We start from the raw sequence: 280975 nt of genomic DNA, 5'->3' as shown, positions 1-280975 counted from the left end.
TCCCCTCATCTCTCTCCTTACCCTACTCTCGTCTCCTGTCAGAAATACTCACGTCCTTCCACAAAACATGTTGACAAAATGGGAAAATAATAGGTTTGAAGTTTTCACCCTTCTTTAGTTCTGTAATTTTTTTTTTTTTTCATTTCTATTATACCTTCATTATACCTTGTTTCAGTGGCAAATGAGGAACAAAATGAGAAAAAAAGAAAGTGAACGGAATGTGGAAAAAGGAAAATTGAGTAATAGGGCGAGGGTGAGGATTTTTACCAAAAGGGAAGCAAAATATATTTCTGCTTATTCTAAGCAGATCTAATATTCCCCATCAGCCCAGACTAGGCTTTCGATAAACGAGGAAGATATATTTGGTTTGACTCAACCACTTCGATTTGCACGCTGCCAAGGGAAGTGGTGGATTCTGCATTTCTTAGTGCCCCCAAGTCAGGACAGGACAAGCTGATGGGCTCAGTATGGGGAAAATAAAGAGAAATGGGAGATTCCCTGATACATGAGGTTTCAAACTGAGTCATCTCATAGTACTCTCCTGCCTTGAACCAAAGCACAAGGCTGCATGTGTTACTTGCCAATTTGGAATAAATAATTCCGCTGCTGTAAGGACATGCATTAGGGCTGGTGAAGGCAGAGGAACACCCGACTAACACAAACACCCGGCGCCAGACCTCTGTTTATCTCCAAGAGCAAAACTTCCCCAGCCACCACTCAGGACAGTTTTCATGTGTGTCTGGACCCCACCGAGAGCAATGGCTTTCCGAGGCATGAACGAGATAAAAAAAATGGATTAAACCATAGCACAAGCTGACTTCCATAAAAGACAGTCTCAGAGCTAAGTCCTGCTGATGGGAGCTCAAAGGCAACAGCATTTCTGGGAACCGTACCCACTACCCATCCCCCCAGCAATGCCGACAGATCCTGCCTGACCTCCAAACGTTGGTGCTTGGTGGGAACCACAGAGACCAGTTCTTACCCATCAGGGACACCCAGATGGACAGAGCTGTTCCATAGATGCTGAAGTACTCCAGGATATCGTAGCGCATGAAGCACAGCACTGATAAACCAGGGCCATCACATGCATGGTAAATCTATTTATAAAAAAAAAAAAAAAAAGAAAAAAAGCATTAGAAAACTAGTTCCTTACCCACAGATCAGTAAGGTAAAGGCTCTTATCAACTGGTTGGAAACAGTTTTTGCGTGGCTGTTGAAAGGATGGCCAGCCAGGAACAGAACAGTGTCAAATACACCAGGGTCACTGATACGCAGTAATGAATATATTTGAGATATAATGTCACCGTTCCCAACTGCAAATTGCCTGAGAATCAGCATTCTTCTCTCTTAGTACAAATTATTTGTGCATGAGCTTTAGTTTGCCTCTTGGTCTGTGCCAGAATTTGCAATCTGATGACCAAGCTGCTTCGAGCCGAGCCGCAGGCGGTGCGGGGACGTCCTCTCCAGCAGAAGGAGGACTCTGGGCTTATGGTTCTAATTGCGAAAGACTCTTGTAAAACAATTCAAAATGAGCGTCCTGATGAAATGTGTATAGATGCCAGGTCACTGTCCAGGCTAAATAGGGTTTATATGGCCAGAGTCTGAATACTGGGGAATTCACTCATTAGTGCATTCTCTTAAAAGCCGCTGGTTCCTGCCCATTAGCTCATTGATTAGGTTATTTGCAAAAAAACCCCATTGTCATGCAACATAAATGCAAACCAAGCCAAGAGAAAATTTCCAGTGCAATCAGAGGAATGCTCCCAGTGTTTGCCTGGCGCTCGCCTTTTCCTCTGAGCGCTCAGCCCTGCGAGTTTTCTAGTGGTAGCACCAGCGTGCTTCACTCTTGCTGAAGAAGTCCCTTCACCGCTTGGCAGGACGCCCTTGGAACAATCCTCGCTGTCATGGCCCAGCAGGGATGCTGATATTATTTATAATGGGAATTGCTGCAAGTCCTTTGGCTCGCTGCAGTTTCTAGAAAAGATTGCACCACGGGCCGTAATTCTTTTCTCTGTTTGAGGTTGGGTTTGGGGAGTCCGGAGACGGAGGGAAGAAAGGGTGGAAGATGAAGAGCGTGTTTCTGGCCAGCGTCGCAGCACTTGTCTGCGATGGACATATGCTTTCACTGCTCTGATGAGGTCTCCTGGGGGAGGAGGAGTGGGATGCTACACGAAAGGCAACGGCAGCAGCTGCTGCCCTTCCTACACCCCCGACCATGCTGGCAGCTGCCTTCCCTTCCCCACGCACAGACATTTTGCCTCTTCAATCTCTTCAGCGAGGACCTGTTCCACCTCCCGTCGAAACACGTGCCAATTTTCCTATTGACTTCTTGGGGAGGTGGAACAGACACAAAACCAGTGCAAAATGAAATCGTAGCTGTCTGGCTTCCCCGGGGAGCTGGGGGGGCTCGGTTGGGACTTTTTTATTAATGAGTACTGTAGTTTATATGGAACTGGCAGACTTTCTCCCCCTGCATTGTGCTTTAATTGGAGGCTTAAACGGTGGATCCTTAGGAATGAGAGACCGGCCTGGTCCAGAGCCCTGCTGCTGTGGAAGAGCTTTTCACACCAGGAGGGTCCTTTATCTACTCCCTGCCTCAGTTTCTCTGTCTCTGTGCAAGGGATGTGACAGCCTTCATGAGACGCCTTGAGATGGGTGGGGAGAAGAAGTAAATGCAACCTCGGTCGGGTTGATGGGCTGTTGCCTTCATATTCTTTAGAAGAGCATTGCCATGGGGTTAAAATGAGACTTTTTCCAGTGGGAATGCTGCTTTAGGTGCTCAACCCGTGTGTGTGTGGAGGCACTTAGCAGTGATACAAAGCACAGGGCAGCCGACTGCCGGGAGCAGGAATATGAATTATTTTGTGTGTGTACAGACAACTGACTTTCTCCACTCATTATTCCCACACAAGGCAAGGCAGGGTGATTCTGAGTCTGGTGAAACACACGTTTTCAAACTGCTTTGCCAGGGTGGAGGGTTAATAATTATTTTTCTCAATAGCTCAGCAGCATGTTTTAGTCTTTCCTTTCCCAGTGCAGAACCCCCCTGACTCCAGCATTGCTCCCATCACCAGTTAGCAATTGCAAAATCAATAATTCGACTACGTGCTTTTGGCTAAAACGACAGAAGCATAGCGAGAGACTCTGGATACAATTTAAACCCCAAATTCAGCATGGCCACTTACCAGCTGTAAAACAAAGAGAAAAACCAGCTCCAAAACACTGCGAATCTATCAATTTGCTTTGCACCCAGACCCTCTCCCTCACCTCACAACCATAAAACACCATTAAATCTATGTCAGGCCACCCCTCAGGACATCATAAACTGAAGACTCAGCTGCTCAGCGCCGCACACGGTGGGAAATAACTGAAAATGGATATTCTGGGGGTCACGCTTGCTGCTGTTGGGTGGGCTCCAGCCACCCTGCCCAGCGGGGACCTGATGCAGGGGGCGTTCGGCGGGGGGGGGTGGAACATGCAGGGGAGGGTAGGGGGGCATCTTACCGCCACGAAGAACATGGTGAAGAAGTAGACCATGGCTTCCATGTGGAAGCGCCGCTTGGCTGCGATGCTGATGGTGGGGAGGAAGACCAAGGTGCTGATGGTGGGCAGAAGGAGCTTGGCCACCAGCGAACCCATGGGTGCCTCGTGGGCTGGCAGCTCCCGGGGACGGGGTCTCTGCAAGCTGGACTGGGATAGAGGACAAAACAGCCGTGGCAAGCGTGCTTTAAAATTTAAATGCCCTGCGTGGCCGGGAGGGCTGCGGGCAGGGAACAGCTGCCGCTGCTGCAGCCGCCCCCTTCGCTCCTGACTCTCCCCAACAGCGAAATTGTTGACACAGCCGGCGGCTCCTGGAGGCAGATGCTCTGTGCCCCCGACATCGCCCCGGGTGTCTCTATAGGAGTGAAGGGCAATGTCGTCCTCGCACACCGTGTGCTGGGTGTCGGACCTGGGTGTGCGGAGGGTGAGGACTGCAGGTTTGCTTGCTCCCCATGGGGACAGCCCACCTCCGCGTCCTGCCCCTGCACCCAGCCTGTGCCGGTGCTGCTGGAGCAGCCGAGCAGGGAAAAACCATCCGCTGCGCTGCACTGGCACAAAGTGGGGAAGAACTGGTGTGTAGCAGGTAACGGGGTTTTAAAACAGCAGGATGTATTCTGCTACCTTTGCCGTACCTGAGAAATACATGTCAAGCTCCAAATCTGCCTTTTATTTCTGCATGAGGGCAGATCTGGAGCGAGTGGCCCTGCTTTAGCAGAGCAGGGGCTTTGGGGAGCTCGGGTGATGCAGGTGTAGTGCCTGCTACGCGTGCCTACGTGCCCTCCCGTGCGCGCGGATGGAGTTACGTGCAGTTAAGTTTCTCAGCCATGCCCTCAGGCTTTGAAGCGTGGGCACCTCCAGAAGATCTGTCTGAAATTCAGGAGCTGAGCGTCTCTGGGGTGGAGGAATTCGAGCAGATGACCGTGCGGCGCAGAAAAGCTGGAGGAAAGGAGACCAAAAGCCAAGCAGCGTTTGGGCTGCTAATCCACTCAGTGGCTTCTCTCATTATGACTTTTTATTATATCGCTGCTGCTCCCCTCCTGGGTTAATATCTTTTCCTTGGAGCCTCGCAGGGATTCTCGGCATCTTTTCGGTACAGCTGTTCCCGGGACGCAGGGAGCAGGAATGCTACACTTGAGCAACCGCCTTTGTGGCTGCGGGTTTGGGGAGGAGGCTGCGAGCTGCGATACGAGCCACCGTCTGTTTCTGAGGCCGATGGGATGGGCTCGCCTGTCCCCAGGGAGTGAGTCCGATGGAAAGGCAGGCATGCGCTGAGAAAAAAATGCTTTTTAAACCACTCCAGCCAAGTTGGGAAGGGGTCCGGGAGGGGGAGCGCAGGGGTGTTGTGTGTGCGGTGAGAATGGCACGACAGCATTAAGGCACTGACCCGAGAGGGCTGTGCTGAGAGCCGTCCTCGGGCACAGCTGAGATGAGCTGCGCAGGGCTCCCGTTTTTAGCTGATATTGCAGGAACCATCCGCGTTCCCTGGCCGGCTGCAGGCAGCGTCCCTCCGCAGAGCACAGGGGCTCCGCGCTGCCCACGTCTCCAGCCACCCTCCTGCCTGGACAAGCCATAAGCTTACCACAACCCCCTGCAAAACTGAATCTCTACCAATAAATAGTGAAAAACTCTGGTGTCCCTATTTACTGTGAAAATTAATCCCTCCAAGCCAGCACATAAATACCCTGCTTCTCCCCAGGCGTCCAGCCCTGAGCGGGAAGCAGAGCCGGGAGCCAGCACGCCCCGAAGTACCCTGTTCCTTTTCTGTGCCATATCCTCAGACGTATCCGTTATTCTGTGTTATTCTTGCATGAGCTGCTTGGACCGAGGAAGGTGCTCGGGGCCGCTGCGTGCTGCACGGCAGGGCTTGTCTCCAGGAGAGTTTTGAGTGGGGTTGGGGTTAGTTGGTTACACAAACGGCTCTGGAGTCCTGGCTAAGAAAACCGCGTCTGCCCTGCTTTTGTGGCCGTGAGGTTGGTGTCAGAGAGGTGAAAACACAGCTCAAAACCTGTTGGTGAGGACAAGCTTCCACGCCTGGGTGCACAGCAGCCCCCCTCGCCCTCGTGTGACAATTTGCAAGGACGTGGCAGGCGTGCGACAAGCCACCATTTGCAAGGACGTGCGAGGGTGGTGGCTGTGCAACAAACCAAATGGCATCACTTGAAAAATATGATCAAGCAGTTGTTAAATGCATCCCCTTTGCCCCCATCCTTTGCCCAAAATCTAGCTGGAGCCCACTGGAAAGGAAACCCCGTTGGCTGCTGGATGCAGCAAGTGCCAGCCATGGCAAGCTCTCCCCCAAGCTGGGAAGTGTTGGAGCTCTCAGGAGCAAGAAAACATTCCACAGGTTGTTGGGTTTTTTTGTTGTTTTTTTTTTTTTTCTCTTCCAGCTGCACAGCCTGGGCTGGCGTTTGGTTTGCAGCCAGCGCTGTAGGCATAGAGGAAAAAAAATCACACCGGTTTGCACACATGTTCCAGCTATTATTGAAAAAGAGACCCCAAAGAAACTGCAAGGCAAGGGGCAGGCAGGTGGCGAGCTCCTGTCGGGAGCTGCTGCTTAAAAGGTCTTTGTTCAGGCTGCAAACAAACCGCAGCGCTAGACGTGGGCTTTGCAAACCTTCCCGGGAAGGAACCCAAATAACAAAGGGCCAGGACTTTGTTCCTTCTCTCCTAAACAGGTAGGAAATGTAGAAAGAGCAAATTTTAGCTCCTGCATATAAGTACTTCTGGAAAGCAAATTTTAAATCCACATTCCGCAGGGCTAATTTTGTGTGCACCAGAGTGCACGCAGGAACGGTGATACATATGGCTGAAAACTGGTTCCCAGATGCCAAAACCAGGTTCTGGTATGCCGTCCTGGATCCTTCCAGGGTAACGCTAACCATGACTTTCTGTAAGCACTTCTACTCTTTCGACTCAGACACTGCAGTGAAGGAGAGCGACATAGATAGTTTGGGTTTATTTTTAATACGAGGGTGATAGTTTGAAAGTAGTATATATTGGAACAGAGGATGAGGGATCTGTGCCAACTGAGAGCAGTGAGAGTATATTCCTTGGGAGAAGTATAGGATGATCTTTCATCTGGGGGGGGGGTAGACTGTATCGGAATTGAAACCTGCCCCATTGCGTGTCCCCAGTTACTGCCAGGTTTGAAATAATGGTGATAATGACGCTAACATGGAGAGTCAAGGTTGCTGCTTGCAATTTGCAACGCTGCAATACGCGTGCCGGCATGAGCAGGTACGCACGGACGGCCGTGCCAATTCAGTGCTTGCTGCAACGTGTTGGTTACCGCTGCCGTTACGGCGGAGTCTAATTGTTCACCTCCACAACACTTTGACTTGTGCACTCTGGACTTAGGGGTAACGGTGAAAAGCTGGACATTGCCTGGTTTCAGCAGGACAATGTGCAAGAGCCGCGGCTCTGGAGCAGCACAGTCAGCCCCAAGGAGCCCTCAGCGATTCGGTGTGCACGACAGCATCCATCTTGAAAAGATTTCTGGTCTCCTTGCTGCTCCGCCTCGGGACGTTGATCGTGAAACCTCCTGGCACGAAAGGGCCTGGCGCAAGCGTGGAGCAGCCCACGGGCAGGAGCCCTTCCCTGCCCGGCCGGAGAAGGGACGGCTGCAGCATCTGGGTAAAATACCTCTCATCACCTACCGCAGCCCGTGATCGGACACCGGTGCAGGTAGTGCTTTCTGGAGAGCTGAAATCCGTACGTGGGCCCTGGCGGGAGGGAACAGAAGCCCAATAAACGCGGGGCCACCAGCTGTGCCTGAGCCCCTCGCGCGGCCGGTGCTGCAGACCCGGCGCTGATCAACTCCAGCTCTCGCCCGCTCCCGTCCGCAGCCCTGCCAAAGCACCTGCATCCTTCTTTTTTTTATTAGTGGAATAAATTGCCACTTAAAAATATCCATTCTCCATAAGGCCTGGCCCCATTTTAGGCAGCTTTAGCTGAACACTTGCCCTTAAAAAAATTCCCCCTTCCCATCTCCCTGTTGAATAAACCTGCTACGCATATTCCTCGCAGGTATCCCTGCTTCTTTTTTCCTTAGGGGTTTTTTCACTCTTCCCTTCTCCTCCACCCTGTCGTGGCCCGTTACAACCGTGTCACCGTTAATGGTGAGGACGTCTCTTTTCTTGTCACCAGGTTTCCATTGCTCGTACCCTTCGGGGTGTCCTGGGGTGGCCGTCCTGCTGCCAAATTCAGGGGGGCAATGCAGGGGTTTATTGCTCGTTTCGTGGTGTTTAATGTTGGTTTTTTCACAGCCACGACTCCTGGAGCCCAGTGGCGATGCGAGGGTCTCAGCTCTCGGCCCGTTGGTCAAAAATGTCATTTTTTGAAGAGAAAAGCTTGAAGCTGTGGTGCTTCAAGGCTCAAAATCCAGAAGGGAATGAAACCAGTCTTAGGGGTTTGGGGAGTCTGACTCATGATTTCTGAATGCCTGTGGTTGGCAATGCTGCATAGCTGATGTCCCTCCGTGCAATACTGCACAACTTCCATGCGAGACTCATTCCATTAAAAGAAAAGGCTTTGTGCTTTTTTAATCTTTGCATAGCTAAAATTTTGAACCAAGCGTGACTCGTCTGGAAGCTCCTCCAGGTTCTTGCAGGGATGTATGCTCTTTGGGGACAGGTAAAATTAAAGTCTGCACAGAAATAAGAGGCTTTTAAAGCCACTGAAATTCTACGGCCATGACCATACCTGGGGTCACTGTGGTCGCTTGTGGCTTTCAAACCACCCAGAGATATTTTTTAATAGGAATCTGATGGTGGGAGCAGCTCGGTGGCTTTGGCTTGTTCAGTTTGACTCAACATTTTGCAAATCTCCATGGATGAAACCCTCACACTAACATGACATAAATCATTGCTATCCACATTGCGTGGAGGCACGCAGAAATGAAGTGCCTTGCCCAACACTGCGCCGTAGGTCACTCTGCAAGGGACTGGGACTGTCTCTAAAGGACACTTTTTTTGGTCTCCCCTTGCTTGTTTTAGTTACCCAGTGGTAGGCCATAGCCACAGCTCTTGAGAAGAAGGTAGGGCTGTCTGCCAGGGCCTTTTTTTGGGGGCTTCACCATATTTTGATCCCCCTGGCAATGTCCCCACCATGCAGGGACCACACCCGCTCTGCGGATGGCTTAGATCTGCCCACACCACTCCAGGCTTGCCTGGAAATAATGTGTGTAACTGTGCAGAAGTGTTGAACAAATGGGTCACTTCTGTAGACAGTCTTAAAAAAGAAGAAAACCAGTTAGTTGTCTCGCCCCCAAGCAAAGACGAAGCTGCTGGGGGGTCCTGGGCCAACAGACTCCAGACCACACTCCTGCTCGTCCTCCAGCCTGGCTCTCCTGGACCTGAGCAGGCATTTCAGCGAGGCTGGCTATGACAAAGCCATCCCGTCTGCCGCGCTGGCACGAGGGCTGTGCAGGAAAAGGGCTAATTTTGCTGGGAAAGCAGTGCTGGAACACCACAGCCCATGGCTGGGCCATGGCTCTGGTTCACCAAGAGCAGGTCCTGTGGTACATTGCTTATGGATGTCCTGCTCTAGGAACGTGTTTGGGGCTCCCTGGTGCTGGGCATCACCTCCGGTGGGTCCGAGGGCTGGTGCTTGGGTCCGGATGGGAAGGTGTCCCACGATGGGGAGCACAGCAAGATGGTCAACGTCTTGTGCCTGGATCGGAGCTTACCATCGCTCTCTGCTCCAGGGCAAGGAGGGAGGTCCCTCCGCCACAGCAAAGGCTGCCCCGGCAAAGGGATCGCCCCTCCCTAGGTGAGAGACGGCCTGATCCTGCAAAGCGCAGAGTGCCTCCGCGCAGCAGAGCAGCCCCATCTCCCGCTGAGCGGCGACAGTGCCCAGGCCAGCACTTTGTTGAACTCATTTCAGCCAAGGAAACTCCTTTCCTCTGCAGGCACTTCTCCTGCCAAACCAGCAGCCAGTCGCCGGCGACTCTCTCCCGGCTGGAGGAGGTTATTTTGGAGTGTCTCTCGCTCCTTGCTTTGCACTCTGAATTATGCACGGCACCGGTTTGGGATGGAAAGCCTGGCAGCTGCCTGCCGGACGGCTGCCGCGATCCCCTTGGGGCGGCTGTCGGGGTGAGAGCCCACCTTGCGTGGTGCCGGGAGGTGAATGCGCAGCGCTGGGACCGCAGGCTGCCTTGCCAAAGTGCGGGATGCAGGGAGCAGGGCTGGCTCAGGGACCCTCGCCCAAATCCTAAATTTCCCTGGGAAAGTCCAATATGAGCCCTCAGTGACCGTCCCTGGGTGGGAAAGGCTCTCACTGTCCATGCAGGTGCATCTTGTCTCAATTTACTCCAAGCCCAAAAGCAGTAAATAACATCTGCAAATAATTTCTAACGCTTATGCCAAAAACTGGGAGATAAAAACCGCTGTTGTCTGAGCCTGGCCGTCTGTGATTAATGCTGTACCTGCCGGCAGCCGCGGCAGCAGCACCCGCAGCCCCGGGGTTATGGGGCGTCACTGGCCCCGGGAATTTTGGGGTGGTGGGAGCAGGGGCCAGTCCAGCCCCGCATCGGAGCCGTGGGGTCTGGCCGATGTGAAGCGGGACAGAGGCTCGTGTTTTGGATCGGCTCTCCGGTGTGTTTTGTTTTCAGGCCTGGTTTTGCTCCCACCGAGGCGATGGCATCGCTCCTGCTGATTTCACGAGGACGGGCCGGGGCTGCGTAAGCCGCGCTGCTGCGGCCAGGGATAACACTGCGTGATTTATGGGAGCAATCAGTTGCCACTAGAAGCTGGTTAGGAATTTTCCAATGAAACGGGGATTGCGTCAGAAACTGCTGAGTCATCTCAACTGTTTCATAAAAAATAAAAAAAAAATCCAAAAAAATCCTTTGGCTTTGATGAACTTTTGGTGAAGCACAGAGACTGAATGCATCTCGCCTGCTGCCGGCTCCACCGGCTCTTGCCTTGGGGACAGCCTTCCCCCCCTCCCCGTTTTTCTTCCCCCCCCCCGCCCCGGTGCTCCCCAGCCCCGGGGCATCCCTGCGGCAGGACAGGATGCGGGGTCACCCAGGGATGGGGTCCCCTGGGTTGCAACCTCCTGCCAAACCCCAGGGCTGGCAGGAGTGCTCGGGGGACGCAGGGGCTCGCATGGACCCAGGCTGCTCTGGCGTTTTCAATGTGAAATATTTTGATGCTTTTAAAACCTCTCGTGTTCAGACTTTTCCCTCCCGGTTGTTCCAAAACGGAAAGGGTTTTCTCCTGCGTGTCTCGGGCTGGGATATTTTGAAATGCAGAAGTTGGGTGAACTCAAGTGCTAAATTTTCCCAGTGTCCTGGTCACAGCCAACCAATGGAAAATTGAAAGTTGAAAATCAACCTAGCTGGGTAAATTAAAACAGGCTGGCAGACGTTTAGCCAAACAGAAAAGGAGACTTCATTTCCCATGTAAATTTTTTGGGACAGATTCTCTGCTCAGCCTCACAGAGCCATCCCTGGGAGGACTGGGTCCAAATTAACACCACCATGGACCCGCAGCGATTCCCGCAGGGTGCTGGGTGCTGTGCAGGGATCCGTGCCCCGCGGCAGGGTCACAGCACACACCGAGGCCCTGCAGACGGGAGGGAGCTCCTGGCCCGTGGCAAATGGTGACGGGGCTGAACGTCGCCACCAAGGACCAGGAGCAGCCGATGGCGATAACCACAATAAACTGCAGTGATCGCCTTGGGTGCAGAGCCAGTGCCGGGGTGCGGTGCCCCACTGGGAGCACTGGTTTTGCCCCGTGCAGGGCAGATCTAGAGGGGAAGGAGCAAAGGCTTGAGCTGAAGCATCTCCCGTGCGACGAAAGAAATCGTTCAGGTGGGCTGCTCAAAGCTGCTGGGATGCGACCACGGTGTGCGCAGGGGGGATGTGCTGAGGAATGCACCGAATGTGTGTCACCACGTAGGTGAGGTGTCTCATCCACCACGTTTTACACGTAAAGCCTGCAGAGGACTGACCACATATATTGTATATAGGTTACACGCCCTGTGTAACTGCGTCCTTCGTTACGCTGACACACGCACAGAGGTCAGACACAGAACCTGCAGGACTGTCACTGAGCCGGGGGGACTGTTCTCATCCAAAATGGCTCTTCACGTGCACCAAGCCCATCTTCTGACCACCACCGTTCTCCCGCGGGGTAGAAAATCGTTTCAAGCAGCACGACTGACACCGCGCCTTACCAAATGACCCCCAAAGCACGGCGTCACGGGGGTTTGGTTTATTTTTCAGCAGCGAGTGCAATTAAAAACTCGGCAGACCGTGTCCCGCCAGCCCTGCCGGCACTTCCAGAGGCAGGACGCGGCCGCACGGTGCCTGCGGAGGTACCACGAGTGTTTTGGCCACCTCGCTCCGTGCCGGCGATGCGGGGGGTGGGTGGGAGGGCTGGGGGCAGCAGGTACCGTGTCCCCCCTCCCAGTCCGGGCGGGGCAGCGCAGCATCTCTCCGGGGGGTGCCCGGGGGGCTGAGGGGGGGGGGGGGGGGGAGCCCGGCGCTGCGTGTGCCGGGCGGGCGGCGGCGGGGACGCATGCGTGCGGGCTCCCCCCGCCTGTGCCCCCCCGGCCTCGCCGCAGGAAACCGCCTGGCGGCCGCGGGCCGGCGCCGGGGGAGGCGAGGGGTTAACCGGGGTGGGGGCATCCCGGGCCGAGAGGTGTGAATTCCGCCCGCTCCCCCCCCCCCCCCCCCCCCCCCCCCCCCCCGCCGCTATAAGAGCGGCCGGCGCGGGCTGGGGGGAGCCACTGCGGCGGCTCCTCCTCGCTGGAAGCCCCGGCGCTTTTGGCTGCCCTTTGAAGTCGGAGAGGGAGAAGGAGGGAGGGAGCGTCTGGGGCCGCCGCCGCTGACTGCTGCTCCGCGCCGCCGCCGCCGCTACCGCCCGGCCCCGGAGCATCGCCCCGCCCGGCCCCGCCGCATCCAGGTACGGCCCGGGCCGGCCCCGCGGGGGTCGCGCCCCGCAGGACCCTTCCCCGCTCCCCGCTCCGCTGGGGGCCGAGCCCCGGCAGCGCTGCCCGGCGCGGATCTCCCGCCCGCCGCGGCTCCGGCATCGCCCTCCCGCCGCTGGCAGGGCTGCGGGCTGCGGCGGGGCTGCCTCCGGTACCGGCTCCGCGATGCTTGTCCGCGACATCCCTCCCCCCTCCTTTAATTTTTCCTTCTATTTAAACATGCAGCTCGGACCGACTCTAGGATAAACTCTGAGCGAGCTCTGTTATTGGCTTTGAGTCAGAAGTGTCTGGAAGCCTTAATGAAAACCAAGTGTAAGGCAAGTCTCAGCCACCTGTCCCTGGGATCCCCAGCCAAGCGCTCTGGGCTTCCATTAATCAATGGATCTGCCTCTTGGAAAGTGTCTTTTGCATGCTGGACCTCTACCCTGGGGCGATCGCAAAGCGGAGTTGGGGACCTGGAAGCCCTCTGGTAATTTCTCTAAGCCAGATAGCAAAGCCATGCTGGCATTGCCGGCAATTCTGCGTTTCCAAAACTGTTACAAAATCCCTTGTGAGAAGAAAAAGGGGTAGGAGAGAAGCTCTTTATGTTGCAGGTCTGCGGTCCTGCCCCCTCTCCCCAGGAGCAGCACCTCTCCCACCTCCCTACTTCCCAAAGATACTGTCTAGTTACTTTTCAAGGGAAATTAGCTTAGGGGAGAATATTTTTTTTTCTTTTTCTTACAGACATGAGCTGCTTTGATTGCCTGGAAGCATGATTTCCTGAAACCTGCTCCTTTCTGGCTCTTGCAGTGAGGTTCACAATAAAATGTATTGTGGTTTTGAGCTGGGTTTTATTTAAGAAAATGCCATTCTGGGTTATTCTCTTTCATGAGGCAGATGGAGAAGGAGATGAAAGGCTGACACTTGGGATACTTCATTTCTGCTCTATAATTGTGGATGGTTTCTTTTCTATAAGAACAGGCTTCTTCCCTAGGAATCGGTGGGAAATAGAGTGGAACAAATGGAAAAAAGGAAAAATAATGGCTGTTAATTGCATTTATTTTTTTTCTGTGAAGCCTTTCATCTCATTCTTCTAGGAGCATTTCTATAAATGGGGATATTAAATGCACTGCTTTTGTAGATCCAGGGACACTTCTTGTTACTCGCTGCCTCTTGTGCAACGCTTGCTTCGGTGTAAGCCACGCTCTCTTCCACAGGCTTGGAGCCTCAGCTTGCACTGGTGGTATCGAGTGCAGCCACTGGGAACCAGTACAGAGTTGTGGTTTGGAAGATAGCAGCTGAGATGGGATGTGAACGTGTCCCGTGTTAATGCTTCCACTAATTAAATATAACTTCAGGATCAAGCCCTTGCAGTGGCTGGTGGTTGGTGTCACTTAGCTGACCGGGAATGCTGAAGAAGACGTGTGCTGTGTAACCCAGGCTGCAAAGCAGCCCCCGCTCTCGACGGGCGGTGGGGCTGGATGGGAGTTTTGCTTAGCACGGTGTGTGGTTGCTTTCTAGGATGAAGATATCTAAGTGGAGGTGGAGCAGCATCTCCATCAGTGCGCGATCCCAGCTGAGAGGCACCCTGGCCCTTCTTCTTGTGGGCAACGTTGCCTTTGTGATAGCTCAGGTAAGTGCGTCACCTCGCTAGGGGTTCTCTGGGCTTTAAAATGGTGCGGTGTCTGGGATGGGTAACCCCTGGGAATTGCAGGACTGGTCTGTGCATGCATCAGGTCTCCAGCGCGCGTGAGGATGTATGACTTGGCTTAGCCCTTTAGTTTGGGCTTAACCTAAGTTGTACCTTCCATGGCCAAGAGTGTGCACAGATCACTTCTAGGGTTCCAAAAGGCCATACCCTGCTCTTGGGCGAGCACCGCTTTCTTGGTCCCTGCAGTGGTTGCAGCTTTCATTTACTTTGCATGGAATATTTTTATCCCTTTCCCAGTAAACACGATTAATAGAACTCCCCTAACCAGCAGGTGATTTGGGATGGAAAAATACAATGAGCAATAGCTGGGACCCCCCAGGATGCTCTGTGCCCCTTGTGAAGGGATGCGCATGCCTCACCGAGTGCAGGCCTGTGGTGGTGATGCTGGTGGAGCAGCTCTTTTGCCCTCTGCGTGGTCACACCACTGCCTGCAGGGGCCGAGGGGTGGGCGGTGGGGATGTCAAGGACCATCCTGAAGTGACAAACCTGGTGGCTCTTGCAAAGAGAGCACGTGGGCTCCTCCAGCCTGCTAGCATCCACTGGCATGCTCTCCTGCTGCAGAGTGGTTTTGCAAGGGTTTGCTTAAGCTTTCAGTGAAGCTTTTGGCCGCAACCAGCTCTTCAGCTCCCTGAATTCACTGTGTAGCAAGAGTCAGAGAGCACCAAAAGACTTGGAGAGTTTAGGGTTGTTTGGGAGCTCGGTTTTGCCAGCTGAGTGAAACAATGAACACTTCCTTTCCCGAGGAATCCCAAATATTGCCATTTCGTTCCAATTTGTAATGAAAGCACAATCGGAAGAACGCAGGGTTTCTGGCAAGATGGAAGTCTCAGACTTGACCTCAGATGGAGAAGGAAATGCCCCGTTTGCTCAGGGCAGGCTGGGCGAAGGATGCCTTCTGCCCAGCCGTGCGGGCTCTGCGGTGTGGATGCTGACCACCGCTTCTCTCCCCACCTGCTCGATGCTTCAAGCAGGACCTGGCGCAGACCTCCAACAGCCTGGAGGAGGGGGCAGACGTCACCGCGTACTGGTGGGGCGAGTGGACCAAGTGGACAGCGTGCACCAGGACCTGCGGAGGAGGCGTCAAGTCCCAGGAGAGGCACTGCCTGCGGCAGAGGTATGGCGCCTGCCTGCCAGGGTGTGGGGAACTCCAGCTTGCTGGAGGAAGTCCTGATCCAGAAGGTCATTGCTTGGTAGATAAGCACTGGTGAAAAGGTGTTGTCTGGCAAGCCCTGCTTGTGCAGAAGGTAAGTATGTCCTTGAGCAGGCTGCCATGAGGATGCTGTGCCCTGGGCATCCCTGCCAGGAGGACCAGCCAAGCTACTCCTGTGCTGGCCCTGAGGTTTCTCCTGTGGACATTAGTGCAGATGGGCAGCAGACATAGTGTAAGCCCATTCTCAAGGCTTCTGGGCACAGCAGCGAGGACACTGTGGTGCAGGGTTGGTTGGGGACCCGCTGATACTGGCTGCTCCGTGCATGGCCCTGCCCTTGCTGGGCTGTGTGGTTGCCAGATGGCACCTTGCAAACCTTGTCCCCAGGCTCTTGTCCCCATCGTACCTCCTAGGATGCTGTAATAAGAATAGCTGATGCTGCAGGTAACAAAGCCAGAGAGACCTTTGCTGTAAACTCCGGTGGGACCGTGATAGATCTCTCTGTGGCTCTGCTATGTGGAGACCAATCTTACAGAAGCAGGGGACAAATATATTTTAAAAAAGGGAAAAGAAGGATTTCTGACCCCTGACTAACCATCGTTTCTTTATTCAGAAGAAAGTCAGTGAGTGGGCTGGCTAATAAAACTTGCACTGGAACATCCAAAAGATACCAGCTCTGCAAAGTACAAGTAAGGATATCCTTTTTCTCATCAGGAACACTCGATACAAAGCGTGGGAAGTCATGCTTGCTTAGTGCAACGGCATTTCTGTGCCCCTCAGAGGGGACACTGTTTGTCCTGTAGCAGACACCCTGTTGCCCCTCCAAGCAACTGGAGTTGCCTTCTTTGGTGCCCATCACCGTTGTGTCGGGGCTTTGGGCCTTTTGCCTTTGGGGGCCGTAAAACTCAGTGGTGGTTCTTGCACCATCTCCTGGGGGGGTTTCCCCTGGCTGTCCCTGCAGTGGGAGGAGGAGAAGGATGGGGCAGGCAATGGAAACACTCCTTGCAGCCGGTCGAGGTGTGCCAGAAACCTTTCCCGCATTTTGTTTTCATCAGGATATTAATGTATCCCATTCTAGGAGTGCCCTGCGAACGGAAGGAGCTTTCGAGAGGAGCAGTGTTCATCATTTAACTCCCATGTGTATAATGGCAGAACGTATCAATGGAAACCTTTATATCCTGGTAACAAGACATTCTTTGTGTGTTTCATAATGCTTAGCCAAAATATTTTGATAGTTATGATGCTATAGCCTGCAGGAAGGCTCCTCCTCTGCTGTTTTAAAGCGATTTTTCAGAGACACAATCAGCTGTCTCCCAAGTTCAAAGGAGTGTTTTGCAGCTGCAGGGTAGCTTAGAAATAAAATAACATGAATTCATGGCTGTAGCCTGTGTTGGTCACAGCTCCCGAGGACCAGAGAGCTGAAAAGCTGGAGGAGGGTACAAGAGCATGGGGTGATGGACTACACTGGTAGGGAGGGTCCAGCTCACCCGAACAAGTGTCCTTTGAGCTGGGGCCGCTACTGGCCGCGTTGCGTTTCGGTGACATTTGCTCACTCCCACACCCTTCGTGTGCTCTGTCAGACGTCACCGAGATGCGGTCAGTCAGTTTGGTCATCTGGGGTGAGCGACACAGAACTGCAGAAATAACTTGGAAGTCAGAGACTGAGATTTTATTTAATTTTTAGGCACCTAACTCCCATCAAAATCAAGCATTAAACAAAAATCATGGTGAATTTATAGACCTATTGGTCTCCCGAGGAGGGGACTCCTGAGGGGACTCCTGAGTGCTGGTTCTTCAGATTCACAGTGCCCTTTGGGTGTCTAAAAATAGAGATGGGATCTAATGCAACTCTCTTATTTTAGGGGTCTCTGTACATACCTAAGAACAAGTTTGCGTCATGGAATGACTCGTTGCCTCCTTTGTATGTGAAACAGGCCCGTGTCTCACCAGCCTTCTTGGCAGGGTCAGCGTGGTAGAACCTGACCCGTGGCAGGCTGGTTAGCTATAGCTGCTTGGCTGCTCTTGTCCCTTTCCTATGGCAAGGTGACAGTTTCTTTAAACATGTTTGCTCTTCATGATGATTCACCAGAATAGTTACAGTGAATTGTTTTGTTTTTTAGCAGGCGTTCGCGTGGCTCCTGGGGAAATTGCAGAATAATGTTTTGACATTGATGCTGTCTTGCTTGGGCACGCAGGCCAGTGGGTATATGACCGCTCGCTAGTTGGTAGAGTTCAACACTGGGCATTGGGTTTCTGATGCAAATACGGATTTGTCATTTGCTTCCTGTGGTTATTGCAAAATGTGGGACTGCTGTGCCAGTGGATGCAGCCAGCCAGTTGCCTGCAGAAAGCAAAGGGCGAATTAAGTCCAACTTGGGTGAATGTTTATGGAAAAGTTCTTATGTTTTAAGCTGCTGTGGTTTTGAATATAGTCTTACTTGTATATTGCATATAGTCTTACATGTATGTGTATTTATAACAATATATCTGTGTTAATTTAACTCGTGTATTACATCTTGATATGCGAACACACACATGTTTTTGTGTAATGTGTATGTAATCGCTACTGCAAGTCCTTGCACGGAACAGTGGCCGTGACTGCTTCTCCTGGGCCGATGCTGGTGATCCCGCTAGCATCGCGAGGTGCATCTGTTCCTGGCAGCAGAGAGGACTGCCGGGCTGTGCAAAGGTTTGCAGCAGTGAGCTGTCCTGCTCTCAGAAGTGCAATCTCCTGGCCAGCCTGAAATGCAGGAGATGGTAGCTTCCGAACTGCTGGCTGCTGTGCAATTGTGCTGTTGCTGCTGTTTAGCTTGGCAGAGATTCTTTGACATTGGTAGGATGAAAGTTATTGTGTTTCTGCTGTTTTGAATATATCTTTATATCCTTTCCCCTTAGATGACTATGTTCACATTTCTAGCAAGCCCTGTGACCTCCATTGCACCACTGTGGATGGTCAGAGACAGTTAATGGTTCAGGCTCGGGATGGAACATCCTGCAAATACACTGATTTCCGAGGGGTTTGCGTGTCTGGAAAATGTGAGGTTGTTAAACATTATAGCAAAAATATTGTTAGTAGTATTCAGAAAATTACAATGGGTGCGACATTTGCCTGACCCTCAATGCTCTATTTGTGCATTTTTTAGCCGATTGGATGCGATGGCATTCTCTTTTCCACCCACACCTTGGATAAATGCGGAGTTTGCCAAGGAGATGGGAGCAGCTGCACTCATGTGACCGGCAGTTACCGGAAAGGAAATTCTCATCTTGGTAAGGCTTTTTTGGGGACCTTTTGCTTTATTTGTATCAGAGGACTATTTTTTTTAAATGCACTTATTTTTTGGTAAATTGCTTCTAGCTCTTACCAACTGCCCTGCTTCAGCAGTTCTGACGTGTTCTATGTGTGTCAATGTCACTTGTAAATTGTCGCTTGTAAATTTGGTTTTCTTTAAAGAAAACCAGTAACTTTGCGTGGTGCTTGTCAGAAGCCTGAGGTCTCTGATGCTGGATGGTGCAAAAGGGTTACGCAAGTCTGGCATCTATTTTAGTCTTATTTCTCATGACCCAGACTAGAAATAAATGATTTGTAATAACAGGAAGCTACGATATTTTGAAAGACCAGGATTTCCAAAATTAGTGTGATGTAAAGCAACAGGAACCCACTTGTCCTAAGTATAGTAATCTAACTCGGGCATAGTGATTAATGCTTTCTGATGATCAGTTTAAGATGGAGCAAGCTGCAGGAACTTCAGTGGCCTTAGGAGGACTTGTCCCATCACTTACCTAGTGCTAAGCAAAGGGGAGTCGGAGGAGAAACAAATTGTAACGGCTTGCTGGGATTTTGGAAGGCTGGCTAGCACAGGGTTCAATACTGAACCACAGGACAGGTTCTCTAGCTAGCAAAGCAGTCTTCAGATATTTTTTCTTACACCAATTTTGATAAACGTGATATTTGTGCGGGTAAGGATTGCATCCTTTCTCCCCTTGGCTGTGCCGTTCCACCATAACCAGGATGCAGAGTTCACACGTTTTTCTAGTATTGATAAAGTCCTGTTTGCAGCCTAACACTCATCAACGTTAGTTTTGTTCAATCCATAACTCCCTGAAAAGTTTTGGATCAAGGCCAGTTTGCTTGCTATGTTGCAGTACTGATTACCGAGTGTTTGGTTCAGATGATTTGGTACAAAGTTCCTCTCATTAATCTGTAGTTTCCCATAGGCTATTCTCTGGTAACGCACATTCCTGCTGGAGCAAGGGATATCCAGATAGTAGAACGGAAAAAATCTGCAGATGTTCTGGGTGTGTATAACCTCTTGGTACTTCCCTACAATGCATGCCTATACTAGCTAATGCTTTTCCCGATGTGAATATGAATGTAGTTTTATTGCAGACATGAGCTAAACCCACAGTCAATGTAAATCACAACCGTGTCGTCTCAGCCAGTGCATTTCTCCTTGTTGCGGTCTGAGCACCTGGGCTGTATATATCAACGTTTTGATTGATTTAATGCAGAAACCGTTGCTCAATACTATTGCTACTTCAGTGTTGTATGACAAATGCACTGGTGCCAGATCACAGATAGCCCAGTGACTTCACCTCTCTTGTGATTTCCCCTTGACGTTCCCCTCCTTCTTGGGGAATGCGCAATGGCCACGTGACAGCAGCACCGAGGGGATGTGCCCTACACGTTGCCTTGCTGAAGTGTTGGTGACCACACCGTCCATCTCACAATGGAGATGGCAGAGATGCTCAGGAGGAGTGTGGAAAAATCTGGACTTGCCCAAGAGAACCACAGTTGCTACCCTCAAGCTGTGCTGCCTCGGAGGCTCGTGGCCATGTGCAGGAAGGCTTGAATGAAAAAGGCTTGATTTGGTACAGTTCCTGGGCTAGCTCTGGATGAGCTGTCTTGGGCCACTGCTGGGTCAAGTGGCATCAGCTCCTGTTGTTGGCCATCTGACAGCCTGCTCGTGGTCTGCAGAGCTGTGACTACTGAATGTTCGTGCTGCGCTAGTGCCGAAAGGGTGAGAGGAGCCACGGGCTAGTGTAAGCCACATACCCAGGAGTTTGCAATGTAGAGGGACACATGGCCCAGAACTCTGGGCACGTATCTTGCGTGATACGTGTTGGAAATAGGTGAGACGTGTTGCAGCGTAGGACAAACACTTGTTTCGTTACTGTGACACTCATAACTTTATCCCCTGAATGAACAAGTGGCAATACTGCATACCTCTGCTCTTACATGTGATGGCACTGATTTTTTTTCTCTCTTGTTTGAAGCTGTGGCTGATGAAGCTGGGTACTATTTCTTCAATGGGAACTACAAAGTTGACAGTCCGAAGAACTTCAACATTGCAGGCACGGTGTTCAAGTACCGCAGGCCCATGGATGTTTATGAGACCGGCATAGAGTATATTGTTGCGCAAGGACCGACAAATCAAGGGTTGAATATAATGGTGCGCTCTGACTTTTCAAGTTTGCAAGGCCAAGGGTGATGGGGAAGGGAAAATCTCTGTTGGACTGAGGAAGGGGTGGGTGTGGGAGCAAAGTCCTGCCGTGGTTTCCCAGCTTTCCTGGGCAGCTTGAGGAGGAGAGTGGGAGCAGTGACTGTGCCCGGTTGCTTGCACGAATCTATTCTATTTGCGTCAGTGCTCTCAGATGCAGGCAGGACTGAGAATAATGAACGTGGGCTTGGTAACCCCTCTCTCTGCAGGGAGAAGATGCCTCAGGCACTGCGGGGGCATTTCTCTTCTACCTCTTGGCATTTTTATCCAAGTTACCTGGCAGGAAAAGTAAAAATAAAAGAATTGGGCCAGATTGCTTTCAAGAAAGATTTGGGGTTTAAGTTTTGTGCACTTCTCTAAGCTAACTATTTAAAACCAGGCATATGAAGAAAAGTCATTTAATTTTTCATCTGGGCAGCCAGCCAGGGCCCAACGCCTGCCATCTTCCACGTAGCCACAGGCTTCTCTGGAAGGGGAAGAGATGGCTCCTTGGGTGCTTAGAAAGCACTGGACCAGTGAAAGGTGTTGTAGTGATCAGCTGTGAGTCCCCATCCCCAGTGGGGAGGTAGTAGGTGAAGGGGTGTGTGTGGATGCTCCTTATTTGCCATAAAGCCACAAAAAATGGGTTTGCAAGTGATGGGAGAGCCACTTCAGAAGTTCCTGACCAAGCGTCTGGTTGCTCAGCAGCAGAGGAGGGAGTGTGACCTGCTGCTCCCAGTCCCTGCGCTGGGGCCGATCCCCAGGGCAGCGCTGCCAAATAACCCTTGGAAAATTGTGCTGGGCTCCAGTTGTAAGAAGTTGGCGATACAATGGAAAGCAGATTGGAAATAGCAAAGTAGATGCTCACCAGCTGTCAAGTCCCAGGTGAATCACAAGCTTTGCGTGCCATATACTCACTGCATCCGCTAATAGTTTAATTTGTTTGCTAGGTCTGGAATCAAAATGGCAAGAGTCCGTCCATCACATTTGAATACACCCTCCTGAGGAAGCCACACTCAAAAAACCTGCAGCCCATCTACTACACCTTCTCTGAGTCAGATAGCGAAGAAAGCAGAGAGTTTGATGGAGACGTGCCATTGGGTTTTATCCAGCACAATGCAACCTATTTTGGGAAAATCTCCAGGGAAAGGATAGACTTGGAGAACCAGGTGTTTGGAAGGCAGGACACGGAGGAAGATTTAAACTTGAGCAAAGGTCAGGAAACCAATGAGGTCTATGAAAGAGCAGAAACAATTGACTGTGAGCCAAAACTGAAGGGCAAACAACCCCAAGGTAAGGAGGAGACTTGGGCCTCACTGTTCTGCTTCTCAGAGCTCTTGTTGAGAAACGCTCTGTTTCTACCTCTGGTGATTCTGCTGGTTTGTTTTTTGGAAACCTTGGAAAGTTCTTTAAAACATCTCTGCTCACAAATCCTCTTTGCCCTTCAGGTTCTGGTTTCTGGTGGGTGGGGTGGCTGTGGGTAAGGTCTCACTGCTGATGCCCTGCCATGCTTTGCCTCATGCCAAGGACAGGAGGGAGCCCTGGGTGCACAGAGATCCCTGTCACAACATCCTCCATCACCTCCCACCTCTGCCCACTCCCAGCAACCTCCTTGCCACTCCAGTCCCTTGGGCATCCCACCACCAAACTGCCTTGAATGCTTTCCCAGCATGGCTGCATGGGCTCTGGGGCCAGGAGGGCATCTTCCTTTCTGACCTCTGCTATTGCTTGGGCAGTGCTGGCAGGTGCTGAGCTCTCCTCTGGCCATGCGATAGCAGGGTGAGACCCACAGAGCTGCACACACTTCCCAAAGGAGTACAACCCCATGAGATTCCCCCTTCCCAAGACCCCCAACTCCTGCCTTGAACCTCCCGTGGCTGCTCAGGCTCTGGCGTGCCCCCGCTGCTCTGGGCTGCTTTCGCCTCCCCGCCTGAATGCATTTTGTGGTTGTCACTGTTGTTTCCCCCTGTTGGCTCCAATCTAGATTCAAACGTAACCAGGTCTACTTACCAGACAGACCATGACGACAGAGACTTCAACCCCAGGTTCACCTCCAGGGAATTCCTTTCGGAGAACGCCATCACGGACAAGCTGCTGGACAAGACCTCGGACTCCAAGGAGCTGGTGCTCAACATGACCATGAACAGCATCTTTGCCCAGGGAGACCAAATCAACTCTGTGGGGTCACACATTGACAGCCTCTATGTTGACTACGAGGACAGCGATGGCGTTGTGACCTACACCATTAATAGCACCTACATGGAGCTGAGCAACGGCAAAGCCATCAACACGTCTGCAGAGACGCCGTTTTCAAATGCCACTGTCACCATAACCAGCCCTCAAGGGAACAGAACCCACAAAGCAAGGTAGGAGACATGTCTTTAACCATAGTCAATCCTATTTGTTGCTATTCTTGACTCATAATAGCCCCGTGCTCCATGCAGACCCCATTGCATGGTTTCTATCTGCTTTGGAAGTCAGCAGGTAAGTGGGGGTAGGGTGATGTACGTGAAAGCTTTCTGTCGGGGCTTAATTTGGAAGGAAGGGCCAGAGGTTTGGGAGCAGAAAGTCAAGAGAGTATTTAAGCAACAGGAAAACTCAGTGCCCTCCTGTGGGGGGGTGTTGGCAAGTCTGTGCTGATGGCTGCTCTCTGCCTGTCATAGCTCATTATCAGAGCCATGACCACAAAGAAGCCTCTTCTCTTGATGCCCTGCTCTGATTCCCCAGGCCCCTTTCTCTGAGTTCTGATGCAGCAGAAGTTGGTCCTGGATCCTTTTTACCCACCCTGTTGACTGCCACCCACGATCCTCCCCATTTGTGTTGGCAGGAACGTGCTTCCAGCAGCTCCCAGGCATGGCCCTGGCTGCTTAACTACTGCTGGAGAGGCAGAGCAGGACAACGGGAGCTCTTCTGTAGGGCCTGCAGAAATAGCCAGGGTTTGCTACCTTGAGGGATGCAGAAGCAGTGCAATTAGTCTCTACCTTGACAAGAATTTCAAAAGCTCTCCAGTGGCAGCTCATTGATTGATATTAGGGCTGTCACTTCAGGATTCCTTGAATGGCTGGTTTCTAAAATGTAGTGGGAAGGTAAAAAAAAAAGCTGAATCTATCTTTAGCAGCAGAATTCATCCAGGCAAGGGTGGGCTGGCTGAAAGGGCGTCTCAGGATAGTACTTGTCCACAACAGTCTGTCTCTAGGGTCTGTTGGGGTGCGCTGGGGCTCTCTGGGGAGCAGCCACAAGTTCAAGCAATCTGTGGATAGCTGGGGCTGAAATCAGGGTCTTGGGAGTCATCCAGGTCCCAGACCCGTAGCTGTGGACTTGGGTCCTGCCCTGCACCCCCACGGCTTGTTCGGGGCCCACAGCACCCAAGCCTCCCCTGTGGGTCTCCTCCTGGCTCTGCTGCTCTGACTTTTCTGTCTCCCAGTCTTCCCACCAGTAAAACATGGGCTATGATGCTGAGCTTCAGAAGATGTAAAGCACTGAGCAGATGCTCTCTAGTTGTAGTTACTGTATTTACCCAGAACTTATACTACCTTCTGCTAAAGCAACTTATGCTAAAGAAAATGTCTATGCAGCCAAATGTATCAACAAACTTCTTAATGATAAGAGCATTAAAACATTGCCAAGGGCTCGAGTCTATCATCTCTTCTCGTGGCTTGGCTTGGAAACTCTGCCTTCAGCTGCCAAAGCCGGCATTTCACTAGCGCTCGGAGGCGAGGGCAGTGCCATCGGCTCCCCTGCCTTGCTGTGCCGTGAGGGGGGGCTGCCCGGTCCCCACCACGCTCCCCGGGTAGCCTTGCCTGGCACCCTGTACCCACACCTCTCTCCCAGTAGCTGTTCAAGGGGTCTAATGCTTTCCGACCTCCTGGGAATAACGGGGACCTTCACGTGCTTCAGACTTCAGAGCAGCTTGGCTATACAGGATCATCACAAAGGACTGTCGGTGGCTCCAGGGCAGCTTCTTGTGGTACTCAAAAGCAATTTGCACTGTCCCTGCCTGCCCCCAAAGACACGGGGCAGGGGTTTAAACCCCTTCAGGCACCATACCCAGCACTGCCGCTTTGTTCCCCTTTCTTCTCTTGGTTGTTCTACACTGTTCCCTCTTATTCCCCCAGCTCTAGAATAAACTACGAACTCTTCAGATAGAAACAGAAATATCAAAAAGAGGTGTTTAGTTCAAGTTCTGCACTAGCCAAAAGGCCGCATCCAGCTGGGGCTGTAGTCTGGGCTGGGAGATGCTCAGCTCCTCCCTGGCTGTAGCAGGCTGGGCTCAAGGGGCTGCGGAGGGTGGCCGAAAGGCCAGTGGAGGCAGACGTGGGGCAGCTGGGGTGCAGGAACATGCTGCTTGGAGACGTGTCATTTTATTAAAAAATAGTGTGTGTGGGGGGAGGCAACAAAGCAACCTGCAGCTCATCTCAAGAGGCCTCACCCACCGTAGGGAGGCATTGCTCTCCCCCTGGCAGTTCAGAAAGTCCCATAACGTCATCAACAACTGGAGCATCTGGGTGCGTAGGCACTTGTGGAGGAGGGACAGACGGGCACGTTCGCAGGCTCGGGGTCCGGCTGTTGTGCCACCACTGCAGGGATGGGCAATCCTCACTTCCCGGGACCGTGGCAGAAGGGGCTGTATTGGGACAGCCTGCTTGTGCCCAGGCCTTTATCCCTTCCCCCAACTTTTTATTTATTCCTTCAAGCCCAGTTGCAATCGCAGTGCTAGCCACTAACCTGTATCTCCTGCGTGGGCATGCTGGACGAGGAGCCCCAGCTCTGCGCAGAGCCCAGGGTTAAAGCTCCCGCTGGCACCCAGCGCAGCAGGATAAAGCCCATCTGGACACCGGGATGTGCTTTTGGGTTTGGCATGTCAAGGGTGGGGTGCTGGAGCGTGAGCCGTGGGGAGAGCTCTGGGGACTGGACTTCTTCCTCCAGGAGGAAGGGCAGGGGAGGGGACAGCCGGGAGCTCCGCTGATGGAAATGGCGATGGGGCAGAAGGGGAAACCCCCTGCCCTGGGCGTGGGGCAGGGTGGGGGATCCCCATCCCTGGAGGTGGGCGAAACTGGACTGTGCAAGGCCCCGTGGGACCCAGTTTCTTATCTGGGTCAGCCCAGTTCTGGGCAGGAGCTTGGCCCTCAGCCCTCCCATATCCTTCCTGGGCTCACTTTGGGACGGAAGGCGGCTTTTTGCTCACTTTATTCCCTGCCAATGAACCAGCAAGGGAGGGTCATCTCTCTGCAGCCTGTGACCAGCTAGTCTGTATGTGCAGGATAGTGTTGGTTGGAGGTAGGGTGTCTTATTTCTTTCCAAACCGTTGTAGTTCGTAGTGTGGATGGAGCTCTCCAGTTACAGGAGCACCTCGCACCAGCCTGGCGTGTTATTTTTCCTCGCTGGGAACAAGCCCCACTGGCACGGGAATGTGCCGTGGTAGGGATGCAGTGCTGCTTTTCCTCTCCTGGAGCACTTCAAGTCTTTCTGCAGCATGCCAGGGCAGATCCAGGGACCCTCGGTCCTTCATCCTGCGCCCATGCTGCGGTGCACAGCCAGGGCCGATCCTGCAACAGGAGCCATCGGTTTCCCCCTTTGCTTAAAAACAAAAACTGAAATAAAACACAGAAATGTGAGCCCAGGGCCTCCAGACGTTGATCTGTGGAGTTTGTGTGCGCTTGTTAGGATTATCCTCCTGCTACGGGGCTGTTCGGGGAAGACGGGCAGCCCCGACCTCGGCTGCGGGTGAGGGGCTGGTGCTGATTTTTGGTGCAGTTGCTTGAAGAGCAGAAGCAAAGTGCAGGCAGAGAAGAAAATACTTGACTTTTATAATAAAGCTCCTAATAAAGAGAGGAAAAGAAAAGAGGAAAAACCCACCAGCTTTCTAGGACAATGTGCTGCTGTTTGCATTTAGAGGAGAACAAAATGACAGTTTTGTCCTTGCTTGAAATGGTAAGAGCGCTGAACGCTGCCCTATGGCCAAATTTCTGATTTATCTGGAAAGAACTTGTCCCTGCGACCTTGTTACACATAGAAGAAGCTCTATTTAGGATCACATACATTAAAGGGACACTGTTGAAAAATTTTCTGTCCTCAGTTGTAGTATAAATCTTATTTTGAAGCTTATTTTCTCCTTTCAAGGGAGAAAAGTCCTGGTCACAGGATAACTTGGTGGGTTTTTGGTTTGGTGGTTGTTTTTTTTTTTTGGTGCCTCTAAGAGCAAGGTATAGACCGGAGGATCTAGGCAGTACCCTGTTTTCCAGGCAAATTAAAGTACAAAACCCGGATTTTGACTATGGTTTAATGGATCTTGCTGAAAACTGTCATCTTGTGAGCCCTCTCCTGGCTGGGTGACAGCGGGCAGCACACCAACGGCAGCCGGGATCAGGGGCTGATGCGGGTCCCCAGGCAGAGCTATTTGGGCAAGATAAAGCACTATTTATAGGGAGCAGAGATTGTTATTTTCCTGCAAAAAATAGTCGCATTCATTTCGGTTCCATTTCAAACGCAGGAAGCGACCATTTGCCAAACTGACAGAGCAAAATCAACAGGGAAAATGGGATTGTTGTTGTTTTTAATCCTTCTGGAGGCTCAGTGCTGGCGGTGGAAGGAGGGTGGGTCTGAAAGGAAACGGCTGGATTCTCAACAGTGTCCTTTTAAAGGTTGATTTGGTAGACTGGACCTCAACTTTTTCTTACGAACAACTAAATAAGGCAATTTCAGAGCTTCTGCTGCCTAGAAATCATACAAGCTGCATATCTCGCCAGGCCAGAGACAACTGGATGTCAGGATACAACCTTGTACGCTATTTCAGTGTAGCCGTTTCAAGGGTTTGAACAACGGTGTGAGAACAGAATTGAAGCCTTTTGTTGTAAAGGTGCAGTATCCCTGATGTGTTACGACCTTACAGCACGTAGGATGCACTGAACTGGGAGAAGCTGTTATTCTTGCTTTGACAAATGCTTTTTCGTGCACCAGGCTGACTCCGTTACTCCTTTACCGATGGCATTATATGTTTGAGCACAGCGTGGATATGAGAGATGCAAATTACCTATCTAAAATAAACCAAAGTAAACCAAACCGAACCCAGAGTGGCAAAAGCAGCGGGTAGGCGAATGGCATGCCTTGGTGTTTAGAAGCAAAGCGTGCTCTGAGAAGCAAGCTTATGAACTCCTGTGCCACGTGTAGGCTCTCGGAAGGAGTGAGCTGCTGAGATTTGAGCAGCCGAAAGCTCTGCTGCGTTGAGCAGCACGAGTCGGCGTGCCCGGCCCTGGAGACGCAGGGGAGGAGATACTGCACCTTTAGTCGCTGTATGCCGAGGGCCAGGTGTATTTGAGCAGAAAATGCAAACTTTGTTAAATTCTGAACTGTTTCTACTTGTGGGTATTTTTATCCCATTCTCTCTATTTCTAGACAGTGGAAGCTCTGCCTCTAACCGGGCTGGGGATTCTACTTGGGGCTCAGGACAGGTATGTTGTGAAACAAACCAAACCGATTCAAACAAACAAACAAACCCCAAAAAATCAGAAAAACCAAACCCAACCGCCAAACAAAGCAAATCCCCTCCCAAACCCGAACCCAACCGAACGGCAGCCTGCTGGCAGATGTGTGTGTCTGACGTGGCCTATCACCGCTCGCCTTGTAAATGCCTTTTTTTGTTTTGTTTTGTTTTTTGTTTTTTTGTTTTGTTTGCTTATCGCTAGAAACAGATTGAAGTTGTTAAGAAAGGGCCAAGGTGTGAGTGCTGCTGACATGTACAGGTGGAAGCTTTCCTCCCATGAACCCTGCAGCTCTACATGTACCACAGGTAGTTATAAGAAGCAGCCAAATTCTGCACAACCGCTGAAATCACCTGGTGTGTGAGTCACTTTTATGTCTGTTAGGGATGGGAAGGACCTGGTGATGTGTAAGGGAGCTCGTGATCTCTGGAGCTGGTTTAGCACAACCCCAAATCCGCTCCACCGGGTGCAAACACGGGGAGAGGAGCTGGGGTGCGAGGCGTGCAAAGCCCTCCAGCCTTGCGGGTGCGTCAGGGGCTGGGTGTTGGTGCCCAGCATGTCCGTCATCCTGCAAAACATCCTCTCTTCGGGGAGCTCTGAAGGTCGCCTTCGCTTCCCAGCCCAGCGGGGACACGCTGGAGCTCGGCGGGATCCCCAAACCTGTGCTGAGTCTCAGCATATTGTCTCCTTTTTTTTTTTCTTTTTTTTTTTTTTTCCACTCCTTCCTTCCCTTTTTGACTGTTCAGAGGGGTTTGAAAAGCTCAGCTGCTTCCCCACAGAGTGAAATTTTGAAGATTGTTCAGCTCTGGCATGAAACAAAATAGCATTTGGCATTTTGATTTTGTTTTGTTTCTCCCACTCCTTCTACCCTGGAGCCTGATCTTGGCTGTGAGGGTGTAAATCTGGAACAGAGATGTAGATGCCAGGGATATCAAAAACGAGCCTGTATTCTTTTTTCCCCCCCAAAAAAGCTTCAAGCCACCTGATCTCTCTCCTCGGTTAGGGGTCCGGGCCCCTGGGAGCCCATCGCTGTGGTGAAGCATGCATGCGGGTCCTGTGCTCGCCTGCACCGCTTCCCAGCGGCCCGAAATAATCCAGATCCTGCAGTGCTTCTGCAGTTAGAAGGAAAAAAGGGGGAGAGAGGAGATTGTAATCTAAGGGACATCTCTTAAAAGAGCAAATGCAAGGATTTTTATTTTTTAAGCATTTGTTGTTGTCCAGCAGACACGTGCCCACAGCGTGCCGGCAGCAGGAGCTTCACGAGCCATCCCTTTCCCCGGGCTCTTGTCGGCCACGTGTTCTGGGACATTTTTGACTTCTTTGATCCCCTCTGAACAGATTTCCCCCTTGGCGGGGCCAGGTTGCTCTGCCCCAGTTTGCAGCTAGCAGGGAGAGGTTTTACTTAACTTTCTCCTTTCTTATTGCCTTTTCTTCATGACGTATCGCAGAGAAGCAATACCATGTCAAGAGCTGTAGATCTTTTTTTTTTTTTTTTTTTTTTTAAAAAGTTTCATGTAAACCATATGTTCCCGAGAGCTGCAACTCTTGTTACCTGTAGCCAGAGCAGCCTCCTGGTCCCCAGCCAGGTCCCAGAAAGGGCTCCACAACATTTACTCTGGCACCGCAGGCTGCGGGGGAAGAGGTCTCGCTCTGACGCCACTGGCTGCCTGCGCTGTCGGTGGGGAGCAGGAGGGGCAGGTGCCTCCTTGCAAAGCCCCCGGGAGCCCTTCCTTGGCCCGGAGTGCTGGGGGCACCTGGGGGGCACCTGGGCACAACCGGGGTGTAATGCATATAGAGAGTGGGTGGATGGCGTGGGTTGGGGACAGTTTTCTGTCACCTCCACCCACCGACCTGGCAGGGTGGGAGCTGATGGCTGCGAGGCGGAGGGAGCTGCTGAGCAGACTCCGTGCCCTGAGCGTTTGCTATAAAAACGTGTTAGTCATATATTGATCTTGGTGGTGAGCCCTGGCAGGGGTGGCTGTGCCTGCCTTTGGAGCTGGCCAAGCTCAACCGCGCTGCCCATGTTGGCTGGGTGGCCGCCACGGTCCTCCCCTCCCGGCAGCATCCACCCTGTGGGCCAGAAAGTCCGGCTTGCTGCTTCCCACCGGGAGGAAGTTGTGGAAAATGCAGCTCAAAAAAAAAAAAAAAAAAAAAGAGTTTGGATGTCAAAATCACCAAGCGTCCTCTGTTGTGTGTATGTATTCTCTTTGAAACTAGGAGTGATGTCCACATATGCTATGTGTGTTCGCTATGATGGGATCGAAGTGGATGATACGTACTGTGATGCCATGACCCGTCCCGAGCCCGTCCATGAGTTCTGTGCTGGGAGAGAGTGCCAGCCAAGGTACCGCCTCGACAGGGCGCTCCTGGGGGGCTCCGCGCTTTCTCTGCCGTGGATGTGTTTGGGGGAGGGGGTCGGCGTGGATTTGGTGGGGGGGAGCAGCAGGAATGGCCCGTAGCAGCCCCATCCCTCCTCCCCCAGTGACGTCTGCCCGGGCTGCACGGGCACTCGGCAAGACGTTCCTCCCGAGTGCTTTAGCTCAAGCTGCCAGGTTGAAACTTCCATAAATCCTGGCAGAGTTTGCATCCGCAGCTCCCATCAAGCCCAGCTTCTAACACCACAGGCAGTGTCCTGCCCTGGCCAGCGCGTGGAGGAACGTGTGTGAATTGGGTGGAGGGGCTGGGCTTGCAAACTGTGTCATGGATCCGTCCCTCCGGTCCCTTCAGCATCCTAACCGTCGCTGAGGTTTGCTTGTGTCAGGGCAAGAGCTGGTGCAGAGGGGAACCTGTGCTGGCCGTCCTTCAGATTTCCCTTCCCATGCAGCTCTTTATCCCAAAAGCGTGACTGCAGTCCCGAGCCAGGCTGTACGGCTCGGGGCACCTCCGCTGCTGGTTTGTGACACGGGCCGTGCTTGGTGGAAGTTTGCAAGTAGCAGCAGTTACGGGCAGGACAGACCGGCGTCTGTCAAAGGGAGGAGGACTGTGATGGTGTCAGACTACGGACAGGGCAAAGGGAGATGTAAAGCTGTCTGGTGCGTGCCCTGGAACGGTGTCACTTGTGAACAGTGTGAAGCAAGGCTCGAGTGGTGCCAGGGACCACGTATGGCACCTGGTCCTTGGAGAGTGCTTGCTTTCATCTCGGGCAGTTGTGGAGGAGGATGGGGGAGGAAAGCACGTGCCCTTTGCAACGTAAGATCTCATTTAATCTTTCATGTTAAGGTTGAAAGCCAGGGCAGGCTGCAATTGAGGCAAGAAAAGCGTGGGGAGGTGGATGGTGCTACTGCTGGGAACATACCTGCCCTGTAGACACCATGGGGACTTTAATATCTATTTGCATTAACTTTGTAATTTTTTAGCGCAGGCACTAGGGCTCTTTTCGTGCTTAGATTATCCCACTGGTCTTTTATAAACCCGCCCCTCCTTGTAGTTGTGCTGTTCCAGCTCCACGGGCTTGCACTGCAAGAGAGGAGAGCTGCTCTGTGATTTACCAGTGATTGCAGACTGGCCGTGGGTAACCCAAGGAGCTGCCGGGAGCTCAGACGGGGCAGCCGGGCGCGTGCGCTAGCACTCAGGCAGATGGGATGCTGCTTGGGCTGGCAACGCTTTTCCAACAGAAAGCGCCAAGAGAATTTTGCCTGATCTGGACGGGAAAGACCTTGGTTTCGTCTTCCTTCTGAATTTGGGTGACGCCTCTAAATGTGTGACATCTCTCTACGGCTGGTTGTTGTGCCTGGAGCCCCGTGCGGGGGACGTGGCTCTCCTGCTCAGAGCGCGGCAGCAGCGGGTGGTCCCGGGGGATGCACGGGGCAGCCCTGTGTGCAGAGGAGCTGTGAATTCTGATCCATTTAGATTTTTACATTTTTTTAGATATTCTTTAATTCAGAATTGCTGTAACGTTACTGTATTGTAAAAGTCTTGACTCTTTATGTCTTTTCCCTTGGCTTGCAAGCTGCTCCCCTCTTGTAACGTCAGGACAGTAGTGACAGGGGACAGTAAGGGGCAGGCAGCGTCTCGGAGCAGACCCCAGCTCTTCCAGCCCATCTCGTGAGGTTAGCATAGACTGCCAGAGGTACGTGAACGTCCGTCCCACCAGAGCGCAGACAGCTTTGTGTGACATTGTTGCTGGGATTTGCAGGGTGATGGATGGTTGTGTCCTCTTCATCCTTTAGCTGGATGGGTGAAAAAGAGGGGGCAAATGTGGGCACTGCACGTGACAACCCGCTCGGCAGCGAGCGCACCGGTCCGTGCTGGCACCTCCTTCCTCTTGGCAATCTGTTTTTAGCATCTGCCGCTGCTCAGGTGTGCTGGGTGAAACCACCGTACGTTAATCCCATCCCATGGCAAAACCTCTCGCACGCTGGCAGCTGGACTGCAGCTCATTCCTAGTGCAGCCATCTCCCTCCATCCAAGAGAAGACAGGGTTTTCCCATGGGATGCTCTGGCCCCGGTCCAGCCGTGCCTGGCACGACGGCCTCTCTTGCCTCCACAGGTGGGAGACGAGCAGCTGGAGCGAGTGCTCCCGCACTTGTGGGGAGGGCTACCAGTTCCGCATCGTCCGCTGCTGGAAGATGATCTCTCCGGGATTCGACAGCTCCGTCTACAGTGACCTCTGCGAGTCCGCTGACATCACCCGGCCGGACGAGCGCAAGGTCTGCAAGAACCCAGCCTGCGGGCCCCAGTGGGAGATGTCGGAGTGGTCTGAGGTGAGTCCCCGGGGGCCGCTGGCCTGGCAGCGCTGAGGGCGAGCACAAGTGCCTGCGCTTCCCTGTTCCGACCGAAACGCATTCCTGCCCATCAGGGACTCTGCCTTTTTGGATGCTGGCTGCAGTCGTTGCACGTGGACCAACGTGCACTAGTAATTATTTTTTCCCCTAAAATGAAGCCTCGGGTCCCCTCCAGGATGGGGAGGCTACGGCCATCGGTCACTCATGGGCTCTTTGAGCACACGCAAGGTGCTGGCATTGCCCACTGAGATGGGGCAGGAGCCTGCGGCTCAGATCCTCCCACCGCTATTTGCTCGGCAGCCTCTTTGCCCCACGGTACACGGCGGCAGGGAGGAGATGCCGCCTCACACGTGAATTACGTTCCCATAGGCTTCCCTTCCTCACCTCCAGTTTCACCGCACCACTTGTAGAATTAAACCTTTTCCTAGCTGTGCCTTAAGCAGATCCCTGAAGCGGCTGGAAGGTGGGTTGGGGCGGTGCAGCGCTGCTCTTGCTTTAGCGCATCGGTTTGCTCGGGAAAGCCCGTGAAAGGATTTACGCCCTTGAATTAATTTCCAGGCACGGCCAGCACTCAGCGTGTCACTTGCAAACATAAACCCCGGGAAATGACCGAATCAGCGCCGCTCCCGCGAGGAGCCAGGGCCGGTCCCCAAGCTCGGGCGGCTTTGGGAGCCAGTCCCTTGGCTGCCACGGGTCTTGCGCTCTGTTGACACGCGTGGTGCGGGGAGGGGGACCCAGCACGGCTCGCAGCGAACGTGTACAGCGCGCGGAGGGGTGCGAGTATTCCGCCGTGCATTGCTAGGAAACAGCCCTGCCTCTTCAATGTCTTCTGGAAGCGGGCGTGCATGAGGAGAGCGAGATTTTGGGTCTGTGTCTGTCTCCGAGCTCGCCCAGGGTGCCACCGCCAGCCCCCCGCGATGGTGACGGCTGCGTGCAGAGCGTGGCGTTTGTGCCCTGGAGCCCGCACGCTCGGTGACCATCTGCAAAGGAGCAAATGTTGTTCCTGCTCCCAAATCAACCCAACGCCTCTTCTAGGCCTCTTCTGAGCCGAGCTGTCCCTGGGTGTGAACCTGCACCACGGTTTACATCATGAGGGATCAGACTCCTCATCCTGGGAGGCTCCCAGAATGCTTCTTGGTCATAATTTAAATGTCTCTTTTCCTCTTCAAGCTGGGGTGAGTCGTTTCCCTCGAGCCTGTGGAGGAGCTGGTGTGTTCCCCGGTGCTGTAGGATGTTTTGACTTTCCCAGCCGGGTGGAGAGGAGCTCCCAGCGCACGTGCTGGCGCATTATTTTGACTGGCGTAGCAAACCAGAGTGGCTTATTTTACAGAAATCTGTATTCTCCTCCAGCATGTGGCAGGGACAGATTGCCTGAGACAGTCCTGGGGTAGTTTGTTCTTAGCCAGCAGCAAAGCTAATCTCATTTGGATCCCAGCTGAAGCAGGGTGCCAAGTTGGCTGGGGAAATAGGCATTAAAAAAAAGCACATTTCAGGGATCTGAGGATTAGCATATCAGCGCGGTGCGTCTGAGCGCTGTGCTGTTGATGCTTTTCCCTGCTTTACGTTATGCATGGAGCAAATGTGTGTATGTGAGACTGTAGTAACTCAAATCCAGTTCTAAATAATGTCACGGGGCTGCACGGTGCCAAATTTATCCGCAGCATAAAATCTCAGTTGTGCGGTTTGGGGAAAACCTTCTCCACAGAGGTGGAGAGGAGCTGGCTGTTCCTGGGAAGGAGGCGAGGGAGATCTCACCCTGTCTCTAAGTGACAGCTAGAACTTTTCCGCTCTGATCAGGCAGTTTTGGTGCCTTGGGTTTTCACCCTCTGGCATCACCCGGCAGAGAGTTTGCACAGCACGCGGGCAGGATACAGCCCTCCTGCACCTTAACCTGCCTGCTGAAGCTGTTGAGGGGTTTTGGGGAAGAGGGGCAGCTTTGCTACAGATTATTTTACAGTCACCTATGCATTGTCAGTGTGTGTTCAGACTTTCATGTTAAAAATTTAAAAAAAACCCCAAAACCAGAAAGCAGCTCCCAGTTCCATCACGGTGGGAGCCCCTGCTGACGCTGTCCCCCTCGTCCCCCCCGCCAGTGCTCAGCCCGCTGCGGAGAGCGGAGTGTGGTGACACGGGACATCCGCTGCTCGGAGGACGAGAAGCTGTGCGACGCCAGCGCCCGGCCCCTGGCCGAGAAGAACTGCACGGGGCCGCCCTGTGACCGGCAGTGGACCGTCTCCGACTGGGGACCGGTGAGACCCCGGGGTGGCCAGCCGAGTGGTCGTCACGACCCCTTGCAGCTGGCCCTGCTTGCAGGGTTGCTTGTGGCTCCGGCGCTGGGAGTTTTGGGATGGGATTCATCCTCCCCGGCAGCTCCCAGCTCCGACAGACCTGCAGGCAACCCGCACGCAGAGCCGGCCTCCAAACGATTACCGAATCGCTTTGGCTCTCCTAGTCCCCGTGTCACCTCGCATCTCTGTCCCGTCACCGGGACTTGCCACCACCCTGGGCCACCCTGACCCAGCACCCCGGCTCTGTGCCCCTGGCAGCGCTGGGGTGTGATGGTGTTTGGGAGCACTGAGCCCCCCTCTCCACAAAGCTCCTCCTTGTGCGGGGCAGGGATGAGCTGCCAGATGGGCTCCAGCACTGGGGATGATCCAGCATCCCGGGGGTCCCACGGCAGATCCTCCCCTGCGGGGGATGGGGTGTGGGGAGGGGTTAAACCCTGAGAGATCTGGCTCAGGGCCTTGGTGGGTGTTAAAATCCCCTTTTCTGTCTGCTGCACAGCATACCTTGCGAATGCTGATGCTCCATGCCCAGAAAATGAACCTTTTCCTTTTTTCCCCCCACATTTTCTTCCCTTTTCTCCCCCCGCTTTTCCCTTCCTGCACAATTCTGCTACAGAGACCCCCTCCATCCCAAGCTATTTATACTCAGGTTTTGATACACTAGCATCAGCTAAAAATAAGTCGTTTCCATGGCAGCAGCGGCGCTGCGAAACACCGTTCGAGCGGCCGCAAAAGAGCCGGGGAGCGCTGGCTGCCTCCGCCGGCGCTGGGGGCACTGCCTGCCCGGCCCTTGGCAGCCAGAGGGGGAATATTTGCAGCCACTTGCTTGGTCCCCTTTGCCTTGACTTCTTCGAGAGCCACCCCAGGGTTCCCTGCTTGTGGCGCTTCCCCTCCTGCCTGGCCCGAGGAGATGCTGAGTTTTGCTCAGCACCAGCAGGATGGGGCTGTGGAGTGGGTTGGCTGTGGCAGGGCTGCCCAGGGGAGGATTCGCTGAGCTTCCCTGCGGCTGTTTTAAGCTGAGCCTGAATGATCCCTCCACGACTTAGGGGAGGTGGGGCTGGGGAGGCAGCTGAGCCTCACGAAGGCATCTCGGTCCCCATCACGAGGATGGGGGTGGGGATGGAGCCACGTTGCCTTCCCCGCCGCTGACCGCCCGCCATGCCCGGTGCGGTTTCAGTGCAGCGGCGGCTGCGGACAGGGCAGGATGATCCGGCACGTGTACTGCAAAACCAGCGACGGGCGGGTGGTGCCGGAGTCGCAGTGCAACCTGGAGACGAAGCCGCTGGCCATCCATCCCTGCGGGGACAAGAACTGCCCCTCGCACTGGCTGGCACAGGACTGGGAGCGGGTAAGTGCAGCCCCCCCCCGGGCTGGGGGAGGCTTGGAGCGAGAGCTTGGTTTTGGGGTGCGATGGGGGAGGGATGCCCTGCAGTGGGGCTGGACCAGGGTGCGCGGGTCTCAGCCGGCCCCGCGTTTGCCCCCGCAGTGCAATACCACGTGCGGCCGGGGCGTGAAGAAGAGGATCGTGCTCTGCCTCGAGATCGTCAACGGCAAGATCAAGACCCGCAACCCCGCCGACTGCGACGTCGCCAAGAAGCCCGTGGAGGAGACGACGTGCTTCGAGCGGCCGTGCTTCAAGTGGTACACGACCCCCTGGTCGGAGGTGAGCGGGGAGGGAGCTGAGGGCAGCTTGGGGGGATCTGGGGGAGGGAGACGAGGAGGAAAATACCCTTCCTGCAACGTCGCTTGCCTTGAGCACGTGGTACCCCGTCCCCTCGTACCAAGGGCCACACCGCCTGCAAAATAACCCAAGGAGATGGGTGAAGCTCTGCAGGGTGCAGCCCCCGACGGGGGGCCCTTTCGCTGCACTGCCAGCTCGGGGCAGAGACCCTGCCCTGCCACGGTGCACTGGGGACTGACTGACTGCTCAGGGAGAAGGGCATGAGGGGAGGTGCTTGGGGTCAGCTTTGGCTTTTCTTCTTTTTTTTTTTTTTTTTGCTTTCTTCACCCCTTACCCTGCAGATGCGGGGGGGGGGTGAGCATGGAGCCCTCGGGACACAGGGGTTGGGGATGCAGTTTGCCCCAGCACCCTGCACGGCCCGCAAAAGCAGCCAGGGTTCGGCGGCCGTGGGGATGAGCCCCGCGAGCGTGGGCGAGGAGCTGCGAAGGGCTGCGACCGGCTCCCTGCGAGCCCTCCCTGACACAGCCCTCCTCGTCCTTGCTCCAGGCGCCTCGTCTTGTTTAGTCGTGCAAACCGTCGCTGCAGCCTGTAATTAGCCAAAGCAGCAGTCCCAGCCTGACGAGGCGTCCAAAGGGCAGCGGGCAGCGAGTCGGGCCCAGGAGCGGCTCTGCAAACGCACGCTGCGATGCTCAGAGACACCGTCTCCACAGCCCCACACCCGGGGTGCTGGCGGGGGGTCCTATGGCCTCACGGGGAGGGTGCGCCCACCGTGGTGCCGCCGAGCAGCAGATGGGCCGGGCCAGCTCGACCGCGGCCCTGCGCGAAGGGCAGCAGGAGGAGGGGGCATGGCAGCGCGTCCGCGTATTCCTGGGCAGAACCTGCTGCAGGCTGATGGTGCTGGCAGGAAAGATGGAGCAAGAGGCCGGTGGTGCGGGGCTGAGGCGCGATTTTCAGCCAGGGGAAGGGAGAGTTCACCCCCTGCCCTGACATCTCCAGCGAGCACAGTGTTTGTAGCAGGTCCCGGCTTAGCACAGACCCCCGTGATGGCGGGGTCTCACCTCACCCCCTCTCTCTCTCTGTTCCCCAGTGCACAAAAACCTGCGGCATCGGTGTGAGGATGCGGGACGTGAAGTGCTACCAAGGGAAGGACATCGTCCGGGGCTGCGACCCGCTGGTGAAGCCGGTGGGCAAACAGACCTGCGACCTGCAGCCCTGCCCCACGGAGCCCCCAGGTGAGCCCCGCTGCTGGCAGCACTCCCCAGCCTTTATTTTCCACCGAGCCCCCCCAACAGCATTGCCCAGCATCTTAGCTTCCACCAACCCCAATTTGATAGCCATCCCAGGGAGGATGAAGAGGGCACAGCTCTCCCTTTGTGGCCAAGCAAGGGGGCACCGTGCGCTGGCTGTTTCTGGAGGTGACCCCATTAAATTAAGGGGAGAGTTCAAAAGAAGCATGCTCTGACCTCACGATAAAAGGGAGATTTGGAGAGCTGATGCGGTTGCTGCTTCTGTGTGATTCCAGCTAATGTCTAGGAAGTTTCGTCTGTGCCATTATTTTAATGATTTTTGGTCTCCAAATGTCCTGCGGGATTTGTAACTATCTCGTTATCTGACTCGTCTGCTGGCTCAAAGGCCCTGTGATCTTTAGTGAACACGCGGTTCTAATTCTTTAATAGGATTTGGGAATAAGGACAGTGTGGGAGAAAAGCATGAAAATGGGAGACAGTTTTGGGGCTGGCTCCTGGCTCGGCCCCAGCCCCGCTGGGTGCTGTTGGGTGGGTGCTGTTGGGTGGGTGCTGTTGGGTGGGTGCTGTGGGTGGGTGCTGTTGGGTGGCCACTCCTGTGGGCTCCGGGATGTGGCCCCGCGCTTGCCAGGTGCCTCGTGGCCCCCTCGCAGCACGCTGCCTGCCCTCGGAGCAGCCTGCTTTCATGCATCCTATGGATTTTAGTGAAATATATATATATAAAACTGTAAATCCTATGGGTCTGAAGCAAAATACTGCTCTGAAGGGAGCTGTGAGAGGGTTGAAGCGGTCTCTGGCCTCCTCCCTGTCTCCACCAGCTGACTTGCCCCGCACTCCTGCTGTACCACTGCTGGGTTCCCGTTCCCTTTCTCACCCAGCCTCTTTGGGCAGGAATTGTGAGGGAGTTGGGGTCACCCTGGGGGCCACCCGGTGCCAGGCTCCCTTGGTGGCTCCAGCAACCCCCGGGCAGCTCCGTCTCACAGGGAGGAGCTTGAGCTTCAAGGGCTGGGACCAAACGAGAGTCCCCGAGCCAGGCCAGGTGCGACGGAGCGGGTCAGCCTTCTCGTGCCTTTGCCTAGCGTGACGATGGCATTTATGGAGAAGCTCCACGGTGATTTCCAGGGGATGCTCTGCCGGGTATCAGGGAGGTGGCAGACGTAGCCGGGGTGATTTGTTGCACAACCCGTGGTGTTTAGGGCAGGCTGTGCGTGGCGGGGGGGGGAAACGTGCTCCTGAACTTGCAATGATTTATTTTTCTTTTCTGTATCGGTGCCTTTTGCCTTCTTTCCCGCAGACGACAGCTGCCAGGACCAGGCAGGAACCAACTGCGCTTTGGCCATCAAAGTCAACCTGTGCAGCCACTGGTACTACAGCAAAGCCTGCTGCCGCTCCTGCCGCGCACCCCACTCCTAGTGCCCGGCAGCACCCAGCACCCAGCGCACGCAGCGGCCCAGCACCCCTGGGCTGCACCTCCCTTAGCAAGGGCTCCATATGCCATTTAGTAAGTGCTACACATCCCACAGGCTGGTGTTAAGGATGCTTTTGGGTTTTTTTTTTTTTTGTTTGTTTCCCACCGATGCAGAACTACTACCCTTGTCCCTCTGCCTTGTAGAGGAACGGTGCCGGCACGGCTCGGTTGCAAAGCCGTTAGCGCTGTACATTGGTAGCCCCCGTTATCAGAGCTGTACATAAAGTCGTGTATATTTGATTCCCCCGAACTGCAGACTCGTGCACGTGTTTCACAAGGTCTTGTTCTTTGGTTTCTTTCCTCTGTGCAAGTTTGGGGTTGACGATGGGAAGGTGTGAACTCTGTGAAGCGCAAGTTTCCCTTCGCAAAGGGGGTTAGTGCCTCTCGCCTAAATTATCCCCGAGACCTGCGCACTCTCGTTAGCTGCATTTAACATGGTGGGAAGCTGGTTTTTGTTTGCTAAATGAACTCAAGCCCAAGCCCCTTTTTTGTAATATGTAGGTGTATACTTTTTCAGAGAATTTTATCTTATAATCAAATGTTAGTTCCATAGTCCTTACAACCCCCCCGTAATGCTGACATATTGTATATAATATGGAAACATAACTGCACTTTATATCACAAAAAAGACGTGCTCTTTTTTAATATATTTGTTTACAGACAGTGAACTTTATCCATATAATCATTAATTTGTACTCATATGTATATTTTAATAAAGTTGTCATATTTATGGTGGTATCTTGTTTTATTCTCCAGTTTGTCGTGGGTGTTTGCCCCGTGTGCTGGGAACACCGGAGTTCACCCATGAGCTGGTGCCTGGGGGGGAGCAGAGCAGCTCCGAGTCGGGGAGTCGTGGCCGCTCGGGCAGTGATGCAAGGAAAATTCCCAGCAGCGGGGGCGGTGGGGATTTTGGGATGTTGCTGTGGGTTAGGAGCCCCTTGGGGCTTTGTGTGTGGCTTGAGGAACTGCAACCCTGAAGCTTCTTAGGAACTTGCAAGCAAAGAGACTTGATACGGTGCCAGCAATAAAGGGCCTTTCTGTGCTCCCAGGGGGGGTTATTGCTCCGTGTTTCTGCGGGCATGACTCGCCGAGGCCGGGCCAAGGGCTCTTTAGCATCCCCTGTACTAGTGTGCGCACCCCGGTTACCGCTGCATTGCGTCCCTCAGCAGCAGGGAAACTCCTGCACCAAGGGGAAAGCTTTGCAAGCAACGCCCCGTGTTTGAAGATGCAGGGACAAAAAGCTCAGCCTCAAAACCCATGTCAAAGTAGTTTATTATTTCCTTTTTATTTTATTATTTTTTCCCTCCCCTGTGATTCCCAAAGTCCTGTACAACAGATCACCAGGCGAAGGTCAGTGAAAGCCAACCGTTTGCTTAGTTTCTAAGCTACATGGGAAGGAAAAAAAGGGAAAGAACAAAAGGAAGAAGGGAAGGCTGGCGAGAGAAGTACGGTCACGAGAGATGCAGAGAAGAGGAGGGCTCAAGGCGTGGAAACAGACCCCGGTGAGAACTGTACACAGGAGCGTGGCCCAAGCGGCTGCCGTCCCCCTGGGGCAGAGGCATCGTGCTCCCGGGACACGGTGCCACAGGGACCAAGCCCAGAATATTAAACATGTACGAAACCAAACCCACCCCCCCACCCCAAACAGAACCCCCCGAGAAAGTCAAAGATACTCATTTGCAAAGACTGACTTGTACTTCAAAAGATTTCCTGCGGAATTAAAAGCCCTGGTGGTTAAAAGCAAAATACCCATCCGGGCTGCATGTAGTGTTTGTGAGCCGATGGGGCTGAAGCCGCAGCTTTTTCTTCCCATCGCATCTTTAAAAAGGAAAGCTGACCCAGAGCACGGCGCTGAGGCCATGAGAGTCTCTTCGCAGCCAGTCCATCCTCCGCCAGCTGTCCCCAAGTCCAGCGCGATGCTTTTAACCTGAATAATGCACAATCCAGGAGAAAGAGGGTGTTCTGTCAAACTGTGAGCGTTGCAAGGCTGGAGGGGAGGAATCGAGACAGCCAGGAGAAACCAGAGCGTGAGAGTCCCCGCACAGGCACCGCTGCAATGAGCGATTCCTCCTCCCGAAGCGCTGAATTAACCAAACGGCTCCTTTGCGGCATGTTTAGCACAGAGGGACGTGCTCGGCGGCCAGCTCCGTGCCTGCTGCTCTGCCAACGCAGCCCTGGCCGGATCCAGCGTGGCCGGCGGAGCTGGGGCAGAGCCGCGGCCAGGCTGCCCGGCCGTGGGAAACGGTACGACGAAAAACACAAAAGAGGTGGCTTTGCCTAAATCTAAAGTGTTTTGACGCATTCCTGGATGGGGAGAAAGTGGCATGGCTTTTTCTTTAAAAAAAAACCCAAACCAACAAACAAATGCATGTAAAAATGCGCATGCAGCGGGGTGGGCACATCCAGGGTCACGCTCTCGCTCGCCCAGCCCTCAATCAGAAGTCACGTATGGCATTATTGGGAGTGGGGATGCTGATTATTTGGAGGGGGTGGCTACAGGTGTGTTCCTCCATCCCACATTGCACTGCGTGTTATTTCCACGGCCAGGTAATGCAATGAGGTTGCAACCCCCCCCAGCCCAGCTCCACTGGGGGGGCCGTGGGGCGGCTCCGGGGACAGGGACAGGCTGTGCACGCACCGGCCATCCCAACCCTGAGGGGATCGCGCCTGTCGCTCGGGAATAAATGACCAACTTGAGGAGTGAGATGGGCTGGGAACAGGGCAGGGCTGTGCACACACACGCACTCACACACGCACGGGTGCAGTGTGGTGCAGAGCAGGACGGGGCAGCAGAAGGGCGGGCACTCTCAGTCCTGCTTTGCTACGGGACTGCGTGGTATGTGTATGTTTGTGTGAGTGTGTGTACGTGAGCGTGCGTGTGCATGCACACTAGGGCCAGGAGCAGTCGGCTGCAGCGTGGCCCCACGACACAGCAGCAGATGCCCGCTGACTTGCAGCACGAGCCATTTTGCAGCCAACCACGCGCCCCAGTACTTGCTTGTCACCACTCGGCGATCCAGCCAAATGTCGAGGAGCGGCGTTTACTCTGTATAAAAGGATGCGCAATATCAAAATCCTCTTTATAAAAGAAAAAAAAATGCAACGCAGCGCTAGAAAACCTTGCATCCCAGCTGCAACCGTCCTCCCCCGTGCTCCCCTTTTGGTTTTGTGGGGGTTTGGGTTTTTTTTACTATCCTTTTATATTGCCATTTAGCATGTCTCTGCCTATGGAACATAGAAATATATTCATTTATTTTTCTTCTTTTTCTTTTTCAAAACTCTTCCATGCATTTCAAAAAGTTCTCCCTGCTGTTAAAAGCCCTGGCATCAGTGACGAGGTGCGATGTGATGCTCCGGGCTGGGCGGGCAGCCAGCGCCTCACACATCGGTGCTTATACTGCGGCTGCGGGAGAAGGCTTCCCGCATGGCCGAGAGCCGGTTGGGGTTGAGTGCCTGCAGGTTGGCCACGTTCACCGGCAGATCGAGATCTTCTTGGCTCACCGTCTTGTAGCTCACCCGATCGCCCCCGTTGTGCAGCTCCTCGGGGGGCTCCTGCAGGAAGAAGGTGGGGGGCTCGTACGGCGCGCAGCTGGGGCAGCCAGGCCGGCTCGGTGCCGGCTTTTTGCCGAAGGGCGACGAGGCGTAGAGGGACGGGCCGTTGGTCAGCACTACGTTGCGGTTGCAGTGAAGCGGCGGGATGTGGGAGTGCACAGCGAAGTCGGGCTCCTCCTCGTCCTCCTCGGACTCATCCTTCTTGCAGCAGTAGTACTGAAACGGGACAGTCCCACGGGGCTGGGGCTCGGCTGGCATCCCAAAGCGCCCGCCCTGCCACCGAGGGGCTGCTCCGTGCATGCCAGCCCTGGGAACTGGCAGGCCGGGGGGGCTGCGCTACCTGCGGGTCCCCTCCCCATCACAGCACCCTTTGGGGCTGCATCCCCCAGCCTTACCTGGAGCCTACAGTAGCAGAGGACGGCGATGATACAGAGTAAAATGACAGTCGCTAATATTCCACCTGTGATGACCACGGTCCCGGCTGTCATCCGCCCTCTTCTCCATTAACAGCCTGCAAAAGCGAGCGCACGGGGGGGTGACAGGGTGCGGTGGGGGCCGGGGGGAGGCTGGCGCTGAGCGACGCACCAGGTCCCCAAACCCTCAGCTCACCCCTGTTTGTAGGGGGCTGGAAACCAGGAGGGGTCCGTGGGAGGTGATGGGCAGGATCACACCAGATCCTGGCACTGGGCGCCTGTGAAAGCCATCGGGGAGTCCCCATCCCCCCCTAAATGCCACTTTGCAGGTGCAGGGGGATAAAAAAAGGCTTCATGCAGTGGGTGAGAGGTTTAGTGAGCAGCAGCTCTGGGGTCACATCGGGCTCTTCTGCACGCAGGACGGGTGACCCGAGGGAAATAAAACCTTCTGCCCAGTGCCCATGGCACCCAGGGCACCCTCCCGGCTCCTGCCTGGTGGCAGAGAGCTTCAGTGATGGGAGAAGGAGCTTTGCAGTAAGGATTTCTGAGCCGTACACATTTTTCTCTGAGCCTATAATCCATTTTCCCCATGAAAACGATGTGATATTTTAATTTGGAATAACTGGAGCTGCTAAGTGAGCCTTTAATGACTGCAGGGACAGGCACTGTCCCCTGCCTGAGCAGCGAGCTGAGCTATGGGATGTGTCTGCCTGCTGCGGGACACACCAAGCTCCTCGCCTTCACCATGGCCAAGCCACAGAGCTGGGGGGGGCTGCGGGGGCACCCCAGAATGATGCGTCTGACAGCCTCGGGCAAGCAGTTCATTCCCACCACAGGAAATGCTGCGGCTGGGACACAGTGCGCTGGACATCACAGAGACGCTGTGGCTCAGCTTGGCCCCACGCTTGAGTTTTGGGGTGCCACCAGCACCCTCCTCTCCCTGGAGCGCCCCTCTGAGCGATCTAGGTGCTGACACAGAACTGGTAGCGGTGGCAGGTCCCTGCTTCTGGCACCGCTGGGCTCACCCAGAAGGCAGATGCCGTGCATCACGCGCAGCACACGAGTCCCGCAACACCAGCACGGGTCTTGCTCTGAGCATCCCTGCCCCGAGAGCTCGCGGGAGGGCTCGAATTCCCCTCCATGCCACGCAGGGTAAGGCCAAGCTCTTTGCCACGGGAAGGATGCTGGGGAGACGCGTACCTGCCTGCGCACACCTGCCGGCAGCTACGCAGGCAGCAGCACTCACGCCAGCATCGCCCCACAGCTAAGCTCCAGCAGCCCTTTAGTGCCGCAAGCGTCGGGCTGGGAACAGGCGAAGCGACGTAAATTAAGAGAGAAGTCGTACCCTGACCACCTACTCTACAAGCGCTTTAACAAAGCTGGCCTCCAGCTCACGCTATCAGGTTAAAACAAAAAACCCCAGCCACCCCAGCCCCAAATTACTTCAGCACCTGAGGAAAAGCAACCGTATCTGTCAGGGATTTAACCCGCTTCCAAAGAAAATAAATCTGTGGCATATTTTCAGGCGCTTAATGTCCTGCTAAAGTTGGGTAAGTGCTGAATGGATAAAGCAGTATCACATTTTATGTTGCTGCTGAGCAGCACTGTAGGAGGGAAGGTAATTTATAACAACGTCTGAATGCCTTCTAGCACCACGCGGCCACGGGGCAAGCGCCAGGCCAAATCCTGCCCTCATTCCTTGGGAAAAATGCTCTGAGGAGGCTCAAGAGGGAGGAACGCAATCAGGGGAAAGGTTTACAAAAAAATGCATTAGTGATTTAGAAACTTTGATTCCTGTTTAAAGAGAGATGGAGGCACTCGGCTGCAGACCTCGGGCTGCACAAGGTGCCAGGAGCACGCGCACCGGCCCGGCAGAGCCGGCTCGAAATGCCCATCCACGGGTGCTTTGCTGCTCCTGTTTGCAGTCGCCGTGCTGCCACGGAGCCCCGCGCAGGGCGGGCGCAGGACCTGGCTCTGGGGTGGCCGGGCTCAGCCCTGCAGCCTCTCGGGGACGGGCGCTGCACTCATCCGAGAGCATCAGCATCTCAGCAAGCTCCTTGCCAGCCCCAGATGAAAGGTGGCAGGCAGGGCTCCGGCAAGGAGGGCTCCTCGGTTTCCTCGCTGGTTAATTAAACGGCTGCCTACCCCGGGGGGACAAGCCAGGGTCTCACAGAGCCAGTTTTCACGGTTCCTGTCCAGCCGTGGTCAGCCAGACGTGGCATCGCAGCCACCGCTCCATCCAGAGCAAGACCATTTGCATTTCAGTCTTTTTTTCTCCCGTAACATACTTGTCTGATTAAAGCTGCGTACCTGGAAGCATTAAACTTTCCAGCGCGCAAAGGGGGAGAAAAGCAGAGCATGTGGAGGCCCATAAGCAGAACAATTCCTGTCTAGACCTCCTTTATACATTTGTTCCTAATTTCATGCTCCACAGGCTCCCAGATTCATATATTTAGTAATAAATATCCTGGTAAAAGGAAGTGCTTTGCAGCTCCGCTGTGGTCTTGGAGAAAGTATGCAGGAGCCTTGGTATTAGGAACGCAGGCACCAAGAGACTCGGTCCCAGCAGACGGTTGCTTGGCTCCTTCCTCGCCCCTCAGTAACGTTAGGAGCCCTCGAGGTACTGAGGATGCCTGAACCCCCCCAGCCCCTCTGCCCCATCCAAACCCAGCCCCCAGCACATCCTCCATGGCTGCCAGACAGCAGGGAAGGGGCTGCGGGGGGACCTTAACTCTGCACAAGGTTTTTGCCCCCCGCCCAGGAACCTTTTGGTGTAGGAAAGCAGTCCCCAGCGCCACGGGGGTGACACGGGGGATGGTGCCTCTCAAGGTTACTGTCGGCAGACAGGAGCTGGGGTGCAATGCTCCCCGCTTCCCCGACACCCTGCTTTACTTTCCCAGCGCGCAAAGGACGGGTCACGCTGCAACAAACCGAAGGCATGGCACTGCAAGTTGCTACAGGCTGCTCCTGGATAAGGTGTTTGGTTTTAGACTCAATCCTGTGCCGCTTGCCTGCTTTTGCCAGGACATCTATTGCTGCAGCGACAGTGACACCAGCCCTGCAGCGGCTGGGAAGTCCCAGGGTGGGAGAAAATGGTGCAAATGGCCTTTTCTGTTCCTTGCAGCCTGGAGAAAACATAAGCAGAGCTCCCATCGGCTCCAGCCCTGCAGCAGTGGCTCCTTTTCTCGCTGACACTCCTTGCACGTCCCTGCCGTGGCTGAGGACGTGGGCTTGGAGGTCGCGTTGCTCTCTAGGAGCCAGGTCTGCGTCAGCCTCTGCTCCCCACTTCGCCTGGGCACTGCCAGGAGGGGCTGACGGACCTTCCCCACGTGCTGCAGCCCAACCCGGGGGGCTGGAAGGGGCTCAGGGGAAGCTTCCCACGAGCAACAGAGAACGGGACAGCGCAGAATTGCACTTGACAATGCAGAAAGGAGAAGGAGGAGATGAGAAATCATCCCAAGTCACCCCCCCCCACCAGCATCTTGAACGCAGCCCCTGGACCGCTGAGGGTGCCCGGTGCAGGGAGAGGCTGCTCACAGCTGCGCCTTGCTCCTGGGCCGGCTCTGCAGAGACGGGGCAGTCCGGCTGCGCAGCCGGCGCCTCTCGGGAGCCTGTGTGGGAGGAAGGCTTCAGAGCCCGTCCAAGGGCTCCAGCTAACACCCGGCTGACCACGGCTCCGAAAAGCTGAGCTCCAGGTGCTGGAGCACTCCAGCCATGGCCAGCTTCTGTGGACTGGCCTGACCCTGCCTGCCGAACCTGTGGGAGAAGGAGACCTGGGAACTGCTAAGGAGACCGCTCCAAGGTTTCTTTAAGAGACCCTCAAGTGCCCAGGTAAGCCAGCTCCTAGGATTTGCAGGCGTTAAGAACAATCTTCAGGCCAGACCTTTAAATGAATGGGCCTCCTGCCCATCCCATCCCCATCCTATCCCATCCCCAGGACAACGCAGTCACCCCAAAGCCACCTTCTGCACTAGCTGGAAGTGGCATCACAGCAAGCACCAAAGACAGGGAGTCCTGGTCCCACTGAAACCCCCTGCACAAGGAGACCATGCCTTACTTGCAAAGGGCTGCAGCCCACGGTTTGTCCTACGGTAGCACTGCCTGCACCCCCTGCAGCCCTGGGACCTGCTTCCTCTGCAGCACAGCCCTCTGTTTAACAAGGAAATTGGGAATTGCCCTTATTCACCTGACTCCAGAGGCTGGAGATTTAAACAAAGCAGCCAAATGAGGTCCGAAAGAACAACAATAGATGTGAGTGCTCACAGGATTGCTCATGCCTGGTACTCCAGCACCGGAGCAGGCGGGAGCTTGGACCCCCGCTATAATAAGCACACAGGAATAAACACGCAGCCAGAAACACCCCACACCCAAGGGACACTGCATGAGACCTCTGGCCCTCGTCCCAGCCGTTCTGCTGAACCCACCGGTGGTCTCATGTGCGGAGGGGAGCGGGGATCAGCTCTGCCCCGCGCTTCCAAATGGCCAAGATGGAAAAAGGAGAGAAAAAAGGGAAAAAAAACCCCTCCCCACCCTTCCCGGGAGCGGAGGAGGCCAGCACCGTGTCCTGAAGTAACACCATCCTTCTTGTCTTGGCTCTGCTCTGCGCTAGCACATCCCTGGCCGTGCTGTGTGCTTGGCCGAGTCGTTCCTGCGCCGAGCCCTGCTGCCGTGCGTGGGTGTCCTCCCGCACCCGGGAAGGGCCTCCGAGGGGGGAGCGACCCTGCGTGCCAGCACAGCCCCCCAGGTAGGGTCTCCGTGCTGCTGGCACTGACCCTCCTCCGAGCATCACGAGAGACGGCTGCTGGTGGGTCAGCTTGTTTGGGTCGCTCTGGGGAGAACACCCAAGGGAGGCACCTCAGTGGGGAGGATGTTCAGGTTGGGAAGATTAAAAGTCCTACGTGGAAACTGGGGGTTAAGCAGCTGTGTATGGGGGGAGCACGAGTCTGACCCTCCGTGGTGGAAGGTCATGAGGTCTGTGGGTCTTGTCCTGGGTGGGCAATTTGGCCATTTCCCAGCTCTTCCCAGCAGAACAAACCCTGATGCTGATGCTTCTGATCAAGCTACAGTTCAGAGAAAAGGGAAAAGAGCTCAGCAAGAGGATGGGGAAATGGGAGAGCACGTGAGCGATGCCGGCTCTCCGAGATGCCGCTTCCCCAAGCCGCTGCCGCTGCTGCTTTCTGCCCTGGAGCTGGGTGCAGGCAGCATTCGGGACCCGGGACCTCGGCCCAGCGGAACAAGAAATCACACTATAATCCGGACACTATAGTCCGGTCAGAGGAGACTGGATCTGAGCCCTTGATGCTGCAAAGTTTTGGGGTAAGCCTGGCTTACGCTCCCCTGCTGCCCGCCCGGTGCCACGTGCGTGCCACGGCTCTGCCCCAGGGTAAATGCCGGAGAGCATCCGCGTGAAGGAAAGCCATCGCACGGCCAGCAGCCACCAGCCTGGGAGGTGGGAAAGCAGCAAATAAGTTAGAAGCCAAAAACAGTTTGGTGGCAAATACAGCCTCATTTCTGCATTTCCCCCAGTTCCTGTAATCCTACCCAGTCAATGAATAAGAGCCGGGCTGCTAGGAACAGCCGGGCAGGGTGCCAGCAGAAGACTTTGCATTTATGGAGCCAGCGGACAGGGTAGCTGCCAGAAACACAGGCGGAGAACGTGGCTTTCCATATGAAAAACACTTTAAGCAGAAGGCCTGCATCACTTTTGTTTGCTTTCTCTCTCTTCCTCCCGACGGCAGCACTCCTGGCCTGGGGGCTGATGCTCTGCGTAAACAGCAGGGATTTAAACAGCCAGGGTTGACCGTGGGTGGGCTGGGGAAGGGGCGTGTGGGGGCTCGGTGCCTGCGGACCCATCCGAGCGCTCCTCAACACAAGGACAAGACGAGCCACGTCTCATCAATCAATGCTTCCCCATGTCAGCACCAGTGCTTCCCGTGTGGGACCCCCCATATCTCCAGGCACCACACACTCCAAGTTTCTTTCGAGCATTTTATGAGCAGAGGGCACTTAACTCCCTGCTGTTTGGAGAACGCTACTCACAATTTCCCAGGCTGATCATAGCAGATGGGTCCTCCTGGGTGCTGGGGACGGCTCAGAGATCCTGGCAGCCCCGTTCTCCCATCCGCACCCGCTAGGACCGCGGTCGCCCCCATCACTGCTCGGACGCTGGCCCTTTGCAGAGCGGCTCCTGTGCTCAGGAGCAGTGCAGAGGTCAGCTGCTTTCCCTACCCTAAAAATGGGGGTTTGCACCACTATTGAGTATCCCTGGAATAAGAAGGATTTTTGGAAGTGAGTGAGCTGGAGATGCAGCCAGGTCTGTAATGCTGCCGGGGGCTTTTAAATGACAAAGCAGAACAGGGAGTGAAACATTTCACACCCACCTGAAACTGCGTGGCCCCTTCTGGTGGCCTTGGAGCCGTTACCTGGTTTGAAGCCGATCACAGCCGTAACTCACAGCCAACTGTTCAGCCAAGCCTGCGGTGACCCCCGCGGCTCCCCCCCCGACTAACGCACCCCCAGCCCTCCTGCCTGCTGGGACACACCCCAATACTTCAGCTCCCACTGATGTCCCGATCAGGAGCAACACATTTCAAAGGCAATCTATACACGGTGCCTGATAAATTATTCAGCAGATGGGACATTGCTGGAATAGCGCTGAGCTCTGCAGAACAGGATCTCGGCCACCTCCAGGCTCCTGCGCTGAACGGGGCGGCTTGGGCAGGGCTGGGCTGGCAGCTCGGGGCAGGCTGTGCTGGGGACCAGGGCTCACGGGGCACCTGGGAACGGCCGAGGGCGGGAGGACAACACCATGGCCATGGCAAGGTGACGGGAGCTGGGGTGCAGGAGAGCCCTCTCCACCCGCAGGCACCGGCTCGGTGCTCTCCCGTGCTGGTTTTAGTGCCGGGGCAGTGAGAGTTAAGCCTGGAGGTACATCAGGCTAATGCAAGATGAGCATCGGGACGATACGGGGATGTATCCCCTGTATTTGCATCAATCATAACCCACGATAAACTCCTCCAGGGGGCTGGAGGGGCTGGGGACCGTTCCTCTCCTCTCTGCTCACTCTCAGCTCAGCCCTTCACAGCCAGAAAAGCTCCTCCAGTGCTCCCCGAGCAGCGCCGATGGTCAGGCAGAGATGGGGAACGGGGACAGTCAAATGTCACAGTGACCTGCTCCTTCTGTCTAGTCTTATTATCATCCAATATAATGATGTATAATAATGATATATCATTAAAACCTGTAATTTTATAATCCAAAGTGTTTTGTTAAATATTGCACGGCAGCCCAAAAACTCCTAGAAAAGCCACTGCTTTTCCCATAAGTTGTGTAAGTTTGTTCCGTACGCTGAAGGCACGCTGTATCTGTACCCCTGCGGGTGTCCCTGCTGCACTGCATGAGAGCAGCTCATCAGCTCTGAAACCCAGCAAAGGGGGCCCAGGCTATTCGGGGGACACATACAGCAACAGCCACTCCAAATTTTGGGTTTTCCTGAAGCTTAAAAAAGGCAGAACTTCATGGGACTATTAGGGATCCCCTTCCAGCAATTACCACTATTAGTTTTTTAAAACAGAGATTGGCGCTTAGTGAGCGGTCTGAATTTTCATCACGCTTACGCAGGCTGCCTTCAAAGCGCATCGATCTAGGGGACGCCTGCCCCAGCAGCGCGCGAGAGGGAATATGTGCTCTGCAATAATGAGGCAATAATGTCATTTAATACAACCAAATCACGCCTAATGAAAAATAATATTTGCACAGCTCATCAAAGCGGCATTGAGGCTTACTAAGCACAACTCCAAGCATGAATTTAAATGACTGCAAACGCTAAATGGAGTGCAGCAGTGCCGTCGGGAAAGGACGGGGAAAAACGCTGGATATATATTCACCCTGCTCTGCCCTGCTGACCCTCTGTAAAACTGTACAGCCACATGCTAAAAAGCATCGATAGGGATGCTGGCGACATCGATAGGGATGCTAACAGCCTCGATGGGGGTGCTATCCGTCTCAACAGGGATGCTAGGGACTCGGTGCTGCCCAGCAGTGCGTGCCTGCACACCAGCCCTACGCCAGCATCGTCCAGGAGAGGGAAACCCAAAATCCAGGCCCAAGGAAGGGACTAGTACAGATGCGATGGACTCGCCTGCAGGTCTGATCCCGCGCACGGTGAGCTGCCGCAGCAGGGGCTCGTGGCCAGCCGGTCTCTGTCAGGATTTGAGAGCTGCTGTCAAACCACACCAGAGGGTTTTACCCTCCCCAATCCCACCTTTCACTGCCCAAACAATCACACTCTGCTTAAGTACCGGGAATTATTTCCATACATCAGCTGGAGAGCAGGCCGTAATCCCAAACACACATAAGCAGCCTAAACTCCTTTAAAAAAAAAAAAAAAAAGTAAAAAAGAAAGAAAGACAGGCTGTCTTTCCACCCTGCATCATTTAATCGCCTCTTGAATTATAGTTTAGTGAGCCTGAGATATTAGCATCAGAGAGCAGGTTTTGGTATTAGCAGCTTGAGATAAGCTACCACAATCACTGCTGAGTGGGAAATAGTGGGAAATAAGTCAGAGGGCAGGGAGCACCCACCCACCCAGAGACTTCTCCTAGCAGGGCAGTTTTGCAGGCTGGAAATGTCCCCTGGCCAACCTGAAAAGCTTGGGTTAGCTTACCGAGAGCTAACCATAAACCTTACTCCTGATGAGTACTTTTTCCTGCAATTCAGCGAGCCGGCATTGCTCCCTCTCCATCACCATCTGGGGGGAGAGCGCACCGCAGCCCCCCGGCAAGGCGCGGTCTGCTGGAACGCCAACGGAAGGATCAAAAAGCCTTAATTGTCAGAAAACGCTGCTGAAATGATGCACCAAAGGTGGAAAAAAGGGAATTTGTCCTTCTGAAAGAGCAAGTCTGTCCAGAATTGCTCCATTCACCTGGGTTTTGAAAGCTTTTCAGGCTGAAAACCAGCCGCTGCTGCCCTGCGAGTCCGACGCAGCCAGGGGAGCCCCGGGGAACCCGGTGCCTTACACCAACAGCTCACACCAGCTTTCCCGCTGTCACATCTCCCGGCAAACGCCTCGAGAGCAGGGTTTCATTGCTCAGACAGGACCGCTGGGCCACGCGGATGGGAAGAGTCTCCAGCTGAGCTCTCGGCAGATTACAGCCCCGGCTGGGAGCTGGAGCTGCCTCCTGGCCCCGGGGGCACTGACGCTGCAGCCGGGATGGATCCAGCGCTCCCATCCACAACGGTCCTGGGGACAAGGCTCTTATGGGCCAGGGGCACTGCGCAGAGGGAGAGCAAGGTCTTGGTAGCCTCTGATGGCCACGCAAAGCAAGAGAAGCAGCAGCTCTCCCGGTGGCCCTCCCAGCAGTGGCTGCTTTAGCTCCGGGGGTTCGTTGGCTCTGGCTGTGCAGTGGCGTCTGCATGGAGCCTCATTCTTCTGGGCAGATACTGCAGCAACTGGCCCAGGGGACGTGGACCGAGTCAGCCCTGCTATTAGAAACACTACGTACTTGAAAGCTTGTGTTTGCACCCTTTAGCTTTTGCCTCAGGCAGCCACAAAGTCACCCAGACCCCGGCGCGGCACCGAGAAGAGCGGTGGCCGATGCAGCCAGCAGCCAGCCCCAGCTGGGCAACATCTGCGCTAAAGCCCTGGTTCAGCCCAGGGCCTCTGGCCCCGGCTCCTCTCTGGCTCTGGCAAGTGAAGCAGTACTGTGCCTGAGAGGGAAAGCATTGCTCTGCCAATACCCATTTTACAGACAGGGAAACTGAGCCCTGGGCTGGTTAAGGCTCTGCTTTTGAAGCTAGATTGCTTAAAATCTATCAAATATCAGCCCATTTCCAGACTAAAAGGTGGCTTCCTCCAGGCCAGGCACTGGGTAAGCAGCGAGCTGGGATCAGCTCCACTCTCCTTCCACCCCCTACACCGGTGGCTGGGAAGGATGAGTGCCCACACCTGAGCCAGTGGCCGCTGCAGAGTCCCGAGGCACCGGTGAGCCAGCGATCCCGAGACGCAGGCGAGGCAGCGATCAGGGGCTGAGGAGGGAAGGGCACGTTCAGTGTACATTGCCAGTAAGCAGTAAATCCCACAGCTTTGCATTTCCAAGGGGTATGAACACAGCTCCATGGGACGGGAAGATCCTCGGCAGATTGACGTCTGTGAGCTGCACGACTCGCTCCCATTTGCTCAGGATTCACGGACCCAGACAGGCTGGGGTGGAGGCAGCAGGGAGAACCATTTCCTTGGTGCTCATTAAACGCAGCAACCCGAGAGCTCCAGGGACCATCCTGCTGCAGTAACGGGCAGGAGGGGGACCAGCACCCCTCTGTCCTTGCCCCCCCCGCAGTGGGTGGGTGGCTGCTGGCCGGTGACAGCTCTGGCAGCCCCATGCTGTCCCCCCAGCGCCCCGCTGTCACACGCTGTTACCTGAGCTGCCCTGGGCTCTGGCTCTCCGTGCAACCTGTTTATTCCTCACCAGTCCTGGCTCCTCTGCCCTGGTGACACAAACTCCCCGCAGTGTGACCCGGCTCTGCATGACACAGGGTGACTCCCCGGGTGCTGGCTGCAACCACCCAGCATCTCCCAAAACGAGCCCTCAGGGCTGCCTGAACTACCGCTCAGGCACCAGCAGCCCCACCTGGGATCTCCAAAGAGATATACGTTCTTGCCTTAAAAAAAAAAAAAAGTCATAAAAAAGGGTAGGGAGTTTCCATAGCTACAGCTTTACATTGCTCTCACAAAGGCTCAGGTTCAGCCCGTGTAACGAGAAGCAAGCAGAGTGTTTTTCCCACTCCAACCCAGCAAGGTAGCATGGTGCATGAATAAAGAAGCGGAGGAGAGAGAGCGAGCTCAGTGATTTTGGAAACAACACATAAATGTTAAGGACTGGCGTGTAAGGCTGCTGCCAGCACCGCGCTCCCTGCCCTGCCAGACCCATCGCTTGTACGGGGCACGAGTTGCATTTGCACGTGGGGAGGAAAGGAGCCCTCACAGCCCGCCTCTCGCTAGCGCAGCGAGCACGACGCGCGCCTTCCTGCCGCTTGACGTGGTCAGAGGCCACAAACTGCTTCATTTAAATTACTGTCTGCGTGGTGCTCCCAGGGCTGGACTTCCAGAGAGACGGGGAGCCGGCGCAAGCGGTGAATCTGCAGAGATTTAGTGCTGCTGCCGATGCAGAGTCACTGTCCGCAGGACCTGGGGACGTGGGGCTTGCCTTGCTTCCTACCTGTGCCTTGTACGACGTAACGTCACGCACTTCGGGCTGGTGTCAGCTCATGGGGAAGGACAAGCACATTTGCCAAACCGCTCTGGTCCTGAGCAAGAGGGTGATGGGCTTCCTCATTGCTTGTGACCAGGAGTTTTCCTACAGGCAGTAAAATCTTCTTATGTTATCCTTTTTAATCAGGATTTATCATTGCTGCATCAGGGGAATTAATACACACCGTCTGAGAGGGTAATTTTCAGATTCTTGGCAACTTACACTGAACCGGTTCCAGTAAATTTTCCTTTTTTCCTCACCTTAATTCTGTTACAGCTTTTCCTGAGAGATGAGAGAGGGAAAGATTTAACTCAGAGGAAAAAAACAACCCCTCAAAACCAAAATCATAAGCAAAAAAGCGGAAAAGATAAAGTAACTCATATGGCTCAGCTGAAAACCACCATTAGGCGAATAAAGAAAGAGAAAAACCTTCACACAAATTGCTCTACTCAAAACCATGTGGGCTTAACAGAGCTGCTGGGATCAAATGTTTGAAATATCGACTGTTCCCAGGGACAGCATCTTTCAGAAATCAGAACACACGCGATGGATCTTTTTGCCTAGCGTCAGCATTAAGACGACGCAACCCCTGTCTTTGAAATGACTCCTTGGTGCAAGAGAGGCCCTTGAGAGCAACGCGGTGGTTCGTGCTCCCCGCACACACGCTCTCCCATCTTCTTGCCGTCCCCAGGAGCCAAAGCAAGGCTACCGCCGGCACCGGACAGCGCGGGAAACTGAGGCAGGCGGGGCAGGGCACTGCCGCCGCTTCTGATGGTGCTGATGCCCGCGCACGTCGGGCTCCGCGCTCCCCAGCTCCTCCTGTTCGCAGCAGATCGGTGCCGGCATCTTCCCGAGAGGGCTGCAGTTCCTGCCTGCCTCGCTCAAATGGTGCCTGACTTGCAGCTCCTCCAGGGCCTAGAAAACACCGAGTATCTTCTCTTTGAAAGCCAAACCTTAGACCAGCGCTCTGAATCACCCCCGAGCCCTTCCTTGGCCTTGCTGAAGGGCGGACGGGCCAGGGTACCGACAGCAGCTGTGCTGGCTGTGGGCTGGCTGTGCCCCCCGCAGCCCTGGGGGGGTCAGATCACCTAACCCCCCCGGCCGTGCATGCAGGAACGGCTCCATCCACCCCCGAAAGCAGGAGGAGACTCACGCCAGCGCTGCCCCGCTCCACCCTCCAAACCCCAGAGGAGTTTCACCTTTCCTCGCTTGCACGGCGAGCTCACTTGAACACGTTTGCTTGAACTCGTTGGGAAGTCGGTACGTTATACTGTTCAATAACACATTCCGCTCCAGAGCTAACCTTGCAGTTCTGATGAACCGGGGACCCATCACCAAAGTGGCAAAACCTTTCGCTGAACCTACGCTGATTTCCTGAGCTCTCTAGGCATCACCCTGGCCACGCTGATGCTGTAGGACCACAACGAGCACTTCGTTACCAGCCCGCCTCACTGGTTAACCATACAGCAACCTGCTTAACAGATAACCTTAAGTCCTACAAAACCCAGACCCGCAAATCTGAGCATCTCCACCACCCTGTGCCTGGTTATCAGACCACAGCTCATCGAGACGCAGGCACCCGACTCGCGACGGAGCTCTGCCTGCAGGAGATGCCCCTGGCAAGGTTAAACAGACCACGGGTCTTCCCTGGGAATCGGGAATACCTTCACCGCTGCCTGTTTAATAAAACACCCTGCGACCCGGCTGCCGCTGCTCCTGGGCTTGACAGCAGAGAGAGCCGGCAGCGTGTGGGAGCCCAGGAATTTCTGCTGTGATCACAGGATGCTTCAGTTCTGCTTCTGGCTGGTTTAATTAGGGTATAACGACATTGCACAAGATTGTGATATTCGGGTACATGGCAATGTTAGCATTTGTATCAAACAAAGCACTTTTTTTCTTTTCAGGTTCCTGCAAATGTTCTCATTTGTATTAATTTTTTTTTTCTAAATCTTCTCTTTTCGAGCAAAACCCAAGCACTGGCTACAGCAACACCGTGCCAGTGTTACGCATTTCTGAGGCTGAGCAACCCTAATCCTCTGCAGTCAATAGCACTGCCGTAGCCCAGCAATATTCATGCTTTATATTTACTACCAATCAAGTCAGACAATATTTTAAAGACCTACCCTTTGTCTGCCAGTCCTAACATTCAACAATATAACATAATATTTACAAAGGTATCCAGAAAGCAAGTAACATCAGTGCTTGTTTTCTCAGCAACAGCTATCACAGTCTTGTGTTTTCTATAACCTATGTTGTTTTATTTAAAAATACAACAAAAACAAAGATGTGATGCCAGAAACACAAGAGAAAATATGTGCAACCAAGAAAACCCCACTTTCTGTGGGCTGAATCTGCTCCCACGAGCTACCGTGAGAATCAGGAATAACTCTTGAGAAGTCAGTAATGCTAAATTCTTGCAAATCAGAAAAAGCAAACTGGAACTGTCTAATATTAATTGCATAAATATTATGCCTGTCTTTATCTCAGGGGGATATGCCTGCCCACGGGATGTCACACCCGGCGCTGGCCAGAGGGGATACCGGCAGGCCTCCCCTGCAAAGAGCAACCGGGATCACCCCATCCCGCACACGAACCCGGGCTGAAGCAGCCGTGAAGATGTGGCAGCCCCGGGGCGAAATCCCGGCTGCAGCTCAGCCTGTCCCTCTGCTCCGCGATGCCCCGCACAGCGGGCACCTCCGGCACTTCTCACAGCCCAGAATGATGTACAGGGGTTTTACGTCCCCGAGGTGCAGAATGTCCTCAGAGCTTCTGCCTGAGCTGGAGCGAGCTCGGCAGTGCCAGGACCCGGCAGTGCCAGCACCCAGCAGTGCCAGGACCCAGCGGTGCCAGGACCCAGCAGTGCCAGGACCCGGCAGTGCCAGGACCCAGCAGTGCCAGCACCCAGCAGTGCCAGGACCCAGCGGTGCCAGGACCCAGCAGTGCCAGCACCCAGCGGTGCCAGGACCCAGCGGTGCCAGGACCCAGCAGTGCCAGCACCCAGCGGTGCCAGGACCCAGCGGTGCCAGGACCCAGCAGTGCCAGCACCCAGCGGTGCCAGGACCCGGCAGTGCCAGGACCCGGCAGTGCCAGCACCCAGCAGTGCCAGGACCCGGCAGTGCCAGGACCCAGCGGTGCCAGGACCCAGCAGTGCCAGCACCCAGCAGTGCCAGGACCCAGCGGTGCCAGGACCCAGCAGTGCCAGCACCCAGCAGTGCCAGCACCCAGCGGTGCCAGGACCCAGCAGTGCCAGGACCCGGCAGTGCCAGCACCCAGCAGTGCCAGGACCCAGCAGTGCCAGGACCCAGCAGTGCCAGGACCCAGCGGTGCCAGGACCCAGCAGTGCCAGGACCCAGCGGTGCCAGCACCCAGCGGTGCCAGGACCCGGCAGTGCCAGCACCCAGCAGTGCCAGCACCCAGCGGTGCCAGCACCCAGCAGTGCCAGCACCCAGCGCTGCAGACCAGAGCTGCCCTCCTCCAGGGACATCTTCGGCTCCTGCACAGTTGGTGAGGAAACGGCTTTGGGGACAGCTGGATGGCAGAGGTCACCTGGAGGGGTCTGAGGAACACCCCTCAAGAGCTTTAATGCATTTGGGTGGGGAAGGGGGAGCCGGCCCCGCTCTCTGCCAGGGGCACGCTCAGGCAGCAGCCGAACCACACAACTTCTTGCCTGTCTCTGTTTGCACAGGGAAAGGAGTCAGAAAAGAAACCCACGGGACAGGCGTAAGTTTGAATTATTCCCCCAGCCCCTCCTTTGTGTAATATAACAATAAACCCACAAAATTTGCCTAACAACAAACCCAAATCAACTCTTATTATCCATCCCCTCCCAGCTCCACTCCCACTCTCGCAGCACGGCTATTTTTCCCCAGATCCCACCACTGATCTTTCCAGGGCTTAGCTACCCAGCAGGCAACACCAATCAAACCAAGACACCTCCTTTTCCTTCCACATGAGTGCCTTACAGATTGCATCCCTGTAAATCCCTGCTCGCACTGGCTTGCAGAGGCAGACAGGGAGAAATCCCCAGCAGTGAGGCCGTGCATTTCCTAGGCCACCCCCCCCGCAGCCCGGGCACCGCAGCACTTGCTCAAAACTGAGCCTCCGGCAGCCTCAATACTGTATTTTCTCCCCGGGGGGGCATTTAGCTTGGATTGCCACAAAAGGCATCCTGTCTTGCTGTGTAACTCACGTATATCGTGTTAACTAGAGTGACAACGTGCACGCTGTTGTTCTGCAGATGCAAGGGTGGGAAACCAGGAGGAAGACGGAGCACCACTGCTCGCAGGGGCGATGCAGGCAGACATCAGTTAGGGACAGCATCCCTGCACCACCCAAGTTCTCATCTTGAAGGCAGGCAACAAAAAGAAGAGAGTTAATGGTTTGCCAAAGTTCAGGCAGGAAGACCCAGGGCAGGTCTTAAAACAAATCCACACTGAGAGCAAAGGGAATCCAGATGTAAACGGCGTGGCAGAGCCCAAGCAACGCCCCGTGCTTAAATGGGGAAGCAAACGTAGGCTTCAGAACAGGAGCTCTGTGCAGGGATTGCACTGTCCCTGCTGGTCACCTCCGAAAATACTGTATTATTTCCCAGGGGAAAAAACCCAACCAACCCACAAACAAAACCAAACAACCCAGAGGAGCGAAGGTGGAATATTGGGAATAAACATGAGCAAAGCTATTTGCAGGTAAGTTATTTTTCTCACAGGAAGCAGTGCCTGTAAGTGGATGCTTTAGCAGAGCTGCGATTTGCACGCTGTAACGCAGCCGCTCTGGGGACTCGTCTGGCACTTGCCTGTGAACTCCCTCTGTCTCCAGACACGCTCCCGCACCATCACAGCAAACACCCGCTTCGATGGAGCCCGGCTATCGTCTTTTACAACAAAGCCCAAGACATCTCTCTGCTGTGATCAGTGCCGGTTTACGAGTCTTTGCATCTTGAGACATTTTGATCTGCTTCAGTTGAAGTGACCCGAGCTGGGGAGGGGTCAGGGGAGACGACGACTTCTGAATCCGTCACAAGGCTGCGGCGGTCCCCAGAGGGTTTCAAAGCAGCCGCATCACCCAGCAATCCGGGTATTTATCTTCCCCCAGGCAGCCAGCTTCCTTTCATTAATGCTGATGTGTTTTCCCCTTTAACATCAAACAGTTTGAAACTCTCGGTGAGTAAAGAGACAACCTGGCTCTGACTGATGCCAGCTCTGCAGGGCCGAGCGGAACAGGCAGTGCTGCAAGAGGCCACTTCTGCCCATTACGGTCCAGCCTAGATTTTCAGGCAGCTGAGGAACAAGGGACTGCTCTGCACAAGAAAAAATGAAACCACAAAGGACTTCTCCTCCCAGTTTGCTAGGAGTCCCCTCCAGCAGAAAGGAAGGAAATCCCAGCCATGTGGCGTGCCCACCGCCTGCAGTTCCCCCAATATAACGAGCTTATGAGCTTCTGCAGCTCAGACCCTTTGATGAAGTTGTACCTAGAGAAAAGCCACAGCATGGCCTCAAAGCCATCCCTAAAGCTGGCAGTGAAGAGGGCTTCGTCTCTCGCCTGGCGAGAAGATCATCATCTCCTTTATCCCCTGCCCAAGAGACGCCAACTGCTGCAGCCTTGGAAGAGCCTAACCTGGAGTAGCAATTCAAAGAAAAAAAAAAAAACCTACAAGTTTTTTCACCAAAGCCTGTTTTTTGGGCTGGCAGCTTCCGATGGTTATCTCACCACCGAAGTTTTCTGTAATTGGTATCTGGGAAAGGAAGGAAGAGGAGGGCAGGGCTGCGGAGCAGGAGCAGTGACTGACCCGCAGGAGGGCAGGGCTGGAGCACCAGCGGATGAACAGAAGGGAGAAGGCAGAGAGGGAGCGGTGGGCTGGGGTGCGTGGGCTCCGAACGGCTCCGAACGGCTCCGAACGGCTCTGCACAGCTCTGCACAGCTCTCTGCCGGCACCCGCTGCCAGGCCCCCCTGCAGCCCTGCCACAGCCTCACGGCAGTACCAGCTGGGGCAGAGGAGGGCTGGAGCCAGCGCCCAGGACAGGATGATCCCGCTGCGGGCAGAGCCCTCCGGTTGACTCCAGGACTCCACGGGCATCCCCTGGTCTCGCTCTCCCCCCACCTCCCTCTCAGAGAAAATCAATGGCAAAACAGAAAGAAAGGTGTGGGAGATCACGACGTGATTTCCTCCCCAGCACGGGTCTCCGAGGGGCATGAAATCACCGGTGAGAACTAATTCTGTTTGCCCTGGGGCCGAGGTAAGGAGCCCGGAGTGATTTCTGCCAGGAGCGCCTGCAGACGTAAGGCTGGTGCGAGCGACAGCAAAGCCACGTCCCTTCCCTTCCGCCACGAGTGAGCAGCATCCTCCTCACCTGGGAGAGGGAAGGGGACGATGGCTGGCACTTGGCTCCTGCCAAAAATCCACCCGCCCTTCTTTTTTTTTAGAAGGAGGCTATTAACTGAACGGGGACATGACAGGTAAAGCCGTGGGCTGCAGTGGCTCCTGCAGTGGCCTTGCTGAGCCCCCCAGCGCTGGCAGACCTCGCCAGCCCCCCTCTCCCTGCAGAGCCTCCCGCCCTCGTCTCAGGTGCTCAGAGGCGGTTGCTTTACTGGCTGCTAATGACATTTATTTTCTTTTCAGAGCCTCGGGGAGGGGTCTTTCTCTCTCCCTCCCTGCTGATGTGAATCCTGCTGCCCTCTTATGCTGATCTGAGACTTTTTTTACTGTTGAACTGCTGGCAATCTCCCCTACATCCCCCGCCCGTGCCCCCCAGCCTGCTCTTCCCACAGCCAGACGCACGCTTCCCGGATTTGATCCAACCAGCATTGAAGTAAAGAGAAAAACTCTCACGTTTTCCAGGTCGGGTCAGGTCCCTGGCCTGGCGAGGACAGGCTGAGACTTGCTTTTGAGTTTCTGGTAACTCGCCTCTAAAATGTCCTTCAGAAAAAGGCAATTATCACAGTGCCGTTAAGGCTTTCCCCATTGCACAGCCAGATAACTCGCTAGGAGTCTTTTGAAATAACCTTTAAACAATAGATCCTGCCTTGTTTACTGAATGTTTCTGAACTCAACAGTAATGCATCCAGATGTCACCCGTGTCTACTGTAGGCCTAACTATTTCTGGAAACACACCAAGGGCAAATTGCTTGGATAATGTCAGATATTGTTGCAGAGAGAATGTGACAAGTTTCCATCTCTTTGATAAAAGCTGCGGAGCAGAGAGATGTTTCCCAGGGCGGCAGAGCTGCGTGCACCTTCAACTCAGCCCCGCGCGGGAGCCGCATCCCTCCCTGTAGCTCATGGGCAGGTACAAGCGGCACACGCGTTCCAGCGGGGGAGAAAATTAGCGTTGCTGTCAGGCAAAGCTCGGCAAGCTCACAACCTGCCGTGCTGGGTGGTGTGTCACTGCGGGTGGCTTTTGTCCTGGAGGTAAGAGATGGGGAGAGAAGCATTGGAGACAGCGAGAGGGGCTGAGCTGCCCTCGTGGCCAGGCAAACTTGGGGAAGATGTCTCAGCCCGTCTTGTGCCATTATTCTGAAGCCGAACACCAGCTCTGACCCATCGCAGGTGCTTGTTTCAACAAGCAAGATAAAACGCTGTCTGCAGTGAGAGGGTAACCAAAACTCCCCCAGCCCCTGACTCATCTCTTGTCCCCACTCCGTGGCCTGCCAAGAGGAGCACCAGCGCACGCTGAAGGAGATGCCAGCATCTCCCAACAGTGTCCCCGGCTGCAGCATACACTGCTGCCCGACTCCAGTGAGAAATCTGTACTCCGGGACATGTAGGATGGGGCAAAATCATCAGTGGTTACAGTCCTGTCTGCTCTCCGCACTGCCTCTGGCACAGGCACTTTGAGAACCGCACAGTCCATGGGAGCCAGGTCCTCCCTCTGCTGCCCTGAACTCCTATGAATGGGTCATGGCACTTATTAAGCTTTCCAGCGAGAAATGGGTCCAAGGATGTTTCAAAATGTTATTATGACTTTTAATTTTGTTCCTCAACCTTTCCAGCTGACCTCTGCCCAGGGCTCACAGGTTCCTGAGGTCCCAGCCTTGTCCGGCTTGGCCTCAGCTGTGATCTGAGTGCGGCTGGAAGGTCTGAAGAGGATCAGAGTTTATCACCCAACATATTTGTCATCCCTCTGCCAATCTGCAGTGCTTTTTTCTCAGGCAAAGGGTGAACCAATCCTGCCTACTGTAATAAATTAGATCGTGAGGAGAGAAGGAGATAACAGACAGTGACACTGGAAGAAGTGTAAATTAGAAAGGGAATGAGTTGCAAGTTCAACCCCAACACCTGCCAGCTCTCCTCCATCCCTTCCATGCTCTTCTTCAATGTTATAAGTTGCATCACAAGCCGCGGCTGTGGGAGCCCTGCCAGCAACAAGCACCTCTTCACCGGCCATGTCCTTGTCCATATCCATGACAACACGACAGCCAGGTACCAGAACACGATGAGTGAGAAGGTAACGAGTTACCCCAGTTCTCACACTAGCACGAAGACAGCTGGGCACTGCACAGCCAAATGAAAAGCCCCGAGATACGTAAATACGCTACAGCTTGGCCAGCTGCAAAACCCCTCAGTGACCCACGTGCTGGGCACCAAGGACATATCCTGAGGTGCCCAAAGGTCAGGGGCACAGACTTCTCCAGCCTGCGAGGATGCGGTTAAGCTCTCTGCGATGCACGTAAATGCCCGAGGGCGTTAAGCACCTTTACCTCTTTGTATCTGGCCACCAGCAAAACTTTTAAAGGATCCTAAGGGGAGTGCTTAGATGTGGTTACAGGGTCAGCAGGCGTTCTTCAGCTTCGGACATGGGAATATCTTTAGAAAGATTTGGGTCAATATGGCACCGACAGCGAGGGGGGTCCTCTGTCACTTAGCCACTTCTGAACATGTTCTCCTTAGATTGCAAAGCCCGTGAGACCAAACCTTCAGGCTTGACTCTCATGTCACCTACGTAAGAATTTGGGGAGTGCTGCAGTTGTAACGGAAAAGGATCAGGAGGAGATGCGACAGCTAGACCAATCTACCAGGCTTTGCTGGAAAGCAAAGAGAAACACGGCGGAGATACAGCCAGTAACCACAGCGCTGGCAACGCTCTGCAACTCTTTTGTGTGCAGGTAGGCACGGGTATTTAAGAACTGGCTGTATTTGTAATCTGTGTTCACTGACAAGAAAGCAGAACGGAACAAATGCTGTTTCCTTCGTCTCCCCTCACATCCCCACATCTTTCATAAGTGAGAACCAACGTACTGAGGGGTGATAAATCAACATCAGTCACTTTGCGGGGGATTTTGTTGAAGTTCTTTATATCTACTGAGCACCAGCACCGTTCCCTAAGAGGTCCTGTCATCATTCTGCACAGAAATCCTGACACGCAGAGGAAGGAGGTTACACTTCTAATTACAGCTGCACAGTCTTTAAGGTGTTTGAAATCTCTTTTTACCAACCGACAGCCGTAATGCATCTTTCTGCTCATTTCAGACCAGATGAAAACCAACCATAAGAGGTTGCAAACAACATTCCAATATTAACACGCCATCGCAACGGGGCAAGTGCCTAAATACAGGTGTGCTGATAGTTTAGGTGCTTAGTTAATGCGCAATTTATGTAAAATATTTTCCTTTAACAGCATTATAATTTAGAGGCTTACTCAGTGAAGATGAGATACAATTATTAAAAAAACTGCATCGTTCTGGGTACTTTTGCTCAAGCGGGGTCACTCAGGAGCACTGTCTGCACTCTAAACACTGGGATATCCGCCAGGTTGCCTAAAATGACAGGCATCCATCATGAAAGACTGAAGCGCATGATTTTACCATCTAGGTTTTATGCTGATTTCACTGCTCATTTTAGGCTAGAAGACAATCTGTTGAACCTCAAAGTGCAGTCTTCTCTTACCTTTAATTTATTCCGTCAGAAAACTGTCTACCTTAATGAGTATGAGCACACCCCCACTACCTTCCAAGTTGGGTGATCTGTTATGTCAAATATAAATAATCCTGTCTGAAACCAGTCGATATGGGGAAATGAAAAGCCATCTTCCCTTGGGGGATTTCTCTTTCCCTCCCACAGCCCCCTCGAGCCTGCAGACTACCTTTAATGTACTGAAAAACATCCATGGGCTTCCGAGAGCGCAGACCGAGACGGCTACTGTATTAACCAAACAGTGACAAAAGAGCCCCACAGATAATTGTGCTATCACCTTCCTTGCACTCAACCCTGGATTCCTCTCCATCACTATTGCTTCGCTGCACGTGAGCTAGCGGGCTGGTTTGCTGCCTAACCTGGGGCTGGCGTGGTCTCTGCAAACTCAGCTGGATGGAGTGGGGGGTTCCTACATCCTTTGGGGTCAGGACACACGATAAGAACAAACCTTTGTCCTAGACGCACGGCTCCAGGTGAGATGCCCAGACAGGCTATGGAGAGAGGCCAGTTTCAGCCCCACGCTGAGTGTGCAAAGGAGGACGAGCTGTCCCCGGGACAGAGAAGGACACGACCCGCACACCCAGGCAAGGCACAGGATGGGGATAGTTTTCCCACCCCATCCCTGAGAGACGCTTTCATGATGTCCTTCACAGGCATGGCTTTGCAACTAAAGATGCTGTAGGACCTGGGAAAACCAAGCCTGGAGCACCTCGGTATTTTTCATCCTGGTGGAAGGCGGTGGGACTTGACCAGTCCCTCTGAGACAGGCTGCTGGGGAGCAGATGCTGTGCCGTTCTCCATGTCCCTGTTCGCTCTGCCTCCCCCCTCCAAATCCCTTCCCAGCCCCAACTCTGGCAGCCGGGGCTGGTCCTCTGCCTGCTCTGCTCCTTGCAGGCATCCCCCCGGGAGGCGGGGGTTAGCTGCCGGTTCCCCCGGAGCAGCGATCCCTCCGCGGCTGAAAAGCAGTTTCGGATGCACCGGGAGGAGGGCGGGGGGGCGAGGATGGAGAGAAGTAAACAGGGGGAAAGCACCGCAAAAGACCCCCACGTTGCGAAGGACGGGGAGAAGGAGCCCAGGCAAAGCCGGGGAGGTCCCTCTGCCAGCGGCGGAGCATCCGCGCCGGTGCCCTCTCGCCGCTCCGCCGCCCTGCCCGCCCCGCTTACCTTCAAACGGGGGAATTGTGCTGGATCTCTCAGGTGAGGACCGCGTCTCCCGAAGTCTCCAGCTCGGAGAGCATCAATGCAAAAAAAAAAAAAAAAAAAAAAAACCCAACCAAAAAAACCCCAATTAAAAATAATAATTTTAAAGAAATAATAATTAAAAAAGAAGAACAAAAAGACGGACGCCAGCTCACGGTGCCGAGCAGACGAGCCGGCAGCAGCCACCCTCTGGGCACATGGCCGGGCCCGGCAGCAGCGGCTCTGCGGGGGAGCGCTCCCTCCCCGCCCCGCGCCCCAGCGCCGCCGGTGCCGCCAATGACGGCGGAGCGGAGCGGAGCGGCGCCCCCCCGAGCCCCGCACCGGGGCCGCACGGGCAGTGGCGCGTGCCGCCGGCCCCCGCCCGCACCCCCCCTCCCCCCCCCCCCCCCCCCAGCCCCGGGAGGCGGCCGCAGGGTCACCCCACCCCCCCCCCCCACTCCCGGATGCGGGTCTGTCCCGGCGGGCCGGGCCGGGCCTCGGTGCCCCCCGCCGCGGGGAGAGTGGGGCCGGCCCCCTGGAGCCGGGTCACCCCCCACGGAGCCGGGGGACACCGCGGTTTGGCCCGGGGAGCCTTCATCCCCTGGGAAAGCGTCCCACCCTCCGCAGGGGTTGCGAGGAGGCCTGGGGGGTGGAAACCAAGGCAAACCCCGCAGCGTCCCCCGTTCCACCCCACGAGGGTCATTTTACACGTGACGTGACTTCGTCCCGTGCACCCTTTACCAGGAGGTGCGCAGAGGGTTTTGCTGTCTGGTTTCGGTGACAGCCACCCCGGGGGAGGTGAGCGTGTCTCCTCTTCCCAAATCCGTGCCCGTGCCAGCACAACCTCAGCTACTTTACAAGTCCCCGTCCACAGCTTCCTCTGAAGACGCCGACGCTGTGCAGGGCACGTTCGGCATTAGCAGTGGCGGTTCACGAGACTTCGTTAGTGTCAGGGTGGTTATCGTGTCCCAGAGCTGAAAGAAAAGAGCAGTGTTTGGTAATAGCAGAACTTGGGACAAAACCTGGCGATTTGAGTCGTCGTTACCCCTCTAGCAGGTGGGCAGCCTGCAGAGGCACCGGCACGGAAAGGACCGTCACAACCGTGCATGGAGGTTGTCCCCCCTCCCCAAGCTGGTGTGACAGGGAAGCAAAACCTGCCCCAGCCGTCCTGCTGCATCCCGGGCGCTCGGCAGCCGCTCGTCCCCAGGCTCCCTGCAGAGCAGCGCGGTGCCTTCGCTCCCCCGGGGAACGGAGGATGCTCGGCGTGTGTCCGGAGGCCCTGCCAGCCCTGCCTAATTGCACCTCCCGCCATCAGCCTCGGCTGCTGTCCCCCACGCTGTCTGCGAGCTGTCAAAATCCTCGGGTAGCAGGGACCCTTCTGCAGACCACTGCCTCTTCCAGCCTCCCGGCGATGACGAGCGGTTTAGCCTGGAGTGCCTCTGTCTGCAGGGACGCGTGACTTTTGTCCCGCAGCGTTCATTTCCGTGGCCTGACTTGCATTTGCAGTCCCAAAGTTATTCCTAAGTGCTAACTTAATTTTTCTCTTCGGACGTTTTAGCCCATCGATACTTGTTCTGTCCTTGTTGACTGATGAGAATAATTAGTCCCTGGTCCTTTTATAGCACATCTGCTCTTTTTAAGATGGTATCGCTTATAGCACTCTTTTAATCTATAGAGAGGGAAACAGTTGCATTTAATTAATTGCTCCCTAAATAAACTAATTACTGCCAGTAATTTCAGCACGCTTTGCACGCAGTTCAAACGCCTGTGCGGAGATCTGAAAGGCAAGCTACCCAGTCTAATTACAAGAAATGAAAGCAAGGAGACAAAATATAGTTGATGTTTAGAGACTCTACTTAAGACTATTATTGTTTAATTATTATAGACCATATCAGTTAGTACTGAACTATGTCATGGCTCCTGTTCAGTTTTGCTTCAAGGTTGCTTGGACTATGTGCAAAACATAGCGAAACGCTGTGCCAGGAAAAAAACCCCAACAATTTTAGCTTTTTATTACTTTTATGGGTCAAACGTCATTGCCTAGCAATTTATCATTGTATCTTTGTTCAGAAATATGACTGATGGAGGTTCTTTGCTTCAGCCTTTCATTTCGGTTTCTATACCTGGACTCCTGTACTGCAATAAACAGCCTCCTTGCTTCGCAGTGAATTGTCAGGGCAATTCAACACTAATCTAAGCCCAGGATGCAAGCAAGGAAAAACAATGTTATAACAAGGACTTAGCAAATAACTTGGGCTGCATTCTGCAAGTATAGAGTTTGTTTTTCTGGACTCTAACATTACTCTAAGGGCAATTATGTGAAAATCAGTTACCTATGAAGCAGACAAAGTTTTTTATAATTTATTTCTATATCGCAGCGGTGTGCAAGACCTCCGTTGTGAGCATGGTCTTGTCGTGCTAGGGGCTGTACAAACACAGAGCACAAAGAGCTGTGATCCCCTAGACTTTGCAACATAAATTTTTACAGAAGGAAAGTGCTAATTAGTACCGGCAGTTTGGAAGCCAGTCCATAGCCTGGAGAACTGGCAGCAGCCCAGCCGCAACTTTTATCAACCCCTCTTCCCATTTGGGAAGTGTCCTGTGCCTGCCAAGTCTGCGGGATAAACAGACCAGCAGCAGCCAGGAGCCAAATCATTCGTAGGTTTGAAGTACAGTGTTGAGGTTATAATCACCTGCTTTCCTCCACCACCACCAATATGTTATTCTCAGTGTAAATCCTTCAGCGAGTTTGTGCATTCACACTCCTGCACCCAAAAATTCTTAGTTTCCTCACACTTGACTCAGGACTTGGGATCAAACTGCCCAGGAATATTGTATGATCTTCCCTTCGCTCAGCATCTAAGGCTTTTCTTCCCACCTCCAGCTTTGCTCGCTCAAGGGAACAACTCGGAATGTGCTGCCATCGGGGAAGGGCAGGTTCACATCTGGTTGACACGACCCTGGAGACACCTTCCCTCAGAGACTCCCCTTCACCCAGGGGCTACGTGACCACGAACCACAACCAAACCTGGGTATTGCTGGGCGCAATGGGCTACTGAAACACTGCCCAGCTTCCTGTACATATTCCCAGTGCTCCACCAGCCTGGGGGACAGTGGTGCCATCTCTAGATTGAAGCTTTGGTGGACACAACACACGCCAAGTGCACGGCATCTCAGGGATGGGACAGAACAGGCGCACATCTGAAATAGGGCGATTTGTAGCAGGGGGCACTTAATATCGCTGAGGGATCACGCTGCTTCTGCCAGTGCCTTGCTCCAGCAGGGAAACGCGGCGTTAGGGCTCTAATAAACCACCCCGGCTGTTTCGCAGGCACACGCCACACGCCTGTCGCAGACCCTGGGAGAGGGTTTAGATGCAGCGGCCAGGTACAGCGACAACACGACCTTGTCATCACCCACCAAATACTGTCTTTTGTCCGTTCTTACGGGCAGGGCCTTTGCCTTTGCTGCTCGCTGGCATTTGTTTTTGCCTTAAGCTCCCCAGCAGGACGCCGTGTGTGCGGCTTTGCAGGAGGAGGCTTACCTCCTCGTAGTGACAGCTGCTGCCTGGCCCGGATGGAAGCGCCCGGCCCTTCGCTCTGCCTCTTCCTCGCGGTTATGGAGGTGCCTTCTCTCAGACAGTCTCCAAGCTGATCCCAAATATCCACAACGGCAGCCTCAGAGGTCTCCACTGCAAAATCCTCCTCTCACTGGGATGTGAGCACGTGCTTACAGCACCTCAGCCGCCTGCGTTCCGTTTAAATGCAAACTTCTTGGTTAGGTGAGAACAGCAGCCTGATCCCCAGGTGTGTGCTCTTCCATAGCAGCCTTTCTCCCCCCTGCTCTAATCACCCACGATGTAGGAACCATCTGGCTTATGAACACAGCCCTAACAACTGTCCATACCTGGGACCTTGGCTGGTGTCCCTCTTGCACCTACTGCTACCTGCCGTGTGGCTCACAGCACTGGTTCAGGCAGGTCCGGACTTGAAGATGCCGTGGGGCCAGCCCTGCCACGTGGGACCCTGAGAGGGTTCTGTCCCTGAAGGCGACAGCTTCAGAGCACTGAGGAATGCATCCGCTTAAAAGAGTTAACAAAGCAACGACAGAGAGAAACTGCTTCTTAAATAAGTGTTTTTAACCCAAACAGATGAGTTACCCAGTGCCCCAAGCCAGCGTGCACCACACTCGCTGTGTTAAACGTCCTCAGCCCACGACCAACGCTGTACGACAAGGCTTGTGGGGTAACGTCAGTCTCAGCCAGAGCAACGTGGGTCGGGGGGCTCTGAGGGAGCGTGCGGTTAAAAGCCGCTCTGCGGCAGGGCTCGCCTGGCACATCATGTCACATCGCACCCGTCAGCTCATGCCTCTGCGCCCGACGTGATGTGCCAGGCTTGCTGGAACGTGATCCTGTGCAGCCGCTGCTTCGGATGGAAGTGCCAACCAAAGGCAGGGCTTGGGTGGGGGGGTGAGTTGAAGGATGCTCGCCACGGATTCATTCCCTTGTGCCCCTTTCCACAGAGCAGTCCTCACCCCAGAGGCGTGAATATCGGGGGGCTGCTGGCTTCAAGGGCCAGGTGAGGAGCTGGGGAATAATCCTTCCATGGGCATCCGGGCCATGGTGGGAATAGTGCAGAGACTTCTGTCACAGCCTTGGAAAGCCAAAGAGACCGTGTCTCCTGGAAACACCCTCCCCTTCAAGCTTAGTCAAGGTTGTCAAGAGGTTCGTGGGGCAAGCACTCCCTGTACAGAAACTATGTTGAGTTTTCTGAAGGAAATCATATTTATTCACTATTTCTACCCTTTATTAGACCTTCTGCTAACTTGTCTGTTACAAACCTCAAGCGTGCAGGGCCTGCAGCCTTTGTCATTTCATGCGCCAACCATTTTGCTAAGCTGATAAAGCTCCATCTTCAGACTCCTCAGGCTCTTCTGGCCCCATGTCCTCGCCTGGATCGGCTCCTCTTGATGTTGATCCTGGCTTGCTGTGTAATCTTCAGGAAGCAGCTTAGCACCAGAAAGCAGTGGCTAGAGGAAAAGCAACAAGAAAGGCAGGCATCAAAGGGGAGAGCCTCACGCAGAAGGGCTCAGCACCAACCCACCCCCCTGAAAACTCACATGGCAGACAGCACTTCCCCTGGTCCCATGCCCACAGCAGGTTCCAGCTCCTTTTGCTGTTGTTTCCTACCAAATCAAAGAACTCTTCCCGACCGCTCTGGAGATGCAAGAGGTCACTTCATGAAAATTAAGAAGGGTCCTGCGAAATCAGGGATGACAGGTAATGCAGGAGGACAGTGCAGGGTGCCGTACAGCTGAAGAGCAAAACCTGGATTTGGTGTGGTTTTAAATGATAAAGCAGATATTTCCTTACTGAGTTTGGTATTCTCCACCAGAAGTCAGAAAACGAAGCATGGAAAGGTGCCTGCTTGGATTCACAGCGGGAGCGATAGGAGAGAAAACAAGTGCATGAATGGTCGTCCCACGGTGAAGGGCATCTGGAAGGCCACGAGGGATCTGAAGCAGCCATGGGCTGGGGACGTCACCCACAGGTGGGCATGGAGGATGAGAAGAAGAGACTGGAAGTTGGGGGTAGCACCTGCTGGGAAGAGAAAAGCCATCCCCATGATAGGACGGGAGGGAGCTTGTCGTGCCTCTTGCAGAAGAAGGCTAGAGCGGGGCTTATCCTGCTTGGAGCATCTTTTGCAGGGACACGTGAATCTGTGTTACAATGCGTGGAGATGGTTATTGCAAAGCCACTTTATTTATGGTGTTTTTATTGGCAGGGGAGTGGGAGTGCAATACAATTTTAGCCACTCTGATGTCTCCATCTCCCTTACATCCCACCTCCATTTCTAGAGCAGGTTTTTTTCTTTAAATTACGTGATTCCTCAAACTGTACAAGGGACTTTCTGTACCTGAGATGGTACAAGATTAGCTGGATGGTCCTGCTCAGCAGGGTCAGGTGTGGGCAGTTCTGGGAGAGCTGGTGACTGTACGTCTCCACCACCATCACCAGTCCTGGTCCCCACGAGCTGCAGGATCTCCTTGCATATGGCAGAAATTGGGTAGGGCCAAGATCTGCGTGAAGCTCAGCTAGGATGAACTCGAGCATGAAGAACAATGCACTTCACACCACGATCTGCGGGGAGCCCAGCTCTCGGGCATGAGCAGGGTCAGTAAGCAGCCTAGCCAGCAGCACTTCTGCGATCATTTTAGAAAGATTCTGTTGAAGACTGGAGGGAGTCTCCAGTGCTACCGAGTCCGAGACCACCGCTCGGTTATGCTCCACTTCTCAAAGCTAACACAAATCTCTCCCACCTTCCACTGGCACTATCCACCGGATCACACAACCCTTTATAAACAAACCCAGAGAATGCTTTTGTCTCTTCCTGTCCTTTTCAGATATTTTGGGTATTTGTGGCAATCTCTCCTGTTTATATAACAAAGCCACAGCCCAGTGTTTGTGGCACCATATCCATGGTAACCCTAATATAGCATGCACAGACGACTAGATTTCATTAGGTGGCTCAGCTGCAGCAGCACCGGGGAGGGAATTTCTCTGGGATGCTGAGCTGCGCAAGCAGCCTGGTGGGAAGGGGCCCGGCTGCCCACCCGGCCTCGAGCGCCTGGCGAGGCAGCACCTCCCAAAGAGCAAGCGATGCTCTCCTTTTGCTAACTTTGATCTTTCCCCTGCTCTCCCCTCACCAGCTCACCACTGCACGGTGCTGGGCACAGCCCATCCACGCTGCAGAAGAGCCGCAGGTGCGTGGCTGGACCGAGAGAAGAGGCAAAAGAGATGGGAGCCGCTCAGGCTCCTCCATGCGTGCCAGTCCTCACTGGAGCAGGAGCAGTGGGACCGAGCTGTAAAGGGCAGCTGAGGTCCAATTCTGTCTCCAATTCAGGGAGACTCCTGCGGGGGCAATGGGGAGGTCCGACTGCACGGTTGGGGCTGGGTCCCCTTCGGATGCGGTCCTCATGGGGAATGAGGCAGGGGCCGTTACTTGGTGTAAGAGAGAGAAAATTTTGTCCTGGCGAAGGCAAAAAAGAGAAAGAGGTTGGGAGAAAGCAAGACGGTGGAACGAGCAGAGGATTAGCAAGGGTGATGTTACAGCATTTGTTGCTCTCGTGCTGTAAGGCACAAACTCACGCACAAGGAGGAGGGACCGGCTCTTCCCACCCACCGCTGCAGGTCACGGTCTCCTCCGAGTGTCCTGTCTTGATTGGCACCCAGCACGTCTGCGGGTTCAGTACAACCGCTGCAGTCACATGCAGAGATTCCCGTGCAGTTCCATGCAAAACAACGCAGCTCAGAGATAGCCACCCCGAATCGTTCGCACTGTGGCCCAGCGAGGCCCAGGTGGCACAGAGACATTAAATACTCACCTGTGCCTCTGTTGGGCAAATGCAAATTCAGATTTGCAGCCCCATCACCCTCTCAGTGCTTGAAAAACCAACGAGCAGCCTGCAGATCCCTTCTGGGGATGTTATGGGAACAGGACTGAGCAAAGTGATGTTTTTACAAGGATGAAAAGTAATTGTCCCGATCCCGGGATGTATATCAAACAGTTCCTGTGAGCCACGGGGCTGGTCCAGACTCTGCAGCTCTGGTGTGAATGGTGAGAGGTGGATCTCGCCAGGGACATTGCACACACCATCGATCAGGGTGGGGGTTCCTGGGACCCTGCACGATCGCCTGTCCACGTGAGCATCTCCCGTATGTGCCAGCCGTCTCTTCTCCCTTCTTGTACCGCACCGGGCCCAGCCTGAGTCAGACACTGCCTAACCTCATCAGCGCAGAGGCAAATTCGATCTTGGTGCTGGCTGGCCGTGGACAGGGGCTGCGAACGGCAGAGCCCCCAGGGCATGGAGAGCTGCACCGGCCACGCGGGAGCAGACAGCGAGCTTCCCTTCCCTCCCTGCCCTCGCCCAAATTGAATTTCCATTTATGTTAGCGAGGCAATGGATTATAGCTCGGAGGGGTGCTGTCTGCTTCAGTCCCTAATTTGGTGCATCAATTGTGTTTAAACCTACTTACCTGTAAGTCAGTCTTTGTGCCAGGCGGGCAGCCCTTGCCTCCTGCCGATGGAGGCAGCTGCTTCGAGGAGCTGACCGCCACAAATGTCAGGTACTGCTGCTTTCAGGGCTCTGGAACCACAGCTGATCTGCCTTTAGGACTGGCTTTGCAGCCGGGGTCGTCAGTGGCGATGAAAGGCCACGGTAATTTTAGCACGTCACCAGGAGGGTTTGGACGTGCGGCTCTGCAGAGGACGGGGCCAGCAACACCCAGTGAGGGATTAACGCTGCTGCTGGCGTTCGTACGGCATCCAGCACAGCCAAGCTGGGACCTGGGGGACACATCTGAGCACTGTCCATTAAAAATAGCCCTTCCCCAGGGCTCACAGCACACTCCAGGTATTCCCTGTGCATTACTGCACCCTTGGCTCTTTTCTGCCGGGGGGGCTGGCAGACTCTGCCTGGAGCGGGGCAGGGTGCTGTGCGGGGACACCTGAGTCTCATCTCCGGCACAGGATGCTCCCGTGCTAGCACCAGCGCGATCGTGCCAGCGTTAGCTCCGGCAAGAGCTCGCAGGTGGGCAGAAAGCTGCTGCCACTGCTGTGCCTTCGAGAAAAGGGGCTGAACCACGGCTCCCGTCCCACAGCCCTCCTGGTGCTCCTCCCGGCCCACGGGAAGATGCTCTGCGTCAGCCCCGAGCGGTCAGAGCTTCGGAGTCGGGAAACTGGCGTTTCTACATCTCATTGAAGTCTTAAAATAAACACCCGGAGCAATGAGTGAAAAGCTGGATCCTCACTCCTCGCCTGGATTTATGAGCAACGACTGGGGAGAAACTGAAGCGGGGAGAGAGAGAGATATACATAATTTTTTTCTCTTGAAATAAATTCTCACTGCTTATCTGTAAAGTTCAGCTGTTTTCGAGCTGACCTGCCTGTGTTACGCTGTTCCACCACAAATTCCTTCTGTACAGGAAAGCTCAGGAGCTCCACTCGCACACGTCAGCAGCCTGGGGTTTCATCTCTAATAGATAGCGGCAGAACTCGTTAGCTAAGGACCCCCTCCCGCCCCCCCGGTGAGGATCATTTGCCTTCCTGCCATGCTGGCAGCTCAGCTTCTTTCCCCTTACAATGAGGAAACAAAGCCAAGAGAGAAGCGGGTGAATCTTGGAGGAGGTTAGAAATGGGGCAAGGCAAAAAAAATCTGTTCTCGGGGGCTTTTGTAACGCATCCAGATGTCTACCCAAGGAGCCCGGGCTGGAGGACGAGGGACATCCATCTGACACTTTCAGACAAGGCTCTCGGACCACAGTGCATCCAGGGCCAAGCCCAGGAGCCTCAGGCAGAGAGGGGGATGCTGCCTCCTCCTCCTGGAAGATGAGCGGAGCTGTGGATCTGTTGAGCCGTGGAGGTGCAGACCCAGCCTGGAGCACCATAAGGGTTTGGTTCACACCTCCAGCGAGTGTGGCCCCAAGAGCTGCCAGGGTGGGAGCCTTCCCGGGCAGCTCTAATGACCTCCTGCACGTTAAGCAATCTGGACACGTGCTTCTAAAGCTGACAGCAGCAGCAGTGGTAGGGCTGGTGTGGGGCCGGGCTGTGCACTGGGGTCACTGCTCCCATGGGATGTGGGATGGGGCCGAGGGATGCACTCGTCTGGGAGAGCTCAGCTCTCCGGCTTTGGCTCTGCTTTGGCGTTTTGCCTGACAAAGCTGAACGAGAGACCAAAACCTGTAACCAGCAGGTCACTCGACAAGGAGAGATGCTCCGGATCAATTGCCGCGTTCCTGGGTCATGGTTGTGTCTTAGGACAGTAAAACCACCTTGAATTTAAGGTAGAGATGCACACATTGATGATTCATTAAAACACCCAGGCACGGAGCTGAATCTATTTCCTCGCATTACACAGGGCTGGGAAACGTGGATCTGCCCCGTGACATTGCTGCAAGGACCACGAGTGAAACCCAAGACCCAGAGGGGACCAGAGGGGACTCCGCTCAGAAGGCATCTGAGAGCATCGCTCGTCACGTGAGGCAGCATCAATAAAACAGGACCACAAACTCCGAGACTAAAGCAAGGCAGCGTGTGTATATCAAAGAGCTTGAGGCGGTTCGTTATAATTCCAATTAACGTAGAAAAGTTAATAACCAAAAGAGAATACATCAGACTTTAAACAACTGAGAAGGGGGGGGGGGGGGGAGAGACAAAAGGTATCTTTAAACTGGAACCAAAGTCCCAGCTGCTACAAAACCAAAGAAATAACAAATATTTAACAGCTCCAAAGGTCCAGGCAGGCAGGACCTTCGATGGGAGCCAAAGCAGGGTGGGAGGGGAGCGAGGCTTTGCGTGGGGAGCCTTACCTTTGCTTAGATGCTGTGCTGGGTTTGGACGGGCCAGAAATAAATCACACAAAGGTGAGGGAGAGGAGAGGAGAGGAGAGGAGTGTTTAATTTCTGGCTGTTCGGGGGAAATCAGCATTTTCTCTGGCACTTAGCTTTGCAGGGAAAATATTTCCAACACTGTCAATATTACTTAATGTCTGTGAGCTCAGACAAGGCCCTGCTCATGATCAGCGCTCCGTTGTGCTGATTGCACCATTAGAAAGCAGAAGAGCAAATCTCAAAGCCGGCAGCATCTCCCATTTGACTTCCTGTTCCTGAGATACTCAATCTTATGGGATAATTATCTAAATAATCAGCGCAGGGCAGATATTCTCTCCTTGTCCCATCCCAGAGGAATCCCATCTGAAAGCAGCAGCACATCCCAGGTGCTGGCCACCCGGTGCTACGCTCTGTCCTGCACCGAAGAGAAACTCCCAGGAGGAAAACGCAAGCAGACAGGGACGTTCACCCACGCTTGGGTCACCCCCTTGTCAGCGGCCGCGGGATGGAAGACCCGGGGCACCGCTGCTGGACCCTTTTTTCTCTCGGGTGGTCTCAGGGGTGAAATGCGTGCAATGCCAGCACTGCGGAGCCCCCAGGGCCGCCGGGGTGAGGGGGCCATTCCCTGGCGCTGCTGGGTGGGGGAGAAGAGCAGCCTGGAGCTGCTGGGGCAGGAGGCTGAGAAGGGCTGAGTTCATTTCCTGTGACAGTTAACAAAAAATGTAATTTTCCACCTGGAAAAGTAACGAGAGTCCCTGAGGTGCCCTCCACAGGCCATGCATCCCCCATGGGGTATTTTGGAAGAGGATAGGAGGAGTTTGTGCTCCCTGGTAGTAGGACACTTCCTCGCTGCAGTCCCCATCAGCTGCTTCCTCCAGCCGCCGCAGCTGAGTCCGTTCAGGGTCCCCGCGTCCTCCGAGGCACTCCGATGAACGATACGGCACGCTGCTGGTAACGTGCCGTTCATTCTAATTTTCTTCCCTGATTACTCTGAGCATTAACAAGCCCGGATGACTCTGCTCTGGTTTGCACCCTTTCTGTCCCCGGCTGCTGGGAGCCCGTGGGGCTGTCTCCAATGCTAGGGTGTGCAGGAAAGACCCCGTGAGATGCCAGGACCCCAGCTCAGCGCTGCCAGGCTGGCTCTACCCTGCTAAAATAAACTCTTGCAGCATTTTCCTGGAGGTGTGATCACGATTACATATAAAACTATTATTAACAGGTTAAAAAATGGATGGAAACTGAGATGGGAGGAGAACAGCCATCTCCCACACTGTCTCCAGCTGAGCTATCAGGCTGGCTTGCTGGAGCAGAAAGCACCATTGCCACCACCCAAAACACAGAAAGGACATGTCCCCTCCTGGGACCATCCCTTTGGGCCTGCTCCGACACCCACGAGAGCTCCAGCAGACGACACCACAGTCGGCTTGGAGAGGTTCATTTTGAACCCAGCAGCGACTAAAGGACTGCGGGGCTCCGGGTCGCTCAACTCAGCTCAGCTTTCGGCAGCATCTCATGCAAACGTGCCCCCAGGGAGGCCAGCCTCCAAAAACAAACAAACACAGAAAGGTTTCCCCGGGATTTGTGCCATTGGCAGGGCTGCTTGCGGGGAACGTGCAGCCGGATGGGTCCCGCGGTGCAGCCCAGACCTCGGCACAGCCTGAGCAGCACACCGCCATGGGGTCGGGGGAGCCGAGAGGTGCCCCGAGCGCACTTTGGGCCAGCTTATCTGCAAGCTGCCAACTGGGGTGGTTATTCAGAGGAGCAAAAAGAAAATGGGGGTGCACACAGTGATACCCTGACCTGCAGCCAGCAGAGCGTGGGCAAGGAATGGGACCAGGACTCTGCGTCTGTCTGGCAGCTGACCCTGGGCTTTGATCCCCCCCAGTCTGGCCACGTTTTGGGTGATAAGTGGTGATAAGTGATAAGCAATCCCAGGCTGAAGGACATGGGGATCTGTGGTTGGGATTGCTCCCGGGGCTATCCCGGAGCTTTTGCCCCGCAGAGCGCAGGCAGGGCTGGCTGCAGAGCTGGGCAAGAGGCACCGCAAGCGGGGCAGTGTGTCCACGCAGGGCTCAGCAAGAGCAGCTTGCGAGCAAACAGCCCTTTCCAGCCACTAAGGAAGATTTAAGAGCGAGTAACATCAGCCCAGTCAAATTCAATTGCTATTGATAATGTCCATATGCAATTAGAGCCAATTAAGGGGAGGCAGCAAATGGCAAGTATTTGGCTAGGAGGTGGGGGGGTCAATACAACAATCCAATTTCCCAACAACCAAATGCAATTAAAGAGTATCGCTTACCCGGCTTGCCCAGGAGGGCCAGCGCATAAATGGGCAAAGCCAGGCGCGCGGGTGCCGTCCTCCCCAGCATGCAGACCTCCGGGAGCCAGCCCTGCCCCTGCCCCAGCTTCAGGCTGCGGGAAGTGGCATCCATGTACTTCACCATGATCGCGGTGTTCCTGGTCATCTTGGTGGTGGCCCTGCAGGGCTCGGTGCCCCGTGGGAGTGATTTTCCCTACAAGGTGCCCCTCGATCCCCAGGGGCTGCTTGAGCTCTCCTGGAATGTCAGCTATCCCGAGCAAGCCGTGCATTTCCAGCTCCTCGTCAGGGACCTGCAATTCGGGCTCCTCTTCGGGATGTCGGACAGGGGCGAGTTTGAGAACGCAGACCTGGCCGTGCTCTGGAGCGACGGGCACAATTCCTATTTTGGGGTGAGTCGCTCGTGTGTTCGCATGGCTGCTTTTGGGGTTGCCTCCCCACGGGTGAATCTGGCTCACGGTTTGAAAAGAGTGGGGCTGGTCCAGGGCACGGCGCACGCTGGACTGCTCCCGCTGCTCAGGTGGAAGTGGCCCGAAAGGGCTTGGGGGTTTCTATCCCAGAGGGAGCCACGGATCAGGTCTACACTATGGGTTTGGCATAGGATCCTAAACCCAAAGAGAAAAGAATAAATACAGCGGCACATCAGCAAGGCTGAGTGGAACCAGAACCTGGATGTCTCTGCTGCGCTTAGCTGCAAAGAGCTCCAACAGGTTGTTGTGCAGAGCAGCTCACACTCACACACGCACATGTGGGATGCATCAACACCCTGGTTCGCTTGTGCACTGCTGTCAGTCACATTAAAAATTAGCCACGGCTCCTGTTAATGACTTTGAGACAGTGAAAAAGTTATCAGCCAGGAAGGCTGCTCCTGGCAGCACCAGTAACCCGGCTGCGAGTCGCCTTTGATGCTATGGCAGAGATCAGCAGCACACAGGAAAACACAACCTGACGGCCGCCTGCCAGGGCGCGGCGTTATCAGAAATTAAACGTGCAAATGTATTTGGGTGGTACGTAACGCCCCGTGGTAGCAGATGTGGGGGGAGCTCATTTCTAATTTTGCTGTTTGATATTGCTGCTGCACATCGCTGTCCTGTCTGACACAGTCTGTCTGTCCGGGTTCTCGTTCGGTTTGTCTTTCTGCCGGGGCTGCAGTTACAGTGACTACCCTGTGCTCTCCACAGCCACCCACCCCCAGCCCACCACCTTGGGCATATTGCAGTTGCGCTTGGCTGCAGAAAGCAATTCACATTTTTTCCCCGTGTGACGCTTTCCAGTAAGTTAAATTTTACCTCTCTTCTTACTTCAAATTAACCATAAAATACATTCTTTCACAATCAGCCGCGATGTGATCTGCAGCGTAATGAAAGGATGAAAAGGAGGGCTTATTATCTGTACTATTTTCCTGCTAATTACCAGCCATTCAGGGTGTGTGGTAGCCCGAATGCTACAGTATTTCACAGCATCATGTTAAAAAAACCATAAAGGATCATTTCTAATCTGCCTTCATGAGCTCAGTGAAAGGCAAACAGCGCTGAATTAAACACTGGGCAGCATTTGGGCTTTCTCTTTCTGTTGGTGCTGAACAGCATCCTGCAAGGAGATTTCTATAAATCTCTCCAGTCCTGGTTTTCTCTCTCCCAGCAGCCTTTCTTCTGGATAAGTATGTCAGCTGTTAAAATGATCCAAATTTGCTTAACCCCCCATGTACTACGAGATTAATTCGCACACCATACTCCTATGAAAACAAATGTCATGCTAGCTTCATGCAGCTGATTTTACTCTCCCCCTCTAAGGACAATATGTTCTTGAAATATCACTCTATAGTTCTGGCTGAAAAGATGCCAAGATGTTTTATTCTTATTCTTCTGTTTTTTCCCCCAAGATAAGAGAACCGATGCCACTTGTGTAGGTACGGCGAGGTACTTCATAGGTGCCTTTTCTCAGTAAACAAAAGATATCAACAGGAGTTGCAAAAGATCAAGACAACAACACTGTTCGAATGCAAATTATTGCAGGATTTTATACTCCAAACTTTCAAATCCTTAAGCAGAGGAGTAACCTATTGCTTTGCTTCTCGGTGTGCCTTTGACACCATCGTCAACAGCGAGCAGTTTTTGGGAGGCCTTGCTGGGCTGCCGAAACAATCTGGCCACAAATGAAGGATTTTGAAGAGGGGTAGTGATTTCTAGAGCTGACATTACAGCCCAGCAAGGGTCTGACCCTCAACTGAGAGCAGCTGGTTTGTGGCGAGGGTCTTGGAAAGCACATCAACCCCTAAGAATGTCCCCCAGCCAAATACACCCAAAACAGAACACAGACCGATGCAACACCTTCATGTGTCCCTGCGGGCTTTCCTCCCCCCTCCTCCTTTCCCCCAGTCGCATCTCAACTTCTGAAGGTCTTTCTGCAGACCATTAATGCTGGGTCACGTATTTCACAGGTCTGCCTGTGCCGAGCACCAAGGGTCTTGTGGCAGAGGTGATGCCGGCACAGTTCTGCCCGTGGGCTGCTGGAGGGTGGCATGGGGCAACCAAAACACATGCTCCCTCCACCTCTGGGATGTGGAGGGTGAACCAACCGGAGGAGGAACAGAAGGAGGACTTCATGACTGGTACCGGTGGAGGTCACTGCCGTGGGGTCCTTGAGCTGAGCGGGGCCAGCGGAGCCTCCTGGCTTAGCGGGATGCTCTTCCTCCTGCAGGATGCCTGGAGTGATGCCAAGGGGCGGCTCCACATGGACTCTCAGCAGGACTACCAGCTCCTCGGGGCTCGGAAGGCTCCCGAGGGGCTCTACCTCCTCTTCAGAAGAGCCTTCAGCACCTGTGACCCCAAGGACTACCTTATAGAGGTATGGCATTGCCCTCACCCCCCTATAGCACCCCCCAGCCCCATCCCAGCCCCAGGGCACCAAGCTGGGCTCCAAACCTCAACCTGCATGGCCATACCTCACCAGTGTATTGTTTTGGGGACAGCATCAGGTGTTTGTGCTGTCTAGGGCAGAAAGGAAGCGTGCTACAGATGTCAGCCCTGGGACATGAGTAATATTTGGCACGATCTATTTACAACCCCTTATAAACCTCTATAAAGTGTAGATTTTTAGCTCGTTTGCATCATCCGCTCCTGTTAAGCATGTGTTAGGTCTATATAAATACCCTCCTGCATCACTCCGGTTTGCAGTCTGGAGCCAACTGTTTGGAGTGTTACAAAGAGGTGTTGGTGTTGTTCAACGGGAGGCAAAGAGGAAGGTTTTGGAAGAAGACGGAGCAAAGGGATGGCAAATAGAGCCACTGCGGTGTGCACATGCGTGGTTCAGTGAAGCCTCTCTGGGTCTGCATTCACCACTCCCCCGTGAGATGGGATTTGGGGGCAACCTTCCCAGTGGGGATGTCAAAGAGCTTCGGGATCTCAGCCATGGACCCCAAGTGCAGGCAGGAATCGGCGTTAGGCTCATTTCAGATGAAAGCCTTTGGTAGGCAGGATATTTTAAAGCCAACGTGGGCACAGACCGTCCTTGAGTTTTTGTTGCTGGTTTTCAGAAGCTTGTCCTGTGGTGAGAAATGTCTACTGTCTGCCAAAACAGAGAGCCCTGGAGGAAAAAATTCTGTGTGTGAACTGGGAAAAGACTTGCAGGTCTTATTCTCTGATCCTTTAAGAAAAAAAATTCTCTTTTCCTTTCTTCCTTATCTCCTGTCCAGAGCTCAATGGGTTCAGCAGCACCTTCCTTGCTTGCAGTAGACTGTCAGCAGAGCTTCTCCCAACAGAAGATGGAAGATAGGGAGGATTTGAGGGAGAAGTTTTGTTTCTGCTGTTCCTCCCCAGGCTGCTGCCCATGGCCATTGCCAGGACCAGGGTTCAGGGTGGGATGAGTCCTGAACCGACACGGCAGTCCCAGCCTGGAGGTCAGGAGGGACAACGGGCTCTGAAGAAGCAGAGAGGAGACATTACCCTTATGGGTGGAGGAGAGGTGTGGGGGCAATAGTATTAACTACTTAAGTTTAAAATTGATGCCATCTAGGGAAAACTTTTCAGACTCTCCCAAGTGGTAGGGAACCCTCTGTAATCACATCAGGCAAAGAAATGCCCTGAAATCTACAGTCTTACCAGGCCAGCCCAGCAAAGTGAGCTACTGGTGAAGTCAGGGTGGTTTCCAGTCTGGGGATGGGTGAAAAGCCCCATTCCTGGATTCATCCCACCAATACTGGTGCTGATAGTCCATGCAGTTCATGTTCCCGCATGAAAAACTGCCTGATATACTGTGCTCTTGCTTCAGGATGGCACTGTGCACCTTATCTACGGGATCCTGGAGAAACCGGTCCATTCCCTCCAAGCCATCAACATCTCTGCCATCCACAGGGGACTGCAGAGAGTGCAGCTGTTAAAGCCCAACATCACCATCCCTGAACTGCCCAGCAACATGAAGACCATGGAGATAACGGCCCCTGACATTGTCATTCCCAGCCAGGAGACAACCTACTGGTGTTACATGGCAGAGCTCCCAGACGGCTTCCCCAAACATCACATTATCATGGTAAGAGGCGGGAGAAGAGGGTTGCTTTCCCTGGTGCAGATCAGCTATCACATTCACACTCGGTCTGCAAAGTCCACCTCTTCCCTGCCCTGTCACAGGGAGGCTTTCAGACCCATAAGTCTTACCCAACACGGTACCAAAACATCTCCCACAGCCATCCCACCAGACAGTAGCATCCTCATATCTCCTAGAGAACCCAAAATCAGAGGCTTCTCAGCAGGAGGTGGCAGGTTGGTGACTTCCCACCTGGCACAACAAGCAAATACCAGGGCAGGCTCAGAGCAGCTCCCTTGCAGAGCTGACCCCCTGCAGAAGGCAGAGCTGTAGCCACCAAGGACAGACCTGTGGCAGGATTATGACACACGACGAACCACGAGGAATATATAAACATGGGAAACAAAGGAACAGGGCTGGCGAGAACAGGGCAGAGCAAGCCAGGATATGAACTGGCTTCTAAAAATTAGGCATACTCCAAAAAAAAAAGAAGGGGAGGGGGAGTTACAAACATAAATGCAACTTGTGTGCATCGCCTAGACGTGTTGCACATGCTTGGGTCACCTCCTTTCAAAGGAGAGGCAGAAACCTGCAGGCACAGGTTAGTGCCGGGGAACGGCAGGCGTCACGCCATCCGACCGGCCGTCACGAGCTGCTGGCAGAGCATCGCCCGGGCGGCGCGGAGGTGGCTTGGCAGATGACCTGGCACACCCAGAGTCAAAACCACACGACGGGGAGAGGGAAAACCTGACACACGAGCAGAAGTGAATGCTTAGTGATTTATAGGGGAGAGACGATGCTGCAAAGGAAAACTCAGAAGGAGGATTTTCTCTTCAACAGATGGTGTGAAGTGAATCATCTGTGTGTAAGTAAAAAGCGCGTAACTCCTGATACCTTCCCGCTGCTGCAGATCATTTCTACAGCTGGCACTTTTAGCCAGAGCTGTTCCTCAGGCTTGTTTGAAGTCAGTCTTTCTACCCCAAAACCCCCTCCTCGTGCCCCAAACAGCTGTTGGCTAGAAATGAAATTCAATGTCTGCAGGCAGAGCCACTGCAACGCGGCCAGGACTCCCTATAGCAAAAAGCAACGTCCCCAGGGTCACCTCAGCCCTGCAAACCTGGCAGAGGACTCGGTTGTCACAAAGCAGACCAAGATCTTCTGCTGGTCAGGTGCATCTGTTGCTGGAGAAGGGGTGAGATGTTTCTCTAGTAGTGATAGGACAAGGGGTAATGGCTTTAAACTGAAAGAGGGTAGATTTAGATTAGATGTGAGGAAGAAATTCTTCCCTGTGAGGGTGCTGAGGCCCTGGCACAGGGTGCCCAGAGAAGCTGTGGCTGCCCCTGGCTCCCTGGCAGTGTTCAAGGCCAGGCTGGATGGGGCTTTGGGCAACCTGGGCTAGTGGAGGGTGTCCCTGCCCATGGCAGGGGGCTGAAACTAGATGATCCTTAAGGTCCCTTCCAGCCCAAACCATTCTATGATTCTATGGGCTCTGGTGGACTCTGGGTTGGTCCCAAAGCCAACCAAGAGCTCTTGGACCTTGGTGCTTCATGCCCATAACAACCTTTCCTCCCCATCAGGCAGCAGAATCTGCCTCCCCTTCAGTAAAGGACAGCAGACATACCTGCCTTGGGCTCCTTGTGGAGCCTGCACAGACAGCAGCCCCCGGGGATGGGCTCTCAGCAAACGTTCTCAATGTGTCCTCCTTCTTGGACGCTGCTTTGCAGTATGAGCCAGTGATCACGGCAGGCAACGAGGCCCTGGTCCACCACATGGAAGTCTTCCAGTGCGCTGCTGAGTTCGACAGCTTCCCCCATTACAATGGGCCCTGCGACTCCAAGATGAAGCCAAACCGGCTCAACTACTGCAGGCACGTGCTTGCAGCATGGGCCATGGGAGCACAGGTGGGTGCAAGATGGGACCCGCTGCCCTGGGTGAAAGCTTTGGTCCTGAGCGCTTTCCTGCTGCCTCTCAACCCTTCCTGATCCCATTTTGGGATTGTCCCATGCGGGCTGCCCCAGCCCCAGTCTCTGCTGGGATTTGTGTCCAGCCCTGTCTGAGCTCCCCTGTGTCTGAGTTTCCACCTCACCCCCCAGCCCACCTCCTCGGTGCCATAAATCAGTGTGATGCCCCTTATGCCATTGCACGTGCATGCCGGCATGTGAGAAGTCTTTTGAAGCAAGACCGGTTCACCAAACACAACCAAGAGCACAAGTCATGTCCCTCAACCCACGGCGGGGGTCAGGATTATGCCCAGACATTTCCCTTAGGCTTTTCAGCCTTGTCCCCAGGAAAGCCACCCCACCACTCCACTAACACCCTCCCTCTGCTTCCAGGCTTTTTACTACCCCGAAGAAGCAGGTCTTGCCTTCGGTGGCCCGGGCTCCTCCAGATATTTGCGCCTTGAGATTCATTACCACAATCCCCTGGTGTTCGAAGGTGAGTGGGTGCGTGGCGATGCCCAGTGCGTCCCCAGTGAGGCAGTGGCAGGGCAGCCAGGTAAACGCCAGGGCTTCCTACAGAAGAAAATTTGGCCAAAATCATACCCCTGTTTGCAACTTTCTGGAGACCTCATGGTCCAGATCTGCGCTAGCAGGAGGAATATATTAAACCCCCACCATGCTGCTGCCTTTCTGGTCTCAGCGAAGTCATCCTCACCGGAGGCTGGACCCCATCCTCATGCATGCCCAGCAGCGAGGAGAGAGTCTTGGGGAAGGGGAGCCAGGCTGAGCCCGCAGCCCCCCAGGCAGAAAACTGCCCCTACCCATCGCTCCAGCAGGGCAATGGTCCAAGGCAACACCCGTGTTTAGCTGGGCTGTCACAGGGTGTCCCCCAACTTCTGTGCAAGGTGGTGGCGGCGGGTATGAGCTCAGAGCCAAGAGCAGCAGCGGTGCCGAAGTCACCAGAGAGACAGCACCAGCCTGGCTGGGGATGGGGGACTTAGATGTTGTTTTGCTGGTACTCCTGCTTCAATAACATTGTCAGGAGACACATTTTTTTAAAAAAAGGATTCCAAACAACCCAGTTTCTTCATTTACATAAAAACAAGTAGCTTCTTGACTACCAGAGTATATTTTTAGGAGACCAGAGCATATGTACTGTAGATCAATCATAGCACATTCGGCAACTCGAGAAGAAACACGTCTATAAATATGGAGCTCATGTCTTTCATAATTTATCTGCTTTTGCGTGTTAACCAATAGTGTCTCCCCCATTATTCTTATCCCTGGACGGGCTGCAGCCCAGAGACAGAGGCTTCAAAGCCAGCCTGAACCCCTCCTGACCTACTGAACCTGCCCCTTCCCTTTTTTCACAGAGCTGGGTGGCAAACGAGAGCCAGAGCTTGGCTTCGCATCTCAGCAGAGCTCGCTCCTGCCTCTGCCTGCCCTGCGGTCAGCATCTGCTAGGGGCACACCATGGGCACAGGGTCTTCTCCAGCTCCCACCAGATCCCCGGGGGAGGTTAAATGGAGTAAATCTCAAATGCAAGAGAGACCAGAAGCTTTCCAAATGCAAAGAGTACTTGCTCCATAGGCATTTCTCCTCCTGCCAGGCCCCCGGTAACAGCACGGCCTTAGTTATTTGGACGTAGCAGTTAAAGATGCAATGAGCCATGTTTCTGAGAGAGTTCTCCAAAGCACCCCATGATCTGCCCTCCTGCTTTGGGCTCTCCAAAGGCACTACTTACCTCCCTTGGGAGCAATTCAGCCTCAGGTTGGTGACCTCTCCAGGGGACCGCTCAGTAAAGACTTGCATGAAAATATCTAGGATTTTAAAACAATAAGAACACATGAAGAAAGCTGCGAGCGAGAGGCCAGAGCACCTCTCCACACACCCACTGCAGCACAGCATCGTTTTTCACGCCTGACCTTGTCCCAGCAGCCGTCACTTCTCCCACAATGACTTGCAGCCTTGTCCTCTCGCCCACCAGGTCGCCGCGACTCCTCAGGGATCCGCCTCTACTACACGGCCACCCTGCGACCCTACGACGCCGGCATCATGGAGCTGGGCTTGGTCTACACGCCGGTGATGGCCATTCCCCCGGGCGAGGACGCTTTCATCCTCACGGGGTATTGCACTGACAAATGCACCCAGCTGGTGAGTGCCCGTCCTCTCTGACCTGGCTTCACCTCGGAGCAGAGAGATTGTAAATGGCTTTTCCCAGGTGCCAGGCACCAGTGATACGGCACTGAGCTCCAGGCTCACAATTCCCAATTTTAAACTCCCTGAACCCCTTACCATGAGGTTGTGCTGGAAAGAAAATATCTGCTGTGTACAACAAACAGTGAGCAGCTGGTTGGGATGTGCTGAATCCCCCTCGAAGCAGCTCTCCTGGGGAGCCATCTGCTCCGGCTCCCCGGGGTACCATTCCCATAAAACTTCCTGCCGAGCTGGCCGTGCCTCGGCGGTGCTTCCCCCCACGGAGATGGGAGGATTAGTCTCTGCTTCCAAGGAGCTCACCAAGAGCTCTATCAAGTATGGTTTCAAAATGCCCACCTTGGTCTCAGGGAAGTTTTAGTGAATGTTTTTGTAGGGCCTACCCAAAAGGAACCATTTGTGCCACCACTAATGAATGCAAGGACCAAGCAGCGTCCGGCTCAGCTGCTCCCGCTGACTTAGGGCACAGCAGCGCGTAAATTGGACTTGGCAGCAGACCGAGCGTCTGTCCCTCTGCAAGGACCTCACTTCTACGCTGCCCCAAGGGCACAGCAACCCCCAAACCCCCCCGTGCGGGAGCCAGCACAGGGACGGCCGGTCGCAAGCACACAGCCAGGGGATGCATGGGAGGGAGAGGGATGGGGTCAGGCACGGGGGCTTGAGCCGTCCTTCCCCCAGGCTCTGCCCGCTGCTGGCATCCGCATCTTCGCCTCCCAGCTCCACACTCACCTGGCAGGAAGAAAAGTGGTGACAGTGCTGTCCCGGGACGGGAGGGAGCAGCAGGTCGTGAACGCCGATGGTCACTACAGCCCTCACTTCCAGGTATGGGGTCTGCCGGGGCAGCGGGGGCGTCCTGGCTGGACATCACCCATGGGGCTACCCTGGGCACAGCACCACGGCGTTGCTCTGATGCGGCCCCTTTCCTTTCCTTCCCTCCCAGGAGATCCGCATGCTGAAGGAGGTGGTTGCAGTTTTTCCAGTGAGTGGCTCCAAAAACCGTGGCGGCTTCCAAACCACACGAGACCTTCCCCCGACCCCGCAGCCCTGAGACCCCCCCATCTCCTTTACACCACCTCATTCCCTCCACCACCCGCAGCGGTGTCCCATGGGACTCACCGGCAGCCCCTGCCCACGCACGGGCGCTGCTGCCATCCGAGACCTCCGGGAGGGCTGCAGGACAACACGCTCCCCGTGGTCCCCAGGTCATATCTGCCACCCCCGCGCAGATGCCTTGGGGACGCCAGGGCTCGTCTGACATGGCACGAAACCAGCGTGTGGGCAACCAAACCGTGCCAGGAGCTAAATTAAGCACCTAATTTAGCTGGGCTTCCTCTAGCAGAGGGAGGCTCCCGGGGGGGGGTGAGGGTGAACAGTGCATGCGCTGGAGGTGCTCCCTCCCTCCTCACTTGATGGAAGGAGAGGAAGAGATTCGGCAGCGACTGTGGTGGGAGTGGGTGGTAAAACAGGCGCTGTACGGGTGGGGAAGGACCCGGCTGCAAAGCGGGGGGGCACCTACACGACCCGCCGTGCCCCAGGAGGCTGCTCAAAAGCCTCAGCACCTATTGAAACCGTCCGCAGGGCTGTGCGCCGGGGTGTCCCCACGGCACGGGCTGTGGAGGGGGAGGCAGTTGTGCCATCAAGTTGGGTACAGGTTTGGCAATTCCAAATGTTGCCTAAGTGCATTTTTTTTTCTTAGGTGCTTCAGCCCTGCAGAAATCCTTTAAAAGCGGGGAAAGCAGGAAAGCCCGTCCCTGGGATACGGCCCCAGGGAATCTCCCCAGGGGATGCGAGTTTAGCAAACACTCCCGTGGCACTGCAGCCGGTGCTGGTGGGGAACAGGCTGCCTGCGGGCTGGCACCGCTGCGGGGAGCAGAGATCCGCTACCTTACAAACTCCCTGATCCCCAAACGTGCTGCTCAGAGAGGGGAAACCCTGCACTCTCACACTTACACATGTCTGTGTTCAAACCCTCCAGGGCGACGAACTCATCACGACCTGCACATACAACACGGAGGACCGGAGCCGAGCCACCGTGGTGAGTGCGGGGGCGAGCTCACCTGCCCACGTGGGGCTGGCGTGTGTTCGCACCCCAGGGCTGGGGGCACCCACAAAGTGGGCATCTGCATGAACCCCGGCTGAATCGCAGCCAGAAACCAGGGGGAGGGTGGTAGAGAAGCGAAGCCACAAGGCTCTGCTGCCTTCAGCAGGGATGTTAGGGTGCTAATTGAGAAGTAGTACATGTCACTAATTCCCATCACAAACTGTTCCACCAGGGATTAATTGTAATTAAAGAGAAGTGGCATTTTTTTGACAGTGCATGTTATTTTCTTACATAGGCAGCAAAAAAAGAGCCTGTCAGAGGTACCATCAACAGGGACAAAGCTAAATATAGTAGAAGGATTATAGGAAATCTGCATTTTAATGTAAACCACACGATCTAGCCTGAAAGTCTGTCCTTGCACACAGGGCGGGTGGGCAGCAGAGTGCAGCCAAGCCCATGCATCTGAAGGGGTGCAACGTGCATGTGCACGGGTGCACGTACCGGTGTGAGCTTTGTGCCTTTGCGGCCTCTCTGCCCTCCCCGCTGCCCGCGCAGCCCCGGCAGGGCAGAACCGGACCCAGCAGGGTTGTGTCTGTGCCGTAGGGCGGGTTTGGCATCCTGGAGGAGATGTGTGTGAACTACGTGCACTACTACCCCCAGACGCAGCTAGAGCTGTGCAAAAGCTCTGTGGATCCGGGCTACCTGCGTCGATACTTCAACCTCGTGAACAGGTACAGAGCCCTGCACGGCGATGTTGAGGGGAGAGGGACCATTGCAGAGCCCTTTGCTAGTAACACTGGGAAAAAAGTTTAAAAAGTGGGGTTTGAGGCCCTGCTGTGCAGGAGGTGTGTGGGGACACTCAGGCAGCGCGGGTTTCAGGAGCTGTGTTGGTTCCGGCTGCGTGCTGGAGCACAGTCCTGCCCTCCCCTGTCCCCAGAGCTGGCAGCCAAACCCAGGGCTTTAAGGATGGCTGAGCAGTGAGAACCATCGGGAAGGGAGAGCATTCCTGGGGAGGGACTTCCCAGCAAGAGTCACCGCGCAGCCAAGTGCTTATGTGTAAAATACTTCTTATACCCCACGGCAGATGCCAAGCGTCCCTGCCAGAGAAGCAGGCTGCAGTTAATTCACCCATGATGAGAGGGGTGAGATGCTGACCTTGCACAGGGCATCCTGCTCACGGGCAGTCCAGCTGGCCCCAAATCTTCCTCCGCAGGTGCCGGCTGCCCTAGGCTCTCCCTGCTCCCAGTGCTAACCTCGGAGCCGTTCCAGGCTGAGCTTTAGGTGGATGGGAATTAGGCACGTCCAACACTGAATGAAAGGGGACAGCACCGCTGCGTTTCAGTGTGGCATTTCTCCTGTCCCAGGTTTAATGACGAAGAGGTCTGCACGTGCCCGCAGGTCTCCGTCCCGCAGCAGTTTTTCTCCGTGCCCTGGAACACATTCAACAGAGACGTGCTGAAATCCCTCTACGACTTTGCTCCGATCTCAATGCACTGCAACAAATCCTCAGCTATCCGGTTCCCGGTAGGTACGGCCTCACAACCAAAGCTTCACAGCAAAACCCCTGGCCGCAGGAAGAAAAGCAGCTGGGCAGAGCTGTGCCGCGGGGTGACCCTGATGGGACGGCTCCGGTCTCCAGTGCTCAGGACACGGCTGCACCCCGCGGGCTCAGGGCAGGGAGCTGGAGCTGCCTGGGGAACCCTGGCGCCAGCAGGACAATGAGCCCAGCCCAGCCCTGGCGTTTAAAACAATACGGCACGAGCCTGCTGTGCGTGTGCTTGGCCAGTTTCAATTAGGAGATGCATTTGCATAAAGCAATTTTGAAGCTGCTTTCATTGAGTGTTAAAGCAGGGCTAGCTCCAGAACCGAGGAGAAACATGAGGTGGTTTTTAGGATTTTTGTCAAATCACATCAGGTCCCAGCAGAGCGAGCTCATTACGCACAGCATCTGTGCAGCCTCCAAACGCGGCGATCCAGCAAAACATGAAGGATAAAGGGCCCTGAGATCTCTAAAATAAAACCAGGCCCAGCAACGATGGTCATGACAATGATGGTGATGGAGAATTAAAACCACTAATGGTCCCTATCACCATCAGCTCCTGAAGCCATTTGTCGGTGTAATAAACTTCCATGACATACTAGTTCTGGATCCAGTGCTATCCACCGCAGCACCGGAGGGTGCTGAGCTGATTGCAGGGAAGGCCATCAGCTGTCTGCCCCCATAAAACCCCTTTAGCAAAGTCTGCTCTGCTGGGGACAGAAACCTTCCCAGTTCCCTGGAACTGGACACCCGGCACCTCTCGGCTATGGGACAGAAGTGGTGTTTGTGCAACAGCAGAGTTATGAATTAAGCCCTTAATTATGGCCCAGGCAACTCGCTTGATTTCGGAGAGGTCCGGGGAGCACTTGAGAAGAGACTCGAGCGGAGCAGATCCGACACCAGCACAAAGTGGGTCACAAGATCGCAGCGAGGGCGAAGGAGCCGAGGTGCTCCTCCTGCTCCGCTGATGTTTTCAGAGCGAGCCTGATGTTAGGACATCTCATTTATTCCACGCTGTTTCTGCCAAGAGAAAAGCACCGGCTTCTAATTAAGCTCGTGTTTTTGCAGTTCAGCGATCCCAAACTTGACGAGCTTTCTGGAAGGACTGAGTGCTGTTAATTACTGAGCAAAATCTCAAGGTAACGCTTGTGAGCGACTGCGGGGATGTTGGTGTCCCCAGGTCCCCTGCACCTGCAAGAGCTCGCAGTAAACTCTCTGTACTCTCTACGTTCAGATTTCCACTCAAAAGCACTGAAAACAACAACAGAGACACGCCAAATACCTCTGATCTCCCCCAAAAGCAGGGTGCTGGCGTGGTGGGAGCACAGGGCTGGGGCCGTGTCGGCAGGGCAGGCTGCCGCAGCACATGGGCTCAGGGCTGGGGCTGAGCCCTGGAGCAGGCGCACCCGAAACCTGCTTAACCGCTCTCGTAAGCCGTCAGGTTACGGGAAAACAGTCATTTCTCCAGCTGGTGCTTCCCGGCAATGCTGTCCCCTCTCTGGTCGCTCCCTGTGTGCTTTGGGAGGGTCCCTCCATCCTGCTCCATCCCCCTCCACATTTCCCCAGGGTTTTCCTGGTGCCGGTGCAGGCTCTGGCCCATTTCACTTGACATACTACAAGGCATTTCATTTGAAAACATAAATTCAACTTTCTTCTTCTTGCTGATGACTCACAGCTCTACCTCTCCTCTCCAGACCTCCCTCCTCCGGCTCACGCTGCGGCTCAGCCTCTCCCTGACGTTTCCGCATGAGCGCGCAGCCGGCAGCCAAACCGTAACATCACCGAAGCAGAGCTCAGCCCAGACCGAGCCCCCCCTTTGCCCTGGCAGCCCCTGCCTGCGCCTCACCCCGCCACTCACCCCGACCAACCCATCACACCTGAGACAGACCCTGCCCGGCGGGCTCAGCCCTCGGCACCGCCTGAACCCGGCAGACTGCTCCTTGCAAGGAGCGTCCTCGAGACAAGGTGCCCCCATGCACGCACGGAGCTGGGGGTTTTGTCCCGGCTGTGGTCACCTTGAGCCCCGACGGCAGTGACAGCCCGTCGCTGGCTCTGCCCTGCAGCACCTCATCCTGGCTGCTCCCGTTTTGCAGCAGCTGCACGTGAACATCCATGCTGGCACACTGCAAACGTCGCTTCCAACCAACCTGCCTGCCAATACCTGGTAGAGATTGTTTTTCAGGGCTGGGCTGAGAGCAGGGTGGGTCGGTGGGACTCCATGCTTCAAGCTGCCGCCATCCGATTTGGTGGGTAACACTTTTTGGGGTGGAAACTCCCTAATTGTGGTGGGTTTGTGCAACGCGGTGCACCGCAGACATCTGCGCTGCTAAGGGGAGGCGTAGGTGCTTCTGCAATACAAATAATTAGTAATGTCTCGTAAGAAAACATCCTGGTTCAGGTTAAAACACTGCAAATATTAAAGATCATTTCATTTTTACAAGCAGGGGAAAACATGGAGTCTCCAAGTACCCGAAACCCTGACTTGGTCTCACGGTGCCGAACTCTCTTGCAGGGCGAGTGGGAGAAGCAGCCGCTTCCCACCATCACCGAGAGGCTGCGGGAGCCCGTCCCTCGCTGCCCGCCCGCCCCGGCGCCTCGGCCTGCTGCCCCCGTCCCCCTCAACCTGGGCGAGCTCAGGAGGGACTGACCCGATGCCTGCTCCTTCCATCACGCCGGGAAGAGCCTCCAGGCAGGAGCATCCACAGGGAACCTTGTCCCTTCGCTCTCCCGGCATCCCTGCCCGCACTGCGATGCCGGCCGGTGCCCTGGCCCCTGTCTCCGGAGGGGGTTAGAGCTCACGAGCTAGAGTTCAGAAAGTACTCTGGAGATGGAAGGCGCTATATTTAGCGCGTTATTAGTAATCCTGGCTCTGAGTAATGCTGCTTTCCGCCCCCAGAATAATAACGTGGAGGTTTGCTATTGTGCCGAACCCAGTGCGGCCCCAGGGAGGGGGGAGAAGCCTGCTTTCCCGCAGGGAAACTGAGGCACAGAGCAAAGAGCTGTGTGGGAGCAGCATACAAGCCTCCCCAGTGCCCCGCGGTCCCGTCTAGCTCGGGGCAGCTCCACGGGCGCTCTCCCACACCGGCACCCGTGGCGGGGATGGAGGGAGGGATGCCACGACGCCCACCCCACACTCGCCTCCCCGCTGCAGGGACTGAGCTCCCCGCCGCGCTCCTCCTCCCACTCCCCCGTGCTGGGGATTATTCGTCTTGACGCCACCAGATGCCAATGGCCGGGAACAAATGATACCTCTGCGATGGGTTTAGAAAGGGGGAGGGATGGGAGGGGGGCAACAGGGGGGGAAAAGACAAACCTTTTGGCAGGAAAAATGTCTCTATTAAATATCTAAATGTAAAAAAAAAAAAAGAAAAAAAAGAAAAAAATTGCTTTTTGCTGTTGAGCTCCAAAGGAAAAATATTCGGGAGGAGTAGAGGAAAAGCCGGCGGTGCGGCAGGAGAGCCCGTCCATCCCAGCTGGGCGCCTGCCCCTCGCTGCCCTGGGGCGGGTGGGATCGGGGCAGGGCAGCAGCCGAAATGTGCCCCCCCCCCCGGCTACCTTGGCTTAAGAAAAAAATCTCAAGTCAGAGCACCGCGGAGCAGAAAGGCCTTTTTGAAGCAAAACATTATCTTTGCAGGCACACAGTGGATCCCTGGCTCGGCGGGGAGCAGCGTGCTCGGTCCCTCATTTATCCCCAGGACACACGGACAGGACCGCCGCCGCCCCCTCCTCTGTCCTCCGCCTGGGCAGAATCAGGGAGTGCAATCAGCCCTTATTCAGAGAAAAATTCACCCCAATCTTGTTTTTTAATGTTTCCAGTAAAACCAAAGCATTTGAGAGTTCATGCTTTTGCCCGTGGCGCTTGTTGCATGAGGCTAAGGAATTGAAATCAGCTCTGAAAAGGCTATAAACCAAAGGAACCTAGTCAAGGGTAATAAAATGAAAAGCATGCAGCGTGATTATTTCTTCAGGCAGGTGAAAGCTTCCGCAGAGATCAGGCCCTTGCTGTGCCCAGATGGAGCCCAGCAAGGAAACCAGAGCAAGAGACTAATACAGGGACGGGCTGGGAGCAGCCACCCCTTCCCCTTAGCCGTGGGGGGTTCACGGGCTGCGTGCATGCGATGAAAAACCTTCCCTGACACCTCCGAGACCGGCTCTGCGGCTGCGGGGCTGGCAGCACCAGCTCAGCCCCTGCGTGCATCCCCCTCTCCCTTGGGAGCTCAAAGGAGCCACCTCCAAGCTGACCTGCGGGGAGATGCCAGCAGAGCAGACGGGACCGCGGAGGGCCAAGGGCAGCCCTGGTGTCGGTGCCCCGGTCAGTGGGCTTACGCCACAGCACTGAGCTGGTCCTGTCCGTACCGGGAGCAGCGCGGAGGACACACAAACACAAACAAGTACTGGCAAAGCAGCCGTGGGCCAAAACACATTCACCAAACTCTTTTCCTTCTCCTGTGAACCCAGACCCCCCCACACACCCCCCCCAGGACCCAGATTCCAGCGGCACTTGCCTTCAGGAGTTTCTTTCACTCCCTGGGGCACAGCACCAGAATCTCTCCCCAGTTCAGCATCGAGGGGCTGCACGGCCCCACCGGGTTTTCCTCATTTCAAACCCAGGGGCTGGTGCAGGCTGGCAGCGCTCCCTGGGCACCAACGTGCTCCCAGTGTCACGGCCAAAACCGGGGACGTGCCTTTACTCTCGCAAGGTCAAGGACAAGGTTATCGGTCAGGTCTGGGGGGGATCGATGCCCCTCACCTTCCGCACAGCCGTCACACAAGCCAAGACAGCACTTGAGCACCATGGACAAAAGCGAAGCAGGCACTGAACACCCCAGGGCTGATTTTTTAAAGGGTCTTAGGTGCTCATTTCCACTGAAGACAACAGAAGTCGGTGTTTAAACTCCCTTCGGACTTCGGAGCCACAATAAGCGTTTTGCCAAAGCAGAACCTGAAGCTCCGGCTGTGACCGGAGTGAGATGGGATGGAGGGATGAACCTGTGCTTGCAGAGATGGGAAGAACACGCCTGGAAAGCCCCTGGGTAGAGCCAACAATTTCGCAGTGCAGAAGAACCCCGCAGCGGGCAGAACACCCATGGTGTGAGCCTGGGCAATGCCCCTGGTCCCCTGCCCTTCCCTCCATGGCCTCCACAAGCGCTCCCACCCCAGCACCCCAGGGCACAGCCAGGACGAGGTGACACCCATCAGAACAGGCACCCGAGAGACGGCAGGTTTGGAGGTTACAGCTGTATTAACAGCAGAGTTAGTTTAAAAAATTCATTTCCAGGCAGCGTGAAACTACATTTCGGGAGAGAGGGTTTCCAGCAAAGTCAAAAATTGAAACCATTTCATTTGCAGTTGAGCAAAACACTGTTTTCAGGCCAATTAACCCGTGGAAAAGAATTATTGCTGTACTGGTACTGCTGCATTTAGAAAACACAGGGACAAAATCTTTGGACTCTTTGGAATCTCTTCCTCCTCTACCCCTCTAATGTGACCCAAATTTGCTCGACGAGTTCACTGCAGACATTTGCCCAGTTCTCCCAGCAGACCCCGGAGCCAGCTGGGGCACTCGGGGGCCGGGACCTCAGGCGGCAGTTCCCAGCGGCATCTTCCCCCTCCCCGTCCCGGTGTCCACAGGACCCGCTGGCCGGCCCCGTGCTGCCGCACTCTCAGTAAAAGCCCTTCACTCGCTTGTTGTCCGGGTCAAACGGGGACTTGGTGTGTGCTCGGGCAGGGTAGGTGACTCCCATCCGCTCCAGCTGGTAGCTGCCGCTCTTCACGAAATCCAGCGAGACCTGCAAGGCAGAGCCATGGCAAAAACCCTGTTAGATGCTGCGAGGCACCGGTGAGGCACCGGCTCCCCGCCAGCATCCCAGCTCCATCACTGGGCAAGCTCCCGCGCCAGCCCGCAGATGTGCTTTCCTCAGAAAACCTGGCTCTGCCATCCCAGGAGGATGCACAGAGAAGAGGAAAATGGATTTTTAAAAGCACTCAGCTAAAAAAAAAATAAAATAAAAAGAACGAAGTGTTTAATTTTTTTTGGAGGTTGGGTGGTCAGTGCCAGGCAGTGCCGGCAGCTGAGACACCCCGGTGCAGGGAAGGGCTGGGGGGGGGTCTCGATGCCGGTGTGTTTTTATCACCTGGAAATTGTCAGCAAATCAGCAACAAACAGAATTTTTGTTTCTCTCCTCTCTGCCTCACCCCCGTACCTCTTCTGCTCCTCTGACTCTCTGGCCCTGATGCTGCAGAGACATCCCCATCCTGGACCTCCCTTCCCAGAGCCAGGGAGCATCACACCCGGTCGCTGAGGGACCAGATCCGTGGAAGGAAACACGGCAAAGCCCTGAGCAGCCGTGCTGGGCACCCCACTGCCAGGGAGCTGCAAAGAGGGGGGCTCTGTGTGCCCTCCTCCCAGGGCTTGGGGCTGGCGCGGGGTCTGGGTCCAGCACCAAGCCCCTGATGGGGATGGTATGGGGCAGGGTCCGGGTGCAGGTCCCCCAAGCCACCCCCTCTCCCTGCACAGCAAAGCTTCCCCCTCCTTCTGCAATCGCTGCCCAAACCGAGTGGGAGTTATCCCGCGGCGTGGGGAGACGAGGGCTGCACGTTAACGTCTGCTTAACGAGCGTTGCTTCCCGGCGGCAGCCAAGCCGGAGCGGCCACGCAAAGGACTTGGCAAGGGCTGGGGACCCCATGGCGCGACCACCCGTGTGCGGTGCCTCTCCCCACGGCTGCCATTGCAGCCCCTGCGAAGCCCAGCAGGCAGCTGCCTGCTGCCAGCCCCGTTGGGTGCTGCCGCGGCAGAGCTCTCCCGGCAGCGGGTGTGCGAGCGGGGAGAGCGGCGCGATGGATGCACCCGGTGGGGATGCACTCAGCGCCGCTCTGCCGCATCGGTGCCTCGCTGGAGGCAGGAGGGGACCGTCCCCCCACCACCTCCATCCTGCTGCCTCTGTCACGCTGCCTGGGGCAGGCGGGGGCGGCCGGGAGAGCAAGATGTAACGGGGGGGGGGGGAGCGGGGAGGAGAGTGAGAGAGGGGGAGAGAGGGAAAGGGAAGGAAAGTCTAGGGGGAACATTCACCGTGGGGAAAAAAGGTGGTCCCTGGGGGCTGAGGGGGCAACTGGAACACAAAACCACTTGACTTGGGAGTCTTGCACTGATGCAGGATTAAAAATCAAGGCAAGCACGAGGATGAAAGCACGAGCATATGCACTGCTCTTGGTTTGCAACAGGGAGGGTCCCTGGGGACGTCATCCACAGCCTCTGTCCCCACTCGGGTTCCCTGGCCTCTGCCTACAGCACGCTGCTTAATGAGGGCATCTGATTTACTATCCAGGAGTCTCCAGGGTTAATTAAGAGCCTGCTGTGCTCCTATTGGCTATTGCTCCCTATAACATAAGTTAATTCACTGTTGCAATTAAATACTCGGTTGCAATTAACATCCAAGGCAGCGCTTGAGCCAAAGAGCATTTGTGAGACCACGCAGAGCGACAGCCAGTGAGACCGACCTCGGCACCGAGCCGTGGCATCCCTCACCCTCCAGCCTCCCGCGGGGGAACCACAAGGGGGGCTGCCCCATCTCGCTCCCCAGACGACAGCAGGTTCGCACCAGGTTTGTGCATATGGCTTCAAAACCAAACAAGCGCTACGCTCCCCCCCCCCCGGCAAGCCCCCGCTGCGGGGAAGGAGGTGCAGCCATGGGCAGGGGGTCTGTACTCACCGGGCCCCCTGCGGGGTCACGGATGTAGCCGTAGGCGATGGTTTTGTCGATGGCAAATCCGAAGTCTGCCCGACGGATGTGGCCGACCACCTTGCCGTCCCGCCAGACCGCCTCCAGGCCGAACATCGGCACCTTCCTGCGAGGCGAAGGCAGAGCTGCTGTCAGCAAAGCCCCACGCCGGGACCCCACGAGGGAGAGCGGCTTGGGGGGACCGGACCCCAGCTCTGCCCCGGGCCAGCCCACGTGCCAGGGCTCCTGCTGCCCACAGGTTCATGAACCTCCCCACGCCGATCCCAGGCGCTGGCAAAGCCCCCCCAGCCCAATTTGCAAAACCTCCCGCTGTTCCGGGTGAGACAAGATAAATCCGCTCCTTGTCACACCATTTCCAGCTCCCATTAAACATCCAGCAGGGAATTTGCAGTGGGATTTAAATTAGAGATGGAATTAGAGCATGGAAAACAGATGAGCCGGCTTGCAGCTGAGCTCCACGTGCGTGCCCGGGCGCAGGGGTGGGTGGGGATGGCCAAAGGTGCTCGTCCCAGGGTGGCCACTGGCGTTGGGTGCTGCCTGGTGTTGAGCAGAGCCCGGCAGTGGTACTCACTCCTCGGTGGTGAAGCAGATGAGGCGGCGGAAGATGCCCTTGGCTTTCTGAGCCTCCACAGCCTCCCGGCCCAGGAAGGGGATGCCGGATTTGAGCTTGCAGGTGAAGGCTAAGCCTGCTTCTAGCGGGGTATCGTCAGGGCGCAGGTCTGCGTGCCAGTGCCTGTACCCTGCAGAGAGCAAGCATGGGTCGCCCGGCCTCTCCCTGCCACGGCAGCAAGCCCAGGGTGAGCAGCATCAGGGGACCAAGATGTCACCCCTGCCTCTTGGACACCCCTGATGCCCTCTATTCACTTGACCCTGGACAAAGCACCCTCGAGAGGAGCCCGTAGTGGGGAAGTCTCGGCAAGGAGTGCTGGGGCAGGTAGCATCTCTGCCAGGAGCTGCCAGACCTCCAGCCGCACTAACCCACCCGCAAAGCTGGGAAAAACTCCTTTGCCCTGGTCCCCCGGACGGAGGCAAAGCAACGAGTGCTGCTGTAAGGAAAGCAAGAAACCTTTCTCGATGCTGAGGCTGTCGATGGCTCTGTAGCCAGCATTGGTAATGCCGTGCCGGGCACCCGCCTGCATCACCGCCTGGTAAACCTTCACGCAATCCGCCCTGGGCACGTGCAGCTCCCAGCCCATCTCGCCGACGAACGACAACCTCATGGCACGGACCTGCAAAATGCAAGAGGCCAAACACCCCTGGGGACGGAGCTGGGCTGTGCAGTGCGGGAGAGGCCACGGAGCCGCCCGTCACCACGAGAAACTTCCCCTTAAACCACCCCTGCTCCGGGGGAGCGAACATCCCATCGAGAGCGGTGAGGCAGAGCAGTGCACCACAGAAAGCAGGTATCCTCAGGAAAAACGGGGGGCCAGTCATCAGCTTTGCTCAGCTGGGAACCTTGTGCGAACGCCCTGCTTTGGTGGAAGGCATTTCTTTGCGCAAAGTGCACAAAGTCAGAGTCAGTCTGAATTTCTCACCTCTGGACAGCCGAAGCTTGGCACCTGAAGCCCAGCTATTGCCAGGAGGGATGGCCAGCGGGTGGAGGGGGCTGCGGTCAGCATCCTCCAGCCACCCATCCCAGGGCTGTCGCACCAGCTGGGCTGGGGTTAGACGTGATGCTCCGGCTCCAGCCGGGCTTTTGTCTCCCTCTGCTGATCCATCAACGCCAGAAGAAAGCCCACGGGCACCCCCAGCCCTGCGTCTCCCCAAATCGGCCCGTCAGATGGGGAAACTGGTTCCCAGCAGGGCTGTCCTGCTTTGGGGCACTTGGCGGCTGCTGTCCCCTGGGGATGTCCCCCACTCAGGATGGTGCTCCCACGGCAGAGGCACCCAAAGTCTCTACAATGCCGGGCAGGGACTGAGCCCAGCGTCCCAACCCATGCCCCGCTCGCCCCAGGGGGATGCTCAGGTTTCCCCAGCGGAGGTTGTGCCCCAAAGCTTTACTCTCTGGTGCCGAATCAGCTCAACCCTGAATGCACGAAGCCCCAAAGAGGAACGAGCAGATCAGCACAGGGGACTCGGTGCTTCTCAGGGGAAGCCTCGTCCCTGGAGATCTCCCTCCCTGCCTGCCCTCCTGGGGGCACAGACCTCCCAGCCGTACTGGGACTGCCCTGCCCGTGCCCCTCCTGCTTCTTGCCCGGGCAGGCTTGCCTGCATCCTCCCGCTGTCCCCACTGAGCCAGTCTGCATTCCCAAAGCTTTCCAGGCCGGTTGCAGCCACCCTGGCTTGGACACCTTCCCTGGAGATACCCCCTGAGTCTGAGCTGCATTTCCCTCTGCTTCATCCCTTTGGATTTCTCCGCTTCCTCCCCCACAAAACCCCCTCTGTTTCATCCCTTCGGATGCACATCAACTGCCTCACCTTGGGAGGGAGATTTTTCACTCCACATAAAGGTGTCACCTAATTAGGGAACAGCCTGAGATCAAGCCGCCGCAGCCAGCGACCATCCTCATCGCGGCAGGAGATGCTCTGGGGCTTGACAGGCAACTTCCCGGCTCACTAACCCTGCCTGAGACTCAGCAGTCAGCGCCGCAGCTAAAGTGCACTTTACTTTCAGGAGCAAGTTACTCCTGGGAGAAACTTCCCCTTAAACCACCCCTGCTCCGGGGGAGCGAACATCCCATCAAGAGGGGTGAGGCAGAGCAGTGCACCACAGAAAGCAGGTATCCTCAGGAAAAACGGGGGGCCAGTCATCAGCTTTGCACAGGCAGGGGTTGGGGGTTGCACCCACGCGTGCGTACCCCAGGCAGGGCTGGGCACCCCACCACGGAGGCCAAGGGGGATGTCAGGGGCTGGGCTCAGCTGCTCCAGCCAGCTTTCTGCTAAATTCCCCTAGGATCAGGTTTTTCTGTTAGATTTCAACTGGAGCTGTGAAATAGCATCAATTCCTGGGTCTTTCAACAGCAATTCAAAAGCATTTTAAGTATTCTAGAAAATGAAAGTCTGAACTTTATCCTGCATCCAGCAGTGAAATTCAAAGGGGGATCTTTCTCTGCTGTTCAATACAATGAGAGATGCTATATATAAACTCACAAACCAATCGGTAATTTCCAGAGTCATTAACTCTGCTGGAACTCTCCTTTCACTCCAGCTGATTTTGTTCAACTACTGAGTTAATGCACGAAAATCTCAGCGATAACTTTTTAAAGATGTTGGGTTCAGTTTAATCCCCCTGGAAGGCGATAATATCAGCGAAGGCTTCAGCCTGCTGTCCTGAGAAACCCTCGTACTTGAATTTCGGCATGGGCTGGAGCCCCCCCATCTCATCGTGCAGCGAGGGCCTGAAGGAGACCTCCCGAAAGGTGGCCCCAGCAGCAGGCAGGGAGTGCCCCCCCCAGCCCTGAGCCCTCGCACACCCAAGATTTTTCCTACAGTCAGGGCATTTACACCCAAAAGTAGCCACAAAATTTCTACCACCTATTTCTTCCTCGCAGGACCGGATTATTTTTTACAAACTTGAAGCGAAATGTAAATAAACTAGTCCTGCTCTTGAAGATGGGAACATTTACACACCTTTCCCAGGGGATAACTAAATTATTACGAGACGTTATCAGCTTGCCACAGGCGTGACAGGGGAGGACGTGGGGAGGGTTATAACTCACCGGTGGAGATGAAAATGCAACGTATTGGACAGCCTGCAACCGTGGATTGGCCCTCGCGTCCCCCGTGCCACTGTCCCCCCGCAAGGGACGCTGAACACACTGTGGGTTTCGGCACCCGGAGCACAGGGCACACTGATATTGATGGTTTGGAGGATTAATCCAAGTTGGGCAAAATCTGTGGCTTACTTAAACCGCCCTAACCCTTGGCTAGGCTCTTGCTCACAAATCAAGTAGCCTTAATTTGATTCAGCAGCAATCCCTTCAGCAGCCAGCTGCATTCGAATTAAAGCCACTTTAATTCCAAATGAAAAGTGTCCGCGTGCGGCTTAACCCAATTTCACTAATATCCAGCCTGCCTCCAACTCCCTGTTTTCCTGCTGCCTTTTATCAGATTTCCCGCTGCACCTTCACCCCCTCCCCATCTCCCATCAGACACCGACCCCAGAGCCAGGCAAACGCTGGCTCCTCCAGGCAGGAGAGCGGTGCCCTGGGACCGCTGCCTTCCCAGATTTCCCATGGAAAGGATGGGGTACCACCTCTACCCCCTCTCCCAAAGGGCTGGGTTTGAAATGGAAGGAATATTTCGTATGGGGTAAACATCAATAAGTAACTGAGGCAGAGCTTCTTGGGTAAACCTTGCAAACAATTTTCCCCAATACCAAAATTTGCCGGCAGCAGGTTTTCCCAGAACGTTTCTCTTTTGGCAAAACGACACTTTGTGGTCACCAACTCTTCACTTTAGGGTGTTGCAAGCAGGTTAAACCAGCAGCTTCACACATGACAAAACGCCCCAAAGAACTGCCACCACCCCCTTTCCCCAGGTATAACTTCAGACCACGTTGATCTCCGCTGGACAAAGCCGGGGAGAGATTTAAGGAGCTTTTCTCGCTGCCCCGCACCAGGCGAGACGGAGGAGTCCAACCTAGCAGGCAGCGCTGAGAAACCTCACAGCAAACCCCAGGGACTGATCTGTCTCTTTGCAACACAACAAAGGACACCAAACTGCTTTAGGCTGAGCCTTCCTCCCTCGACACCTCCGAGCGATGCCACACAATGTGTTAAACCCATCGCTGCGGGTCCCGGCAGAGGCTCCGGGCTGCTGGGCATGGTACAGCTCCTGTGGCTTGCTGAGCACTGTCGCACTCAGGACAGCATGCACGTGCCTGCCCCTGCTCTGCAGGCAAAACGCCCTCACCTCCATCTGCAAAACACCCAGCACCCCCCACCCATGACTCCGCACCAGGCACCCAAGCCGGGCAGCGGTGCTGGTTTCCACCATCACCCCAAAGGGCTTCTCGTCCCCTTGCTCCGACACCGAGGGGCTTAGCCCGAGGCGTCAGTGCGGAGCGTTACCATTTCTGCGCTTTTCTCGCATAACCGCTGACGTGAGTCCTGAAATCTGGGCAAATGCCGGATGATCTGCGCTTGTACTGAAAGCTTAAGGTTGTCAGACTTCTCCTGTGATCAAATACACCGACTCTGCAGGCTGCCTAGCCCTTACTGCCGGTACTTCACACACTTTACATTAAATAGTCTCCAGTTTTTTTATGAGTAGGGGGAAAGGAGGGGGAAAAAGAGTGTCAAATAAATCTCTTTATCGCCAGTGTTCACCCCTAATCTATGGAAGGCATCTCTTGTTCCTCCGACATTGCTGCAAAGCCATAAGTGACCATGTCCTTTCCCCAAGCTCAGTCCAGGCTGCAACACTGTCGGGCAGGCTGGGAGAGCAGGTTGGCACCTGGCAAGCAAATGGGGAGACAAATATCCCAGTTTTTGGCCTTTTCCTACAAAAAAACCCCAACAAAACCTCCCAGCTGCCCACTGCAGCAGTGGGGAGGCAGACGGGATCCCTGGCAGAGGATGCTCGGGTGTGCAGGCTGGCGGATGGTTGCCCCAGTGAACAGAGATCCCCGGGGAGCTGGAGGGCCACCCCATCCTACCGTGCATCCTGCGGCCGTGGCAAGTTTGTGGGTGGAGAAGGGGAAAGCGTCGTTGCTGAGGTCGGTGTCGAGCACTTCTTGGAGGACGACGCGGCTGTGGGGAAACAGCAAAGCGGCCGTGGTGAAAGGACGTAGCTTGCCAGCCTGCTCAGCCTACAGCTAAAACTTGCTTTCTTGTCTTGTTGGCAAGAGAGACGTCTCCTTCTGAATGGGAGCTGATGTGAGTGATACGCCATGCTGTGAGAGCCTCGAAAGAAATGCCAGTTCCCCAGCAAACGGAGCGCCGCTCCAGCCAGACCATTGCCTGGTGCCGTGGGGCTCACACCGGGACCTGGCATCCCTCCATCCCTCCCTCCGTCCATCCCTGTATCCCTCCATCCATCCCTGTATCCCTCCATCCCTGTATCCCTCCATCCCTGTATCCCTCCATCCATCCCTCCCTCCGTCCATCCCTGTATCCCTCCATCCATCCCTCCCTCCGTCCATCCCTGTATCCCTCCATCCATCCGCCCATGGGTCCTGCATCAGGGTGCAAGGAGGGGACTGTGACGCTCTCCCTGCACTCACCTCAGGGGTCCCTGGATGCTCATCATGCCCAGCTCCTCCGAGCAGTCGAGGAGTTTGCACTGGAGCTTCATGTCCTGCAGCACGGCGGCGATGTGCGACCAGTTGTGCTGAGCCACGGCCCCGCCGATAGCCAGGTAGTAGCCGTCCCCTGGAAGACACCCCCCGGCAGCCTGTCAGGCTTGAGAGCGTTTGGCTGAGGGTGATGCCCAGCTCAGCTCAGCTCAGGGCTGGTTTTGTTCTCCACAGGCTGAGCTGCAGCCCTGAGCCTCTCCAGCTTGCACAGCCCAGGGGGGCCCACCAAAAAAGGGGAGGGTTAAATAGTGCTGGGGCAAGGGAGGGCTTTGGGGCTCTGCTAACATCCACGCTGCCTTTTACTTGGCTCATTAAAACCTGAAAGAAGAAAAGGTAAAACAAGCTGGCCGAGCCCTGGAGGTGCCTGTGTGTGCGCGAGCATCATGGAAAGAGGAAAAACTCTTTGTGCCTTGAAACCAACAGTAAAAGCATCTGCTCTTTTGTCCCAGTACACAGCAGATGCCAAAGTGCGGAGGGAGCCGGGAACTACAGGTGGGAGCAGGGAAGGCTGCAGTGACCGGGCTGTGACCAGTGCAGGGGCTGCACTGTATACGAGGAATTTCATCTCGTCAGTAATTCTGGGTGGGAAAATCCCCAAGGATGTGGTTTGGGAGCTGATTAATACATAATCAATCTTCCTTCTGTCTTTCCTGCCACTACAAAATTGCTCTCTGATAGTCTGTCATAACGATAATAAGTGCAGCCACCTACCGTAATTGGAAAAACAGACTTCGCTGCGATTAAACTCCTCCATCACCCGACAAACCCTGCAGCTCTGCCATCCGCTTCCCATCACCCTTCTGCCCCCGGCGAGCACCCCAGACGAGAGGGCTGCAGGATTCGCCCGTGGGGAGGGAAGAGCTCACCGGCACCCGACCGCGCCGGGGCAAAGACAAGATCTCCCCTGCAACACCCATCGCCCTGCTGCAGGGCTGGTCCCTTCCGAGCAGCCACTCCGAGGGTGACACTGTGTGGGGACGGGGCATCCCAGCGCAAACCTCCCTTGGGTGCTTGGCAGTGCCGCCCGAGACCAGCTCAGTGCCCTCCTCTGCTGCTGCTGCTGCCTAATGCCATTTCTGCCCTCTGGGCTGACTGCTCTGCTTCCATTCAATTCCTCTTTACTGCAGCTGATAAGGACTTGGGGAAAGGTCAGAGCCGCCAGCCGGGGCTGGACAAACCCAATAACGTCGATGAGCAGTGCAGGCCCCTGGGGACAAGGGGGATAATTGAGTTACAGGGACCGAGGGGCGGAGGTGGAAAAAGCCAGGTGGCTGCCATTAGGTAAATGCAATCACCCCCGCGCCTGCAGCCCCAAGCATGGCAGGGATGGAGAAGATGCTGGCAGAACTCCGGGTGAACCTGCTGCCACGGCTGCTCGGGACTGGAAAAGTCTTTGCGTGCATTGATGCAGCTGAAAAAGGCAGCGGGAGAGGGTGGGAGCTGAACTGCGGGAGGGTAAACCCGGCCAGCGGTCTGCCCCAGCCCCACGGCAGCTGCAGAAACGCGCCCGCCGCCAGCATCCCCGTGCTCAGGGCTTTTACCTTCGAAGGTGGGGGCCAGGGGGGAGGCAGGGTCCCCGGGGCTGATCCGGCTGACAGTCAGGTCGCTCTCCACGCCGCCCCGCTTGTTCAACATGCAGGTGTACACGGTCGAGCCTGGGGGAAGGAGACGGGCACCGCTGCCCATCAGCCAGCCCCGGCATACAGCCCCGGCAGAGAGAGGACGGTCCCAGGAAAATCAGCCCTCATCCCTACGTCAGCTGCCACCGCCCGGGAATGCCCTGAGGGGCCCTGGGTGTCCCAGCACCAGGAGGAAGACAGGAGCTGGGCTTTTCCCCCTCGAGATCCGTGTGAGGAGCTGAAGCTGCACCTTGGACATGCCGTAAGCTGCCTCCCACCCCCAGAGAGGGGGGCGGCTTCTCCCCGTGCAAACCGTGGCTGCCCCGGGCTGTGCTTGATTTACCCCGTACTCATCACATCTCCAGCTGTGAGGCACAGCTGGAGCCAGAGGGCCAGACCCCCACTCCCTCACCTCCCAGCTCCTCCTTGGTTTGTTTTGGTGCAAGATGGGCTTTCCCGGGGCAGCGCTCAGCAGAGGCAGCGCAGCCGAAATCAGGGTGCTGAGCCGGTACCTGGTGCTTTGCTCACGTCGGCAGTGAACAGCCAGTTCGCCGCTTTGGTTGCTTCAGGACCAACCAGGTAGAATTTCCCAAAATAAGACATGTCGAAGAGCGCCAGGGCGTTTCTGCACGTTAAGCATTCATTCTTGATCTACAATTAAAGCAAACACACCGCTGAAGTTGAGCCGTATTCTGGCTCCACAAAGAGATACACACGTTAAAACCATTTCTGTAATGGGAAACAATACCAGGACACTCGCCTGGTGCCTTTAAAGGCTGTAAGGCTTCAAAACACTCCTGAAAAATTAAACAGAGCAAGTCTGACAGACCTTCCTGTCCCCAATCCTATTCTTTATGTCACAACACAGTGACAATTATCAATAATAACAGTTAAATTTTATGAAATTGGGTATTTCCCCCAAGCTGGCCTCAACTCTCATTTGGGAAAGCAGCAGTAAAATCCCTGTGGCCTCTCTGCCGACATTTTCGAGCACGGGCTGTGCATTTCTCTTAATCTTTTTGGAACATTTTCCCCAGTTTTGGGCAAAGCTCGCTGCTTCCCCTCCCTCTGAGCCTCACCAACTCCACCCAAAGCAGTGGTGTGTCAGGGGCTCTGCTGCTTCTAACCCCCCCAGCTCCAGATGTGCCCAGCGGTTTTAGCCCCCCACACTCACGATATCATGGTGGGGGGGGAAGTCAAAGGTGTACTCGTCCCCCAGCAGCCGGTTGTAGGTGTAATCCCTGTGGCGCTCCTGGCCGTAGGCGCCGTAGTAGTCGTAATCCAGGACCTGGCGAGGGGGAAGCGGGAGGATGGGGGCAGTGAGGAAGACAGCATGAGGCTGAAGCTGAGGGGCTTCTCCAGTCATGTTCACCCCATGCTGGGAGAGGAGCGAGTCTGTGCAGGACCTAGTTGTGGTGATGGGTCCCCAGCCCAGCATCCCTGCCCTCAGTGATGGGTCCCCAGCCCAGCATCCCTGCCCTCAGTGATGGGTCCCCAGCCCAGCATCCCTGCCCTCGGTGATGGGTCCCCAGCCCGGCATCCCTGCCCATGGTGATGGGTCCCCAGCCCGGCATCCCTGCCCTCGGTGATGGGTCCCCAGCCCGGCATCCCTGCCCATGGTGATGGGTCCCCAGCCCAGCATCCCTGCCCTCGGTGATGGGTCCCCAGCCTGGTGTCCCTGCCCATGGTGATGGGTCCCCAGCCCAGCATCCCTGCCCTCGGTGATGGGTCCCCAGCCTGGTGTCCCTGCCCGTTCTCTCTTCAATATATAGAAGTGAGATCAGTGCCTGTTGTTTGGGAGCACTGCAGGCAGATGCTGCCTGTTGCAGAGGGACAGGCAGACACAGCACACACACACGGATCTCACTCTTACCGCTGTTATAGTGAATTAAAGCCCAACAGCTTTTATGGACCCGTTTTGGGGACATGCAACTGCTTGCAGCCTACTGCACCCCCTGCACTCACAGGATGCATCCTACACGCGCCAGGCGTGGCCGGTACCCTGCGGGCTGACCACCCCCGACACGCGTGCCGTGCTTACAGGGGCTGCTCCCCCGGGGCTGAACCAGCCAGGCCTCTCCCAGCCATGCCGCTCCTGGAAAACACAGCCCTGTCGCAGCAGCTCCTATGCAAACAAAGCCAGAAAAATAGGAACAAATTGTTAAAAAAAAGCTTTTTCACTGCTTTTTGAGCAGAGCCCAGGCTGCCCTTCCTGAGCACGTGTTCAAGACCCGACTTGTGACCCCTTGGCTTTGGCTATCAGCAGCCAAAATCAGCTCTGTGGTTTGCCTTTTCAAACAATGGTAAACCCCAGCTGCCTGCAAATTGGCTGATATTTCTGCCCCCCAAGAAGGGTATTTGCCTCGATGGCAGCCGACTGGCAGGAGTCCGGCAGCCCAGCTGTGCACCCCACCAAAACTTGCGCTACGGTGCAGGAATTACTGACCGGGAGATGCTAAATCCAGAGAGCAAGATTCCCCCGTGATGTTTACAAGAGTAATTATATAATAACATTTAAGATTTATACGGCAACCTTCTCATTCCTCCTCTGTGCTCTCAGGAAAATCTCTCTGCACGCAATTAATTAGGGATCCATTAAGATATTTTTGTTTGGTGCCTCTGTTCGGAAAAGAATAGATTTTGTTGAACATTTCAGAAATGATTCAGTGCCTATTTATAAAACACAGCACATGTTCTGGAGCTGCATGTATAAATACCAGGCTGTCAGTCAAATGGGCATCGCTTATTAGACATGCTATTAAAAAATAAATTGCATCCTCAGTGACAGAAAACAACTCAGCTGTCAACCAAACACCGGGGGCCGGCGGGGAGGGATGTCTGTTTTACTGCTTGAGCCTCTGCTCTCCATCAGAAGAGGAATGGTGTGATGGGGATTAGAGACAAGCAGAAATGGGCTTGAGAAATGCGGCTGCTCCTGGCTGGGGCTGGGGCTGGCAGTGACGGGGTGGGATGAGGCACCGGCCCCGGGTGACCTCGAGCATCTCGGAAGAGCTGGGTGACTTTGGGGGCTCTGAGCCGCAGCTGCTGCAATGCTGCTGGTGCAACAAACCGCTGGAAACTGGGGGGGGGGTTTCTCAAGCGCTGCATCTTGAAAGTGTTCACCTCTGGAGATGTGTGCAAGGAAGCAGCTGGTGAAGGCAGGAGCAGGGAGCAGCCCTGGCTGGTGGCTCCAAGGAGCAAAGCCAGCAGGGACTTAGGGGGTGCTGGCAAAAATCACCTCCATGGAGGCACAGCTGCTCCCCACTCTTCCTGCAGCCCTCCCCGTGACCTGGGCTTGCTCCACATTGCGAGACACCGTTCTGGGGAGGAAAAGCTGCTGCCGAGCTGTGAGCGAGGCACGGCAGGACATCACCGTGGGCGGCCGGCACCCCACAGCCGAGCTGGACTGGCAGTGAACGAAATAAAGCCTCTGAGCCCTTCTCGCCACTTTTCCCTTGCCCAGCAACCATCACCAGGCTCTTAAGCCATGTCTGCTGAGTTAAATCTTGGGGGAATGCTTGCCATCTCTACCATTAAACTGTCCCTGGCCCCAGCACCCTCACAGCACGCACCCGGCAAGCTTTGGGATTCAGCAGGGATCTTCCCAGGATGGATGGATGGGAGCACGGACACAGCACGCTGCTTTGGAGAGCGATACAGCTGCAGCCACTCCTTGCCACCTCTTTTTTGCTGCAAGGATTCTTCGAGGGTCTCCCATCGCTCCTCGCACGGCAGCCCGGGTTGGGGTGCGCGTCCTCACCTCGTGCAGGGGGTCCTTCCTCACGTTGCGCCCCGCCAGCGGCTCGTCGTGGGGGAAGACGACAGAGTAGTTCTTGGCGTAGGACTCGTGGCTCCGCTCCCGGATCCAGCGGTTGTTGTCGGTGAGGGAGTGGTGAAACCTCCTGGAAGGCAGGGAGAGGGCAGCGTCCGGATGAGCCCAGCGGTTCATGGGATGCTTCCTCCCCACCCCGGCATGGCCCTCTTGGCCAGATCCAGATGTGGATGCAGCTGCTGTGGTGTAAAATTGCTACTCCCGCACCCGTTTCATGGGTAGGAGAGCAAAGGAACCAAGCGGGGCTTGGTGCTGCTGTGCCGCAGCGCTGCCCACCACAGCCCCCTGCTCCAGGCACAGAACGACTGGGAGCAGAATGTAGCCCTGCTGGAAGGGAAAAAGTAAAAAAAGAGGAGAATTGAGGTTAATTCTGCTCCGCTTCAGCCTGGGGCTGGCCTCTGAGCATGCCTCGTGCACAGCCCAGGTTTAAACGCAGCCCTGCTGAGGGAAAGAGCCCTGGACATTCCTTACATTTTTCATCCAATTCTCCCTAGGCTGAAATATAAATAAAACCTGAAGCATTTTAAATTTGTTTGACATATTTTCACCTCTCAAACAGAAAAGCTCCTTGAAGGAATGTGCCAGCTCAGCACGCGCTCAGGTCGTTATTACCAGAGACCTATAACTCACGCAGAGCAGCCCCAGGTGCCGGTGGCACCTTTCCCGTCCTCCGGCTTCGCAGGCAGGGGAGCGCGGCTCTCTGAATTACCACCCGCTCCTCTCCAGCCCAAAGCCCCCAGGTCTGGAAAAAGGAAGGCAGGCAGCAGGCAAGACAAAATGTCATTTACAGTGTCCTTTAAAACAATACCTTCAGCTTCCCTCCCTGCTGCCTGGGTGCTGAGGAGAGGCAGGGCACCGGGGCTGAGCCCTGCAGCGGTGCAAGCAATGCAAGCAGTGCTCCCCAAAAGCAGTTGTGGGCTCACTGTGAGGGCAGCTGCCTCTTCTGCCAGCATGGAACAGGCAGCGGGTGACACATGGCGTGTCACCAGCACCCACGGCTGCCCCGTCAGCACCAGCACCGACGTGCTGAATTTTTGACAGTGGCAAGAGGAGCAACAGCTGCCAGATGAAATATTTACAAGCGAGTGTTTTGAGAGGATAAATATTTAAATGTGTGGAGAAGGGAGTTATTTAAAGAGGAGCTTAGTATTTGCCATCAAAAGAAAAAAAAAAAACCAAAACGGGTCTGACGTCAGCTTGGTGACGGGGCAGGTGGGATACAGGGGATGCTCAGGTAATCCAGACGCAAGGGCTGGAAAGCCCCCGGGCACTGTCTGAGCAGGGCCAGGTTCCCACGGCGCAGGTCGGCCCACGACGGCTGCGGCTGTGCCAACCTGCCCGTCCGACGGCGCAGCGGTGCCTGCCCTGCCCGGGGATTTCGGCCCGTTGCTGGCTGCTGGAGGCATCTCCCGCTGAGCTCTGCGGGCACCAGCACCGTCCTCTCTCCTCCCAGCCCGAGTCAATGGGGTGTTTACCAGCTTTGCCACTAAAGCAACGTGATTTTAAAGGCTTTGTCCCTGACAAGATGGTTGCTGTCGCTAGAAGCCCTTTAAGAAAGCCCAAACCCAATCAAATATAATCAAGCAAGTCAAAAGCAATTACAGAGCCAACATCTGCACAGTCAAAACTCCTGGCCCATGTCGTGCTGCAGATTGGGGGGGGGAAGCTAATCCTTCTCCTGTTGAAATCATCACCCTCGATTATTAACTTAGAGGATTAAGCACGGCACTAATTGACCAACAACAAAACCCAAACGTAATTACCCTGTCCTTCCCCATCACCGCAATCTCCTCATGCCTGATGGAAGCTGTTTGTGCAGAAGCGGAATGAGGCAAATGAGATAAACCCCACGTGTAAATTCATTAAAGCCATTGAGCGTAATTGATTCCAGCTCCTCGGAGGGACACAGGCTGTGGCGCGGACACTGCCCGGACACCCACCCGCGATGCCAGCATCCAGCCCTGCCGTGAAACCCGTGGCCGAGGACCACCCAAGGATGAGGGGTATCAGCCAAGGAGCCCCCAGCCCGCGGGGACCTGGGGCAGCTGGGCTGACTTGCCTGATGTCGTAGCCGTACATGTCCTTCTCCGGCCGCCCGTGGATGATCCAGTGGGCCAGCTCCCTCCCGCAGCCACCTCCCAGCATCATCCCTGGGGGAAGAGGAGAGGATCCAGATGAGGCCAGGAGGCCAAGTGCGGCTGTGGGTGCTGGGCTCTGCCCGGCGTACGACGACCGCATGGGGATGCGTGAGGTGTGATCCCTTCAGGTCTCTCTTACCGGCGCTGTTGAAGCCGCAGCCAAGGAAGAAGCCTCGGACCTCTGGAGCTTCCCCCATGAGCGGCTTGTGGTCAGCCGTGAACGACTCTGCAAGACAGAGAGGGGGATGTGCCAGCGAGGCCAGGACAGGTGTTTTGGGGACACATCACACACTTTAGGAGCGGGCTTCCTACAGCTTCCCATGCTGGCCTTTGTCTGCTCCTGCTCCCAGAGAGGTCGATGGGGCCAGAACTGGACCAACATTAAGCACTTCCCAGCACCTCAGCTCGGGCGTCCCCCACCCGCACCTCTCCAACAACGCCCGGGCAGCAGAGGCCAAAGGGAAGGCTGCCCTGGTACTGGGATGCTCAACATCACGCAGGTGTCTTGTGCAGGCTCCTGAAGCAAACACACGTACGTATATATACACACATATTTGTTTCGGACGCTTGCATGTGTATACATGCGTGCACACACACATATGCCCATCGCACTGTGGGTGGCAGAGGCAGGCGCTGGGGGCACGAGGCAGCTCCTCTGCAGCCCTGCGCGTTGGACAGTCTGTCCCCGCACCGACGAGCCCCCGGGCTCGGGGTAACTGTGCCCTCCGCACCCCGGGGAGCTCGGCAGCGCTCGCTGCACGCCAGCACTGCGAGGGGAGGAACCTCAGCGTTAGGGTTTGGACTGAAAATTTGTGAAGCGGAATGACTCCCCAACCAGAAGGTGCGCGAGGCACCGCCGTGGCTGCAGCAGCCTCTTCCTTCCTCTCAGTCCCCCAGTCAAGGGGGTTGCACCGACCTCTTTGTTGCCTCTTCAACATCTGGGCCGTATTTCATTATGATGATTATATTTCACCTGCATCGATTTCTGCTGGGAAATTCCATGAATTTAAGCTATTTCATTCAGCTGAGGGATTGCTGCTGATGTCGCCCAAGGCTCCTGTGCTAACGATGTCTCCTGCTGCCAGCTGCTGCTCCCCATGGGGTCCCTGTGCAAATCCCCGCTACGGAGGACAGAGCAAAACACCCTGACAGAGGTGTGCGATCCTCCTCCCTGTGTCATGGTGGTTCATCCACCCGTGTGAAAGGAGAGAGGGAAGACAGATTTCAGTCCTGTCCTTCCCCTGCCCAACAATGCCCAGCTTGTTTCCCGTGATCTCTGTGCTCAGGAGAAGGCAAGAGCAGAGCCAGAAGAATATTTGCACCTTCACCAAAGCAGTTTCTTCACATGCCAACATCCCCGTACCGATACACCAGGCTACAAATTCGCTGAGTTAACGGAACACCACCCAAAGCACCTCCCCTTCACCAGCGGTGCACGCCAGCCCTGCTGACTTTGCACTGGGACGGATGCTGAGTGCCCATACGGGACCTCGGCTCGCTCGGCTGCAGGGCAGAAACAGCTTAAACCACCCCGATTCAGTCTGCTTTGGTCCCCTGCGCCTGAGGCTGTTCTGGTGGTGAAATATTTACCGCGCAGCAGAAGGGACAAGTGTTTGCTATTTGCTTCAGCCCAGCGTGACTCAGCTGTCGCAAGCAAACCAGCTGCTGGTTTAAATCAAGAAGTAGAAAAGGAGGAGCGCTGACCCTTCGGAAATGACATTACTGTGCTACAGATACCAGACATTTATCTATAAGAAGTCAGCTCCCCACCGGAGGCCACCAGCTCTGCTTACACTGCAGTTTAACCAAACCCTCGGTACCCAGGGCCAAAGCCCCCACTCTGTACGTGTCGTGTTTTATCTGCTGCGGGGCAGGCGATGTGCCCTACATTCCCCTTGTGCAGCAGCACTGCTCCCTCCCCAAGGGCGTCGAGGGTTTCCCTTTAAGTGCTTCAGCAAAAAAGGGAATATTTTCAATTTTTCTTTCATAGCACGTGGTGGATTTCAAGGCCAAATGAAGTGCGCAGGGCTGGGGTGCAACGGCTGGTATCACCTCCAGCTGCCGCCGCAGCGATGCCATGGCCTTTAACTCCACACCAGACAGCCTGCGATGTAAATCTGGTTAAATCTAATGTCATTGGCCCAGAAGCAAGTAGTAAAAATAATAATATAACGCTTGGTAAAACAACGGCCACTGCTTGAAAAAAAAAAAATCTGCCCGTTAATTCCCCATTCCAGTGGCCACAACATCGGCCGTAAATCTGCGCTAGCCAGCCCCCAGTTTGGACCAAGGCACCGAGCTCCCCGGGTATTTCTCCACCTAGGCTAAGCCTGGGATGCCACCCCTCGGAAGACGAGACCATTGCAGCCAGCCAGACCGCAGGCGCTTGCTTTCTCTGCATTCAGAGAATTTTTCTTCTCCCCAAGTTATGAAGTTTCCCCTTGCCCCCCAGCAAGATCCTTGGAGGAATGCAGCCGCCATGGTGCCACCGCTGCCAACATTACCTGGCCCGCAGACAGTGGATTTAATGCCCGTTTTCTCCAGCACCGGTACTCTGTTGATGGCACCTTCAATGTGTTGCATGAAAACATCCCAGTCCAGATCAAAGAGGCCAAAAGCAAACTTTTCAGATACCTGAAGGTGGGACACACAGCAGAGTACAGCTGAGGGCGTGAGAACTTCTCAGCTCTGGCAGCCTTGGAGACTGTGGAAAATCGAGGCTGCTTTGCAGACTCTGGTTCCTTTGGATTTTCACAAACAGCCCGGCCACACCAAAGGTCTGGGGCAGAGCCCAAATTAAGACACCTGCACCTGGATAAAGGGATGAAGCAGCAGGGCAGGGACCGCACGGTGGCCTCTAAATGCCCCCCAGCCCAGCCTTGTCATCTCGTTCCTGTTGCCTCTGCACCTCTATATATCTGCGCCAGAGCCGGACCCAAAGGGCAGATGCTGTCCTGGGCTTTCCCCACCGGCTGCACGGAGGTTGGTACCCGCAGGAGCCGGGGGCTGAGGTGCTCACGCCTGCGCCCACCCCTGCAAGGTGGGTTCCCTGGAAACCTGGCTTGTTCCCCCGGAAAACCTCCCGGCACCGCTCACCTCCTCCCAGAAGATGGGGTTTGACTCATATCCACCCACGGAAAGGGCATCGCCTTGGAGACGGAGATACACCGAGGCGTCATGATCGCGAACGTTTGGCATGTTCTGAAAAACGGGGAGGAGGAGCGGAGGGGTGAGAAGGGGCTGAGAGTCGCAGGGAGACCCCAACACTGCCCCGGCTGCACCCCGGCGAGGCTGAGCGGGATGAGCTGGGGGTCTGGGGTGACCTGCCAAGGATGGGAGCAGCGGTGGCCCTGTGGATGTTCCCACAGCCCCGAAATCTGAGTGCCCGTGTTGCCCCAAGAGGATGGCACCCAGGTCAGCTCCAGCAAACCTGGCCAAACCACGGGCAAAGCCGCGTAGACAGGCAGCGATGCTGCGGGCAGCACACCCGCTCACCGTGCCTGAGCCCAGGCACTCAAGCTGGAAGCCGAGCCTTGCACAAATCCTGCCTAATCAGCAGCTGACGAACTCCAGCGCTGCGGGCAGGAGCCGTGCCAGGGGTGCATTTGCACAAGCGCCAGGACAGCAGCACCTCGGCTCTCCGGCTGCTCCTCTGCGGCACAGGCAGCACCGGGGATGCTCGGGGGAGCGGGAGCAGCCCCCGCGGTTGATCCCAGCAGGGAAAGAATCATTCCTCTGCCACCCGCCTCCGCAGGAGGATGCAACAGCACAACACACGGGCAGCAGTGCGCAAAGAATGAGGGACTCGTTCTCGTGAATAATGGATAGAGAAACATTCGAATAGCATGGAAGTACTGGCGTAGGGCGTACTGCGATTCATGTTGACAAACGGAATTAAGTGGATTGAACAGGAGGCACCGGGGTCTGCAAACTGCAGCCTCTTCTTTGAAAAGTGTCTTTCCCACCGTGTTTGTACAGCACAGCGGAGTTATAAATGTAATCACTGACACCAGCACTTTTTAAAATGTGGCACCTCGGACTGAAAAGTCAGACAGAGGCTTGTTCAGAAAGTGTTTGGCATCTTCATGAATGCTGCTATCAGACACCAAACGCATCAGAGGCCTTACAGTAACTATACTGAGATGAAAAAAAAAAAAAGATGACAATTAACCTGCTATTCAGAACATCGTTAAATATTAAATACGAGTCTATTAAAGGTAGCCTGATAGTCCTGCTAGGAGGAGAAGGTGCTGGGTGTGCACATCCCCGGGTGCCTGCAGAGCCTGGCCCGGCTGAAGGCAGGAATGGGAGTGGATGGGGGGGTCCCACGAGTCCAGGGTGCCAGGGGGGTCTGTCCCATCACACCCTGCCACGTGCGGCGGGGGGCAGGAACCCACGCTGCCCTCCAGAGCGGAGGAGCCGATCCGCAGTCGCGCGGGACTGACCTGAATGCCCTCGATGCGCTCGGTCACCACGTAGGCGTGATGCATCCCCACCAGCGGCACGTGCACACCGGCCAGCCGGCCCAGGGCTCGCGCCCACACGCCTGTGGAGAGAGCAGCCCCGCGCTGAGCACCTCTCCGACCTCCACGCCCCGCCGGAGAGCTGCGGCGGTCTGGGGGTGACAGCCAGGTGGGGGGGCCAAGGACTGATGCAGACCCTCCCCGGCTCACGGGATGCAAAGCCACCCCCTGCCCTGCGGCCGCAGCCCCGGTCCCTCACCTTCCTTGCCGTGCTTTGCGCCCCGTACCTGCACAGTTCACCACGCAGGGAGTCTGGATGGTCCCGTGGGCTGTCTCTACTGCATACACCCTCTTCACCCCAAAATCATCAGCTCTGACCTGGATGCCGGTGACGGGGCAGTTCTCGATGATCTGGTGGCAGAGAAAGGGCAGCAGTAATGGCAGGGTTGCAAGGGCAGCGGGACAACCCGGCTCGCCTGACATCTGGCCCCCAAATCTGGGAAAGGTGAATCTAAGCAGTGGTCTGGCACTGGCTGTCTCCCTTTCCCAACACCTATTACTGTTACCACCGGTAGTAACGTGCTTCTCCTTAACTACAGGCTCAAACCGCTGCTCTGTGTGCCCGCAGCTGCAGAGGATGTTTATTATTTACATGGGCAGGAGTGAAGCAACGCACCAAGGACAGGCTCATAGTCCCTGCCTCAAGGACTGAATCCACCTTGCCGTGCTCCTAAAGGCCTTTTTTTTCCTCCTGTATTTTCCCCGGATCTCTTTGTTGCTGTCAAAGTCGAACAGGACAACATCTTTCTTGGGCAAAGACCTGTTGCTGCAGGAGCAGCTCTGCTCCGGTGGGAAAGGAGGAGCTGGGGAAGGCAGAGGATGGTACCTCCTCCCAGGGTAAACAGGTATTAATTAGTAATTACTAATTAGGAACTACCGTAGCGCCTCTGGCAGTTGCTGCTCTGGCAAGAGTTGAGCAGGTACCAGCTGGATCCATGGTGCCGTCCTTCGGGACGTACAGCGTGCCGTACAGGTCATCGATGTTCATCAGCGGGTACAGGTCCTTGGTCTGCGATGGGGTGAGGACGTAGGACTCCACGCCGTACACCTTCCCCAGCTGCCAACCGCACAAGAAAACCAGGAGCTCAAGCAGGCAACAAAAGCTTTGCTCATCGCTTGCTGCTGGAGGAGGAGAAGACCCCAGGACCTGTTCATCTCCCAGTTGAGGCAACTGCTGCCCCAAGGCAAGCCCTAAATCCAGCGTGGGGTGGGATGGCCTGCACAGATTTCAGGGAATATGGTCCCATATTCCCATGCAAGCTGCCTGTGCAGCTGGAAAAATGATGCTACCGCTCCTGTACAACTGGAAAAATGATGCTACCGCTGTCTGAAAGGGCAAGAATCCACGGCTGGATTTAACTTCGCCTACTTTGCCAGCACTTTGCCAGCACTTTGCCTGATTTCAGCAGCCTTACAGAAGCTAGGAGGCCGCCCTGGCAGCATAACGCAGGCCACTCGCCATTCTCCGGGTGGGAAGGCCACGCTGTTCGGAGACCCCGGTGCTCCCCAGCCGTGGGACCCCAGCCCTGCTCCCGTGGGCAGGAGCTAACCACCACCTCCTGCAGCCCACCCGTCCGGCGGGGGACACGCACCGAGGGGCTTCTCCCTACCGACATGAGCCTCTTGTATTCATCGAGGCGCTGCTTGTTGGAGGCGATGAAGAGCCCTCCGTTCTCCACCCAGCCCGCGTGCAGCCCCGTCTCCGCCGGCAGCTCCCGGCTGACCACGTCCCGCGTGTGCGCCAGCAGCTCCACTTCCACGTCGCTGGGACGCAGCTGCCACAGCAGACCTGGGAAACGCACACACAGAGCCCACGGGTGGGACAGGCGGCTCCGCCACCCCCACACCCCCCCCCCCGCCAAGTGCAGGATACAGAAGGGACCCCGCGGTCCCACGCGTGGCGTGTGTGATCCTGCCGGGGCTCTTGCTCCATCTCGTGGCGACGTGGGAGCGCTACAAATCGTCGGTTTCTGTTTGCCTTGGGCATTCAATGAATGGGGGACAAAGGGGCTCTGGAGCAGACTACCCCAAAAGAGACAAACTCAGAAAAAGTGTATTGAATGAACCTCTTCTTGCTCCCCCCCTTCCTGCCAAAGAAAATTGGCTTAAAGAAGAAAAAAAAAAAGAGGTGTGGAAATAAACTGGTTTGTTCTCCTGTGGTCACATAGAACTTTTTAAAAAAAGAAAATTTGGGGGATGTTTTCTTAACGAAAAGTTATGCCAAAAAGAAAAACAGAAACCCTGAAATTCTCCACATTTAAAGCCAAAGCTCTCCAGCACGCCCGGAGCCAGCCTGCACAATGGATCCTCTCCACGGACATCGGCACATCCCGGACCATGGGCATCTCCGCGCCCGCCGCCCGCACCCCAGGCAGCACCCGCGCCGTGCCCGCAGCCTCACCGGCCGTGTGCCAGGTGGTGCCCGAGGTCAGGCGGTCCCTCTCCAGCAGCACGACGCTGGTGACACCCTGCTTGGCCAGGTGGTAGGTGGTCTGGCAGCCCAGGCTGCCCCCCCCGACCACCACCACCTCGGCCGAGGGTGGCGGGGGCCGGCTGGGCTCCACGCTCCCGGAGCCTTCCTCCTTCAGCGTCTTCTGGTATGGGACGCTCTTCTTCGTCGTGGGGCCCGTCGCGCTGCTGAAGGGCCGGGGGCTTCTCCAGGGGGCTGGCAGGCAGCGGGGGGCGGCCGCCCGCAAGGCGCAGCTCACGCAGGACATCTCCGCCTGCAAATCCCAAAAACACCTCGCTGGCACGGGTAGGGGACCCTCGGCCAGCCCGGCTGCTCACCACCATTTCTGTGGTAGCAGCATCTCTGGGTGCTGTGCGAGGGGCTGAGCAGCTCGCGGCGGCTGGAAGGAGCCCCGGGGCACGTCCCTGAGCGAGCTGCTGGGATCCCCTTCCAGCAGGGAAACAGGATCCCGGCTGCACGTGCGTGCGGCTCCCAAACACCCTTCAGAGGGGCCCCGCTGAAAAAAGGGCTTGGAAATGCACAGGGCACGGCAATGCCTGCGCTCGCTCACGCCTGCAGAAACCATTTTCTTTTTTTCTGTTGTGTTCAGGAGCTGCTTGGCCACAGTGAAGGCACGTGGTTCGCCCCTTATCAAAAGAGGGTGGTGCAATGGCTGCTGGTGGGGGACGGGGACAGATCCTGCCTGCAGACACCCCAGCCCCTGCACGCAAGTCTCCTGGCCGGGGACGTGGCTCGGGGTTTGCTCCAGGCGCGTGGTTTTGGGTGCACAAGCAGGGGTGCAGCGGGGGCTCGCAGCCAGCACCAGCCCCCTCCCACACGAGCCACGGGCTATGGCTGGGGGCTGCCCCGGAGCTCACCCCACTGAGACCCCCCCGCTCGCTGCCACGCGGCCTCCAAAACACCCGCCGTCCCCCCGCAGCCCAGCGAAGCTGCAAACTCCCGCTCAGCAAATCCCGTGACGCCCGCAGGAGTTTCTCGGACAGCCCACGCCAGGTTCCCACCGCCGCGACTTGCCGGGCTCCACTCACCGGCCGGGCTCACTCGGGGCTGGCTTTCCCTACCGCGATGGCCGTGGGGCCCCTGCCTTCCTCTGATGCTCTTGTCCTCCTCCTCCTCCTCTTCCGTGCACGGCTGTCCCTTCGGCCCCCGCTGCAAAAAAACATTAACCAGCGCCGGAGGTGAGCGGAGCCAGCCCAGGCAGCCGGGGATGAGCTCTTACCCCTTCTCTTAGCTCGGCTGCTTCTCGACAAAGAAAAAAAAAAAAGTCAGGCAGAGTGGAGAAACTCGAAACAGGGAGGAAAATGCTGCTTTTCTCCCCAGCTCGGTGCCTGGCAGAAAACAAACAGCCCAGCTGGGGCCAGTGGGGGCTCGCAGCCTCCCGGGCTCGCTCGGCGCTGGCTGGAGCCGTCAGCTGGATGCCAGAAAGCAAACACGGCGAGGAAAGGCACCATCTGACCCTCCTGCCAGCGTTCCCAGCAATTACATTTTTTAAGAGCAGAATTAAAATAAATTTACACGTTTCCTAAGGCAGACCCAAGAGCTCAAAGCAAAGGTGGGAACACCAAAAAAATTTAATTTAGAGGGGGTAGGAAAATAAACATTTGATTTAGATCTCCCAACCCAAAGGTTTATTGTTTCTCCTGCCCAGGACTTGTCCCTGAAATCAAGGCCTGTTTGGGCAGGATACGCAGGCAACGTCAAGTTCTTTGAAGGTGGCTCTGAAGGGCCAGATTCGGATATCTTGGAGAAGCAGGGGTCAGGGCTGAGCCGGGGTTTGGCTGGCGGGGTCGGGGTCCGAGCAGCATCGTCGTCCCTGCAGCATCCCCTGGGCAGCATCGCCCGCCCATGGCCCCATGGAGCCCCGAGCAGCCCAGGGACGGTGTTTGGGGGGGGGAGGTTGGCATTCACCAGCACCGTGTCCCTGGGAAGTGCCCCCCCCCCCGCTGCTCCCCACCACCCCGTGCCTCTGCTCTGGCACGCTGAACACACCGTGGTGCCCAGTCTGCATCCAAATTCCCCCAGTTTGGGCAGGGGTTGAATAGAAGCGGAGGAGTTTGCTTGTTCCCGCATTAGTCCTGTCTCAGGCAGCGTTTCCCTCCTTCTCCCAAAGATAAAATCAGTTTCTATGTTTTAGAGAGAGACCTCCAATTCCTCCAGACTTGTCCATGGATTAATTGCTCAGAACAACGGCAAACAAGTCTAAACTCCTGTTTGCAGTGGGGTGTTTCTGTTTGACAGGCCAAAACCATTTCATCAGCGCGTATCCATTATAAATGCGACCTTTGGGTTAGACCAGACCTAAACCCATGCAAGCCCAAGCACGCATTCAGCACCCCGAGCCGTTCACCGTGCTCAGGACAGGCAGCAGAGAAAGCGGCTGCGACGTCAGTCCCTCCGAGCGCAGGGCTCCGATGCAGCTCAGAGCAGGAACGAGGGTGGTTATTTTTATCGACGGTCAGTCCATCGTAGAGGGAGCCTAAGCCAGTACAATCTTTTCCCTGTAATTCTTAGATTAATTATAAAATAAAGGAGCACAGCGGTTTGCACGCGCCAGCTGGAGTTTTCTAGGTCACAGCAAACATTATGGCTAATGCAGGAATGAACTAGCCAGGCGTGCTGCAATTCTGCAGCTGAGCATTGCATGCACCAGGCTGCGAGTGCGTGCCATGGCCGGAGCCCGCGCGGGCACGCGTGCAAAGCTGGCTTTGCCCTCCTCTGCACCGCATCTGAATTCGGTCTTGAGAAAGCACAACCGGTGCACGATCCCAAACCAAAAGCGGGCTCGATCCTGCACAGTCCTGCTGGGCAGAGCTTTTCTGAGCTCTGATCTTGGCAACCCCCTGCCTCAGTTTCCCCGTCCCAATTGCACAGCGCTTTGGACCCTTGTTTTGTGGTCCACCGAGCTGGGCGGCGTGAGCGCTCGCACCCAGCTGACACACCTGCCCGTGGCACGGACCAGCCAAGGTGGCAGAGGGAGGTGGCCACACGCTGGCCGGCCACAGGCCACCGGGGCCGTGCCCAAGGCCCAGCCACAGGGACACCGCGGGGCGGCCGTCGGACTCTGCGGCACAGAGCGGGAACTGCTGTTTGCAGAGGGCAGCCAGCAATCGCAACCACCCCCGGCACCGTGTTTGCTCAGAGCAGAGGCCATGGTGAGCCCAGCTAATGTGGGAGATTATGTCAGCAGCTGCTATTGCTGGGGGGAAAAAATAAGAAATAAGTAAAAAGAAAACCTGTGTCTGGTGCATCCCCCTTCCTGGGGCAGGCTGGGGTCCGCGCAGGGCTGGAGTCAGCTGCGTTGGCCACGGCTAAAAATTTATTCTCCTGTTAATGCCCCTGGGAAGGCTGCTCCTGGTCTGGTTACAGCGCCTGGCCGTGCCCGGGCACGGTCAATAAATGCCCCATTTATCCCCGAGGCGTCAGCCCGCGTCGGTGCGAACCCCAGGGGGAGGTTTAGACGTGGAGCTGAGCACAGCCGGCTGCCGAGGCACCCGCCTGGCCGAGGCCACAACACTGCCAGCTCCAGCCACCCTCCGAGGGTTAGATGTCACCAGATGCCACCGAGCAGCCAGCCCCGGGGGCGGCAGGGATATCTGCAGAGGCAGGACCCTGCCCAGAAGAAGATTTTTGCATTTACCTGCTCTTGCAGCCGTCGGCCGGTTCCAGGCTCCAGCGCGGCATTAGCCCAGCCGCACCACGGGCACCCGACGCCTGACCCGCTCGGGGCTGAGCCGAAGCTCATCGCGGGCAGGAGAGCACCCGGGCACCAAACCCCGGTATTTCGTACACGGTGCATGGCAGAGAGCTTCCCCTGGGCTGAACTACCATGACAGGGAAAGGGTTTATTCCAGGCAGGGGCTGTCACCTCGGCCAAGGCTAAATACCTGGCTGAGCAGCATCTTTCCAAATCACCATCCGAAAGCTAGTGCCCAGCTCACGTCCTGCTTCTCCGAGTAAAACGTCTCTGCTCATTGCTACGGCCCCTTTCAGCTGACCCTGCGAAAGTTCAAGTGAGAAGGAGAAAACACTGGGGACTCCAAGAACAGGAAATGATTAATGTTATTATTAATCAAATGACACGGCAGCTCACGGTGGCATCTCATGTCCCTGCTCTGGGGTGAAACCTCCAGCAATACCTCGCGGATTTTATAAGCAATACAAGCAATTTCTTCTGCTGCTCTGGAAGACGCTGCTGCATGCAGGGCCGAGTGGGATTCGGGAATATGATACCTGGGAGTGACTGAAAGCCATGGAAAATCACGCTCCTTCTCTCACCCCGCAGCAGGTCAGCTCCGGCAGGGAGAGCAGCCCCAGGAAAGCCACCGGCAGGATCGCGGGACAACTGCACGAGAGCAGCTGCTCCAGAAACAAGAAGGATCTCGAGCGGTGGGCTTCAGCAACGCCTCGCTGCAGAGAGCCACGTCTGGCACGGCAGGAAGGACTTACCTGGGGCTCGGGAGGGGTACGAACACTTCGGGTTCATGGCAGCAATCAGAAAGGATCTGTCCCCAAGAGCGCGCGTCTCCCCTGGACTGGCCAGGCCACCCCGCCGGCCCCAGCGCAGCCGAGGGGGCTTTAGTGACCAGAAGCCTGACGCAAGGCTGAGCCTGAGCTGCGGTAAAAACCATGGCTGGAAAAAAAACCCCTATCAGCAAAATTACACTTTATTTTTTTTTTGTTGTGGAATTTACTTTGATGTATTGTAACTTAAAAAGGTCTGGAAAAACCACATGCAAAAGGATTTCTAAGTAGCAGCTAAAGTTTCTATTCCAGCATTACAAGCTATTGCAAATGATTTCCAAATTCCCAGCTATAAACTATTCCATAAACAAACAGTTTTATCTTTAAACCCCCTCCGCCCTACCCCAGTTAGTGCAGTGCAAAGGAAAAACCCAAGGAATTTACATATTATTTTCCAACGTATCCCATTGCAATTTTGAATGATCTGCGATGAACTAAAATATATATACAATTTTCTCGCCATCGTAAAAAAACATTTCCCTTTCTTATTCACAGATATATATTGTGGCAAATGGCTGAATAATTACAAACAAAACAATCTTTTTTAACAAGTTTCTTACAACAGTAAACACAAGAGGGAGAGCTCTCCGGAGGGAAGGGCGATTTGGCAGGGCTGGAGGGGAGCGCGGGCAGCGGCGGAGGTCGGGGATCCCTTTGGGGCGTAAGGGAGAGGCGGTGCCGTGGTCCCCGGGCCAGGGAACGTGCTCTTCCAGAGGGGATGCCCTCGCCGCCTCACAGAACCGGCAACGTTAAACAGGAGGGTGGCGTAAGGCTTTAGGATCTGAGGCATTACACGAGCCTTCGTGAGGTTGTCTCGGGGTGGGGGGGGGTGTGCGCGCACCTCGTTCACCTTACGTACGCCCTGAGCTCCAGCGCAGCTGCGGGAATCGGAGCGTGGCCCTTTGCTTTGCACAGGAGGAGCAGGGCATCGCCAGCTCCCCGCTGGCTGCACCCGCAAGCCTCCCCTTCAAACGGGACCCCTCGAGCGTACCCCCGAGCCGAGCAGCGAGGGGCCGGCCAGGAGAGGTTAGCACCAAACAGTACCTTGGGAAAGCCCTGAGCCCCCCCCGCGTCCCCGTCACCTCACACAGCAAGACCCCCCCGTGGGCACCCACCCCGCTCCCCCCGCGGCACCGAGAGCGGGGGCACTCGCGGGGCTCCAGGAGCAACGGGCAGCAAAGGGGGGCAGCCCTGGGCTTGTCACTGAGCAGTAACGTGTAATTTCCAAGTTAATATCTGTTCCTCGAGAGCCCCCAACTCTCCCATGGAACACCCCAGGCAGGGCACCGTGCTCCATTTGCAGCAAGGCTTCAGGTGCAGCCATGCGCCCCCGTGCCGGGGACCGAGGGCATCAGCACCGCTCACCCACCCAACCCTGGCGTCTGCCAGACCTGCGCCAGCGCGATGCCGAGAGCCCGCGCCAGGAACACGGCGCCCCGCCGCAGGACCCCCGCAAGTCCCAGGGGAACAACGTCAGGGCATGGAAGCACCAGCTCAGAATGCCGCCGGTTCAGAGAGGCTGGAGAGCATCTCCGGGGGCTCAGGGATCGGAGAGAGGGAAGTTCTTCCCTGTCACACACCCGCACACGATTTGTTCGTATTTGCGCTCTGCAAGGAACCTCTGGAGCTGGAGAGCAAAGCCGGTGCTTGGCAGAAGACGCTGGCCTGGATTTCCACCCGGCAGCTCTGCCTACCAACCAGAGGGGCCGCGCTCTGGAAAGAACGGACTCAGACGGACGGTGCTCAGGACAAAGCGGCAACGCCAAGACAGACGGACCTTTACTCGACAGCAGCAGCAGTAACAGCCGGTGGGAGGAAGAGTGGGGACAACGCTCACAGCCCCCAAAAGTGCACGCAGCTGGGGAAAGAGAGATGCTTCCACAACTTAGTGAGAGAAATCGGGAGTAGTTGATACCGTAGCCCTTACTCAGGTGGGTTTGCCCCTCTGAGCTCAGTGAGGTGGGACGTGTCATCGCTGCCTGGCTTGGGGAGCGAGGGCAGGACGGACCCACGGACACACGCTGCCGGCCATTCCTCTGCATGTACCTGGTGCTGTAGCAGCCTCCAAAACCCTTGCACGGCACAGTGCATCTCCGGTCCTGCACTGCACCGAGACCTCCTGCTCACCCGTGGGCCCAGGCGGCCCCCCGGGCTGCCCCCTCCGCCTGCAGCAAGGCTGGGGGGACCAAAGGTGGTTGTAAAGAAAACGGGCTTGGGATGCCAAAGCGGCCCTTTTCCCCTCCTGCCTGACCTGGAGGTCCACTTCCAGCCTATGTCTGACGGTCAAAACGCGCTCCTGGTTTCACAGCTGGCATCCTTCAGAGATGAGCAACAGCCCTCCTCCTCCTCCTGGGCCGGGTGTCCCCGCTCTGCCCCCTCGTCCCAGCTGCAGCGGGGTGCTGCTGGGTTCTGCCGCACAGCTGCCAGGGAGATTGCGGAAATCCCGACCCAGGGAGCCCACCCGAGCGGCGCGGCAGGGGTCCGCATCGTCTCCTCGGGGCCGAGTCACTCCCTCCCCTTAGAAACCCCCAAATTCCCACCTTGGCACACCCGGGCACCAGCCCAGGCGCGAACTTTCAGCCTCACCCTCCCACCGCCATCACCGTGGTGGCTTTTAAAACACCTTTAGGAAAAGAGCTTTGGAGGACCCCCTCCTCCGGCAGGCACCGCGCAGAGTCTCTCAGCTCTGTCCATGCAGGGGAGCGCGGCTTTCCCGGGACTCTTCTGCAGCTGCTACACGAACGTTATCCGACAGACCATCAATCTTCTATACACGTAACAGGAGCGAGGCCGGCGGCGGCCCCGACGCACGCGCGCACACACACACTGTACAGAGGAACGGATTGCTAAAGAGTCTGCGAGAGCAGTCCTGGGAGGCGTCCGGCCGCGTCTCACGGGGAGCCGCGGGCGTCGGGACAAGTGTGCACGGTCTGCAGCGGCTCGCTCTGGGCGCTCGATGACTTTCCAGCAGACATCCTCGCAGTCATTGCACCCCCTCCTCTTCCACGTACGTCGAGGGAAACCAGCCAACCTGTCGGGGAAGCGAAGCGGTGAGCTGGACGCTGGGGAGCAGAAGGGACCTCCTGTCCCCTCAGTGGGACTGCTCCCCCGCCACCACGCGCTGCTCCCGGCGAGCCATTCGTACGGCGCTGGGCTCACCCGCATCCCGATCCGCGGTGCTGACAGGGAGGCGGTGCAGCTGTTACCCCGATTTAGGATGGAGCTAGCAGCTATACGCTGCCTCGGACACACGGGTGGTCCACAATATATAAAGGATCGGGGCATGAAGAACCTGTCCCCAGTGCTAGAAACTCCGTGGGACACCGGGTGAAGCTGTCAGCCTGCTGCTTTTCTCCCCAAGATGCCGAGCCTTTCGCCTGCAGAACCACTCCTGCATCGTTCCCCCACGTGCAGGTTTAAGGAAGGGCAAGATCCGAACATCGCCCGCCCGCGCCCCCACCGCACGCTCCCATCTGCCCGCACGCACGGGGCATCGCGTGTCACCGTCACCCGCTGGCACCACAGCGGTGGCTCTCGTGAGATGACAGCCCAGCCACGACCCAGAGCAGAGCAAGAGGGAGTGAGACGTGTCCCCCCACCCTTTGCTGTCCTGACAGCGGGCTGCGCTCCGGCTGGGCAGGTTGAGAGCGGGGAGGACCGTGCGCTGCAGAAACGGGACGGGACGTTATCCAGCTGCACTTACTCTTCCGTTGGTTTCCCCCTTCCACCATCCCTGGTCCCCGCCAATCCTGCTGTAGATCTTCACCACATCGCCCTCTCGCAGCGAGAGCTCCCGCATGTCCCGCGCCGCGAAGTTGTATCGTGCCACCGCCGTCCCTATGACCCGTGGGGTGAATACTGCGAGGGGACAAAGCAGAGGGAGTCAGGAGCTGCCCCGCTGCGTGGGACCGGCCGAAGCCTGGGGAAAGCTTGGTGAGGTTCAACCTGGGTTCTCCACCGCGGCGCTGGCTCCCATTGCAACGCCACGACCTGGAGCAGCTCTGATGGTGGGGCTGGCCTCGTCCGAACCGCTCAGCCCCACACGGACTGGGGCGGGTGGGGTTAAACTGGATTTCTGCTGGGCTTTCAACAGCTCTGTGGGCTTGGGAAGCCCCTCTCTGCTGACCAGGGGAGTCCAGGAGGGGCTGTGACCCCTCGGTGGGGATCGCTGGGGTGAGGGGCACTTTTGTGAGCGGGGAAGGAGGTGGCAAAAGATTTCACAGGAATACGCGATCATTAACAACGAAATCATGGAAAAATCCTGTTCCACCATTAACGCCAGGTCTAGCTGCCGCACAGCTCCCAGCACCTGATGGGCCCATCTTGTGAAAAGGAGATTTGGCAAACAGCTGGTATTCAAACTACTTCAGAAAACTGAGTTATTGGGACTGGATTCTCCCAGAGACGCCGAGCAAAACCCGTATGTTTTGCCGTGAGGAGGAACAAGCTGCAAACCCGCTGTCCTCCCTGCTCCTGTCCCTGCCAGGGAGCAGCCAGGGGCCTTGCGAGCTTGGTCCCGTAACAGAGCGAAAGGTGCAAAAGGCACCCTGGAAACCCTAATGCTGACCAACAGCTTGTAATAAGCAGCGTGGCCCCCCGGCCATCCCAGGACCCGACCTCCGCCAGCACCCGCACGGCCCCAGCACCGTGGATCTCCATCGCTTCAGGCAGGGGATGCTCGGGGGAGGCGCGAGGGGAGCGGCGGAGCACTTTGCACAGAGGAGTAGCGGTGAGGAGGGAGGAAAGGCAGGGGCAGCGCTCGGCTTCCCTGCTCCGGTGTCTGGGCAGGGGGGAAGGAGGGCTGGAGAGCAATGGTGGGAGGGATGGGATGGGCAAAGGAAGAAAAAAAAAAAAATGCACCTTCTCTGAAGTTTGCAAAAAAAAAAAAAGAAGAAAATTTAAAAAAAAGAGGAAAATTAAAACCCACCACCCTGAAGGGACGTCGTGTTTCGGTGAAGCTGCCCTTTTTGTCCCAGAAGTTTTGAGGATTAATTTGAATTTCAAAAGTTTGCAAACCAAGGTTGAACTAAGTTTAAGGAAAAGCTTTGCCCAGGTTTTCAGCTCTCGGGATGGAAGGAGATGAGGATGGCGATGGAGACGGTCCAGACACACAGCGTGCAATCACTGAAGGGCTCGTCCGTCCTCACCAGGCAGCCGGGCTGCGGAACGGAGCGAGAATCACGGCAGCTTTGAACTCTGTCATCGGGAGCTTGCTCAGAGCCCACTGCTGCACAAATTAATTTCTGCGATACTTTGCATGCAGTTAAAAGATCCCAAATTCCCAGAGTTATGTTCTAATCCCCTGGAAAGTTAAGTGTTCTTCCCAAATGCGGCAGCAAGGAAAGCACATGTGGCTTTGCTGATGATTTTCCCTGTGCCGCCTAAAGAAAATACTGAAAGGTAAAAGCTGAAACGGGAAGAAATGAACTGGCGGGATCTTGCTCTGATCCCCGTCAAACAGGGAGCGAGACACCAGTCTGTAATGCGTTTAATCAACGGGGTTCAAAGGCCAGAGCACCACTGCACTCTGCAGGGAGTCTGAGCCACAGAACACATCTGACAGCGCAGGTTCCCCGCTGCCGCCCCAGCAAGAGGGTCCTGAGCAGCCTCAGATACCAAGAGCTCAAAAACTGCCGGACATTGAGATGTTCTCCTTGAACAGCAAGGAGAAATCGTCTGGAAGATGGGGTGATGCCAATGCTCGTTCGGTGAAACACACGGGATGAGCAGGTCGAGCTTGAAGTACATCATGAGATCCCAAGGCGCTAGATTCGCTTTTTTTTGGGTAATTTTAGCCCCCTTTCTCAAATAGCAACAACTCCGTCTTCTCCCTGCCTTGATTTTGGGGAGAGGGGGGAGTGCGTTCTGCTTCCAGCCAAGCCCTGGTTAATTAACTTATTTCCAGGCTGCGCCCCGGGGCAGCGCTGGGGACCCCCTGAACTGCCTGCAGGTGATGGAGGGACAGCGGGGACCCCGCAGGTCCCGCTGGCGATGGCTTTCAAGCTGGGGATGCTGCAGCCGGGGGAAGGCGGCAGGTCTCTCCGGCGGGGAGAGGCACTGGTACCTGACCAGAAGGGACTGGAGGAGCTCTGAGAAGAAAAGTTGAGGCCCTGAGGACTGAGAAAAGAAAAGTTGTAGGAAGCGCAGGAGGCTGCAAAGAGGTTAGAGAGAAACAGAAAGAGGCAGAACACGCATTAAAAAGGAAATTAAAAAAAAAAATTATTATCATGCACAACGCTTTAAAAGCCGACGGAGAAATACAGGGCAAAGCATGCAGGAAGTCTTGCGCAGGGGCTCGGAGCTGGGACAGCCGGTGGCAGGTCTGGCCACAGCCCCGCAGCCAGGGTGGGGGCTACAAAGTCATCCTAAGGTTGTATTTTAGTGAAAAAGGTATTTAATCAACTTGTAAAAACTATCTTCCTTCGGTAATCTTTTTAAAATATACCATGGAAAATGTTTTTAAAAAATGCATTTTTCCCCACAAAGTAGCTATTTCTGCACTCAGGCTTTTAGACAAAACGAAGCATTTTGCACTAATGCACATTTTTCTTTCCATTCGTTTTGATTTATTTTTATTTTAGGCACAGACCTACCATTTCTCCCATCACCTCCATTAAAGGAGTCCCACTGGGATCCAAACCGTCACGAGTGACACTGGGACCGGATCCCGTAAAACACAGGCACAAAAGCTCACGTGGGCAGGGAAGACACGATCTGTCCCGCCAACGGAGCATCTCATCTCCACGCGCTGCCCGCAGGCGGACGGGCTGCCCCCGCGGCCGCAGGAGGGAAACCGGCCTCCCCCAGCAAAAGCTCTCCCTGGGGAGGCTGCACCCGCTCCGTGAGCTCGGGGAGCAGCGCCAGGCAGCCCCAGCTCGGCCGGAGCCCCCCCCCCACCTCCTGTGAGACCCGTCCTCAAAACGGCACCAGGCGAGCAGGAGCCTAAGCTGCAAATGAGGGGGCTGTGGCCCCCCAGCAAAGCTCTAAATCCCTTTGTCCAGGCGGTGCTCCTGCGCCTTGCTGAAAGGGCACGACTTCCCCTCGGGGCTTTAACGGCGTCTGCTCGCGTGGCTGAGCTGGGTTTTACCTGGAGAGCGGGTGAAGGTCCTGGAGGTAGAGCGCTCCCGAGATTTATAGGGGTATTTCAGCGTTGTGTCCAGCTGCTTGAAGCTCTCCTTCAGCGAGTGGCTCTGGTAGTACTCGACCAGCTCCTGGGAAGGATGGAGAGGCACCCGGCTGTCTCCGCTGTCCTCCGCGTGACTCGCGGGGACGGCGCGCACGCGCAAAGGGGCTACAAAAACCTACCAGCAAGCTTTCAAACTTCTTGGCTTCCGTGATGTGAATCCAGTTGTCCTTCTCCACCACCTTGATGTGCTTCACCTCCTCGTTGAACCTGCAAACGGTAGCAAAGGCACTCAAGAAAACGTAGCCGCGTGCTCCAGTCCCATCTCGCCCTCCGTGTGTGAGCAATACTAAGTTACTAAATTAAGTTTTACTCACTTAATGCTGATGGCGAAGCGCTCGGCCTCGGCTGGCCGCTCCCGGATCAGGTAGGTGCCGCTGACGTGTGACTTGAGCAGGTTGTCCGTCTGCTGCCGCTCCATGTTCCCTGCGAACCTGAGCCCAGAGGTTAATTCGTTAAATTAATTAACTAAAAATGAATGCATATCTTTACAATAGGCATGTTTTAGACAAAAAGATACATCTTTTTTTAAAGGCATGAAGGCTGGGCAAGGAGAGAAACATCATCCAAAACTTCATGAGCAGAAAGGAAAGTGCCCAGAGATATACAAGCAACTGCCCAGCCGCTGAACAGAGGGGAGGAAGGATGCAGAGTGCAACTTCTTCCCTTTGAAGTCTCTTATGTTTCCAGGGCACCTAGAAAATCCCACTAATTGGGAATTAGCCCCCAGGAGAACGAGGTTTCACTGAGAGCCGGGGAGTGGGGATAATTTAGACTCATGACTTTGAAAACCTGGCTGGCGCTGGAAGGAGCAGGAGGCAAACCAAGCGCAACCCCTCTCCCGCCAAGGCAGGAATTGCTTCCTTCCTCCCAAAATGGTTTTCTGGGAACAGAAACCCCACAAAACGGGAAGAGAAACCAGCATCTCTCCTGTAGCCTCCGACCCTCCCCACCGGTGAAGAAATCCCCTCTGAGGCTGCGAGGGCTGCACCAGGTTTCAACACCCAAATGCCGCTGCAGCGGCTGCCCTGCACTCGTAATTGGTAATTAGAGCGGATTCCTGACAAGGCAACAATTAAAAGGCAAAGCCAAGCTATCTATCTTTACGGCCGTGTCCAGCACAGTGCCCAGCGGCAGGCAGGGCGACTCACCACGGGTACGCCGTGTAGTCGATCTCCCGCGAGGGCGGCCGGCTGTTGGGAGGCTGCAAAGAGAAGATCGGTTGTTACCGCGGAGCCGGCGTCTCACCGGGCTCCACATCACGTGCGAGGTGCTCCTCTCCACGGGAGGGTTTTCGTCTGCCAAGCCGTTTCTGAATTATCGGCTTCGGCGGCGGAGGGCAGCGTCGTTGCTGAGCACTTCTCTCTCAGCCCCCCGGCTGTGACCGGCATGCTGCAGTTTTTCATTTACCTGAGCGGTTTTTTGATTGGGAAGTGGCTGACAGCATTACAAAACAGAGAAAAAACCCCAGAAGTGCAGTTTTCCTGTACTGTGATTATCTCAAGGGCTCTGCTCCCGAGTCAGCCCCGCAGAGGACGAAAGGGGTCTGGGGTCTGGACCTGGTCACGCCAACCCCAACCTCGCGAACGGGGCTCAGACCAACCCGACCGGACATTTATAACCATGGGATGACGGATCCACTTCCTCGCTTATCTGGCCGCAGCAAAACGTCTCATTCAAGGTGCAGGGACTTACTGGAAGGACCAAGGTCTCAAGCAGAAGGCTGAGAAGAGCAACAGGCACTGCCAGAGCAGCCCCCGCCGTGACAGCCCCCCCGTGCTCACCCCCACGCTCCCGGCTCCGTCTCCCCTTTGGCACTTACCCTCGCGTCAACGGGGCAGGGCTTTACCGATGAGCTGGGAAAATAACCCGACTTCTTCGTCTGCAGCAACCGTCCCTGCAAAGCCAAGCCGGGCATCAGCCTGGGACGTGCACGGGGGAGCAGCGTTTTGGCCGTGCGGGGACAGGGACAATCCACGCTGCGGCTCCCGGGCTCCAAACCGCCTCACAGACCCCCCCCAGCTCCGGAGCCCCACACGTCCCTGAGCTCCGGGAAAGCCCACAAATAAAAGGAATGATGCAGAAGTCACCGGTTTAAAACTTCCCAGGAATTTCCCGAGGGGAATCGCTCTCACCTCCCACCACGGCGAGTCGGGGTCCCCCCTCAGCAGCTCGATCACATCCCCAATTTGAAATGTCAGCACCGGCTTCCCAGGGGGGGCTGGGTTTCCGTGGTAATTCTGAACCGCCACCATTTTAGGGCCTGGAACAGATGCAGAACAGCGTCAGCACCTTGTCCCAGTTAAGAAAAAGCAAAACAAACCTAATGGCCCCAGCAGGCAGGATTTGGGGGCAGAAAGCACAAAAGCAGAACAGAACAGTGCCCACAGGGACCAGTCTTGGCTTGTGCCGTTACATGGATGGTTGAGTTCACTGAGCAAAAATAAACCCACAAAGGACCGAGCCGAGCCAAAACTCCCAGCCCTGCACCCGGACTTGAACCTCGCCGTTGCAGACCGGCGATGCCCAGCCAGCACCAAACCCCGCTGGGGTCAGCAGTGACACCCACGATTGCAAAAGGGACCAGCGAACAAGCGGCTCCCACTGCATTTCAGCCGGACCTGGGACCCAAACACCCCCGAAGCTCGCAGCCAAAGTCCAGTTGTCTCGCAAATAACTGCACGTTAAATAAACTTCCCCAACTGCACTAAAATCACAGTGTTTATCTTCAAAATGCTTCCCCACCTCTGCCTCTCCCTGCCCAGCGAGAGCATTCTGTGCTTTCTTTTTTTAACCACCAATTCGAGTCAGGTTTCTTTTTGCCAGGCTTGGCTTTCCTTTTAACTGGAAAAGCACAAAAACAAATTGTTCCTTCTCCTTTGAGCCAGAGCACGGGCAGGGCAGGCCCAGCACTCTGTCTACACTAGTTTTAAGCAAAGGAAAATAAAAAAAGTATCGTGGTAACCATCGTGACTAACGGCCCCGTCGGAAGGCAGCGCCTGGAGCCGCACATCCCTGCAGCACACCGGCCGTGCACCAGCAGGAAGATGCTGCCCGTCCCCAACGAACCTCCCCGCCAGGACGCGTTTGGTCTGCTGTGAAGGACGACGTGGCACAAGGAAATTTGCCAGGCTCTCCTCGGTTACTGGTGTGACGTGCAGAAGCTTTTACCCGCGCGGCAGAGCAGGCCAGGGGCACGAACGCACCGAAAGAAACACCGCGGTGCTGGTGGCTGCGGCGGGCGAGGGCTGAGCCCAGGGACGAGCCGGGTCCTGCCGCGGGGGAGCAGGGACAGGAGGGACCCCGGCGCCCCATCGCCTGCCGTGAGGGCGGCACAGGACGCTTCTGCCGCTCCCAATGCCCCTTTCTGGGTTTGGAAGGAGCTTCTCCCTCCCACGCGCTCGGTGTTAGGGACCCCTGCAGCCACAACCGAGACGCCCTCTCCACCTGCCCTCCTGCAATACGGTAAAGGCCCTTACCAGGTCCGGCACTCAGCGAATCCTGCAAAAAGAGAGGAAAAAGTCTCCGTGAGGTCACGGTGGGCTCGGCTCCCTCCACGAGTGCCTGCCTGAAGCCACCGGGACAAGAAAACCTCTCCCGAAACCTCCCTGGCACCGGCACCCGGTGTTCGCCCCAGGTGGGTGCTGGCACGTCCCGAGGACCATGGTGCCACCCAGACCAGGCCAGCTGTAGGCTGGAGAGAGGCCATCAGTCTCCAGTCCTGCCCCCCCTCCCCGGTTACTGGGAACCCCCCTCCCCGGTGCTCACTCCTCCCACGAGCTGCCCGCACCCCGACCGGGCAAGGTGCAGGCTCTGCCCGAGGCAGAGGGGGATGCGGGAAAAGGACCATGGAACAACGTACCTGGTCTGCTGAAGAGCCTGCAGGAGAAATGTTGGAATAAGTGGTTAATTTAACAGGCGACAAACCCCATTTTCTGCTTCTCTTCATGACACAAGCATCAATAAACCGGCATCAGTGCTTGAACTTGATGGAGAAGCACAAAGCAGAGGCCGGGGTCACGCGAGTCACGGCTCTGCACCGGCTGGGAACACCCGGGGAGGGACTGGAGCCGGACAGGGACGTTTTCGCACTTGCACAAAGTTCTGCGATTTTGTTTCTTCCTCCCTTCCCTCCCCACCCGAGCCCTGCCCAAAGCCACCCCGTGACAGTCCCCTGCACCGAGCAGCGCCAGGGCTCTGCCGACCCGGGCGAGCAGAGGAGAGTCACGGCGCTGCCCAGTTTAAATCCAGCACACCGATTTCTGCAGCGCTGGGGGGCATTTGGGATCCGGAGACGAGGCCTCTCCTTCTCCTCAGAAACGTGCTCTCTGGCACGGACCCTCCCGCTCTGACCAACATCTTGTGACGAGGAGCTCGTCGCCTCCCTTAAACGCCCGCCGGGCGCATCCCACCTAGTGCACGGAGCTGCTGCGATCCTCTGACACGCACGGGGTTTCGGGGGGTTTTGGTCGGTTGGTTTGGTTTTTAAACCATCAGCCATTGTGAATTAGAGCCCTGGGAGGTGCGTGGGAGCACACTCAGAGTTTTTAATGTCTTAACAAACATTAGTGCTTTACAGAGCAAATCTTTCAGGCCACGCTCGCGCGCTCACCTCCTTGGCACAAGCTGCTAATGGTGCGAAATAACTCACCGATCTTGCAGGGAGGAATGATCTCCAAGCACTCCTTATGAGCACCCGCCCCACATTTGGGGCAAAGATAGCCCTGGTAGAAGGTTCCTCTGTACGACAACAACAACAACAACAAAAGTCAGAAAGTCCTAATTGAGCCCCAGCTTTGAGATTTCTCTTTCTGTGTTTTAACGCAGCTGCAGAAACGCTGGAAGGGCGATGCTCACCTCAGGAACATCCTGCAGGCTTTGCAGTTGGTTGTCTTTTCAAATGTGTACATCTGAAAGTTATGGTGGTTTGCATTGGCTTTCTCTGGCTTGATGTTGGACCTAAGGGAAAGGACCGGGGGATTATCGACCCGTCCCTACGAGCCACGCTGCACTCGTGCCCGGTCCCGGCAGCTGCTGTTTGCATTTCAGTCCAAGTTTGGAAACCACACGGACAGATAAGAAATCGAGCGTGAAAGCAGAGACGGGGCTTGACTGTGCAGAGAGGATTTTGCCCATCAACCCTCCCCTGGGACAACACTCACGGATTTGGCCCTTGCCCGCATCAATCACCAGCCCAGACTGGCCGGCGCGGGGCCAAGCCCTGCTCTGCTCAGGACCAGCTCCCCGCAGCATCAGCCCTTCTCCTGCAACACCTTCCTCCAGCCCCAGCTCGGTGCTTCACGCACGGCCTGACGCCACGGCCAGGCGTCATTTCAGGGGTGCACCACGTGTGCTTTGCTGCAGACGCTCCGGGTAGGCGATTTCATGCTGGACCCAAGCTCCCTTTGCGCAGGGACCCGTCCAGCAAGCCCACGAGAGCCTCCCCAGCACAGGCTTTGCTATCAGAGCTGGTCTCCAGCGACACGCTGGTCAGAGACACTGTCCCCCTGCGCTTGGTGACTACACGGGGCCGGAGCGGCCGCTGGTGCTCACATTGCCATCTCAAACTGCTCCATCCACTTCCTCTTCATTTCCTCCGTCTTGCAGAAGAACTGGAAGCCCTGCTTCCCCTGAAGGTGAATTAGGTAGAAGCCGTATGACCACTGCAAGAGAAAATGAGAGCGGTGATCGGACTGCTGTGCTCCCAATGCCCGAGCAGCAAAACGCGCTGCACTTTTATCCCGGCATCTTAATTACCGCTCTGCCTGCCCCCGGCCCCGCTTCCGAGGGGCTGCTGACCCTTTGCAAAGGTAACAGCAGGGAAGGAGGAGGAAGAGCTCCGTGTTTCTACAGCACATCACAGCTAATGATGCCTGAATCAGCTTGGCACCGTGCACTAGGGCCAAATAGGATTTTATGGTGGCAGATGAGAGAACCCAGATTTTTCTGCTCCAGTGGATCCTCCCCAGCCATTATATGTCTCCCTGACAGCAAGTGACAGCCCAGGAGGAACATCTGACCTGCCCACTGCACATATGCTCTGCCTGTCTCATTACGACATTGCACATAAAAACACGAGAGAAGAGTGTGTGCTTTGCTTACCATTTTTCCATGAGACTAGAAAGCATAGGAGAGCAAAGTGGAAATATATTTCATTAAAACACAAGGCTAGCAGCATTTCTTCAGCAACCAAGTGGTAAAATTGGCTATTCTTCCCCAAACGTCACTTATCCCATCTGTGCAATACCTCTTCCCACGGCACGTAAGTGGATTAAGCTAATGGGTCCCTGCTTAACCGATAGCTGGGAGGAGTTTTTCCTTCATGACTGCAGGCTAAGCCCCAAACCACCGGCCAAACGGTGTTCCATCAGTGACGACCACCTCCGAGTGCCGATGTCGGGGAGTTGGTTGGCCACGCTCACGCTGCCTTTCCAGGCTCCTCCACCCCGCGACTCGTGGGAGCGAGAGCATCCGGACGGACCTTCCCTCCCTGCCCTCCCCTCCGCCCCGCCTGACGTTTGCTCCTTGCCCGTCCCTCGCTGCCGGCGGGCCAGAAAGCAGGGAGCAGCTTCCTCTCTCCTAACTCCAACCGTCCCAGCTCCTTCAGGGCTGGTTTGTAAGGACGGAGGTCAGGGATCAAGCCCAGCCCCACACTAATAAACGTTTCCCAACTCTTTGTAAGGCTGCCCCGAAAGCTGAGCATTTATTTTCCTGCTTTTTGCAAGCTCTGTTTCTACTTTTAAAGGCTAATGGGAATGTGCTACCGAAGGACCGGCCCAAACAGCTCCAAAATTTTCTCCAGCAGAGCTAATCCCCGGTCCACCTACCTTCTTAATATCCTTGTTATTCATAGGGTCGTCGGTCATCTTGTGAAAGAGCAGCTCAATAATTTCTTTCAGCTCATAATTGTATCCTTTCCTCTTGCAGACAATCACCACTTTATCAAATAAAAATAAATACCTGCCCAAAGCAAACAAACATGCAACCCCGTCAAACATCTCGTTAAGGTCCGCATTCAAGGGGAAAGTATTTGGAAAGCTCTTGCAGAGCTTTCCAGCCAGCACGATGTTCTAACTGTGTGATGGCAACTTCTGTCAGTGCAGCTCCAGGCAATCACCGCATAAACGAGCACAAGGGGAAGCGCCAAACGAAGACATGTTTGGTTCGGGAAAACTTCTCAGCGCCGTTGCTCACTCACCTGTCCTGCTTGGTGTGGTTGACTATGGAGCGGACCTTCAGCTCGCCATCGATCTTCGGCCTCCCGAACTCCTCCAGCTTCACTTGCTGCAGAAAGCAAAGCAGGGCTGAGATCCGCAGCCAGGGCTGGGACGGTGCTTTGAAGACTGAAACCCAAACCTGCCCGGATCGCACGGGGTGCTGGGCGCATCCCCCCGAGCCCTGCCTCGAGCTGCAGAAGCTCCTGGGAACAGCATCGCCCTCGCCAAGGGGAGCCCACGCACGAGCACGGCCCCGGCATCAGGAACGGGACCAGAGGAGATCCCTGGAGCTCCAGCACCAGCATCCCAGGGCAAGGCTCGGGAGTCACAGCATCTTTGCAAGGTTTGGGATGCAGAAAGAAAATCCCCCACAAAATAAGCTGTTTTCCAGGGGTTTCTACAAAACCAGAACCACGGCTCTTGTAGTTTTGATTCCCGTCCTGAACAAAGACTGGAGATTCTGGGGAGGCTGGAACCCAACCCAAGGGTTTGGCCAGTTCGTCTTGCAGCTCAAAAGCCCTTGTGCAAACGTCACTCGGTGCAGCACGGCCGCCGAGCCACAGGAACTGGTCCCCTTGCACAGTTCGTAGCGGGAAAAAAAAAATACTGTGAAGCATCAATGCTGGTCAGGAAAATAAATAGTCCATAATTATTTCACTGCTGTGCCATGTGGGCTCTGTATACATAACACCAATCACTCCACGACATCCCGCCCGGTGCAATGAAAGGAAATGCCGAGCAGAACGTGCGTGGGATTGATCTGCAGACAGGAGTGACTGCTTTGCTAACATCTCATCTCCCGCATGGCAAACTTGCTCTCTGGCTGCTGCAAGGAGAAGTGGCTGCTTAATGCCCCCATTTACATTCCAGTTTTTACGGAGCATGATGTCTGATTGTTCGCACAAATCGGGATTATCACAAGTGCTTCAATCAAACCCTGTGAACCGCAACAGCCCACATCCCACCGGAGAATTTTTGTGTTTCTTTTGAAAATTAAGGATTTTGTCTCAGTCTGTTAAATACCCATCAATTAAAAGTTCATTGTTTTCAAACGAAGTCAAGGCTTAAAACCCCCAAAGCCAGCGCCCCTCTGGGTGGGCAGCCCCCAGCATCTCCCTCCATCAGCCCTTTTGCAGCATCTCAGGTGTCAGCCCCCAAATTGCATTACCCCAGCGTAAAGCGTGACAGCAGAGCAGCTGCGCCCCCAGCTGACCAGCCCTCCCCTCCCACCCCCCCCCGGCAAATGTGGGAAAAAGCTCGTTAGCTTGAAGCTCTGCCACTGAATAGTAAATTAATGGGCTCATTCCGCGCTAAAGCAAGTGATGGGTTGCACAGGGTCAGCTGCTGCACGGTGATGGGACCAAGTGTTTGATACCCCTGGAGTTTGGAGGATGAGGTTCTCCCTAAAGCACCTGGTTGCGATTTTGGGATTAGGTGCACGTTACGCGTGCCCTTCTGCTCCAATGGGCCCTGGCACACTTTCAGTTAAACTGTCCTCTTAACAGCAAAAGAAAACCCACTTTAAATAGCAGACAGATTTGGGGAATTCTTGGGTCTCCCCTACACTAATAAAATGAGAAGAAGCTGGAGAAACATTTCCAGTGTGACACCACCAAGAGAAGTCACCCTCCATCACAGCCAAATCTGGTTTGTAATGTAGCAACCACTTCTGGACCGTCGGCAAAAACAGTCAGTGATCGAACACGCAGGGATCTTTCTTGGGTAGCGCATCACATTCAGTAGTATTTGCACAGAAAAAGCAAATATATTAATAATAATCGAATTAAAGTAGGGAGTGAGAGGATTTTCCAACTTACCAGATTTTCTATAGAGCTCTGAAATTCACTTATTTTCTTTAACGTCTCTTTGTCCCTCTTTACTTCATTTATGTACATGGCCAAGTCCTCAAAAGAGAAGTGAATATTCATTTTTATTTTCCAGACGAAACTAGTACCTTACCAAAGCAGAAACCACACGACCTCGGCTCCCCGAAGGCACGCTGCCCTCGGCCCTCAGGAGTCAGAGCAGGGCTGGAGCAGCAGCGGGGCTGAGCACCGGCGTTCTCTGCTTGCGCTGCTGAACGCGCAGGACCTGCAATTTTTCCCATGTCCCAGAAGAGGGCAATGCACGAATCCAGAGCCGCACAGCAAAACCCGGCCCGTGGCTTTTGCCTGCAGCCAGGCATCCCCCCCGCCCCGGCAGCGTTCTTCCCTCCCGGCTTTCATCACCATCATTCCCTTCGTCCCCCCGGATACAAAAGCTGTGAGCCAGTCTTGGTGTCAAAACACCCACGTCTGCGAGAGGACTGCTTCGGACGCCCGGCTGCGCGGCGGCTGTGAACAGCGTTTGAGCCGGCTCTGCCCCCGGTGCTTCCAGCTGACCTCCCTGGGTGCTCCGGATCGCACCTGAGCTGGGATGCTCACGCTCCGTCCTTCCCGGGGACGCCCCGCGAGAGCATCCCCATCTCCAGCACCTCTGGGCATCCAACATCTCCCACCACACCAAGGCTACGTTGTAAAATAGAGACACACTCGATGGAGCTTGTTCTGCCCTGGAAAATTCCTTGCTTACCTAAGTTTTGACCCACGAAAGAGAAAGAACCCTATCCCTTCCACCGAGACAACTTCTTACACCCTGTGGAGTGTATTTTCTGTGCCCGTTTGCTTCTTATCTGCTCCCTGCCTCCCTGTCCTCAACAATAGCTCTTGTCAACTTGGATTAAATCTGAACGTGGGATTTTTTAAGACATCCCCTCTGGGTCAGACCTTCCTCAGCTTCCCAACATAAGAAGGGTTAATCACAGATGATAATCACAAATCTACGTGACAATACTTATCACAAAATACCCCACTGGGCCGATGGCAGGGATGGTTATGAAGAATGACAAAACCAAAAGCCTTATGAAGTCGCATCCTCCATCAGGCTTGAGCGCTGAGCTCAGCTCCCTGCTGCTGAACAGGCCTACGCAAAGGGCAGACACAATCCCAGGATGGGCCGTGACTTCACACAGCAACTGCGGCGTGCAGACCTGGGCTGCGGGATTGCACCGGGAACCTGCCTTGCTCCCACCATCGCCCGGGGGCTCGGTTCTCCACTCCGGTGGAGGGTCGGTACCTGCACCAAATACCCCCACGTGCAATTTTTTGGTGCAGATCCTGACCCCGTCTTGTGCAAACAACTACCTGTGCAAAATAAAAGGGAGGCGAATCCCCTCGGGAAACGCAGCCCTGGCTGTAGATATTTACCCCCCCTGCACGGCTCTCGCCCCAGACGGCGGCAACGTCTGCCGCCTACCAGCACGGCAGACAGACAGACTGGATTCGCAATGAAAAACGTTACTTGTAAGTTAAGCCTTGGTTTACAGATCAATTAAAACCAAACCGCGCAGCTTCCTACGCCCCGGCCGAGCCCAGCGTGGTCTGAACTGCACCTGCGCTCTCCCGGCGATGGGGCGATGAAAGAGAAACCTCACCGATGGCTACCGGCCACGTCCTGCCAAAAATGCTGAGTCTGCAGTGTAGCCGGAACGTACAGACGTTTATTTATCAGCAGTGGTATCGGTGGGTGCTGTATTATGAGGCCATAAGCAGGTTTAACAACTGTCACCAGTTTAGCGTTCGCTCGAGGCCACGGGCGCGCGGCGTTGTGCGCAGCAGCGGGCTGCGGATGCAACGTCCTTCAAACAACCTTAACTTTACAGCGACCTACATAGCGGCGCTAGGTTCCCGGGCTTGCAGGGATCACGGCTGAAAAGGTCACCCAACTTATGTAAGCGCTAGAAAACGCGGTGTTGTCACAAAAGCTGCGGCTCCGGGGCAGAAAACAAAGCGACCTGCGAACACGGGAGCGAGCCCAGGGATGAATCCTGCAGCGCTCGCCAGAGAGAAAACCTGGAGTTAACGATCATCCTCAAGTCAGATTCTGCTGACGATGGTCCCGCAGTGTGAGTGTGCGGGGGGGGGGGTGTACCCAGGTCAGAGAACATTTGGATGATTTTATTTTTTTTGTTTTTGTTGCTGATGGCTTTCCTGAGATCTTGGGGGTTTCAGCTGAAAGCTCAAAAAAAACTCTAAACAAAGCAAAGTTTTGACACCAGAAGTCTTCATTTGTGGAAAGAGTATTTTCCCCTTAATAAGAATAAATAATTGGATAAAAGGATTCCCAACCAGCGCCTGGACAACAGCGTGCAGGCAACGCTCCGCACGGGCTCCCATTTCTGCAATACTCCCCGACTTGCTGATACAGCTGGAGTTCCTCCAGATCCCTCCTAGCAAAAACAAGAGCCGAATCTGGCACAGCCTCCTTACAACTTTTCACTAATTACTATTGTGTGTAACTTGTCAACAAATACCAGCTTCCCCAGCTGCTTAGGGAAGAAGATAACAGCGATGACTACAGATCTGCTGCGAAGCAAGCGCATCAAATGGCAATCAATACGCACACGCGTGTCCAAAAGGAGGAGGTGCTGCCTTCCTTCGGGTTGTTGGACGGGTTTTCCACCTAAGCTTTTGTTTTACAGAAGCAGAGGGGTCCCGCGCTCTGTCGCACCCCGAGCCCAGCGCAGCCCCACCGCCGCTCTCGCCCTCCGGTACCTGCATCGCCTCCAGAGCCTCCTTCAGCTGCTGCTTCTCTGGTCGGTCCGATGAATGGCTGAGCAGCTCCTGAAAAAAAAAATTAATAAATAAATAAAAGAGTTTGGGTCTGCTGGGAAAGCTGCCCGCACCCTGCCTGCACCGGGCAGGCTACGAGCCGTGGGCAACGGCTGCCTGCTGCCAGGGTGGTGGCAGCGATGCCGGGGCAGGCGACTGCAGCCGTAGGACGAGGAACACGCCAAGCGGCTGGTGCTCGAGAGATCTGTTACACGGAGTTGACGGGAGGAATTTCACACATAATCAGATTATATGCAAACTTATTTTATATTCATTAAGTGCCTCTCGTGGCTAACAAGTGCAGAATTACCCTAGGTCACCATACTTTAAAAGACGGCACAAATATTATGTCGTGTTAAGTAGCTCTAGTAATTATTTCATTTGAAAGGGGAAAAAAAAACCCACCTCCTCGCTCTGCATTTGGCAATGATTCACTCTCCACTGTAAAAGCTGAAAGATGCTACAGTGAGGATGGCAGCTGGAGAGAAGTGCCAACGCTGAAACACTTACTTTTAACAGGAGATGATATTTCAAAACTCTCTGCATTGGAACCACCAGCAGATCTTGCAATTTAAATTTCCCATCCTGAACCTTTAGTGTGCATTCCTAGTAAAGAAATCAATAAATCAGCAGTGAAGCAGCTGAGGGAAAACAACAGCTTCCCCACAGAAAAAGCCTCCAATGTCCCCCAGCTGTTATGTTTTGCTCCTGTAAAATCAGCTTTGATGAGAAATGGCTCGCAGTCCCTGCATGCGCCCAGCCGGAGCTGGGGCCCCGCCACAGAGGTTACTGAGGAATAAAACCCAGGGGCTGGACCCTAAAATACAGCCATTCTCATGCAACTGAGCTCCTCCAGCTTAATGAGACACTGCTCATTAGGAGAGGACGCGAATGCTCTCAGACCTCGGGGAACGTCAAATGAAACGCATCAGCCTAACTCACCTCCTCGAGGGTTTGACCTAATGCCTTTTATTTGCGAGGGGCTGGAAGCGAGCACGCAGCCACTGTGCCTTCGCTGACAAGCAGTAGGGCATTAAGATGAGCTCATGTGGTCGCAGCAAGTTTTGCGACTGTTACCTTGGCCCAGACCCATACGTGACTCTGCTGTGCTGGCTGAGAGCCCCTGCGTGCCCCCCCAGGAAGACGAGCGGAGCTGCCACGAGGGAGGGAGGGAAAGGAGAAGCACGGGAGCAACTGGGTGTTACAGCAACTGGCCCTTCAGCAGAGGATGCAATTCAGATCACGATCAAGGGAACGTGTTTTAAAAAATTATTTAATGCAGTTTTAACCCTGAATTGGGTTGCTAGTTTTGCACGGAAAATCAAAAAGCGTTTGCAGGAAAGGAGGCAACACGTACAGACAGCCCAGCAAATTCAGATTAGCATCAAGACGAAAGCAGGAATTAAAGCTGGGTAAAAGCAGCAGCTCCAAGGATGCATCCCTTCTGGGGCTCCTTTGATTTACTTAATATCTGGATTAGCCCCTGTTTGCACGAAGCCTTTACGCTGGGGAAGGAGGACAGGGGAGCAATCCGGGCGCTCGCCTGGGGACTCGGGTTCGCCTCGGGCTGTCCCCGATGCTGCGCGTGACCTTGGAAAGGCACTCGGCTCCTGGCTCGAGGACGCTCGGTGCCTTTGGGTCTCCCTGCATGACTCGAAGAGGAATTTGTCCACGGACAGGCCCAGCTTGTTTTAACTTGGATAAACTCGGGGGAGGAAGGACAGAGAGCATGTTTACGGGGCGGGGGGGGAGATGAAGGGGCAAGCAGGGGATCAGGACAAGATAACCCCCAGCTTTGCCCCCTCTCTGGGCAGTACCGACTCCTCTTGCTAACCGAACCGTTTCCAACACGCCCTCAGCTCCAGCAAATCCTTCCAAAACCCACGACACGGGGAGCCCTCGGCCCCAGTGTCCCCTGCCCGCTCACCTCCACCTTCTGCCTGACGTCCTCCCTGTTGGCGAGGAGGTGGTTGAGCGTGTTCTGGGCGTACTCCATGTGGCTGCAGTACTTGCCGTAAATCAGCAGCCTGTAGAGGGGGAAATCACAAATTTAATCGGAAACACTTGCTGGCAGTTATAACCTGTTATAAAAGATATATATATACTTATATACAGGGAAAGGACAAGGCAAACAGCTATTCCCCCATATAACTGCTTAGCAAAGTATTAACACTCTTTTACTGCACGGCTTTTTAAGTCTTTTGAAGTTTCCAGAGCTGGAGCCCGCGGGGGCGATTCAGCTCACGAGGAGCAGAAGGGGCTGAGTGGCCAGAGGAACCTGTTTTCGGAGGGAGGACGGCTCATCCCTCCGCTCCCGAGCGCCATAGATTTAACCACCGCTCCCCAAGAGCCGTGCTCGACAAGAAGGGGAAACCCAGCTCCACGCTGGCAGACCTTCCCTAGAGCAGGTTACAAAGCGGCTCTCTAAGAGGCACCCGCAGCCCGAACACGAAAAGAAAGAGCGAAGAGCCGGGACTCCAGCCCTGCCCAAGCTGCCGGTCACCGCCGGCACTCGCCTCTCCCGACTCCAGCGAGGGTCTGCGGATTAACTAAAACACGAGGAGGGGGCAAGCGCTGAACCCCTGCAATCCAACCCGGTGGCTTTTCCTCGTGACTACGCCATCGCCGTGATCCCCTCGACGTCCCAAAAGGCGCCGTGCGGCCCCGATGGCCACGCGCTGGTTTTCTGGCGGTGCCACGTTAGCCGCAGGGCTCGCAACGGCAGAGCAGGGATGCCTTTCAACACCAAACGACAACAAAAACCCGCTTCCTGAGAGCATTTCTGAATGCAGCTCGCCCAAGCCCATGCATTCATCTCCTAAAAAGTCTTTGTTTCCTCAGTCACAGCACCTCACAGCCCAAAAAACAATTGCCGTCGCCGCAGCTGATGTGTGCCCCTCTCTCTGCAAGTTTCTCGGTATCTCACCAACTAAGGAAGAAGACAAAAAACTCTTTGATTCTTGAGAAGTGCCCAGAATGGATGTGGGTGATAATAATTTGCACATCAGCAGAGAACGAGAGGCTTCAAATCCCCTTGAACCCCAAGGACACAAGCTCGCTGCACCTTGCAGGATGGATCACAGGGACCTAAAGATCAAGAGAAGGGGTAATTTGGGGAATGAAGGTTGTCACAGCCCTTGGAAACTCAGTGGAGCTCTGTATAGATACCCTGGGCTATAAATTTAAACATCTGACACAAACAGAGCAGTTTTGCTGTGGATTCCCCCTTTTTCCTCCACTTCACTCATTAATCCTGCACGACAGGTTTGGGTTTTCCCCCCTTCCTTGCCGTTAACTGTATTGCTGCTGCTAAGACACATATTCCATCACACGCTGCAACTCATCCATTATTTTGGGGCTTCGTCTCTTGATGGAGACGATCTGGGAGCCCCTGACCCGGTGTCGCTCCGTAAACGTGGGACTCTCAGAGCCCGGCGGGGAGCTGAATAGGGAGATTTATGGGAGCCGCAGTCCCCGGCGAAGCAGCAGCCAATACAGATTATTCTTCTGCCTTTTCCCCTTGACAACTTCTGAACATGCACAATAATATCTACCTTGCCAGCACCTGGAGAGTTTCAAAGAGGCTTCAGGAGCATAAATTCAGACTCCAGCTTTCAGAGAAAGAGATTCACAAACTACTTCCTTCAGAAGAAAAAAACCCAACAAAGCCTGCAAAGCGGAGGAGCAATACATCATTTTGCTGGGACACCTCTGAGGATGCGTGGGGAAGCGAGAGCTATTTGTCACGGACACATTCGATGGAGGAAGGTCTCACATACAGGCACCAAACAGGGACTCTGGAGGACAACGTTCTCTTCTTGGTGGGGCAACACTGTCTCCCCAGGTGAGCTCACTTTCTCCTCCTGCACTCCCACTTCCTTGCTGTAAAATGTGGTATCGCCATCTTTCCTGACGTACGAAAGGACTCTGCCTGTTGGATCCAGTCGCTCCAAACTCTTCACTCCTGAGAGCCCGGATTTGGGGTCTTCTCCAAGCCAAAACTCCCCAGGAGCAGTAGTTTCCCACGGCGCTGAGCTCCCCAAGACCCCCTGGGGCTGAACACAGCTTCGGAGCTGCCGTTGCCACCTCGCAGCCATCGGTCTGGCTCCTCCGTTCTTTCTCGGGAAGGCTTTTCGGTCCTTCCAACAGCTGCCTGCAAACTCCCCTAGGCACTGGGGCAGTGCGTCCACCCACCTGCATGGAACCCATCAGCTACAAGCGCTCTGCTGAGCTCCCACCGGCAAATGAACAGAAGCAAATATTTATTTAAAGGCTGCCAGCCAAAACCAAGCCTCGTGCCTCTGCACAGCCACGCGGATCTCCCTGGGGAGCGATGCCACCTCCACGACTCCTCCCGTGTCCCTTCCCTGCTCCCCGCGTGCACAGCTCTGCCCCAAGCGCAGGCAGCGGCGGATCCGGGAGGGATTGCTTCCCGGGGATGGCACCGGCACGCACGGAGCCCAGCAAGGAATTAGGAGATCAAAATCACCTAAGTGCGTTTTATGAGTATTTTTAAATTATTTGCATTCTTCTTCGGAAACTTTTTTTTTTTATTTAATCCAGAAAACATTCCCTTTCTAAAGAGCGGCGCCATGAATGATGGAATATCTGACCTTACGGTGTATTATTAATGCAGATGGTATTTCTGGAGTTATTGACTTCTGAATGGCATTTCTGTGTCTAGACACTGGTTTAATCACAGTGAAATAACACCCTGGCACAATTCCACAATGAATCAGGCCTTTGATTACTATTAAGGATATTAAAGGCTTTTATTAACCTTATCTTTGCGTTCCGGGGTACTCCTGCTTGCAGCTGCCAAAACACAGAATCTATTATGTTTGCGAGAGCAACTTTTACATTTATTCATCATGCAATAGGTGCGGGACAAGGGCAGTGCCAAAAACGCGGTATTTTTCTCCGAGTGAGCAATCACTCTGATCTAACCAGAGCGAACCGTCCCCTGCAAAGGAGTCCTCCCACCGCATCACAGGCCCTCAAAGCTGCTCGCAGGAGAAGACCACGCTAAACCCTCGAAGGCGAGCGAGGTTTCGCTCCGTTCTGGCTCGCCATAATCGCAGCGTTTATCCCCTCCGACACATCCCTGCGAGCGCGCCGTGTGTTCAGCCTGCGGAACGGCCGCTCCCAGCCGGGAGGCAGTCAGCCCAGCAAAGTGCCGGCGCAGACCCGGGCTCGCAGGAACAAGCGTCCACGGGAGCCGCGCCGCGTTAGCCGGGTCACTCAGAGAGAGACGACTGCGTTTCCTTTACCTCTCTTTGAATTCCAGAAACACTTTTGCCAGGCTGCTTCCTCCAGACATCATAGAGACGTCGATGGCTCTCAGGAAATTGAAGTGCACTTTAATTAGGTCCTAAAACGAAGAAACAATCAATGCTTTACACACATCCAAAGCGAGCGGGCAAACACAGCCTACAGAAATGCACGTTCGCTACTTAATCAGGCAGTCATTTTCTCTTTTTTCTTTTTTTTATCTCTTTTTAGCTATTTTTAAAATAAGTCATTCTAGTGAGACGCAGCCCTAAATGGCCAGGAGTACAAGGGTGTAATTCTGTTAGGAGGTTATATGGTGATAAACGCACCAGGATTTCCACGTCTATCAAAGTCCCTTTCGCAGGTCTGGAGGGAGCGGAGGAGATGGGCAGGCTCCGACCCAGACCCCGTGCAAGCCAGCGTAGAAATAAATCCCTTCATCGCAGCGTGCCCAAACCATCTCTAAGTACAGCTAAAATACAGAGCCCCACTCCCGGAACATCCTCCGTACAAAATTATTTTCTCACCTAGAGTTCATATAATCCCCCACTCTAAAACTGAGTGCTAACGAACATCTCCTAAACCCCTCCGAGCTCTGCAGCACAGGAGGGATTGAACCTCTACAGGGGAACGCACAAATCTAACGTGAAATCTGAAAGCCTTCTCTCCGGCAGGAAGGTGGCTGAGTTGCCGTGAAAAGAACAAAGATTTAAGCCGCAACGTCTGCGCCGTTACCTCCAAATTGATAAAAATAGCTTCCATGTCTTGGGGAGTCAGTACCAGCCGCAGTGGGTTCATATAGTTCTGCAAGAGGTAAATGGAAAAGGGGTTGAAATACTGGAGAGGAGCGAACGAGGGGGGGTTTGGGCGAGGGAGGTATTTCTCCCTGCTTCACCAGTTCACTGACCTGGGCAGGGAGAAGCCAGGTTTTAATGAATTTAAGCACTCGCAAAGGCAGATGAACGACAACGCGTTCGTCAAGACCAGGCTGCACCCAAGCAGGAGCCGGGAACCCCCGTGGGCGCATCCTCCCCGGAGCTCCCCTGGGCCCCGTGGCACTGCCAGGCGTGGGAAGGTGCGAGACCCCCCCGACCCGTGGGTGGGCACAGATCCCTCTCCTGCTAAATCGGCAGGGAGAGGCGTTTAAATGCACACGGTTTCTTCACCTTGGCTGCAGTCGGGAAGAGCTCTGAAGCATTTTTTCAGCTCTTTGATTATCTCACTAGAATTCTGCCCTTGAAAAAGCGCCGATGATGTGATTACATTGGAAATGCCTTTCCGAACAAATACATATTAATAGAAACGTCTACATGACTTGTAACTACAAAACCCCCCGACGCGGCGCACCAAAGACAGGACCCTCTGCCCGTAACGCGCGGTCAGAACCCGCTAAGCCTTCGCAAGCCTTTTTAACGGGTATCAAAGCGATAATTTAATTCTTCCTTTAGGCTGAACCAGAAGGGCTGTGGCTGTTTCCAAGGAACAAGGGCTGTGTCCTTCAACCACACGTACGTTAGGACATCCCCATGGAAAACAGGAAACGCTATCCCGTTTGTGCCAGTTTCGCTCACAGCTTCTTTGCGGGAACTTTCAGCAGACAGAGGCAAATAATTGCAAAAGGGGAGGAAACAAAAGCGTTAGGGTGATTAGAAACGGCAGCTTGATTTTCACTATTGTCCTTCATTCCCGCTGCTTTCCTCAGAGCAGAAACCACCTCCAGGCTCCAGTTGTATCCACGACTCCGCTGTCTTGTTGAGGTGTTCGTTTTCATTTTTATTATAAAGAAAGGCACAACAACAATTTATCAAAACCAATTAAAACCCATGAATTCAAGCAGCAAAATTTTACTGTTAATCCAATTAGTTTCAATGACAAGTCAGCACAGCTTCAGCACTTTTGAAAAACACCCAGAATAAAGAAATTATTGCGTAGCAATCAAAGTGATAAGATATCTGCAAACACGGCTCCTATTGGCAAGACCGGCCCGGCTGAGCGAGGAGTGGGAGTCTCTTACCCTGGGGTAGGGGGGACACAGCAGGATGGTTTTCAGCCTATTTCCAATATGCAGCGATCAGAAAAAATATGCTGTTTGGCTCCTGCAGTTACAGGCTGCACATTTGTGCTTGTCAGTATGGGTTTTCTGGATCCCCCTTCTCTCTAATTTTACATGTGAATGCATCGATCCTGCCTCATCACATCTGCCAGCTCTCGCAGGGAGAACTAATACAGCGAGATTAATGCGAGATCAAGGGATGATGTGGAAGGCGATGGTATAGAAAAGATGGCTCAGTTCTTACCTTTTCTATATCTTCAAGTGTTTTGTAGTATTTGGCCTCAGTTTCTTGGATTTCTAGCAAACAGCAATTTCTTTTGTCATCTTCTGTCATTCCCATTTTCTAGAAAAAGGAAAAAGGAACGCATGGCCGGATGCTCTTAATAGGGGTTCAGCAACCTGCTCACGTGGAGCAGAGCTCCAGTTCAGCCTTCGGTGACGGCAAACTCAGAACAAGCACAAGTATTACCGGTTTGTGTTAAAGGAAACTATTTTTATCCAAAAAAATTAGGAAGGAACCCTGGCTGTCCTATTCAATATGTTTCAACACGGCAAGCATTATATTTTTTGCATTCGTTATAGCTACATTACCAAAGACTATCAGCTACAGAACAAATAATGCTAGTTTTCCCCATTTATTTTTTTTTTGCTTAAGATGAAACTCACAGCAGAGCCTAAGTGGGTCATAAATAATATCTCAGACTTACACAAATCCCCTGCTAGGGTTGCCAATTCTCATGATTTTAGGTCAAATCTGATAATACATGTGTTTCTTAAAGCCCCAACTCCTGGAGTCACTTCTCTTGCTTTTGCATCCGTAAAGCGGAGCAGAAAACACGTCTCGGGAGGTGCTGCACCGGTCAGTGCAGTCTCTGAACTGGGGAGGTGATTCAGTGTCGGGGTTTTCATGATCATGCACAGGACCGGACACCCTCTCTACACCCTCTTTAACTCACAGCTCAGACCTATCAGCTGGATGGAAACCAATATTTTAATCAATGCATCTTACCTGCATATATCTAATCTGAAGCATGCAGAAATACAAGAAACCAATTAGCATTACACACTTGCTATTGCAACAAATCTTTAAAAAAAGCCATTATTTAGACAGCTACGTGCATGCTTACATTAAAAATAGGCTTTTTTGCTCAGGGGAGGGGAGGGAAGGGAGTCAGAGCCATTGCCTCCATCGCTGCTCAGCGGTGTCTGACAAAATGTAAAACTTTGTGGAGGGGACAGTGAAAAATTACCAATTCCCTTGACTCTAATCCTGCACTCTCCAGCTGCGGGGCACCCGCACGGTGGGAACTTCCCCCCACTTTTGCCTTTTATGCAAGAAATTCCTACCAAAACCTTCCCAGCGGCCAGTTCTTGGGCCAACTGGCTTCTGCAACTGATGGCAACGTGGTAAAAACACCGGTGGCCAACGAGCCGTGCTGACGTCAGCATGGCCACCAGTGTCCGCAAACAGCTCCAAGCGCTTCGGCGGGATCAGCGGGAATATTTAATGCCTTGATCCAGGGGGTTTTGGTGTGCAGGGAGCTCCTCGGGCTGCAGACAAGGCGTGAAGGGATGAAGTGCCTCAACCACCATCGTCATGGTCTTGGTACCGCTTGCAGCCAGGTGCGGGATGGGTGAGAAATCACCACGTGGGCATCGCTGCCGCACAGCTCGGCTCGCTCGCCAGGCTCCGTGGGGTGAAGCCCTGCCTCCCCGCACCTCGGCTGGCACAGCCACCTGCCCCACTCCAGGGATTTAATTAATCAGCGAACTCGCCCATTGATCCTGCTTTGTTATGGGGAGGTATGTACCGTCGTCAGCACTGTCTGCGGCCAGGAGAGAGTAATTACAGTCTGCACAAAGCCCGGGGGTGGCAGATATCAGAGGGTGGGAGAAAATTTGGAAGGTTACGCTCTGATGGAAAGGTCTCTTCCAGTTCTGCATCAGCAGAAGCCAGGACAGCCAGCCTCCTTGGCGCTGGGGACGCAGGTAGCGAGGGTGGCTCCGTGCACCTTCCTGGCGCACCCATGGCGCATCGTACTTGCACCAGGGCCCTTGGAGTTAACGCACGTCCCTCCACGAGGCCGTGCGTGCTGCACACCCGGGTTTCCCCATCATCGAAAGGCTTTTAGAGATGATGAATGGGGTTGGCTGCTTGTCCCTAGAGCCGCTCAGGTCCCCGCTGCCCCAGAAAGCTCCACTGTAAACATCTACCCGCTCCGAGACACCCAGGCAGGAGCGGCAACAGGCACGAACGAGCGCTGGCTCCTCCACGCACAGATCTGTCAGCCCTCACCCCGATCTAAAAATACGGGTGGCAGACACGGCACATCTGGCTGATGGAGCAGGCAGAGCCGCCGCGCTCCCCCCTCCCCAGGAAGGGCTGAAGTGACACGCGCTGCCTTGGCTCAGCAGCAATTACTATTTTTAGCTTATCTTTTAGGGCTTATTAGCTCTTCCTTTCCCTTCCTCCTCCCCAAACTCCTTCGGATGACAGGATGGGCTGGGAAACTCCTCGGAGAACTCCCTCCGGGCAAGCGCCATCCCAGATTGGCTTATTTTTACCTCTCACGAGGCAGCTCAGTTTCCAGGAAGGATGCGAAGCGATTCGCTTCCCCGCAGCATCACCTGTCATTGGCGGACACTCATTTATTTAATTGAATCCCCTCCCTTCCCCTCCCATCAAGGTGTAGCTTTAAAATGCACAGGAATTGTTACCATGGGCTGTTGAACCTCCACTCTGATGATATCTTCATAGATATCATCGCCTTCATCTTCACAGGGGACGCAGTCATAAATATCCTCCCCCAGATCATGTTCGCTGAAACGAGAAGGAGAGCGATTTAGCGATAATGAAGAGGGCACGTTCGCTGTCACTCGATCAGGCAAACGAACTGCTCGCGCCAAGGAGGGAGGATCATCACGACAATAAGAAAACTCTCCTGGCCCACAGCACGGACATCCTCGGTCCACGTTCCCTGTTTGCATTAGGAGTCTCTGTTTTTCCCAGATCCGTACCCGCTGCACATCCTCCCGCTCGCTGGAGGCTGGAAAAGGCCAAACACCGCTCGACACGAGCGGGGACAGCAGCCAAGCAGCCGCCCCAAGCCCCGTGCCAGGCGCGCCTGCAATGCCCAGCCTGCCGGGCTGCCGGCTCTGCCCCTGCCGAGTTTTTGCTCGGCGCTAATCGGCCCGGCCGAGACGGACCCGACGGCCAAGCGCCCCAGCGAGACCATCTGAGCCGCCGCGTCCGGCCAGGTCCAGCTCCACCTGCCCCCGAAGATGCCCACAGCATCCTCCTGCCTCTCCTCTTTAGGACGAGGAGCAGCTCTTGTGTCGGTGACTTTAACTGTATTACGCTGGGAGAATAAATTTTAATGGGTTGGATTTTGGTATGTTTAAGGCACTGCGCTCACTCTTGGTCTGCACCGCGTCCGGGTTTAAGAGCTCCGGGTCCAGTTTCTCTGGGGGATGGATCGACCCCCCCAAAGCACAATCCCCGCCCTGATGCGCGACTGGGTGATTTTTAATCTAACGTTTCCCGGAGGAGGGGGAGACTCTCCCGATCACCATAAGGCCATCTCGCCAGACGCTCAGCTCGGTGGTGCTCAGCCCCAGTAACACTACTTACATCAGAGATAAATTAAGCAGCAAAAAAAAAAAAATCACATTTTCAAAACCGGCCACATCACTTTGGAGGGGCCCCCTGCAAGCACAGGCCTCAAAGGCATCGCTGAGACGTAGTGCTCAACTTGTATTTAAAGGTGATGGTGTTAGGTACTTAATTGTCATCTGAGCCTTTACAACCTCCCCCAGGGGTTCCTAAGTCTTAGAACACTTTTGAAAATTCAGCCCATAATAAATACCAATTAACAATAATAATTTTAGCGCTTAGATCTACAGGTGCTGATTGCTAACGGCTCCCACTGAAGTCAACCCCATGGGATCAGGACAGTGTGAAACACTGGAATATCAAACAGCGTTCGCATATTTTACGAGCTGTCTCTTTCAACATGGGTATTAATTACATACAAATATATCTGGGTGTAAAACTGTGCTCAAACCGTAACACTTGACATCTCTATATTATACAGCATGGAGCAGCTGAGTACATCTGTTTGCAAAACGGGGCTTTAATTCTTTTCTAAATGCAGTTCTTTCTATTTTAAAAAAACAGATTTATTTAATAAAAGTTTGGGAATTTTAAATAAATACACTGGCATGATGTATCCGTCCCATTCTTCCAGAGTGATGCATTGCAGCTGCTGTAATAATGCCCACTAATAGCTGGTGATCCATCTTCTCCTTCCCAAGCGTCGCCGTCACCATTATTATCTGTACCAATATTTATATTCTCAGCTCCGCTCCTTATCCAGAGCGAGTAACTCCGGGTTCCTGATTAATCTTCCCTCCCCGCCCGCACCTCTCGGATTGCTAGCTGTCTCTCCATACATCATTTCCCTGGCGTGAGGGTCGTTAGGAAACGTACGGTTGGGTTAACGCCGCAAGCACGAGCCCCGCTGGGTACGATGTGCCCACGGCGAGTGCCGCGGTGATGCTGCTGCTGGAGCACAGCCCGCTGCGTGAGATGGCTGCTCGTCGCCAGCAACAAGAGCGGCTCGGCAGCTGTTCTGGGCCACGTGCGGAAGGAGAAGATGTCCCCGGGAAGCCCTGCATCCTGAGCATCACCTGGACCTGCTCTCCTGCACACGAGCACAACCAGGTGCCACGGCCAAGCCTCAGACCCCAGCACTGCCTGTCCCCAGCCGGGACAAGCCCTCCTTTTGTCCCCCACCCAGGAGCCACGAGCTCTGGAGCAGGGCCGGGCACACACAAGGACATCGCTGTGAGAAACCCAGGCGGCAGCGCGGGATGCTAACGGGGTTTTGCCAAATCACAGGCTGCCAGAACCAAGCCTGGAGCAGGAGGGGTGCCCCCCCAGAGCTGGCCCAGCACCTCTGGGTCTCCAGGAAAGTAGCAGGAACATCTTCCAAGGGCAAACGCAGCAAATTTGTCCATAGAGCTGCCAAGAGCCATCTGACACGAACGCTGGACCATCACGGCCGGCCACATCCTGACAGCACCTCGCCACTCTCACTGATCTGACCAAGGGGCTGAGCCCCCGCTGCTCCACTCGTTCCTGCTCATCCACACCAGTACCAGCCCTTCCCATCTCCCATTTCCGACCTGAGGCAAAAACCAGGAACAGCTCCCTTGTCCTGGGGCCATCCAGAAAGACACCTCCACTTCAGAGAGCAGGGGAGAGGCACCAGAGACGCTCCAACCTGACAGTCGTGGTGGTATTAAAACGACGATACTTTCGTCCAACGGACGCGTATTTGTTAAAACACATTCCTAGTATGTCTCTGAGACCATCAGAGGCTGCCAGTTTTACGGAGAGCAGTGAAACGTGCCGATTAGCCTCCCCCGGAGCAGCCCGCGAGCGGCCGAGCTTTGCCGGTGTGAGTACGGCTGTTGACATCGCCGCTTGGCACATATTGATTTTCATCAGCCTCCGCATTTTGTCTGTCAGAGTTCAAAATATGCACCCTCCCCGTCATTAAAGAAAGAGAACAGGTACCAGGACATTTTTAGCCAGTGGCAGCCTAAGAACACACTAAATTTTAAATGCCAGAAAGGGAGGGAAAGCGGGGCAGGCATTTTCCGTGTTTAGCACAGTCCCCTGCTGTGGGAGGCAATAAATTCAGCATCCCAAGTGTGTCACGCGTAGACTGAACAACCTGAGCAAGGAAGGCCAGATCCTCACCTTGTTCTTCACAAAGAAAAGCAATTTACTCCTTCAATAAAAGCAGCAGAGTCCGAGAGTTACCCGTGGGTGTCGGAGCCTACGATCTCCCGCCTGGATTAGGAGATTCACTGCCAGCTCTGGGTTTAGGAAAGGGATTTTATCCGCCCTTCAGAGTTAAAGCCAGCGTTTGCAATTACTGTTATTAGGGTGGACGTAACCAGCTGCGGGCTGGCAGCATGTTGCCTAGCCAGGAAAGCTCATTCAAAGCAAAAAGAATAAAGCTTTTCATATTTAAGGCAATTTCAGGGAAAAACAGTGCTTTCGGCTGAGCTCTTCTTCCTCCCTGGCGATGCCCGCTCTGTGCAAACGCCCTCCCGAGCAGGCAGCAGCCACGCCAAGGAGCAGCTCCCTTACCGGAGGGACCGATGCCAGGCTGCTGCCTGGGAGCGAGGGACAAAGAGGGACATGGAAGGAGCACGCAGGGTCCCTCAGGGAGCCCTGGCACCTCCAGCGTGCAGCAGTCACCTAAGCACAGCCAAATTTTAAACAAGTCTCCCCAGATAGGATGCCCAAGTTGAGCTAGTTTTAGGAAGAACCTCACCGCTTTGAGGGAAGGCACTGGTCTCATGGTTCCCACCGCTGGGAACCAGCACTCCAAAGCTCAGCACCGGGCCAAAACAGAGAGCAAAGTCTGCATTTGGGCTTTGGGAGATGAGGAGCTCCAGCCTGGGCTGCCTGCACCAGGGGATGGGCACAGACAGCCCGCGATTCCCCGATAAACAGTCTGCAGCAGGTCCACCACGCTAAAGGAATGCTGCACGTCACGTTTGCAATGACACCGTGGACGAGGAGGGTAAGGGGGGAAGCTCTGAGGGACTCGAGGGCCACCGAAGGACCTCTTTCCCATACTCTGGGAAGTCAATGAGTTTGTACCAGCCTCAAGAATTCAAGAGGAACCCCTCAGGGCAAACCCACCACGCCAAAACCCTGTTCAAACCACGGTGCTACTGTCGCTCTGCTGATGAAAGAGCCAGAACCACCAAGAGCAGCAAAAAAAGAGAGGGCGACTCGAGAGAAGGAGCTAAAATAAGACAACCAAAAGCTGACCCCAATTTTCCAGCCCTGTGGCCGAGGTTACGAGCCAGAAGACCTCAGAGCCACCATGGGTCCAGGCTGGAAGAGCATTTGCAGGGTCCCTGAGACAGCTGCCCAGCAGCTGCGAGGCTCCAGTTCGCCCCAGTAATCCTCCACTTTCTCATTCTTACTCTGCACTCAGAGCTATAAATAGACGGTTCATCTGCCCAACCCTTCATTCGCTGTCTCCGTCAGACGAGGACAAGCAGAGTCCTGTCTTTGCAGCACATCTGGCAGGGTGAAGCTTTAGGGTGAAGGAGTGCAAGATGTGCAGTTGTTGGACTCGAGATCTTGCAGGGTTTTAATTAGCCAGATTGTACTTGGAGGGAGCCACGCGTCTGGAAATAGCAAGAGAGGCCTTTTGCCATCTATTCTACTCAGGTTTTACGTCGCCCATTCAAAGTGGAATGTTATAATCCCGAGAATGAGCCTCGCACAGTTGTAACAACTAACACGATCCTAGAGATGGCACAAGCAGGACATATAAAAATCTTTACTGGTGACAAAGAAGAAAAGACACATTTACAAGTGCCTTGTACCACAGAGCCATTTATTTAACTGGCTGGCATGCGTGGTTTTTCCAACACAGCAAAAATAATGAGAAAAGTGGCAGCTAACTTATCATCTCACCTTGGCTCCTCTATTCATTACTTTTTTTAATGCACTTGAGAAATTCTGCTGACCACATCACTATTTCGGAAGATACGAGGAGGCGACGCTGGTGACAGCAGGGAAAGAAGTGGGAGAAGCTTCGGCGAGAAGCTCTTGGCAGGAGACAGGCTGTTGGCAGAGTCTGTGCCCAAATGAGCTGCGTCGCTTGAGAAAGCGAGGCCAGGCGGGAGATGTTCTGCAGCTCCCCTTCTCCAGGACAACAGGCTTGGGAAATGCACCAGCATCCCCAATATTTCTGTTGGGGATAAATCCCCAGTGAGCCGTGGCTCGAAACCAGGCTGGGGAACGGCGACTTGTGGGACGAAGCCCCACCAGGAACATGTGCCGGCTCCAGCACAGGGTTTGGTGGGGACCTGCTTTGCTTAAAACACTTTCTTTGTCCTTTTTGCAACACTACAACTTCTTCCCTCAAAGCAATTCACTTTTGAAGAGAAAAGGAGGTAAAAGTCACACAAATTAAACGTTTCACGTCAAACCACCCACAGCACTTCTGCCTGACTCTGAATCCTTCAAAGAGCTACCAAACAACCCAAAACCCGCCCTAGGCGTAATCCGCCCGCGGCTGCCAGGCTTCGTGCCAGCGCACAGGGACGAAATGCAGAAGGTTCATGATAAAGAAGGTTGTGGTGCTGTAAAGAGGACCAGGATTAATCACTCTCATAAAGTTAATGAGACAAAGTAACTGGAGAGAGCTTAACCGGCAGCAGAAAAAGAGCAGGTTAAATGTTAAGTATAACTCCAGAAGCACCAGAATGGTTTGAGGCAGCTGAAACAGCCACCAAGAGAGATGGAAAAGCGGTTGGCGGGGAAGATGCTCGGCAGTAAGGTGGATAACTGCCGGCTGCCGTCAGCGCCCAGCAGCCGTAGCCGCGGGGGAGGCGGCAGCTCGCAGCCCTGCAGACCCATGGGAGCTCCATCAGGACGCGGGCCGCTTTGATTTTGGGGGCAGGCTCCAGAGAACGCGCCCTCGTGTTGCCGCTGCAAAGCCCTGCTCATTTCCTGGGCAAACTCCCCCAAATCGGCTGCTGCTCGAGGGTCTGGCGTTAGGGTACGCAGAAATAAATCAGCCTGGAGAGGACAAACGTCCCTTTACCGCTCCTCTGGTATCGACCAGGCACCGCTTGCGAAGTGGCCAGCCCCTGCCATCTGCCCGGGCTCTCTGCAGGCTGCCATCTGGCCCACGGCAAAGCAAACCGAGGGGCCGACGGGCTGAGGACAGGGAATTTGAGAACTTTCTAGCTCCCCTGATACCCTTTTAGTTTCCCCTCCCCTTTCCATCCCCAATTGTTCTTTTGGGTTTTTTGAATTTTGCTGTGTTTTGGTTTTGGGTTGGGTTTTTTTTGTTTTTTTTTTTTTAAATAAATAGCTGTTTCCAGGCAATTATCTGCCTTGATCTGCTGGATGGTTGACCCAGCGCTGGGGAGCTGCACGCAGCCCAGCATAATTTCTGCGATACCCCAAAGGTGAAAGCACAATGCGTTCATCAAGGCATGAACATCCTTTATACACACCAGCACCCCGCGGCCACACCGCGCTTGCACGCAGACGGCTTGTTTCTGCAGCGCATGGAAATGGCCCCCGTGGCGCTGCTATTGATCCGCTCCCAGCCCCGGCGCTGGCTTTTGTCCCCGGCTGCCACGGCTCCTCCGCGCCGGGACGGACCTCGCTGCTCGCCAGGATGAAGGTCCTCGCTCTTTAGAGCACCGTGGGGACAACGGGGACAAAGCCTGGCTCCTTCTGCTTCCCAAATCTGCACCTCCATCACAAATGTGTTTATATTTTGAATGCTTTGCAGAATAGGAATTCACCCAAAATCTCAAATGGGGGACCCCAAACCGCTCCGTTTAAGTACTTAAGGTTGAAATGAAGCATTCTGACATTGTCCAAAAAAACCTCTTGCACTAGTCCACAAAACATCTTCCTTTCAGCAGTTCAGTATTTGTCCTGAGCTTTTTATCCTTTGGGAATATCTCCCTTTGGGAAACTCCTCTCTCCAGGGGGGTGACTTGGCGGTGTCGAGCCCACCGGGGTTGTCCCCTCTCACCTGCACCCCGGCCCTGCAACAGCGCGTTTCACAGTGGTTTTACGGTCAAGGCTGTGCGTCCCTCCAAAATGATCCAAAGAGCAAAAATAACTTCTCAGGTGTGACACCCGTGCAGCTCACGTGGAAAAACCCCCCGAGATGGAGGGGTCTCTCTTGCAAAAGCGAGGATTGCTGCGCCTGCTTGCGATGGTCGGTAGCGGTTCCTTCCACGCGTTGGGTCACTTCACCGCTTGCTGTGAAAATCACTTCCTCGCCTCCGATAAAGCATCTCGGATGCACTCGGATCTTCCCAAGGCTGCTGGATCATCAGCAATATTAAATGCAAAGATGCTGGATGGAGTGAATCATTCCCAGTTCGTGAATGCTGCCCTTGTTCAGCTGTTTGGAGATCGGCAGCGGCTAAGAAAGAGCTTTCTCATGCGGCCCCGCGTTTGCCAGCGCCCAGCATCGGTGCCCAGTATGCACCATTGTGACCGGCAAATTTCCAATGAAAGTTTCCTTGTGAGGCACGGAGAGACGCTCCTTGTCACAGGGAGAAAGGGGACTATTGCTGCTGTGTCTCCAGGCAGCAGGAGCGGCAACACCCGTGCTAAGGGGCTGCTCTCCGGGGCATTGCTGGGGTTTTTACAGTTACGGGTGAATTACGTCTCCGTTTTGTAGGTTGTGTTTCCGTGCACAACCTGGCTGCACCGGGAGCACAGGTCTGGATGAAGGAATTTATGCAATATCCCCGTGCTGATTTACACGTGCCTTTCCCCAGTGATCCCAACTAACGAAGAGCATTTTGCAAAGAATGGGAAAAAAAAGGAAAGTTGAAAGTTGGAGGCAACCTGGGACAGAACAGGGTGATCAATAAGAAACAAACCTCTAAGCTGTCTGAGCACAGGACTTGGGCATCTCAGCCCCTCGCACAGAGGGACCAACCCGCAGCCGTGAGCAAAGGTCCAGGGAACGGTTTGGGCAGCTTCGACTGCCCCGAAACCTTGATTTCTAGGAGAGCGCTGCCATCCCCACCAGCACTTGTGCGCGAGTTCACACACAAACCTTTCTCCAATTAAAAGGCTGCCTATGTGTGAGAATCAGGAATTTTGAAACCCAATATTAAAGGGATTTTGAGAACTTTAGGAGAGGGGGGAAAAAATGTTATTCTTGAAAGGAACCCTTTATATGTTAAAATTTTATTAAACTGTAGCTGCTGGGAGCTAACCGCGAGCAGGGGATTCCAGGGTACTCCGTTCCCTCGACTAGTAATTTATGATTTACTTTTGTAATAACTGAAGCCATAAGGAACTCATTGGATTAAGGAGTCTTATTATTTATGTTGTGGAACAATAATATTTAACTGTATAAAGCCACATATCCACCCATACAGACTCTCCCTCCATATGAAACAGACTGCACTTCATAAGCAGAACCCTGGCCCTGCTGAAGCCGACGGGAACGCTGCCATCGAATTCCGACAGAGCCCGCCTTTCACCGTATACGTTGTAGTTCAAGGTTGCTCTTAAAATCCCATTATATCATCACTACGGGCAGCAAAACACAGACACCAGAGACCCCGATAAATATAGAAACAGAAACCCCGGCGGCATCACCCCGCATCCCAGTGACTGCCCTGGGGCTGGCTGGCGCGCTCCAAAATCACTCCGGGGGATGCAGACCCAGGTGCCAGCACCCATGCAGCCCCAAAACCGCCACGGGCGGGGGACTGCGCCCAGTGCTGATTTAGGCAATGGGTACCCCAGTCCCAGTGAGCGGCTCTGCTCCCTCAGAGGAGGAATTACATCCCGGGGATTTGCAGCTAACGACAGGATTTAGCAGGTGGAGGGGCTCCCCATGGACCTGGCCCCCCTCGTCCCCCTCATGAACTCGACCCTGTTAAAAGTCCTGTCTCCCAGGGCTCTACACGAGAAAAGATGGACAATTCTAAGAGCACAAAAACGCCTTGGCGAGACGATCAAAGCAGCTATCCCAGCTCTCCGATACCCGCTGTCAAATTGCATCCGACTTTGCTGGAACTACACTGCAACTTTTCCCTTCCCGTGTCCCCTCCCCATAAGACGGCGAGGCCACTTACTCCGCCAGCTCCTCCAAGCTCCGATACACGTCGTCATCGTTTTCCGTGGTTTCCTCCGACGGGAAAGGCCTGGGGAAGGAGCGGAATGACAGCGTTATTGGCGTACCTCACCCCTCGCGGCAGATCCCCTGCAGCCCCAGCTGAACTCAGCCCAGCCCCGAGCGTCCCGTCGAGCAGAGGGTGTTTTGGAACAAAATAGTCAGTGCAAATACATTTTTTCCTATTGAGGCACTAGCTCCCAGGAGGACATCATCTCCGCTGCTTCCCGCGGGCAGAACCGGCACGGCAGGACAAGAAACCAGGTGGTGAGGCTGGTTCACCATCTGAGCACCGAAGTGCGGAGCTGCTTCGTCTAACAGCATCTCAGAGACCCCGCGGCTGAGCCGTCGTTCCCCGCCGTGCTGGTGCCGCACAAACAACTCGGTAGAAACCTAATTCAAGTCCAGCACTGGACTTGTCGAGACAGAGGAACACCCTCTCCTCCATCCCTGATGGAGTCTTTCTACCTGCGAGCTCCTGCCCTGCACGACTGGGGCACGCCGAGCCGCTCCCCACCGGCGTCTCCCACCGCTGCAACGGAATGAAGGAGTCCTTACGAAACCTGGGTTTCCTCATCTTAACAACTTTGTGAGAGCTGAAAAAAGTTAAAACCCTGGGGATGAGGGAAAGGACACCAAAAGGGCAAAAGGAAGGGGGGAGAAAGCAGATTAAAAGAGAAAGGGAGGGAGTGGGGGGGGGAAAGCAAGAATTCCTTGGCTCATTCTGAAGTAATAACCAAATAATGTATGAAGGAGATGAAAAACACTGCTTTAATTAAACCCAACGTATTATTGCTGGCGCGGGGCCACAGTGGGCTATGGCTCTGCTGGGGCTGGATGCACCTTGCGACTACGGCTGCGTCGGGCTGGGGGTCCCCGCGGTCACAGCAAGCCTTGCTCCAGGCAGCGCGCAGGGACCACGGGCTGCGCAGGGCAGCTCGCTCCGTCCCCCGCGGGCATCGCAGCGAAGGCGGCCGGGGGTCCCCAGGCTAAGAGCCGCACGGGATGGGATGCTGATGCGGTGGGTGAGCAAAACTGGATACGCGTGAACTTTTAACTGCCCCCAAGTGTAATTTCCTCCTCTCCCCTCCCACCGTCCCTGGTTCACGATAGATTGTCTCTTCTGAAAGATTTAATACGTGGCCTGGCTGGCCCCCGAATTTGCTATTTTTGGATCCTGCCTCTAGCATTAATTTGCCTTCCCTCCTCTGCTTCACTTCACCCTTCCTTCGGTGAGCACCTTCAGACCAAGCGTTTTGAAACAACGCTCACATCCGCAGCGAGTTCAGTTAAACCCACGACCAGGTGGTGACCCCAGTCACAGAGCAGGACGATTTCATGCTCCGCCAGCTATCGGGGCTGTCGTGCCTCTGCTCGAGATGCAAACCCACGGGAACCGAGGGGCACCCAAGGGTGGCATCTCTAGCCATGCCCGCGTGCAAAGCGGCAACGCGGGAGGGAGGAGAGCGACGGGTGGGAAGCGCAGACGGGGCTGAGCCTGCTCTCAGTCTCGCTGCAAGGCAGGTGCCGTGGGGCGATCGTCCCAACACCCCAACATCTGGCACGAACAGCTGCCCACGTGTTCGCGAGACGCGGGGGGGAGCCCGTTTTGGAGAGAAGCTTCAAAGCCTAAAGGTGTGGTGAGAGAGCAGGAGGCACCCAGGATCTTTACAGAACGCGTTTCCTCTCCCCCGCTGTCCCTGGGGATTAGTGACGAATACAGAGGCCACGTGAAGCGCAGAGAAAAAAGCCACCAGCTCGTCCTGCACGTGGCTGAGCCATGGGAACAGGTCTCGGACTTCAGCCCCGACGGGCGAGGGGGTACGGCAGCCGCTGCCGCAGGGCTACGCCATCCCGCGCAGCTCCGGCAAGAACGGAGAAATCGGACTTCCACTTGTTAAACAACACTTGTTAAAATAATAATAATTAACAAATTATATTAAAATAATTTTTAAAAAATATCCACCACGAGGCACCACCTCCTTTCTTTAACATGCATCTTCTGCTCTTAATCTCTGACTATCTCCTTCTCCGGTGCTCCCCATGCCAGAAAGACAGAAGTAAAAGAGCCATAAAGAATATTAAAATCACAAGCACACATTTCCAACCATAAATCCGGGCTTGAGGTGTAATCAGTTCCTGTGATCCCCCCCGCCCCACATAAGACAAGGAGACAGCAAAAAGAGAAAAAAACCCAACCTTCTACTGAGAGTTTCACGGAGACGGCAGCTCCGTCAGCCCTCCCGGCTTCACCCTGACCGTGGGTAAAGCACCAGAGTGAAAGTCAGGGCAGGGGAGGAATTAATAACCTGTATCTCCGCAGCAGCGGCTAACGGCTAAATAAGGATGCGCAGAACGCAATTAGACGGAAAGTCACGCCGGGGAGAGGGTTACTAAACGGCCCATCTAAAATCTGGAGCTGAAAGACAGCTTTTTGGAGAAAGCCTTGGGTTTGCCCTCCCTCCCCAGCTGCCCGTGCCACAAGTGGCTCCGGAGAGGTCCCCGTGTCCCCACGTCACTGCTGCAGGAGCAGAGCTGCCATCTCCCCGTGTCCCCATGTCACTGCCGTGGGAGCAGAGAGCTGCCATCTCCCCGTGTCCCCACGTCACTGCCGTGGGAGCAGAGCTGCCATCTCCCCGCAGCTCCTCTCCCCTTCTCCAAAAGAGGGTGCCAGCCCCCAGAGTGCAGCACAAGTCACCCAGGGCTGGGACCATGCCACGGGCTTTGGGCAGCTCTCGCCCAGACAGTCCTTGTTATTCCCCAAAAGCCCTATGTGCAACAACATCGTTTAATTTAGCCCTACTAATTGGCCGCTTTTGGCTTAAATTCCCTTATATATCTATTTACATTATTTTTCTTCGCTGACCACAGGAAAAATAAATCCTCCGGCAACAAGCCGATGAGGATGAACCTCCGGCAACCAGCTATAGAAAAACATATTAAACCCTTCTCTACCTAGACGGGCAGAGGGCTCAGGGCAGCGCTGGCTGAGCTGCCCACCCCGGCCCTGTCCCATCAATTATTCCCCGTGTTGCTGGTTTTGCCGCTTCCCATCAGATCACCTTCGTGGCTCCCCGCCGCGGGCCGGGCTCGTCTCGAGACAACATTTTCCGCTTGAGCTGGCTGCAGAAAGAGATGTGATGTGGTGGGGAGAGGCCAGGGGGAGGACAGCCCTGCTCTCACTCCTGCCCCACCAGATCCACGTCAAGGCAACTCTAAGAAAAGCCAACTGGGTGAACTTTTAACCCAGTGTTTCTCACCGGGGTTTCCCTTATGCACATCCAGGTTCAGCATCTGCTTCATGCAGATTATCAGCTTGGCCCCAACCATGCGGGGAGAAGCGTCTCCATCTGGTTGGGTGATGGTGCTGCACGTTCTCCAGCCATGAGCTCCCCAAGAGCAACCACGTTGTTTGGGACCAGTTTGTATGTCATTAATTTCTTAAGAAAGAGCAGAAACATTGGAAGTCAAAGCATCTAAAAGCTACTGATTCCCTGGGAAATTCATACAGGGTATTAAATGCTATAGCTGGGAATGACTAACGGTGATGAGTAAATTAATACGAGTCCGCAGAAACCCCACAGGTTTGCAGAGATCCCAGTCCATTTAAATTCATTTGAAAATGTCGTCTTATTTAATATCGTTAGTTGAGCACCAGACTTTGTTTTTCACTCCGCCGTCACGAAAAACCACGTGCTGAGCCATTTATCCTCCCAGCCCACGCCGGGGCTGCACCAAGCCCGATCCCACTCAGGTGATGAGCAAAAGCCCCAGCAACATCAAACACCACTGGGACGGGCTCCTAGAGACAATAAACCTCCCAGAGTAGACTTCTTCACACACAAACCCCACAGCACTCAACAGCATCGCTTCCAGAGATCAAAGAAGAGAACGAAAGTAGGGCCGATCTGATGTGCTTGTTTTAGAGCCTAAAGGAGAAGGAAAGACCAAGTAATTTGTTACGGAGTTTAGAGCGAACTCCTCCTCTTGAGGACAAGACTTAGAGCAGACGATCACCCTCGACAGGCGACACAAAGCACCCCCTCGATCTCACAAAACGTTTAGGCTACTGTCTGGGTTGGAGAGCTTGCACGCGCACAGCCCTGCAAACGCGAGGAGCGGCAGGAGCAATCCACAGCCAGAGTACGTCACACAAGGGGACGATCACTTAATATCTCATGAGGCACCTAATGCCAACCCCCTCCCTTGCTCTCAGCGGTCACTCGGGGTGCTCCGCGATCCATCCCATGCCGTACCCTCCCCAGCCGCCCCCGCGCACTCCCCTGCAGTAATTCTCTCTGCGGGGAGAAGGTGCAGCCCGATGCGCTGCCTGGCTGCTCTCTCCTCTGAATTATTTAATGGGAAGAGCCAGGTAGGCTGCAATTCTAACAGCAATAAGCGGGAAGATTTATTTATTTATGAACATATTTCAGCATCTTGGTGCCTCGTCCGAGCAACTGAAGCCAGCTGATCGCCTCTGCGGTACCGTCGCAGAGAATCCAGAAGGTCAGGGATGGGTCAGTTTTACTGGGATAACTTTGTACAGTAGCACCTTAGCCTCAAATCCAGGTGTGACAGAGCAGGGAGGATCCGACGCGATTTATTTTCTATTTTCCCTATGTGTCTCCATTCTGATTTCCTGGGACCAAAGGCCAGCCCTGGGAACAGAAAGCCCAGTGAGAAGCAGGCGTGGTGGAAACGTCCCACTCACTGCCCTCCGTCCCGAGGAGCTGTTCCCATCCAAGGCCGCTCTCGGTGGAGACTGTGTCGGGCAAGGAGATTTTCACGACTTGTGCAAACACCCACAGGAGATTACAGGAGGTGGCTCATCCCTTGCCGGGAGCAGGACTCCAGCCTCCCAACGCCAGCACGCCAATCTCCCCTCATTTTCCCAAGTCCAGCGATCACACGTGAGCATTTTAAAAAGCAGGCGGAGTACGCGACACCCCTGAAACGTGAGCTGCTCCCATCTGCTGCCCCTTCTGCAAGGGATTTCTTCATAAACGGAAAGGACCAGAGCCCCAGGCTGGCGCAAAGGAGCTTGTACAGCTCTGCTGGGCTGGACGGGGCTGCGCCGAGCCTGCCTGGCTCAGGACCTGGCAGGAAGACGTTTCCACAGCACGGTGTCTACAGACCATAATTACACCTTGCAGTAACTCACAAAATCCATGGCTGGGCGTACAGACGCTCCGACAGCCCTGCTTTGACGAAAGCATCGTGGCAATACAAAGAAAATCCACGAGAGTCTGCGATTTCACCAGGAGTTTGGACTTCAGGCTGTGCTTTCCGTGCGAGTTCGGGTGGGGGGTTAGCAGCCGGCTTCGGCTCCCGTGCTCCCAGACGGGTCCGTCCGTCCCGCTGCTGAGGTTTAATGCCGCTTCAATCCCAAAACGTATTTCTCCAGGGGAAGCGCTCAGACCTCAGTTGTTCGTAGCATGTCATTTCGATAGCTCCAACCTTCCCCTCTTTTTTTAACTCCTCCTTTTCTCCAGAATGTGAAGCCACTCCCCGAGCATGGGATCACCCCATCCCCATCAGTTCTGGCACCCCGGAGCTGTGACGAGTCGGCTGGGCATGCCGTCGTTCATGTGCCTTCATGAGCACAGCACTCCCGGAGCCATCCAGAGCAAACCGTGTGCTTTTCCGAGACGTTCACGCGCAATTGAAAATGCATTCATCATCAGCTTCAGTGGGGTTAGGCAGATTAAAGCAGCATTTCATTTACTGATGTACCAAGAGGTGGCTGTGAGCTGACCAGGGACGAGCACAGAGGTGACCTGGAGCTGCTTCTCCAGCCCCGCTCTTGACCCGGGCAGCACCTTCCCATCTGTGAAATGGGAACAGCGTCAGGGAATGATTTTGGTAAAGTGCTGTGAGATGGATGAAAACCACGCTACGAATGCCCAAGAGCCATTTTTATAAAGCAGAATGGAATCAATTCTCTCCCTGCAGAACAAGACACATCAGAGCATACCAAAAGCTGCTGAATTTAATTAAAATCATACTATTGTGTTACATTACTCATCTCTGGAAAGAAGCACCTCATGCTGTGCCAAATTTTAGACACGTCCTCTGAAAAATTATGATTTGCTTTTATTTGTGGTCTGGAACTTGCAAAAATTCTCACAAGATTAATTCTGATAGAAATTCAGTGGGGAAAGAGCAAACTACATCATCAGATAACACAAAGATGATGATCTTGCAAGAGAGAACTTAGAGCATTTAGCACAGCGCGCTGCACAGTGCCCAAGGGTTAGCTGCATGCCCTGCTTTATCTTTAGCTCAAATCTGAATCAAGTATTTCTGGAGACTATGAGACAAGAAAATAACAGCTCATATAATTTTATGTTTCAACACATTATCGCACTTTTAAAAATTTCTCATGTACCAATGCTTCGCTGAAGAAAGCGGTATGATTTTCTCCTCGCTTCAGCTCCATGTTGATCATAACAGATGGATAAAATCAAAAGGGGAATCCAGAAACCTCTTTCTCAAAAAGAAAGGAAAAAAAGAATTAACTCTGGGGTAACAGCGCAACCGATTACTAGGAAACGATTTGGCCCAGGTCTCTGACTCGGAAGAAAACTGGATTTGAAAATGCCGTGCCTGAAAATCAATGGCAGGCACAGCGAGCAGGGACATCCACAGCCCTCCTTCCCGGCGGGACTGAAACCGCGGCAGCGCCCTGCCGAGCCCAGCACCGGGGCAGGGGCTTTGCTCCCACCATGGAGGGAGAGAGCCAGAGCCGGAGCCCTCGCCCCAGCCAGCGACACCAACCCAAACTGGGGGCACGCTCAGATAACCTGGGGACCGTAAACCCAAATCACAGCCAGGACGTGCAGAGCTGGGACGCACCCCACGGTGTTTCACAACATCCCCACGAGGCTCTGCGACCGCCCAACGCTGGAAAACACCGTTAAAACAAAAACCTTGAAACTTCCCCGGTTTTAACTTGCAGCAAAGCAGCACGAGGAAATCTTTTAGTCGTCCGAGCAGCAGTTTCTCCGCTGTACCTGAGCAGCTGTAGCCCTGTGAAACACACGCCAATAAAACCAAGTATCTCCCTAAATATATATATTTCTGCCTGCTTCCAGACCAGCACCAGCGCTGCGGGCTGTTTGCACGAAAGCACCACCAGCACGTCCCAGCCAAGTGGGGTTCTACCGGGCAACGTAAACCAGATCTCAGGAGACGTCCTGGGCTGAGCCTGGGCGAGGTGGCGCGAGGGCGGCCAGCGATACGAGAGGGAGCCCCCAGAGAAGCACAACGCGGGCAAAGTCGACGAGCGATGGCAAGGCAGGCGCACCCCAAAAGCCAGCAAACCCCACGTGAATACGAAGCAGAGCCGAGGACGTCAGGACCGTATCTTCGTTATGCAAAGCTGCTGGTGGGGAGGGGGCGAGAGAAACTGCCTTTGCTTTTATTAGCAGATGCTTACGGGGTGACCTCAGCATCTCCCAAGCCTACAAAGCAGCCGCGCAGGAAAACGTCAGTGATATTTTTCAGACTCTCTTAGGAGCAAGTCTGTGAGGATACACACTTGCCAAAATAAATGTGTTAAAAACGTTTTTAGCTGGAAAGGAACTGCTTTTAGCCACGGATCCTGCTTATTGACAAAGGAGGAAGCCTTACGGTCCCTCCTAAAGAAGGTTTGTCCGTGTCACAGGAAACCATCTCCACTTGCCCCCCCACCGCTTGCGAGGTCTGCGGGTGAACCTCTGCAGATTTGTGCTGGTCAGTCCCAGGACCGGTCCCCGTCCCAGACTCCCTGGAGCACAGGAGAGCGCTGCACGACAACCGTACGCGATTCCGGACACAGATTCCTTCCACAGCTTTCTCCATCCATTTTACAGCAGCACTTAAAGCGTGTACAATGGATACACAACGGCAGTAAAGAAAAATAACGGGCAGAGTGCAATTACAGAGAGCACATTGGCAATGAATAAAACAGTCCTTGTAAAACCAGCCAGACAGGAGAAGCGGTCCCATAACTACCTCCTCACCAGAAGACACCTGAGGACTTAATCATTAGCAACTTTAATTGGTTGCCATTTTCACACATGGCTGGATCTGCCTCCTGTGTTGAGCTACCATCCCGGGGGAGGGAGGACCAGAGACCAACTCCGATCAGCACGAAGCCTCCCTCCATCATGCCGGAGAATCTTTGCAAATCCTATGACAGATTTCCCCTTATCTCCCTTCTCTCCTCCAGAACAGCGAGGGGAACGTCTCCTGGATCAGCTACCCTAGGGCTCGTGCCATCCCATCACCCGCAACAAGTGGGTTTTGCTGGCAGGATGACAAAGTCTCCTCCACGAGGTCACCCCACTGCAAACCTCAGGGTACCTCCACACCGTAGTGGGGCTCAGTCAGATAGGGAAATGGATTAAAGTCATGACACCTGGACAACACCCCAGGTTTAATTCTGAACTGGTAGATGAAGCGCGGAGGAGTTTCCAGATCAAACGCAGCGGACCAGCGAATGACGTGCACTGGGAGCAGACGCGCACATTTCGCAGGGCAGCAGCTCGAGGTTGCCTGTGCAGGTCCAGCTCCGTTTGCCCCCTCTGCCCCATGTCCTGCAGGCAGGCAGGGCACTGCTGCGCTGAGGAATGCGCAATATTACAACCCCATGAACGGACGGGGATGCTTGTGACTCTCCCTTCCCATCCCTCCTCCCTCTCACCCCCACACACATCCTGATATTATTGGCAAGCCGTTAAGTACGGAAACTCCAGGGATGATAACGCTGCAAACCTCTTTTTGAGCACGTCGGTCTGCTTTAATACTTTACCTGGGCAAAACCGAGCAATGCTGAACCTCGTCAGCAAGGCACGGGGTGTGCGGGCAAAGCAGGAACATCTCGGGGTTAAATCCTCACTGATGGGAGGATGCTGGCCCAGGTCATTTAGTTGCCTTGAGCGTGGCTGGAGGTGGCTCCAACCTGGGCTAATCCCAACGTTGAGCTTCTCTCCTCCCATCTCACTATCTGCATTGCAGAGATGGGCAAAATGGAGAGGGGATGGCCTTGGCGCTGGTCTGCGCTCAACCCAGCCCTGACACCCACTGGCACTGGCTCTGCAGGGGGTGGAGGGCACCCAGGGGCTCAGACGAGCATCAGGGCCGGCCCCAGCCCATCCCCTGCGGAGCCAGGAGGGTTTTTACAGCAAATCCCAGCTCCTAACGTACGGGACTTTCAGGGGACCCCCCAGCATCCCCCCTCGCCAAGAGCAAACCCGCCCCGCAGCCAGAACAGCAGTTCCCAGCCACGGGCTCGCCCTCCGCTGCCAGCAAATCTGCTCTGTCGCCTCAGGGCACGCGACGTGCAGAGGCTCAGCACCAGGAGAATCAGCATTCTGGCCTGTATTTATTGACTTGTTTAAATGCAAGGTGAACCTCAGCCCAGGGCGATGGACTGGCCTCGCTGGGTTTGCCTGGAGGTAAAACTAACGTCACTTATTCTTCCAAGGAGCTCTGGCCGGCCACTGACCCGAGGGGGTCCCGCCTCGGCCCCCAGGATGGGGAAAACCACGACCATTCCCTTCTCCTTCCCTCCGCCCCCGGCCAAAGCATCGCCACCGCTCCCGCAGGAGAAAACCAACCTCCTCTTGACCAACGGGATTCACCCCTCATCCCCATTTGCAAATGTTTTAAAATCTGTTTTATTAACTGCAGTGCCTTCTGAAGCAAGTCACTGAGAGGTTCAGTTCATATCTAAAGGATTTACTTAGATTAAGGGCCTCAGTGAAAGGCCTTTGAACATGCTAACTCCTTCCCGTTTTCAGATGGTTTCACTGTGCGCACATTAAAAATGCATGCGGGCAGCATGAGCCAATATTCCTTAACCTCCTGCTTCGCTTGCAAAACTCTGCTTCCAGGAAAAACACGTATCTCGGGGAGATGAAAAAACACGTGCCCCCTCCGCTCACAGCTCACATTCAGCCCGTGGAGCTTGCTCACGCGAGGTGGACAACTCCGGAGCCCAGAGGACACCAGGATCTGCCACGGGCCCCAGGGAATAACCCGGGCTGCAGCAGGAAAGTCTTAAGCAAAAAAAAAAAAAAAAAAAAGGAAAAAAAAGGAAAAAAAAAGGAAAAAAAAAGGAAAAAAAAGGAAAAAAAAGGAAAAAAAAGGAAAAAAAAGGAAAAAAAAGGAAAAAAAAATTAAAAAAAATGAAAAAAAAGTAAAAAAAATTAAAAAAAAGTAAAAAAAGGAAAAAAAAGGAAAAAAAAGTAAAAAAAGTAAAAAAGGAAAAAAAAGGAAAAAAAAGGAAAAAAAGGAAAAAAAGGAAAAAAGGAAAAAAAGGAAAAAAAGGAAAAAAAGGAAAAAAGGGAAAAAAGGGAAAAAAAGGAAAAAAAGGAAAAAAGAAAAAAGGAAAAAAGAAAAAAAAGGAAAAAAAAGGAAAAAAAGGAAAAAAAGGAAAAAAAGGAAAAAAGGAAAAAAAGGAAAAAAAGGAAAAAAGGAAAAAAAGGAAAAAAAGGAAAAAAGGAAAAAAGGAAAAAAGCAAAAACGGAAAAAAGTAAAAAAGGAAAAAAGGAAAAAAAAGGAAAAAAAGGAAAAAAAGGAAAAAAAAGGAAAAAAAAGGAAAAAAAGGAAAAAAAAGGAAAAAAAGGAAAAAAAAGGAAAAAAAGGAAAAAAGGAAAAAAGGAAAAAAAGGAAAAAGAAAAAAAGGAAAAAAAGGAAAAAAGGAAAAAAAAGAAAAAAGGAATAAAAAAAGAAAAAGAAAAAAAAGCTGGCTTACTGGGACCTGCACCAAGAAGTCCTGTTGTCCTCCAGAGAGCTAAGAGTTTGCTCGAGAAAACTCGCAAAGGGAATGACAGCTCGTGCTGCAGAGCAGAGGAGAACCGTCGCACTCTATCCCTGCACAGCCACGCGGCTTCTGGCTGCTGCAGCACCCTCGCGCCTGACTCGGGAGCGTTTAGCGCAGCCGGCGCGAGGAATGGGGCGATGGAGCCAACGGGCCCCCGGTCAGGTCTGCAGCGGAAACTCCCGGCGTCCTGGCTGTAAAATAAAGGCTCCTTGTTCAGAGACGGCCACGGATGGGCAAGGACACGGTGGTAACTTCTCACCGTGACTGCGGCCGGTCCTCCAGACGGATGGAGGAGAGGATAAGAAACAATAACAATTAAAAAAATATCTCCTCTCCTTAGCTGATGGGCAATGCTACACAATGAGGATCTTTTCTTTGTCCTCAAATACAGGCCTGTAAAACGCCACGCAGATGAAAACGCCAGGAAAAGGGTATTATCGCATCAGCGCGGAGCCCGCGCTCCCCAACGAGATCACGAGGCAGCGCTGCCCGAGGCTGCCTGCGCCCACGCGAGCGCGCAGGTCTGGTCTCCAGCCAGGCAGGTGAACAAAGGCATTTCTCACCTCCCCGCTTCTGAGAGGGGAAAATCAGACGTACGAAACTAAGGGATTTGCCCAGAGCCACGTACGGCACCTGGGGCAGAGCAGAGATCCAAACGTAGTTTCGTGCACCCGCTTTCCCTTCAGCGCATCTCTTTATCCGCAAAAGCATCTTCCCTCTGAACCCCTTGAATTAAAGGGAGAAAATCTGCCTTTTTCTAGGAGGCACCAAGAAGCCTCTTATCATCGAGGGGGTTGTTATGCATGGGGCACCACCCCAAAAACAACCCAGTGCGGTGGTGGCGGCCCTTGCAACTACACGCTGCCTTAATTAGCGGGGAAACATCGTCCGTGCTGTTTGTGCAAACAGCCTCGTGCAAGAAGGAAACCTATTTTTGCAACCGTCGCCTGCTAGGAGGTAAGTCAGCAACACACCGTGCTGGAGGGTGACGCTGCTTTCTGCAGGACTTCTGAGACCTGCAACTGGGGCTGGAGCAGAGCAGGAGGAAAGACGCGGCACGGGCTGTAGGTTCAGCTGCAATAGATTAAGCCCAGCCTTAGCAGTGCGCTGCAAACAAAACATCGTGTTCAAGAGCATTCTTTGCCATGCTTTGCTGCTTGTAGCTTGTTCCTTGGAAGAAGCACTCTGTCATCTCAGCATAGCTGTCCTGATAGCTATCTGATTTACTCTGTGAAACAGGGTTTCTCTGGCAAGGTTCATGTATCCAGAAATTATTAGACAGAAAGACTTTTTTTTTTTTTTTCTTTCACTGAATAGCATACAAGATTGATTTTTATTTTTCTACCCTACATGCCATGAAACTTATTTAAGGACAAGTAATAGGCTTGGGGATTTATTTCATTCTTAATTTGTGTGATCCTGAAATCTTAGACCCCAAAATAGGGGTTGGAGCAGAGCCACATTCATGCTATGGGGCTAAAGACCGTACAATCCATACATCATCCAAATTGCACTGTATTTACCATGTTTTTAAGCACCGTGCCCAAGCCAATAAGACTTTTCCCATTTATTTCAATGGCAGCATCTTTACTGGGGGAGGGGAGGATAGGGACCACAATCATCGGTGGGGACCCAGGGAGCCGGGGGGCAGCGGTGGCCGATGTGGCCAGTCCGTTCGGGGAGCCAGAGCTGCTGGTTCCCACAGATTAAATTAATTCATCTGAGATTAGTTTCTGTCATTGAGGCTTTTGTGATGGTGTAGCAAGAAATCATCTAATTAAAAGGAAAAAACCAGGCAGCAATGGACAAAGCGAGGGCTCTCTGCAGGGGACAGCGATGATGGGGAGGGATGCCCCAGGGGGGTATTTTCCAGCTAACATTTTTTGCAGAGCTGGCAATGGGGAGGAGGAACAGGGTTAATGCGCAGGAAAACAGACTCAGAAGCAAAGACCCGCTAAGCTCTGTGCTATTCTTGTGTAATTATGGTGCCAAAGGCTTCCAAGATAAGGGATTTCAGTGGGAACAATGAGAAAAAGCTGCATATCCACCAGAACAGCAAAGCCTCCCTGCTCCTGGCTCCCAGCTATCACCCAACCCGCCCATCCCTGGCAGCAGGAGACCTCAACAGAACCAAGAGTGCTTCAGCCAAAGCCTTCCCCGTGGACAGCCAGCTCGCGCATCCTCTGAACCGACACCAGGACCTCCCTGCCGAGGGACCGGCTTTGCCAGGGGTGGCACATCGCGACCTCCCCCCCGCGATGCCACCAGACCTAAATCCAGCCCTCGCGAAAGCACTGCAGCTTGTGCACGTGGGTGCCCCCACTGCTGCCTGCCTCCCCACGCCTTGGCTGCTCTCCTCCCTTAAAATAATAACCACCGCCGGCTTCTCCAGCTATCCTATATATATATAAAAAATAAGTTCAAACGGTGGAAATGGTGGCGTGGGGTGGTGGGCACAGGCAGCAGGGCTAGAAGTAAAGCAGGGGTCCCCTCCAGCCCGCGTCCCCGCGCCCTGGCTGTGGCCGAGGCTGGCCCCGGCGTGCAGCCGCACACCAATGCCGTGCTACGCCCTGACCAGAAGAGCAGCAAGACACGTTCTGCGGAGAAAAGCAAATGTCTTCTGCAGCTGGGGAAAAAAACGCAGCCCAAAAAATCCCCCCCCAAACAGAGGAAAGGTACTTTAGGCTGAGAACTCTTCCCAGTTAGATCTGCGCTCCTAATGAGAAGGTGTTGCCAGATTAATAATAAAATGCACACTAACAAGAAAACCAATTGCAAACCAATTTTGCAGGGAATTGAACAAAGACCAAGATAACAGCTCTGCTTAATGGGGCTGTCCGCTGTTTTTAATTCCTTCTCCATTGCCCCTTCCACGAGCAGAGGAGCAGCCGTGCCGGCAGCAGGGCAGCCCACCCTGGGTGCCAGGGCCAGGTAACTTATTAACCCGACCGGCAAGAGGGGACCCGAGCAAAACCTCCGGCAAAGAGACACTAAACCCCACCCTGCTACCCTCCCCAGCTGGCACACTGCACACAACTCATTACATTTGCACTTATTTTATTTTCAAACTATTCCTGAGCAGCCGGTGAGGTGCTTTTACAAGTACCCTGCCTACATCCCAAAGGCATCCTTCACGTCTGTTTAACCCTAATATATCCCAACCACACTAATGCTTCTGAAGAGTCTGAGGTGATTAAATACCAGGAATACGGACAGGGAAAGAGAGAAACATTATTTAAAGCATCGTATTGAAAGGATCTTACCTAATTCCTTTGGTTTGAGCAATACTGTGGAAGGAGAGTCTGGATACTGCAGAGATCACCTGCGAACAAGAGGAAAAGATGCTGGTGTGCTTACTGACCACAGAGGAAGGTTTGGTGGGAACTTGAGGACCCTCAGCCCCGTATTTGGACCCGGACACCCACTGACATGGAAGTGCTCCAGTCCCCCCGTCAGTGTCACAGTACATCACCACCAGGGCTTGGAGGACACCATCAGCGCAAACACAGCTCTTGGGTTTACCACGGAGCATGAGAGACATTTAACCCTCAGCTACAAAGATACCCATTCAACAGCGTCATCCGAGGAAACTCCATCCCGCCACTCAAACGATACATCCAGACCTGCTCCAACAGATTTTATAAACACTGGGAAGCATTGAAAAAAACCCCCTCTTACTTGTATTTTATTACAAAAGGTTTATAACTCCTTTCGTCTCTACCCACACAGAATGATCTTATTGAGGCAAACTTGCCAAGACTGAATGGTTTTGACTTCTTGCATTTCAATAAAGATGCATCATCAGTTTGTCAGAGGTGAGTGCAGACCCTCGCCCTTTTCTAGCAGAAAACAGCCAGAAGTGATTCAACAACGAAATATTTTCATCAGCATCGCAATCAGGAACAGTAAAGCCACCAGCTTTTTCTGAAAATTCCCAGTTTTGATCTAAGTTTTAATTGCTATGCAGAGTTTTCAATTACAACAAACAAAGAATGGTTTTAGTCCCTTATAGATATAAAACATGTTTTCCTCTTGCTCATATTCATCATTTCAAAGCTAGATTGAAAAAACAAACCTATTATTTTTGGACTGGTTTCCTGTCCGCTGGGATGAATAGAGATGCCTGCATCCAGGCACAGATAAAGGGCTTCTTGAGCCGTCCCTGCTGTCCAGGGCCCCCGGCCCCCGGCCCCCCTCCAGGCACACGGCCCCGAACGCCGCGGGGGCTGCTGCTGCCCGGAGCTGCCCTGCGCCCAAACCCAGCCGCGAGGCACCCGTGAGCGCTGCTTTCTTTAGGGACGGCGTGCCCCCCCGCTGAGGGATGCTCCCCTGGCTCGCTAAGCCACTTCGGCTCAGTCACCCGGGGGGGCACGTGCCCTAAGTGAGCGCCTGGCTTCTCTCCTGGGACGGCGTTGGTACTCGAAGCCTCTCCCCCTCCCACAGCATTGTCCCAGACCGTCACAGCTGCGTTGAGGATCCCGACGCAAATCCTTCCCTCTGCCAGAGGCACGCAAGCACCGAGCTCGTTTCAGGGGGACGCACGCACGCAGCTCCCCAGGACCGCCCTACAGCCTGAGCTCCTCCTGCTGCGGCAGATCCCAGGAATCCTGCTCCAAACTCTGTCTTCTCCACGCTTTTGTGACCTTCATCCCTCTAATTGCTCCAGGACTGTCTGCTTTTACCCTTGCCGTGAATTTCAGCCCAGCCGTTGGCCGCCGGCGCCCCACGCGTGGACCCGAAGCCACGGTGGCAACGAAGGAGCTGCCGGAGTTTGACTTTCACACGGAGAACAGAGATGCTGAATTACTCAGCAAGGCCAATGAGACTCTGTGAACGTCCAAACCTGGCCAAGGTTCTCCCTGGTATAAAAGGTCAGTAACGGGAGTTCAATGCAGAAAGGAGCTCCAGAGCAAGAGGGACTTTTCCTCGCACCTCGGACGCCTTCGTTGCCCCCGCGCAACGCTTCTAGCACGAGAGCGCCTTGCCAAAGCATCTTTCCATGGCTTTTTTTTAAGCTGTTGCCCTGACAGTTCCCTGTAAGCAGAGGACACGGATAAGGAATTTTGTTTTTAATTACAGAAAGCATTGCTTTTGCTACTGCTGTCACGAGCGTATTTTGGCCCATCTCTTACTCTCGAGAGCCCATCTGGATAGCTACCAGACCACCACCCCTGGCATGCCCGGGTTTACAGGGATGCCCTGGAGCCACTAATTACTGACCATAATTACTGTGCAACTAGAGGAGAAACTGTAAACTTCCTCAAGCAGAAATTTAGCGCCACAAATGTAAAAGCAGTAAAGTTCCTCATTTTACCGTAATCTAACAAAAAACCAGCATGGGGAAAGGTCGGTCGCTTCTGGAAAAGGTGCTTCAGCCACGTGCTCTCCTGCCAGCGAGCTGCAAGCGAGGTGAGATTCCCACCGCCATTTCGGGGAGGTGCTCACAGCAAGCCTGGCCCTCCCAGCGCCTCTCCCACCCCTCCCGCTGGCCGGTCTTCTCCTCTCCTCTGGCTTTGAGGAGCGTCAAGCAAAGACATGGCTTTTGGCGATGTCACACTTCGAAGAGCCAACCTGCTCCGGAGAAAGCGAACGGGGCTGAGCGCCCTTGGAAGGAGAAGGCAGCCCTGCCTGCGAGCTCCAGGCGAACCGTGTCCCTCCCAGAGCGTTTCGATCTGCGTTTTTAAATAAGGGTGGCTTTGCCTTGAGAAATGACATGAGCGGCAACAGGAGAAAGCAGGTCAAAACATAACCGGGTGTCAAAGAAACCAGGTCTTACTCCTAAAATTGTCCGCAACTTAGAAGATCGCTCTGGGCATGTTATTAAATCTCTCTGTGCCGCAGTCTCCCGCCTGTAAAATTCTCCCCAGTTTGGGAGAGGAGATGGGACTGAGGTCGTTAGTGTCCACAAAAGGCTCCGGGGCTCACCGAGGCAGAGCTGCGGCACCGAGCATCGCTGCCGGCGAGCGGTACCTGCAGACGTCGAGTCCAAACGGGGTGGGAGGCTGCAGAGGCAGCTGGCAGCCCCCAGCCCCGCTCCACCGGGCTTAAAATAGTCCAAGGGAAGTCCTAGAGTGATTGAATGAGTCTCTTCTGCAGTCTATTATTAGACTTCTAAAGTACAAAAATCAGTTTATGAATCAGACAGTTATACAGCAGGGTTTGACTTCCAGGGAAATTTTAAGAGAAAAGCGCACTGTTCTCTACGCCAACAATTTTTGCTTTGTTCTTTTATGAAAAGCCCCAAGCGCTGAACATCCTGGCACATCAAAGCCCGGGACCTGGTTCCAGCCAGCACGCACAGACACGCTTACCTACGCTTAGGCTCCCAAATCGACGCTCAGGTACGTAAGCAAAGTGACCCACTTTGAGGGATCAGCTACAAAGAACCTCCCCAAAGCTTGGCATCTCCAAAAACGAGACTGAGCAGTAACTGTCCCAATCTCCAGGAGTATTTTTCCAGCAACAGCTCCCGCTAAGGCAGTAGCCGAGAGCAAGAAAAGCCAAGTGCAACCCCAGCTCCTCTTCGAGCTCCCGTGCTCCAGCCTGCCAGCCCCGACAGGCAAGTGCTGAAGCATGCGTTTAAGGATAAGTAATCCTCTCAATTTCAACAGGATTAAACAACATTCTTAAAAGTAAGTCAATCCTTAAGTGTTTGCTAAACTGTGCCTCATTTTCTCTGTACAGCAGCTTCGTATTTGCAGAGAAACCCAGTAATATTTCCTGCCGCTCCCGGCTATCGCTTTCTGCTGTCGGGCACCCACGCAGCAGTTGGCACGAGGGGTCCCTGATCTCGGCTGAGGCTTTTCGTTGCTTCTGCAATACAAGGACATATTAATACAGCTAATACAGATATGACGCTAAGTGGAATTATACTTCACTGGTTATTTATACCACTCCCCTTTCTTTTATGGCAGCCTGGAAATGCAGATGCTCCGCTTCCCAAGGCAGATGGTATAACCAGAAAAGATTTCTTGCCGTGGGGCAAGTTCCCTTCAGATTTACATTAATTATTTCATAAGCTCAGACCTTTGGGTTTCCCTCTCTTAAAACTAACCCACTGCTCGAAACCGGGAATCCAGAAGAACCGAGGCTGCTGCCTCCTGGAAGTGCTCCTGGGGCAAACCAGGAGCCACGAGCAACATCTTCCAACCGTGCCGGTCCCTCAACGGCACTCGGAAAGGCGACAACGACCAAACGGCATCACGCCCGAGTGCCGTGTCACCGCCCCAGCTGGGGCAGCGCTGGGGGCTCTCCTGGCCCCGTCCCCAGGCAGCGATGTCCCGGAGGAAAGCACCCTGCTCAGCACCGGCAGATGAGAGGGTTCGCAAAGTCATTTAAAGATGCTGCTTGGGAAAACCATACTTTCATCTGTGCGTTTGTGTTCCGGGAGAAGGAGGGCTATGGGCTTAAATGACAGGGGCTTCTGCGGATTATTATTATTATTATTATTATTATTACTTCTTCACCCATTTTTCAATGCAATTTCCTCCAAGAAAACTGCGTTCAGCATGCAAACATTACCATAAAAGCTGTATATGACATCCAGAAACAGAGCTCTAAAGGTATGCAGCGCAGGTGACGTACAGACAGACCTTCTCTGCAGTCGACCTGCAAAGGGTTATCGGGTGATTCTGGTGCTTTCACCATGCAAGGTGAGGGATGCCCTTCGCGTTCCTGATGTTTCAGTTTGCCTTGTATTTTTAGACATGAGCTAAATTAAAGCACCCAGCTGATCATTTACTGACCGGCACGCCGCACGGGATGAAATCATTGCTGCGAATCAACAGAGCCAGGAACAGAGCACGAGGGCCATGCACGTGATTTCAGGGGCTGAGCATCAGGGATCTCGTGGACACCCTGATTTAAAAAGGCACCAAGTTCTGCGCTTCGTAGGAAAAAGAAAGAAAAGAAGGGAAAAAAAAAGAAATCGAGTTTCAGACTGGGCTCCTCACATTCATTGGTCACTTCGTAAGTAACCTGGCTGCGTAAAGAAATGGGATTTTTGGGAAAAAAAAAAAAAAAAACAAACCAAAACCCAAACCAAACGACAAAATCCCCACACTGCCACCAGAAGAAATCTACCACTTTTCTTCCTCCTTACTAATAATTTGCAGATTAAAAAAATAAACTAAAGCAAAACAAAAAATAAATGATTATGCTTACTGCTCTTCTATTTCCTCCCACGCTGTTTATCGCTGATGGTATCTCCATGCATCTAGAAAGCGCTCAAATAAACTCTCTCCTTATTTGAAAATACCCCCAAAGCGAGCCAGCTAGCCTGGAGAACCCTTTGCACACGAGGAACTCCCCAGGTGTCTGTGCCCCGTGAGCGCGCCGTGCCTGCAGAGCCCGAGCGAGCTGCAGGGGTCACAGCCCGGCTGCAGCCCCCGCCGAGCCCCAGCAAAGTCACACCTTCCCAGAACGAACCGATATTTGCTTCTAAGCAAATCAGGAGCTCTGCACAGCGGCGATAAGTCTGGGCAGAGACCTTGATGTTGCCACCTCTGCGTGTGCCCTTCTGAGGGGGGACGTGGTTTCAGAGCCTGAAACGACACGGAGTAATCGTCTGGTTTGCCCCTAAACTCACAAAGAGCAAACGAAGTCCTCCGGCCAAACATCCCCAACCTCTGTACGGGGAGAAACCGGACCCCAAATTCAGGCACGAGCTGGTTAAATTATTTCCGAGTTGGATAATGGCATCCACTAGTAAAAACACTGACGTGAAGAGTCCGGGGACAAGGCTGCTAAAATAAAAGCAGCCAGGAGAACAAGCAGGATCTGACCCAGCTGCCTCCAGTTCGTGGTGCTGGAGAACCCTGCGTTTCCTCCCACCGGTGCCCGTGGCAGTGGGCGGTGAGGTGGCTGGTCAGCTCGTGTTTGCTCTTCTCCACCCGCTGAGGAGCATCGCTGCCCGCCGGGGGCATTTCCCAGTGCTTTCCACCCAGCTGCACACCCCCCCCGGGCTGTGCAGAACCAGGATCCGGTATTTGCAAACCAAAGTGGCACCGGCGGTTTCGGGCCTTCCATCTCCTCCGTTTGCATACGCCTCTCCCATGATTTGCACCCCGGCGAGGCCAGCCCTGGAAAGCGAGCGTGGCCAAGCCCTGCGTGTGAAAGCCAACCCAAAACACAACCTGCTCGCTCTGGATCCATTATCTGCGCCCCGCGCGTGCCATTGCCCAGCGCATAAACCAGCAAGACCTTACAGCACGCGCGCAGCAAGCGCAGCAAACGTTAACCCCACAGCTGCCTTCCAGCCCCCTCCCCAGACACCGTGCGGCCAGAGCTGCTGCCGCTTGAGCGTCCCACAGATGGAATTCCTTAAATCGACAGCTCCTGAGACAACCCGGTACCCGAAGGCAGCATCTCCTGGCTACGGCAGGAGAGCGGCAGCCCCCGGCCAGGCAGGAGGAATTCAGATGCTGTGATTTGTTTCCTTGGGATGCCAAGGGCAGGCAGAGCCCCGTTACAGTACCAAACTGGTTTGATTTTCCTACAGCCCGGACTCGCACCTCTCAGCTGGACGTCAGTCACCCAGCTGGCTGCTGAGGGTGGGGGTTATTAAGTAATAATCCGTTTGCACAACTGGATCGTGCCTTTCCAGGTCGGACGTGCCTGCCTGAACGGGTTCCCCACTGCTCCTCTCCGCCCGGGGATGCCACAGCTTCGCCTCCCATTCCCACTCACGCCAGGCGGAAAGGCAACGTGCCGGGGAAGCGTGGCGTTTGCTGGCACGCAGCGTTTGGAGAGGCACCAGCTGAGCGGATTTCGGCTGATACATATTTGATAAGGATTTTAAATCAAAGCCAGGGAAGTTCTCCCGTGACGGTGTGTCCGTGGCAGGTTTCTTTCCCCATATTTCACTGTAAGGACCACGCAACAGATGGGGAACTCCATGATGGAGATACGGTAACGACTCTTCTCCCCTCCAACAAATACCCATTCCAGGGATCCTTGACTGCCGCTCCCTTTTGATTTATTGAAATATCGGCAACTCGTGACATTGCTACGGAGCTGCAGATGAGCTTTAGAGCACCCATCAAATCACAGGAGATGGAAGAACCAGAAATGTAAAACAAAACCCATTTGCCAGAGCAGACGGGGAACAGCAGAATTGCTCAGCTTCCAGCATCCCTCTGGGTTTGTTGCTCCCTTGGCCTCAAAGATTTGTGTACAGCATGAAGTGTTGTTCTCAGGGAAGCAGTAAATATTATCCTAAGCCCCAAACAGTGGTTTGGTGGAGAACTGGCCAGGGACTGGACTTCCAATCTGCAAATTGGATGCCGGAAAACCAGGTACAAGCTGGAATTTGCTTCTGAAATTTGGCAAGGAAAGCTAGATGTACGCACTCCTTCCTTTTTCTAAAGACATCCTTGGTCCTGGAAGTGGCAAAGGGTTAAAATAATCTCAAGTGAACATCTGACGCAGATTGTCCCCGAGACCTCTTAGCCACAGTTCAGAGCGCCCGTGTCAGGCTGCGTTATGGTTACTGCTGTGTTACAGGGCTGAGCGATTAAACCTCCCAAGATAACGAGGTTAAGCCCTCTAACGAGGGCCCATGGTCAGAGAGGCACTTTCCAGGCAAAAGCATCTTTACCAAATCCAAAAACTCCTCTGAGAAAGCATGAGGAACACGCACCGAAGTTCTGCGTTATTTCCTTACAAAGCAGCTGGGGAAGGAGTGACTGCCCAGCACGGCTGCCGTCACAGGAGCGCTTACCGAGGAGAAGCTGGAGTACGAACAGCATTTTTTACAGACCTGACTAAAAAGGTCTAAAATACCTTCCCAGCCAGCGCAGCACTCCATGCAGCGATGGGCACCAGAAGAGTTTCCCACGCCCGTGGCTCTGCTCCCCAGGACCGAGCCTGGCCGGCGGCACGGGCAGAGGTGAACCTCGCCGTGCTGGGGATGCAGCGGGGAGGCAGCCCGGAGCATCCGCGTCCTGGACCAGCAATCCTTTGCAGTTGCAATCTGTGGCTGCCACGTCCTCAGGGGACCCTGCAAATCCATACTTGATAAGCACTGGATTACGCTTCCATACAATAAAGGTGTAAGGGAGCTCAATGCCTTTAACGCCCTCACCATCTCCAAGGCGTCGAGAGGGAGAAAGGGGCACCACGGCTGGGGGAGCACCCGTACCACCTGCAAGTGCCACCCCACTAGCGCTGGGAAGCATCACCTGCAGTAACTGCAAACGCAACGAAAGCCCAAGGCTCCCCGGGGAGCAGGAGTCAGGTAAAAATTGGCCTGCTGCAGAGCGGTCATCCCCAAACCGGAGGGCGGAAATCCCCAAGGGAGCAGAGAGGGAGCGGAGGGGAGAAGCAGGTTTTTCTCCTGGCTCCTGTGGTCCCCATGGTGCCGCTGGCACGGCCAGCAGCTCTCCAGGGAGCCAGGTCCATCTACGGATCAATCCTGGAGGATAAACCTCATTAGAAAAAAGGAGAGGAACAGGATCCTGGGAAGAGAAAGGAGAGGGATTTTCTAGACCCGACCCTCAGCCACTGTCCCGTCAGCTGCTCTGATTTACAGCCTGGACACCGTACGGCACCTCTGATAACGCGAGATGTTCCCGGGCTCCAGGCAGCTCCTCCACGCCCAGAGCACCGCAGCCTCGTGGAGCCCATTCGCTGTACGTGCTGCCGCAAGCGCTGCTGCCGCGACACCGGACGTGTTAGGCTGGTCTTTTTAAAACAGGGCTATTAAACCCAGCGTTATTTAGCATTAAACCCGTGATTTGGCCACATTACGTGTTGGGGATACAAATATTAAGTCACTGGCAAAGCCTCTGCTGATTTCCAGTAGGAACAGAACTTGTATCATTTTAACACATTTATTTTGAGCGCTTTGGGGCCAGCATAATGTCTGCCATTGTGTAGCCTTACAACAGCGAGCAGTCATTGCAAAACCAGCAACATCCCCTGACAAGGAGGAGGAAAGAGCAACTCAGCTGGATTTACAGTTACTGGTAAGAAAAGCCCTGCACTGTATCATACCACTGTAAGCTTCCCAGACGTGCCCCCCCACACCCCCCATATTTAAGATGCCAATTTGTCTTTTCCTATTACAGAGCAGCTGAGTATCGGAGGGAATATCGTCACACACCTCTTAGGGGACCCTGAGCCCCGCTGTCGGTGCTCCTCCATCCCCTTTGCGATACGGATGTCCCCATCCCACAGTAAACAGAGCCAGGACCAAGGCGGAGCAGGGTTCCTCGCCTCCCCGGGACACGGGGACAAAGGCAAGAGAGGGCAGAAGCAAAGCAACCCCACACACAGAAGCACCGAGAGCTGCAGACAAGCCCGACCGCATTCTTGCTGCGCCACCCACGACTCCGAGCACAGAAATTAATGCCCTGAAACTACAGCGCTTTCTTTATGCTGCCAAGTTCCTTTAATGCAACAGCAATAAATACGTATTCTGCTACTTAATGGCCTCTCTCCTCCGACACGGATGCTGAGCTGCCGTCTCGTTCGGTTACTTTTCCTATCGCTATCTGATAGCCTGCAATGACTGAATGAGGAGCTGGCTTTAATGGGACTTCACAAGCCCTGGAGGGGGGAGCCCAAGCAGCTTCTCAAGTGAGCCAACACCAAAGCAACAGACACAAACTGAGAAAGCGCCCGCTGCTGCGCCTCCAGCTGAGTACGGGAGTAGAGATTTCCTTTGATGACCCTGAAACACTCCAAGCAGCAAGCTCAGCCCTTAGGAAGAGCTCATCAGCACCCATGGGTGCTCAGGGCGAGGGGACAGCGAGGGCTACGCTCAGCACAGCCGCTGGTTTGGGGCCAGCAATAGCGTGGTAGGTGACACGGACACCCTGGGCTTGGAGAAAGCACCGACACAAAGCCAAGGGGAGGACACGGCCCGGAGGAAGCTCTGGGTGAAATGAAGCAACTGGTTTCCTGTAAACGCGGGGATTCACGGGGCACGGCGGGGATTCACGGGGCACGGCGGGGCTGTGCCTGCTGCAAACACCCCCAGCTGCTGCAGGGAAAGCCATCCTCTGCTCTGGCTCAGGGCGAGGACAAGCCTACCCCGTACGAGGGCTTGGAGAGACACTGCCTCTGCAAGAACCTTCTCTGCCAGGCAGGAGAAAACAGAAGTCACGCTGAAATTGCATCTTTATGCGCCCAGCACTGGGACTCAGCAAGAGAGACCCGGTGCTACTGCAAAGCTCCTGGCTAAGGACGGGTCCATGAGCTTGCCCATGGCAGCAGACTACAGGAGGGTCCTCGGGACCTCTGGGAACCGCACGACCAGTCCTCCAACAACTGGCACTGCTACTAAACAGGAAAGAAAAAATAATAATCAAGTGCTCGGCAGGAGGTGCAGGGGTGAGTGGCCACGCACAGCTCCTCCTCCTGCAAAACGTCTCCCTGCGTCTCCATGGCTTTCCCTGGCTCAGCGTGGCCCCATCGGTTTGCACAGAACTTGCAAGTAACGGGAAATCAGACAACTGTTAGACACTAGCATACGAAAGGAGTGAAAACGAAAAGCCTTGCTATCCAAAAACTATTTATGGGAAAAGCTTGTTAGCACCTCTGAGCGCTGATTTGGAAATGAGTTGTTAGCCTGCGCCACAACTGCGGGGTTTAAGGTAACACCGGCCAACCTCCCCTTTCTGCGTGATATGGAACAGCATTAATTAAATACGAAGCTAAACTATTTCAGCACCGGTGTGCGGCAACACGCGAAACTGAAACCAAGGACCAGAGGGAGGTGTGATTCAACACCGCGCTCGCTGGATGCTCCGTCTCTCTGTGGCAGTCCACGTACGCAAGGCAGAAAGAACGTTGTTTGGTTGTCAGAGATGGCAACCAAACCCTCCTGCGGGACAGACCGCAGGAGATCCAGCCCAGACTGATTTCAACAGAGGAACTGTCCTGCCTTAGGTTCCAGAGGTGGAGGAGAAGGATGCAACGCTTGCACGTGTTGATCTTGAGATTTCAGTTTATTCGCATACTCGCACATCCCACAGGGCCTTCTGAAGAGCTGCCCTTGTACTTCTGTCCCTCTGGAAGTACCTCCCCATGTCCTCCTGGGGCTCCACCACTGCCTGAGGCTGCTGTGTCACCTCCCCAGCTTTGCCCAGCACCGTGACCCCTCATTTCTCATGCAATCCCAGTGCGTCCCAGCACACGGTGGCTTTGCTGACCAGTGAAGCACACGGCAGTCTAATTTTGCCTTTGCTTAGAGCAATAATGGAATATATCTGGGCAAAGGGAGCCAGCAGGAAGAAGAAACTAAGAGCTTCATTTTTTTTATTGTGGCTGGGATTTCAGCATCTTCCTGATGGATGCCCAGAGACAAGGAGGATTCCCAGAAAGGCCTGAGCACGGGCAGTCCGAGCTGGGGGCTGGCTGCCTTCCTCCAGACCAAGGCCATTACAAAATTGTCTCTTTAGAAAAAAAATGCAGCTTATAACTGGCGAGGGTTCGTTTGCATAGAGTTTTGTAAGAGTTACAAAAGCTGCCTATAGGAGCGTGTCCTTCGGGAAACAAAGGTAACGGAGCCAGGAAACTCTGCTTTCCTGGAAATTCGAGAGGGGAAAAAACCACAAACAAATCGGCTAAAGCAGGAGTTTGGTTCAGGTTCCTGGAGCAGACGCTCAGGTAAGAGCACAGCCACCAAGCGAACCTCCCCGGCCAACTGCGACGGCTCCATCGGCACGGGCACAGCACCCACGGGCACAGCACCGGAGCTCCTTGCTCCCACGCTGGGTCCAGCCAAACTAGCTCCTTCTCTCTGCCCCCAATTAACGCTGCAGTGGATCCCTAATGAACCTGGCCAGATGCAGAGAGCTGAGCAGCAGAGGACGGAGCCGAGAGCAGCGTGGCGGGCAGGCAGGTGCTGGGCACCGCCGTACCTCTCCCCTTCCCCAGCCCGGCACGGCAGTGAAGGCACAAGGGGCTGGGAGCTCTGCCAGTAGCCCACCCCGAAAGCACGCACGGGGAATCACTCCACCTTTACGAAAGAAACAAAAAAAGAGTTGCTGGCTGGGTATGAGGAGGCACACAAGGCCAGGACAGCCCTTTTCTACCTAAACCAGCACCCTGAACAGCAGAGAGCAGGTTTGTGCCCACGTGCCTCCTGGCTGCACAGCCAACCCCGGGCTCGGACGAGCCACACGCGTCTGCGCTACCGGGGTGGGTGTCACAGAGGCAAACACCTCCCTTGGACTTCTGTCAGCAAGCACACGTGCAACGTTACTGATGCTCCCGACACGCGCATCTTCCCACCGACGTGTCTCAGGCTCCGGGACAGCCCTGCAGACACAAGCGGTGTGGGCTGACCTTGCACACGAGATGATGGTCCTGCAGCACTCCTGTAACGCTGCGGCCACGCAATTATCACTGAGCGACAACAAGGTGCCCAAAGGAAACGCAGCAGCTCTGCCCAGTTTTGGGACACGGAAAGAAAACACGGCCGTAGCATCCTGCATCGTGTTTGAAGCCCCCCAAAGTAGTGGGGAGAAAGGCACTTAAATTACACTTTAAAAAAAAAAAAATTGTGCCTAAAAACAGGACCAGGGAACTCAACCCAAGTCCCAAGTCAAGTCTCAAGTGCAAGTTCAAGCAGTCACTATTCGAGAAGCAGTTTCCCCACAGTTTACTCACTCTTCCCTTCTAAAATCTTCCTGTTTTTTCCAGAAAAACGATCTTTGCATAAGCCTAGCCACTCAGAGGCCACGAAACACTCTTCTGCTCTGGAAAACAGACATCCAGCATCCAGCTTTAGCAGCAGATTCCTTGCAAAGTGCTGTAAACCTGCGGTACGCAGGTTTACAGCACTTTGCAAGGAATCTGCTGCTACACGGATGCCTTTCCTCCCTGCCGCCCGCTTTGGGGAGAACAATTTTGAAGGAATCAGCTCAAGCGTGGGAAGACGTGAAACACGGAGGAGGACGCGGGCGCTAACGGCTCCGACCTCAGCTTGTGCAAACTGGTGGAGTCTCTGCTGAAAAGCCACCGAGCCGTGCTTACACCTGCGGGGCATTTGGCCCTGTATGCTTAAAGAGGAGCGAGAACAGAGGAGGATGGGGCGGGGGGAAACCTGAAACATTAATTAGCTTAAAACGCTGGTAAATAGATTTACACAGGCGGTCTGCAAAGCCCTGACCGCAGCGGTTAATTAGGGCACGCAGGGTTGCAGGCAGAGTTCAGCTTGCATCGCCTCGTGCTGTCACGTGGGATGGAGCCGACACAAAGGCACATTGTGCCAAGGTATCGGAGCACGGGGCAGAAACCACCAGCAGAATCATTTCCGTGGAAGGGAAGGAGAAATGTCGCCGGCTAACAGCAGCATTCATCGTGCCTTCGTGTTTTCAGGTGGTCCAAACCCTGGCCCTGCTGCTCTGGATCTCTACGGGCTTTGGAGATCCTACAGAAGCATCTCTGTGTTGCCGCCAGGGCTTGGAGCCCACCTTGTGCTAAGCAGGGTGGTTATAATTATCGCATCTGTGCTATGCATGGATATAATTATCAGCAAAATTCAGGGGAACGGGTCCCACAGCTGACTCCTGACTCCAGAGCACTGATGCAAGTATTGGAAATGCCATGATTGCCAGGCCATCACACTACAAATAGCAGCTCCAGGCAGAGAGGTGTTTGTCTTACACCATGGGGAACACCAGGACAGGTTGAACTTTGGCGAAAAACTAGCTCCTCCTGCTCAACAGTTGAATTCACACAGTTTTAGATAAGCTTCCTCCCCAACTTGCAGGGTACCTGCTCCACAAACTCATCCCCTCCTCCTGCTTAAAGGCTCAGGGACTCTCTCTGACCACAACTCACGATGCTCAAAGTTTTTCAACCAAGCAAAATCCCTCATCTCGTGAGTCAGAAAGAACCCCCCAAGCCTTCCCGGGGGGTAAAGCCCCCGTCAGAGGCAGCAGTTCCTACAGAGACAATTTGCACCCAAGCTGCGAGCATCGCTCAGCACAGGCAGAGCACGGAAAACTAGCTGCACGCATTAATTCACGGTGGCAGAAGATGAGACGGGCACGTGGCTCTGCTCACAGCAACTGGGACGTCTTCACGAGGTGTCCCCGGACCTGAAGTTTTGCTTTGGACCGGGCTCTAAATTCACAAGCTGCAAGCTAGCAAACACACCGTCACCTCGGCCCTTCCACCAGCTCTGCCTTGGGGTACCCGAGGGATTTCCAGCCTGGGGGACTGCAAAGGCTCCCGCAGCCCTGGAGAGGGACGGTGGCTTTGCACAGCACGCTGCAAGGACAGGTTCTCCCACAAAAGCATCCCCCCTCCCCCAGCACTGATTGGATTTGTCGAAACAGATGGAAAAAACAGCTAGTCAGATGCAAAACACGGATAGCCAAACCTGCTTCCCAGAAACTGGCTTAAGTCTGTATTAAGTTTAATCCCTTTTGATCAAGGTCTTGGATGTAAGCAGAAAATATTACAGATTTTCACATACCTTTAAGTTCCCATTTCTGCTCTGCCCTGAAATGGAGTTGGGCGGTCAGGGAAAAACGTACGGAGCACAAAAAGAGTTTTTTTGAGAGAGGAACATTTTGCACGTGCAGGAGAAATTGGAAGCATCCACATGAAACCAATCCACTCGCACAAGGGTAATTTACCTACTGAAGAGAGGGGGCTTGAAATTCTCCTTGGCTTATTTCCTTCATCTTCATTCCAGCTGCTAAAGAAAAATGCAGCAACACAAAAAAAAAATAATCCTAAAGTGCTAAAAAGCCCGTTCTTTGCACTCTGCAGAGCCCTCCGACTTCTGGCGTGGCCATGAAGTGTAAATACCTTCCAGCCCCAGAGCAGCAGCACAGACGGGAGATGCCCACGCCAGGAGCTGGATACGTGGGAGCAGTTCCAAAGCCCATCTGCAGACCCTGGACACGTTTGTCCCCCCCTGCCACATCAAGGGAGTTTGGCTCGGAGGGTCAGACCGCAGCCTCGCCGTCCCACCAAATAAAAATACAGGATCCTGCTTCAAGCTCGAGGCACCTGCAGGTTAACACTTCAGAGACTGCCGTGGTCCAAACCCCAACGGCAGCAGAAGCTTTTCCATTGATTTCCCCGGCTTTGAGCCCTGGGTGCATCTTGCACCTGCACCGTAATTGCAACCTGGGGGGCTGCCCTCGGGCAGGGTCCCCGTGCTACCTGCAAAGCACCCCCCTCTGCCCCAGGGAGCTTCGTGGGAGCAAAGCCGCTCACGCAGCCCTTCTGCAGCAGCACGAGCAGCTGCTTCACCACCACGAGCTGTTTGAGACTTGCTACGGTTTACAAAGCGGTAGAAAACTTGTTTAAGTTCAAAGAAACTCCTATAATACTAAAGTACACAAAAGAGGTAGGAAGCAAGAAGAGGGTTTTTTTCAAGCACATCGTAAAAGGAAGCTTTCTGAGTTTGGTTGGGAATTGCTGCTTTGATTTGTTCAAAGCTGGAACTGCACCTCTGCGGGGATGGGGGACCTTTCCCACCAAAGCTGCTTTCCCTGCAGCTACACAAAATTGGGGCTTGCAGCAAGAATCCCACTGGGGTCACCAGACCCGCGGGCTGCTCCACGCTGTGCACAGAGGTACGCATCCACCTGGATGAAACAGTTGCACTTTCATGGCTTTAATTTAAAAAAAAAAAAAAAAAAAAAAAAAAAAAAAAGGAAAATCCCCCCCAGAAGAAAAGGAAGCTGCAGAAGAACTTGATGTACTGGAAACAAAACAGCCGAGGACCTCCTGAGCCAGGAAACACTCAACCTGCCGGGTCCAGCCCCGGGTGCTGGTGCAGGAGAGGGCTGGGGCTCCCCGCTGCCTGCACCCCTGCCTGAGCACCTCGAAACACAGCGTGACGTCAAGCAGAAACGCTCGGCAGAAAGGGAGAACGGTAGGAAGCAAAGCATAGGAAAGCAAGCATAAACTTTATTTCATTAGCCCTAATCTTCTCCTGGACTCCAGAGAGGAGGCAAGCACCTTGTAAACTTTGGGGGTTTATTACTGCTGCAAGCTGGCTTGCCGAGCAGAACTCCCCAAAGCCACCCGGGTGTCAGCCAGCTCCTCGCCCGGGATTGGCACTAACGTGCTTGTTAAACATCTCCAACTCTCCAGCCTCTGGCGACGCTTGGACTCACAACCGAAGCCCATCACCTTACCAGGGGCTGCTCCGTGACCCTGAAAACTGAGATACCGCCCGGCGCTATCGAGCTCCCGGCTTCATCTTAGACCATGTGTAAACACAGGGCCCTGGTTTCATACGTAACTAATAACCTTTGAAAAGATCACCTCGAGCACGCTGTAACAGTTCAAGTGTGGGGCACAAGGAAGCAACCTTCTCCCTTTCTAGGCTCATGAAACATTAATTCAGGTTATGACTTGTTTTAAAGCGAGAAGACCCATCCCTTCCTCCTGAAAGCATTGCCTTCGTAAGAGGCTCACAAATCTCCTAAATCCGGGTTTAGGCACATAAGCAAACAGGGAATTGTTTACCCAGCGCCTATGCCGCTCTGCGAATCTCTGCAAGCAAGTCTGAAAAATGAGACACGAACTTCAGCCCGCCGGCATTACAAATTTGGCTGCTATTATCTCCCCTCCCAAAGTTCCTCTAAGGAAAGGGAGGAGTGATGCAGGATGCTGCTCACGTAGGAGAACGTGCCCATTGCTCCCTCCTCCCGTGCAGAGGGCACGGAAAACTTCACATCAGAAACAACTGCCTAATTTTTCCAGGCTATTGAGAATCAATTAAAAGCACCGCGAGCACAGGCGTTTCCGACACAGAGCTGTCTGGTTCCACGCTGAAGCCATCACAAGGAATTTACTGCTCTTGAAAAAGAAAAAAAAAAGAAAGAAAAAAATCCAAAGCTGAAGGACGGTCTGCTCTGCTTGAACTTTTAGACGCTCCCCACGAGGTGATAAGGAGAAATCTCTCGCACGCGCGTGCCTGCCTGTTTCTACCCACTGATTCCCCCCGTCTTGCACAGCTGAGCCGGGGGGATGTGCCAACAGCACGCTGCTGGCCTGACCCTTCGGTCGGCGTCAGCCGGTCGGACACCTCAGTCACTTCTTGTATGTCTCAGAAGTGTCACCTCTGGCTTTCCCTGCAGACATGGAAAACAACTGTATGAAACTCCTGATTCCTAGAAGAACGGGCAGCCACCAGTAACCAAACCGAGTTGCTCAGAAGAGCAAAGGCTGGGAGGACGCGAGGCGGCTGCTCCGTGCACCACGTCCCCGCTGCCCTGCGACGCACGGCGAGAACACGAGTAGCTCACCAAAAAACCTGACTTGGCTGATGCTTCTAGCACCAGCAGCAAGGCAAGCTGAAATGCACCATTCTCTTCTACCTTCTCAGCATAAAACTTGGTATTTTTTTTTTTCCCTAAATCATTTTGCATTCGTGATGCTGAAAGCAAACCAGGATGACTCCAAGCTGTTCACAGCAGCGAGGAGAAATTCCTAGCTCCTGATGCGAGGTCAGTGGTGACACCTTCTTCTATGGGTTTGTGTCATTCGGGGGGAAAAATTACAAATGTTTAAATTCTTATTCTGTAAGCCTGAGAGCTACAAGCAGGGGCCAGTGTTGAGTATGGGAGCGAGGGATGTGCTCCTAATTTTGGTGGGTTTCCCTTCCTCATCGCACAATTCCTGCCCAACTTCCCAGAAACTGCAAGAACCATTTCAAAAGAAAGAGGCTAACTTGGGAAAGGACAGCTCTACCAGGCTTACAGATACCACCGAGAGCTGCCCTCGTTGAATTATTAGATGGTTTATACAAACGAAGACTCTGAAGATTGTGCAATGCAGTAGGGAAGCCAAGACGGCCGTGTGCAGTAAGGATGCTACTCCTCCTCTTCCCTGCCCTCCCCAGGCCGAGATAAAAGGATTCTTTTTTATTTTTGTATATATTCTGCATCACTCCTGAAAAGTTGCTGGTGAAACACCTTCAGAAATAAATGTTATTTTAGAAAGAAAAAAGGTGTTTCCATCAATAATATTCTGACTGCAGAAATAGCCCTCGGTTCCCCTCTGATTTGTTACTCAAAGGATGGTTCTCAAAATAGCAAACACCGACTTCCCCCAAAGCACGATTAACCAGAAGCGTCAGCAGAGCTTTTCAAACACGACTCGCTGTTCAGAGCAGCCTCCCGCTCCCCGGGCAGAGCGGTTCCCACGCTGGGCTCTCCAGCAAAGCCCAGTGCATCCCTGGAGAGGATGGCACCGCACGCGCCGACCGTGCCACCGCAGAAAGTCCTCTGACACAACCGCGATGCTTCCATGGCTTAATGCCATTATGTCGATTCATCTGTTTACACCCGCAGAAAGGCAGGAGCCTGGCGCTGACGGAGAAGGAATCCACAAGGTAGCTCTTCCCAGAGACTCCGACAGTCAGAAACTACGTCCCTTCCTCGCACACCGTAACGGTGGAGAAATGTACCCATAAAGTGCTTTGATTCCACCGCGTACGGTCCATTTGCTCTGACGCTGCAGACGGCACATTTACTGCTGCGTGGCTGAGACACGCGTCGCTCAGGGCATACTGCAAACTGGCCTAGAAAAGATCTGCAGTCAGAGAGATCCAAAATATTGGCTCCCTTGGCGGGGTGCGCACAGTCACAGCTCACGGATTACAGGGCGGAAGGGAAGCTGGATGGATTTCCATGGTCACTACTGTACAGAGGGCGAGACAAGATGATCTAAGGGTCCCTTCAGACCTAACAAATCCCTACAGCTGTAAAAAAAAATAAAAAAAAAATCATAGATTAGATCTTGGCTGCCTCCAAGAAAAAAAAGGAAGGAAGAGTCAGGCATGATGTTTTCAGTCAATGATTTAAGGAATGTAAATAGCTTTTTGTCAAAGATGCTCAGGCAGATTCCCCAGTTGGATCCTCCACCACGAGCTTAGCTTCGCTCTTAGGACCTGCAGTGCATCAGAATGGCTTAAACCAGCAGGAAAAGCGAACTGGGGAGCGCTGGTCCTGCTGGAGGTGGGTGGGAAGCATCTCGCTGGGAGCACTGGCATCCCAAGGGAACGGGATCCCGATGGCCCCGGCGCAGCCCCCGCTCGGTGTGCGGTGCCGGGAGAGTTACGCCAGCTCCTCGGATGACACACTGCGACGCCGAAAGTGTCACCAGCTGTTTATCTACTGCTAAAATGGGAGTGTTTAAAAATTAATAGGAACAGATTGAGCAAGCGTGGAACACCCAGAAACCAGAAGCTTCGAGGAATTTCAACATGCAACGCTAAAATCGCATGGGCTGTAAAGAGCGAGCTCCAGCCCCGTTACAGCAGAGAAACGCCAAAAATACGCCCTCGTAACCGCACGTTCATCCAGAGAGAGGGAAACGCAGCTCTAACCACCACGTCCTCTTTCTTCCAGCCCTTTGATCAGACATGAGAGACAAAGAGCAGGCGGATGGCACTGTGGTCAGCCTTGGGTAGCAGGGGGAGGGGGGGGGGGGGAAACCCAAAATAAAAGGGCTCTATCTCTGCGTTAATACAGGCTCACTTCAACACGGAGCACAGCCAGCAGTAAGGGCTCAGGTTCCGAACGCACGTCGTTGACAAAGGTCATCGATTTTGCAGCAAGATGGATGCGCGCCCTTGACGATGCCCTGCGCGAGAGGGAGCGGAGGGGCCCAGCAGCCACGCCGTGCGTTGACTAACGGGCTAAGATGGGGGGGGGGAGCAAAAAAAAAAAAAAAAAAAAAAAAAAGAAACAGGAATTACTGGCCCCAAAAGGGCAGGTCTGCAGAGCTCTGGACAGCGTTATAAATAAAAGCCAACACCTAAAACTGCTTCCCAAAGGCCACTCATGCAAATCTGAAGATGAGATCAGAGCAACCATTAGAGAAATAACTGCTGTCACGTTCGGCGTGAGCACGCCAGTAACGGAGGTTCACAGAAAACTTCTCCCTGGAGCTCCTGTCCAGAGTATTTTGCAATAAAACAGGTGAAGCTGGCTTCTGTCCCGTGAGGCTCCTGGAGATACCCAAGTATTTATATTCATAGTAAGGGAAGGGAACAGAAAACTGATTTGGCTCTTTCGACATTTTCTTACTGGCAGTAAGACCAGCGAGAGTACATGTGAATTCTTAGTGACTTCACTGCACAGCGCCCGAGGTTACCACTGTACACGGCATTTTACGTAGCGGGAAACCCAAAAAAGCCCAGGCCAGGGTGAGACCCTGCTTGGGTGCCTCGTGCAGGAGCCAGGCGCTATAAAAATCCACGCTGCAAACAGCCATACGTGCATAATGGCAGCAACCACTGAAATCCTCAGAGGAAAAGCTCAGCCTGGCATAAATCTCAAAATTCAGGAGTGGGACAGCAAAAAGAAGAAATGGCTTTCCGCTGTGATACTGATAAGCATTTCGGTTTTGTCCAATAAAAAAAAAAAGAGAAAAAAGGCAATGTTTCTTTTGAATCCACAAACTTTCAAAGTGTTTTCCACTTTTGGACAAAAAGGTCCAAAAGCGTCCCTGGAAAATTAGTTTTAGTGACTTTTCCTCCATCTGCTATACAGGATATTTTTTGTTCAAACCATCTTTTTTCTGCAACATATTTTGGCCAGATGTAGGTGATGTGCCTGGACTGCAGAAAAGAGCATTTGATAGCACTACCAAAAGATAACCAGCTCAGATTAACCCTTGCAAAAGGAAACCCTTCATTTAACGTCAGGTCCTCTGCATTGAGCCGCACCGGTATCATTTCATCAGCCTGCGGAGCAAACCGGTCCACAGGGATGGATCCGAGAGGTTTGAATAATTCCACATCAAAATGAACTGTACTTGGATGAGACTTCCACCAAAGCATCGAGACAGTACAAGACAGGCGGCGAGAGGAAAGAGGGAAAATATATTCTTGTCAAAATGACATTCCCCTTAGGAGTACAATCTCCACAAAAGCGTTTACCCGCGTGCATTGCGTTGGATTTCAGATTCTGCACTTCTGAAACACATTATGCTGGGTACTTGAATAATTATGTTTGACTTATTTAACAATTTAATGTTCGCACGCTTGGCTTTACAGCTGGAGGAATAAAATCACATTTGAGTGACTAAAAGGAAAAAAGACGGTTAGACAATATATGTATATTTATGCAAGCATTCCTCATTCTGAAATTACATTTGCAAAGAAAACGTTAAACTGAGCAAACGCTCCCTCGCTGGCTGCAAATGAGATTTTAAGTGGTACGACCGGTCAGCGAACAGCCCCAAGCACGGATGTAGAAAAGCGAGGGCAGCAGCTGGACGCAGGCAGGACGAGCAGCTGCCTGTGCTTGAGCTGCTCCAGCGCCGAACCGCTGTGCTCCCACCGCGGCAGGACCACGGTGCACGTTGGCCGAGCAGGAACCCATCCATCCCGCCCCACCTCCAGACGCGCCTCGAAGGAAAAACCACCCCATGGGGTGACACGTATCAACCTATAAACTCAACGGGGACCCTGAAGGCCAAACAAGAATTGAGTTTCTTCTCCCATCAGCAGGGCTGGTGCCTCTTGAATGTCGCGGAGAAGCCCCACGCATGGCGGCTTGTGGCCATCAGTCCACCAGAGCTGTGTCCAGCTGGTGCGTGCGCTGAGACGCAGCTCTTCTGAGCAAGGGGTGCCAGGAACACAGGAGCTGTAAACGGGGCTCGCCATCATTTAACTGACCCAGGATCGGGGCTCCCTTCTCTACACCACTCATATAGGTTCAATACCTACCCCGAGGATGCTCCCGGCAACGGCCTGGGCTGTTCCTCCCCGCCTGTCCAGAAATCCCCCCGACACGGCCCCGCGCCAGCTCCGCTGCAATATTAATCACGGGATCTTCGTTACGCCGCCCGGTGCCCGACACCAAGCGTGACGATGAATAAGTGTGTCCATGGAGAAGGGGGCAGAGAAAAGGGAACAAACGGGCTCAAATGGAAAAAAAAAAAAAGCTCTCCAAAAGGTCGAACCAGCGCAGCACGGGTCAATTTGCCACCTGAGCCACGTACCCCATAACTTGCTAGGATCTCCCATGCGCGTTTTCCTCCCTCCCCACCGCACGCCCAGAAACCAGAGCCCTTCCCCGTCCCCCCAGAGCCCGCGCTGCTCCAAGGCTGGCTGCGCCGGCAGCTCTGCTCGGGAAACACGAGCCACGAGAGGAGGGAGCGGACAGGCTGAGGGGTTACGAGGGGAAGAGAAGCAGAAAATTGCGATCACTGCACCACCCAGGGAAAACCCAGCGACGTGCCCCTGCCAGCTACCGCAGCGGGGAATACCGAGGCAACGCTCCGCTAACAAAGGCCCCACTAACGTATCTTTCATAAAGTGCTTTATTCTGCTACAGACACGAGCGCTATCAGTAATAAATGTTCGCAAGCACGATAGCAGATGGTGGCGCCGATATCTGTAAAGCCACGGATAAAAGCTGACGGGCCGTGTACCAGAACAACTCAGCATTTATTAAGACTTCTATTAATCGTCTGTCCAAGCTATTTATACTGGAACGCCTCCATTAAAAAGCGTGTTCCCAATTTGCTGCGCCTCACCCTCTTCACGTCTAAAGACACGTTGTGAGCAGCTATGAGCCGGGGTTACCCCAGTTTACCCCAGTGAAGCCCCAGCACGGGCAGCACGTCATCCTGCCCCGGCACCAGCGCGTGCTGCGCGTTGCACAGCCCCTGCCCGTATAAAACACGGCATCTCTTCATCTCTTCGTCCCAGCACGCCAGCCCCAAGCACAGAAATACTTCCATGGTACGTGAGCAAGGGACGGGACACGTCTAAAGCAATTAGATCCACCGCCCTGCAGACATTTCAACGACTCCTGAGCGCAGCCATTGACGTCTTCACCCCCTCATGGCCCCGCAGCTGCTTTCCCGCTGATCCCTGGGACGTCCCGATGGGAAATTCCTGCGGGGACCTCAAACCACCCAGCACGGGTGACAGCGATGGCACCTGCCAGCCTCCCCCCCTCCGGTGACTCCGGCAGAGCTACCGGGGCCAACGTCCCCGTCCCCGAGCCGACAACGTCACGATACCAATGATCTAAATTAATTAAACATCCATCTGGCAGAGGGAATATCCCATCCCCCTCCTGTTTCCTTACCTCCTCCCAGAGCGGGGTGTTGGGAGCGATGCTGGCAGGAGAGTGCCGCAGCTATCGGGTACAGCCGGGATTTCCAGGAAAAGTCTGGAAAACCACCTTGGGGGTGAGGAACAGCAGACATCTCAGCACCCACGGGTGCCCACAGCCACCAGACGCTCTGGGGGTGCTGTGCGACTCAGTGCAACGTGAGAAGAGAGCCACAGCAAAGGGGAACGTAGGAGGGAAACGAGACACAGATAAACGAACCAACTCCGTTACGCACGTCGAGTTGGCTCCAGCTTAACCAGCGGAGTCACACTGGTTTCCAGCAGCGGGACCCAGCCCGTGTCAGGGGAAGCAGCAAATCCAGCGTCGCTTTCGTGCATGGCTGCACGGTCGCATCCATCCATACGGACACTGCTGGCTACGGAGAGGGCTGTGCTCGGACCGACCCCTCTCTCGCTATTCACAGCCTTCCCAGCAGATTTTGCGCAGCCGCTGCCAAACGCTCCCAGATGGGCTCCAGGGTCGGGCAGGTCCCAGCTCTCCTCGGGACCCTCCTTGGACCACCCCTGTGAGAAGAGCTGTCGGGTGCCCTTGGCCCCTTCCCCGCCTGGACCCGCTCGCAGGACCACCTGCGGCACGCTGGTTTGCCCCAGCCTGTACAAGGAGCCTTCCTAAGAAACCGCAGAACTTCTTCTGCACGAGAAATGAAGCTGCCTAAACACGAACCCACCGGCTCTCGCGTCACCCCGCGCCACGGCCAGGGGTCTTGGCTGGTGTCACCCGGAGCAGCATGGACTCTGATGGGTTTCATCCTGAACACAAATGCACCTCCCAAAGCTTGTAAGATAATTTTAAATGAAATATTAGAAGAGGAAGCTCGGCCAAGCCTGTCCATCAATCTCACAAAGCGAGCAGACATCTTATCACGTCTTTCCAAGAGCACCTCCCAAACAATCCCAGAGAGCTCAGTGCTGTTCACCAGCCAGCTCCAGCTCCAAACTGGCTGTCCCCCGGGATCCAGGAGACCCATGTAAATGCACATCTCTCCGTATCTCCTCCTCTGGCTGCTGTCTCTAACCCTACACCTGCATCTTGCCTTTGTTTGCACTGCTGAGTGCCCAGGGACACATCTGTCCGAGAGCGGTGGCGTGAGCTTCTCCTGCACGGCGCTGTACGGTGCAATTAGGCTGTAACTGATGCTGCACTCCAGCACAAAGTTAAAATAAATAAAATTACAAATAAATAAATAAGGAAGTGAAACCTGTGGTGTTACAAGCCTGTTCATCACCAGAATTCAACTTCAGAGCATTTCGTTACCTGGACAGAGTCAAGTCACTTGTGATTTTGCATTCACGCTACGAACACGGAGCGCTCGGCCATTCTCCTTCCCCTCTGCGAGCCCAACGTAAAGCTGCGTGACGGTAAGACAGCAGAGCGGAAAAGATAAGCTTTGATGGGGAGAAACTATGCAGAAAAAGGACCAGAACTATATTAAACTATATTAAAGTACATTAAACTATATTAAAAAGGCGGCATGGAAGCAAGTTCAAACAGCTCCCTGTAAAGCAGCTCAGCTCTCTGGGGCTTCATTTAACAGACATCCTTTTATTAGAAAGTCACTGAAGATGACTGCTTAGCAGTTCCAATAAAGAATAGGTGGATGGGGAGGGAGGAATTTTTTTTCCATTAAGATTACAGAAGAGCCTGAGGCAGAAAGCAGGGAAAACCTCCAGATCCAGGATTTGGTTTCTGCCCGGTCCATTAACCCACCCGGTGAGCACCAAGATCTGAACTGGTCACGGGCTGGAGGGTTCTTTCACTCGGGGGATCACTGGAGTCCAGGGTGGGTACGCCAATCACGTGGGTGGTTTTAGGTGAAACGTGGAGTAGGCACACGGATGATGTAAACGAAAAAGCCAAATGCCAAATAAAAAACAAAAAAAAGGATGAAAAGGGAGACTCCACAGCCAGCACGGCTTTTTCTCTGCTCCATGTGCACCTCTAACAGAGTCGGCTGCCACATCGGATGAAGGGCATGGCACCTTGTATTGCAGAAACCCCAAAACATGCAAGAGCCTGGAAGAAGCTTCCAACTACGTCATTTCGCAGAAAAAAAAAAAAAAAAATCTTTCCCATCTTTTTACAATCTCCCCTGCCAGCGGAGGGCAGGAATTGCCCCCGTCCCACCAAGCAGCAAGGAAGCGGCACCTTCCCTGCAAGAGCCGGTGGCTCCCGCGCTCGCAGCTGATGCTCTCCAGCACCAAAGAGCTGCCAGTAACGATTCTTCCCAGGGCCACGGTCCTTCCCGCTAAACCTTGGGTCTGCTCCAAATTTATCATTGCGGCACATTATTAATCCTCATTACCATTAAGATCTCGGTGTGCAAGCGCAGATCAAGGTGCCTTACGTTGATAAGACGCTTATTTACCCATCGAGCTTGCTCCCCTTTTCCACAGCAGGTAACTGATCTCTCAAACACGGCACGGGCAGAGGAGGAGCTGGCTTAAGACTGTTCCAACCATCACACAAATCCCAGGACAGTAAAGAAGGGAGAGGACAAATGCCTACAGAGAACATAATCTAAAGGACTGCAGAAATAACCTAATGGGCTTTGAAAGACCATAACCATCGCCAGCACCATGGGATGTCCAGCCACCGAATGAGCTGTTAACCTCCACCCTTGTTTTTCATTAAAACGTTAAATGCCGATGCGACATGGTCTTTGATATCAGAGAAAGAAGACCAGAGAGGCCATCTGTTTTCAGCCGTCTGATGGCTTCTACCACAGCCCTGTCTCCAGGGCAGACCCTTAGACGGGTTGCATTATCTAATCCCAAACACGGCAAAAATAGGCTGGAGATTTTAATAATGATGATCGTATCGCTCATCTTTTTCTACTTTGAATATGGAGAACAGAAGCTGTGACACGTGAAAGATTGCACTGTTAAAAATAACATTAAAAGTGCATCTATTTTGGCCCTAAGGCCCACAAAGAAAGATGTTTCATTATCCAAGTTTAAGAACATAATTATCCTTTAATAATTTTTTCAGTACAAAAGGGAAGTCTTTTTGGCTTGCTCTGCTCTTCTAAAGCTGCACTTGAACGGGAACCCCAAGACGAGCACCACGTGAGCCCGTTGATCTCCTCCAGGACCCAACCCAGGGCTCGTTGCAGCATCACGGACGATCCCCTGGCACGGCCTCCCCCCGCTCTCAGCCCCTCCGTGTCCCACACGCATTTATAAACGGGGCATCAGGATTCCCTCTGTGCAGATGTGTCGCGGTTTGACCCTGCCAGCAGCTAAAACAACCACAGGGCCCTTTGCTCGCTCCTCCCCTCAGTGGGGTGGCGGGGAGAATTGGGGGAAAAAAAGGTAAAACTTGTGGGTTGAGATAAAGACAGTTTAATAGGACAGAAAAGGAAGAGGAGAAGAAGAAGGATGATGAAAGAATATACAAAAGTGATGCACAGCACAATTGCCCACCCCCTGCAGACCACCGATGCCGAGCCAGTTCCCAGCCCCCAGCCAGCCTCCCCCGGTTACGTACGGAGCGTGATGCCACGTGGGATGGAACATCCCTTCGGCCAGTCGTGCCCAGCGGTCCTGGCCGTGTCCTCCCCCCAGCTCCTCGCTGGAGGGGCAGCGTGAGAAGCTGAAAAGTCCTTGACGTGGTATAAACATTGACTAGCAACAACCAAAATATCAGTGTGTTATCAACGTTATTCTCATCCTAAATCCAAAACACAGCACTCCACTCGCTGCTAGGAACAAAATTAACTCTATCCCAGCTGAAACCAGGGCAAGATGACCTGGACAAGCCCAAAGCATCTCCTCTTGCCCTCCAGGCAGAGGCAAGATCCTCATTTCAGCAAAAAAATAAACTGATTATCAGCTTTTAGGAGACTGGGCAAGCCCAGCATCACAGGGGCAAGCCGTGCCCCCATTAATTTGGCTTCTCCAGGCATCAGGGCGAGCCTGCCGCCAGCCCCCCCAACCTCGGGGTAGGTTTTAATGCCGCTCTCGCTCAGGCCGATGTGCAGCCGGAGCCACGCGGTGCCGAATCCAAGCAGCTCGCTTGGCACTAAAATCTGGTTTCCATAGAAACAGGTAGATAGCGCGCAGCGGCTAAATCTTATTTACTCAGTTAAAGAAATGGGCTTTCCAGGCTGTAATTTAGACCTAGGGGTAAGTGCAACATTACTGGGAATAGAAAGATTTCACGATGGCAAAGAACGCGACTTTTAAATAAGCGCTGCCTGCTTTTTAATATCGATTACTATAAGACTAATATAAATTGACACCCGCCCCCTTTACAAAGTCCTGCAGCCCACTGGCTTTCCTAATAGATACTTAAATTTAATTTTTTTATTAAATGCCAGTGGTTTTTGGAAGATTGATTTCTTTCCCCTTCCTCTGCTCCCCAGATCAGAAATAATCCCACTAACAAATGAGGAAACCAGCAGCTTTAGTAACCGGTTAGTTAATCATTGTAACTCGGGCATAACCATCATCGAAAGGAAGTACCTTGACCTCAAGCCCAACGAGATACACCCAAACTGTAAGCTCTCACTTTTTTTTCAGCAGACCTGTTTAGACCAGACCAGAATTGGTGGAACACGCACAAATCACTCATTTCTCCGGTTAGAAGTAGAGCTACCCAACACCTGAGCAGCTTCGCTGCAGCAAAATGCTGCGCTGCTTGTTTGCAAAACATTTTATTTTGGGTGCATCCCTTGCTCTCTAAGAGGAACGGTTACTTGTGTACCCCCAAACACACGCGCTCAAAACCCATTACTGCTTTGAACGATAAGATTCATAGGTTGGAGATACCCTTAAAATTACTCTGCCTTGCCCTGCACAATTGCGGAGTTAGAATATGTATTATTTTGGATGAATAATACATGACGGTACCGTAAATCTAGTCCCAGCTGAGAACGTGCTCTCCAGCAAGGAGCGGGGAAGGTTTCTGGGACTGCGCTGTGCTGCTGGAGGTGGCGTTTATCTCTTTGCTAATGAAGGGAGTTGCTGCTCCAGCATGGAAAAGGGGCTGCAAAACTCTAATTAATTAATGGTATTCAAAAACCACGCACATCACTCTTCGTGACAGCCCAAATCTCTTCCCATCAGAGACCCTGGGGCTAACTCCAGCCCTTGCTACTGGGAACCGGGGTCAATTTAAAATAAATGAAGCACTTGCAAACATTTCCTTACTGGGGGGAATGGGGGGGGCGAAACGCATCGCTTCAGAAAAGGTCACTGAATAAAGATGACCTGCAAAACTTGGGGAAGGATTATGTTTAATCCTATTTAACGGGGCTCAGCCATTCTCCTGCAAAAGGCACGGATTTTGCCGAGTCCAGAGGACAGCGGGGGCTGCCCCCGGCCCAGCCCCATCCCCAGGCCAACGGGGACCGTCCCCAGGACGTGCCACCCGGGGCGGCCGCGTTTCCCGTGCCACATCAGCCACCTCACCTGCGCAGCCAAGCCACCAAACCAGACCGGCGTTTCTCCGGGCCGGGCCGGCTCCCCCAGAAAGCGTCGCAGCTCTGGACAGACATTTCAAATAGTTATTTTTAAAGTGACGGGGGAAGTGAATTTTCAAGCCAGACTGACATCATCTGATGCTTGCTCATTAGCTGAGCCTGGGACGACATTGCTCATGGCTCTGCCAGGGTAATAAAGGAACCAGCTAGCAAACAAAGCAAAAATCAATATGGATGAGTGTAATATTTTTCCTAACGTCTTTATTGTGTGCAGCCTTCCTCACGCAGCTATTATTAGACACACTTTCTCTTACTTTCGCAGGGAACGAAGAAATGGGAAATGTTCTCATTCACAACTGCCACACCAGAAAATCCTACACCGATTTCATCATCCCTGAAGAGTTTCTAAATTCAACCAAATAACAGACTAAATCAAATATCCATCCTGACTGGTGGGGTTGGTTTCCCAGATGCATCCTGAAGACCCAGGTCCCGCGGCTGATGCTGGCAGGGGCCGGGCAGTCGTGGACATCCACGTGGCACCGGGTCCCCCCAAGCTGCAGAGCAGGAAACGGGCTGAGCCCCTGGATGCTCACGGTACGAGAAAAGGAAGAAAAACTACATTCGACAGGAAACTTCGCTAGCAAACGCAGCAGAATCACATCCTTTCCAAAGGCACCCCCTCCATGGAAGCAGTGACCCCAAACAACCGATGCCGAAGGGAGATGGGGTTTTGCGGGTGTGAAGGCTCGAGGCCAGAAGCAAAAGCGTGCTGTGCGATAGGAACCGCGCTATAAACTGGGCAAACAGAGAGGACCGGCGACTCGCAATAAATAAGGATCATTCTGCCCCAAAAGAGCTGACACGCAGGGAGGAGCAGGACTGGCTTGGGGAAACGCTTCCAGACTTCCACCACTGCCAGTGCCAACCAGAGGCTGATGCATCGGGCACCACGTCCCTGCAGCCTGGCTTTCCACATCGAGGGGTGCGACATGGGGAGCTGGAGCCCCGGTTTTGGGGACCTGTACACCCTGGGGTCTGCTGTGCACCAGCCTTCTCCGCAGATTTGTATTTCTTTGAGTGCAGAGGTCTGCTCTGCCCCGGCTGGTCCTGGTCTGGCATTATCGGGGGGCCACTCCAGTTTGCATTTATTTATTGCAAAGCGGGTGCTGCAGGATGAGCACGGAAACGTCGCGATTCCCAGGCAGGAGCACTGGACAGCGGTGCCCCCACAGCAGCAGCCATCACCCCTCCTGCCACGCTGAGCAGGATCAATGTCTCCCGATATCGATTAGATACAGCGAAAATTACCTTAATTACTCACACTGAGCCAATACCCCACCAAGGTTAGAACCAGCTGCGCTTTCAGGCTTGGTGCGTGGAAAAGCTCTTGGACAAGAAAGTGAAATCGCTGACAGCAAGAGCTTTGATGCAAAGCAACAGGAGCTATCTGCTGGACTCAAAAAGTCACTGCCACCCTCTTTTGTCCCCCGTGCCACCTCCTGACAACCCCACTCCAACTGCTTCGACTGTTTTCTGGCGCGCTGCATTAAATAAGAGCGATGCTTTCACAAGGTCCTTCAAACTATGAGCCTAAACCTGCTGCCAAAAGGAATCCGGACACTCGATGGCCCCTGGCCGGATGCGGACGGGGCTGTTAGATTTTTAAGATGATCTTGCCCTTTTGCTGCCAGGACAGCACCAGCACCAGAAACCTCACCAGGAGCACGCCTTGCTGCTGCCGTTTGATTTCACTTCGTCCTGGTAACGGGGCGGCTCTCCAAAGGCAGCCGTGCGGGGAAATCATTGCGTTCTCTGTGCAGCCCGTTGGGTTTTGGTACCTGCACCAGGGCTGTTGAATTTAATAAGGGACAAAAGGAAAAGAAATGATTCCTCCGTGGCTTCGCTCTTGGTGAGTAAGCAGAAACCCTTGATTAAAAATGAGAAATGAGAAGAGGAAATGCCTCTCTGCTTCATAAACAGCTCGGGACACAATGGTTTATACTGTACATAAATTTAAACAGAGGAATAAATAGCTGCTTCTTGGATACTGGCCTAAGCAAAACGACGGCAGGATGGAAGCAGCACTGCAGGAACTAAACACGGACGATAAGATCTAAATGAGAAAGACAGACAGGAAGATTTTACCTATCAGAATTAGCCAGGCTCAGCTGGAGGTACCCAGCCAGGCTGCCGGAGCAGCCGCCTTTGCCGACCCCTCTGCTCGGGCTCCGGCTGCGCAGCCGGGCATCTGTAAGACGCTGGCAGCCTGCGAGATGAGGCACAAAAACCAAACGGCGCGCACTGACTAGAGCATTGCAATGGGCAATCTGTAAAAAACCCAACAGAAGGATCCATCAGGGCTGCTGTGCCAGCAGCGTGGGGTCTTCCAGCCCTGCTTGCAGACGCCTGCGGCGCACGCCAACAGGAGTTAGGGGCAAGGGGTGCGCTCCTCCATCAGAGCAAACCCACCTTTGTAAAGATCCCTCAAACTTGGTACGCTAAGTAAAAAGCAACCTGCCTCCAGCCCAGAGAGCAGCGAGCTGCTCTGCTTTCATTACAGCAAGAAATCAAAACGCTTTGGGAGCGTTCTGCGCAGCAAGAGGTCCTACGCAAACCCCACGCAGACCTGCGCACCGTTACCACTGCTCTTCCTCGCAATTCTCAGCACCAAACGTTTTACGGCCATCAATTAATCCCCGCAAAGCCCCTGCAAACTGTCGATGCCGTTTTTCAAATGAAAAACCTGAGGTCCAAAGATGCCTGAGCAGTTTGGCCAAGAGGAAAACAGGAGGATCGTGCCTGGGCTGCGTTTCGCACGTGCCACGCTGGAAGCCCCAAGGCGGGGAGGAAGCCAAGCCATTTGTGGAGCGGCCAAGAAAAACCGAGCCGTGTTCATATGCACGAGCATTGAACAGCAGGTATAAAAGCAGCAAGCTATGATCCAACGCAGCCCTGTGCAAAGGGGAGATGGGGGTTATGTATAGCTGTATTTTTAAGTAATATTTATTATAGTCAGCGCTCGTGGGATGGCGTGAAGCACCGTAGGCTTTGCAGCGAGCGGTCCCGCTGCCGTGCTAAATCAGAGCTCTGCACACCCGTGCCAGGCAAAGGGGAAACAAAAGCTCAAGCCCTCGTCCAGATTTCCACCGGGAAAACACGAGTGTGTTAATTCATTGCACCATCAGGTCCGGGGGGGAAGCGAGTCGCAGAGGTTGAAGAGCTTTTGGCGATCCAACCTTTGCCGCCACGCCAGCCACTGGAGCCGAGCACCACGGCCGGGATCCCGGCAGTATTATTGTTGGAGAAGGCAGAATAAATCTCCAAGGGCATCGCTGGAGAAAAAACAGTTTTAACTCTTTGGGGGGAAAAAAAAAAATAAAAATATTGAAAATAAACTTGAGGATCCAGAGCATAACTCGCTCCCTCCCTCCCCTGCGCACACCCCTCCCTCCCCTCGCTTTCCCCAGCAAAATGTGCACAAACACATCCTGTGGCCAGCGCTTTTCATCTGCTGCCAGGGAGATAAAGCGAATTCCTGCCGGCTCGGGGTGGGAGCAGCGCCCGGTGCGAGGCAGCGCCAGCCCGGCCAGGAGCAAGGCGGGTTGGAAAACACGGCGGTGGCCACGCACCCCGCTCAGTGCTGCGGGGGGACGAGGGGTCCTGCCACCGTCCCCCAACGGCACCGGGCTGCTCAGGGGGATGGCTCGGAGATTTGGGCACAATCTCAAACCATCGCTGCTTTAACGGGCCATGGGAAAAAGCCACACGCACCTGAACCCCGCCTGGCACGCTTGTACGAACAACAGGAGGAAAATGTAGTGGCAAGCCAGGTCTGAAGGTAGGGGACCCGGCCAAGGGACAAAGCAGGGACGGGCACGGACAGCACGTCGTGCTGGGACCGAGCTGCAAGTCGTACACTCTTCGGTGTAAATGCTGCAACTTTCGGCACGGATCCACGCACAAGCCCCTGTGCAAGAGCTGCCCAGGGATGCTGGGGGAGAGGAGAGGTAGGACCGTGGGGACAGAAGAGCCCAGGCAAGGTGTGCTGCAGGGTCTGGTACGCACGGGGACTGAGGCAGCTGCCAGGAGGTACCAACAGAAAATACAAAACTCAACGTGGACTGAAGGCGTGGGGTCAGGTTTGGGGAAGGGTCCAGAGCTGCAGACTCTGGTCCTGCACCAGCATCAACCCCCAAAGGCTCCTCCAAGGGGACCACCACCCCACGCACCTCCCTGCAAGCCCGGGACAGCCCGGCTGCTCGTCTCCAGCACGAGAAACAGCAGCATAAACGTATGGGATGTCGTCTGGAAGCAGCACGTGATGGAGGCAGATACCACGCCTGGGGGGAGCAAAGGAGGCGTCACGAGAGGACAAAGCAGACGCACAGGAAAGACAGAAGGGACGGGGAAAAAGCTGGAGACTGGGGCGTTTAAGCCTAAAAGGGCCTCTTCAGGATTTACCCCAAAGTAGCTAATCTGCACTAACAGCAGTAAAACAAAGGGTGATGTCATCAAGTCCATCTGCTTCAAATTTGCTCTAAGCTTGCATCTCCCTAATTAAAAAGAAAGGAAAAAAACCCCCCCCCACCACCACCATTTTGCTAAAGGAACCCAAAGCGAAGCAAACACCTCTACGCATAGAAAAAAAAAATGCCTTTTTTCCTAACCAGCTAAAAATATTGGCCCTAATAACCCCTCACAGACTTCCTGGTAGGTTATAAATACCGGCGAGCGGGAGGTGCGGCAGGACAGCAGAAGTAGGGGCGCTGGTGGAAACCCGCTGTTGTCGGAGATAACTGGCCCCCCCCGGGGCGCTGCACCAGCATCGCCGTGCAGGAGAGCAAACGGGCTGCACTAATGGCTGGGGCCGCTGCTCTCCACTGCTGTGGCCTTTTTTTAACGACTGTGCAAATGGAAAAACCAATGAAGTTGAAATCACTTTGTCACCTTCTACGTGGTATTGTGCTGAGTTAAAAATACTTTTTTCCAGTGAACTCAAAGCAGAAATGAGACTGGCCGGCATTAAGGCCATTAGCTATCGCAGCACCGCAGGCTACAGCCATTAGCCCATCCAGTCCGAGCTTGGGGGGCCACGGGGTCCCCCCAGGAACACCGACGGAAGGGAAATCACCCCGGCAGCGGGGCGGATTTGCTGAGGTTTTGCTGTATGACGATCCCGGCTCCGCTGGCCCGCAGGCAGGAACAAAGCTAACATGGAACGATGCGGCTCTGGCCATCGAGAAGGTGCGGAAGGCAGCACGAAGGAGCCCAGAACGGAGAGGAAACCCCAGTTCTCGTGAGCCCCAACCCGCAGCAGCTCTGGGCGCCGAGCTGCCTGCAACGCAGCCGACCTGCCCGTGCCTTGCTGGGGGAGCGCTCGCTCTTCACCACATCTGAAAGGTTTCCCCGTGGGCTTCCCACAACATCGTGGAAACTTTAATGAGGGCTCAACTGACCGACTTCAAAGCCCAGGGAAGGCTACGAGCACCCGGGTACGCTCGGGCTGCCAGATTCACCGGCGATCTGGCCCGAGGGTACAACTTCTGCCCATTGCAAGTAAAGCTGAAAAATTTCCCAAGCACGATGAGCATTGCTTCAAGGTGACAACCAGCTCGAACCCAGGGAGCTAAACCAAAGTTTCAACACAAACAGAAGAAATGCTGAAAAAGTCCAGTGGGCTGCACTAGGTCCCTCCTGTGGTGCAGCGGGGGGTCGGTCAGAGAGGAGCAGGTTCCCCGGGGAGTCAGCGTTTGTCCCTCACACCGAGCATGGCTGCAAGATGCGAGCCAGGGCTGAGTGCTCCCTCCAGCGCTGCCCCAGCAAAGCTCATTTGGCTTTTTACGTAAACGGGGTTTGATGTCCCTTCGCCGTTTCAGGGCCCTGCAGGTAAGGACCAAACCTGGAGCCACGCACCAGCTGCGGCAGGGCTCGTCCCCAGCAGAGCCCGGGAGGTGCTGGAAGCCCCGCGCACTCCTGGAGCAGCGCTGGAGCTCGCGCAGGGACCCAGGCCAGGTCCTGCAAACAAATATTCATCCCAAGTCTGACTCAGGGGGGAAAAAAAAAAAAAAAGCACTTGTTTCTGCCTCAGTCCGAGGATTTTTAACACGCGACGGTTCCCAAAGGCTCTTTTTCTGGGAGTTTCTTACTTTAAAACCAAGAACTTGCATCCAAGTTTGCCTGGACAGACGGATGTCCACGTGTGTCCACACTGTGAAAGGCAGCAGATATAAATGGGAAGCTGGTGCAGCTGGAAACCTCAAAATCAGGGGAGATGCACAAGCCTGGAAAGGATGCTGCACTGGCAGCCCAGCACCTGGATCCTTCCCCAAATTATGGCCCTGGCTCCCCAAGAAAACCTGAGCTCTCTATTGCTTATTAAAGAGAAAGGAAAATTGTTTTTTCTCCCCTTTGCAAGGTGTTCTGGCATGTATAGATTCATTACAGCAAACCAGCACAGCGTGAACGCCAGGGATTTCTGCTGTAACTCCATAAACACAGGGCGAACGTATCTCGTCTTGAATGGGGTTTTCTCAGCCAAGCAGAAAAAACCACTTAATCTAGAAGACGAAGGAGACTGAGGACATGGGAGATGTCCCCAGAAAAGAATTCTGGGGTCCACAGAAAGCTCGGGGCTGATGCAACAGGTCCTTTGTATGGGTCCATATTAGCTCCCTTAACGTATCAATTAAGGCACAAAAATGGAAAAAAAAAAGCCAAGAGCCACAGCAGTGTGCGACAAATCACTGGTGTGCACGAGGGGAGCTGTCGAGGCACCTCAGCTGGGGGAGACAGACGGCGGAGCAGCAGAAGTTAAAGACAGGAACGGCAATTCAACACGACGAGATGTAAAAACGATATTGCAGTCGACGGAGCTTGAACTAAGTTTATCCCAGCAGCAATCTGGCGCGGCGTGCAGGTAAGGGCTCCTGCGCATCCACAGAAAACACTTCCATTCGCGTACGCCTCCATAAACTGAAACCCAACATCTGGGCAGGGGAGCGCGGTGCTGCCGTGTCCCCAGCCCGAAGGGCAACGCCGCGCTCCCCGGAGCGCTCCTGCTTCGTCCCCCAGCCCCGCTCGCAGCCACGGCATGGCTGACCTTCTGCTGAACAGCCAAGGGGTTGCCAAAATCGCACAACTTGGCCATCCGGCACAGCAGAGGGTGATAAGGGACAGTTTTTCTTATCATTTCCAGCGTTTCTGTACACTCTGTTAACCACTTCTCCGGTTACAATCAATGGCACCCAGCAAGCAGATGGTGAGGACCTATCGCGATGTTTGCCCATAGAGGTTTCTGCATCCGACTCCACGGCACGTTAAATCAAACCATTTGAAACACCAGCTGAAAGGGGGATTTCCTCACTTCCAATCCTCCCTCCAGCACTTTTGCACATCAGCCGTCCCAGAGAGCAGCCGGGAGCGCTCGCATGCATTAGCTGCTCACGCCGTGCGAATGCTCCCAGTGCTGAGGTTGCAAGTCCGAACAATCCAAAATTTCTAAAACCATCAGTGGTTTCGCAGCCTGAGGCAAGTCCTTGTAGACGTCTGCTAGCTCAGAAGCGCTGAGGCATCAATATTCTCCAAAAAAACCCAAGTGTGGGACTTGTTTCCTTAAATCACAAGCCATTTCAGACCCTTATCTTCCTAAAAGCTTGGACCCATTTAATTATTTAATTGATATACTAAGAATACAGTTGTGTTTTAGCAGCTGGCTCTTCTCCACAGCTGAAAGCCCCTTCCCCGAATGCATCCCACACAAACCGCCTGGCATCGGCATTCGCCAGCCCTGCATCCGTACGTGGGAGCGCAGCACCGTAACAAAGCTGCATCAGCAATGCCGCGATACGGGGCTGCTGCTTGGCTACTTTAATTTCCCAGACTCGCACAGCTCCTTCGGAACTGATTTATAAGTATAGTATAAAACCTCATTGGAATCAAAACTAATTTATAGACTCGAGAGGGGAAAAAAATTGACATTTTCTAGATCACACACCGTCGCTGTAAATCAATTTCCATTTTGCGCCCCTGGTGCAAGCTGCTTCCAGCCTTGGTAAATAAATGCCAAGGGTAATGAGTTTTGAAACAACCAGCCTGAAAGTAACAAAGAAAATGACAGTCACTGAAAAATCCTTATACTGCCAGGAAACCTCAACTGCAGATTAAAATGATTACCAAAACCCAAGTGACGAGGCAGAGGAGACCAAGAATTTGAGCAAGGAGCTGATTTTCTGTCTCTGTTTATTTTATCTTCCTCCTGCAAACAAAGCGATGGAGGATGCACGGTCCTCTCCTCGTTAACGACAGCTCCACGGGAGGTAATCACTTGTTGGAGGAGGATGAGCTGCGCAGCCTGCACAGCGACTTTCTAATGCGGGTAACGAACCTCCAAGTGATTTCGGGTAACGAACCTCCAAGTGATTTCGGGCTCTTGGAAAGCAGGAGGGGCTGAGCGCCAGCCCTGTGCTGGGAAGGGACCGTACGTGGGAAGAAAAGGCAGCTGCAAAGAGCCCCACGAACCCAAAACGCAGCCGTCGCTCGCGAGCCCATCAGGGGGTCAATTTTATCAAACTGCAAACTGTAATTCCTGAAGGATAACTGATTCCTCCGGTTTTGTTTCTGCCCTGAAAGGCTCGTATTACCGCGGCTGCGTGAGTCCGAGCTTGAAGATCCCCTTCATCAAGGGTGCGATACCCTGCCTCGAGATTTGGGATGTGCGGGTGGCAAACGCCATTTCACAACCGACCTGTAGCTACCCATCCAGCTGGAGGAAAAAGAAACTTGGTGGCACCACAGCGGGACATTAAATGCACATCACTCGCCTCCTTACACACAAGCAGCACTGGAAATATCGCAAAGGATACCCTTTTGCAGTACCTGAACCCAAAAAAGCTCCGGGTAAAGCGCAAGTGGAGCGGACGGACCACAGATAGGTCGTTTTGTTGTGCTCCGTACTAACGGAAGCACCATCATCCCAGAAATACCATTTGCACAGCTGCCTTCCCCGACAGCCCTGGCTCGCTGTGTGGCACCACCACCAGCACGAAGCCGCCTTTCCACGGGGCCCCTGCCCGCCGCTTGGCTTCGGGAGCCTTGCCACTTCAGCGGGAACGTGCGAAGCTGTCGGCAGGAGATGCACGAGAAGAACAGCGACATTTCAGTAAACACCCGAGAAGCAGGTCAAACCAGAGCTGATACCGTCTGCCAGCTCACATTAAATGAGAAGGAAGGGTGAGAAATGCTTTCATAGGAAACAAAAACCTCCAAGAGACTCGACAGCAAGCCCGCAGCGCCCTGGTCGGCATCGCCCGGTGCGAGCGCTGGCTGCCGCAGCCCTCCCGCAGCACCGAGTCACCTCTGGCACGGGACGAGGAGATGCGTGTGACCGAGTTTTTGTACTGAGAAACAGAGGCGGCCTTTGAAAAACCTGAAAATCGTCCAGGACCACCATGCACCCACCAAGCGTGACCTGTGTTTTACCAGCTCTGCAGCAAACCTGGCTGCCAACGAGGGAGATGCTCTCAGTGCCATCTGCTCCTCTAAGTGGGAAGGCTCCGCTCCGTGGGGAGAGCTGAGCGTCTTTGTTCATCGGACCTGAGGGAGTTCACGTGTTTCTCAAAGCACCTCCTGGTGCTGGGGAGCATCAATGGCACAGAGCAGGAGCAGCCCCCCCGTCACAGAGACCAACCGCTCGTACCAAGCCTCGGGATACTGGAGGGTGAAAGGCAAGGGATGTAAAGTCAGTCGTTTTTATCGCTACAAAGGAGTAAAAGCCAACGGTAAAGGCTGGTAGGGACCGCAATCGATCGCTCAGTAACCGCCAGACATTGTAACGCTCAAAGAAAACGGTGAAATAATATTTGAATAAACTAACAAGGCAGCGCAATTACCAATGAAAGCGGCGCCCGGGTGAGACTTCACACACGCTCCCTCAACTTCAGCGACACGCGGCGCGGGGATCAAACATCTCCTGCTGCAGACGAGGTGTCTCCGGTGGCTGAGGACGCAGCCGCTTCCAGAGGCACGCATCGCACTCGGCGTTTGGGTTTAATTGTTTTTTACGTTTGCAAAAGAGCTGGCAACTGCAGCCTGGTCGGGGTCAGCAGCCAGCACATCTCCCCCGGCCCTGCCGCCGAGCATCCAAACGCCCCCCGATACACACTGTTCCTCCGAGCAGTGAAATCACTTGATGTATGAAAGTAATTTGAATTTATGTAGCAGAAACGCAAATTTGGGCCTGAGGCCATTCTCCTGTACGTGGCCTGGGAGCTTCCCGGCGCGCGCGCACTTCAGAGGGGAGTTACCCGGAAAATAAGAGCGAAGCTAATTACCGGTCCCAGCGCGCTGAAGCTTTTGTTACGGTTCAGAAGGAAAAGAAACAAAAAAGACTGATACAGGAAAAAAAAACCCCTGAGTGACTCATATTTGTCTTCTATTAAGAAAAGCCTGGGTAAGACAGATCTTCTGCATTCAGAGAAAGGAAAGGAAACGCCAGGTCCCATTTGTCCTTGTCTCGCAGCAGACACGCTGCGCGCATGGCGGTGGGGAGCACGGGTGCCGGGGCAGCATCCCGAGGGACTCCCCGTACTGCCCACCGGGTCCTCACACCACAGCTCTCGCCTGCCTGGGGATGGGTGCCCTGGAATTTATAAAATACCAACGTGTAAAGGATTAGGATAATCCCTGGGAATGAGACAGGCTTCTTGAAAAAGGCATGCAGCGAAGGCGGTGGGTTATCACTAGCGCTGGTCCCTGCCCTCTAGTCCAGAGATGCAGCACATCCAGGAGCCAGCCCGGACTGCTCCACGCTCTGAAAATTACTTTTTTAGCAACAGAAGAGTGGTAAAACACACAGAGCTGATGTAAAACCCTGGAGAGTCAAGACTCCCAGCAGAGCGGCCGTCAGGCAGAGAAAGCAAATGGAGCAGAGAAAGAATATCATCTCAGGATGCAGAGCAACGTCGGCACGCTGTGTTTTCCCAGAGGGTGAACGGCATCCCTGGCCGTGCAACCCACGAGCTCCATCATCTCCTACCGCAGGCGACAGGGATGGGGCACCCTGTGCTCCCCCCCCCCCCACTGTGCCGCTCCTGGAAACGCAGCGCCACCGCCAGTGGCTGCAGCATCCACGGCCGGAGCAGCGGAAACAAAGTTGGGCCATGGAAAAAGAAAAAAGTTTGCAACTCAAAGCTTAACAAGGATGATTCACGCTTCCCTGCTACGAAGAGATGTCCCTGTTTGCCAAGTATTTCACCTTGGCTTGGCAAAGGACCATCAGCCAAAGGCACCTAAGTCACGTAAGCTCAGTCCACCTTGAAAGCTCTGGCACGGAGTAAGAGCAATATTTGGGTGTCCTGCTCAAAGAGGGGCCGAGAAATGGAAACTCCACATGGCTGCTTTATATATCTAACAGCTTTATATATTTAGCTGGCTGAGAAGGGAAACGTGCGGCTGTTGAGAACAATGATACCAGTTCCTGACACCGCGCCGGGTCCCAGGAGGGAGCTGTTTACAGGAAAAAGCCTTTGCCCAGCGAGCCCGGCCAGCCGGCGAGGAAGCGAGCAGACGGCCAACAGCCCACGGTGGGCACCGACACGCACCCCGGCCACGCGGCAGCTGGAAAACCACATCCCCGGACCTGGCAAGACCGTGGGAGCCCAGCCCAATTCAGCAAAGGCTTTAAAGCAGCGAGCCCCGATGACTTTGCAGGGCTGGCTCTTGGCACGAGCAGAGAGGACCTTCGCTGCAGCGCCGGGGCCAGGCGGGGTTGGGAATTGGGGACCCTGCGTCGCTCCGGAGCTGCTGGAGGAGCACCGGGGTGTCAGCAGCTCCAGCAGCGCTGCTGGCGTGAGATGACCCGAACTGCCGGAGCTTAACCAGGCCTGCAGCTCGAGCAGGAAAACAAGTTCCCCTGGCAGGAGGAAAGGCAGCGGCACGCCAGCATTTCTACAAATCCCAAACGTGCACACACGAGGTGTTCGGTGCCCGGCTCCCGTCACCCAGGTCACGCTCAGCACCGTGCACACAGCCGCACGCCGACTGATGGGCATACGGACGGACTTCTGGACTTCTGGCAGCACATTTGCTCACGTCCAAAGCTCATCTGCAGAGCGGCACGGGGAGGGGAAATCGCCTTGCAAAGGGGAAAGGAAGTGGAAAGGGAAAGGAAAACGTCTTTCACTCTCGTGAACAAAAAAAAGCCACAAACAATTCAGAACACACCACAACATCCAGCCTACAAACAGGGTTACGGCAAGCCTTGCTCAAGAGCCTGCTGTGAAGCGACAAAAGCCGCTTCATCCGGGTGCCGCAAACTCCCCGGCGCACGCAGGGTTATCGTGGTTTCCTCCTGGGATAACACTGCAGCCTCTTCACTCCTTCCCGAGCCCACCACGGGCCGGAACACCAGCCCCGAGGTCCATCCAAGCCAGCGCCGTGAGCGGCGAGGTGTGCAGCATCCTCGCATCGCCAGCGGAGCAGCGAGGGCAGGGGAGCAAAGTGCTCCAAGTAACGGCCCTACGGGCAGCTCGCAACCCGGAACGCTCCCACCAGGCACATCATCCGCGTGCTGTGGAAACAGAGCCGTGGCCAGGACCTGCAGTGAATTCATGCACGGAGAGCTCGTGTTTGGGGAATACGCTAATTTATGCCACACTTCAGCTCCGGGCTCTGAAAGCATCCGGGCAGCACGGAGCAACCTGCAAGCGGTGAGATACGACACTCACTGCTCGTCCTGCCTCCACAGCCAGGCCTCCAATGTCTGGCAAAGAGATCGATATGTGCAGTCCCTGCAGCCCAGCCTCACCCCGGTTTTACGGGTGCAGCGCTGCGTCGGGGGGGAGCTCTGGAAGCAGCGGTGGGAAATCGCAGAGCGCTGGAGGCTTTGCATCCCTTCTCTCTGCAGCCGCCGCTAACGAAGCCGGGTCACTTAACATGCAGGAACCTTATCGCCCTTAATTTAGCAGAGTGCAATATACCTAAACACACACTGGCAATTTATAGTATGTACATGACATGCTAGCACAAGCACGAGGAATTCGATGTAACACGCCCACGTGTGTGCAGAGCAGAGGAGAAAGTAAGGACGCTTCTCCCTGCAGCGCTAGTTGGTAGCTGGTATCACCCAGGTTCAGCCATGGAACAGGAGGACACATGCTAAGTTGCATTACTACTTTCTTTCAAGTCTAAATACTGATAAAATATTTAAAAAAATAATTTTTTTAAAAAATTTTTTTATTATTAAACTACAGCCCCCCAACGCTTGTTTGAATGAAGGAGAAACCGGGTCTGTGCAAAGTCTGGCAGAAGTGAAAAGGAGACGTTTTCCTTGTGATTGACAAGATAAAGCCTCCAAATGATTGACAGGACAAAAGACTTTTGTTTTCAGTTGATAGGCAATGCAGTAATTTTCTTTAAATGGCACCTTTTCTCCCCAAGTCTTTCAGGAAAAAGCACAAACTGCCAGACAAACCCCCGTACCGAGCTGCATCGATCCCCTGCCCGGGCGAGAAGGCTGAAGGGCGATTACCACCACATTTTCTACTGTCCGGAGCATGAAGAAGCCAAGTAAATGAATTAAATGCTTGAGAGCCAACCCTGCTCCCATAACAGACACAACCACTGTGCAAACGGGCGGCAGCAGCGTCGGGCGGCAGCAGGGAACATCAGGGAACATCACACAACCTCACGCTCTGGGTAATTCTGTTCTGATGAGCGCCCTTCCTGAAAGCAAATCCTATTGCATCCCGGCCTGCTTTCCTCTTTTCCCAAGCTCCCACCCTCACTAGCTTCCCTTCCCCAGCACAAATACAGTCAACGCCCATGCCGTGTACTACGGTGACAAATTTAAGGTCGGTTAGATGCACTCTGCCGATAGACATCTTGCAAGGAATCAGGTTTAGCCCTTCCAGAGGAGCCGGGCTGCTCCAGGAGACAGGCAGATGAGCTCCGTGAATCCCCAGGACATCACGGCACAACTCCGCCCGGTCATCTCGGCCACCGGCATCGCTCCGTCAGCATCTCTGGAGGTGACCAAGCCGCGGGCTTGCGTCAGCCCCAGAAACCACCCGCCTGCCTACACGGGTTACTTCCAGCACCGGGGGTTGTTGTATCCAGCGCGTTCCCAACGCACACGCGGCACACCAATCCTGCAAACGCTTGCATGGAGACGGCCGTGTGGAGGAAAGAAATTCGTCCCCCGTGGCGTAACTCTTCCCTTCATCAGCGATCTTTGCTCGCGCAGGGCGACGGCACGCTGTGAAATCAAAGGGCTGTTAAAAAGCGAGTGTCACCCCGTTTACGTGACCTTCCCGGCAGATGCCTGGCTGCAAGCGCCGTCCGAATAATTCATTTTGGGGGGGTGCGATGGCTGCACAGCGGGAGGGAAGGAGAGGGCGACCTGAGAGGGGTTTGCTGTTGCTGCTCCTCTCTGTGCAGCTCCCAGTGCTGGGTGGATCAGGTCTCAGAAAAAAGTAACCACGGATGAAACACCAGCACTGTTACAACAGCGAGAAGGATGCTTCGCTCTGTTGCGAGTGCATGAGGTCCAAATGCAAGTCATGCAAAGGACCAATCCTAGCGCAGCTAATCCACACATCCGCTGTTCACGCCACTATTTGTGTTATTCCCAAAGTCATTTCCCAGCGAAGCAAAGTGCAAATAGAAGCAACTTGGAGCATCTGCCCTGTGCCTCTGCAAAAGCCTCCCCGAGTTCAGCTGGATGGACAAAGATGACGGAGGAGACGGGACAGACCCATTGGACTCTCAGAAGCCAAACTTGACCATCACAACAAATATATACGTGCAGAAAATATACACGTGCAGGTCTGTCACAAAAATCACTGTATCCCACAGAGCCCATTTTACTGAGTCACCATCCAGATTGACCCCGACAAGAAGCAGAAAACATCTTGATTTGCCGGCAGCTAAAACCCAGCAAGCCAGAGGTAGGAACTGCACGATCAGCTTTCTGTGACACAATCACAGCTGCATCCCAGATACAGTCTGCTTTTTAAAAGTAATAGTAATAACCCACACATGAAAAGAACAGAAACATTATGCTTTGCCTATGAATAATGACTTAGGACACCAGGAAAAAAACCCAACCAACGCGCATGTTAAATGACACGGCTGTGAGACCATCTCGCATCTGTTATCTGTCGGTGTCGCTTCTCATTTCTCTGGCTTTCCCGAGAAGTTCATACATATTTAAAAAGGCCAATAGCTCCATTACTCCTCACTTCTTATAATATCGGAAGATTCGAGTCCATAAGGGAGAGAAAGGAAGAGAAAGCACCACGGGGAAAAAACCATCACCGTAGTACTACAACACTATTTACCCCTAATCCTGTGTGTAAAGTGGTTTGTACTCGGGCGGGGGGCTGCCGAGCTGGGTGTAGAGATGAAGGTGGCTCGGAGCAGGCACAAGGCTCAGACTTTGGCGCAGCGTGGCCAGCACAGACCTGCTCTCCGTGTCCTCCTTGTTCTCCCAGCAGAATCGGGCTGGAAAACTATTAATTATGAACCAGAGCTGGTGTGCTCCCTTCACAGCAATGGCGATGGAGGAAAGATATCCCAGCCCGCTCTGCTGGTTTGGGTTTGCTCTGCCAGTATGGATGCAACCAGAACGGTGGGCAGCACTGGTGACTTTGCAAGTGTGTTGGGTTTTTGGGTGGGTTTAGCTTCTTTTCTTTTTTGCTTTCTTTGAGAAGTGTGTCTGTCCCCCCCACCCCACCCCTTTTTTTTTTTTTTTTTGAAAGAGTAATGGAAAAAAAAAATATTAAAGCTTCAGTTTGTGGCTGAGAAAAGAGCAGGCACTGAGTAACTTCCCCTGTGAAGTCAGAGCTGTAACGGCTTCGTGATCACGCTTACCCTCCGGGAGGGCTTGACTACACTCTCAAATCCTGAAACCAGTGCAAAGAAACCCAAGGCCAGCAGAAATCTCACGCTCAGACTTTGATCCAACAGTAAGCATTCTATCACCGTTCCAAAGACGGCTAAGGCGCCCAAAGCCAGCTCCGGGGGCAGATGAAGCAGCCTGGGCACAGCTCTGCCTCTCTGCTGGCGCTCCTGCCTGCTGCTGAGAGCAGGATGGGGCTGAAGGTATCCTCGGTACTGAGCCGAGGCAACGGCACTCCTCGGAAAAAGCAACCGGCAGCAGGGCTGGAGGGACCGTGCCGGGGAGCAAACACGTCCCCATCGAAACACCATCCGGAGCACCACAGACACGCTGCCTGCATCAGCCCATCACCACTGACAACTATTTTTACAGAGAGCTCACTGTATTATTTTCTTCCTGCCCACACTGTCACGATCCGGTTCTGTGAAAACCTGGTGTTTCTGTATGTTTTCACCATTAAAAATTGGAGGGGGGGGGGGGGGGTGCCTGTGAAATTACTGAAATGCCTCACAGGTTACTATTCAAAATAAAATACCCAGCAACGACCCCAGCCAGGGTGTGCACTGCTTTCGTGACGTACAGAAGCCCAAATCCTGCTGATGACCCGCGCCTAACGAGAAGTCAGTAAGGGAAGAGGGAGCAGACGGCACGTGCAGCCCGCAGCCAGCGCAGCCCCAGCGCTTCCCCGGGTCCAGCCTCCCCCCCCCGACCACCCCGCTCTTGGCCCAGCCTCCAGCTCCGCAGCCTTCCCCAGCCGTCAGCCCAGCAGTCCGTACCCTCGATCACCAGCTCTTCTGCCTCATATTTCGATGCAGGAACCACAAAGCTTCAAAGCACAGTAACTAAAATATTAGAGCAATAAATATTTGTATAGTTATATAAATCTTCACATAAATATTTTGGTCACAACCTGCACTGATTACTTTTTTCCTCCCTTCTTGCTTCACTTTGACAATATTGATGTGACAATATTTTCATGCCTTACAGGAATATTTTCTCCTCCCAGAAGGAAACGGATGGAGAAAGTCAGCCCCAGCCGTGAGCATGCCGACAGCCACACCACGAGTACAGACTTCTTCCAAAGGCTGAAGAAGGACAAATTTCACGTGACTCCATTGTAATATTAATCTTATTTTATTTCCTTGATTTTGGGACAGATTCAGTGAGACTTGCTGGAAGGTAAAGACGCTCTCCACGAGGTTACGCGCGGGCACGTGCGTGAGCAGCAGTGCACAATTGGGATCTGTCCGAACGTTTCTACAACGCCATTACTATAAAGCTCTACTCCTGACCGGGGCTGACGATTACTGTAATCCACAGCTCCTCTCCCAGCCCCTCGAAGCACACTTGCTAGCGCCCAAAGGGGGACTTGCAGATGACAAGTACCCAAGTCATCAACCCCAGTTCGCACTGGAAATCTTGCGTATAAACCTCGCTCTTGGGGCTTCTGCAAGACGGCGCGGGTTGTACAAAAGGACACGGTTTGAGGACACCCCCAAGCTTGTGACGCTGAAAATCACGGGAGTAAATGGTACTACCCACCCGCTCATGGCCACTGTCCTGCGGGACAGAGGGAGCTCCTCTGTGGAGCTTCGTCCTTCATGCAGATGCAAGATGACAAAAGCCGTACATCGTCGTGGCAAAGGCAACGCTGCAGAGGAGCTCCCATCAGATCCACCTTCAGACCAAGCAGCAGGAATGAAAGCAAAGCAGGACCACTGCTACAGCGAGGCGAGCCCGGCTGCAGCATTTCTAGCACACAGGGAGGCACGCAAATTTAATTTATCAGGGTCAACTCTTTTTTGATCAGGGACAAGCCAGCTGGAGCAGGAGGGGACCAAAACACTGATTCCACATTAATTTTAAAGCCGTTCAAAAAGTTACTGCTCCGCACTCTTCTGCGCCCACACGCGGCACGTGCGGCTCTTTGCTCACTGCTACGCTTCAGCGGCTCTTCTGTCTTTAGCAGCTGGGGTCCTAACACTGCTAACCGGGATTTAATTTGCTCTTGCTAATATTTTATCCGTGGTATTAGGTCATGTTTCCCTTTCCACTTGAAAGGCATCGCCAGCTTATTGGCAGCAGTGAAATTAATAGAGAAATCATTAGAAAGCATAAGGCTAGGGCCGTGCAAATCACACACCACAGAAGATTATTTCCAAACAATAAAATTAATTGGTGTCATCAGCCACTAGCAGAAACACAGAGAGAGTTCGCATTAAAAAACATAGAGGATTATTGACAGCCCGTGCCTCCTCATACATAAAACATTTGATGGCATAATTTTATTTTATTATTTTCTATGCATGAAGGCTTTCCCCGCATGGAGTTGCAGAGGAGAGTTGAACCAGACAGCAAGACGCATCTGGGACGGCGATACCACGGCGATACCCCCCCGTCTCGCGCACACGAGGTAGCTACAAATCACCCAAAGACCCGGTGGATTTGGGCACGTGGCTCGAGGCAGCATTAACCGCGCCGATTTTCAGAGGACACACGCTCAAGACCTTTTGCAAGTCGAGCTCTACAAAGATGGGCTGTCTGGACCCAAATGCACTGGTTTCTTTTGGACACCTGGGACACAAGGACTTGCCTGTTGCAGGCACTTCCAGGGAGCAAATCCCACAGCAAACTACTCATCCCCTGCACAACCCGCGTTCAGCTCCCAGACCCCGAAGCAAACGCCCTCCTGATCCCCCAAGGTTCAGGTCTGGGTTCACAAGCATCTTCCCGGGCTCTCGCAGCACACCGGGCTCCAGCCCCTTGGTGACCCACGCAAGCAGAGCGGCGGATTTTGGCCCTGGCTGTAGTATTTTCCCCCCGATATTCAAAAACGGCTGCAAACCAGCAAAGCCCATACACTTGAGAGAGGCAGGCGAGCTCATCATCTGAGCAAAGCAAATACTAAAGTGCTACCATCACCTTGGCGGCAAAAAAAAAAAAAAAAAAAAGAGAGAACTATTAATTCCAAGTCTCAAGAAGGCATGTATGAATTTGTTTTGTTTCGGAAGAAAAAGAATAAATAGTAGCTTCAAGTCCGGATAACATTTATTCACATGCTTCACTTTGAAGTTCAGCCCCTGTCAACCTCACGTGGTGTGTGCACACACTAAATCTCCTTGAGAAGAGATCTCTCCAAAACCACAGCCCTGAGCAAGGAAAGGAAGAAAGGAAACTGTTCAAACCCAGGTATTAATGAAGCAAAATAAACCTCGGCACCAGGGGCATTATCGCTGTTCCTCCAAAATACAAAGGAGAATTTAAATGGTTTTATTATTGCACTTCCCCCAGATGGTGCAGACCTGTAGAGAGATTCTCTTAGGTTCAGGGAACTGAGTTTCGTGGCAGGACAAGCAAAACAAGAAGAGCCCAGTTAATCCCCAAGACAAATCCCCATTCACTTGGTTCCTGCCATAAAGAGGGATTTCTCTATACTGCCATTTCTTCCTGACATCATCCGGATGCGTTTCCACACTTGCGTGAATACCTGGAGAGCTTTAGGCAGGGAAACGGGCAGGAGCAGAGACACATCGACAGGCAGAAACACGCTGGGGCTGGTGGGGATGCATCCACACGCACGGCAAAGCCTTGAAAAGCACCATTACATCCAACATCCCCGCGGGCAAACTCCTTCCCAGCCCCACGTAGTAGGAGCTACCTTACTGAGACGTGAGCCTGTCTCCCTAAGTAACTCTGGTGTCAACGCTTTCTGCACCCAGGCTCAGCCCCTGAACCCCAAATTTCAGGTCAGGCTCCAAATTGCACGGGGTGAAAAAACCTTTATGCACTTTGCAAACGTTTCGGTGCAGGTTTGCTCAGCGCATGCCAAGGAGCAGAACAGCAAACAGCCCTGCCTTCTCCAAACAGAAGCACCGCAAGGGTCATGCTGCAGAGAGCCGTCATTCAGCTCCCTCCTTTCCCCCCGCCTCAAAGCAGGGAATATTTTTTTTCCAAAATACTAAGTGCACCACGGATAATCATTGGTATCAAAAATCCTCTTCCACCTGCTGTACTGCCCAGAACGCAAACACACGGGAAAGGAAAGTTGCCCTCTACAGATCCTGCATCTCTTACCTCTCTCCGTGAATCCTCTAACTGGCTTTACGAAACACGGGGGTAAACCAGGATGCTAAATTACACCCTGATACCCTTAATGAACGCTACTGGGTAATGTCTCTTATCTGACCTTTCTTTTAGTTAGGTCACTCGTATTTATAGTCACGCTTCATTTTTCCTGAAGTGGGCCCTTGTTATGGCATTTACTCCTTTATGTTTCAGAAGAGAATAGGTAAAAATGGATTTAATGGAGCTAGAAATAGAATGGAGCAAAACCACAAAAATCTAAAGACTTGCTTGTCCTTCAGACAGCTAACACGAACAGGAACTTGCTGCGACTAATTTTAATCGATCGTTACCTCTTTACAAGCTCTTCTGTGACAAGACAGAGCTGGAGAAGCATCTGGGAAGAGCAAAGTGCCTCAAGCTACGTGGTTTTTGGCTGTTTGACGCTCTTGTAACACACGATGCAAACAGAAGCGCCTGTTGCAGCTCGTGGTGTGACTTCACAGAACCCAACAGCTCCGGGGACCGGCACAGCAAAGCTCTGCTTTCGAAAAGCTGTCTCCAGCAACACCACCGGCCAGCCCAAGCGGCTGCATCTCCCTTCACCCGCTTCCAGGGCGTTCGGCACTGCCCTTTCCTGGCATTTCGAAGGTCCCTGCCACTGTGAAAACAAGAAGCCCACAGCTGAGTATCCCCGGTGGCAGACCGGGATGGTGCGTCCATCCCGTACATGTCCATCCATCCCTGGTGTGTCCCCAGCCAGTTTCTCCTCAGTCCAGGGCAGGTTTTCTTAACCTTCCCTTGCCTTTCGAATTCCCCCCCTATCGAGATTAAAACTGATTAGCTGCCAAAACAGCTGACAAGGTGGTGGAGGTTCAGGCTCTATTGCTCCTCTGAAGGACAACTGCTCTTCTGTGAGCCATTGACCAAGAGGCGGCACATTAGGAGAAGCGGGGGCGTGCCAAGCTCTCCTGCAAGGGACAATTAAACCCTTTTATGTGGCAGAAAACGGGGGGCCGTGGAGATGGAAGAGGTGCCCACAGCCCTGGTGAGCCCCAAGGCATCTGCAGACGGAGGCTGGGGCACCCCTCTGCCCGGTGCCCTGCCAAGGAACGCAGAGGACTGGGCTGTCATCGCGCCACGACTCCGTCCTCTCCAGCCCAGCCTGGCCACCAGTCCCGGTCCCACGCAGGGGCTGACAGCCACACCAACGGTGATGCAGAGCTGTCGGGATGAATTTTGGTTGCCCGCTGGTTCAGTTCCTCTGACAAAGCCAACTGGGATCCAGCCAAATGCCTCTGCAGCCCGTAGTCTGTCCTGCGGGGAGAATTCCTGGGAGGTTTTATGATAAAGGAGGAGACTTCACGGTAGCCAAAACCACCAGTGCTTCGGGCGAGCCCAGTCCCCAGGTCCCTTGCTGCAGGGAGCACAACCCACACGCAGCCCCCGGGGACAACCCCCTCTCCAACCCATCCCTGCTCCCCTCTCCAGGACCGGCCGCTCCAGCTCCCACGCTGCAAACGGAGGGGCGAGGAAAACCCTGACAGAAGCAACCTGTAATTTCACAGCACGAGTCTGCTGCGTGGACCTACGGCAAGGGCTCTGGAATCAGGAGACGGTCCAAAGCTGCCCAGTCTCTAACGTTATGAAGAAAACCTCCTCTTTAGCATTTTTCTTAAAGCCTCAGTCCCAGGAACCTTGCAATTACTTGCTAACTGAGCTTTCAGTTGTATTTTTCAAGTTTTTAGCCCCTCATAACTGCAGAAAAAGCACGAAGCATTACTCAAATGCTCCCGACTCACTTAAAAAAAAAAAAAAAAAAAAGCCTCTGGAAACACCCCTGTAGTGTTGCTGTTTTTCAAAGAAACATCCCGCTTTGAGAGCACACATGCCGTGCACCCTGAATTCTGCAACAGATGACGGCACCGGCAGAGCCTGCTGCAAGCCCGTGCACCCAGCCAGGGAGCAGAAGGTCCAGGCAGAGCCAGCAAGCCCCTTCCTCAAGGGACAGTTCTTGGGAGAAAGCGAAGGACGTGACCACATACAGGCAAAAAAGCACCACAAACACCCCGTTTCAAGCGGGGTTCAGAGCTTGACCTCCCCAAAACCCTCAGCCCCACAACCCTCCTGCAAGCCCTTCCCTGAGCCACCAGCTGAGCTTTGCTCTCAGAGCCTGGCACCCGCAGCCATCCCTGGCTGTCCCAGTTTACCCAGTAAGCTTCGATGCCTGAACGGCTGCACCGAGGCAGGGATGTCTGCATGGCCAAAAGGCCACCCCAAAAAATTACATCTGGCAGCTCGTCAGGAGAAACAGCACTGTGAAAACACACACCAGCGGGACCTCGGCAGACAAGTGTTAACCCTTCATCCTCACCCACTTCCCTCATCTTCCCTTCTTCACCTCCCGTTGGCATTTATGACTCCAACCAACGCGATAACTTGCGTGTCCCAGTGTGCCCGGGAAGGGTGGAGGAGAAGTTTTGATCCAAGGACGGGCTGAATGCGGCCGGTGCTAATGGCGAGACTGCAGCGAGGGGAAATTTCATCAATGCACAAATGGAATTTGCCAAGAGGCATTTTAAGAGTCGATTCTTCACACTCCAGTAATTAGAACAATATTATGAAAGAAGGCAAGGGGGCGGGCGGGAGGCAGCACACACACTGGGACTTGGCTGATGGAGGAAACGGGCTGAGCGAGCAAGCAGAGTCAAGTGAGGCCTCGAGGCAAGAGCCCTTCACGTGGTTCCCTGCAGGCTGGATTTAAACCAAAAGTTTATCCACTTCCCAACTGAAGATTTTTCTATGCATGCATGTTTTTAAGTAAAATTTGGAATTTAGATCCAATATGGGCTAATGACCCTGACCCAACTTCCTTCTTTGCCTCAAAAATACCACCAAGGTCAATGAGGTTTTTCCTTTCCAGGCCAATACATTCAATTCAAGGTCCTGCTACAGACTCTCCTAGTGAGTAATAAATCTTTGTGCACGATTTAAGACATCATAAAAGTCTTATCCCATTAGCACTCGGTCCCAAAAATCAAATTCCTGCAGAGGAGCTGTCATCTAGGTCTACAAAAATCAGAACACCCCAAATGTTGCATTAGCTGAAAATGCTTAAAATGAGCTTCCCATCCAGCACCTCCTATAATGGGATCAAACATCCCAGGTGAAAAGCGGAACAAAACCAAACGGACCTGCATGCTGGTGGATCCATCTCTAGATCTCCAGCAGCCTCTCCGGGGAACTGGTGGACTCGATTTGCTGCTGCTCTCCAGCATCCCACGTTGGTGTGCCCACACGCAGAGCCCTCGCAGCCAGCTTCGCCGTGTTACGTCCAGGAGCCAGAAAATTCATTTTTGAAGAAAAATTAATTTGCTGTGCAAATCTAGCTTCTGTAAAGACAGCCTGGGAGCAGAACTGATGTGTGGGGTTCAAGATATGCTGATGCCGTACAATGGTTATTCATATCTGCTGAAAGTGGGACTCAGCCCGTTCAGTTCACATCTGCAATGAACTGTGATCTCAGCTCCGCTTCTGGAGCACAGAGGTCCTTTTGATAAATCTCTATGTACAGGGACTAAAGCACTATTTCCGCATGAAAGAAATATATACAATTTTTTTCAATAATCTTTACAGTCCACTGGCTTGGAAGACCGAGTTTCTCCTTCCCATCAGAGAGCTGTTGCACCTCATCAGACTCAGGTACGTCGCTGGGACAGCGGTCAGCAATGCTCCGGAGCCGGCTGTCTCACACCCCGGCTCTCCAAGCACTTCTTTTAAATTAGCCCTCCAGCACCACCTCGGTTGCTTTGTCTTTTGCACGTGCCCAGAGGAGAGCAGGGTGCCACAGGAACCCCCCCCGATATCACACCCAGCGCTTGCACACAAAATCCTCCCAGGACGCCCAGCTCTGTTAATTAGCGCATGCTCGTAGCACCACCACAGACAGGTCTGTGTATGGAGGAAAGTCTTTGTAGAGTTTTCTCAAGGAAAAAAAATGAGCAAAGCTTTTGTCGAACCTCCACTTCTGCGTCGGTTCTCCCCAGATATATATATATATATTTTAAGTTAGGTGCCCAAAACCAAGAGAGAGATAGAAGAGTATGTCTGCACGAGAGCTGTCGCTCTGCGTATAAGTGACATCCATTGCATCTTCAAGGACTGTGCAATGCAAGTATCTGCACAACTGTCTCCCTACCCGTATCGGTAATTAACTGTCTTCAACGAGATGACTCTTAAAGCACGTGGGATAGCAGCAGGCCAGGGCACAGGACTGCTAGGTCTGTCACTGCTCCATTGCCACTGTTCTGCGGGGCCGGGACAAACCGCTGCTCCGCAGGCCGTGCCTGCGCCCACTCTTCAGACCACACGGAACCCATATATCGTATAAGTTGTCCTCACTGCTCCGTCACATTCGGGTTTTGGCCTGTGGCAGGGCAACTGGGCATCGCACAACAACTTTGAGTTCCTTCACGCAGATGGACGCTCCAGAGCTGCCCGAAGTCGGCGTGACCTTGGAGGTGGCAAATGGGAGAGGTGAAGAGCTGAAATAAGCTCCCACGTGGCAGGAGTTGCAGAGAAGGTGCTTTTCATCAGTAGCTGGCATCAACGTTAAGGCAAAAAGACGAAGCCTTGCCCTAGGATGGGAAACACCATCATCCCAAGCCGCAGAACACGCAAACTGCTGGCTCCGATTTCCGCGTTACTTCCAACCCATTTGCACGTCGCTCCTTCCCCTGAAGTATTAACCACCTTTTTCAAAACTTAAGTAACAGGCTGTGAAATCCCCACCATCTGTTAGCCAGGGAGAAATCTCCACCACAGCTAAATCAGCCTCTCCCACACAAGCCTTACTCATTAGTAAGAACGACTGCAAACATTTACCAAGTCCACACTGGCTCAGAAATTCCTAAAATTACAAACAAGAGGCCCGGGATAGGAAACCTTGACAAATGGCACTAAGTGCAGCGTGCCCACATCATTAGCTTTACCCAGGGTGCGTTAAGGCTGCTTTCTTGCTACCATGATTATGCTTTAATACATAATTAGTAAGAAGAGAACAATGTCGAAGAGGAGAACGTCTCGCTTACGTGCGCACCACTAAGACGGAGAGGGTAAATGAACTAGCTGTGCCGTCACCATCTGAGGCTCGTTAACTGGAGCAGCCAGGCACCGGGGGCAGCGAGCGCTGCTGTCCCACCGCGGGCACGGCCAAGGGCTGCACGGCCACGCTTGCCACAGTCGCCCCATCTCCCCTCCTGCACCAGGTCTGGAGCCAGGCAAGGAAAGGTCTGCAAGAGCTGGAACGTACAAAGGTATCCTTCCCCAAGAGAGACGCTCAGGCTTTTCCAAATGGGAATGGATATTTAAGGTAATTACACCCTTACAGACGGTTTTCAGATGTCTTGGTCATCCTGACCTCACCTGTGATGCTTAGAGAGAAGCTTTTGTAAAACCTGTTCAAAGCAAATTGTTCCCTCCCAGCAGCGCAGCTGCAGCCCAGCCCTCTGGTCCCGTGTCACCGCCGGGCTCCCTCCCCCCCCCCCCCCCCCCCCGGCTGCGGACAGACGGACGGACAGACCTAACGCCCTGCAGCTCCGGGATACTTCTCACCGAGTTCTCCAGCCCTTTCTCTCTCTCATGTGTGTGTGTGCACAGCAACACCCAGCCCGCAGCGGGCAGGTGGGAGGAATCTCCAAGTTTCAGGGAGTTTCTGAAGGAATATTTCATTTCTGAAGGACAAGGAAAAGAGAACCGCCCTAATCTGGAAGCCCTCCAAGAACAAACAAGCAGCCCATTCTGACAGCCAGCGGAACAAAATAGTCTGAGATGTTTCCCCCCCTCCTTTAACTTTCCCCCATGAAGAAGCGTGGGAGGGAGACGAGAAGCCTCCCCATCGTGCCTGGGCGAGGGCAGCCCCGGCTTCTGAAGCTGTCCCCGCGGGTGGACAGGACCGGCCGGTCACAGCCCCAGCGACCCGAAGTCTCTCCAAACACAGGAGACTCACGGGAAACCGGGACTGGGTGAGAGGTGGGGGGTGCAAACAGCAAACCTCCCCGAAACCACGCTCTGCCGAGACACTCAGGTTTCAACACTTTTTTTTTTTTTTTTTTTTGTGTGCACTGCTTATTTGCTGTGAAACATTAACATTTCTCCCCCAGTACGTGACTGTCCAAATGCAAAGTATGGACCGAGCAGGAGCACGGCGGGGCCCCAGGCTCACCGACCACAGCCCGTCTCCCTCCCAGCACCCCGGTCCTGGCCCCTCTCCTGGGACGCGCTGCAGGAGGGGTACGGGACCCCCAGGCTCCTCTTGGCATCGGGGTGTTTGTGTCCACGTGCGATATTTCAGTGTGCAAACTTGTACCGACTCCCCTCTGCCCCAAGAGGAATCACGGTTTCCTACAGAAGGTTTTTTCCACCCCTGTTTTTCTTTCCGGTGAAGATGCTGTGCAGAATGACCCTGAGTACTGGGGTTCACGCGGTTCAGCCGTGCCGGTATTTTCAGGCTGACAGCTTCGCGCTTTGCCCATTCTACTCAACCGCGGTTACACCCACACATTAATCTGGTTACAAATAATAATTAACATTTCTTGAAACAAAGTGTTTGGCCTTGGGACAGTATCATCATCAGACACTGCAGTTCCAAGAGGCTGAGAAATCTGCAGAAGATTTTAATGAAGAAATAGAAGAGCTCATTATAAAATAAAAAAAAGCCTTTTATTCCAAGACTGCCTTACGTGATATTACCTGGGATGCGTTTCCTTTTTTTCCCAAAGCACACGCACACTGAACAGATACGCTCAAGTGACGGCAGATGCACTAACTGAGCACCACGACATACAAAGACTGGCTTTTCCTGTTGACATCTTTCAGTCACAATGATGCTCACTGTTATCATTCTCTCAAACGCCTGATGACATAATAAAGGAAAAACATCTCGAGGGGTTCAAATGAAACCAGGCATTTTTCAAACAATAGGCAAAAACTGTAGAGTCACCCAAAAGAGCCTGGCTTCCTCCTCCTCCTCTCTTTGGAGACACGAACTTGTAAATGTTTTACCACTCACAGGTTTTTCAAGGAAAAGAAAAAAATAAATCCTTCCCTCCCCAACCTAGTCTAAAATCACCACAAGGACAGCTCAGACAAATCAAGAAGGTAAAGGAAAATCAATTTCCTACACATTAAGAATATACATTTATCCATGTCCTGATCAATACCTCGGATTCCTTGCATGTTAAAACAATTCAATCACTATTTAAGGCCCAGCAGCAGAATTCTCCCATCCAGACTATGGGAGTTACAAAAGATCCTGCCTATACTCGTTTGATCTGAAACATAATACCCCTGAATGTGACCCCTTGGAAAAATACTGGGGAAAGCAGCCAAGAGAAAAAAGAAAAAAAAAAACAAAACCAAAAACACAAAGCTTCCCAGAATGAACATTTCTGGCTCTTTCAGTTCCACTGAGAAGCTGCACATCTATAAACAGCCCAGATTTGTAAGTAGGGGAGAGAGGAAGGGGAAAAAGCAGAGAGAATTTGCCACGGCGCAGCTAAAAGCTCCTGCTGCAGCGATACCAAAGGGCCACCAGCACCGGTGCCCGGCTCCTGCTCTTGCTCCAGCCCAGCAGCCGGCTGCCGGGGCATCGCGTTTTCACCCGCTCTGTTTGGCCACTGGGCTCCCGAGCACACGGATGGTGCAAGCCTCACAATCCCACGTGCGTGTGCCAAAGACCTTACAGCGCCTCTCCTCCACGCTCCCAGAAATCAGCTTCGCAAAGCTGCTCTGTCTCCCGCTGCGGGGTTTACTCGTGCTGGTCCTCACCTGCTCCGCGATGCACAAAGCCGAGCTTCTCCCGTGGGAAGGCTCAAGGGGTGCCCGGCCAACCCAAAGCCGAACGTTGCTCCGGGCCAAGGAACCGCGGGAACGGGTCTGACGCTGCAAAGCATTTCTTGGCAGAGAACCCAGCCCTGATAACGACAGACCTTGGGCTAACGGGGGTGTCTGCTTTCAGCCACGCAGCAACATCTCACCAGCCCCAATCCCGAGCAGAAGACGACACCTGCAAGCACAGACTCTCCTCCCGCGGCACCGGCGGGAGCCCAGCGTGCCCCTCTCATTTCGGCCGGCGGGACCGGAGGTGACACCAGGGCCACAGCTTGGTGGTTCAGCTTCCAGCGACCCTGCCTGGGCTGGTAAAGCCCAGCTGTTTCAGAGAGGGGCGCAACGAAAGACTAACTTCATTTTATCAGCAACTTGTTGCCCATGCCTGATTTAAGGCTGTGGTGCTGCTACTGGCCCCCCGAAGAACGCAAAATAACGCCAGCGTGGCCCTGCCAACGTTAACTGCGAGAGGCGGGTAGGAAGACTCACAGTCCACCAGATACTTCAGGGCAACACTCACAGCAGAACTGGGAGAAATTCCCAGGATCGGTGCCTAAAAACGTACGTTACTGGAGGTGCGGCAGCACCCACCGCATCTCTCAGGGCAAACGCCGCCCGGTAACCGTCCTGTGTGCAGCACGGCGCTACGCGGCAGAAAACGCTGTCTGGTACACGCTTGACTAGCCGCAGAACGGTGCGATGTGTTTGCCCTGTGTTTTAGGGAAGTTCGGCGTCAGGGTTTCCTGTACATACTTTTAGCGTTCCGGCTGAAAACATCTGCTGGACACACTGCACCTGCTAACGCGGCCCCCCCACGAACCGCAGCCGACGTCCTCGTGGTGCCCAGGAGCAGGAGGATGGGAGGAAGGTCCCTTCATCACCCCGCGTCCGACAGCGTCACCTGGGGCTCACGCGCACCACGGGAGGGTCGTGGGCAATACGGAGCGCAGGACGGATGGAGCGTGAGACAACCAGCCCCCAAAGCCAAATGAAGCATCAAGATGGCAAAGGGGGGGGTGGAAATAAACCCACCCCACGCTGTTCCACGTCTGCTTTTGCCATTTGTAGCGTTCATCTCAACATCCAAGCCTCTAGTACGATTCCAGCAAGGCCATTTAAAACACGGGTGGCCAAACACCGGCTGACCCAACGCCAGCTAGGCGACGTGCCAGCCAGCACGGCCGGGACCAAACATCACCCGCAGCTCCTGCGAGCAACAGGGGAGAGTTAATCATCAACCGGCAGGCGATGAGGTCCCTGCACAGGCATGCCACGACCTGCAGCAGCAGGGCTGCCTTCCCCACGCTCTCACGCGCTTCCCGGAGCTGGGGCTTCTCCCTCGAGCGAGGACCTGCAGCACCCACGGGCACCTGGCAAAACCCCGCGGGCGGCATTGAAGTTGCACGTGAATTTTCAGCTCGTTGGCAAAGCGCTTCGGTCGCTCCTGGAAAGCGCAGCGGTGGTCCATAAAGCACAAAATTGCCCTGGAGGAGCTGTGCTGCTCTGCACAGGCACACGGAGGGCAGCGCAAGGGACGGCGTGGGCTCGGGGTGCACCCACGGCTGCTTTTGCGGTGGGGACGTCACGGCAAGCACCGGGCAGGCAAGGGGTTAAGCGAGTTCCTGGTTTCTTGTATGCAATGACACACACAACTCTCCTTGCAGGCCAGTTACTCTACTGCTCTCTCGGGAATTTAAAAAAAAAAAAAAAAAAATACACACGCCCTTCTTTTAGAGAATTCTTCTCACTTCCCACCCCACCCGCTGCACGCACTGTGCGAGTTACACAGCAATTGGAAATGTTTTCATCTGCCATAGGATCCCTTTCCTGCCACACACCCAAGCACCACGCCAGCGGCCATCTGAGTAACTGGCACAGAGGAGCACAACAAGGGAAGGTCTGTCCCGCTGCCCCGTCCTCCGGGGCTTTTCCAAATAACCCGGAGGCGAGGCGCAGCCGCCGGCACTGCACGCCCGGGGATGGGATGGGATGCTGTGCTCGGCTGCCTGTAGCACTGCCAAACGCTCCTCTCCTCTCCCGGCCGCTATCGCTTCATGCACTTGGCGGTGCAGACAGAAAAACGCACCGCTTTTAATCTGTTCTTGGCTACAAGAGGTCAAAAAAACCCCAAAAAGGCAAGAATAGAAAGAGAGCTGCTCCCACCGCCAGCGGGTGGGACGGCCGGCGTTGGGCTGGCTTTGTTACAGCACCAAAACGCAGCCATTTACCTGAAAGCCTTGTGATTTTCAACTACCTATATTATTTCATATAAATCCCCCCCTTATTCATATAAACCCCCCCTCTCACACGCCCAAACTATATTAGAAAGGCACCCTTTAAAATACCGCTGCAGGGACACTGACTTGTACGTGAAGTTAGAGATGATGGAGGGAGGGGAATTCTCAGCAGAGAAACAGAGAGCATCACAAGCCACCAACTCTCAGTTATTAATCCCGTAAATAATTCTGACAACGCTCCCCACCTTCCTCTCTGAAACCAAGCAGAAAACTCAGTTTTCTGACTCTCTGGCAAGGAGGGGGGGGGTGTGCGTGTCAGAGGGACGGGGAAACGATGGCAGGCGAGCCCCCTCGCAGCTCTCCCAGCACCCCGGCGTCGATGGCCGGCGAGGTGGGACCCCTCGTTTTGCAGATTCTCCAACCACAGGGTGCTTGCTGGTGATGAAGCTGGGCACAAACCTGCAACAGCGTCTGGTGAGGACAGCCCGGATCCCCTCAGGGCTTCCCAAGAGTGCTCCACGCTGGCTCATCGGCATGGTGAAGGGGACGCCTTTACACCAAAAATTAACCTGAAGACGAAATGCTTTACAGAGGGCACCCATCACCTGAACTCTGACGGTACCAGCACATCCTCTCTTTGCAGCTCCCCGTCCTCCCCCACCAGCAAGGCGGCTCTTGCTGCAGCTGCTGGAGCGTGCCGTGCTCAGGGCCACCCTCCCCAGCAGTTCAGACATGCAAGACAAGCCATGTACAAGTCCTCCGTCAGCCACCCATGAGGCACGTGTGCCGGTGAACCTTGGTGGACTCAATTAATCAAGAGGGAGGGATTGATCCAGACCCCCCTCCTCTGAGCCCAGCTCGAGCTGCGAGGTCGGTGCAGTTCTCACCACCCTCTGGACCAGAACCAACAGAGTGAAAAACACTACTTTAATCTCAGTATCAATATCTCCTCATTTTTCAGCTGACCTGTGAGCCGCTTCCCTTTTTCATTTTTAGAACAGCATCATTTGGTATCCGTGGGTCAGGGTAGGAAAGACCCCTATCTTGCAAAAAGGCTTTTTCGAACAGTGCAGGAACTTCAAAAGAAAGTCAAGACAATTAAATACATGTCAGGAGAGCAGAGAGGAGTGGGAGGCTAATAAATGGCATGCCTCACAGGTTTATGAATATTTGAACTATATTTCTCAAAAAAAAAAAAATAGTACGTTACTGCAAGTCATTGAAAATGAGTAACTCCCTTTAATGAAGCTTGCTACCATCATGCTGACTAATAGCGATAAAGAGTTTAATCCATATTTATGTACATTTTATCTCATTACAGTTGGTGCCAATAAATTAGCAAGTCCAATAAGAGTTACATTTTATACCATCACCGCTATTAAATGTGCAGGAAGCACTGTGCAACAGTACACCGTATATGAACCCTACCTTTTATTTTATTTCTTTTTCAGGAGCCAGGCTGTCCCAGCAAAGACTGCACAGCACCCCTGCAGAGGACCCCAGTGCTCACTCCTGCAAGATCAGACCCTAATTAGGGACGAGGCAATATTAACAGGGGTTTGCTTCCTGCACACTGCGCTGCTTCTGCATCCTGCAGCGGAGACCCAGCCACGGGGAAACGCTTCTGCAAAATGCACTAGTGATTACAGCTAGCTTTTGAGCCATTTTAAAGGGGTAAGATTAAAAAAAAGAAAAAAAAATTAAGAGCCAACTTGTAGAAAATAACGTAACGATATATTCTTTTAAGGTGTCCTAAAGGTGCACAGCCAGAAACGCAGGCGGTCAGCATCTCAGGTCACTTTTGGAAACCTCCGTCACGAAACACAGCGTGTCCCTCGTCACAGCGGGATTGCTTAACAGCTGGACATTGGGGAAAAAACCTGGCTGCGAGCAATTTAAACCGGCCTTTCGACTCCCTTGGGTAAGTGGGAAACACTGCAACCGCGATTACAAGAAACATGACGCATCTATTTGGCAAACGCCCGCGCTTGCCCATTACCCGGCATCCCACGGAGGCAGAGATGGAGCTTTTCAGCTCCACAGGGATTTCGGCCGGAGAAGCCCACATGGTTCACGATCCCGTTTCACCAGCTGTTACCCCAGTGACAGTAAGGAAGCAGGAACTTCCCAAGCTTAAGACTTAAGGAATTAGCAAAACCAGGGATAAAAGCCCCCGTTCCCGGACTCGAGCAGCCCCTGACCACACTCGCTCCTTTGGAGGAGGCTCCGTCGATCCTTCGGCAGCTCCTCCTTGCTGAAGCCCTGGCTCAGGAGCCAAAGGGAGCCATGGAAAACTCTCTCAGAGTAACAGCTGCTCAAGGCACGGCCGAGGGATGCGATTGTTCTTCCTCTCCAAAAGCACCACTGTCTTTCTTACACTAAGAAACCCTGAAGGACCCTGCAGATTCCAAAGGACAAGTCCTTTACGTGTAAGTCGGCACCACATAAACGCAAGCCCCTGCCTTTCTACTCAGTAATTACACCGCAGCAAACCCAAATGCTATTAGTAATTGCCTGCTCGCTGGCCCTCTGGTTTAGAGGAGAGAAATAACTACTTAAGTGGCATCCAGAAAGGAAACACCCAACACCACTCCACCAAGGTTTCTATGTAATTAAATACACAGACTCTCACTGTGCTCACTTCAGAAAAGTCTCCTACACGGCGTAAGTGTCTTGTGACCAAAAAACGCTATTGATCTAAGTAATGAATAGCTCCAGGAAAAATTTTTTGTGTGTGAAGTCTGTGTTTGGGCAGTGGGAACGTGGATTAGAGACTCCTTTTGCTCTCGCTGTGACTCAGAACGGAAAGGCGCTTTGGTCAACAGCGAATTTTTCCCCGTTTATTTGCTTTGCCACTGTTGAACGTAGATCTGAGGATAACGTGGGAATGAAAGGTGGCAAAGACAATGGGGTTGTTTTGACAGGCTTCCAGAGGGATTTAGGGTGGTGCAGACCTAACAGCCGATACCCCCACCAAACTGATGAAAAACTGCATTGGGAAAAAGATCAGCAAGGTTTTTGTGTAAAGAATCTACGCCTCCCAAATTGTTGTTTGAAGATGATGATGCGCATGAAAATAAGCAAGATGCAGGCAATTTCCCAGAAGCTTGTGCAAAGTTTCTTTTTCAAAGTCTCCTAAAAAACTAAATCGTCATGGGGTAAGAGGGAATGGCAAATCATCTCCCCTTCCCAAGTCACAAACCTGAACGTCCCCCCAAAAAGCGAACAGGAGGAGGAAGAGCTGTTCCCTAACCAGACCAAAGAGGACCCTGACTGCGTTGAGCTCACACGCTCCAGCAGCGTCTAAACGCCGGGCTCTATTAACAGGCATCGCAGGCAATTTGAAACAGCACAAAGCAAGAGACAATGTGACGATAAAGCAGCGTTTTAATTAGCAGTGGTTCTTTCCCCAGCCCAAAAGGTTCCTTCTGTGCATTCATATTCCCAGAACAACAAAAGCCTTCTTGTATTTCATAAATCAAAAAACTCATAAAACAAGCCCCTGCAATTGTGCATTCCAGATAATGGTCCAGAAATAAATTAGGCAATAAATATCAAATAATATATCCCCATCAGCAGTAAAAATATACTCTTTGGATAATCAGAAGATGCCTTCCAGCGGCTTATGCCTAGTACCTCGAAATAGGTAAAACAATAGAGCGCTTTAATAAATCTTTTAACACCTTTTCCGCTGAAGAATATAGCGATTGTCCTGCGTAATAGCTTCCCTGAGCCCAGTATCCATCAGAGTAACAGCACAGCCCGCTGCTGTTCATGTCAAAAGCGAGGGTATCAGAACAACAGCCACTTGTCAAAATCACGTCGGATTTTCCTCCCTCGCAGCTGGGTCTCGTCCAGCATTCGCTGCCACCCATCAATTACAGCAAAACACAAAAACGCGCTCCCTCCTCTCCCGTCACAGGCGACACATGGCACAAACACAGCCAGCACCTAGGAACTGATGGGAGGAAAAAAAACCCACCTCCAAACAGAGTTTTCAGAAACACTTAGGGGACTAACTTCACCCTGGCGTGAAATTTCCTGACCGCCTGAAATTCACTGGCCACATTACAAAACCGATGGCCATTTTGGTAAAGCTGCTTTGCTCACAGCCACGCACAGAGGGAGGCAGCAGCTGCGGGGGGAAGGATGGCGCGAGGTCTGCACCCACACCGGGACAAAACCAGAAGCACTTGCGGACGAAGGGTCCTGGCCACAGAGTTGGGGCAACCCTGGCTCCAGGCTTGCACTGACGTGTAACGCTGCTATAGGGAAACGCGCTGCGGGGCTCCCGGGGTTCAATCCCTCCGGCCGGTTTACGCAGAGCGGGGATGATGCTTAACGCTGGTTTGAACCCGCTGTGCTCGTGGGCAGCTCGTGGGCACGGAGGCGGCGCGGCTTCGCCCCAGGCACCCGGCGAGGCAGCTGGAAGAAGACCCAGAGCCCTGACCCCAGCGCCTCAGCCTCTTCCGACAGCCCTTATGAACAATATTGTGATTTCCCCCGAAAAAAAGACATTTTCCATGTACTTCAGAGACTGATCTCAGAGGCTTTGTAATTTAAAGCAGAAAGCTTGAAGGCTTGATCTCCCTTTGCTCAGGACACAGCGGAGCCAACCCCAGATACGCAGGCTAACGGGGGGCAGGTGCCCGGTGCACGGGTGAAGGGTGCAGAAGCTGCTAAGAAAACCAGAAAGCCTTTGTATTTTCATCCAAAACCAGCAGCACAAGACCGGAGAACCGCCGGGCGCCAGCAGCGCCAGAACCATCGCTTCTCGCGAGTAACTCTTACCTTTCCAAAATCCCGTACATCAAAGAGGTCAAAGGGATCAAACAGATCGCTGTTTCTTAACCCAAATTTGTCGTGACACACTTTTAGGAAGGTTCGGATGTTCTTCAAACAGAGAAACTGGGGGAAACAAAAAAGGGAGGGAAAAAGTGAGCAAAACAGGCACAAATTTTAACTGAGATTTACTGAGTTAAATTCACATGCGAGACGAGTTCACAGGGACTCAGAAACTCGCGCTGAAAAGCCACGCGTGAGTTTATTTGCTGTTCCTGAAGATGTCAGACTCCCGGTGCCCTGCGAGGACTCCTGTGTTCTCAGCTGCGCACCAGAAACAAACGCCTTTTTGAAAAACAAGTTTCACATAAGGTAACATTGCAGAAGGGCTGGAAAACTCAAGCCAGGACGTTTCCCTTTCAAGGTCAAAGCCAAATATAAATTACAGCTGATGTTCTACAGAAGCCCAGTGTTGAACTTTTAACCGTTTCCAGCATGCTCCCATTAGGTTCCTTACAGAAAAGGCACACGTTAGAGCAATTATTGTACATATTGCTGTACATCCGCACGCACACGCACACCTCAGACGATTAGGACAGTGAAAATTAGGGTATTTTTGCTTTGGGGTCCGAAATAATTGACAAGTTATTCAAGTACCGTTTGCTCCCTTACCCTCGCACCTCCCAGATGCCGCGGGCACCACGAACACCAACAGACCCACGAAACATCAGCCGGCCACGTCCAGCCCGTTCCCAGCAGGCAGCTCCCAGACCTGAGGCTCAGCCACGGAAGCCGCTCCTGACCCAGCTCAGATCCCGTCCCCAAAAGCAGGGCAATCCCTGGGACTGCTTCCACAAAGCTTTGCTCATCTTTAATCTCAGCCCATGTGAGGAGGCAGAAATCTCGCCCCTCTAGGGACCACCCTCGGTTATTCAGACAGCTCAACTGGCAGAGCAACGTTATGTTTCTCTTTCAAGAAAATCCTGACTCTGACTACAGCAGTAATTGGTCGTCTGTTTGTGAGCATTGGGGATTTTGAAGTCTGGGGACTCCAGACGGTCTCGCTCCAATGGTGACGCCTGGCAGCACAGGGGCTGAGATGAGAAGAATAAAAATCTGCTTCATTTTTGCAGCTGCATCACCTACGTCTTTCACCAGGACGGACTGACTCTGCTGAGCAAGCCAATTCGTTTCACTTCTTTCTGCAACCTCATGTTATTCCACAAAAAACCTTCAATTTATTGCTGTATTTTTAAACAGCTCTTCTTTTTTTTCAGCAAATTCCTCACAAATACACGATTGACACATTTGTTACAGAAATCAACCCATTAAAGGGGTGAATCAGCCCCACGTGATGAACGGGCACGGGATGCAAACCGCCCTTGGGTGGGTTTGCACGGAGCCGGTCAGCGTGGTTTTGTCACACGACGCTATCTCTGCTCCCCAAGTTGCCATCAAACCAACACCATGCAAAAACACGTCTTGAAAACTTCTCCGAGAGTTCAAAGCAAAATATAGCTTAATTTTCTTTTAATTAAAGAATCAGAGCAGAGTCTTTGGGGCCATCGTATCTCCACAGACACGACCGCGACGCAGCTCGTCGGTATCATCGCACTTGGGATTATTTATGAGGGTTGCGGCAATGGATTAGCAAGACTTCCTCATTAACAACAGGCTGATTCACCTACACACAAAAAAGAAATAACCTTTTACCCTTCTCCCCCATTCCAGCCCCCTCCACGCGGAGCTGCCAAGCGACAGTGGAGCTCCCCCAGCACAGGACATTCCCATCACATCAGCAGAGCCTTCTCGTTAGACAAGCAAGTGCTGGAGGCAGAAATTGAAAACAATTCTGGTTTTCTAGGGCATTCCTCTAGCTGACATAAACACTGCAGTAAATATAATCCGTCTAGACTGAGAGGTTTTTTTGGAATTGCTTTACAACCTCTCTTGCCGATACAGGTTATTTCATAACTTCATCTTCTGGGTCTCTGCAAGAATTTACACCCTGGGCAAACCGGTTGCTTGCAGCAGGGGCGTGTTTTCTGTTGCATTGCAATCTCGTTGACTTCAAATTTCTAGCGCACGTTTATTTTAAAGCCGTTTAAGCCTCCCGTTTTGAAAGTTAATGACACGGGCTATAGCCATAATTACACACAGCGAGAGGCAAGCTTCCTCCCCAGAACTGCCCTGCCTGTCTGCGGCGTTTGCTCCCCACCTCCCGCTCGTCCCAAGGCTGGGGCGGCGACAAAGGGTGACGGGCTCAATAAAATGGACTTTCACAGCACCCACGTTCAGCCAAGCGAAAGACACCCGACGGGTGTGAAAACCCGAACCCTCTGCACGATGCCTTTGTGGTTCAAATTCCTGAAAAGCTCAAAGTTCACACGATGTCGTTTCTGAAGGATCGCAGAGAGATCACACATCCGAGCAGATGAATGCCTCGTCCTGACAGCGTTTCTAACAGGGAGCAAGCCCTGGCTCCACCACGGCTTTACGTCGGGCTGAGCCACCCCCATCTCAGCTTGGCCCCGGTGAGAAAGGACAGGGCCAGCCGCGCCGTTCGACGTCAGCTGCATCCAACTGTCTGTGCTCATCCAATTCAAATCTGGAAGCCGTTTCACCACCAGCTGCTAAATGAGCACAAGGCGCCCACAGCAACGCCGTTGCCCTTCCCGCAGCTCCAGGTGATGACCGCAAAAAGCCACCAGGCACTGCCACCACGCAGCCAGCAGTCACCGAGTGCAGGCAGATGACAAGCATCAAGGAAGAATCCAATAATTTATTTAAATGAGTTGCTGAAAAAGCTTGATGTAAAACACAATAAACCAACGCAGCAGCACCATGGTCCTACTCCACCAGCGAGGAGCCGGCAGCAGAGCAAGACCACCACGTTGCTCACAAGTAAAGCCACGGCTTGGCATGACAACCGTAGGCAGGTTTTAGCCCCACTCCTCGTGCACAAGAAGTCGGGGGGGGTACAATGCGCATGTGGGTGTTAGCGGCACAGTTTACTCCTGCGCTATTTCACCAATCTGCAAAATACCTTCTTGTGCTTTTGCTCACAGGCATTTCGAGGCTGGTTTGCTGTTGATGGAAGATCACGAATTGTTGGCTTGATAGTGTTACTCAACGGCCACACATTAAAATTAGCTACAATTGAATATGAGCTGTGCCGAGGCCGTTTTATTTACCAGTCAATCACATCTTTGGACAAGTAAACACTCCACAGGAGAAAGAGAGAAAAATCAATGTTCTCCACGCGACTCATTCACCACCTGCCAGGCCCAAAATCAATGGTGTCATTTATACGCTTCGAGCGACACCAGCACCAAAGCAAGGTCCTGTGTATCTCCTTCGGTGCGAGGGCCAGCGGGAGCCCAAGCACTGCACATCCCGAGTCCTGCCAGCACCCTCCTCCACACCCAGAACAACCTTGGTACCCACCAGCCATCGCTTCTGGGGATAGACACCACCAGCAACCAGGATGCAGTTCTGGAAAAACACCCCAGAGACCACGGCACCTCCCGCCGTACCACCGGCCAGGCTCCGAAAGCGGCCACGGCACAAGTCCTCGGTGTGGGGAGAGCTGCCCGGGCACCGCAAAGCCCATCCGAGGTGCTTTGGAGATGGAAGCTATCAAGCGAGGAGGCAACAGGGGCAGGGATGGGACTGTATCGCAGGGAGCAAGAAAGTCATCTGGTGAAACAAAGTACCATGAAGCCTGCCAACAGACGAGCAAAGTCTGTGGTCAGCTCTGACCTGATCCTCTCAGGGTTGCAAGGAGCCAGCGCTACAGAGAGGCAGCGGCGACAGCCCAGCTCCTGCCGTCAGCACGGCAGAAGGGCCCCACCACCTGCGCTCGCTGAGTTTCGGAACGACATCACTTATTTTTAAACGCCGTGCAACGCCGTAAGGCCAACAGACTGCTCTCAGCCACTGCCCGTCCCGCCCAGCCTGGCAGAAACCCGCTGTGCAAAGTGGGGCGGCTGCAATTTGGGCAGCTCTGCCTGCGCCCCGGCCGAGGCAGGACCACAGCACCCTGGTGCATGCAGGGTGGCGAGCAGCCCCCAGCACACGCTGGGAACTCCTCAGAAGCTTCTGGGATGTTCTTTTTTTAAAAGGGTTTTCATGATATTATTTGTTCTGTTGGATTCAGTAAGTGTGGAGACTCCTTGGATGGCAGAGAGGGTGCTGCTCCAAGTTTTCAATGCGACGCAGACGCTTGTCTTGCAAACTTACGAGTACCTTGGAGAAGCTTTCAGTGGGGATTGAGAAAGGGACAGTTTGGTACTCGGGATAACCCCACTTTGCACAGGGATGCTGGGAGCTTAGTGGGGACGTGCCCAGCCACCCCGAAGCTCTGCTCCTGCACCCCCGGAGAGCCCCCGGGCAGGTCGGATGTTTCCGCAGTTGGAAACCGCAGCTCCTGGCGCGGGAGGGTGCACAGCAGCTCAGCACCTCGCTCCTCTTCACACCCCCGTTTTAGTTACCACCGCCCCTCCCTGCGGTCCCCGTATGACTGGGCGCCCGCGGCACCTGCGCTGACTAGACAGCAGCCATTTCCGATGCAAACTCATCGGAAAAGGTCCAGCTACTCGAGCACGTCAGGGTTAGGATGGATCCCGTCCCCCAGCCTTGGCAGAGATGACCGCAGGCTGGAAAGCCGCGTGCGTTCCTGCCTCCCAGCAGAGCCGCTTTGCTAAAGGGAGATGGCAGAGGCGCAGACAAAAAGCCGGTGGCTGCAGCAGCGTTTGCTCAACAACCAAACTGCCCGAGCTGGGATCTGGAAAACATTCGTGTGAGCAGTCCCTGGTCTCCGCATTTGGGATGGTGCAAGAGAGGGAGGTGTAAGGAGGTGTCTCTAAGAGACATTTAATAATGTGATAAAACGTAGGGAAAGGAAGGAAAGGGGGCACCCGGTTTGTCTGGCAGGGCAGGATCATGCAACAGCTCACAGCTTTTCGGAAAGGGCCCTTTGGAGAGGCAGCGGCTGCCGGTGTTTGTGCTCCGGGGAGGAGCGGGGCCGCACACAATAGCACCGGGCAGGCAGCCACGTGCTGAACCGCGGCCAAAGCCGTGGGCTTGAAATGGGTCCTGCAGCATGCAAGGAATGCTGCAGCTTCGCGTTTGAGATAACCCATTGACGAATGACGAAAGTAACTTTCTTTAGCGTTTCCTGACCGTGATGTCAGATTTCCTCTTATCTCGCTGCCGGCACGGCTTGAAAGCACCAGGCAAAAAAGTTAAGTCCCCGACAGGGAGCCATGAGCATCTGCTTATCACAGGCTTTGCAAACGGAGAAGGGAGGGTCTCTCATTGAGAAAACACACCATTTGCAACCATCAATGGGGAAATGAGTATCCTGTGGCGCAAACCTCTCAAGAAAGCCGAAGGATGCCTCTCCGAATCATGCCCGGTTCCCCTGCGCTACTCTGACACTGCAAAGAGGCATCGGAACTCCCTCTGCTTGCTCCAAAGTCAAGAGCGCAGAGAAAGTCCAAGAGCATCCAAGTACCCAGCAGGAACCGCAGGGCTGCAGCCAACAAAACTCAGCATTTAAAACCGCGCAGATCACAACCTTTATCTCATCTCTCCAAATGGCTCTGCCCGATCTAGCTCACCTCCACAGCGAGGTGTTACGGGGAGAGTTTCGGGAGCAGCAGAAAGAGTCAAAAGCCCAAGTGGAGCTTGTATCACCCTCCACCAGCAGCACCAAATCCTCTGCGGCTTTGTTCCTTCTCATGCTTTGCTCTGGTGGAAAAGACCTGCCGCACAAACGGTACAGAACATCTCTGCAGAAAATTTCCCTTCCCATTCACATTTGGATTCAAGTCACAGCTCATCAATTACTTTAAATGGACAGATTAAATTTTGGGTTGTTGGACAGCAGATTTATCTATTGAGAAGTGGAGAATGAAATTATTTCTCAAACAATTTAGTGCTATTATTTCCCCCCATTTCAAAGACATTCCTATTGCCGAGCGCTCACAGGCTGGGCAAATTCCACTTAGCAAGACTGATTAATGAGCCCGAAACGCTGATGAGCACTGACCTCCCCGCAGCTTCTCCTTCTCCTCACATCCACCTGCAAGCAAGGATCAGCCCTAGGAGAGCACCTGGGGGAGAGCAACCATTTCTTTTAGCAAACACCCATAGCTCCTCACCGGGAGGACCGAGGGAACGCAAACCTGCGGCAAGCAAAGGTCCTTCCCAGTGAGAAGCAGCAGCCCGAGCTCAGAGGTGCGGGAGGTCTGCAGCCCCAGCTCACCAGGAGCTTCTACCTCGCCCAGCTGAAGCACGACACGGTGCTGGGAGGCTGTTCTGCGGCAAGCCCAGCACCGCTGCACACCGGGGCACGCTGCCGAGCCCCACTCTGGTTCCTGCTCGTCCTCACACCTCTGCTCATCATCGCTCTCACATGGGTCAAGCAGATAAAGAGCTCCCAGCTACCTTAACAGGAACTTCCCATCACGAGGTGCGGGCTCTCAAAGGGAAGTAGTGTCTCAGATAATGGTATTAAGCTCCTGAACTAGAAGCTGGAATATATATAAAATTGTAAAAGTGATTAAAAAACCCCAGGGGGAGGTCCAGGAATAACCTATTAAAATACACTGAAGTCAGGAGCGGCAGAGGAACGGCTTTCAGCAGCGTGCAAGTCAGAGTTGGCACAAACATTAACCAGAGCCCCCGGACTTCACACGAAACACGAACTACTGAAACCGGGCAAGGACCGGAGGCAAACACCTCCGAGGTGGCAGCTGTTAAGAGGACGCGGGAAGAGTGAGAAACAGAGCATAAGGTCAAACGATTAAATGCAAATTAGTTGGAGATGCAGAAGAAATGCTCAGTGACATACCGAAGATGTATAGGACACAACTGTACCTGTGCTTTCTCTGCTTCCAGGGGGAGCCTGGCATCGTCCCCCCCAGGGCTGCTGTCGCACGGCCAAGCCCAGCACTACAGGAGCTTGTCCTATCTTATCCCAGGAAAGCTTTGCTGACCCTGAACTCCCCCCAAGGGCTGCCTTTCCTCCATTACACACGCTCCTTCAGAGAAAGGAATGGAAAAGAAAAAAATAAATAAATCCAGAAGCGTGGATAAAGACCCCATCAGGCAGCTGATGAGTCCAAGACGATAACGCGGGACTGGAAGAAGGACAAGGACCAAGTAACACCCCCCAGTTTGGAGGGGGAAAAGAAATCACAGGAAAGCCCAGATCTTTGCGTCCTTGAAGGCAAACTCCCGACAGCAGTATGACCTCCCTGAAGCTTAAAAACACGAGCTGAGCCCTCCCCGGCGGCAGGGCAGGAGAGGTTCGTTAAAGCCCGTGCAACGAGCCTGCAGACCCCACATCGCGTGGCGGGTGGTTCCACCGGGAGCCCTTGGCTCGGCGGAGCACGGCCGCTCGGCGTCCGTCTGTCCGTCCGTCCCACTGTCGGAGGGTCACCCAGCGGCACACAGGGGCTTTAAATGAGTGGAAGGAAGCTGCAACTTCCCAAAGAAAACGGCCGAGCTGCAGCCGATGACAGTACTTCCCTTCTTTGTGGAGCCCTCCAAGGTCTGCAGACGTAGGGCTCTGCTGAGAAAGCAGGAATCGTTAAGGTAAGGGCTTTACGTGCAATGCCTGGGAGTGTTTTATCAAAGATGCTTACAAGGCTCTGAAATTCTCTGCTCACACACCTAAGGTCTGGACAGCCCAGAGCTTTTGCCCAACCACCCAAAATCCAGCAGGTCTGACAGGTTCAGCATCGGTCCAAACCCCAACCACAGGCCTGAGGTTTGTGTAACCAAAAACCTTGCCACTGAAGTTTTAGAAAACTCTAATCAAATTCCCTGCATCGCATCAAGCTCCTGACTGTACTTCAGAGATTTATCTTTTAGGATGTCTCTAAGACAGAGATCTGCAGAGCCATTCCCAGGCATAACAAGAGCTTCTTGCAAAATCAGGAGGGCACAACTGTCTCTCTGAAGGCCCTGGTCTTCACCAACTCCTCTAAGAGAGGGAATTTCAGGTTTCCCTGACAGAGGGCAACACCGCTTTGAGCTGTGTGTCTTCTTGCTGTCACAAAATGAATGCATGAAAAGCAACACCCCCTTTTCCTTTGCTACCCGCCCCAACAGTGATGCATTTCGGGAGCTGGATGGAGAATATAGATTCCCACACTACACAAAGGAAGGGCAAGTAGGTAGTGGGACATCCCTAACGACCCTGGACAGCCGTGAGCAGAAAGACGCTCTTGTGTTATCCCCAAACAGCATCTGCTGATGTGAAAATCCCTCCTCGGATGCTGTCCTGCTCCAATGATCTTCCCGGGCAGCAGCAGCGTGCCTCATCCTTGGCAGCGCGGTGGCGGTGCCCGGGAGAGACCCGTGTTACATCCCTGCATCCCTTGGATAAGGGCAAACTCCAGTGGCCCGGCAGACCGTGCCTGCTCTTCCAGACACCATCTCCATAACCATACGCACCAAGATTTAAAAAAAACACCCCCACACACAAAGGCAGAGCAGCAGTATCACCACCACACTTTAGAGGAGAAACCCAGCTGGACCTTTTGAGGCTCATCAGTATGACAGGCAAACACAAAGGGGGTTTTTCCCCCGACTTTCCCACACAATCCAGGGTCAGAGCCTCTGACTCCTGCATCCCCGATCCGGGCTGGCTCTGCGGTATACTTACCACCAGACTGCCAAATCCAGGCTTGGCTTTAGTGAGCAACGAGATCTGAGAGAACATAAAGCTTGGGAGCTGGAGAGCTTGGAAGGATTGCTCAATCTGCCCACATTTGGCACCCTTAATGGAGAGTCCCCTTCCACGTTCATTAAATCTAGCCTTTCTCTCCTCTTGCTGGAAGAGACGCAGCGCTGTCAGGGGAACTTGGTTAAGGACAGGAGGGAGAAAGAGAGGTGTCTTGGCTTTTACTATTGATGTGAAGTCCTAAACTCGTATTTGCCTCACCAGGGCCCACATTTCATCACTCATAAAACATGACCATAGGTAAAAGATGGGATATGTAAAAAGAAATTATGATTAAAGCTGATCAAGAAATGGGATACCTTCCCACGCGCTGAGTTTTCAGCAAAGAAAATGCAAAACATTTTGGCCAACCCAAAGCTTTGAGACAGAACTTGACCTGAACCATGACAATCAAATTATAAACACAAAATTCAGCTGCTGTTAAAGAAAATGAGTAATTGCGTAACCGTATATAGCATTACACTGTAATGATACGCTTCCAGAGAACTTTCCAAGCAGTCATTGTTCTCCTGCTCTTCAGGCTGGTGCAGGGAATCGGACCGTGATGAACTTTTGACAGGACAGCGATAAGAACAGCTACGGTACGTCTCTGAGATGAGTAAATAGCAGCCAAGTCAGGAAATCAAGCCCTGTCACGTCAAGTATTTGGGTCAGACCCGAGAGAGGAAGCTCCGGGTAGTAACCTGCAAGCCTGGGCGAGTTCAAGACATTCACAGAATATTTCTGTCTCTTTAAAACCAAGCTGCCCTGTATAAATGCTGAGGAGAAAAGCTCTGAGACTTCGGAGGCAGAACTGAACCGCGGGCTGGGACCCGAGGTAGGTGCCTGCAATAGCTGACTCCAATATCATTTACGCAAAACTGTCAAAACAGACTAATATTAAATAATAAAGCACGCATGTTGAATTAAAGACCTTGATATCAATTTTCTGAGATTCCCACACGAGCGCAGTTTTAAATACCCGTTGCTATCTCCAGACCATCCCTGAGCTGAGCGTGCCACAGGCTGTCACCATCAGGCAGAGGCACATCCTCGTGTCGGGGCACGCACTGGTCTCAACGCGGACACCCTACGCTTTTCCTTTTTAAAACACCCCAAGAAATCTTACTTCCAAAGTCCTGCCATCAGATCAGTGGCATGTAATCTGCCAACATCCAAAAGACTTTTCTGGCAAGAGCTTATGCGGATGCCGTCGCATTATTCACGCATCACGGGTATATGCAATTTTTCTCCATGTAGTCATGATTTTGGGTGATCCACTTCCAATTAGACTCACTTCACTTTCAGAAAGCCTTGGAAATTACAACCAAATGTGTTATTTTCCTCACTGCAAGACGTGCCAGGTTACCTGCCAGGAAGCAGAAGTGCTGAACAAACGAACCTCCCGATGCGTTCATCCCACCGAGCTGAAACAGTGCAGCGTGCAGAGGGAAAGCGCAACTGAAAAGCAAAAGCTCAGCCATGAAAACTATTTATAACGCTGCATTTGTTGCAGCTTTTACCTTTTAAATTGGTGATGGAGGAAATAATGGCCTAGAACAATTGCAAACTTCTGTCGTTTTGAGATTTGCAGTGTCTTGTGCTCCAGACAAGATCTGGAGATGATCGCTCAGCTTCCAAACCAGTACTGAAGAACCCAAAGCTGTAGCTGGTGCTGGCAGAAGAGTCACACATCCCAGAAGATGGAGACAGCCTGCTCACAGCGACAGCTGCTGACATGCACCCTGACATCGTTACACCCGGGCTGCGTTACACCTTCCTGGACCGTTGCCCACACCGCTATCTACCTGCAAAGCCTGGCTAAGAATCAGGCTGCCGGCTCTCCGGCTGTGACGAGTTCGGTGCAAAAACAGTTCCCAAATGTCACGCTGGGGACCGAGGTGGCATTATTAGCAGCAGACGACAAACACTCAGAAAACTCTGCTTAATGGCATCAGGTAATGATGCTGAAAGATGTCCCCCAGCTTCTTCCTAAAGAAGTAATTAAAACCAGAGCACTGCTCTTCACATTACGGATAACTGATGCAGACCTGCATATGAAATCAAGCTGCATTTTCCAAGATTAAGCCCACAATCTGCCTTTAATAGGTCTCTCGATGTTCCTCTGCCTTGTGGCAGCACGACGGGGCTCTGCACCAAAATCAGCTCCTTGCCGCAGGGACGGGGCCATCTTGGAGCAGCTCAGCACCTTCTTCCTCCCCAAAAAGCAACAGGAACAGGGCTGTGGAGGGTGCTCCCATCCCAGGGCTGGCCATCCCGTGCACCGCTCCTCCGCGCACAAGCTCCCAGCAAGGGGATATGGGAAGAGCAGTTGGAAAGAGGTAGGAAAGACAGACCTGCACCAGAAATCCTCTTCTGCAAGAGAAATTTCAAAGGAAAACTCTCACGTATTACAGGACCGACAAGCCAGACCTTGCTTGCAAGCCAGAAGGAGCAACCTTACTGCAGAGCAGCTCTTTCGAGCCTCCTGAGCCATCTGGAGGAGAGCAGCATCGCACCTACCGTTACGGCAGCAGCAGGAGTTGAACCCGGTGCTGCCAGAGCCGAGAGAAGGGGCCTGGGTGCCTCTGGCAGGCAGCGAACGGAGGCTGCTCGTCCCTGGGGACGGAGAACGGACAGGCAGCCCCGGGAGCCACTTGGGGCTTCTTCCTCTCCTCTGTTTTAAATAATAAATGTTTTGTTGCGTTTCAGTGTTGGGAAGAACCAAGGATGTGAACAGTGCGAGCTGGAGAACACGAAGGGCTTTTGGTTTTACCCACAGTTTAACTGAGGCTCACCGAGTCTGCTAGCTCCAAATCTCTTCTGCAGAAAATGAACCTGAAGCAGAGGGACAAGAGCAGGAGCAGGCAGCACCACTGCCTGCAAGGTGACAGCCTACCAAGAATGATTCTAACACGCATGCAACGCACAGAAAATTGCTCTGGGTGAACCGGTTATTAAAAAAAAAAATCTTAACGGAAGGAAAAATAAAAGGTTTTGTAGCTTAACTGCTTTAGTGCTTGTGTGTCAGATCCAGGGACCAAGGCTAGACAGACACAGCGCCTGGAGCTGAGCACCTGCGCCTGCAGGACGGCCAAACCAGACCCAGGGCTCCGCGCCCACGTTCCCTGTAAAGATTAATTTCCCTAACGCTCACGAGATGAGAGGCAGGACGTCCCCAGCCAAGGAGCGGGAACTTTTGGTAGCGTTGGCACACGTCAGGATGATTCCAGCCCGAGTGACTTGCGTCATACAAAGCCTCTGTCATCGCCAAAACAAGACGAGATCAAAGACGACACCTCCGGCTCCGTGTACACTGCAACTGCCTGCGTGCTTCTGATTAAGATATTCATTAGCAGTATAGCCTACCGTGTATTAAGCCCATCTTTAAGAACAAGAAGGGAGACCCAGAGAAGCGCAGGTTCTGGAGCGTGCCCCTCTTGGGATCCCTGCCCCAAGGACAAGATGGTAAATCAGGGAACAGTCAACACGGATTTAGCAACAGCAAGCCTTGCTTGTCCAACCTGATTGCTTCCTAGCAGTGAGGAAAGAAGGGGGCAGGCAGACAGGGCTGGAGCCGTGGACGTGACACACCACCTCCCTTCCGCACCGAGGGACCGCGCCGGCTGGCAGAGCCCCTGCTGTCCCCCGTCCATCGGCCATGCCCAGGAGAAAATAGCTAAAAAATCACCTATTAAAACATAAAGGGGAAGTGGGGGTGGGGAGACACTAGGTGGGATGAAACCCCCTGCATTACAACTTTTTTTTTTTCACCTCCCCGGTAACAGAAAATGTCAAACAAAGTTTCAAATGATAAAACCACAACTGGGTACTGAGAACTTCCCAGGCATCAGGAGAAGACCCCATGAGCCTTCAACAGACTTCAGAGCAAGCCCCAAAATCCTTCTTGGCGTTGTCATAACGGCTCTGGATCCGTTTCTGTGAACGAGGAAAGGAAAACCCATCCACACACACAGACGTTAACACACATTTCTCTTACTACCCAAAGCGCTCGTACTGCCTTTTGTGATTTGCATTCAGGGTATCGGTTCCTCTCTCTTTCAACACTGCAAGGAAATTAATTAACTGAATAGTAACTGTAAGTATCACAAAGCTTGGGAGGCTGAGACGGGAAATCTGAAGGTTAACCATCATATTTAATGTATGCACGAGATAAAAATCAGAATGAACTTCAATCGGGGAAGGATGGGGAGGCCATTGGCATTACTGTGATGTTAGTTGGCTTGTTTTCTCAAGATTAAAGCCTATATTTTATCTTTATGATTTCAATTAAGCATTTTCCTCCCTTCTGGAGAGAAGAGAGGGGTGTCATTCCTTACTACAGAATATCAAGCATCATTCCAAATCATTCAAGCACTGTGATGAAAGCCAGGTGAAAAGCAGAAGCAAATCCATCACTCCTCAGTCCTGGCTTTGTAACTAGAGGAAACCCCAGTCCTGGAAAGGATGCTCTGCTCCGAGCCGCAGCCAGTGCAGACCCGTCCTAACCAGCTCCACGTTTAGGTCTGTCCACCGTGCCTCGCCGTGCACGTACCGCACAGCGACCATCCTCCAGCAGCGACGCTGGCACTTGAGTACATCTGGGGTGGACTCAACGCTGGCCTCTGAGGCTGGCGAGGGCTTTAGAAAGCTTCCCAAAATCTGTGTGTTTTGACTGAAGAGCTTCCAGCTTTGGCTTAGTATTCTTTAAGGCCAGTCCTCCCTTCCGAGCCAGACTAACAGTGGCTAACACGCACTACCAGGGATATATTTTAGCCTACTGAAAATACGGAAGAACACCATTTTGTTGGGTTTGGGTTGTTGATTTTTTTTCTGAATGATGGTCTGCTAAATTATTTAGTAGAAAGTTTAGCGTGTACAGGCTATCACAAACACTCCTGCGATTCTGCAGTTATCCCCAATTTACACTTGCTTAAACAAGAAAGCCAAACTGGAATTTCTCACTGAGACGAGGAGAACAGCCAGTTATCTCTGGGAGCTGCCTCTTCCTCTCCCCATCCCTGCGCTGACTTGGGTCTAGTCAAACGCGGGTATTTTCCTAGGACAAGCATTTCCCCTGCAAACAGAATTTAACGAGGTATTTACCAGCCAGACGTGAACAGTTACACCAGACAGCGTATATTAGCAAAGCCTACTCTCCTAATTGGAATACCTAAAATAAGCTCCGTATCACAGCGTAATTGCATTTGCAGAGCGGGGAGCGTTAGGGAAGGTTGCGTTGCTTTTGCTGTGCTGGTCTAATTAATTTGGTAGAACTTGAGCACAGAGATAAGGCCCCAGGGACATGTTGGGCTGGACCATTAACGCTGTATTTCAGCACGAGGGCTTGGGGGGGGAACTGGAAGCAGCATCCGATCCCTTCCACGGCTCAGCTGTCCAGGTCCCTCTCCTCCCACAGCCGCCCGCTCCGCTCTGGTGGGCTGGAAGTTATCTGGACACCAAAGGACAATACTCCGAGCTCCTAATGGGAGAGGATCAATACATCTAAACATGCAGTGGCCCTAAAAAGCTCGCTGACCCATAAATTAAAGTTACTTTATTGACATCGTTAAGACAGCGTCAACATGCAGTTAAACACAGACTCTCCATTTCCCCTTTTTCGGCAGCAACTCCATCCTATTTTCCTAAGTGCCACCCAATTTAAATTAATTTTTACTACTTCAGCTGCATATGTAAGTGAAGAAAAGTGATCTTTCTCTTGCTTTAAATTAATCCTTCTCTTAGCAACTGCCTCCAACAACACATACACAGTGTAAAACATATGGAGAATTTTTAAACACAGGCTTAAGGTGCAAGAAAGAGCACACAGATTTTAGTCAAGATTAATGCATGCTCAGTTCTGCACAGCCCAAAGTAGAAGTTATTAAAAACATTTGTTTAGAAGCCAGCATGACACTTTTAAAAAGTCATACAGCAAACATTAAGACAGGTCTGGCTGCTGTGAAAATAGCTATGGCACGTATTAGGCTGGGCTATTAGGAATGAATTGCTCCTATGCATACTGCAATCGAGATAATACAAAGAAAAAAAAAATAATAAGTGAGAGCTATGTAGTATTTTACAGGGCCATAAACACCAGGGGAAATAAAACATCTTTCTCTAAGGTGTAGCTTCCAATGCAAAAAGCTCTTATTCAAACCAGCGCTGCCTCAAGCTCCGCAGAGGAAAGGCTTTCCAGCTGCCAAGTGCCTCTTAAGGAGGGGAGCATAAATAACAACTCATGTAAAGTCATCATGACCCATCACTTCTGGTTTCATTCAAGAAGCAGACTGTGACTTTTTCTGGACCACACTCCACCATGAACAGCGTTCCCTCGCCAGAGCCCGAGGAGTGACCAACATCTGTCTGACGGACATCTGGTGAGGGGCTCGCATCCCGGAGAGGATAAGAACGCCGAGGCGTTGCACAGCCTCCCTCGCTATCGGATGAGTAACGGAGCCTTCCAGGGAACAAAGCCTTTCCACCTTCAGTTTTGTAACTTGACCCAAACACAGAAGACCACCACCCCAAGTCAGCCCATGGTGGCTCTCGCCAGACGTTCACATGTTCAGATCCCAAACCACTAAGTCAAACAATTTATGTGCTACCACCGACGGAGTGCTGGCCAAGATCCTACATAGAGCTGAACCCCTTTGCGTGCCTGGCCTTATGCACGCTTCTTATGCGTTATTCCCCAGCTAGGCAGAAGGGATCAAAGAGATTTAATTGAGGTTCTCATCCTCCTCTGCTCCCAAATACAAACTCCTTCACTCCTAAGCAACTTTCTTAATACTGCCTTGAATAAACCAAGGAACAACAAATAAAAGTGATGCAAATCCACCCATGGTCACAAGAAAAATTGCAGCTCCAGTTTTGGTTTCCAGCCATCTCAACTCTTCCTTGGTATCGAACTTCTGGTTTAACTCAGACACTCAACTTTTGAACTTTTGTCTCTGCTCCTCACCACAAGGAACGAGCTCTCAGCGGCTTCGTACCCAGCCACAGAGTCTGGTCAACCACATATCAGTATCCATATCTGTAGAGAACGTCATAGTTACACAACTGCCAGGATCGCATTCTCCTTCCCCATTGCCCACAGCACGCGTGATGCAGATACAGCAACGTGAGAGCTGAGAACAGCACCGCTCACTTTTTGCCATGGACAACACAAGGTCCTAGGAAGACGGCACTTTCTTTGATTACCATCCCCAGAAACAGAGCAGGACAGACAATCACACAGCATCCGTAAATTACTGGGCTTACCTCCGCCACTTCATCCTTTAATGAGACCATTTCCTCCATGAGAAGCTCTAAGGTCCCACTCCAGGTCAGTGTGCCCCACAGACCAAACCATCCCCAAACCTGCTCAGAAACCCTTTGGAGGGCTGAGGAAACCAGCTCAGCTCTCTTCTAGCCGGCAGAACCTCAAAATTATCCCAAATTATCTGGATGATAACGCTCAGGATTAGGGTCCCTGTTTGCAAAGGGCCTGGTACCAACGGGAGGTTGGATCTGGCCATCCATGAGTTAAAATAATGCAAATAACAACACCGAACTGTCTGGGGAGGGGGGGTTCAGCACTCCTGTCCACTGCTAAGGGAGATTCCTACAGACCCAGGGTCTGGAAGCAGCCCACAGCACACGCAGTCCCACAGCAGGAACCAAGTGCTGTCTTCTTTTTTCAAAAGTTGGCTTCAACACAAAGAATTGTATTACCGACATCTCATTTTCACATGTGAGGTTTGTTTTTTTTTTTTAAATTGTGTAAGCCACCCACAAAAGTTTTTTCCCCAAAGAACAGCAGGAGTAACAACGCCAAAACACCCAGGGAGAGAGCTCGGAGCCGCAGCAGCGACACGAACCCCGGGCTGCACATCGGCTCCAGGTCCGTCAGTCCTCATTACCCTGCGATGTCCCAGACCGCGGCCGCGAGGACGTCCGAGAGCCAAGGAGAACGGGGTGGGAAGCTCAGAAACTGAAATATATCTCCAGCCTGACGGACACTGAAAACGTTAAACCCCAAAGAAAGAAATGAGCCAGAAAGTGTTTCACCACTCTCACCCCTGTGCGATACGGGGCGGGACGACCAAGCATCGCCAAAAGGCATTTTTTCCAATTTTTTTTTTTTTTTCCTGAGTAAAACACTAAGTGGGCGGAGGGAGGAGAAATTCTGCATTTATTCTTCAGCACTCAAATACATGACAAAGCCTGGCTGCTAACGTGACAAAGACAAACCCAAGCAGTTATTAAGTTACCTGAGCACAGAGACAAGTTAAATAGCCCTTTTTGTCTCTGGTTTCCTCCTGTGCTCCATCAAAGGGAGCTCCTCCTGCTCCGGCACTACTGGAATCAGACTAATAACAGCCCTGCTTGGGTGAATAACGGGTTTCTATGGAGCGATAACACTACCTGATGCTCGTCTTTATTATACGGGATCTTCACACCATGACACTGTTTGTTCCTAGGAGAGCAGTCTCTCAAAAAAACCTCCAAATCATAGGGGGGAAAAAAACCCCAAAAAAAACACAGAAAGGGGATTTGCGCAGTTCCTCCTTCCATGTCTTCCCGAGAGCGATGCTCAGCAAAACACGGCTTTTCCTCTCATCCCCGGGACAAGAACACGCAAAACCTGGCGGCTACGGGGGAGAAGTCCTTCCCTCCGCTCCAGCTCAGGAGGTTTAATACCCGTGTAAATACATGGCCTCATCTTTGGCAAGTTCCTCTCTGCCCCCATGGAATTATGAGGCTGCTTTACAGCTCTGAAAGTTTTACTCTCGCTCCTTTTATTTACACCCAGTCAAACCAGATGTTTAACACTGATTATTTTTTCCATGCATGTAAAAGATAATACTATTCACTTAGTCAGCTTTGTTGGTGGAACCCAAGGCTGAATGTGGGTTGATTTTGGTTTTATTTTTTTTTATTATTTTACAAGGAGGGGAATATGGAATATTACCTACTTATTCGTCAGTAATCATCCTGCTTTATAAGTTTTAAAACTTAGATATTTCAAATTTGCTTTCAAGTCTACGAAGCTTCAGAGAGCGCTTCAATCGTGTGTTTATGCATTGCGCCAAAGTAATGAAAGCAACGGCTTCCACACCTGTTTGTCTGTCTTCCCAGAAGGAAAAATTAAATTCTCAAATCACAGGACTCCAGGAGCTGGGTCTTCTGCAAAAAAAACCACCAGGGAAGAAGAGTCATAGAAATACTTAACAACACTGCCGCTACCCGCTGGTACTCGGAGCTGCAGGTCAGGAACCCGCACAGGAGAGACAGCAAGTGAGCGGGATCCCGATCCCCAGGACCGACGGGGGAAGGAGGAACCAGCGCAGGCGAGCGTGCCCCGGCACCGCTGACAGACCCGCACCTCCTGATGACCCCAGCGAGAGCCAAGTTACAACAAAAAGACCTTTATTAACGACCCCCAGGCACTCGGCAGGACGGGCTGAGGCGTCGCAGTGGGTTGGGGTACCACGTACCCGCTGGTCTCGCCAGGAACTCCCTCCCCACTTCGCCCTGAGCATCCGCATCTCTTTGTCTCCGCATCTGCTCCAGCCGCGACAGAGCTGCCGCTTCACGCGATGCCCCCCTGCGTTTCAAGTAGCTGCAAACAGCACAGAAGCAGGGGCAGAGAGGGAAGCAGGGCTACGGCGCGTCTGCCCGGTCACCAGCCAGGTGAGCTCCTCTCCTGCTCTGGTGGGTCCCAGACTCGCATCGCTCCTCTCCCTGGTTTCACGGTGCACGTTGAGCTGGTCCTCACCAACAAGCTCAGTGCGCAGAGAGGAGAGAGCCGAACCACAGCCCTGCACGGAGGTGGCAGCCTAAAAAAAAAAAATTAGGATCAAGCCACCCCACACCACGAGAGCCCACTGCGAGACGCTTGTCTCTGCATCCTGCGCGTGGAGCGTCCCCCACCCAGGAAAGCAGAGCTATTTCCAGCAGATATTAAATATTCACCCCCACACAGTAAGCCCAGCTCCACACAGGCAATAGGACCCATCTGGTGGATTTAACCATGCCAGAGAAATGTAAAGACTTCAAAAAGAACCCAAAGCAGGCACAGGTACTCTTGGCTTTGGGCAAGGGCTGAAACACTAAAACAAAGGATGCTCGAGTCCTAAACGTACATCAGAGTCCCATATCACAGCATCGTCCTTTCCCATTGCAAAAGAACAGATTTTGCTCACACTGCCAAAAATCACCAGGAACTATGAAAATGCAATGAGGCTTCATCTTCCATCAATAAATTCATTTTTTCTATAGAGACTTTCACCCACCCTGGCAGCTGTATGCTAATTCCCCCTCAGCACTGCTTTATTATCACTTGGAACAGATGTTACAGTCGCTCCAAAACCTGGAGGTTACAAAAACTATTAACCTAATCCGGGCGCCGGGCTGAGGGTTTGTTGCAGAGCGTTTAGCAGCGAGGGGAACGGCTCAGCCCCATCCTTCTGCCGCGGCGGCCGGCGGTCCCCAGCAGCAGCACGGTCAGCAAGGCAGAGCAGGCTTTGCTCTCCCTGCAGGTAGAGACGGCCGCTTCTCCATCGCGGCACCCCAAACGATCAATAGCAATGACGGAATCGAAAACTGATTGATAAAAATCCCCTCAAATGTTGTAAGATGGAGAGATAAAGGGAGAAGATGTGATTTACAGGCTTGTTCCAAAAACTCAGAGAAATTAGCTACAAGATCCCCATGGGGGTTAAAAACTTTGGCACAAATGTGGATGCAATAACTTTATTTTTCGAGGGGGTGTCTGTCTTTGTCAGGGTGTGTGTGCAAACAAAGTCGTTTCAACCACAGATAAATCCAACTGCGAAAGGTTTAGCATTCCCCATGGAGTTGATTTCTCCAGTGCAGCCCAGTGTGGCTCCTGAAGTAATTAATGCCAGAATCTATTTATGACCTTTGAATAAATTGTTCTTTTCTGAAGGGAAAGCTGTTAAACACGTTAGCAAATATAATTAAGAGGGAAGGGAGGGAGGGGGGTTTGACAAAAATCTGGAATTAAATCTCTCTCTAATTAGAAATGCTTCTTGCGACAACCTGGCTAGAAAAACCCACTCCCAAGCAGATACTGCAGTTTCATTAAAGCTTCCTCATTATCCTTCCTGAGATAACCGAGCTGTCAATACAAGGGAAATTTCCTTCTAACCTTTGTCACCCCTAAGAAAAAAGCATTTAAGCGTCCCTCCATGTGGGTAAAGCTTGGGGAAATGCATAAACACGCAGAAGCTGTAAAGCCTTCCAGCAAGGGATGAGCAAAAAACTTCTGTACGGTCCCGCTCGCCTTTCCCAGCCAGGGCGGCTTTATCCCAGCTTCATCTCTCCTCCTTCACCAGCCTCCCAGCCCCAGCCACCGCCCATGTTGCAAGGAACAGGTTTTGCTGCCGATAGCTCAGGACGTTTGACCAAGTTTGCCGTGTCTCGGACTAGTTCCCCTCAGAGACACTGATTGCATCATGCAGAAAGTCGCCAGGCAAAGCAGGCGGGAAGCGGCAGCAGTCAAAGCCGGGAACTCCCTTGAAAACGTCCTCGCTCCATCAGCGTGAACGTCCCTACCCCTGGCCACTGGAGAAGCCAAAACTCAACTGATGTACAAGAAGGGTTGAAGTCAGTAACAGATCTGCAATGCTGTCCAGCACCCAGCCCTCATCACTGCTAACGTGAAAACGCAGAGGGCAGGGTGATTCACATCTGGCAAGCCTCTAGATTTCTTAAGTTAGTCTAGAAGGCCCATCAAAAACTCTAGTTTTATGTAAAAATATTTGCGCTCAAGCAATACGTTCTCCTGCATCTCCAGTTGGTTTCACAAACAAAAGATGACCTACGCAGTGAGACGCTGGGTGACGCAGGGACACCTCCCTGGGAACATCAGCTCCAGGCACAGACCAGTCCGGCACGGACAGCGCAAGTCAGCAAGCCTCAGAGCAACACTCACATTTCACGTCCTGCAACTTCTCGCAGCAAAACGCTGCCCTTCGGAGGGAGCCCGGAGCTGGGCAGGCAGACCACGCACCCTGCCTGCCCCCGGGGCTGCTCGCTCCCGTCCCGGCTGACTCTGCGCTCCTGACCCCTTGGCAATGTTAAGTTCTCAGGTCTATTTTGTTGCTCGAAACCTGACAATTTTTCTAAAAGACACCGGTGTCCATCTGCGAGATTGCCCATCTCCCCAGGAGCAGACACCCCAGCTGGTCCTCCAAGCATGACCCAAGAGCTGGAAGCTGCCGCCTGCACCACGGATAACGCTTAGTCCCCCAAAACCCAGAGCTCAGCGATCACCGTGGCCATCCTGCTCGAGACCTTGTGGGCTCTGCCCAGCACCGCTTAGCTGGGTGCCAGATCACCAGTTACAAAGCCACGTTTCACTGCGCAGAGCGAGCATCTGCTTACAGAAGCGGCATTGAAGGAAAGCCCTGCGTCCAGATCGCCCGCCCGAAGGGCAGAGGGCTGAGCCCGGAGCCGCGCTGTGCGGAGCGGCTGCTGCTCCAGCAGCAATTCCCAGGAAACAGCCCAAAACCCTGCAGCAGCCTTAGGAGAGAGACGTTGATCTACGAGAGGCGGGGGGGAAGCACAAAACTCTTCGAAGTAACATCCTGGGCTTTCTATAAAAGTTTTTGTTTTATTTTCTGTTTAAAGTCACAATTATCCCACAGCTAACATGAGACTTGTCTTTTTTTCTGTCTCCTCCCCTCTCAAAGGCTTACCAGCGACTTTCGGGGAAGATTGCTCACATGAGAAAGTGCTTCCCATAAATGCGAAGGGACTCGATACACGCACAAGCCTGCTCCCAGTGCTGTACATATTTCCTGTCCTGGGGATATGCCATTCAGCCTGGGATTTCCAGTGTTTAACACACTCCAGCTCTTGTAAAAAAAATGATTTTTATATATCTATCTCCCATTACATATATATATACACCTATCTCTTGTTGCTCCTGCCAGAGACAAGCCCAGCCTCCCACGAACAGGGCTCTGCTTTAGGGAAAACCTGTATCCTCGCACGAACTCCGATGCTCCCAGCCCAGCTGTGAACGCTCCGAGTACCTGCTAAACCCGAAGGAGCCCAACAGCCCATCCTAGGGAGCAAACCCCGTTCCCACAGCACATCTCACTTCAGAGCAGGCTGAGGGACGCGTGCTCAGCAAGGACGCGCCGATGGGTCCTGCACAAGACACTGTCACGGGGCTTTCCCGCAGGGACGGGGGAGCTCGTCCCATCTGCAGGTCTCGTGCTGCGCCAGCTCGGTCGCTGAGCACAGGGAACGAACGCCGAGCTCCTGGCTGCTCGTGGCTCGGGCGAACATTTGTTTTCCATGCGGTGAATACTTCCGTCATGCACATGAGTTCAGCGGATTTCACAGATAATTCTGTGTTTGCAGCAGTAAACACAAATCACTTCTCCCGCTCCTCCCCTTCTTGATCTACAAGCCTCCTCTGTTCCCTCCTCAGCCCTTTTCAAATACCAGATGTTCTATTTAGCTGTAAACCACTATAAAACACAACAAAAGATATGAATGCCATAAAAGGGCCAATTTACTCCCCCCTCCATCAGCACTGAAGCATATGCTCAAAGAGACAGAATAAATTTCCTCTATGGGAACCTTTTAACCTTCCCCCTCTCCCTGTTTATCGAACCCCGCTCGTTCGCGGGCAGAGCTAAGGCCCCGACGCAGGCAAGCGCAGGCAGCCGCCCCACGCTGCGGTCCCCGACGGAGCCGGGGTACGACGCGAAGCTCGCTGCCAAAGAGAGGACTGCACGCCCCGGGGAGGCGCGCATCCCTCCCGACCTCGCCGCTCTCCTCACATCCAAAGGCAGCCGTCAGCATCTCCCCTCGCCCAGTCGGCTCTCGGCACGGAGCAGGGGAGAGCACAGAGCCGACGCCACTCCTGACAAGGGCGCGCGGGGCACCGCGTGAGAGGGGAGATGCTCCCCAGGTCCAGCGAGCCTGGCAAATTCCATCCCAAGAAGTCGAGCAGCATGGCAGCAAAGAAAAGCTGATTGATGACTGGGTCTCCACCACGGGCAACGCTACGGGGTGTGCTGCCAGGGGAGTTTGCTAAATCACACCACCGAGGAGCCGAACGAGCAGAGCGAGTCAGGATATGACTCAGGCTGGTGGCTTTCCAAGGAGGCGAAGGAGGACCTTCCAGCTGAATCCTTGCTGTCCAGACAGGGCAGGCCCACGGGTTACGAAACAAGAATAGATTTCACATTATCTCTTGCCACCCAAGCAAGCGCGCACTGGGCGGTAAAGAGACAAAGGGCAGGCGGCATCCTTTGTCCTTTGTCCTGTGATGGGAAAGGCTTGCAGCCTCCCCATCAAGGTGAAACAACTGTGTGGGGGACTACAGAAGAAAAGGACTCTTAAAATCAGAGATCTTTAAAAACAAGTTCTGCAGGGCTTGTTCGGCTGGGAAATTTGACAGCCAATATACCACTACCCAGTGACTTCTCCTGAGCATTAACTGATTTTTTTTTTTAAGGGAGCATTGAGCCTACACACAGATTAGCAACCTGACCCATCCGCACCTGTATTTTTTCCAAATCTTTCTATGGTGGAGTCCTTTGGCTTTTGCTAGAGCAAGAACACCCTCTGACACAAGACGAAAGGACTCAGATGGTCCAATTCCTTGTTATAGATTTTAACCCCGTGAAAACCTTTCTGGTTAGGGCATCTTAGCTAAACTTCACCATTAACATGGACTGGACCCTACAGGGCTGGACTGGTCCAGAATGGGACCCCACTCAAATACTCCCAGAAGCAGCAGCGCTATATCGCACCCACGTACTGCGAACAAGCAGATCGCAGTCACGGAGCTCAGGTGTGATAAACCCGAGGTGAGAGAGACCCGGACAGCGGGTGTTCAAGCAGCAGTTTTGCTGTGCACGCAGCTATGCGCTTTGCTCGCTGGTTTGGCCAAACGCCACCCGCGCTGAAATGCAGGCAGGAGAGCCCCGGCCCTGCCTGCCCCTCTGCTGCAGGCACGGGAGGCTCCGAGCCATCACCGAGGGCGGAGGGCAAGGAGTGGTTGCGTTCGAGTTGTATCATCGGATGAAGCACGGCCCCGAGCTGCAACCAAAGAAAACATAAGGGGAGAGGAAAAAAGTCGTTTTTATTAGAAACAGACCTTTCTCTTGAAGGGGAAATACAACACTGGGAAAAGTAATTTCATTAACGCTGAATTTGAAGTTGTCAGATGTAGACTGTAATTAATAGTTGCCCTGAAAATGAAGGCCGTTCCCCCTCCTGACGAAAGGAGCATCGGAGGGCACACGGCTTAGAATTAGGAAGCAGGACACAGCGCAGAGGTGGCAGGTGAACCCGGAGGCTGCTGTACCGAGTCACCCTGAGGACGTGCCCAAATTAGAGCCCTCAGGCTAACACCCACAGGAGAGCTGGGGGTGACTCAGGGCAGGCTGGCAGCAGGGACCAGACCAGGCTTCGCCCGGGGCCAGCACTCACTGAAGCGGCACCGGTGAGCCCCGCGGGTCCCGGGATGCTGCACGGACAGCTGGGCAGACAGATGGACCCGGCGTGAACACGAGAGCGGGTCACCCTGATGGGGCACCGAGCAAGTCTTTGGGTGGGATCAGAGATGGGGGAAGCTGTGCTGGCTGCTGGGAGAGCAACCACGGGGACCATTTTGAGGTTGCTGAGAGTCCAAGGGATCCAACTGATGTGAAGGGTAGTGAGAGGAAACCGGGGGGGGCAGGAAGCTGCTGTGCAGCTCAAAGAAGGAGGATCCATGCTTTAAAAAAAAAAAAAAAAAAAAATCAAAGCAGAGACAGTCTTCACTTCCCAGACGTGTTGCCAAGCTCACTGTACTTAGCTGCCTCCACCACCCCTCCACGTTAATCCTCTCCACCCCAACACACACCCCGTACATGTGCAGTTAGCCCTCCGCCCCCTCATCTGCACCGCACCCTACATCGATGGGATCCTGGGGCTCCCACCCCAGCTCTGTCCAGAGCACCCCGGCAGCCCCAGCCCATGCTGCTGGGATGCGTGGGATCAGCTATTTGAGATATTACTGAATGCAGGCTCGGGGGAAATCAAATGGAGAAGTATTGCAGGGAAAAAGCTCAAATACTGGAAAAAAAAAGTGTGTCTCTTTAAAAAGGGACAAAGCAGCGGATCAAAAATTTGCCCTCGAGTCAGTCTGAAGCAATACTTCTGTCAGTGCCAAAAATCAAGTCCCTTCTGGTTCCAGATGAGCTGAAGAAAGCAAAGGGTCCGCAGCACCGGCCAGGGGCTCCCACACCCACGAGCCACGACACAGGGTGCTGGGTCAGCAGGGCATGGGTGATGCTCAGCCACAGCCACAGCACAGACCTTGCTTGATCTAGCCTAAATTTGTGCAGCCCTAATTCCTCACCCAACTGCCTCGCTCAGACACAGCCACAGGAGTTAAGCATCGCAAGCGCCATTGCCGGAAAATTGTCTGCTTCTCCCCGGAGGGACCAAGCAACAGGGTACCCCGTTTTCTTGGCGGTACACCCAGCACGAAGGATCGCCACCGAGAAGGATGGCCAAGCCAAGCATTTTTTACAGCTCATCAGCATGCTGTTGAAATAGAAGGCAGTTTCCAAGCCTGGTCCCAACTTGAAAAGCAACCAAATTGACTAGGTTTTTTTGGCTTTGTGTTTTTAAAGGCATCTATTCATTCAAGAGTCTGTTCCTGCTAGGTATTTAATGCAGGTATTTAACTCTCATCAGTCGTTTAAGGGAGGGGGAAAAAAAAAAAAAATTTCAGTACTTTTCATGCTTCTTGGCATAACCAGCAGGATCCAGCTAACCTGTTCCGTGTTCTTCTGCCCCAACAGAACACATACGAGCCTTCAGCTGCAGGTTCAGCTCTATCTTACAATCTCAAAGAGCAAAAAAGAGGTTACTACCTCCAGCTAACGCAAGGTTTTACGGTGCTGTTTGACAGGCAGGAGGCACGAAGAGGGGCTGGGAAGAAAGACTGCAACCGGTTCCTATTTGTAAGGAGCTCACGAGCTGGGCCGTCCGAGACTGAGTACCTTTTTTCCCTTTGTAAAGCTCAGCACATCCGAACGGGAAGTCACTGAGACACAGTAAACAGTGATATGTAATGAGGCCATTTTTTATAGCCATTTTTGGAACAGAACTCAATTTCAAGCAGCAGAGAGTAAATAAAAAGCCAGAGGACCTGAGCAGGGTAAATTGGAGAGCAGCTACGCAGACCTTGCTCAAACAACCCAGTCAGCTCCGATAACACTGAATTATATTTAACTACTATCATGACATACGGAAGTAATTACAAGCATTGTAGCTATAAAGCCTTCAAGCGGCACGTTAAAAGTCCCAAAGCCTTGTGAATAACTACTGGTACCAAATACTCCAACGTGCCTTCATCTCTCCTACCTGGGGGAAGCAGTCACTACAAGCCACCTGCTCCCAGCTTGCACGGCAAATGAGCGCCGGCATCATCAATATATAAGAGTTTGATACCAAATTGTTGCCGTCCTTCAGAAAAAACACCAGCCATGAAGCTGACAGTTCAGTCAGGTGTAGGGCGTTACACCCATCCATCGAGGGAAGGCAGTTGTCTGCGTGGTTCCTTAACAAGAGCAAAACAGAGCTGTGGGCAGCCAAGTCATCACGCCAATTACGTTGGCTGTGTCTCATCAGTCTCAAGAGCCCTAATAAAACCTCCAGGCACTGCAGACTGAGATGGATTATCTCTAGAGAGATGTCAATATGCTTCAGAATAAGAATCCTTAATGAGCTGACCATTACTGCTAAGGTAAAGCCTGTGCACACACAAATACACAGATTAAATACATGGCTGCTTCATCTCAAGTATCCAAGAGATTATGAAGCAGGGAAAAAAAGCTATTTAGCAGCGTCCAGGCCAACCTTAAAGGAAGCGTTAATGCAACATTATATCAACGGGAGCCTTCACATTAAAACAAATCGCACGATCAAGCCCTAGAAGCGCACAACCGCTTTGCTGTAGGTACCAATTCCCATCTGCACACACAGAGGAACGTCAATGTTTCGGCAGGTAACACTGCGACAGCGTGCTCAGCCAGCCAGGACGGGGCAAGGGGAAGAGGGGCCATGGGTTTGGGGATTGCTGCTTTTTTTCTGAGTTGTTCTCCCTTGAAGGAACCCACATTTCCTTCAGCTGCAGAGATTTAGGAGCAGAAACGCTCCTGGAGCGGGGCTGGAGGGCAGAGCACACACCGAGACCCCTCGGACACACTAGTGATGGTGTCAGGCCCTAACGCACCTTGCACACTGACTCGCTTTCCCTCACTGCTTCTCAAGCACCCGTGACACAAACCCTTTGCCAAGAGGCGTGCATTCCCACATAGCCCTCCACGGCATCGCCGCCAGCACCCAGGGGTTGAACCAGGTCTGCTAGACGCCAGGGGAACTAAACCAGGGTGCTGGGGTGCCACCAGAGAAAGGGCAGTGACCCGGCACCCTGCGAGCAGCTCCCAAGTCTTCCATCTTCAGGGATAATCCCTGATCAATCCCCAACCTGCAAATGTGTCCGGCACAGCTGATCCAGCCCCCCGTGAGGTTTCTGCCCGAGGACCTGCCTGCACAAAGCACAGCGCCCGAGCGGGGAGCAGCCCGTGGCAGGGCTCGCCCGAGCTTCCCTACCAACATGGGTACGCATCCAAGTCCCCGTCAGGGAGGATTAATTTTATCTAAGACAAATGCAAAAAAAAAAAAAAAAAAAGAATTTAAAAAAACCCAAACAAAACACACACCACCAAATATCAACCTCACCCAAATGTGCAATTTTTTTATTGCACAATTTTTTTATGCCTCGCCATGCTGAAACAGAAGTGAAGTGTCATTTAATTTTGTATAACAAAATTACAAATTCAAACCTAATTATCAATGAAAATCCAAAGCTCGGAGATCTCCAATCTTACTTGCAAAAGGAGCTTGGGATGCAAGAACAGCTGTACCACGCAGTGCCAGAAGACTGGCAATTAGTGCCAGCTACAGGAGAACGGGGAGAGAAGCGGGGTTCTGGAGACGGCTCCGCGCAGGGACGGGGAGCAACGCTGTACCGAGCGCTGCAAGCCTGAGGGGTGCTACATCTGCTCACCTTTGCAAATAAAGATGTCCTTTGCATCACACTCTCTCAGTTAGCTGGCAAACCAGCTGGAATTACACGCCCTAAAATCCAATCACAGCAATAGACATAATGATCAATAAGTACCGAGGGCAAGTACACACATCCCACTTCCCAACTCTCCAGAAACGGCCTCTACAGCAAAAGCAATTAGCAGAAATGAAGTTTTACTCTGGGCTCATCAAAACTGGCCTCACGTCCACGAACCCTCAGAAGACAGCTGGGCTTTAAGACTTTTTTTCCTGCTTGTTTTGTTAGTCTCTGTGGAGGTTCAACAACTTTGGGTCATCCCGCCCTGTCAGGCACCACCAAGCACTGGACTCGGATCTCTGGAATCGAGCATGAAAATAAAGCAAACTTGAGATCGCAACTTAATGAGGTGATTTTACTCATTTATTTAAACGTCAAGTAGTAAGCTTCTGCTGTGTGGCCAGCCTGGCCCTTTCACCAGCTTGGTTTCCCCGCTGAACAAGCATGGGAAGGTTTTAGGAGGAGGGGGACCCCAGTTCACCTCTCCGTAGCAGGGAGCAGAAGTCCCTCACTGTGCTGTGACCAGAACCCGATGCTCTAACATCACCACATAGCACACTTCCAAGGGATCCAAGTAAAAACAAGTCAGCATTCAGGGGGATTTAAAAAAAAAACAAAAAACAACCCACCAAAAACTACAAAACAAACACACAACAGTGTCTGGATCTTAAAGCATTTCTTTGCAGAGAGTTGTGATTTCCCCTCTGGCCCTTGAAACAATGCTCATCTCGGGCAAAAATCTGTTTCTCATTACACACCTGCACAACCCCATTTAATTCACTGAGAAAGGTGGATGACAGAATATTACTGGGTGTTTCAAGTCTAGCACAAGTGTCTTGCCCCTGGCATTTTGACTGAATAATAAAAAAAAAAAAATAATCTCTGTAGTAAGGCAGACGGTTGGTTAGCCAGCCCAGCCAGTCAGGCAAAATGTGCATTTATCATCAAAAACAACCTCTGAAGTTTCTAGGCACGCTGTCTTGCACATCCCTACCCCCGTGTCCAAGCACATCACCGCTTTGTGACAAAGATGGGTTCCTACACTCTTCTTCTGAAATTTGGCCCAGAGAGACTAAACTGCTCACCCATAGCTGCAGCGACGTTTGTCCCCAGCCTGTCCGGGCTCAGACCCCCATCCTCCCTCCTCCCCAGGCTGCCAGCGCTGCGGATGCACAGAAGGTAAATAAAGAGCAGCAAGATACCTCCTGTCTTTGGCCTCCCCGAGGGAGAGGCCAGATTCCCAAATCCAGGGATTGCCAGAGAAACACCAAATACATCAGAGCAAGTATAAAGACTCAAGTCTAGATTAATTCGGGTCCCACCCTGACCGAGGACAAGCACCAGCTGAGCCTCGCCACAGCATCCGCTGCCACGCCAGGCGATGGCTCTGCTCATCCCCGTGGGCTCAGCTTTGGCAACCAGGTTCTCGCAGAGGTGACCACCAAAGCCATCCCATCCAGCCCGTTCCCTTCAGACTCGTAGAGCCAGGAAAGCAGCCAGGTGTGGTAGGCAGAAAGCAATCCCACGAAGGCCAGCTGGGCTCTAAACTCACCTCCAACAGGCAACACCTGCCTGGGCAAGGGTAGCAAGAGCTTCCTTCCCAAACTGCATCTTCCCTAGATCACAGCTACCATTTTTAAACCCATTCTTAATTCCCCACAGGACAAATAAACCAAAATTAGGTTTGTCGGGCTATAATATTCCTTTAAAAGAAAAAAATGCCTAGTATGCCATTCTCAGCATGTTCTAGGAAAGCACTAGTCCCTGCACATCTACGGCTCCAGCGCGACAGTTTATATTTGGAAACATCAGTTTGTACGGAAGACAGTTTGATCTGTCTATGGCCTGGAAAGCTAAGAGGAAATCTCGCAGCATTGTTCCACCCCGAAGAGGCATCAGTACATGTTGTTATTTACTCTGCGCCAGCCGGTCTCATGCACCAACGCGACAGCTGACCCAGGCTGGTTTTCACCCTACGGTTGGGGCTTCCCGCCCCAGCGCTCTGCAGGATCAAGGTGACTCCGCAAGCGAGCGGCGACATCCTCGCGTTCACGCGCACGCAGCAAAAGGCGCTTCGCTCCCCCAAAGCGTGGCTCCAAGTTTTGGGCCTGAGCGCCTTGCAGGGGAGCTGACGGCCGCCGGCTGTCCTCGACCACAGCAGCTCCCCCAGCACACAGGGTTACGTCTTGCTGGGTGAGGAGCCCGAACAGATGAAAAACACCGTTGCCTTGGAACAAAACTCAGGTGGAAGAAGGGAAAGGCACTTGCTGGATAAGCAGCGTGCTTGCACAGCACATATCCAGAACTCATGTTAACATTATACATTATTTATCTTTGAATGCTTCAATAAAGTTAAAGAGAGTCTCGCTTGCCCTTACTACCAGGAAATTTCCCTTCCCTTTTACCAATAAAACCTGCTGTTGTTCAAAAAGGGCAACAGCTTTCTGTCCACTTGTCAAGGCAGGGGCTGCCGGGTAGGGAGGACAAAGTACCCCCTTCATTTGTTTCTAATTGATTTCACTTCCCGATTCCCATGCAAATATTGCGCAGATCGGCTTGCAAAAACATAAGCAGAGCATTTAAACCCAAAACAACCAGAGCTGATTGTGGGTTTGGGTTTGTTGGGTTTTTTCCATTTGTTTAAGCTTGCTTCCATCAAAACAACCAGAAATTGCAAACACTTCCATGGAGGGAGCCCTAAAACTTTAGAGGTCCCAGACCTGGAAGCAGCGATGAGTGCGGTGCAGGCGGAGGGGGGCGGACCGGCCGGAGCACAGCTGGGGTCCCTGAGCCCAGGCCTCAATTATTAACCCGCTGCCCCCCCAGTTATTAACCCGCTGCCCCCCCAGTTATTAACCCGCTGCCCGGGGGGGGAATGGGCACCGCATGGCCGCGCTCCTTGCCCACCCGAGCTTGGGACAGGCTTGCAGCGCACCAGAGTTTGGGGGGTTTATTATTTGCTTATTTTGTTGTTGACCTTCCTGGGCAAAGTTTCGTCCCCAAGGCCAGCACCCTCCCAGGGCCGCCGGCTCCTCCAGCACATCAAAGCCGAACTCGTGCCTCGTTAAAAACCTCGAAGCAATCCCATCTCCTCCTCCTAGCCGTATTATTTGCTTTTGTTTCGCGATGACTGTAAACACAAGGGGGGATGTCTCCCTCTTTCCCGGGGTGTTTTCTCGCCGCCCCGGAGCCCCTTCCCGTACGGTCGCGGTTCCCACCGGCGCTGCCCCCCGGCCACCGCGGCGCGACCGGAGAGACCCCGGGAGCTAAACACGGGGGGGGGGGGGCTGAAGGGCAGCCGGGGGGGGGGGCTGAAGCAGACGTCCTCCCACGCACCCCCTCCCCAAACCCGCTCGCTTTCACGCACCCCACTAAGTTTTGCGAGAGCAAGCCCCGCATCCAGGGAAGGAGGTGCTCGTGGGGGTCCCCCCTCCACCCCCCCATCCCCTCCTACCTGGGACATCTGGGGCCTGAAGTTGATGTCCTTGAGGTCGATGGAGCCGGGGGAGAGGTTGTGGAGCAGCTGGCAGAGCAGCACCCCGTCCCGCAGCGCCTGCGCCAGGTCGAAGACCACCGCCGAGGGCCAGACCACCCGGTGGTTCGGGGGCAAAACTTTGCAGTCGATGAGCCAGCGGCCGCACTGCCGCCACTCCTCCATGGCCGCGGGCCGACGGGGCCGCCGCCCCGCTCACACACCCGGCCTTCCTCCTCCTCCTCCTCCTCGCCGCCGCTCAGGGGCAGCGGGCGGCTGCCCGGGGGGCTGCTCTGCACCGCCGCGCCGCGCTATCGCCCCGCTCCATCGCCGCCCGCCGCCCGGGGAAGCATCGCTCCGCGCCGGGGCTCTGCGGAGGAGGAGGAGGAGGAAGGAGGAGGAGGAGGAAGGGGGGCGGCGCGGAGTTTTCCGGCGGAGGGCTGCCCCTGCCCCCGCTGCGGCCCCACCGCCTCGGCCGGGGCTAGGCGCGCCGCATCCTCCCGGGAACAAAGCGGGGGGGGGGGGGTGTGGGGGGTGTGTGCAATAGCGGGGCGCACGGCTGGGGCCGCCCCCGCGCAACTTCGTCCCCCTGCCCCGAGGAAACTTGCTGCCGAGGGGCCCCACCTGCGCTGCCGCGGAGCTGGCGCTGGGGATGCCGCGGGTGCGAGTTTTCTCCCCCCGCCCCGGGCAGGCGGGAGGAGCTCCCGGTCCGCCCCCGCCGCCCCTTTGTCTGCGGGAGCCCGGGCTCGGCACGGCCCCGGGCCGCGGCAGGGAGCAGGGGGCGGGGTGCGCTCTACGCCGCCTTGGCTCTTCTCCCAATTCATTTATTTTTTTTTCCTTCCCCCCCCCCCTTTTTGTATCCCCACGCTCCCTTCTGCCGCTTCGCTCCCAGTTCCGGGGAAGCCGCTCCGAGCCGCGGTGCTGTTTCACCCTCTCCGCGCTTTGCAGCCGGGGTCCCGTCCCCCCCCCCCCCGCCCGGGGACCCCCATGCTCCCCACCGCCCCTGCACACGCACGGCCCCGGCTCGCCGGGGGCAGAGGCAGGACCCGACCCGGGGCTCCTCGCCCCCCCCCCCCCGCCCTCACACACAAGACCTCGCTTTGTCTGACCGTGCACTCCCACTCTTAATCTCATGTTTGGGTTGCAAATAGTGCAGGGGAGATGTTTAACCCAAACAAGCTATCGTATTCCTTGACTTTCAAACATGAAGACAACTCCTATAATTAATTACCAGTATATTTATTAAAAACCTCAACTCTCAGCCATTAACTCCTTGGCAGCAAACTCTTGAAAAATCTCTAATTTTCACTGGTGGCTTCCATCCAAATCAGCACAGTTTAGAGCAGCCTCTTTTCAAATCTGTTCTGAGTTTTCTTCCGAGATCCTCTCCCCAGAGTTTGTCGATTAATTTCCAGCCTGGCTTTCCAGATAGCCAAAACCGGAAGCCGAGACTGGGACGAAGGGAAGCTATTAACCTGGATGTCAAACAAATGCAACGCTAATCTCTTCCAAATGTAGCCAAGCGGAGATAAAGAAGAAAGAGCGACTGTACTGGCATGAGCCTTCATTTTCAATGTAGGAAGGAGGATTCCTCCAAAGAATGAAAAACAATTGTTTAATATTCCAAGGAAAGCTTGGTAGGGGTTTTTTTCCTTTAAGAAGGCGCTCCTTTTAGCCTGATGTGGTGGCACTCGGTCTGTTGCGGCTCTGGCTGCGCGCGATGCCCGCCACCCCTCTGGCAGGGCAGGTAAGCGTTGTATGATCCAAGAGGGAGCAGCACCCATATGCCCCGGTCTCACAGTCAGAGCTAACACCCTGCCCTGGGTGTATTCAGGACCACGCCGATTTCAGCCTGCCGTTCCCCATGCCCTGCGGAGGTGATTTCTCAGAATAATTTTCTCATTCTTTTAGTTCTTCATGAAGCTTTTCTTTCTGGTCTCCCGCTAGGTCTCCAACAGCACCCACCGGGCAGGAATCACAAGGCTATTGAAAGGAGTGGAGTCCTGCCAGGGATAATTTTGGTTGACTCTGTATTAGTCTGCCTTGTGAGGTCAGGTCTGTAGGTAGAGGACAACAGAGGAGTTTATTATATGTCTATAATTAAAGCTGCTAGCTACAGCCTGGCTTTTTTACTGTGTAATAAAAAGTGTACTTGGCCCCTGGACACTTAGGAGCAATCACTGCAGCTGCAAAGCCAGCATCTGTGTGGGAGGTGTTGAAGCAAGTAGGCTTCTCGCCTACCTCTGCAACAATCAAAAGGGCTGATGGCAGAGGTGCTTTTGATAGCAGAAAAAACCAACAAAAAAACCAAAACCAAAACCCCCAAACCCCAAACCTGTCAGGGAAGGCTCAGTGAAGAGCGCGTATCCAGTGCACAGTCTTGTGGGCTGCGAGTTGCAGGTTACACAATGTCCTGAAACAGGACGGGGTACACGAGGAGGACCCAGACACTGCTTGCAGGATGCACCTGAAGCCAAAAGGGAGATTGCATAGACTAAAGAGGTTGAATTTTGTGCTAGAGCTGGTGCTCCCCTCTCCTGCCCCTTGACGCTGCTGGGAATGACAGCCAGGACAGGACAGGACAGGACAGGCAGGGCTGAGGCTGCTGACCCCCAGGCAGATGCTGACACTACCCTCTGCTGGGGACCGAGCGTGGAGCATCTCCTCTCCGCTAACAGGCTTCGCTGTATGTGCTTTTATTACTTTCTTGCATGAGAGAAGCCCGAGAGGTGAGTGAACGCACTAGAAAGATAACAGAAGGAACGTTGTGCTTTTCCATCCCAGAATGTCTCAGTAACTAGGTACAAGGAGACTGGCAGGCGGCTGTTGCCAGAGGGCAGCTCTTGCCACTGCAGCCTGGGTCCCACTGCAGAGGGGGTGGCGGGGGGTACGGGGCTGGTGAAGCAGCGGCTCTTTGGGAACATAACAGAGCTCTTGGGAACATCGCAGTCCAGCATGGGATAGGCAAAATGAAGGAAGGAAGGAAGGAAGAAAACTTAAATGCACAAACCTGCAAGGAGATCGTACCTTGCAAATCAACCAAAACGTACCTGGGAAATGGCCGCAAAGTATATTTTCTGCAATGCTTGGTAGTGCTCCTGGGCGAAGAGCTGACTCCCCAGTCGGCACACGCAGAGCAGCAGTCACCATGCTGCCTCTTTGGAGCAGCCGTCTGAAAATATCCCTTAAATACAAGGGCCATATGGCCAAGAAATCCCCGTTTCCAAGCCAGCCAGTGTCTATGGATTGCCATTGCCACCTTCTGGATTAGACCAAGTGTGCACCAGCCTGTCCCAAACCCGCTGCTGGCTGCCAGCAGCCCAGTGGGCATCTGTCTCCAGCTGGGGCCGGGTCCCCAGAGCAGGAGCCGTCACGGCTGCTGTCACAGCAGAGCTCGGGCACCACCAGCAGCTGTCAGCAGTTACCCGTGCAGCCTACGTGCCATTTACATCACGCCCTTAGATTTTGTGATCTCCTTTCACCAACTATTTTAGGAAACCTGTGCAAGTCACAACTTGGCCAACACACTGCTGAGCTGCAGCTCTTGCTCGATCACACAACTATTGAAGCGCTGCCGCATTAAACTGCTAACATTCAATAATTCTGTCTGGCTCATCTACTGTTGTAAACACCTGATCTACCTGCCCAGACAACTTGTACCCTGGCATAGTCACTGCAATTATCCTCCCGCTAACGGCCCTGCACTCCTGCCAGGAGAGCTCATGTCTTCTCCCCTACCCCCAGGCACGCTGCCTCCCAGAGCAGGCGATGTAGGTTACTGCCTGCCGTGTGAAGGGAGAGCTGGAAAATTAACCTGGCGCAGCTCGATGCTGGCAGGAGGGTGAACTGGATTCTCGTACTGGTGCAATGGGGGCAGTCAGCCACAAATATTCTTTGTTTAGCCGGGAAAACGCTAACGCTGGTGGGTAGCAGCTGAGAGCGCAGCTCCACTGGAAAAGGGCTCGCAACCCAGGTACCAAGCAGGCAGAGCCGGCACTTCCCTGGGTATTTCTCCGTGGAAGAATCTCATTCGTGGGGCCCGTGATGCCCGAGCTGTGTTGAATACAAGTGACGCCCTCTTCCCAACACCACCATCGCACTGCTGGGACAGCCTCACTAACCAGCCTTCCTCCACCGGGCTGCACCCCCAACAGCTTTCCCATCAAAATCCAATAGCCCCGAAGCGTTTCGCAGTCCTACGGAGCTGAGTAAGGGGAAGATCGCCCAGCCCAGCCCCGTGCTGCAGCCATGCTTTACAGCAGAGGTAAGGCCCGAGGGGAAAGTAAAGCAAACACAGAGATTTCCTTGGAGGAAGGAGGAGAGGAACTAACCATCGGCCGGGTGGCACCAGGGTTTCACCTCGTCTGTTCCACTGCTGCTGCTTCTGCGGTTTGTCTGGGAAGGGTCCTGTTGGCAGACATCTCGGGGACTCATGGCGAAGGGTCAAGTGGACAGAGACAGTTATTGCCTTTCCAATGTCTGCAGTTTCCAGTCCTTCTTCTTGCCTTATCTTGGCAACATAACCACCCCACTTACCAGCTTCTGTTACGCTCTGCGTTTGATGATAACAGAACGGGTAATTTTGCAGAGAAGACCAAGACACTTCATCCATGCCAAAAAACTACATCTGGTTCCACTAAATGATTTTCATTTTGCTCTGCAGCTTCCACAAGGTGGGGCCTGGGCTGGCTCCTCCGTGCTAGCGGGAGGTGGATTAAGCAGCAAAGTCAGGACATTTCTGATAGTGAACATTTTAATAGTGTATTCGTTCTTCTGTTTTCTTTTTCTTTCTTCCCTCTTCTTTGTCTTTGCTCTAAATCTTCTGGGAACAGGGAATTGCAGCGTGCCTTCTATCTGACGGAAGTAAACCACCGCATCTTGTTTGTGTCCACGAAGGCCAAGCGGAACGGCAGCAGCGCCTCGAGTAGCTCTGCAACAGATAAGTGTATCGGGTTCTTAACACGAGATTAGATGGCGCTGCATTCACAGGAGATAAGAAGATTGAGAGCTTAAATTTAGCATCATCAGAAAAAGAATAAGCCCCACAGCTCTCTTCAAAACGTATTTCTTACTGTGCTTGCCAGGGGACAGTCGGGCTGAGCAAACGTGCTGGAGCAGACAGTGATGATGAGCGGAGATAGAGGAGGTGCTGCTGTCACGCTCCTTTTCCACGCAGTCCACCCTACGGATGTACCCGTGCGGCTGTCACAGCCCTACCTGCCTTCAGCCCACGGGCAGGCAGTCACCGGGGAGCCTGAGAAAACTGGGGGGGGGTACGAAGGTATCGCCCACCCTCCCAGCACAAATGGCTCCTACACCAGTCACCCACCAGAAAGGAAGGTGGGCGGCAACACGCTCTGCCTTGGCTGTAGACCCCAGGGCTGGGACCCACGCTGGCGCCTTCAGCAGCAAGGAGAGCCACGCTCCCACGGCAGCGCCGGACCGGGTGGGCAACAGCGGGCTCCCCAGCTCAGCCCCCGTGCTCCCACGTACGACGCCACGGGCTCAGCGCACCCAGGCGTGGGTGTCCCTTTAAAACGCTCCTTGCACCCAGAGGGTGCTGACACCCGTGGGACCCACATACCCGGCGTGGGGAGCCCCACTGCGGTGCCCCGGACCCACGCTCCCCACTCGGGTTGCCCCACTGCGGTGCCCCGGCTGCAGCCCGCCCCGGCCCGCGGCCCCCCCGGCTCTGGCGCTGGCTCCTCCCGCCGTGATGCGCTCGGGAGGCGCCTCCGCGGCTGCTCCGCCGAGCGGCGCCGGGGCCGGGCCGGGCCGGGCCGGGCCGGGCCGGGCAGCGCAGGCACGGTGGGGCCGGGGGCACGGGCGGGGGGGTGCAGGGAGCCCTCGGGAGGGGGGGGGGGCGTAGGGGTGGGGGGTGCCCCACGGGGTGCGCGCAGGGGCAGGAGGGTGCAGGAAAAGGAAACCCCTGGGAGGCCGTGGGAGGGTGCGCGGTGCCAGTGGAAGGGGTCGGGGGGCTCTGGGGGGCGGGCGGGAGGTGGGGGGCACGGTGGTGCCGGGAAAGGAGCCCTCGCAGGGCAGGGACCCCCGCTGCCAGGCCTTGGGGTGACCCTCGCCGTGGGCCCCAGGTTGAAGCCCTGAAGTGATGCTGTCAGGAGGCGACGGGCAGCCCAGCTCGGGTACCGTAACCGGGGCTGGAGGCAGCATCTTCTGCATCCCTGAGTACGTGACTTGCTAAGCTCCCGTCCATCAGTCTGGTGTCGGCAGTGGAGACTTCATAGGCCTGGGCGCTGGTGACCTTCTAGGTCTGACCTCTTAGGTCTGCCCTACAGCTTTGGGATCCGTTCTTCAGGGATCTCGTCCAGAGCCGCTCAGCCCGTCCTGCCCGCCTGCAGAGCAAAGCCATTGCTGTGGAGCCACCGCTCGTGCCTGTTGAGGTACTTCATGGATTCTCGACAACAAGCATCTCATGTGCATGTGGTCCCTTCACAAGATGAAACACGTAGCGGCATCAGCACCGGATAAACTCTTGGAAGTCCTGGCTCATTATTTAAGCAAGGCCAGGCTGCCTGTTGTGATTTTTGGGCACATGTATCCCCGCTCACTCTCCTGAGTGGTGCTCACACCGACCAACAGCTTGTGGGTCCCGAGAGCCGTGCCCCTGGGGATGTTCTCCCTTGAGCTCAGAGCAGCAGCAGTCGACCTGGACCGACCCAGCGGGGTTTATTTTGGAGCTGCCGGGAAGGAGCCCTCATCTTTGGAGCTGTCCTTGAGCAGATGACTGACAAAGTAATGAACGGGAGGGTGCCCCTGCCTGAAAAAGCCTTGTCTGAGGGCTACGCTCGGCTGCGGTACAGGGACACCTCGCTGCTCATCTGGCAGCAGCAGCAGCAGAAACTGGAGTCAGCCCCCCCCAACACTTACCTGAGCCGGAGTCGGAGCATGTGGTACTCGCAGTACGGCAACGAAGCCATCCTGGTGCGGGACAAAAACAAGCTGGATGTCTCCAGGGACACAGGGCAATCAAAGTTTTGTGCTATTATGTAATGTCGGTGTTTTTGCATTAGAAATCCACACATGGAGACAAACCAGACTTGCATCAAGCTTGGGGAGATGGGTTTGTGCCATCCTCATGACAGACCAGCGGCTAAAGCCAAGGATAGGCCAGAAAGGCTGTCTGGAGTTTGTTTGGTTTTTTCTGTTGGTAGCATCAGATTTTGCATGTCATTGAGTGTGTGTAATGAAAACAGTCTTGCTCGGGAACTCACGAGCCTGTGTTTGCTGCCCAGCATCTCGGCAGGGTCCGTGCTGGGCCGTGTGTTGCTTGTAAGTGGCTTTGTGTCCTATGAGAAACACCCGCTGCCATTTGGGAGCCCTCCCCAGGAGGCACCTTCACTTGCTAGTCCTTACGCATTGCCACAGCTCTGCAAACACTGGTGGGAGAGAGGCAAGTGCAGATCCGTTTCCATCGAGGGTAAGATTTTAGGATGGTGATCTGCAAACTACCTGGCCACTACTTGCTCTGCTTGCCCTGTCTCCCTTTAATGACTGCCCTGGAAGTGGCCTCTTACAATCACGTAATGAAGTGATGTATTGTTGGGGCAGGGGGAAGAGGCAAAGAATGTACTGAGAATTTCGTCTGGTCAAAACACCTGGCAGAAGGTGCGCTGCAGTTGCATCCTGTGCAAAGCAAAGGGCTCTCTCCAATGCCACAGTTTGGTTTTGTGGGAATAACAGACAGGACTTCTGGAGTCGGCGGAGCTGACTCCCTTCACGCAGGTAGATCCCCAGCTACTGTAAATACACGCATCTCCTGCTAAGGGACGTAAGGGAATGCCTACGCAGTGCGTACCTGCCCCCAGAGATCAGTTGCAGAAGGAAACAGTCTACTGAAGTTTGCTTTGCATTTAAATTTGAATGCATGCAGTAGCTTGGAAGGGTTTCTCTTCTAATTTGGGTTGGAGAGTAGATTTAGTGCATGTATTTTAGAAGTTGTGTCCAGGAGCGTTTGCTTCAACTAAGTGAAGGATTTTAGGAGGGAAAAATAGTACAATTGCACTTCTTGGGAGGAGAGATTGCTTAGAGGTCATTTCCGTTAGAGCTGAATCCTGAACTTGCTCAAGGCAAGATCAAGCTGAGAACCTCAGTCCAGCAAGCACCTAAATCTTTATTAAAAACAAAGCAGTACCACTTACAGAGGTGCTAATTCTGCACCCAGGGTTCATCACTGAAGTATAATATTGGGCTTAAGTCATGGACTCCCTTTATGCCCTGCTTCGGACGTCCTCCTGCAGCCCTGCGTGCCTAATCCAGCAGCGCTTAGGCATAGGCTTAACTTCAGGCAAGTCAGTATTTGATGTTGACTTCAATATAGATTATTTACCTGCCTAAAAGTAGGCACAGTCATTACTTATATTTATCTAAAACCTCTTTTGTGTTTTTCAAGCACTTTATTTTTACTACAGTGAAGAAGAATCTCTTCCACCTCTTCCATGTGGGTTGAATGCTCCAACACACACGATGAAGCTTGCTGAGCGGAACAGACCTGTTTTAATGCGAGATCGTAGAGGTTTGGCGCGCTCAGCCCTGATCTGTAGCACGCGTATGCACTGCAAACCATTGGCAGCTCATTTTTTTTAAAGTACTATTTATGCATGTGTCGATGTTTGGTACCTTCTGTGTGTACTCATAAAACTAAACCTGCTGACAGACCTCAGTGCTTTGCAGACCTGGGCATCACTCTGCACGCTCACATAATCCTCTTGATCTTGCCGGGACTAACTCTGGGTGGGAAATATTTTGGTGAATAAATGTTTTTCAACTGGGGAGGGAAGCATTCAGCAAGATTCACACAACCAGCGAGACTCGGCAAGCTGCGGGCAGCGGCGCTGAAGGCAGAGCATTGCCTGGGGTGCGTGACCCACCCAGGGCGATCGATTCGTAGAGAGGGGCCCTGGGCACTGCGGGCGGAAGGGCCCTGCAGAGGCAGGAGAGGGGGGTTCAGGGCCCTTCTGGCAGCCCAGGGGAGCGTGCAAACTCTGGGAGTTTAAGGAACAGCACATCCCAAAACCCAGCTGTTCATTTTCTTTACTTTTCTTATAGAAAAAAGCATAGATTTTTTTTTTCCAGTAAGAATGTTGGTTATTGTGGGTACAATCAGTCTTTTTGTTTATGTGGCTGGTAAACCAAAATTCAATTATTTGAAGAGTGTTAATTGGACTATATGTGAATAAAAAAATTAAGCATGTGCATAAATTCTTCCAGGATTGAAGCTGAAGATGACAGTACAGGAAGAGCGTGACTTGTTCTTCCATCTCTCTGTGAACGTGACTATTATTTTCCATATCGGTGTCCTCAGTCACAGCAGGTTTGTGGAGTGGCTGCTATGAGCGCGCAGTTCCCTAAGCCAGTTGTGTGGTGTTGATGCACTTGTTTAAAATGCTGCTGTAGCCTCTTTGATAAAGTGCATTAAAGTGATTTGAATGCATCGTCGTGAGCAGCTGCTTTTCTTCTGGAAGTTAATGACTTTGGCACATCCGAGGATTACAGCTATTATCTCTCCCAGTCCCCACCCAGGCAGAAGAGGGAAAGCTCAGCAGACAGGCAGCTCCTCCCAGTTGGGAATTACCTTCGTTACTGGTGGGGCTGGAGGAGGCTCCTCCAGGTTCCCAAGCCCAACAGCCCATGTGCATGCAGGGATGAGGAGAACCTCTGGACATCGCACATGCAATAACCTCTGTCGATAGAGAGAGAACCTCAACTGTGTCCTGCCAGTCCTCAACCTCCGCCAAGTCTTAAGCAGCAGCATTGCTTGATGCACTTAGAAATAACTCGCTGGAGTAAATGCTAAAGAAAACATCCTCCTGTGGGGCAACTGCCTCGCGGGAGATTTTTAGAGGATAGGTTGAACAAACATTTCCTTGGGGGGTATCATTGATACAACAGCTATGCAAAACAGGTTTGCTGAAACCTTAGAGATGATAGGCTTTAAACCCAGTGAGCAGGAACAGGGTTAGACAAAAATTAACCCTGGAGAAGCCTGGCTGGTCTAACCTTTACCTTATAAATAAACCATCAGGCACACATCTGAGAAACCTAACAGCAAAAGCAACCTGAACCCTCTCCAGCAACCAAAATAGATTTTGGCCACCATACAGGAATGTCAAGGCTCTGCTGTGACTGTGACCAGCCGCTCTGGGCCCCCCCTTTCCCAACCGTGTCTGCCACATCCCGGTCGCCCTGGTCACCTGCGGGTACAGCGCTGGCTGGTGGGGCAGGTGCCGGTGAGAAAGTCCCTCTGGTTCCTTCAGGTCTTGGTGGCTTGAAAGTAGTCAGCACTAAACCTGGGTGACATTTCCATCTCCTCTTTTTC

At 53.8% G+C, this 280975-nt stretch overlaps 7 protein-coding genes and 1 long non-coding RNA gene across 25 annotated transcripts in view; 3 read left to right on the top strand and 5 right to left on the bottom strand.

Moving 5' to 3' along the window:
- MYMK (myomaker, myoblast fusion factor) overlaps positions 1-3639 on the bottom strand; it is a 7818-nt gene extending 4179 nt beyond the window's left edge. Inside the window, exons 1-2 of the mRNA XM_054848819.1 lie at positions 3505-3639; positions 983-1097 (exon numbers count right to left, since the gene is read on the bottom strand). Coding sequence (XP_054704794.1) covers positions 983-1097; positions 3505-3639 — 250 coding nt within the window. The remainder of the gene's footprint in view (positions 1-982; positions 1098-3504) is intronic.
- Positions 3640-12266: 8627 nt separating this feature from the next.
- Positions 12267-40407, top strand: ADAMTSL2 (ADAMTS like 2). 14 transcript variants are annotated; one of them, XM_054848600.1, is made up of 20 exons: positions 12267-12449; positions 12700-12943; positions 13975-14086; positions 15136-15278; positions 15926-16001; positions 16391-16493; positions 18208-18353; positions 18456-18579; positions 19528-19608; positions 20587-20762; positions 21740-22004; positions 22774-23155; positions 28472-28575; positions 30485-30611; positions 32757-32970; positions 35085-35240; positions 36454-36624; positions 36763-36939; positions 38045-38189; positions 39496-40407. In XM_054848600.1, exons 2-20 carry the CDS (start codon positions 12774-12776, stop codon positions 39612-39614), a joined length of 2991 nt encoding a protein of 996 aa, XP_054704575.1. In that variant the 5' UTR covers positions 12267-12449; positions 12700-12773; the 3' UTR covers positions 39615-40407. The 14 variants fall into 14 exon arrangements, with proteins under 14 accessions (XP_054704575.1, XP_054704573.1, XP_054704572.1 ...); XM_054848598.1 differs by having other exon boundaries at positions 12268-12449; positions 15929-16001; positions 21740-22082; XM_054848597.1 differs by having other exon boundaries at positions 12268-12449; positions 21740-22082.
- A 514-nt stretch (positions 40408-40921) lies between these two features.
- Positions 40922-66304, bottom strand: FAM163B (family with sequence similarity 163 member B). Its single transcript, XM_054848613.1, has 3 exons — positions 65951-66304; positions 43617-43732; positions 40922-43437 (listed from the first exon to the last, which is right to left on the bottom strand). Exons 2-3 carry the CDS (start codon positions 43707-43709, stop codon positions 43048-43050), a joined length of 483 nt encoding a protein of 160 aa, XP_054704588.1. The 5' UTR covers positions 43710-43732; positions 65951-66304; the 3' UTR covers positions 40922-43047.
- A 12323-nt stretch (positions 66305-78627) lies between these two features.
- On the top strand, positions 78628-94164 carry DBH (dopamine beta-hydroxylase). Its single transcript, XM_054848790.1, is given in 13 exon segments — positions 78628-78696; positions 78699-79061; positions 81370-81516; positions 82939-83196; positions 84915-85091; positions 85524-85626; positions 87118-87284; positions 88023-88166; positions 88285-88323; positions 89320-89379; positions 89989-90116; positions 90750-90909; positions 93438-94164. Coding segments are annotated over 13 exon segments (1950 nt in total). The 3' UTR covers positions 93573-94164.
- Positions 94165-96148: 1984 nt separating this feature from the next.
- Positions 96149-120890, bottom strand: SARDH (sarcosine dehydrogenase). Of its 2 annotated transcripts, XM_054849049.1 has the most exons (22): positions 120704-120890; positions 120513-120633; positions 119416-119737; positions 118625-118803; positions 117892-118071; positions 117242-117365; positions 116937-117037; positions 115588-115692; positions 114996-115125; positions 112631-112717; positions 112413-112503; positions 110282-110423; positions 108563-108646; positions 107696-107809; positions 107034-107172; positions 106444-106557; positions 104831-104978; positions 104264-104357; positions 99731-99893; positions 99236-99404; positions 98635-98770; positions 96149-96714 (listed from the first exon to the last, which is right to left on the bottom strand). In XM_054849049.1, exons 3-22 carry the CDS (start codon positions 119729-119731, stop codon positions 96589-96591), a joined length of 2742 nt encoding a protein of 913 aa, XP_054705024.1. In that variant the 5' UTR covers positions 119732-119737; positions 120513-120633; positions 120704-120890; the 3' UTR covers positions 96149-96588. The 2 variants fall into 2 exon arrangements, with proteins under 2 accessions (XP_054705024.1, XP_054705023.1); XM_054849048.1 differs by having other exon boundaries at positions 120513-120890.
- Positions 120891-124127: 3237 nt separating this feature from the next.
- Positions 124128-271347, bottom strand: VAV2 (vav guanine nucleotide exchange factor 2). Of its 3 annotated transcripts, XM_054848697.1 has the most exons (28): positions 270625-271346; positions 239284-239400; positions 176166-176224; positions 162055-162123; positions 153097-153199; positions 150623-150721; positions 149061-149129; positions 148325-148425; positions 144982-145081; positions 143565-143660; positions 142998-143066; positions 140223-140309; positions 138387-138472; positions 138016-138148; positions 136742-136851; positions 136046-136147; positions 135840-135928; positions 135051-135067; positions 134668-134689; positions 133324-133451; positions 133011-133085; positions 132340-132392; positions 131506-131622; positions 131311-131398; positions 131093-131216; positions 130070-130156; positions 127709-127863; positions 124128-127036 (listed from the first exon to the last, which is right to left on the bottom strand). In XM_054848697.1, the coding sequence occupies exons 1-28, from the start codon at positions 270826-270828 to the stop codon at positions 126989-126991; spliced, it is 2607 nt and encodes an 868-aa protein (XP_054704672.1). In that variant the 5' UTR covers positions 270829-271346; the 3' UTR covers positions 124128-126988. The 3 variants fall into 3 exon arrangements, with proteins under 3 accessions (XP_054704672.1, XP_054704674.1, XP_054704673.1); XM_054848699.1 differs by lacking the exon at positions 239284-239400 and having other exon boundaries at positions 270625-271347; XM_054848698.1 differs by lacking the exon at positions 130070-130156 and having other exon boundaries at positions 270625-271343.
- A 551-nt stretch (positions 271348-271898) lies between these two features.
- LOC129215621 (uncharacterized) lies at positions 271899-276277 on the bottom strand. The gene is made up of 3 exons (XR_008580049.1): positions 275715-276277; positions 274974-275572; positions 271899-272699 (listed from the first exon to the last, which is right to left on the bottom strand). It is a non-coding gene; the product is annotated as an uncharacterized LOC129215621 (long non-coding RNA).
- A 53-nt stretch (positions 276278-276330) lies between these two features.
- BRD3OS (BRD3 opposite strand) lies at positions 276331-280090 on the top strand. 2 transcript variants are annotated; one of them, XM_054849121.1, is made up of 2 exons: positions 276331-276450; positions 276936-280090. In XM_054849121.1, exon 2 carries the CDS (start codon positions 277381-277383, stop codon positions 277648-277650), a length of 270 nt encoding a protein of 89 aa, XP_054705096.1. In that variant the 5' UTR covers positions 276331-276450; positions 276936-277380; the 3' UTR covers positions 277651-280090. The 2 variants fall into 2 exon arrangements, with proteins under 2 accessions (XP_054705096.1, XP_054705097.1); XM_054849122.1 differs by having other exon boundaries at positions 276355-276450; positions 276956-280090.
- Positions 280091-280975: the final 885 nt, after the last annotated feature.

This window comes from Grus americana, chromosome 20 (genome assembly GCF_028858705.1).
Source record: "Grus americana isolate bGruAme1 chromosome 20, bGruAme1.mat, whole genome shotgun sequence".
Classification (NCBI taxonomy): Eukaryota; Metazoa; Chordata; class Aves; order Gruiformes; family Gruidae; genus Grus; species Grus americana.
This window is presented reverse-complemented; position numbering and strand designations above follow the sequence as displayed.

Bases quoted from the DNA above. Each gene is read 5' to 3' on its own strand.
- BRD3OS (XM_054849121.1), top strand. From the start codon at position 277,381: ATGACTGACAAAGTAATGAACGGGAGGGTGCCCCTGCCTGAAAAAGCC.
- VAV2 (XM_054848697.1), bottom strand. From the start codon at position 270,828: ATGGAGGAGTGGCGGCAGTGCGGCCGCTGGCTCATCGACTGCAAAGTT. The intron at 239,401-270,624 runs GTAGGAGGGGAT...TGTTTCCCCCAG, and splicing joins TCAGGCCCCAGATGTCCCAG to TTTCTCTGTTTGAAGAACAT. The intron at 138,473-140,222 runs GTAAGTTGGAAA...TGCTTTCTGCAG, and splicing joins AGAGCTCTATAGAAAATCTG to CAAGTGAAGCTGGAGGAGTT.
- ADAMTSL2 (XM_054848597.1), top strand. From the start codon at position 12,774: ATGAAAACCAAGTGTAAGGCAAGTCTCAGCCACCTGTCCCTGGGATCC. The intron at 18,580-19,527 runs GTAAGGCTTTTT...AGTTTCCCATAG, and splicing joins GAAAGGAAATTCTCATCTTG to GCTATTCTCTGGTAACGCAC. The intron at 36,625-36,762 runs GTAAGTGCAGCC...TTGCCCCCGCAG, and splicing joins TGGCACAGGACTGGGAGCGG to TGCAATACCACGTGCGGCCG.
- SARDH (XM_054849048.1), bottom strand. From the start codon at position 119,731: ATGTCCTGCGTGAGCTGCGCCTTGCGGGCGGCCGCCCCCCGCTGCCTG. The intron at 117,038-117,241 runs GTACGGGGCGCA...CTCTCTCCACAG, and splicing joins CTGCGTGGTGAACTGTGCAG to GCGTGTGGGCGCGAGCCCTG. The intron at 110,424-112,412 runs GCAAGTCAGCCC...CCTGCCTTCCAG, and splicing joins ATGTACGGCTACGACATCAG to GAGGTTTCACCACTCCCTCA.
- FAM163B (XM_054848613.1), bottom strand. From the start codon at position 43,709: ATGACAGCCGGGACCGTGGTCATCACAGGTGGAATATTAGCGACTGTC. The intron at 43,438-43,616 runs GTAAGGCTGGGG...GTCCCGTTTCAG, and splicing joins TCTGCTACTGTAGGCTCCAG to TACTACTGCTGCAAGAAGGA.